The following is a 288358-nucleotide window of genomic DNA, read 5'->3' on the forward strand; positions in this document are numbered from 1 at the left end:
TCCAGTGGCATAGGCCATGTACTGTGAGGCACGGTGTGACTCACTGTGCTGCCCAGTATTTTCTAAATGTTTGCGGTTCCTAAGTTCCAACCTTCACATCTTCATAACATGTCCAATACAGAAAAGGTGGTTCTGAAGTAACAGTGTCTAGATGGTCTGAAATCCACCTTCATAATGTGAAATGTGCATTTATATGGATATATTTTTAAATTCCCCAGCAAATACCCATGTTCCTGGCCTGCACTTGGCAGACCTGCATCATCTTCTCTTTGAGGTCAGCCTCATATACGATCATGTTTTCACCCGTCATTTGAGTGAAATGCCCTTGGTGTTATTTTTTTGGCTTGAAGTCCTAGCCACATATCTGCAATATTTCACTGTCACCCATACATGCTAATATATGCTGTTCTGGTACAGCGAATAATTTTGAAAGTCTTCAGATTTAGTTGAACTATAATTAACATAGAGATTTTTAGTATTAAAAAGGACCACATCTAAAGGAATCATTTTTATGTTGAAATACAGCAAGTTCTTAAAGAGCACACTTCCCAAATTATCTTGTGGATTGATAATTGCAAATAAAGATTACAAAGGGAGTCCAACAAATGCAGATGAATTCTGAAAGCTTCTCTCTTAATTTTGCACACAACCAGAAACATTTTTGTTTGAGCCCAGATGTGTGGCCATGGTCTGACCTTACTTTTAATTGCACTGCTATGCAGATTAGCATGTCGTCAAGCAGCTTCTTAATTATTGGACGGACAAGGAGATGTGCCTGTCAGCATCACTTTTACACCAGTTCTAACCACTTCTAGGTTTAATGTATCCTCCCAACAGTTTGCACATTCCTTGTCATAGTCACTTGATTTATTTTTGTTTTTCCGCTTCCAACTCCAATTGTAGTTCTTTTCCTTCCGCAGTCCACAAGTAAAGGAGTTCATGGAACAAATCAGGATTAGGAAGAATGCTGTCAGAATCATTTCAAGAAGTAAGATAAGGGAATATTTAGAAGCAGAGGCTTTCTTTGTATTTGAAAAAAACAATCTCCAGGTTATCGCTGCTTGCCTTACTCTGTGCTTTATTAGTATTAGTGTTTATGTTAGTATCTATCCACCTACATACCTAGCTGTCTGGCCATCTCTTTGTCTGTCTGTCTAATTGTATTATTGTCAATGTATTTGCTTGTCTGTTTGTTGGTTTGTCTGGATTTTAAATGTAGATCTTGTGATTATATATGAAATTAATTGCACCGTAGTGGGCTGTGAAGCTTTTCAATCAGTATGACATACACTAAACACAGTGTATATGAGCAAAGCCTGTGCTTCGTTAAATGTGGGGAGTCAGATTACTGATGAATGGCAACTACTACGTGTGCTCGATTCGTCTCGATGGGTTTTCTGAAGCCGAAAGTGCTACATTATGTGTATAAATATAAGCTGTTTGGAATTTTTACCCATTAAAAATGCCTTACTGCCATGCGTTGTTCTGATGTCATTAAACTATTAGAAATAAGGAAAAGAGGAAATACATCCATTAATATTTTAATTTGGAATTTGTTCCTCGTGAAAGCTATTGGTGGCCCTTATAAGGTATATGTTCTGTTCAGTCAGAAAATACAAAAAAATACCACACACACACATTGGCTGAAGCCGCTTGTGCTGTAACCCGGCAACACAGGGCGTAAGGTTGGAGGGGGAGGGGACACACCCAGGGCGGGACGCCAGTCTGTCACAAGGCACCCCAAGCAGGACTCAAACCCCAGACCCGCCAGACAGCAGGACCCGGGCAATCCCACTGCACCACCGCGCACCCGCTACAAAAAATATATTATTTTTTATTTCTATAATTTTATATTGTATATAAACAAATTTTAAAGGGCGAGGATGCAAATACACAGCCCCAGTTTGTGACTTTGATTTATGATTGCCAAGAAATGTATTGACATTTGCTGAACACATGTACACATTTGGGACCAACAATTAGCGTCAAATTCTGCAGAACGTACTACTTGTGAAACATGAGCTTGTTGGTAAGATTGCACAGGGTAACAGAAGTGTGATTACTATCCATAAAAGCGCTGACATTTTGCTTTTTCTCCTGCAGACATTTCCATTACACATTGAGTTACTTGAGTCACTCAAGTGAAATAAATGCATTTTTGGATTAACTGCAAACTCCTCAGGATTACTAACTCTGTATAGTGAAATGTGTGGAAAGAGTGCGGCTAAAATATAGATACAACTGACATCTTAAGAACGCTGTACTTTGTTTTATCTGTGACAAACAAGGACTGTAAAAAAGTACGTATAGCACAGCACACACCCTGTAGTGCTAAGAGCTTTGAAATGGCTACTTCTGAAAGCAAAACAATCTGAAGGTCTTTTTTTGTTAAGAAATAAACTGTATAAATAAACCGAAATAAACAGGCCAGTTTGTTCAGATAAGGATACCTCATAATCTTTAACAAAACCCAGCTATGTATCAGGAGACATTTTCTTCTTGTACAGTGTTCAGCTGCTTGAAGTTTCATAGCATCTTGTGGGGTCAATAGATGAGGTGACCAAGTCTATCTATCTATCTATCTATCTATCTATCTATCTATCTATCTATCTATCTATCTTTATTTTCATCTACAGTTTTCATTGATTTTTCTGCCTGTCTTCAACTGCTTCACTCTTTTACATGACTGACCTAACCAGCAACCACAAGGGTCAGGAAATGTCAGAGTGAATATTATTGTAATAATATTATACTGTAACTTATAGTATTTTAATGCTGCAGATACTTTACCTTGAATTGTATGTGGGACATTTGAGAATGGTCTTTCAAGTCATGCAGATGCAGTTATTAGGGTTTCTCACACATAGAAGTGAAAACGCTATTTTGCATGCATCTATATATAACGTGTGACAGCCTTCACTTTGTTCACTTTCTCTTAGCCACTTAGGAGTAAACATTCTGACAATAAATATTCATTTAGACTGTTAGCAGCTGTGCAGTGGAAACCATTGTGGTCTTTGAAATCGCTGTTGCAGGGGATGGAGTTGTGGAAGCTGATTAATGCGGTAATATTGGATGAGGCATGTGGGGGTAGACTGCAGTGATTGCGTGCGCATATTTCGCCTTGGGTACGAGCCTTCATTAGTGAATTTTAAATTGCTGCTTTTCTAAGGATTACATTTGCGTGGAGTACTGTCAAGTCTAATCCCAGATGGATAATGAAAAGGTTCACTTCTCTTAACCTTCCTATTAGAGCCACTAGTCAAAGTCCTTGCATGTAGAGGAAATACATTGTTTTGCAGTGTTGCTGAAGTGACACAGTGAAGTAACTGGGATGCACTCTCATTGATGGTTCCAAATGTTGCTCCTGTCCCACATGTACTGATGCCTCTACTGAATCCTTCAGATCTGTTGTGCTACAAAAGCTCGAATGAGGCAAAACAGATCTTTTTTTTTTTTTTTTTATCATATTTTTCAAACGTGTTTTCCAAACTGCACAAGCACTGACCTGGCCAGTCCGCTTGCTGGGTCAGTACATGTGATCAGCACTGCGGTTTTGATTTCCATAAAACTGCTTGAGTCCTCATTCAAAGCAAAGTAGTGTTCAAATGATGGCCTCAATCATTTTACCTGCACAGCCAGTACCACTGCAATTTACCTTTATGTTATACCTTGTCTCTAAGTGCTCATGAATACTTTCAATAATTGTTTGAGAAACTCTATCACTGCGTGGCTGTTATCTGTATACGGTTAGGTTAGCTTGTAATGCTCACATGGTCCTGTTCCGAATAGTTCATGGTTGCTTTTGAAGACTTTTATTCATAGATGTCTCTGCAGTTTTTGGCCAGGAAGCTGTGCACCAGTTTTACAGTGACCTTTTGTGCAACGTTTAGAAAACAGTAAACAACACAACACTGTAAGTAAACCCAATGAGATTAAAAGGTTTAAAACAAGACATTTCACTAACCTGTCCCCTGCTGTGCCAGTGTGTCTCCATCTGATGCTGTGTGATTATGATAACAATTGTCTGTTATTGTTACAGTGAAGTTAAGGAGTATTCAATGTCTTCTAACAAAGACTGTTGCAGGTTGGTGGTCTTTGGTAAACTAATCAGAATGAGGTAAACCTGCAAACTGATGCCAGTAGCGATATCTACCACAAAATCGGCCTTGAACACAGTAGCCTGAAGTTTTTTTAAATAATTGTTTATTGAAAACTTCACCACATACAGCTACTCTTGTGGTCAACAGCACTTTGCCAGTTAAGCACAGATAAGAGAAGAGAAACCATTTCTGTGACAGCTTTTGAAATTGACTCACAGGGAGAAACCTGGTTGCTGACTTAATGTGTGAATTCTCATGTAATAGGCATTTTAGAATGGAAATCAAAGTTCGGGGGAATGGGAATGCCATTAAACAGCACGAGGGCTCCTCTGCAGGACCACTTTGGCTTAATCACTAATTTTTTCTGAAGTGACATCTAATATATGAGTACAAATTACTTTTTGGTTTTGCTAGTCATTGATTGAGGCAGAATATGAAGCAATCATAGTGTGTGTCTATACTGTGTTATATAGTGTATAGTACCGTTCAGAAGCCTCATAACCTAGAAAAGAACAATGACAGACATCAGACATTAATCTGTTTTTTGAATATTACATACTGTAAAATTTGTCTTAGAGAACTTTAAAATACCCCTAAGCAGACCTTGTTTGTATGTATGTTTTTATATTATATTCTCTGTGACTTTATTGGCTGCTAAGACGTTTTGTCATGCTGAATACGATGTTTAGCAGGAGGGTAGCCAGTCATTAATTACATAGACAGTATGAGCATAATCAGATGTTGACATCTTACCAGCTACTGGCTACAATTCAGAGGTAATTGTGTAGTAAAAGTATTTGTTTTCCCAGTAAGAAGCAGTTTAAAAAAAGTTTCTGATTGAAAAATAGTGTAATCACATAATATGGAACTGTATCACGGTGTCATGTACTTACTATAGTGCTATTAATAAAATATTGAAATGCATGTTTCCTCTCTTTCTCTACTCTTTACCCTTCATGTATTCTTACTAAATCTACAATTATTGCGTTACCTTTTCTGTAATATCCTATATTTGCTGTTGTCATTCCTAGCATGACTACATGTGCAGGCACTGTACCGAAACATTGACTCTTACAATGATCACCTTGATGACTGCATACCATTCTTTTCTCGCCGAGAAAAGTTAAACCTGAAGCTATTAATGTAAATAATTTTATATTTAGACCAGAACATGAAACATTTATGTGCGAAAATTATTTATTTATGTTCACAGTATAAATTTAATAGTCACCAAGGTCTACAACTGAGAAACTTTAGTGGTGAAAAGGATACATTAGTTCAGCCATACATGGTTGCATTTTATTATTTTTTCCATAAAATGTTTTATGTGATGTGAATTTGGCTCTGTCTTTTGCAAGATTGGATTTCCAGAATTGCGTTTTGCGTACCGGAACTTAATTTAATTTATAGAGAAATAAGTGGTGTTTTATTGGTAAAAATATTAAATGTACAAGACTGTTGCCTTTGCATAGTCAAGTGTGCTATGCTTAACCTCTCCTTCAGCAAGAATATATTTTTGCAACAGCTTTGTGAGGCATAATAAAAGTAGTTTAGCTAAGCAGTACTCTCTACGTTTAAATAGTTTTATTCCCTCTGTAAACCTTTACAGGAAAAAATTTGCTAAATAAAATTTCACTCATTGCGCCACTCCATGCTGTGTTTTATTTTTCAGTTACCATTCCTGTTTTTCTTTTCTTCCAGGGTTTTTAAGCACTGGTGACCAAGCTGCCAAGGGAAACTATGGACTCCTTGATCAAATCCAAGCGCTGCGCTGGACTAGTGAAAACATTGCTTTCTTTGGGGGTGATCCATTACGCATTACTGTTTTCGGATCAGGGGCCGGTGCCTCCTGTGTCAATCTGTTGACCTTGTCCCATTATTCTGAAGGTAACCGTTGGAGCAATTCAACCAAAGGTATAATGCAGGTTGCAACTTTTGACAATTTTGGTGTCTGCATGCCTCCGATACTAGCTTTTTTTGAGTTGGTGTTTCTTTTTTCTTTTCAGTTATGCTTTTTTTTTTCTTTTTTTTTTTTAATGACTTGTCTGCATGATTGTAGTTTTAATAGTACACACACATCTGACCTTGTAAATGTTACCAGAAGAGTTTATTGTGAACTTTTGGAACTTTCGGATTTAAAACCTGCAGAATTATTTTATCCTCCTCACTATTCTTCAAAATGTGGGATCTTCGTATAATAATGTATAAGAACATAAAGATCTAAGAATTGGATGCAGTTCGTATTTCAGTTAAAGGTCTCTCTGTGGCCAATGAATTTACATTAATCCCACTTTTTAAAGATAGCCAATAATTGTATCTCTCCAAACTGTAGCATAAAGCACATTTTCAATAGGTTTCACCTCATTCAAAATTCTTAAATATGGAAAAAAAAGAAACTGCATGGATATTGCATTTTCCCTGAGAGATTATGTACTGCATGCATGATCCAAAATTGTCAAAGCATTGAGGTCACAAGCAAGATTTGTTCTTCTCTGTGTCTGTATCAGTTTTGTCCTTCCTCGCCTTCTTTGCTTTCCATAGTCGTAGCAAGGCTGTAGACAGTAGTGAACTCAGCAGAGCAGTCAGTAGAAACACAGTGTAAGAAACATTACAGCTTGTAACACCATGTTTTACCATCACATAACCTCTTGCAGTCTTTGGGGATTTATCACAAGCCATTATCAAAATGATCTTGATCTATTCTACTCTATAGTTTTTCAATATGTTCAGTTGAACCCCTATTAATACAGATTAATGATCTAGCAGCTCCAAAAAAAATACATATGGCATTATTTGTGGCTTCAATCCTTGGTCGTTATAGATTTTTCTGTTATCCTCCGAGGATTGTTAAAATATAATGCATTATTCCTCTATGTTGAAAGCATTCCCCAAAGGTTACAGATATGCAGTTGTTAAGGGCTGACTCATGATCTGCATTCCATCTTCTAAGCTGCATATGGCATTAATTTTTCATGTTAATCATTACCCTGACATGTCCTCTGACTGGCAGTAGGCTTCTTATCCAAAATTTCAGTTTTGTAAATTAAGAGCTTAATTGTGAAACCAGTGTTATATAACACATAGAGACAGTGCAATGCTCTGTGCTTTAGAAACTGGAAGCACCTGCAGCATCTGTATTGTTATACTGAAAAACGAACTACTATAGTTCATAATAATAAATTATTATTATTATTCTTATTATTCTTCTTCTTCTTCTTATTATTATTATTATTATATACAATACTAGAGTTTCCTTAAGAGGTCTTAGAAAATCCAGGATTCAAATTCTTTGTTTACCTTGTCCTGCTACTTCTGCATAATTTCAGCATACTTACTATTTAGTTTTTTGATAGTGCTTAATTATGTTTGATAACAAAGGACAAACATGCTTAGGTTTGTCAGCTGGGTACAAATGCAAAAAAATGAAACTTACTGTAATCCCTATGAAGTGTGGGTGTGCGATGTTACTAAGCTGTTCAGTACCACACTGAGCGAAAAATGCACTTCATGGTTTACTCAGCTTCCCTCCTGGGCAGCTGCCAAAACCATTGCTGAGATTTTCAGCAGTGATTCAGGAGAGCACCTAGGCAGCCGTAGAGAAAATACAGTGACTGTCAGCTGTTATGGGGTCTCGGACTGATTTGCTAAAAATATACAAGACAATAACATACACTTCCATTTGCACTACTGTAAAGAAACTGTCTATCCAGCTGAGCTGGGCAAGTAACTGCATAGCCATGAGCGAAAAACATTTAAATAAAATAAATGGAATACCATAGCCTGCATTTATATACAAGTTGAGGACATAGACAAACCATTTCCTATGTTTTAGTAGTATTTATCCAAGCTTTCTTGCACTGAGTGGCTCAGTAATTTAACACATCCCGATCTTTTTTGAATTTTCAATAATGTTGCATACCTACAATGTGGTGATTTTTTGCTTTTAATGCATAAATATTATTTATTGGGGTGGCAGGTGGAGCAGTGGTTACAGCTGCTTAAATCCACTTGAAAGAGCAAGGTTTGAATGCTACTCCTGTTATAGTATCTTTGACCAATGTATTTACCCTATACCCAGCTAAATATATTAAAGTATAAAAGGATTTGTGCCTTACAAAGAAATCAGCCTTCGAAAACATAATTGGAATGGAACCCGACTGTAAATTGAGGACTACCTGTGAAACAGCTTAACCATTTTATTTCAGCCTCTTTTTTTTTCATTTCTCTCCATTGTCCCATGATCAAATACGAGGAGGGATCTGCTTTGTATGTTGTGCTGAGTGAGATGCCAGCACTTGCTTCCCCTCTACATCCTTCCATTGTCTTTCAGTGTAATACGGTGTTGGCTGTGCACTGGTTCACATGTATTCTCTGTTGTTCTCTACAGGACTCTTCCAGAGAGCAATAGCACAGAGTGGCACCGCGCTCTCCAGTTGGGCTGTCAGCTTCCAGCCTGCCAAGTATGCCCGCATGCTGGCCAAGAAGGTGGGCTGCAACCACAAAGACACTGTAGACCTAGTGGAGTGTCTTCAGAAGAAGCACTACAAAGAGCTTGTGGATCAGGACATCCAACCTGCCCGGTACCACATTGCATTTGGGCCAGTTATCGACGGTGACGTGATCCCTGATGACCCACAGATCCTGATGGAGCAAGGGGAATTTCTCAACTATGACATCATGCTGGGTGTCAATCAAGGGGAGGGGCTAAAATTTGTGGAGCTCATTGTTGACAGCGAGAATGGGGTACAGGCAAATGATTTTGACTATGCTGTGTCCAGCTTTGTAGATGACTTGTATGGTTACCCAGAAGGCAAGGACATCCTCAGGGAGACCATTAAGTTCATGTATACTGACTGGGCAGACCGACACAACCCAGAGACCAGGAGGAAGACTCTTCTGGCCCTATTCACAGACCATCAGTGGGTTGCACCCGCGGTGGCAACTGCTGACCTCCACTCCAGCTTTGGATCTCCCACCTACTTCTACGCATTCTATCACCACTGTCAGACTGAACAGGTGCCGCCTTGGGCAGATGCCGCCCATGGGGATGAGATCCCATATGTCTTTGGACTACCCATGATCGGCCCTACAGAGCTCTTCCCTTGCAACTTCTCTAAGAATGATGTCATGCTGAGTGCTGTCGTGATGACTTACTGGACAAATTTTGCCAAAACTGGGTAAGGCTGTAGTTGTATTATACAGTAAATATGCTCCGGCGCTATTTAATCATTGAGTTCGTTCGTTCATTCATTCATTCATGGTCTTTCACATCCATTAATATTTTGGCTCAATATTCATCTTGACCATCAATATGCCTTTTCTCTTTCGTTAGCATATAAATTGGATTACATGTGTTGAATTACAGTATTACACATCCATGCAGGTGCAGTTTAATCTTATTACAGTCCTATTGATTGTAGGATGCTTTATAATACATGAAGTTGGGAAAAATCAGTATATAGAGTGGCCTATTTAGATGAAACAGTAGGAATGCATTAATTCCTATGGTTCCATTTATATAAGGCACCATGGGAAATGCAATTATGCAATAAATGTCTGGAAGATGAGGAACGGCCTTCAGGGACTGCGGGTTTTTTAACGCTTCAGTTTTAGTTAGGACAGCTCTGAAAAGGTTTTTACATAAACCTTTTTGAAAATGGGATAGATGAGCCTGTTTCCAAGTCGCATCAGATATCTTGGAAACATCCCAAATAATTTAATCCAAAGCGTACAACTCAGCAAGAATTAAAAATCCTGTATATGAAACAAATAATCAGAATAAAAGAAGTTTTGAAACTTTTTCTTTCTTTACTTCTCCTTGTCTATGTCTTGTGTTTCAATTTTATAAATATGACACAGCTAGTGTGCTATAAGTGTATATTCTCTATTTAAATGTTTTTGCCAAGCAATAAATATGTTTTTTTGTTCTTGTTATTTTCCTATATAATAACCTGTGTCAGAGCACTACAATACACAATAAAATATGAATAGGTTTTCTGGTTGTTGTGTTGAATGTGATAATGTAAGTAATTGTCTTTTGTAGGGTAATGGGGGACAATGGCAATTTTCATCCATAGTCTGTTGGGACCAAAAGCATACTAATGGTGCACATATATAATGCAGAATGCTCTTATAGCACAGGGCAGTTTTGAGATTTATGCTGCCATTTTGTATGGTAAAACCAGTTTATGATGTGTTCTGACATACTCCATATGCTATTCTGAAATAAAGGTGCACATGTTATGGAAATAACAATTGCTTTCAGATTACACTGGTTTGCTTATGCTAATTTGTCTTTTCCCCTGCAGTGACCCCAACCAGCCAGTGCCTCAGGACACGAAGTTCATTCACACCAAACCCAACCGCTTTGAGGAAGTTGCGTGGACCCGCTACAACCAGAAGGACCAGTTGTACCTGCATATTGGCCTGAAGCCACGGGTGAAGGAGCACTACCGTGCCAACAAGGTGAATTTGTGGCTAGAGTTGGTGCCCCACCTGCACAGTATCAACGAGGTTACCCAGGTCCTCTCGACTACCACAAAGGTCCCCCCACCGGAAGTCACCAGGACACCAAAGAATATTCCTGTCAACACCAAGCGGCCTAATCCCACCCCTTTCCCTACGGAAAACCAAGGCAGTCAGAACCAGCCCTTCCTAGTGGACCAGAGGGACTACTCCACTGAGTTGAGTGTCACCATTGCAGTTGGGGCTTCCCTACTCTTCCTCAACATTTTGGCCTTTGCTGCGCTTTACTACAAGAAGGATAAGAGGCGGCATGACGTGCACCGGCGATGTAGCCCACAGCGCAACACCGCCAATGACTTGGCTCATACCCAGGAGGAAGAGATCATGTCCCTTCAGATGAAGCACACCGACCTGGACCGAGAGTGTGATACCATCCATCCGCACGAGGTGGTCCTGAGAACTGCCTGTCCTCCCGACTACACCTTAGCCATGCGAAGGTCCCCAGATGACATCCCCCTCATGACCCCCAACACCATTACCATGATCCCCAACACAATGTCTGGGATCCAGTCCTTGCATACGTTTAACACCTTTTCTGGACAGAACAACACGCTGCCCCACCCTCATTCACACTCGACAACCAGGGTATAACCAGTGGGACCACAGCACACAAGCAGGACCCAACTGGGAAATGTGTCCTGGAACTCTTCTCCACCTGTGATTTTTCCAATATGGGAAAACAGAAGAAAGGAATTATTTTATAATAAAACATTAGTATAAAGTAAACAAAAACTAAAGGATAATTTTTATTTCTGGTATTCCAACAAGCGGTCTGTAGTCCAGTTAAAAAGGTCACGTGGGGAACCTTTGAATGGTTCGTTGGCACAGTTTTCAGAAGAACAATAAGAGAAAGTGGGGAGTCGAGGTGCTTCAGGAAAAAATGCAAAATATGTAATTCTGCTGATGCATAAAATTGTAAACGACTCATTCTGGAGCCAAAAGAAGATTGTGATCATTGAATTTAGGCATGTGTTACCCAACAGAAGGAAGCATTGTAAGGTGATATTTTAAAAGGAGAACTGTTCAAGAATGTGCACAAAGGAGACAGTCAAAGAAATGTCTTGGATTCTTTTCATCAGTTTATTTTTGGGAACAGTTTTATTGTATAGAACCTATTTACATATCTAAATATGTACAGAAAGCACCAATGCTGTTTAAGCCCTGATGGGCACTGATACTGCAAGCTGCCAGCAGAGCAAAACAGATAAGGACGTCCTGGCAGATACAGCTTCATCACATAAGTGCTGTCAATAACGAGAGCTGGTGGACAGGGGAACTGGTTATTTTTAGCACGATGCGCATGACAATTTATCTGCTTGGTGGCTGTTCTGCTGATTAAGTCGTAATTAAAATAATTTTCATCCCCATTGGATTTGTTTGAAGAAATACTTCTCTGATTGGCTTTGAACCTTGGAGGTATCTGGGCAGGGATAGTGGGAAAGATGAGTATTTGAGAAGGGGTGGGTTGGCCGCAGTAATAGAAGTGCATACACATTAGCTCGAGTAAACATGGACATGAGCACTACTTTTGTACAATGTGTGTTGGTACAACTTTTTGATAGTGGTGAAACACTCTCTGTTCAATCCCTTTGAAGGAACCATCATTGTCTTCTTTTAGCTCTCTGTTCTTTTACTTTCATGCATTTTGTATTAAGGTTTTTGATCTCATCTTGCTAATGACACATACATTAGGTAAAAAAGCAGCACAGGAAATTATTAATTATTATTTTATGACCGCACTCTTCTGTAATGCCCACAGCTATAGGTATTTCGTCAGTGCAGGGAATTGCAAACTTTCCACTTTAGGTTTTGATTAACTGCACTGGATGTTTTTTTTTTTTTTTTTTTTTGAAAAGATGCATGTTCCATAAAACTATTTAAAGATTGATGCTTATAAATTTGTAATGAAAGTGGGGAAGTGCTGACATGGTAAATTAAGATTTCCTCACCCTATACTTGCCACAAATTAATGGGTGCATGAGAAACAGCACAGACTTTGCTTTGTGAGAATCCTTCCCAAGTGTTACTGCTGTATATGTCACCTGCCTCCTTTTTCAGTCCTGTCTTAGGTTCTCTAAGAGAGTAATCATTTATCACGTAATTTATTTTATTTTATTTTATTTTTGCGATTTAACACTGTAATTTCTTCTTTTTTGCACTATGGTTAGGAACCAGTTGATCTGTAATACATCGTGAGACAGATGAACTTCATCGAAACTCTGGAGGAGGTTGTCCGTGATTCGCATCATGCTACCATTCCTGTTGCTTGTAGGTTTTCACCTTCGCCATGCAGGCCAGTTCAGCTAGCTTGAAACGTACATTGGTGGACACATCATATTATTATGCCATTATAAAAATTTTAATTTTATCCCCTTCCATCACTGGAAATGATCTGTAAAGGAAATGTATGCTTGTAAGCAATGTTTAGTAAGAGAAGATGAATAAGTAAGCAAATAAAATAACAAAGGTAACTTGAACCCAGACAGAAGAGGTGAAAATCATGCAGCGATTAATTACCCCGGAATAAATGATCGGTATTTGCAAGGGGATGTCAATTATTTGAGGTGTAACACGTAGAAGCCAGTTATAACTGGCTGCAGACGTGTCTTACCTGGCCCTCTGCCCATTGTGAGACATTCCCTCCCAGGGAATCCCCAGGCTCTTCAGCTTCAGAGTGACTCCTTCTTTGTGGCAGCTCTTCCGCTCCACTGCAGGAGGACTACAAACAAGCCCACCTGCACCCACACAACCAGCCGGGGTGTCCTCATGTTCAATTAACACGAGGTTGAATATGCAAAGTAAGTGTTAAATGACAGTGCTCAGGCACACTTCCTTGAGTGGTATTAAAAACTAATGAGGTGTTCATAGGCAATAGTTGTAAAGAATGGCTCCAGATTCTGCAGGCCAGTCAAAATATAAAAGGTGTTCAATGAGCCCTGCTTTTCTAATGAAGGCTAAAGACGGATTATGTTATATTATATTCTATTAGGCTAGATTCTCCCTCTTACATGTTACTTTTTCTGTTCTTAAAGGCAGTAGTGTGCTGTGTGTCATCTATACAGCTCCAAAGGTTGTATACATAAGCAGGTCCTACTAGGCTATCAGTAAAGTCTGCATACGTCTCGTGAAGTTTACAGTTATTATTTTTATCACACCGCATTTTAATTTGCACAACTTCAAGTGGATTGAGTATGAAAAATGCTAACAAGGCTTGGAACTCAGAAATGATAACCTGACAGCAGAACCTTGGACTTGGGGGGCCATTGCATCTTGAGAAAATAATAGACAAAATGTTCACTAGACTGTTTTGTGTAGAGCTGTCAGCAGTTTTGCCAAGCTTTTTTGATACATTGTATGCGGAAAAAGTAAATTAGTTATGCAGTCATGCCAATGTCAGACAGTTTTAATTTTACTAAATCATGAAAATTAGGTATTGCATAGACCCATATGGAAGAGATATATGTTTACACATTTGGCAATGGCCCCAGAATTTTGTGGCATGTCTTTTAGCATCTATTAGAGTGTCTTTTAATTTATTTACTGCTGAAATACACACATACAGAAAATGTATTTTCTATTACTCACACATTTTAAAATGAGTTCTCATACTTACAGAATTTCTTTTAAAGGAGGAAAAAAACTGGTAAAAACTCTAAAAAGTAGTTATGTCTTAAGACTTCAAATGAAACAGCAAAATATTGAGATGTGCTGTATTTACGTGTTTACAGACAAATTATTTGTCACTGCAGCTATGTAGCTGGCATAGACCAAATCTATAGAGGCCATATCATATATTTAAAATTTTGTGAAACTAAATTAGTGGTAGGATTTTTTGAAGTGATTCTCAGAAAATTCAAAATGAGAGTAATCCATTATGGTAGAATATATATATATATATATTTTTTTTTTTTTTTTTTGTGGATTGCTCTGTGTCAGCAAATTGTTAGACTTATTCCCACTGGATTAATCTGTTATAGCTATTACAGCATCACAACTGAGCATACTTTTCTGCCATATTATTTGTGTAGAGGAGGTTTGTAGGTAAGGAAGTGTTCACTCCATTTTGATTAGCAGTGTAGTGATACTCCTCTAAAAACATTATTTTAATTTTTGTTTTCAGGCAGGTCTGGGAGGAAACAGATTCATTTATTATGGCTATTTATATTCTATGTATAAGAGTGACAAATGGCTGCACAGGACTGATGTGGGTACTGGCTCTCCAGGACGAAAGTAATTGGCACTCTTAAGCCATTATCTTGCATGCTTGACCATGTGTTTGATTAGAAAACCTGCAGTTTCAGAAAATTCACGTTTTTATGACTCCGCTAAAACCATATTGAAGGTGTCCCCAGTTCCAGCCAGACAGGTTCATTTCACCATTTTGTGGTAAACATTAATAGCAGACTGATCAATCCCACATGTTCTGCAAAAAAGACGCATTTGGGAGTTATGTACAAATATGAAAATCGATTTAGAAAGTAGTAATTTCTGCTTAGAAAAGCTGAAATAAAAATATTATATACAAAATGCATATTTTAACTATGAAGTTATGAAGTTTTCTATTGTAAACACTATCGCTATTCATCAGAGAAGTGTAAATTAAATTGTGCCCCATTTCAACTTTGAAGAAGTGTTTCGCATATTTTTTCTATGAAATTATTGGTATTGTCAACTCACTGCTTTGACATCTGAGAAGAATAAGTTCACCATAGCGCTCAATGTTGACATTTCAGAAATCTTCATTTTCAGGTAAAATTCAGAAAAATGCTACAAATTTTGATTGCAATTGTAGTTCACTTGGAAACATTCCTACCCCTTACAGGACATACCATTCAGGTCAAGTTAAAAATCCTAAGCTTGTGTCTGTCTTCTTGTGTGTCTCACAGTGTTGTCCTTGTCGGAAATTGACTGTACATAAATTGTACATTGACTGCTTGAGGCATTATCCGTGACAAATGGCCATTCTGTATTGCATAAGAGCACAAATTAAGTAGTTCTCCAGAACTTGTATATGATCCAATTTCCAGCATTACTGTAAGTGTTCAGTTCCTGTCTTTTGGGTGGACCAAAATCTGTTTCCTATTTACTGACACTGCATCGAAAGGAAAGTCATTTAATTGGGGATGTGAGTGACAGCCAGTTATGCGGTGGCTTTCTGTAAACTTTCTTTCAGCCTGCCAATTTCCAGGACGTCACTGTCAGGATGTGTATGCATTGAGCTTGTGCACACAGACAGCTCTTTTACGTTTCTCTCCAATTTGCATTCATTTTAGCACATTTCCTCGTTCCTTTCTTAAATAATTGAATATGTATTTGTTTACAAAATGTTCTTTGTACAACATATTTTATGTGACAAGTCTGCTGAGGAAATGACTGGTCTCTGGTAAAACATCCAGGACATAGATTTTCACTCGAGTAGCTGTATATTTGTAGCTTTTCGGTTTCAGCTTTCAGTTTTCCTCCGTTTCCTCAGCAGAATATCAACCAATTCAATTAAAGTGTGGCGTGTTGGACACTGAACATCAACAAATGAGCATGAACAAAATCTAAGAACATTCACTCATTGTAGAAGTTTATGTTTTCCTTTTTTAATCTGAACATACTGGCAATGATGGAAGTCAAGGATATCCGCATTCAGGTGCCTGGGAGTCAATTTATAGTCTCCTTTGTTTAAAAATAAATGAATAAATGATTGATAATGTTTATTTTCAGTGTGGTAACAGTGGGTTCTTACTAATCATTTATTCCCTTTTCACTTTGTTCATAATAGAAATTTTAATTAACATGTAAAACATGCTATAACTTATGCAGTTTCATTAGCCTTTTAAGACTATGTCTCAATTACCGGGAAACGGCAGCCCTCTCATGTGTAACACTGAGTTCCACAACAGCTCTACTATTTATTATGACATTTTATAACACTTGGGAAGCGTTTTCATCAAAAGCTACTTAAAGCTGAGTAACACATATACAATTATTCTTTTTTTTGTGGATAGTATGGTAAAAGAAACAAGCTCTTGCAAGCTTCTGGGTGCCAAAGAGTTGCTCATATGTTGTTTAGTAACAGTTTTGAAATTTTTCATTGCGGTGCATTTTGTGACATGAAACAGTTTTTGTTCGGATTGCTGGTTTTTCATGTACCAACACTGTTTTATCTGCTATTTTTATCCCCGGCCCTTCTACAAGCATTTAATAGCCTTAGACGAAAGCTAGTGTGTATTTAAGCAATGTTTCTTGGATAAAATGTATGAAAAACTCATATTTTAGCACGCTTTCATATGTTACTGTACTGATCAAAGCATAGTGAACTTTGACACTTCAGTGTGAAAAAGGCAGACAGCACTGTACAGTAATGCTGCCTGTGCTGGCATGTCAAGGTTCAGATGACTGTAAGGACATGGGCAATCTCTGATGGGGAAAAAAAAAAGGAAAAAAAAAGCAAAATCAGCAGAAATCTGAGTTCATACCCAAATATTCTTTGTAATTTTCTTTCATCAATACCCTGAAAAACACACAGACATACACATTTTCTCATTTTACTAGTATTTGTAAAGACTGTTTGCCTTTAGTGACTAAATTTGTGTTTTGACATTCATGGCTTTCATGAACATTTTTAATACCATTAATAAATATCATATTTCTTAACTTTTTGGCTAACTGTACTAATGTTTTATTTCAGATTTGACAAGCAATATGGTCAGTAGGGAATAAACTCTCTTGAAGTTTGGCTTGAACAGTTTTCACTCTTTAAAGTGTCTTATATGGAAACTGACATAAAGCCATGAATTAAGATAATCAGCAAAGCAGGTACTGTTACAGATGTAGCACATCTTGCATGAATGTTCTAATACATCTACAACAAGAACAGGAAAAAAAGACTCATAGATCAAAATGGTTATACACGTCCCTTACATCGGCAGATAAGATTTTCTAAATACAGCAACAGAGGGAGATATGAGTAAATAACTGGAAGCAGATTGTGTACTGTAGAAGTGACTCTTCAAATTCAAACTGATTACACTTTCAGAGTTTAATAGATGTTGAGTTAATAAATAAATAAGCAAATAACACCAATAAGAACTAATAACAATACGAAGAAGATGCCGGAGGTGGAGGAGGAGAACATGGGGACTTGCACTTGGTCTTAGTTGCCTATTTGTTTCATATTTGTTGAGGATTGCAAAACATGACAGTAGTTTGGTACACTGATATTTAACTGAAAGTATAATGTTTTTCTAAGCTCTACTGGGACACATGCCAATTTCTTTGTATTTGCCTGTGCTTTCAGAATGTTTTTCACCCTGTTGAAATCCTTTTTTGACCTTTTCCTGTGTAACACCCTGCAAATTGAATTCATAGAAATTATGCTGCATTTCCCACTCCTCTCAGTCATAGCACATTCACGGGGGAAATGTATTTGTTCAACCTTCAGAAAAATGAAAGACTTTCACATCTCACAGAAATAATGACAGTGAGGGTTAATAATTTACAGACAGGCCTGTGTGAGTCTTTGCAGGTAATTCCGGATAAGCTTTGCACATTAAGATTTTATGAAAATTTATTCCGGCGCTGTCATTTTAGAGAGACAGCACCAGTGTATAGAAGGTTTTTAATGGTGTTTAAGTGTGAACTTTAACTGAGCCATTCCAGACCTTTTTTCTATTACAGGTCCTCCTGCTGGATTTGGCTGTAATCGGTTTTATTCATCTTGTCGTTAATGGCAATCCAGTCCCACCAGATGAAAATCACTCCCATAGCATTATGCTCCTACCACCAAGTCTGAAGACGTGCATGTTAAGGTAACAGTGTTACCTGGGAGATGTGCTCTTTGGTGTTTTTCATAACTCTGTTGCTTTCATGTCAAAGAGATCTTTATTCTCATCAGAACACAAAGTCTCATTCCAGAACATCTAGTACACAACTTCTCATAAATGGTGAGCTTTCACAGAAGCCTCTTTCACCTAGCAGCTCTCTCAAAAATGCCAAATTTGTTTAAGAAATTGTTAATCTCTGGACAACTCAATACCAACTTGGCTCCTGGTCCTGTTTCTGACAATTGTCCATTTCATTCATTTGCTCAGGTTGCTCGAATTGTCTGGTCTTAGTGTATTTAATTTGATCTTTATTGCCAAATAGTCTTGGGAAAGGTTTCTTGAATTAAGAAGGCTTTTTTGCATCTTTTTATAACCTTGTCCAGCTTTTTGCCTCTAACTTAATTTCATACTTTGTTCTCTATTCATGCAGCTGTTAACATTTACCCGTCTGTGTTAACAAATATTTATATTGCAGTAAGTGCTGTAGACACAACATAACGTAACCACAAATGCCAGTCAGTCATATACTTTTTTAGAAACATTTATAGATATTGTCCAGTCCATAGGGGGGGTTCGATGGCGCAGTGGGTTGGACCACGGTCCTGCTCTCCGGTGGGTCTGGGGTTCAAGTCCCGCTTGGGGTGCCTTGCGACGGACTGGCGTCCCGTCCTGGGTGTGTCCCCTCCCCCTCCGGCCTTACGCCCTGTGTTACCGGGTTAGGCTCCGGTTCCCCGCGACCCCGTATGGGACAAGCGGCTCTGAAAATGTGTGTGTGTGTGTGTGTGTGTGTGTGTGTGTGTGTGTGTGTGTGTCCAGTCCATTGAAGCACAGTGATACATGCAGTATGTCAAATTGGCCACCAGTTCACCTCAAACACATGTCTTTGGATTGTGAGAGGAAACTGGAGCCCGAGGAAGAAATCCATGTGAAAATGGAGACAAAGTTCAAACTCAACATAGACTGAGCTGAATTTAACACTGTGCTCACACACACAGCCAAGCAACGGTTATGTACAAGTGCTACTCTATCATGCATAAGTAAATCTCTGCTTTGCTGCACCTTTCCATTTCCATCTCAGAGTAGTAAGTTGACTACGATGCACTTTCAGCGGTGTTTGAGTCATATAAACCCATTTCAAGCAGCTTTGCCTCCCAGCTTGGTTTCTTCTTGTTGTAATTGTAAAGACCTGCTCATTTCCACCAACAGACACACAGTTTCTCACTTTCACTGCTTTAGCAATATAAGAAAATCACAGTTAATTTGGAAAAAATTCTGTTAGAATTCATGAGCTGCAAGCGGTCACTATTAGACAGTGTTAATTCTGACCCCCCCCCCAGGTAAGCAATTAAAATACCAAATAAATTATTCTTTCCACAGCAGATTTATTGTGCACTTGCAGATTATATATCTGCAAGGGCACAGAAATAGGACTGCCGCTATGCATTGATCAAAGCTAGCTTCTTGTAAGACTTTTAAATCAGTGTTAATGCAGTCATTGACTTCACAGATGTTTCCTTCTAACTTATACATGGTCAGCGCAGTTACTGTTGAGTTGCAGGAAGACACCTTTTATTTTTCCTTCTTACTGATTTGCAGTATTGTTTGTTGATCTGATTAGTTTATAAGCATTGTACATGCAGTTGTTTCACTTCCTCATATTTAATATATCAACTTCAAAATCATTCTCCAAATGAATACATAATATACCATTCCAGCTACAAATGGATTTTTTTTTATACCAGGGATCTGTAAAGTTACACTGGGTTTTATTCAGCCAGAGCTTTTAAAAAATAATGCTGAAGTTTTGAATAAGCAAACAAGCCCATTAAGTGAGAACTTCATGTAGTTTTTCCAGTTATAACAAATTTATATTATCAGAGAAATAGGTATTAAAATATTGTTCATAGTCGTACTTATTAGCAGTGCATTGCAATATCTATGTCTACCTTACATTCTCACGTTTTCCAAGTCACTTACTCCACTTCATATCAATTTTCCCCTCTAATAGAATAGCACTATCACACACCGTTAGTACCATGGGCCATAGAAAACATTAATTTTACTTAAGTTGTCTTGGAGACTCTCAAGCTATTGCAACTCCAGAGTGAATCTAAGCCTGCACATTTCACACCATTTTTGCCCTAGAGCAAGGATCTCATCCCGGGGCAAAACTTTTCAGCCATGGTGCCAATCAGTGCTTACTCACCCTGTGTTGAAAATATCGCCCTAGGTTGAAAATGCCAAAGTGAAAACGTACATCTGCTCACTATGGGGTTAGCCAGAGTTGAAATTGCCAGTGCGAAAAATGCCTTTTGTAATCAGCTGCAGTGCACAGGCTTTCTGAGAGCTTAAGCTCAATGAAAAAACACATAAGTGTCAATTTTACACCTTGCCAAACATGGCTCTTTGGATAATGTGGCCAAAAAAGATGCCTCTCCTGGTTTCTGTCAGTGTTCAGCTGGAAATGGCAAAGGTAAACCTCTGGTTTTCATAAAGGCATGAACAAGTCAGTATGGAACCGTTCGCCTTCTGGTCTTTATTTCACCTACCTGGCTGCACAAGGTAACTCATTCTCCTAAACAATGAGGTGTGATGTTAGTATGTTTAGTCATAGCAATGCATATGAAAGTGGCAGTTATTATTGTATTTGTATGATCGCACCTCTTACAGATTTACACTGCTTCTTAGGTCTTATGTCTAATTGATCTCTTACATACATACTACATGCGTACGTATAGATGCATCGCTTAAATTTGGGTGTATCGCTTAAATTGTGTGCAAGGATTATAATATTACCTCATGTTTTAGTTATTGATGAAAATGGTATCATTTTGAAATGTTTTTTGGGTCCATCCATCCAATTTTTCTAACTCCTTGTCCTAAGCAGAGTTGTAGCAAACCTGAAAATAACCATATAAGTAAAGGACAAATCTGCTGTACTTTCCTGTGTATGATCCTTTTGATCTGTGGATAGCAGAAAGCTTTTCAGTGGAGAGTATACTTTATCGTGTAGTAAAAGACAGGGCAAAACATAAGATAGCAATGGATTTTTTTTGTCTTACGGAATTTAGTTATTATATATGCATTCAAATAAATTAGATGTTATGGCAGGATTAGTGCATGAACAGTCTGGTCTTTTTCAGTCACAAAATCACAAAACCTGAATATGGTAAATGGGATTCCTATTGACCCAGTGTAGCAGAAAGTATTAACATGAATTGTTGAGGGAGAGAAGTGTTGTGTTATTACCAGATATCCAGATATACCCCTTGGCAATGCTTCACTCAGAGTACTTTTACTAACGGACAGCCAATTCTCTTGCATGATTTACATTTTAAGAAACTGCATAAAGACATGGAACATCAACAGTGATCTGCTTTTTACCTTTGCTTAGGAATCTATTAAGTCAAAGTTTGCTCAAAAGCAGTTTTCATCACTGTGTATTGACAGGTAGCCAAAGGAACAGCCTGCACTCTAAATAATAAAGTAGGAACCTAGAGCAGGCATCTGTTGTGAACGATGGAAGTGCAAAGGCTCACAGTTTTATACTAACCAGTACAAGACCATACCAAATGATAAATGAACTTAATTGAAGTCATCCTTTATATGTGCAAAGGCAAGAAGAAAAAGCAGAAGAAAGAAGCCTGGTTGATGCTTGAGAAGTCTGTTTATCTGAGTGAGAAATCGAAAAGGAGAAGATAAAGGAGGATTAACACAGAGCTGGAGGGGCACGTTTTTCAGAGGTCCTGTTTCAGTAAACACTCTTAAAGCGCTTAGAATTGTACCACAAAATGTGAAGAATTTGCAATAACGGAATGATAACATCCACTGGTATTTCACTATAACTGAAGTACATACTCACACACATATGTATATTTCACGTGATGATAAAAAGTGTAGGTTGGAGCTCTAAAGGAGACTTCCATTTGTGTGTGAGTACTGAAAACAGTATGTTTTAATCTGAATGTAATTGTCAGATCAAAGAGAAAACAACTTTAGTGAGAGGTATTTAGAATTTTCTGTTTTCAAAATCCCACTTGTACTTGAAACTGTAAAACCGATTAAAACTAAAGGGCCTTTATTGTGATTCAAAAATCAGTGTACTTCCAATTTTTTGAAGGATTATGAATCCTCCCAGAACAAGCACACATAGGTGTACTATAAAGCATGAGCTTTTAAAACTGAGTATTATACCATAGCCATAAAATGTGACCTTAGATGGTTTTAGTTTTACAATAATACATAAACCCTCATTGATTTTTTTGGTGGATTTTGTCAGTGGCCTTTATTCTACTTTTTATGTTATCAGCCTTTTCAAAAGACAGGCCTTACTGGTAACACTGAAAGTGTAAGACCTAGAGGCATGACGGATGGGGCATAAGTCCTGTTATCACTGATTGAAATACCATCTATTAATTCACCATAGTAAAAAAAAAAAAAAAAAACTTAGAATCCACCTAATGGCTCTTCTACCTGTTCACTGCAGTTAATACCACTGAGCTGATCAGCGATTAACACAGGTTCACATGGGTACATTCAGGGAAATGGATCATTATTTTGAGAAAGAAAAATTAAAATGGCCAGGGCATTTCAACTGCTGTTCAAATGACATTTAACTGATTTGTGGGCATATCTTGAAATGTCTAAGAGATTAAGCTATTGTTTTTCTTTTCAATTCCCACAAAGCTCCAGATACACTTTAATTTACTGGATCTGAAGAAGATTTGATGAGTTGAACAAAGAAGTGTAAAGTCTTTTAACTGTCACAACCCCAGGGGGTGAAACCCCCAATGTTCACCAGAGGCACCACTTGTGCTCCATATAACTAACCCAATGCATCGCTTCTCAGTTAACCCCATCACCAGTTCCCAGCCCTATAAGTGGGAAAAGGTATGCAACTAGTTTATGGAATGATCATTGCTTAACTTCCAATTTGTCTAGTGATGCCTGTTCACTGACTTGTTCCTCTTCCAATGTGTTAATTAGTTCTGAGCTCCTGTCCTGTTCACACCAGTCGTTGTTGATCTTGTCCAGGTCCTGTGTACCACAGCATTGCTGTTGTGGTTCTTTGCTTTAACTCTGTGCACGCAACACAGTTTCCCCTTTTCCCTGTCTTCCGTGTCACTCTTGCACTTTATCTCCAGGTTTGCAGTGTGCACTAGTATATACTCTGCTCTTGAGATCATTCTGCATTACATATATGTCTGGACGTTACAGCAAAACGTGTCCGTGTTTGCTTCATTCTCGGACATTACATTTGTGGGTCTTCCCTTTGTGGACTGAAGGTCAACATGTTTTTCTTATTAGGTGGACAAATTTTTGCCGTAAGAGCAATACAAAGAGTTAAGGATGAGAATATTCCCAGGAATCTGAAGCAGGGCAAGAAAAACAGTTGTCGCTGCTTGCATCCTACCCCAACTGAAGAAAAGTGGATGACTGATCTTCTGTCAGGTGAACTCACCCTCATCTAAGACATACCCATTGGATGGAGAGTGTGTGCACTCTGCAACAAACACATTTGCATCAAGAAGGGATTCTTTATTAAATATTTTGATTACAGAATGCAGATTAATTAAAATTAATTTTAAATGACTGGAAAATATAGTGTTGAGTTTACAAATTCTGACTGCCGACCCATAAACATGTGCAACATTCACTATACTGTTATTGACCGCCAACGTCCACAAATAGAGGACAGGAGCTATAAAAACACTTTTGAAAAGTTTGGGTGCATTTTATTAACATCTATCCCAGGGTCAGTAAAAACAGCTTCTTTGTTTTGCAACAAACTTGAATTTTATTCAGTATGTAAGTGGAGAAAATGAAATATCAATAAACTGGAGAAATGTCCATATCTTGGAATTTGCAGCTTGGCCATCAATTATATGAAGAAATAATGTACAAAAATTTGAGCCAACTAACTTTTTAAAAAAATTATTAAACCTGCTCTTAGTAGCTGTAATTTCAAAATACACTACACTTAGAGTAAAATACCATGTAGTAACATTCACATTAATTACTGGCAACTGAGTGGGAACAAATAGGCACAATTAGGACATAGAAATCAGCTGCATAGATTCATTAATTTTTTACATAGTGCCTGGATGGTGTAAGAGGACATGGACTTGATCCCCCGTGGACATGTGAATCTCAATCCTAGACCCTCAAATACTTTTCGGTCTCCTGCAATACAATACATAAAATCATGGAACATTCCCTAAAGTAACGGAAAGGCCACGTGTCAGAGACTCGATTGATGAAAGATACAATGGATTTCATTGCCGTGATGGTGTGCAACACCTACCACTGCAAGTCCCATATGTCTCTTATCTGACAGAGGCTTACGGAGTGCCCTCCACACTGGTCTCAGTTCTCCTGTAGGTACCTGGTAGAGTCTGCCAAGGTGCTTGACATGAGACACAATGGATTCATGTTCAAATCTCATTTAGCTGAAGACTTAAATTTTTAAAATCCTTACTGCTTCTAGCATCTTCTTGAATTATAAGATCTGGTCAGCAAATGGTTTTGTTATGTGGCCTAGTGGTTATGATGCTTGTCTCCAGTCAGAATAGTGGGGTTCTCGAACCTTAACTAAACTTTCAACATATTCATTTAGCAGACGCTTTTTTCCAAAGCAACATACATCTCACAGAAAAATACAGAGAGTACATTACATCTACAGAAAGAGAGGCCTGGATGCAGACACGTGATTCTAAAGCACAGTTAATTTACTTTCCACCAAATTAACCAACGTACATCATACATTGCTTTGCAAAAGTTGTGAAACTTTACCTTAGTGGTTAAGGTGAATGACTGAGGTCAGTGGAGCATGATGTTCCAGTTCCCTTTAAGAAAAGACTACTTTTTCAGTCCTTTCTACTTCCTGAGTCTGGTTTAGCAAAGTTGAGATGCTTTGTCCTAGTGGTTAAGGTGGTTGGCTTGGGTCTTAATAGTGTGATGTTTGACTCTATTTTAACCAATGCATCAAGTTTTTTAAATACTCTCTACTTCTAGGGTCTTGCTTTGCAAAACCCATGATAGTTTGATCTAGTGGTGAAAGTGCTTCACTGAGATCAACTGTGTGTGATGTCTCCTTTAACCAAAGACTCTGTCTTTGTCCTTTCACAGTACAAAACCTGTATGGTCAAAGCCACAATTTTTTGGCCTAGTGCTTGTCTTACATCAGAATGCTGTCGTTTTAATATCTCCTTTAGCTGAACACTCAATTTCTTTTAAATACTTTCTTCTTCTCAGGTCCAGCTCCCCAAGTGTTGTGACCACTTGGCTTAGTGGCTGAAGTGCTTGCGTAAAGTCAACAAAAAGTGCTGTTGAAGGCTTCTTGAACTACATTGTGCCCTTTCTTAATCCTCTCTACGTCTAAGTTGTTTTCACACCGCTAAGTAAATGGTGTAAGACTTTGACCTAGCGGTTAACTTGCAAGGCTTTGTTTGGAGTGCGGTGTGCGAATTTCCTTTAACTAGGAGCTCTTTTTCTTGAAGTATGCTGAAGAAGCATGGTCTCTCTCCTAGTATTTAAGGTACTTGACTAAGATTAGAATTGTGTGGTATCCAAACCTCCTCCAACTAAAGGGTTCATTTTGTTGTTACTTCTCATTCAAAGGTCTTTTTAAAGTATAAGACATGGCTAGTGAAAACTGTGTGTTGTAGCAGTTAAGGGTTTTTATTGAGGATGGTATGATGTGATGTTCAGATCTCTTCTTACCAGATACCTAGACCTTTTTTAAATCTCCTCTATTTCTAAGGTGTCCTTGAGATGTGAGACAGGAAGGCTAAATGATGTTGCTCTTTTGCCTTGTGGTTACACTCCTTGACTAAAGTCTGAAGGGTCTGGTGTTCAAGTTTTCTGGAATGAGATGAGCCAGTTTATTGATGGCTCTACTTTGAAGGTCTTTTTTAAATATAAGACATGCCCATGGGAAGGAATCACTTGTTGAACTAGGGGTTAAGGTGTTTTATTGGGAGTGAAACAGTTCAGTGTCACGATAAAAAAAAAAAAAAAAAACATTTCTAGCCATTTCACAGATAAAGCCTTACATGTTCACTAATGTAGTAGCACTACTTTCTTTCCATACCATTCCCTATTTTTACATATTGTTATAAACAGCATAATCTTAATACATATGTGGAGCAACTGTTCCGTCACAGGACTGTACTGCATATGTGTGTTGTACTTGGTAAATGTATATAAGCAGGTGTACTGTTGTAACACATGAATGATTAAGACATTAAGGGAGGGAACCCTGCATTCATGACTGGATGTATGACCTGTTAAAATAGTTTTTTCATAAATACACACATATTTATTCCATCTGTATGAAACGTACACTTTGGTATGAGCTGGATAAAGCACCTGAACTGTATCTGCCACCTGTGCTCGTGTAGGGTATGGACCTTAACAAAACTCCTATACCACACAGGACTTCCTATAGGACTCTCCACCATGGTGTAAGAAGATAAATCATGTTTAAAACACACCTTCAATTTCAGCACAGCAGAACCCGTCACAGTGACCTCCAGTGCGCTTATAAAAAGGCCCAATGTCACCAACTCTTTCTCTGTGAGGAAAAGAAAATGAGTTTGCATGCTGTAATTTGTGGGAAGCTGACATGTTTACTGTGTTGCGATCTGCCAAGTGTGAGTGATGAAATGACACAGCACAGTAAAACTTTGATCCAGAGACATGTCTGTCATCTTGTTAAGTCCCAGCTGTACCAAAATAACCTGATCTTATGTTCCCCAGTCCTGTTGGGTACCTGTGCTCTTAGTGCCCCTTTGTTAAGTTTTGTCATAAAAAGATATTTTACTGTATGTCATAACCTTGAAATACATTATGAGTGCTGCAAAGCTTCACTTGAATTAATCAGCCATTGCATGAAACATCCAGCGAAATGCCCTAGAATCTTTTCATGGATAGATGTAGTGTCCAGCAGTGGGTGGTACAGTAGCACGGGGGTAGAACTGGTGTCTCAGAACACATGGTCTGTGGGTTTCAATCAGATTCATCTGGGTGGAGTTTGCATGCTCTCCCTGTGTTAATATATAGGTTTCCTTCCACTGGAAGAGGGGTGAATTGGTGACTCTGAAATGCCTCCCTTGTATATGTGTATGTGTGAACATGACATGTCATCCTAACTCTTTTACAGCAGTTCTCAGAGATACTGGACACATGGACTGCTTTGCTTGGACTCTTCTGTCTTGTTTGTCCCATACAGGTATTGTCCACATTGCTCAGGTATAGTCACACTTTTGACTAGTACTGCACATGCATGTAAGACTCAGACTGAACGGATACAGGTCTGTGTATCTTACAGACCTGACAATCCCCCAGGTTTGGTTAAAACCAGCTTTTTCTTTAAAACATCCATACTAGTCCCATATCAATACAGTCCTGCAAAAGATTTTGGGGGCATTACCGCAGCAATTATTGCATCTTTTAATTTTATGTTGATATGGTGACATGCAGAGTTTCTGAATGCTTACTGTACAAGATATCATGGAATGGATTCTAAGAACCTTTCCGAGTAAGTGGATATGCTAATTTAAAGAAAAACATTTTTGGATATCGAAAAGCGAACTGAAATATAAGCAGAGAACCAATTAAAGGGGCTTTTGTTCTCAAAGCACATTTGAAATGAACCCTTTATGACATAAATGTCATTAAGGTTTTTTCAGCTTTCAAACATGAGTGTCTGGCATTGTACTGTGTAAATTAAATTATGAAAAACTACATCTTACATTGGAGTGTCCCTTGAGTCCCCAGTCTGGTGGTTATGAAACAGCTCTCAATAAATAGACCTCTGACTATAGCAGGGTTACACAAAGGCCTTTCAATCTCATCAGAAGATTTTGTTTATAATGTGCTGTTTGTTTAGAAGAATGGATGCTTCATGTTTGTTAAGATTTAGATATACTGAAGTGCCTTTGAAGAGCTAAAATGCAATCAGACATTTTATAATTTTACAAGAAGAGAACTCGCTGATAGCGTACTGGTTAGAGCTGCTGTCTTCGGACCCCAAGGTTGCAGGTTTAAATCTCACCTCTGGCAGTAGTACCCTTGAGCAAGGTACTTATCCTAAATTGCTTCGGTGGAATTACCTAGGTGTATAAATGGGTAAATAATTGTGAATAGATTCACATTGTTTTGGAGAAAAGCATCAGCTGAATGATAAAATGTACACAAACAGGTAGATATGACTGAACATAGTTTTTTCTAATCTATTATTAATTTAGATTGATTTCTAATACTCTATCTTAAACATGCCATTCCTGCACTGTAAAAAAAGTAGGTTATTTAACTGAACTTTGATAATTTTTGCGTGGGGCTCGGTGGGTTGGACTGGGTCCTGCTCTCTGACTCTGGTGGATTTGGGGTTCGAGTCCCACGTGGGGTGCCTTGTGACGGACTGGCGTCCCGTCCTGGGTGTGTCTCCTCCCCCTCCAGCTTTACGCCCTCAGTTGCCTGGTTAGGCTCCGGTTCCCCGTGACCCCATATGGGACAAGCGGTTCAGAAATGTGATTTTTGCAACACAGCCGTGCACGTGCTCAGCACGTGGTTACAGGCTGGAGTAGCGCGAGTGGGGCGGGAACACACCTAATTTGCATAATTTTTACATGCGATTTTGGAAATCAGAATGACAAAAATGGAAATTACCTATGTTAACATTGTGTCTGTCCAGCATACACACTCAGTTGAACACAAGAAACTCTGCAAACTCTCACCACAGAGATGATGGCGCAACCCAGCGCACAACAAATTGAACAATATATGCACATGATCGTTGTCCAAAAATCAGCACGGCACGGACGGACAAATATTAATATTTGACAAAAATTTTCGATCTACACCACTTCCAACATATTGAAATTAACCATAGTTTTAAATAAAGAACTACCACCTAGCAACACAGCGGTCATGTCAGCACGAGTAGACGAGGTAAAGACGAGAATAATATTAATGCAGGTAGGTGGTGGGTACGCAACTTATTTGCATAATTACAATCCAAGCGCCAACATGGGACCACCAATATCTACTTTCCAACTCTTCCCAGACCACCACTATTCATGTGGGGTTACATTCAGCTGGACAATTTGAACGGTAAGATTTAGAACAAAGATGGGAAACACTCAAGCTTAACAATAAAACGTATTGATTTTTCGGGACGGAGGCGTTTCCGCAGAAAGCTACGTCATCGCACCAGTATGTTGCAGAGAGGAAATGACATGAAAATGCACTTCTATGACGTCATACTACAATATGAAGGTTTCTGTAATTATTAACAAAGTATTCACGTAAGCACATCCACTTGGGTGCGTAATATGTGGGGAAATATAATATATGCTATGTATACATTATAAATAGGTTACTTGGATCCACGTTAATTGTCAATGAGGCTGATAGTAAGTAAGTTTTAGTTATCTCTAACCTCACCCTTAAGACCTTTTTCGTCAGTGTTATTACTTAAGCCTCAGAGACTCAACGACTTGTATGCTTTTAGTTTTCAGTAACATTTTTTAGTGAAATGCATAGTGTTCACTTGCATGACTTGCTGACTGTGGGGTCCAACAGGAACGCGGAGCAGCGGCGCGCACCCGCAGAAGAGCAATGCAAAGGAGGGCGTGTTTCGGGGGCGCGCCGGGTGTGTCCGGCGTCAGCTGTTCGCTCGGTGGCGTCGCGAGGGAGCGGCCGAGAAACCATGGATCTGGTGAGGCCAGTGTGTTCCCATCTCCCTCTGTGTGTGTGTGTGTTCGTCTGTCCGTGGCGTTTTGTTCTTCTGACTGTGGGCCCCCTTTCGGGTAGTTCCAGAGCCGGCTGTCTCGCTTTCACTTTCTCTTTAGCGCTGCTTCGCTTCGCTCCCCGCTGCAGATCGGCGCTTCTCGGCGTCGCTTTCTGGAGTCAAAGTTGTGCAACGTCGCAGTTGTTGTTTGAACTCCGAACCTCGAAATGGATGCTTTAATGTTATTAATTGTACTTTTTTGTGTACTAGTATTTTTTTAAATTCTCCCAGTGTCCGGGGAGTTCTGACATGATTGCCGGGAGAGCGGCTGCGAACTTCCAAACTTTCAGTACCCAGCAGCGCAGTAATTCACTGTGGTTACGTCTCAACTTAAATACACCGTGCATCATATGCTCAAACCCTTTTCTTCATCTCGCTCGCTCGTAAAAGTGCTGCGAATAAACTCATAATTCAGTTGTTCACACGAGGAACTTCACACTTGAACCCCTGATTTAATGCTGCGACTTTTAATGATTAACTCCTGGTTTATGGCTTATGCAGTTTTATTGTTTTTTGAAGTGTATAAACAGGCTGCTTCCGTGACTATATCAGAATGAACTTGCGTGTTTTCAGTATTTCTGTTTTTAAGCTTGTTTATTTAAACATCGTTTTAGACACATATTTGTATATTACTAGTAAACAAACAGTTTTATTTGATAGAATAATTGAATTAACTACCATTCTGGCATCACACTCAAAGACTATAACCTGTATATTTTCATGACATACTTAAATATGTGCACTTGCGTGCCTAAAATGTCCACAGCTGGAATAAGACCTGCAGATGAATGGTGCGCCAGCATTTCAGTCCTGCCCTCTATGATCAGTGACATTATGTGGCTTCTCCATGCTTTACTGCTCATAAACATGTGGCATGTACAAGGCAGCAGTGTAATCAAATTAAAGTGACATAAATCTTTCTGGTTTGTTGAATAGATGGGTGGGATGGCAGGCCAGTGGTTGTCTGACTCCTGGAAAAGAAAAGAAAAAATTTCTAGTGGACCTGGAACATCACTCATTGTGCTATGTAATGTCGCGAGCCACATTATCTAGTTTAAAATCGTCCCGACTGACTTGTGTCATTTCCTGCAATAAGTGAAGGATTGCTTCTCTTCTGGCTGCTCTTCAGTGTGCCAGATTTTAATCAGTTAACACTTGGACTCAGTGGGAGTCCATTATGTTGTGTATCCAGTTATATATTACTTGCGTAGTTTAATTGTTTTGCCGACACTTTTGTCAAAAGCTGTTTTCCCAGCTTGTGCAGCTGGATACTTTTTTTGAAAGAGTTCAGGTCAAGAACTTCTTTATCAAGGGTACTGAAACAGGACCCCTTATGGGAAATGATCTGCCAACCTTCAAATTACAAGTCAGTGTTGTTTTCCACCACACTAGCTATTGCTCATGTATACGATGTCAGCCCAGCACTCCTCCTGCTGACTATAAATAAGCAAGCTGCACCACCTCGATGCCATACTGCAAAAGCTGTGATAAATTGGCAATGCTTTGAATACCCGTGCGTTGCAAAATGAAAAGGCAGCACAGTGCAACATGGGTCTTAAAAATGTTCGATTCTGGAAAATAGAATGAAAGTTCACAAGTATGAACAGTATAACCTAGCTGCTGTGCTAACACCATGTGATGCTAGTAATATGCATTTCTGCACTATGGAAGAGTTTCATAAGGTTTAACCAGTTGTTTTTTCCATCTTCATTATGAATGGGTTTCTCTCTCATTAAATGCCTGTTCCAACAGTAAAAGTTTTGTTCCTCTGTAATGTTGCGGGGCAGAATTCATTCTGAGCAGCTGTATAGAACCCATGTTTCTAACACAACAGAACAGTTAATGTGATGAAAAACTGAAGCAATTCCATCTCATAATCCAGAGCCCACAGAAACTGAACAAACATGTTTGTGCTGTTGCTGCAATCATTGTCACATGACATAATGCAGGAAAAATGTTTTCATTAGAGTACAAGAAACACTTGTGAAGCCTGCTTTATACCTAACATGGGTAGGAAAAGAAAAAATGACTTTCCAGAGCAAGAAGATGTCTTTAAGATAAACAGGGAAGGCCCAGTAATTGGAATTAACAGTCTCACCATTTGATATTTGAAGAATTGGAGATGCACTCGCTGTTCAAATACTTATATAATTCAAATATTTATATAATAAAAGGATGACACCCACTCACTTTTGCTATTCACTTGTTCCGGTCAGGGTCATGAGTCTAGAGCCTATCTTGGGCACGTCTTGTGCAGGACAGCAGTTCATCACAGAATAATCTACTAAAAAAAAAAAAAAATTGTTTCAAGTGTTTTTAAATGAGAAAATAAAAATAAATCAAAATAGTAAGGCTTCTTTGGGTATTCACCCAGGGACATGCCTTATCATATCTGTCAGTCTATATTCTGAGATACCAGGCTTGACAGCAATACCTTTTATTATAACTGCATTGTGTTCCAGTAGATAGTGTTGTGAATAAGGACTTGTTTCAAAATGTCTGTTTTGGTAATAAAAAGTGGCTATTGTGATTCTATTGCCCAGCTGGAACTGAGAGCAGGGTGTGTGTTTGTGTGGATGAGGGGGTTGCAGGGATTGTCTTCTGTACCGTGGTAGATGAAACCTTGCCTGCATGTAGCACAGGGACCGTATCTCCCCTACATTGTTTTCTTTCATATGCCAATGATAACTGGACTGGATTCCCACGCCTGTTTCTTTGTTTGAAATTTCTCGATTGTTGAATTGTTAATGATATCATTGCATTCAGAACAAGAGTGACAGACTGGTATGAAAGTAAGAAAAAAATTGTATGAAAGTAAAAATATGTTTTTGTCTGTCTTTAAAATGCAGTATACATCTGGGGTGACTATCTAAACTGATATAATGCATCAGAAAATGCAGATGAAAGTTGCAGTATTTACATAGCACATATAGGATTAAAAGAGAAAATGTCTTAAAATGAGGTATTTGTTAACAAGGCTTTAAAATAGCTAATTTGCTCACCTTTTTTCAAGTTGATATTAAAGTTGCACAAAAATTTCCTCAAAGGGCAGGTGGTTATTTTCAGTAAAATCTAATATTTTCAACCAGTTTCTGCATATGTTCTGTGATTTGGTTGGGAAAAAAAGGCGGTACAAGCAGTTATAAGAATTATCTGAAAAAGCATATTCATCATTCATAACATTTCTTTTTAGTTCTCTTTAGCTGTTCATTAAAATTAAATAAACAAAAATCATAATTTCAATGTTGGTATTGGTGTTGAAAAAGAGAAGACATTCACACCTTGTTATTTTACTATGATGTGAATGTTGTCACTGTATTCTTTGAAGAATTATCATGCAATAACTGAAAAGGCACTTCAGAGTTTAACTTTGACTAATAATATTGATGTTTTCTTAATTAGTTGTTTGCCAGACAACTTTGGAGTGATGCAGTGAAGGCAGCAATCTGTGAGCTCTGTAAATTTGAGAACTAATCATTAGCTATGTCACTTTAAATACCCTTAGCCCTTAACCACAAGCCACTGATTAAGGCATACTATTTATCATCAGTTGTTAGTGGAAACAGTGATTAATTTATGTTCAGTTATGGTTTTGGAAATGGCTGTCAATAGCTTAGTCTCTACCCAGCTGCAGTGCTGTGGGTTTGAGCCCGACCCCAGCTATTACCTTTTTTCCCCCCATTCATTTTCTTTGAAGCATAATCTTTGACTCATCCTGAATGGGGAAAATGATGTACTTGTGGCAATGGGTGAGCAGGTTACTCAGTTTTCAGTAAAAAGGAAGGAATTGTGTCAATTGTATGGTCTTCAAAAAATATAGTATGGCTTAATGTTTATATTTTTGTATTTGGTAACTGGAGGTGGTAAGTGGCAGAGCAAGTATTAGCAGTCACAGTGGCTCAGTCAAATTTTACAATCTTAAGTGGACCTTTTAAGCTAAAGGTAAATGGGAGCATAACATTTTTAAGGATTTGTGTATTGTTTAGCTTAATTCAATTATGTGACCATTTTTCTTATTTTCTGGAAGCGTTTCAGAGAGCATGGCAGATTATACATTTACAGCAATTCATTTAGCAGACACTTTTTGCGAAAGGGGTCTACATTTTAAGAGCATTAAGATCAAGAGCTGGGTAGTAAGTAAAAGCAGAGTTACTGTAAGTTGTTCAGTAAATTGTTGGTGAAGTTGTTTGTAGCAAAATAATTTGTGAGAGTTTAGGCATACTTTTTCCTTAAGCACATTTATAAATAACATACTTTTACTCAGTCACCCCCTTCTTATTACCTTTGAATATTTTGTGTTTAATATTTTTACTTTCTCTCCCTAAAATAAGTTATCACTTACACCATGAACCCACATCCTTACTGTCAGCCAGTTTTGTAGATTTCACTGCTTATTATTTATTCTTGACAAATCACAGTTTATTACTAAGTGTTGCTGAGTTGCTTTTACTTAACATTACTAATATTTTCAGGGGTGCGGTGGCGCAGTGGGTTGGACCACAGTCCTGCTCTCTGGTGGGTCTGGGGTTCGAGTCCCGCTTGGGGTGCCTTGCGGCGGACTGGCGTCCCGTCCTGGGTGTGTCCCCTCCCCCTCCAGCCTTACGCCCTGTGTTACCGGGTAGGCTCCGGTTCCCCGTGACCCTGTATGGGACAAGCGGTTCTGAAAATGTGTGTGTGTATGTGTGTGTACTAATATTTTAACCTTTGTTCTATGGCAACAGGACAGGCATTTTCCCTTTTGCTAAGACGTATATAAAAAGTATTTGAAAAGAACTGTGAAAACTTAACGGACAAAACACTGGTCCTGGAACTGGATGAGTCTCCCTTTCACAGGCACATTACAGCAACCTATTTTATGTATGCATGCATACTTTATTCATTTGTTTGTTTATTTAGTGTTCCTGATTGTGGACATCATATGCTTTCTTACATTTACCAGAGTGAAGGTTTTCCTGTTCTGGTATGGGTCAATTTACCTTGTATGACACATTATTTCTCAACTAATGTGTTGCTACAGGGAGTCTTGCTGTTTTGTAAGGTGGTAATGAGTTGGAACACCTTCTTTTAGATTCTAAAATGTTTGTTTTCTTGCCTCAGACTTTGTATTTAGCATTGTGCAATTTTCAGTTTTAATGCATATAATTAGGATAATATGTAGTGCACTTTTAAAAATTTCAGTTAGTTCAGTACTTGTGTATGATAAGGGATTTATTTCTGCGTTTAGATGTTACATCAGATTTTTTTAAAAAAAAAATGAAAGTGAACAACATGTATTTTTATTTTTAAAGCGCACATATAGCTGATACATGAAAAATAAACATCACATTTTGATGTTTGCATATGAATGTTAATGAATATACACATGCAAGTATTTTATAGAAATACACTTTTCACAGAGGCAATCTCCAGGGATTAACTGTCTTTTAATTTAGTATTCTGCTCTAGAGCACACATAAAGATTCATTGTTATATATGGTTGTGGTTAATAGTGGCAGATAAACCCAATTTTTATTAAAGGAGACATTGCCAAAGCTCAGCATAATGGGGCTACAGACATCTGCTCTGAGAAAATGGCCAGTCACGACAGAGGGACTTGGTAGCGCTGACCTTGTCAATGGGTAGTGAAATAACAACCAGCATGTGGTCCAACCAAGTCCCTATGCAGTCCACTATTAAAGAGAAAGGCTCATGGTTTTACAACTTTCCTTTTGCTCTCTAACGTGTCATTGGGCTACAGTAAAACTTTGTAGTGGATGGTGTGCTGCTGAAGTTAAGATGAGTACCAATGTACAATACCATCCCTCAAAAATGCCAAAATATATATTTTTATGCATATTAGACTCACACGGAGTAAACTAATTTTTAAAAGTCATTCTGGATCTTTGAACCCTTTTAGAAAGCATGTTAGATTGTAGGGGTTATTTAGTACATATCTGTACTTGCACTTGCTTGTGTCAATATTTTAGACAGCTTTTAAGTCAGTCACTTGCATTTTTTAATTATTTTCTATTTTTCTGCAAAATGTAGTCTGAAATAACCTCAGATGCACAAAAGAGTAGATTTCCTCTGCAGTTAACTTTTTTTCCCCCAGTATTTAAAAAAAAAAAAAAATCCTAGGTCTTCCGTATTGTTCTTTGATACTGAGAGATGAGATGCAGGAGGAACCTCCTTATTCAATTGGTCTTAAATATTGGTGGTAATCAAGGAAACAGTTCATATGTAGCTAGCTCTCCAATACAGCAATAGACACATTTTCTTTGCAAAGACGTACGTGGTGTGTGCTTGCAGTAAAAGCACTGGTTATGTGGAAATGGTCTGCAAATGTTTGCCTTTAGTTTCAAAGGTGGCACATTTTGTAAAAATCTGTGGCACAAAGATGAAATACAAATTTATGGATTTCAATAGTCAGAGTAACATAATTATATGACACCTTTGTCTGAACTGCAGAAATTGTGCTATTGGAAATATTGTATTAAGAATTTTATTCCAGAATTTGTTGGAGCCATGGGGAAGAAATGGTGTGTTTATTAACAAATGGAGGGAGTTTATTAGTTACTCTGTATTTTTAGAATACATTTTTAATGACCAGATTTCTTAGCTTCTCTCTCTGCTTTGGACAGGCATTCATTTTAGACTTGTACTAATTTCTGGGAGTGTTTAAAAAGCACTCGAAGGCCCAGTTTTATGTGTTCTCTGCATTTTTACATTGTTCTTGGTGTAGTAAGTCTCAGTTTCATCTCATGTCCAGTTTTTAGCTCAGGTTTTTTTGGACTTCCTGATACTCAATACACACTAAAGTCGATTAAATTTCTTTACTGATTTATCCTAAGACTGCATTGGCAATCATTATGAATTTTTATGGCACATTTAAATGCTTTTTTGATACTCGCAGTCATAAAATTGAAGGCTGCAAAGTGTGGTGTTATTCTGCTTCACTGCTATACCACTTTATAAATGACATCTTTTTTTATTTTTATCTTACTGTTGTGGAGGTTTAAAAGAATGAAGACAAAGCTTTCTTTAAAATAAATAAATAAACGCTCCATATTTTTTCCTCAGTGAGCCTCATTCAAGTGGGAAAATTAAAAGTATAACCTGCCATGCTTTGACAAAGCAAAATTTTAGCTGCTTTACTTGTGTTAAAGGCATAACCTGCAACAGGGTAATGGCGCTTGTTTTAAGTAGTTCTCTTGTTAGCAACTAATAGGTTGGTTATTTTGCAAGAAATTTCTTTTTATTGTGAAAATGTAAATGTAGCACTTTGGTTCTTCTTTGGAAAAAAATAAACTAATTCATTTTTAAATAGGATTTGTGGTTTGAGAGAGTGTACTTTGAAGACAATAAAGCATAAAACTGTATGTCTGCTGAAGTAACCGCTTGCGTCATTGTCGTATTTTTTGTACTTTGTTGCATTGTAAAATTTGCTCAACAAGCTTAGATCAGTTAATCAAGTTTATATATAAATTTTCAGCTGTAATGTCACCACCAGTGCAATAACTTAAGCCACATTGTGTTCCTCTGTAAACGCTGTTTTATCGATGAACATGGGTTATTTTATAGTTTATTACCCCAGTTCTGTAAACAGTAAAATTAATTGGTATGACGACATGTTGAATCTAATTATTTAATTGATAAAATCACGTTGATGCATTTAATAAAATGTATGTTTTAATACCCATATTTCTAATGAAGAACGGCTGTTTCCTTATTATTCAAACTTTATTCAAAGAGATTACTTGAATTATTCTGCAAATTAAAATGTAAAACATAATAATGCATTAGTGAAAACAGCACATGTAAACACACCTTCCATAGTTGGGCAAGTACAGATGGAAGGCATTGGAGAATGACTGGCAGTGGAATTGATAGTGACAGCTGAGAGAATGGCATGGAGGCACATTCATACCAGAAACACTCAGATGTAGATTAACAGGTAGTAAGGAAATTAGAAATGCAAAATGCCTGTGATGTAAAAATTCAAATCGTACTATTTTTTTCTTATTTATCTCACATCTTTGTCCAAGGCACATTCCAATGTCATTAATGATGCAAACAGTGGTAGCAAATGACATTGAACAAAGTACTGTACTTAACAGTTGGCAACATCAAAATATTGATAAGAGCATTGCAAGATAGATTTGCTGGCTAAATAACTGAGTGGAAAAATAGAGCAGCAGTCTCAACATCTCGTGATGAGGTGGGTTTTCAAGTGGAAAATGAAGGTCAGGAAACGGCATGGGACGTTTGGCTAGAGAAGAAAAAGTGGCAATGGGCAAAACTGTGTTAGAATTTGTTGGTCAGAATGAGAGACTTAAACTGGATCCTTGCAGCTGTAGGATGCAAGCAGAGGGACATTACTATTCTAGAGGAGCTGAAGAGGATAGGCATTAGACACAAAGTCCTACCTGCAGGAAGTGTCAATAGTTAAACCAAAACCTCAAATAAAGAGTTGAATCACATAGTGTGAGGAAGGCTGTGATTCCCCCCCCCCCCCCCCCCCCCATAATTGCAAGGAAAAGGCATTACATCCATATACCTGGAAGAAATGTGATGATTGTCAGTCATCCTGGGTCACTCCATGGTTCTTAAGTGTATGAAAGAGTGACATTTTCCACAGCAGTTTTTCTGTGAATATTTATCTAAGATGAAGAGGTTAGGTAGTAAATATTGGTTTTTGAGAGATTTTGCTATGAGTCACGATCATGGTCATTTGTCTGTGAAGATATGTTGCGGACGTAACTAGAAATCAAGTTTTAGATCTGAAAATTGAAGAAAAGATATATTTAAGTAAAGGACTTCACGTAATTTGAATAGCTGTGACAACAAAAAGCCGGAAAGAATATCAGTGTGTGTCTATGAGGAAAATGTAAATGGAGATTCGGCACCGAGTCTTCAGGGACACCTGTGGAGAAGTTCAGTAGGAGACAAAGACCAGTGAAAACAAAGGAACTTAAATTGAGACAAGAACATCTGTGGCCAAAACTAAAGCCAGGAGCTCCGTTTGAGAAAGAAGAATTAGCAGGGAGAGGTAGAGAGAAAATTAGAAAAGCACTGTTGGCAAAAGGAATGCTGAGGTAGGATTACCATAACGTGATAGGTGCAGGAAGGAAGAGTCTCATAATGAGAACAATCTGGTGGTAGACACCATGCTTGTTAAGAAAAATCCTCCAAAACATCTTATTTAAGTGCGAGTCACTGAAATAGTTAACATAGTCCAGTGGTCATTATAGTTCACCTGGAATGCAGCTCCACTGAGCTGTCAGAAGAAACTACCAGTGTAGACATCTGTATAATTAGTGTAGCGAGGAACTGCCTGGTGTTGAATTTGTAACCATTGGTGCAGTTTTAATTAACTAAAATGATGATCATGTGGTGATCAATACCACCTGATATCTTTAAGCACGCTAAGAAGCACAAGGACAGTCATAAATGTTATACAGAGCAACATTATTAAATAAACTACATGGATGCTGTGAGCTTTATGTTTTGAATGACAGCATAAAGAAGAAATGGTTGACCTTCGCTTGTATTGCAGTTTACGAAAATCTCATGATTAATTATGCTTCATGTCATATACTCAATTTAAATGTGTTTTCGTACTAATTTAAACACGTAGAGAAGCTTGCAGTGTTGTAATCAACAGCGCCATTCAAGGTCATATGAAGAGCTCGATCTTGAGAATAATTTCAGAGAAAATTTTGATAAGGAGGTGGCAGCAGGTAACACTAGTGCTTCAAAATGCCTGAGCTGTGAGTTTGGATGGAATTTGAATCTGTGAAGTACCAGTTGAGTTTGAAGTGTAGACGATGTGCGGGAGGTAAGATTTTTGTTCATTGTTCACTTTCTTGCATAGCTACAACTGCCGTTTAAGCTCCTTAGCCTGTATGGAAATCGTCTAACATTCTGTAATAATGGTGAAAACAAACAAATTTTGGTTCAAGCAGTTTGAATTGATAGGGTAGACAGCTTTGAAGTTATAATAATTATATATACTGTGTGTGTTTTAAAAAATACTGAATGGTGGAAAATTCAGTTTGGAGGCTTTAGTTCTCCTTGTCTCACTGATGTATTCTAGAGCAAATTAGCAAGATTGCAAACATTACATTTGCCATTCTGAATATTGAGTTTACTGTAGCATATGGATATCATTACTTTGAGGAGTTATTTTGCAGTAAACAGACATTTTCTTCTGTTGTACTATGCTTTGTTCACATTTTAGTACTGTGAGTTCCTGAATGCAGAATTTACACATACATAAATACTTTCTCACATAAATTTTATGCATAATTTTAAAACTCTTGTATGTGATAAACATTTTTAGCCTATATTTTCAGAGGAAATGAGGGAATGCCATGCAATGCAATCACATTTATGGAAATTTAAAGGGCAAGCTCATCCAGTAATATTGGTTTATTCTATTTACTTTAAGGGTTTACTTCTTCAGTGCTTTCCCAGTTCATATTCAGCAGCATATGGCTTATTCTGCTTTGTACTTTAGTACAATAGGACTACTGTTTTCCATGCACCGAATGTAAGATTTTATCTGGATGTCAGTCCAGGGTTTATAAGGAGGACAAGGGCACCTGCTTTGTGATCTGAAGGCTGTGCTTGTAATCTCCACAGTTTAGAAGCTAAGAGCGTTTTTGAATAAAACACATATGCATATTCCGTTTGTCTTTGATTATGGACCATTCTTTTAAAAGGGAATGCAGGGTCTTTCAAATTTAATTGGGGCAGGGTGTGGAAAATACCAGACTTACGCAAACCATAGAAGGGTTAGTTTAGTTTTTCGTAGGGTTAACATTTTCCAAATTATTTGGATGCAAGATTGAAAGTGAAGGGCGTGCTCCTAGTAGAGGGTGAAAGTGTAAGAGAACGGCCCTAATGCAGAATCTCATTACAGAAGCTGTCAAGATTCTTCTATTTTACCATCATCCTGCTTATTCTGTAAGAGCTAAACTGTTGTTTCGAGTGAGTGTACTGTCAAAGAAGCATTTACAAATAAATGAAAAATGTCACAATTGATTTCGCTGCTCTAGTACTACACCGTGTCAGCTTTGTCACAAACTGTCTTTGTTGTTCCCTCTTTCGCAGGTCCTGCTGTCGGACGTGGTCGATAGTTTTTGACGGATTCAGGCCCTCTTCATTTGACCCAGGGTAAGCTGCCAGCTAATGACCTTTCATTAATATCGGTGGAATTTTTTCTGTTTCTTTTTCCCTTTAAATTAATGTATTTCTAAAAAAAAATAGGAAGTTTGTAACGTTGGGGAGGGAATGGAGCCGAAAAAATAAAGAGCTAGAAACATGGCGTGCCATCCCGTGTGCATTTTGAACCGAGCGTATAAAAAAATTTTAACCCTTTAGTCTCAGCTTATCTGGAATGTGTGCCGGCTGTAACGGCAAAAGTTAAAGAAACATCCCACCGGTTTTGTTCTCTGCACATTTTTGGAGGGGGGGGGGGGGAACCGACATCGATACAACACTGGGAAGCAGTGCGTTGCTGTTAGAGCTCCGATGATGCAACTGCGGAATGGCTACATTGGTGCCTACCTGGCACAGGATAACAGATTGTACAAGTGAGTACTGGCGTTGTGGAATGCAGCAGCATGCTTTTACTAGCCGTTAATTTCCGGTCACTTCTTGTTTTAAAGTGTAATAATGTCATGGCACGATTGTCTTAGGAAATACTTTCGACAATTTGATTTGCCAGCATCAAGCTCTTTTGCGATTCTTTTTTAATAGTCATGTTCTTGAAAATTATCTTCCAATGCACGCTGTTCTAGAATGTTTCCGCGAAACTGCTGTAAATGTTCTGATTTGGTACATGTGTTTGCAGTATACTTGAATGTTGCGTTGATCTATATCTTACCGTGTTTCTTTACATTGCATCATTTATATTATCACACATAGCCATTACTTTCTCTGTGGGTCAACATTTTTGAGGTAGTAGATTAACTGTAGTAAGCTTGCCAGATGTTATTAGAAAAAATGATGTACATACTGTATATGGTCTGAAAATATGAACACATGAATTCAAATATTCTAATTCTCCTTAAGGTTGGACTGTAAAACCAAACAGCTACACCTGGTAAGAGCTCTAGTCATATCTGAATTCCCAGATGTTTTGCAGGTGGTAGACACTTGACTTCTGCAGTTTTAGTGTTGGTCTAAGTAACATTTGGAAGCAAATCATTGAAGTGTTTTCTTATGTGTACTTTAATCAGCCTAGACTTCTGTACAGGATATGCACATTGTTGAAACTGTGCACTGTAATGTGGCAAACATTTGAAAGTAACGTATTATGAGTTTTTCTGTGATTATGTGATTCACAAATGGCTTTTCTCTGATGTCTTTTAAATTTAGTCAAAGGGTTGCTGTAAAATATGCTGTGACTTGGTTCTTTGTCAAGATAACATATTGACCTGTGATGTTTCAGGGCTAACAAAATTGCAAACATTACTTTATTCTGCATAGTAAGGGCACACTTAAAGAATTTTGACCACACTCGTCAGAAAACTGTAAAATGTTAACCTGGTTTTAGCACTTAATTATCTGAAAAACTGTATTGCAAAAAATTACAATGGGATTTGTTACTCAAAAGTATTTGACCTCAATAAATGGAAAAAGAAAAATCAATTGAGGTAAATTTAATTAATAAAAGTTTTGACCTACCTAAAGTAACAGCGTGGCTAGTATACTCCATGGACGCAGGACATTTTTAATTTAAGAATCCCTTTCCACGAGTAAGGCTTACATGTCGTCTTACTGGCAAATGTGCCAGTTACATCTGAGAGCATGAAGTTGGAGGAAACACAAAGGGTGCAGAAGAGGGAATTTTACGAAAGAGGCCGGGTCTAGGAGTGACTGCTGTGATGTTGGTATATTCAAAGTGTGCTAATGATGCGTGGCATTCAGACAGGAAACGATGGACAAGAGCCAGCTGCTCTTAAAAGGGGGCCGAAGGACACCTGTTGTGACCTATCCTGTCTCAGGGGCTAAAGCTGAAGTCTGAATAGGCTCAGTGGGGGGGAAAGGGGGGGAAAAAAAAATGTTCTACACTTCCTGGCTTTGTCACAGGGCACCTTGGGTACATACTTGAAATCTAAAAAAAGCAAATGTGCAGAGCATTGTCCAGTCCCTGTCGTGTGTTACCTTACATCCCCTTATAATACAGAAAGATGTTAAACTGTGCATGAAGCTCTCATCGATCAGCAACATTAGACTAGTGTAATGATATTACATCGGCTATTGTTCTAGGTGCTGTAATTAATATACAACATGGCCCCTTAGCCAACATTTCTTCTGTGATATGTGTGGTTATGAAGAACACATACAACCAATATTTCTATGACAAGTGAGCGGTCTCAGATTTGTTTGCACTCTATCAGCACTAACAGCAGGGAGGTCAGCATTGGCTTATTGTTTTCAGATAAGCAGTAACAGCTAGAAAACTGACCTCTTGCTTTAATCACTGACCTTAGACATTGCATTTTATCTCTCAAATTGATGTATGCAGTCCGTTCTGGCTTTAGTTCACCGCAGAAAGTCTAATTATTAAGTTGTGATATTGAGGGAAGACAGAAAATATCTTCACTGAAAATCACAATTTAATACTAGAGCACACTAAAATGAGAGTAGATATTCAAAGAAAATGTTGATCGCTAACAGATAACAGTAACACAAAGAGCTAATTTTCTAAAAATAAATGGAGAATTGTGTTTATATGCTTTCTAGGCTTGTTTATGTATTTTGGTTATTCTACCAGTAGAACACTTTAATTATGGAATTAAACATGTATTACTTTTATTTCATACAGTTTCTCCTTGACTTTCTCTGTAACTCAAAAGTGTGAATTAGTTTCTTATTCATAATGTTTTCTTTTTTTTTTTTAAAAAAAAAAAAAAAAAAAACTACTAATTAATAAAAATAAATAAAATTGAGCATGACAATTTTCTAAGCACTCTTCAGTATTCAGAAGTTTGCTGTTGGCCAGGTCATGGTTACCAGTAGGGAAGCCATATGTCTCTTAGCATGTGATGGATTTATCTTTCATATTCAAGGTCACTTTAGAGATACAGTGCATTATTTAAGCTTATCCCGAATTCAAGAAAACAATCCCCGCAAGCATAGCATTAAATGTAATCAGATAATGATGCTCAATTTCCTGTTTTACTATCACAAAATATGGAAAAGTGAGATGTCAGTAGAATATCTTAACAGAAGAATGACAGATAGCTTAATGTGAAGATTTAATTAGATAAACTATTGGTTTATTTTCATTTCTCTATCTTAGCAGTTCTAATTTGCTCATAATTACATTGTTTTGATCACAATGGAAATGTTAAAATTGTTTCTTGTGTAGTGTTTTTACATCTTGTTAGAAGGCTAAGTGAATTGACCCTTTTCAGATAGTTTTTTTGATCTAACTGTTCATTGAGTAAATCACACTTCAAATAAATGTGTTACTTTAAAATAGAACTGACAATGAGGAAAAGGTGTTGTACTGAGGAACGTTTGCAGGTGCAGTTGTGCTAATAAACGTTCATTATATTTAATTACGTGAAACAGAATAAATTAGTATTTAACTTAATTAAAGGACTGATTAAAATGAAATGGGGAATATAATTCAGCACAAGCTAATAAAGAGGATTCCCTCACAGTGTTATCCATGGGTGAGGAACATTGACGAATTACTGATTCACAAAGTACTGTTGTGTATAAATGCAACTTTTTTTTTTTTTTTTTTTTTTTTTTGTAATGATGCTTTTCTCACTTTGCTTAGAGTCATTTGCCTAAGGCTGTAGTATAGCCTACTTATATTTTCCACCAGCCATCTATGAATCTTTTTCTTTAAGTTATTATTCACCCAGTTGTAAGTCACATGCACAGTGACAGCTTTTTTCATATACACCTAACTAGAACTGGGTGGCGGCACATTCGTTCTTTCAGCATCGCATTGCACCACTTCCCAAAGATGCCTTATTATTGGCTTCAGAGCTGCGTGATGTCTCATCTGTGCGTGCACTGTCATGTTTGTGGAACCGTCCTGAGATGGTGATCTGCTAGAAGTACCAGTTTGATAAAGACTAGACTAAACGTGAAGAGATCCATCTCGTCAGCAACAATATATAGGTGGTTTCTAGCATTCAAACAATGCTCTGTTGCTGTGAGGTTTGAGTTGCCAATGCATTGTGCAAAAATTCTTCATTGAAGGCACTTGAAACATAACAGGCAAAGAAGAGCAAATGAAGACACTGGATATTTCTTGACCACTGTCTATGGGACCACACGTTTTATTTTTTTAATTAATTAATTTACTCCTTTTGTTACCTGTTAATTGATGTGCAGCACAGTGACACTGTCAAGAGAACAGTGACATCCTTAACCACTTTGCTACTTTTTGGGTACTTGCAGTAAGAACTAATGGTACCTTATTTGGCGTGATTCCCTCCTTTACCTATACACTATGTTTTGTAAGCAAAGTCAGTCAAAGTCTGTGATTTAATCATGTCTGACCCATTCACTTCTTTCCCAATGCTTAATAATAAAGAAATAAGGGGTAGTTTTTAATAGGTCATCAACAAGGCCTCCTATTACATGCTGTATGGTACAGTTATGTAACTTCATTCATTATAAATGAGGTCATCATGAGGAAAATTGTCTAGCAATCACTGTAGTTTAATATAATTTTCATACAATCTTGCCCAAAAAGGAAATGCAATAAAAAGTACTTGTCAGCCAGTGCAGTGATTTGCCTCAGTGGTAACCTTGCAAGGACACCACTGATGCACCATTTAATCAGAACTTAAAGGCTGTTTTTTGGTGCCAGAATATTTACGTGCTCACACGTATACTTTGTGTAATCATAAAGAAAGGGCACATTTAAATGTGCCATAAACAGCTCCCGTTCAGATAATATAATACTTCATATCTGTCATTATTTTCTAAAGGGCAGGTAATTGAGCTTGTATCCGATTAGATATTAGTCTATGCATCTGTGTCATCAGCTTTATTTTTGATGTCTCTGTAAAGTGCACGTTGATGTTTGATACGTACAAAACACAATTTTTTTTTCTTTTTTTTTAGTTTAATTGCATTCGTAGTTTTTGTATAACAGTGTAATTAAGGGGTATTTTAAAAATGTTGAATATTTAACGCTAATTTTCAACACCCGCTGTAGATGAACACTGATACATGGGCAAACATGCTATTGTACTGAATACTGAGCTTGTTGGATGAAAAAAGGGTATTTATTTTAAACAGTTTTAGTATTTTTTTTTTTTTTTTTTTGGTCATATGGGACCCCATTATATGAGGGCTGAGTGTGCAATACAAGGTGTATTACACCAGTATACATGTTTCTATTTATACTCTGTGTGTGTGTGTATATATATGTATATATATGTGTGTGTGTGTGTGTGTGTATATATGTATCTATTATATATAGATATGTATATGAAAAAGATTTGCCTGCTAAGAAGTACCTTTTCTTATTGCAGGATAAATCTCTGTATAAAAGTTTACTCCCAGCATCTTCAGGCTGTAGAACGACAATGTTCTTTTCTTTTTTTTTTAATCAGACTTTAATGCAAGTTTGAGCAGATTTCTTGTGACTTCATGGTGATATAGTTCAAGATTAACATAGGCTGACTCACCTATTACTTAATACCCTTGAAATAGACCACAGAAGTGGAAATGAATTTGTGATGAATTTATGAGTGTGTGTAACCTACAGAGCTGGAAAATTTAATATCTAGGAGATGTACAAATTTGTAGCATCATTTTCATTTTGTATCACCATCTTTTTGTTTTATGTCTGAATTGTTGTTCATTTCTGTTGCCACACTTGGTCCAATCAGTGTAATCTGCCTTACCTTCAAATTCAGTTTCGAATCACAAGACATAAACATAGGCGTTATTCAGAAATTGGGGAAAATCTAGTAATCTGTAGATTGCTCTGGTAAAACATCCTGTTTTGTAGGTGACTCAGCTTGTAACTTGATTTAGATAAAACCATCCATGCAGCATAATGACAATAACTGTATTCTGCACATAGTTGTACTAATGGGTATTTATGTTGTAAAAAATGTTGTTAAAGATGTTTAAATCTGCAGGATATTTCAAATTACCATGCATTTGCAACAGCAGCGCTTCCGGTAAGGTGTAATTTCTCCAGTCGTTAGCTCGGACAGCAATGCATATTGTGGCTCTCCTTAGTAGGAACACGAGGCTCCTAATATTTTTTTTAAGCTGCACTGATTACAGTTTTGGAACTATTTCAGTTCTCAATCAGTTTCAGGAGTAATGTAATAATGTTTGAATGTAGGAATAATGTTTTTTTTTTTTTTAAGAAAATCACATTACTCAAAATTTGAGCTACTATGAGTAACCAATTTTGCCAATTCCAATTGAAAGTGATATATACGAAAAATATTGATACCCCATTCCTCACAGACTGGACAGGTGTGTGGGGTGGGACGACCCAGGGTACAACCTGGATGGGACACCATTGCAAGGCAGACACGCACACGAGTGAGTTTAATGCAGCTCATTCATCTGAACTGAACTGTACGTCTTTGGACTGTGGGAGGAAACCCTTGCAGACAAAGGTGAAACTTGCAAATGCCACACACTCTCAGCTGGATTTGAACCAGTGCCCAAAGAGCCCAGATGCTGTGAGGGGTCAGTACTACCCGTTGCATCACCATGCCACTCCTAGTGGATTTTTGTTATTTCCGTAATTAAAAGGTCTCTTGCAGAACTGTTCTGTTAGCTTATGTTTCATCAGACTCAATGTGTTCTGGTCTTGGGGAGTGAAAAAGTATAAATGCCAATATATTGTTATAAATAGTAAGGATATATTATTTATAAGATTATAGATAATAAGGTCATGTTGTTAATAAATAATAAGGTTGCTTCAATTAATAGTGCATTCTTCATGTCATGCATTTATAATTATTCTTGTTAAAGCCTAGATTGAATAACCTTTTTCCAGCTTTAGTAAAACATTGTTGTGAGGTCTGTAGTTGACCTGACAAAAATAATTTCAAGTTGCTGGGTGGTAGTGACACCCACACCATTTTCAAAGCAATCATTGCAAAGAAAATATTTTCTCGGGTACAGAGCAGTGCTTGAACATGTTTATAATTTTGTGATTTCAGTTTATCAATGCTGTAACATCAGGAACACACAGGCGAAATATACCCACTTTCTCTGAAACAGACATGGGCGAACTTGGAACATTAGGCTCTGCAACAAAATGACACGCATTTGATAAGAATCCTGGTGACTGTTTCCATGGAAATAAGTTCAGTAGATGGAAGTCCATGAAGATAATGCGGTGTGAGGTCTTGCTTGTAGTACTGTGCATCAGCTTATATTGTTAAGAGTGTAACACTCTTATGAGTTCCAGCCCTAAGATTAAATAGTTTTTGTCAAGGGGTTGTATCACCATACATTTCTTCTCACATTCGTATTTTATTTTTGTTATACGGGTTACAGTCTCAGGAATTTTTTTTAATCAATTTTAATGTATCTGCTGTGCACACATTTACATTACATGTGCATTTATTCATTGAGCAGGCACTTTTCTGCAAAGAGACATAAGTCTCACAGAAAATACAATGTGTTTACTACGTGATAGTATGATGATAGCATGACGATGTGTTGCAACCCCTCAGCAATCCTGACAATGTACTTTCAAGGCTCTAGTAAAGCAACAAGTGTAGGCATTGTGCTGGGGTTTTACAGAGGAGTATGATTCATGTTTACCGTATCATTGTACAGTATGTTGGTGAAACTACATTTTCAATGGCTTCTCTTGTTTTCTCAGTTGGTTTGGTTTCATCTTGGCTTCTGCTCAGCGCGCTAAACTATTATACCAGACTCCGTCATGCCTTACTTCTGTCCAGTAAATAATCATGCATCAATTTTAGTGATACAAACACAAATGGCAATTTTGAAGCATGACACGTCTATGAAATACCACCTTGTCAACATGTAATTAGAATACCTTTTCTAAATCTGACCTACACTAAGTAGAACTCTTGCTGTAACTTACATTTACTCATTTAGCTGGCGCTTTTCTCCAAAGTGACTTACAATGTTAAGGTTACAGTTACTTACCCATTTATACAGCTGGGTAACTTTACTGGAGCAATTTGGTGTAAGTACCTTACTCAAGGGTACTATAGCCGGAGGTACAACCTGCAACCTTTGGATCCAAAGGCAGTAGCTCTAACCACTACACTACCAGATGTCCCCCTGATTCTTGCAGACCTGTACCCATATGCCAAAACCACCTTAAAATAACTTTTCACCCACTCTTTGCTTTCAGACTCTTTTAAAATTGTTATAAAAAAGTGCTTTCCTTCAGGGAGTTTCCTTAATATACCTGTTAATATAGCTTAAAGTGCAGCATGAAATGTACATTTCTACTCTATTAACTCCTGATCATTTAAGCTTTGAAGATTTTGCTTTGGGAAAACCTAAATATTTGATTTGAAACTGTAAACAAAGAAATGATGATAAAACATTTAAAAAAAAAAAAAAAAAATCACATTGCAACCTAAGATGCTTTGGATGTGTTCCTTTAAAAATGTTTCATGTAAGTAATTACTGAACAGCTGTGTGAGATGGCAATTTATTCAGTTCAGTTTATTTTTGTATAGCGCTCTTCTCAGGCAGTGACACAGAATACCGACGTTCTTCTAAACAGACAGGATTGAAACATTGTTTTTCTATATTAATAGTTTTGATTCTCAAATCTTTTGTATATGTATAACGAGATGCAGGGATTGGGGATCAAGGGTTATTATTAAAAACTGAATATATGACAATAATAATTTGGCTTAATATTTTGGAGTACTAGTCTGCTACTAACTGGTTACAAGGTCTTGAAGGAAGGATCAGGCTCACCTTCAGGAGTTCCCTGTGTGTTGCCGCATCAACGCAGTCTTTGTGACCAATATAAATTATGTATTATAATTCATCTGACATTTCAGCTTGAATGCGGAGAATTCTGGGTGTACCCGTGGAATTGCCAGGAGTCACTCCGTTGCCCTCCTTTTCTAGCCTGTCGTTACAAATAGTTCACCGGTACCTGGCTACCAAGGTGGCTGAGAAGTTTTTGCTGATACCTTGGCAGAGCTTGCATTAAGCAGCAAGGCCCATGTGCTCCATTAGCTTTGTGTAAAATGAACTGGCGGAGACATGCTGTTTGACTTGTAGCGGCACAGGTTTCTACCGCTGCTAATCCAGGGGATGCCGCTGCGGCAATGGACTGTGAGTTGGCATGGATCCAGCAAAGGCACACACGTTCTGCCAAGCACGCCGACTCAAGTTTGCAGTCCCTCGACAGAAAAGAGGGGTCAGAGGGATGTTTGCGGACAATCTGGGCAGGTTCCTGTTTGCTGTTACTGTGCACATTGGCTGTAAAATGCGTCCACCACCTTTGGTTTTTTTTTTTTTTTTTTTTTTTTTTTCCCCCCACGTTATTCGAGAAGAAGAAAAAAAGAAAAGGGAAGACATGCTCAACTTGTAGTTTAATAAAGAATAAAAAGCTTTGGGTGTTTTGAAACCTCCCCGGTGTACTTGATTTAGAGCAAATACGGGAGAGCACACTCAAGCTTACCGAAAAACGTTTTTATTTTTCTGACGGATGTAGATTTTATTGACATATTATACTTTGACTTTGATGCGATACTGTATAAACACAGTGTTAAAATAATTCTAGTTTGGGTTGCAGCTATGCAACTACTTCTGCCAACCCATCTCTTTACTGAAGGTCCCTTGATTTTGTTTATCATTAGCAGTTATTGTTTATTCTTTGCACGTTTGACCTGCTCAAGGACCTGACCATCTGTAATCTTTCCCAAGGCTTTTCTTTTTTCTTTTGGTTTTATTCTCCAATAAAGGGAGAGCTGTTTTTCTTGTGACACTGTAGGGGCATACATTTACAGTCTCAGTATGACCGCTCTGACCAAGATAGTAATCTGACCGCTCGGCAGGTTATCTTTCCTGTATTTTCTTTGAGTCATGTCCCGTCTGTTGGGCTGGGATATCTCTATTCAAGTCCATCTGGCAATCTACATTGTTATTATAACCAAGACCCTTTTAGAGAATATACATAGGGGGGCACTTTATGGAAAAGGACAAGGTCAGAAGTTTAATATGCACAGGATAATATACTCAAGTGTGCACTTACTGGAGCCTTATAGGGGACATAAAAGGAAACCCAAAGGCTTTTACTTAGAATTTCATTTGTTTAACTGATGGATATGGATTTATTTAGGAATGTTTTATTAAATCTGCTGTCTTTCGAGAAGATGTGTGTACTGGATGCTCCTAATTTTAGAATGCTTAATCTGAAGTCAAAATGTCACTGAAGTTTGACGTTTGCTGTATTTTTACCAGAACTGTTTAGCAGTGGCCTGTGTTGTTCTCTGAAGATCTTCTTCGAGTGACAGAGCAGAGTATATTTAGCCACGTTATTCTGTTATTGTCTGCCTTGGTCGTTCACAGTCAGTATCTGCGATCTCACTTGTAAACACCAAACAGAACATGGGTTTTCCAAGGCTTTCAAGACATTTTTACAGATTCAGCTGGACTCACAGAAAGCTAGAATACTAAATCCTCTGGGTATTATTTATGCTGCATCAGTCAGTTTAGACCTAAGGATTTTGGGTTTTTTTTTTTTTTTTTTTTTTTTTTTTTAAAAAAAACATTAATACATTTACATTTATTCATTTAACAGAAGCTTTTCTCCAAAACGACATACATCTCAAAGAAAATACAATTACAGTTAAACTTTCACACAGCGCAGGCAAACGACGGTTATAAAGTAATTGTTAGGGTTAGATATATAAACTGATGTTTGTAACAATGGATGGATTTGGTATGGATGAAAGCAGTGTAGTCGAGCGGCAAGTAGCTCTGTCCCCTTACAGTGCCTGGGTGGTGCGAAAGAACGTGGGCTTGATCCCTGCTCAATCTGCATGGAGTTTGCGTGTTCTCTCTGTCGTCGTGTGTGTTTTCTCCTGGTGCTCACGTTTCCTCTCACGATGCAAAGGCATGCAGTTTGGGTTGATTGGTCACTTGGTGACACTAAATTTTCCTTGGTGTATGAATGGGTGACTGTGTGCATGTGTGTGTCTGTAGCTACCTTGTGATGGTGTCCAATGCATTGCCCCTCTCCAGCCTTGTGCCCAGTGATAGATTTCGGATCACCGTGACTCCGATGAGGACTAACAGTTATTGAAAATGGATGGTATGAATTATGGAATGGAATATTAGATACTTAAAAAGTAAAATCTATGGTTGGCTGTACAACAAAGAGAAAATCTGTATGTGAAGAAAATGTATCAGTATGTTCAGAAAATGTAGACTGTTTCTGGCCATGTGTTGCACCTGCTTTTGTCCTTTTTCTCTCTGACTCAGAACGATGGTAAAGGGACAGTGAGGCTTTGCCAGCACAGTTACAAACTCTTGTTTTTCTCTGAGACAATGTCAAGAGCTGCCAGAATGATAAAAATCTGTGGGTTTTTCTATAGTACTGCGGTGTCACCATATGTAATCTGTGGTGGGTGAAATCCTGCCTCCCACAAGATAAGAGCAGACATCATATATAATCCCCATCGTGGGGAACTATAAAAACCTACAGAAATACCCTGTGGTCAGTTGGTTGTTTCTGGAGTACAAGTGTGCGTGTGTGTTTTTGTACAAGTTAAGTTTCAGATAGGAAGTGTTTACGTTGTTTTAGTTGTTGCACCAGGGGGAAAAAAAAAATACCTTAATGCATCTTTTTTTTTTTTTGGTACTATACAGGAAAAAAGCGTGAGTTTAAGTTATTGATCGCCTAGGATTTCCAGCTTAAGGGCTTCCACTCGAAGGTTCTCTGGGGCCTCTTTAATGGAAATGCATTACTAAGAATCACAAGCTGTTCCGTCATGATTGATAGTGTTGCTTACAATTTACAAGTCGCTGTCCAGAGATAACGCCAAGGATTGATGAAGACTGCAGATCATCCAAGCTCCAAAGTGGAAATGAAGACCAGTGTTTACTGCTTTAGTCAAACCATTTGAAAGCATTATACAGCGGAGTGTGGAGGAATTTGTACTTCACATCTTAAATGATTAAAAAAATCAATCAATAGTGTTGATTTGTTTTTTCTTTTTTTTTCTCTTTTCTCAAAAGGAGGATAAAGCAGTCTGATTGTTCATTGAAAGGCTATCAATAACAGTGCTGTGAAAAGATTGCACGTACCTTAACAGCTTTCGTCTATTTTTGTTTTTGGGTACCTGCTCGGTTTGTCGTACTCTGACCATTTGTCATTATGTGTGTATGTACAGTATGTACTGATTTATCTGATGTGACTTGAGCTTACACTTCAAAATGGTTGATATAAGAAATATCTTCTAAGAAATTAGACTTCTCAGTTGTTCATCAATAATTGCCGTACCAAAGTCATACCTTTAAATACTGATAAGGTCATTTCTAAATTGCATTTATTCATTTAGCAGACACATCTCATAGAAAATAAAATTTGTGCATTACTTTAGGAGAAAGAGACATAGCTGCAGCTGTGATTCTTAAGTACAGGTGATAAATGCGACTAGTGCAGTTTCACTCACTCATAGCCCATAATTGCTTATTGCAAGATAGGCTGCACACCACAATGTCCCTATCCCGGAAGAATAAGAAGCTATGCTAATCAAGGTAAACCCTGGACATTGCGCAAGTCTATCCCAAGATAGCCACACACATTTACTTAGGTATTAACAAAATGCCGTTCAATTCTGTCACCAGTTCACCTGAAGCACTTGGAACATCAGGAAGAAACCCATGCAGACATGGTTTTGCCTGCATTTAGTTTTTCAATAGAACAAAAGTGTAGTCTTATTTTTTTTTAAGCTGTCATAAACGGTAAATGTTCTTAACGTATTCTTCAACATCATACCCTATGTAAATTAGTATTTTGTTTAATCAATATGAATCTCCAGGGGGTTGTCGTGTGTACATGTGCGATATTGAAGGTTACTGCATATTGGGGATGGTGGAATAGTGACACCAACTTGCTGGTCATTGTAGTTGGGAGAACTGGCAAGACGGTGAGATGTAAGCTGGAACATACCTAGTTAAGCGCTTTTCACCTTTAGGGCGCATGATGTCCTTAAATTGCTCCAAAGTAAATGAAAAATATGAACGTGAGTCGGAGAATAGCTCACAACACCCGAGTAAGTATTTTTCATAGCGAATATAGACACAGCACCCATGTTTCTTACAGGCTTTCCATGGATTCTCCGGCACAATTATCAGTGGACAAGCAAACTCTCTGACTCATGACAAGTAGAAAATTTAATTATCTTCTATAAATTTAAATTTGCAGTTGATGTAAATTGGCGTATTTTAAAAATTCAAGTAATTTATTGAAAAACTTGATATTCATGATTACAGATGATATAGTATGCTTATTGGCAAGATGATAAACCAGTTTTACATACACATGTGCACTGACATGTTCAGTTGTGGTAAAACATATATGTACCACTGACAGACAATTGTAAGTTTGGTTGAGTCATTTCAAAATTAAAAGTCCATTGCAGCATTGCATAGCAGACATGTCCTTAAGGCTAAAGTTATTTTTACTGCACTGTCCTGGGTTGAGAGAAGTGGCATCTTAAAGCAGATTTCCAGAGGAAATTTGCCTTCAGTTTTGTCAGATACCGTTTCAGTTTTTTAATCCCTTAATTCCCAGAGCGTCTCATTATCAAGCCAAGACTCTCAAAGGTAATTAATTCAGGAGGTTTTGATATTGGTTTTGATCCACCAAGGGACTGCCAGGCAGCCCATCGGTGCATGAAAAGAAGGATGTGAGCTGAAGACAGGAAAGGGAGCTGTTCACGTGACGGGCTGGACTGTTCTCTACCATGATACTTATCATCTTATTAGGATCCCCTGTGCCTTGGACTGCTGTGAGTCATTTTTGACATGTTTAAGTCCAAATGTGTTCATTTACTATACAACAGTATCTACGACTTGAAACAATTACTGTGCTTTGATAGATGAATGAGGCCTTTTAAGTAAATGTAAGGCCATTAAAGGCTGAAGGGGTCAACAGTTACAGAAATTGCATTAAGAAATTATTTTCATGCTTGAATCATGTATATATTTGAGTAAAAAAAAAAAAAAATTGAAATTGTTTTCATGATATTGAATTAATGTTTATAAATAACATGGTCTCCTTTAGTAAGTATCTGGGCATATTTCCAAGATTTTCTTAGCTGTTAATGTTTTTTTTTTTTTTTCATTTAAAAGTGAGCAAGAGACATGCAAAATTTGGAAGTGAGGAAATATGGTCATTAAAGTAGAGGTCTTTAGGCATTTGATGATTTAACAGCTGCCTAGGGGGAAGTAGCTAATTGCTTATTGTCCATTCCTGTTGTTTAAATGCCTAAAATATTTTCCTTTATGTAAATGAAGAAACTGCAGTGGGAGGGAGCACATGTATATTTTTTTTTCAATTAACTTCAACATTATTATTGCATTTAGTTGATACACTTGATTATAATTATACGTTACTTTCATTACTTTATGCACAATTGCAGTAGCTATTACCTGCACACAGTTTTCACTGTAAGCGTTTTGTACCTTTCTCATTAATGTACAATTCCTGCTTCTGTTTTGGCAAGAAAGTAAAATATGCTTATTCTTTCAGTCTGACTGGGCAGAAGTCAATATCGACCTAATATACTTTATATTTGAGCTGAAAAGGTTTAACTTCAGCAATTTTCTTTATTAATTAGGTTCTTTTGTGTGTATGCATTCACTCATCGCATTTCCTGGACTACCCATTTCCTAAAATTTCTGTTTGTTATGAAGAAAATGTGCCATTTTTTATGCACCGACATTTAGATATCAATTAAACTCAACCCAGACTCAACAGGAGTCTAGGCACTCTTAATTCGACTTGCTTCCCTGGTGTTTACAGCTCCTCTCGTGTATTTGTCGGTGCTGCTGATCAGTAACAAGATGATAAATCTTGCACATTTATGGGATGAATTGGATAACAGTCAGCACTGAACAAGAGTTTGCAAAGAAAATATGATTTAATTTTCTGTCATTTTAAATTAGTTTTACTGTATGTATAGTTAAAATATAACAGTAATATGTAATTTTATTTGTCACCATAATTTCACAGAACACAGGTTCTATCTTAATGCATATAATAAGGGGTGTTTGCATTACTCAGCTTTTAACGATTGTGACGTACTAGAAAAGGCTCGTTTGTTATATGTGACTTATGCCTTTCAGTGCCATGTGTTCAGAAGCCAAGGAACTGGTGTTTAGTGTTGCCTGTCCTTGCATTTCAGATCTATGTTGCGCTTGCCATAGGTCTGTAGTAGCCTGTGTGTGAAGGTAGTGTTTAACAGCGCACCAGTTGTACCGCACACCTCCTTTCTCATTGGTAATCAGAGCAGATGTCTCATTTTATAAAACGAGTTTATTTCGGCTCATCCTGACCTCTTTGACAGGTGTACTATGGAGGGCAATGCAGTTGCTAATAGTCTTGTGTTACAAGCAAACACATTTATACAGGTCCCAGTTTCATGAGACACCACAGAACTAAGCAATACTTTGTTACCAAGTGGGGTAGCTGTAGTGTCTGAGCTAAATACATGCAGTAAAAAAAAAAAAAAAAAAAATTACTCAGCTTTATAAGTAGGTAAATCACTGTAAGTAGCTTAATATTGTGAGATGCTTTGGAGAAAACTGCCAGATATATGAATACAAGTGTGGGTTTTCTAGGGCTTGGACTGCTCTATTATTCACTTCAGTTAACAAGCAGTTTATTGTATTTGTTAGTCACCTGCAGTCCACACATGATTTCAATGTGAAAAATGATCATTTCTGAAGCTTTCCACCATACTGTATGGATACTTTGATTCATTAATGATGTCTTATATTGCACCCTTCACACATGTGGAATGTACATGTGCTATAAGGCCAAGTTTGCTGCTGAAAAAAACATTTGAAATATCGCAAATGCAATTCAGGTGCCTGGTTGAATCGGGAGGTGCAGTACAGTCCTTGGATCATCAGTGTATTCTTTGCGACATGTTGCACTCTGCTCAGCACTGCTCTGAGCCATGGGTGTCGTGTAAGTCTCCCCAAGGGTATATTAGCCAACTGTGGTGTCACACAGCAGAACTGTAAACACTCCATTTAGACACGGATCAAGCCATTCAGAGCATGTGAGTGAGCCCTGCTAGCTGCAGACACATGTTCCTAGTAAATACCATTATGCATGGATTACACAGAATAAATCAGAGGCAGATAGACAAGTAATGAAGTTATCACATGAGGTAGTGTAAATTTTAGTTGCCTGACCATAAAGGAAACTACAAGTCTAAATGAATGAATGAATTGAATTGATAAAGACGTCATATATACTGTATACGCACACACATTTCATACTGACAAAACTAAAAGTAATAAAAATATGAAATTGCTAATTTTCATTCAGTCATTCTTTTAGTGCATATATCAATATAATTTATATTCTCTCCATACTCTTTAAAGCAATTTTGTTTCCTAGCATTATTTTAAATTAGTAAATTGGGCCAATGGGATCTTCCGGCTTTGTGTTTCCCTGCTTTCAGATTACAACTTCACATAAAAATTCACGGTCTAAGATATGGCCCTAGATACTAACAAAAGTGGGCTCAGGGACTCAAACAGAACTGCACAGTACCCCAAGGGTCTTGTGCAGATGACCAAGCTAGGAAGAGAACAAAGGACAGCCTGGTTGAAACAAAGAAATGAACTGCGAGTGAAAATACTATCTAGGGGATATAGAGCAGGCTGGCATATTAATGGAGATATTTCTGAAGATGGGATCGTGCTGAAATACTTCATATCCATTCATATTTAGACAATATGGCAGTGAAAACATACTTTTTCTCTTTCTTTTTGTTTTTCTGCACATGTGGTTTAAAGTGGTAAATGAATGTTATTTTACCCTTACTCCCATCCTCCAACTGTGTTTAGTCATTGATTTTTTTATTTTATTTTTTAATAAATTTATTTTAAAATTTTATGTATTTGTTGTTTTAACATTTTGAAGTTGAACTCCAGTGGACATGCTGCCACTTCAGGTTTACATTAGTTGTTATTGTTATGGGAAAGCAGGAAATTTCTGCCTGTTCAGTTTAATCTGAATGCATTTGAAGGCCAGTTTTTGAATCTCCCCTCCCATGCAGTTGTAGAAATGCATTTGTAAATATTATTTATGCTGCTTTGATCATTTGGTGGGATGGATATCCAACACTTCTTAGTTGCAGAATGTTGATACTGAAAATACAGCTGTTAATGTTATATGAATCATTGCAAACATCCACAATGTTATTTTCTGAATGATGTTCTCCCTAAAGCAATATTTCCAGAAATACTTGCATCATTATCATTATATGCGAAGCTCTGATTTCCATTTTCTTTCTAATATTCTTAGCTAATCATTTGTCTGCCACTTCCATCCTCTTCATTGCTCCTAAATGCTACTGCACCTCATACTCCAGTGAGTGCCGCCGTCGAACTCGCATCACGTTCAGCAGCACAAAACATTTCCTAATTAGAACATTCCTTCTACAATATGCTCATATTGTTGCAACAGGTATTTTGTAGAGTGTATTGTTGTGTGCATGGACTGTATACTGATATGCTGTAATCTAATTTGATTAAATGAGTGATTTCTTACAGGTAATAATTGGAACAAAGGAGCTGATATATTATTCTTACTGCTTTTGGGAGACTCACAACTTGTGGGTATTGGTTTAAATCCAACTTAGGTAGTGTGTGCTGAGTTTTCATGTTTTCACTTTGTTCACGTTTGTTTCCTCCCTTCATCTGATTTCTTCCAGTAGTCCGAAGACATGCGTTTCAAGTGAACCGGTTTCTATAAATTGGCCCTCTGGTGTATATCATTATGGGTGAATATGTGAATGTTGTTGTCCTGCGATTGACTGGCATCATGTCTTGGGTGTAGAATAAAGCAGTTTCCAGATTCTGTATCACTGCAATTCTTCTTTGTACAGTAGTTCTTAATAATGGATAATTACTATTATTATTATAATAGTAATAGTTATTAATATTCGTAGTAGTATCATTATTATTCTTATTACTCTGCAGTGGACTAGCATGCCATCCAGAGTGTACCCCCATCCTCTGTCTTGCATCCAATGCTTCTAGGAAAGGCTTCAGATCACCATGACCATGATTAGAACAAAGTTGTTACTGAAATAGGAATTATTATTTTTATTTATTCAACTTTAACAATGTTTACCTTTCTCAGCAATGTTGCACAAGGGGAAGGATTTGAACCAGTGACTTCTCAAACTGCAAGGTGACAGCCCTATTTCAGCTCAGGTTAGACGAGGCACACTGTGCAGCTTTTCTCAGTTTTTTTTTTTTTTTTTTTTTTCTCCCTCTCTTCCCCAAATTCCAAAACGATTTCACAGGAGTCAACAGGTTATCCCAGTCAGGGTCTTTTGGGGGCCCTACAAACCATCTGCTTGTCCCTATCAGTCAATTTGGCACATTGCTTGTCCTTCATCGTGTCAACGTTCATCCATTTCTTTCTTCTTCCTCCAGCTGCTCAGCCCATAACCTCTGTCACAGTGTCCACTTTCTTCTTCAGGAAGGGGGCGGACAGCTCAGCCTTGTGTTCGTATAAACCTCCTCTTCAAACCAGCCTTATCCATTCAGTTGTATAATCCATCTTTTGTGGACAATTCGTGGCCGTCTGAACTTTCGGGGAAAACGAAATCCTTAGATTTTATGACTGACTACCCTAAATCCAAGGTGATGTTCCACAACTGCCCAGTCTGCTCAGCTTCATCCCTACGCTAACCCTTGTTCAGGTCACCAAGGATCTTTTGTGCACATTTATGGAGGGGCAAACAATTAGTGTAATAGGTGTAATAACACTAAGCAATTATATATAAAGCACTTATGTACAGCCATTTTAGATATTTAAGGGAATTATATATAATACAGCCTGTTTTCCCTCATTGATATGTAAATGAAATGCAGTTTTGCATGTGTTGGGAAGTCAAACCTGGCACCGTCAGTAAGATATGTTAACCCTCACCCCTGGATAAGAGTTACCAAAGATTGCAGTTGCTCAGTCAAGATTACTTTAATTGGCATTTGTTAATTTGCATTTCCATTGATTGTTATTTTTAGGAAGCAGTTGGAGAGGCACTGTTTGGTAAAAGGAGATTTGAAGAGTGCTGTGAGACATCGCAAAAGACTGGAGTGGTACGGCACACCGAGCAGCAGAAGCACAGATGAACAGACACTTTTAGACTCCCACTCAAATTCCCAGTGGACTCTGATGCAATGTTACCACTATTCATTAGGTAACACATATTATTAGATCTGAATGCCTCTACTGTACTCATTGCTTCCTATTGATCTCTTTTCAAAATACACCTCTGTACAGTGGAGTCCATTGTTGGATTTTTGTAATATCACATGTTAATAGTGCTACGCAGTCAGTAATACTTTAGTTTTAATGTGCGGAAGTGTAGAAACCTGTAGCCTATTTTTGGGGTTGTTCAGAGTTTTTTTTTCCTTTTTTTTTTTTTTTCCCTGGTTATGCTGAAGGGCTTTTGATAATTAATAAGATTATGCAGTAGTTTAATTGATGGAACAAGCTGTCAGTGACAGGAAAGATGACAATCAGTCAATCAATATGTCAGTTTCCAAATTTCACACTCTGCCCTAGAGGCTCTGTTTGTCTTGCAAGGTTTCTAAAGAAACATTACAGCTATCAGCACCTTATAATCACCATCACTGCCAATATTAATGTCAAGGTTGCATGGAGTTTATCCAGTGAAATTATTCACCAGGTGGTTCTGTATTATGGAACTCATGAAGCTCAGCTTTGATTTTGTCACATGAGATTGAAGAAGAAAATGATCAGTGATTCGCACTTTTTTTTAGTTGTGGTGGTCAGGTGGCAGAAAGCCAGATATATGTCAAGACTTTAGTGTCTTCACTTACGATCATGGAAAACAGACACGATATGATAGCTCATTATTCCCAGTCAATGGAATCAGGCGATGTATCTGCAGTGGCTTCTATTTTTAAATACCTCTAGCACAAACCTTTTTAAATTGAGGACAGATTTATTGAAACTGTCATGACAATGCACATTAGTACTGATGCACAGATTAGTGGTGTGTCCTGAGACAGTGATAGGCATATCAAATAGGTTTCGTTCTTGGCTTGGCTTCCCACAACAAAAGTCATCACCTAAAACAGTTTTAAAAAAAAAAAAAAAAAAAAAAAGGATAGTGAAACTCCTGTTCTGACACCCCTCCCTAGTAGTCACTGTGATGTATTTTTACTGATCGTAGAAAAAGAAATAATAGTAATTAATAAACTCTTAGTAATGTGGTGGTGGGTCCCCTTTCAGATTCTTGCTTGCAGGACTCTTACTGAATAGTCTGTGAAGTTGGGGGATAACTGTATTTTCTGTTCAGCAATCTGCAGGTAACATTGACACACTGAGGAATTTTTCTCGTATGTTTAGGAATTTTTTTTTTTTTTTTTTTTTTTTTTTTTTTTTTTTTTTAAAATCCTTTTCTCAATTTAGTCAAGGCCAGTAAAAATGTATTTATTGGTAGGGATGGTCATTTAATTCATTGCTACAGAACATTTGTTACGTTTACATAAAAATGTAACAAACTTTTTTCCAAACCAATTTACAGTGTTACAACTTACAGTGATTTACCCACTTTTGCAGTTTGATCATTTTTAGTATTTCAATTTGAGATAAATACGTTGATCAAGGGTACTACACTAGGAAACCATGATTCAAACTTGGTGCTTCTGAGTCCGAAAGTAGCAGGTCTAACCACCGTGTTATCAACATGTAAGGCCAGAAGATCTTATATTACATTTACATTTATTCATTTAGCTGATGATTTTCTCCAAAGCAACTTACAAGTAGTATTTCTAGCCAGGAATTCATCTTAGTCAGTTAATTAGACAGAATACTGACCACGGGGACGATCTCCCCAGCTGACCACTGGTTTTGGTTCACATGCTAATTTGCTTCTTTAGAAATCATGTATATAGTAAATGTTAAGCACTTTCCTTCAGTGGGGTGGGGGGAATATTTGTTTACTTTTTGTGTTTAGCACAGTGATTTCTCAAACAAACTGCAATTGACAAAATGCTTATGGTCTCTGTATGGAAGACATAGGCCATCCTGTAGACCGAAACGAAAGATGTCCAGGAGGAAATGGCCCGTTCGAAAAAAGAATGATTTGGCTTAGCCAGTGATCTGAGGGAGTAGTTTGGACGAGACATTATCGAAGGAAACACAATGGGAAAATGCCGGAGAATAGAAGGACTTCATTTTAGTTTAATCAGAAAGGGAATGATGCGCTACGTCGAGATTCAACTGAGGCCGTAATGTCTGCACAGTTCTTTGCCACAACTTGCCGAAAAGTTCAGAATGTCTGTAATGCAAATTCTGACAAAAAAAAATGACAAATATTTTGCGTTGAATCAATACGTGCAGGTTCCGTATAGTGATATCAAATTAGGTTATGAGTTTTGAAATGTGAAGCAACCATTTTAGTTCACCATGAACAAAAATATCAACATGTGCCGAATAATATTAATAGTATGCAGTTTATTTAGCAGTAATAAAATACTCATCTCTCCCTCTCAGTGACAGGATAAACGCTGAGCTGCCGACTCTCACGCAACTGGCATGAGGTCCATGCTTTTAAATCAGCAATAATTTTTCTTTGTCCTATTCGTTAAAGTGGTTCCTCCCACCCTTGGCTTCAGCAATTATTTTAAATTCCATGCCAAATGATGGGCAAAGGTTGGCAAACCTATAAATGATTATCTTCCTTTCTTAAGTGGGCATAAGCTCAGCTGGTACCTTAATCATAAAGGAAGCTGGCATGGTTATTAAGGATCTATTTTAAGCTGGAGGCACTCACATTCGGCACTCTTTTATGCTTCCAATTTAGTTAAGAGAGTCTTGTTAAAAAAAAAGAATAAATAGAAGAAAGATAAAGAGTACTAAAACTAATGGCGATATGACGTATTAATTTATAGATCTTGAAGAGCTGTTAAATTTTCCACTTGGCCACAAGACTTGGATTTGTCTTTTGGTCTTGTTGTTTACAGTTGTTAAGAGTACTTTGAATGACACTTTCTAAAAACCGGATAGTTTTCTGGAAAGGTATAAATGACCGAGTCCAATGATCAATTATATTTTTTTCCTAAATGTTTTATTGTTATAATAAACCACCAAATTAAAAAAGTAACAGTTCTTTAAAAAGAAAACATTCCTATGCAGTCCACAGCAAAAGCTAAATTTGTTAGTTTTCTTTCTTTAGAAATGGTTTTAAAGTGCAGTGTATTAACCGTAATGTCGCTTACTTATTTCCACTCTGTGCCGTATAACCAACCTACTGGAGCTGTTTGATGCCTCTTTTATGTCCCATTGAGTCAGTATAGAGAAATTTCTTTCATGGCTGTGTATCGATGGTCATACAGAACTCTATTAGTGCTGAGGACTTTCAACATTTTCTATTGATGTGTCCAAGGTACATAGGCAGCATATGGATCAAAATGAGTTTTGTCCACAACATACTTGTACCGCAAGATTCAGGGATAGCTTTTACCCCAGTGCTGTAAGAATATTCAACACACACGAATGTGCAGTATCAATAATGATACTGGACTCTACACTTTTGCAACTTGACATTGTACTGATCTCTCCAAACCCATCACTAGCACTATCACTTTGTTGTCTGGTAGTTATTTTGGCTATTCATTGTTATCTCTGTATGTATATTTTGTACTTAGTTGTACTATCTACTGTATCTTGTTTGTGGAGAAGCATTGAAGCAAGAATTTCATAGTACTTGTACACAGTACTTGTACATATGACAAACTTTGAAATTGAACTTATGTGACAGTCAAAGTAAAACGGAAGTGTCTAAAACCTGTAATGGTAACAACACCAAATTTGCATAAATTAAGGTTTTTTTTTTACATTTTTTAAAAATTTTGTTCATGATATTGCTATTCATTTATCTCTTCAGTTTTGGGTCATTGCTTCATGTTCCACAGACAGCACCTTTTGGTGATTGGTATTTTACTTGCATGTGTGCATCTGTGTTTTTTATTATTTATTTGTTTAACCCTGTTGATTTTTCTTTGGACTCATTCTTGGCGTTCCCTTTAGTTAAACTGTTCTTACGTATTTCCCAATGTTCAGCGAGAAGGGCGATGTCAGATGATGGCTCTCCTAAGGTTATTTGTCATCACCCCCCCCCCCCGCCTTATCTGTGCTGCCCACAGGGGATTATTTACTGTTCTTCATAAAATCTGTATAATTGATGGGAAAAATTCTCCATGGAGCCTGGGTTACAGTTTATGTTGGTTTTCCTTCTTCATACTTGTTTTATTTATTTATTTATTTATTTATTTATTTTTTTTTACCAGTATGAGTAAGGAATTTTAGATGCATTTTTATGTGTACGTTGACTTCAGTTTACAGTTTTAAGCAGAGTAAGTTAACATCATTTTGCAGTCACAGGGGAGCATGAGCATCTGTTGTCTTTTTAATACTCATTTTCATGTTTTTCTTATGTCCTGTTGTAATACACTCTGACAACAGTTGAGCACGGGAACTTGATGGGGATGATGTACTGTGCCCCCCCCCATATGTTTAACATGCTCCCAGGACCAGGTCCATTAATACATTTGGTGGTTTCTCATCATGCACATATTGCCCTTGGTGATGGTGGAACAGTTGCTTTACTACGGGGCCAGGTCAACCTTAAGCTTGGCGTGTTTGATGCATGGATGACGATGGGGAGCCAGTGAGTGTTACTCCACTCTCATGTCTCATGAATTCCTTATAGTTGCATCATGCATTGTGAGACACATCAGTCACTTCATCCAAATTTTTACACACAAAACAAGAAATATTGGTTTATGGTCTGTTCCTTGGAGGCGTTATCTCAGCTGCCTGTTGCTGCTATTGGACAGACATGCATGCCTCAGTCATGCTTCATGAGTGGGGTCCAAAGGGACCAGTCGCCCACAACCTTGTATACCCTTCATGGCAGTTTCAATAACATCTTGCTGCAGAAAGTTTCCTTGTGCAAATGCCCGGTGTATTGTTGTAAAACACCAGCACTCAATTACAATCTGTCAGAAATACAGGATGGACATGCCAGTGTTGTTTATGATGCTGAAATGAAATTTCTGCTTCCCACTTTACAGAGAATGAGCAGGCAAGATAGAAACTTGCATCATAGTAATGAATATGTTCAGTGACTGATACCTTCACAATAATGCCACATGGGTTCTCTTATTCTGTTAGTGTCGACTTGGATCTATTGGAAATATACATTTAATGGAGTATTTTAGTATTTGTTCATTTAACTGATAGTTTTATCCCAAGTGACTCAGAGTGTTAAGGTACATGAAATTATTTACGAATTTGTGTAGCAGGGTAATTTTCCCTGTATCAAGCCAGGGTTAAGTGCCTTGATCTTGGGTACTGCAGCAGGCAGTGAGATTTGAACCCAGCTTCTTTGAGTAGAAAGTGACAGCTGTACTGCAATAAACTGCCCTACCTGCTGCCTACCTCTGTCCACTACACTGTCTCCTTGCCCCCATAATTAGGTTTTTATTGGGTCTGTAGAACAAAAACTCTATTTTGTTCATTTGCTTATGTAGTCATGGTTTAATTTATGTTTTTAATTGAAAGCAGATTGCTAAATTTCTTCGGCTCTATGCATGTATTAAAGCATTAAACAAAATTATGTCTAGTGTGAGCTTACAAATTTCACACCCTGATTGAGTTAATATCTTTATTTGTGGAATAAAGAAGTAGACATACATTATTAATCAAAACTAGAGTAGCTGTAGTTTAATGGGTGGGATTTCTGTGCAGTGTCAGGCAGGCCGAGTGTTAAATGTTTCATTTGATTTACACTTTTATGTGAAGCACTCTCCGAACAAAATAGTCCATAAATGGCACAGGAGAAAGAGGAAGCGTTCAGAAATAATTGATAAAAGAGCTTCTTCAGCATGACTTTTGTCTGAGAATGGTTGAAAAATGAAACCACAGAAAACCTCTCACACTTGCTTCTCAGCTTTTTATTTATTTATTTATTTATTTATTTATTTTTTTATTTATTTATGTCTTTGCAAGACCTTCATCGTGTTTATTCTGCTCCACTAAACTCCCTTGTATGCCTTCGATCCCTAAAGTGCATGTGTCGCGACTGAGGTTCAACTTGTGGGGTTTTTGGTACTATCGATTCCTTTGCAATGAATGCATATTGTACAGAGGGTATTCAGAGGAGTGTGGGGGGAGGTAGATGACTTCCTTATCCGTCACATCTCTGTCCTGAGAAGCAGCCAGTGTGTCACTGCCAGGACTGTGTCACTTAGACACAGCTCACGGTAACATGAGACAACTGTATCACTCCCATTTCAACATCCTTTCAGGATTCGCCCTGGGGATGTGAGCAATACTTTCGTGACAATAATCACAGGTTCTTGGTCCCTTTGCCCTGCTTTGCATTGACCTGTTGCCGAACGAAGGCCTGTATGTTTGCTGCGCTTTATCCTTCAACTGGTATGTATGTTGAGACATAATCCCAAATTATCAGTCTTGTTTATAATAGAGACAATGACATGCTTGCAGACCCTTGAGATTTTGGTGAAGTGGGTTTCCTTGCCGAAAGAGGTCACTGGTGATGTGAAGGCAGTCCTGTTTCATCCTCAGCTTTGTTTGATATGGAGATTTACTTTGGTCCGAGTTAATTTTCTGTATTTCCTTAAATGCAGTCTTATCTGCTTGTTGAGGTAAACTTCATTTACACCCAAAGAAAACTGTAATCATCTTGACAACCAAATATCAATGTCGACATGCTTTCTTATTCCAACACTGAGCCTTTTGATGGATGTTCTTGGATATTAATCTGTGATTTGCTGAAACAAGTCATGAGCATATTGTAAGTCTTGCATGAGATACAGAATATTTGACAATCCAGTTCATAGCTGCAGACAGCCACCTGCCACCCCAGACATTGTGGATGTAGTATGCATCAGCTACGGTAAGCGCCTTCAAGGCAAATTTGACTTGTGGCAGCCACAGTTTTCATGATAAGGAAAGGTAGAGAATTGGTTTAGAGTTGCAATGTTTCGCATGTGTTTGGATTGCAGGAGAACATTTAAACTCCACACACCAGTAATGGCGATGCAGTAAATTGCACATGCGAGGTACAACATGTGGAGGAAGTGCACAGAAAACAAGGGAATGGCTTTGGAATCGACAGGATGTTGGTCGAACAGAGCTCCAATTTTTTTGTGTGCCCTGGATTAACAGGTAAGGAGTGTCAGGTCATACAGGAATATGCTGGGAAAATGCTAGACAGGAAGAAATCTGTGACGGGTTTGCCAGCAAGACGACGATGATTTTCAGCCCGTCTGTCATCAAAACTGAACATATTTTTCATATACGCATGACATTCATGCACGGAAAATGAAATAACCTCTCGACATTGTGAACGTACAGGTCATAGTACAATACATGGTATGCTCAGTCCCTGGGGGAACAATTATACAAATATGTTTTGCTCCATGTGTTCCATTAAATGAAAAGAATTGTCCTCAATAAAATGGTTATTCCATAATGTCATTAGCTCTGGTATGATTTTAATATCGTAAAGCACAAGTCTAAAAGATATAGTGTAGTTGTTAAACTGTAAACTGTATGACTTAATGTAAGAAATATAAATGAGTAAGTAGTTGCAGTTACATTAAGCATTTGAAGCAGATGTGAATATTAAAATGTTCATATGACTTGGTTTTAATTTCTATAAAAAGTGCTGTTTTACACACACACACACACACACACACACACACACACACACATACACGCTCGTGGCAAACCGGAACCTAACCCGGCAACACAGGGCGCAAGGCTGGAGGAGGAGGGGACACACCCTGGACGTGCTATTTTAGACAGTCAGATATAAGTGGTAATACTACAGTAAATTATATGTCAAACCTGTAAATGTGATGTTCAAGAGCAGTGCACAGTGACAAAAACAAACAGAACAATGCGATGCTGATGTGGTTATATACAGAAAAAAAGTGTTTTAAGGTGACTTAACGAGTTTATTATATTCACTGTAAATTCAGTTAGGGATGAGTAATGAAGAGATTTACTGGAAAGAGACCTAAAGGATCACAAGGGTTGGGTTTAACTGACTCTGCTCGTTACAGAGACCGAATCGGGTCAGTCAGATTGTTCTAAACACATGCCTTATTTTCACTTCGAGTTTACCATGTTGTTATACGTTATTTTATCGGTTGTATATATACGGTACATGAAAATTATGGAAAAGTGAGTATTCACGTCAAAATACTCCCCCCCCATTAACAGCTCTAAAGATGAAAGATGCCAGCTGGAAACTACTGATCAATCCATAATACAAAGTATATTAACTGGCAATTACTGAGTTAAAGGCTGGAGATGACAACATTGCTTCTGTTGGGAAAGGACTGAGGTGCTTGTTGCCAAGTAACACATCTTTTGAAATTGGCCTTCTGTCAACGAGTGCTACCTTTGTTTCAGTCATTTTCTGTTTCTTGTGCTTGTTTGCAGACTTGTTCTTCATTTTGCTTTTTTCTGATTGTTTCAGGTCCCCCGCCACAGTATTTCCTGGACTTATAAAGTAAATGTGAATGCTCCATGCACCTCATGAAAATATTCTTAAAAAAAGAATCAAATTTCACAAAATCATTTTTTATGTCATTGTGTTTTGAAATCTTACGCACCTAATTTATCCTTTTCCTGGGCAATTTAACTTTTCTATTTCACTATATTCAATGTAGCTAGATATTGGGTGGTATGGCTTGTTATAGGTTGGCAGTCAAGGTGCAAAAACTGCATTAAAATGGTAGTAGTACTTTGTTAAAAAGCTAGTAATGATGTGCAAAGTGGCTGTGATTTATTGTATAATTCAGATAATTTGCTAAGTGACTCACTAAGGCAGTGTCATTTAAAAACAGTCCCTAATAAATACCATATACACATCTGTGCCAAAAAGCTGATGGTTTTTTTTTTTTTTAAAAAAACAAAACAGCTCTTTAATTCATGGATTTTATAACAATACTATGGCCTGGGAACATATAACAGTGTAGATTTTTTTTTTTTTTTTTTTTTTTTTTGCGTTTGCTACCTGTTCATATCAGTGGGAACAGCTGTATAGTTGTACAGTTGTGGCATTTCTCAGAAGCCTCTTCTGCCTACAGATTGTTTTGTTATAGTTAATCCAGAAAAAAGCTAATTGTGATCCACCTGTAATACTTGGTTGGAGTAGCCAGCAAGGTATCGAATGGTCACAGATACTTTACTAGTTCCAGCAATATGCTTATTTACAGCTAGAAGTGAGGTTTCACTTGCCGGCACAGTGGAGAATGATCCTTACTTCCGAAGCGTGTTTGCTGGGTGCCACAGTGGCAGAGTGTGTGAACGCTGCTAATGCCTCACAAGTAATAGTTTCAGAGGTGATAATTAGTCTGGGGAGATGCCATCATTAGAGGTGGAGCTTTTGTGAAAGATGAGGAAGAGAAGAGAGACAGCAAAGTGTGTCCTGAGTTCAACTTGGGTCATGAACGTCATGCACTGTGTCAACAAAAACAACCGGGAGGGAACTGCAGAGGGGTTGATATAGCAGCCAGGCTGTTGTGCGCAAACTGCTCATAACAGCTGGCAAAACACATTGTGCAGGCCTATGGGAGCGAGAAGACATGGTATAGTCTAGGTGAGCTTCAGTATGGTCTCATGAAGCTTCCTTCAAATTCTTGGTGAATGTCCTTATGCCATGTCATGTACAGTACTCTGCAAAAGTTTTAGGCACTTCGGGGGGGGGGGCTGTAAAGTGAGAATAATTCCAGAAATTATGCTCTTAATTAATTAACTTCCTTCAGAGCTCACTAACCATCCATCGTCAGCAAGCGCTTGTCCCGAAGATGACCAACTTCTGTCTTGTTGGTATACTCACTCTTGCCATGATGTAAATAAGAGAGTTAAACTGCCACATCTGACAAAACCTCACATTTTCAGTATGGTTGTACCTCACCTAGATTGGCTGCTTCATGATTTCTCATAAATTGCAAGGTAGTCATAACCACTACCAATTTCAACAACAACTTGTCCTCAGCAGGGTCATGGTGAACTGAGGCCTATTATAGAAGCGTTGGGTGCAAGACGGTGGGGGTGCGGGCAACACCATCACAATAAATTAAACCATTTTCCAGGGAACTTCTTTTTAAACGCATAATCAGAATATGCTTTTAAAAGTGATTTGTCTACTACAGTTGTCTCTATATGTCCAAATTTTGCTTGTAATTAATTTGACATTAGGGACTTTTCATTCAACTATGAATCTATTTTTTAATGCTTTTTGCTAAAACACATCTTCAAATTCTTTTTGTGCCATGAATTACCTATTTTTGAAGCAGTTGCTCTCTAAACTTTGAAAAAGCTACACTGAGCAGAACTTAACTGTTCATTATCCATAATCAAAGCCACTAATTGACAACATTTTTATTTACCTGCTGCAAGCTCCTGCTGGCGTTATTTAATACTTTACAGTAAAAGATCTTTCATTTATGGACACTTGGTTAATTTTTGTTTACACACGCATTTACATTTTAAACAGTGTTGGCAGTAAGTTCGATCCTGATTTAATTCAGTTACACAGAGAATGTTCTAAACCCCCATGCATAATTCTTGGCCAAAAGAAAGCACAGTATTTATTTCTGGTATTACAGCCGAAGTGATGGCATTTCCATGGTTGGAGAATGTAACTATTTTATTTGTGTAGTTATAAAGTAATCCTGTGGAACAGTGCTGTGGCTTATGGTTTTCATAATTTCCATAATGATATTTGAAAATGCTTTATCGGCTCTACGGCAGGTTACTGCTGCGACCAGGATGTCCCTGAGGACATATGTGTGGGAGTTGATTCTTGTTTTAAAGATAGCCAGGTAATGTTGATGAGAGGAAGGAGGAGTTCTTTATGGATGTTGTGAGTTTGTGGGCGGTCCAGCCTAGGGCAGGAGGCAGGAGCATCAAGATAGACAGTTCCCAGGGGCCCTCCCCTCCCTTAATTAAATAATGATGGGCAGCTGTTGGCACTTAAGGGGTCCAACTAAGAGGACTGTAAAGGCAGCTGTTTTAGGGGCAGAATAAGTTCAGTGTGTGTCCTGGTGCTGTTTTGTTGTTAACGTTTGCCCGGAAGGGCCTATTGCCCTTCATTAATTTGTAATTAAACCCTTTTTTTGGTTAAAGTCCTGCTGTTTTTTGCTCTGAGTACGTTGCAGTTGCCTCTGCCCCACAATCAGCTACAATGTACACAGTGCAAGTACTTAATTTTAAAATTTTGTTCTTTTTTAATGTTGTTTTTTTTAAAGACTTTTCTGAAGTACGAAGGAATTTCTTCTAGGATTTGTTTACTTTTAGCAGAACTGGTGTGTCCAGTACTGGCACAGGGAGAGGAAGTGATGTAAATTAAGAGCAGAACAGGTCTGATAAGAGCAGGTGATCCAGGAAGTGCCATATACTGACTGTATGCTCAGGCAAACTGCACGACTGTTACAGCTGAGCGGAGGAGAACAGAAACGTGGGGAACCTCCCGAAGGCTGGTTCTGGATCTGCTCTCTTATGAAGGACTAACCCACAGGAGAAAGACGGGGATTGCATGCAAACCCTCTTCTGCAAGGTAACCTTCCTATTGCCACGCTTTTTTTTTCCACCAGTTCCATGTGAGTTTGTCTGCTGATTTGTTTGAACAAAGGAAGTTTGCTGGAGTACTGACTGGTAATACACAGGCAGAGTGTTGATCCACTTATTTTCTTTGCAAAGTAGACTGACCTTCTGTTTGGGAAAGCAGACATTCATTAAATAAGGCCTGGAGCACAAGCAACAGGGGCGCTCTGTGCTTCTTCTTTCTTCCTTTGCTGGTCTTTGTGCCCGGGGTAACAGAACAAGACCTCGTGTGATCATGGGATAAAGCATGAGAGGTGCTTGTTACAACAAGGAGGACGGTTCCTGTTTCTCGCTCATGTCACACTATACTTTAAGACTTTGCTTCCCCCCCCCTCCCTGCGTTTTCAGCACTCAGATGTTTTTATTGCAAAATGAGTTTCTAACGCAGACCCGTTTTGGCCTAAAGCCTTCTTCACCATCTATAGGATGTTGAGGGGAAAAAAATGAATGTATAGGAACACATAATGTGACTCCAGGGGCGTCACACATAAGACCATCATAAGTCAGACATCATACATTAAGACACGTTTCTGCAAAAAAGATGTCATATGTGAAACCACCTGATTAGACAATGTACTCGATAACATTAGAAGATGTGATGGCGCAAGGTGGCACTTTTCCCATCTCAACTTATAGTTTTTTTTTAATAGTTTTTATTGGTTACTTGTTTTTGTACTGCCAAAAACATTAATTGAATAATTATGTGTGTTGACTTCTAATTGCAGTTAAGATTATTATTATTATTTATTATTATTATTTATTCATTTATTTTTTTTAAACCTCCACTACTGGAAATATTTCAGTCAGTACTCTGACCCACTCCTGGTCTTAATCTCCAGGTCCCACATAAGAAAGCATTCATTACAATAGTAGTTGCAATGCCAGTTGCATAACCGCAAAGGACGTAAATTTGAATATCTTCAATTTTTGGAGTGTAGTAGACTCATTGCTTTCTTGTACATGCAATGTTGTATTGGCCTTGTGATTTTATTAATTTGCTAAAGATGAAATAATGACACAGCACATACATATTGAACAAGCAGTCAAAATCGATTTTCTGTCTGCCCCCCCCCCCTTCTGTCTGTAGTTTGCTATGCTTTGTCTCACATTGACATTCAACCTGTGCTGCATTCTTTCACCCTCCTGAATCTCACAGGTAGACAGCAGAGCAAAGTGTGTGGGTCTCCTTGGTTTCAATTTAAGACCAAGGTCACTTTGTGTACACTTCTTTGATTGACAGAACACACCACTGTGTTTTCTCTCTGACCAAGAGGTCAGAGGTGCTCGTTTGATTTGTTTCAGAGTGCAGTGAAAAATTTCCCTGCTGGCATCATACCAATACCAAGAGAAATGAAATTGGATTTCTTTTATTTATTTATTTATTTTTTTATTTTTTCCCCATGTGCCCTGATTTGTGCATTTGGGTGTGTTAGCAGGTATGGTAAGGGTGTGCAGTACTGCAGGAAGCTAATGCTCGGCTTGTTTTAGCGAGGATGTGAATTAGAAAATTACATGAATAGCTCTTAAACTGGATGTATTTGTTATGAGCGTGTATATTCATAAGTCCATTTTAGGGTTCCTAAGCAGGATATTTGTTTGAACTCAACTTGTCTTCTGTTATTCACCAGAAGATCTGACTTGACCGCAGTGCAGAGTTGCATTCGGAATTGATTTGAGTCCCACTCAGTGCACTTTGTGCTTTTGTTTGGTTTTGGAGAGGGTATTTCAGGTGTTTTTCCATCTCATAAGATTCATTGCTATTGGCAGGTAATTTAATGCAGCAGCTGGAGTCCAGGCTCTCATATCTTTCAGTAGTTGGCTTGTGGCTGCTGCTGTATGTATTTAAAAACCTGAACTTTTCGTATGTTAAGGTTTGTTCTTGATGTTGCCTTGTGTTGTTTGGTTCAGAGTTGATAAGCATACATGCTGCATCATGCCATTTCTTTTTTAGTGTTAAAAAAGGCAAAAGTAAACACATAGTCGGACTGAATGACCATAATGGTAAAAGGCAAACACAAGGAGCATAAAACTGTGTTTCAATTGCAGAAGGTCTTATAGTATTACTGTACTTGATTGAAATTCCAGTTTTGTCACATGTTTTATTCTTCAAGAAGAGACTGGACTATTTGGAAGATCTCATGTCCCATTTAGTCCACAACTGGTTTTTGTCAAATTCTAATAATGGTATTACAGTAAACCTAAAAGGGTATTTTAACAGAAATCGTTGCATGGGTTGCCATCTCATTCCGTGACTGTACATCCTGTAGGTCTGCAGGAATAACATTCCTGTGGTTGCAGTAATCCTATTTTCACTTTCCTGTGCATCTGTCTTTGGATTTTCAGCCTGAGCTTTAAGGAGAAATGGCTGTGCTATCTTCCTCATCAACCAGATTTTATCAGGCTAAAACTATTCACATTCCACAATAACCTGAGCGCCCCTTCCATAATTTACTTTGAAATGCTTGGGGGAAAGACATCCAAAAACAGAACGTCTAGATAATGCATCCATTTGTATTTTGCTGGTGTTGAATATAAGAATAATAATGGTAATAGTAATGATAAAAAGAGTTGAGTTGGACTTGCTTGAATCCACTGTCCAAATTAAGGAGTTCTTGACAGCTTTCTTCTGGGTTTTTTGTTTTGGAAAGACACGTTCATTGACTCTGCCCTACTTTACTGTATGGTTTCTTATATAATAAGTATAGATATAACTTGAAAACAAAGCACTATACTGAGTAGCTCTCTAAAAAAAATTAAATTCAGATAGGGACTTGTGGACTTTTATGAAACAGAGAAGATCCATTTTCTTCTGACATTCCTTTGTGTTTTCCATGAACTCTTCAGGCACTTTGGTGTCATTTCCTTCCAACCTAACTGGAAAAATGTGCCTACAGAAGAGGAAAAAGTCTTTCAGTTGATGTCAAGAAATAATTGTGTTCCAATGAAAAACATTTCAGTGGTGAGGAGTCAATATGTGTGCTGCTACTTAATGACTGAGTAGTATTCAACAATTACTGTTTTACTAGTAAGGTGATAAAGGACAGAAAAATAAAATTCTGTTCATTAGTCTTAAATGCGGGAAACGTGAACTAATAACATTGTTTTATTATCACAGATTCTCTTGTAAATTTTAATTTTTATATAATATTTAAAACACTCAAGTGTCCTTAATCTTTAGCAGTTTGAGTAACGTGGTTTTAACTGTCAAAAGCAGTCCCACTAAACCTCGGGAGTTAGCTGGGACGAAAAGCGACGTACCCTCTGACATCGTTGGCGGGTACAGAATGGTTCTGCTGAATTGGGCTGCAATGGAATGAGATGGACATTATTCATTGATTGATGAAACAAAGGAACAAGTTTTATGCTCTCTAGTAACATACATGGCAGCCTGCAGTGTGGCAAGACTATAAGAGGCAGCAATAATCCTGTGGTCAGTGTTTGAAAATGAATATACGCACATGTAGTGGAAACTACCAGTGTTCATACATAACTTAGAAATTATGTATTACATCAAATATAATAATCAATATTAAAAAATTGTGCCATGAGCCTGTTTTGGGATCATTTCAACCTGCAAATGATATAGAATGTCTTTAAAAGTTGTGAGATGGAAGGTTACCAGACTAACTACCAGCGTAATCAAATTTATTGTAGCATGAGGGTTTTGTGTTTTTGAATACTTAGTAGCTACATCTTGCTTATGCGTTTATATTGTCTGTGACTTCGTGTTGACTGAAAACCGATAATAAAGATGATCATGTTCTACAAAGACTTCTTGAAGTATTTTGCATACATATGAAGACTTCTTGAGAAATCTTTGTCACTTAGGTCTAATGTTATTAATCTGAATCTTTACCAAAATGGTCATTTTGCCGTTTGTTGTGAAGCCAGTGTCATTTGATGTATATATGCAGACACGTGTAGAGGTACAGTTGGTCTGAAGCCACTCTTTAAACCAGCATACGTTATGTACTTGACAGATATTGTAATGCAGATCACAGATCTGGGTAGAAGTGAGTCTGAAGGAGATTGTCCTGAGACTCTTTTTGAAAGTTCAGAGGTGTTCAGCAGTTCTCAGTGACAGGAAGAGATCATTCCAATACCTTGAGGATTTTGATTTTTGGACCTCTTGTACATGAGCCCACCAAGTGATCAGAGGTGGAAGAGCATAGCAGTCTTTTAAACATCAGATATGTCTTCAGTCCTGAACTAATACAGGCTTGATTTAAAAAGTTGATTGGAAACTTTAATTCTGAAACTGTTCATTCTACATTTAGTCCCCCATTTCCACTCTCTCCACACTTGTAATCGGGAAGCAAGTAATTTCCCAGCCAGTTGCTATTACTCTACTTTTCCTCCGACTAATCACGTGGGAAATCCCACGCCAAGGATGTGGTGGAAAATTTAGTGCCCTAAAGGCAAGGTTTTTGGCCCTTAACATATTTCTTTGTGGGTTTTATTACAGATAAACATGAGGGTGATAAGAAACTACAGTAGTACTGCTGATATTATTTATACTGCATGTAGGCAGCACTGGCTCTCCTACGGTACAATGCAGCACGTGAGCATAATGTCCGATACACATGCTACTGCGATGTTTATAACCAGTCCGGTGTCATTGTCAAAGTGAACTCATGGTGAAGACTCGTGATTTGCATGGTAAGGGAGAGTACAAAGGTGGTTTACTGCATGCCTTTGGGTTGGAAACACAGGGAGAACATTCAAACCAACACCTTAAGGCCATTTCAAACCTCTGTCCAGACATGCTGCCCAGATACTCTTCAGCATTGGAGTTGAATACTGTATCCTTCTAGTAACAACAAGTTGACCCAAAAAAAAAAAAAAAAAAAGTTGTAATTGACATGTTGTTTCATCTGTCTGGTTAGCACTACCATGTAAATGTTGTCTTTGAACTATGTTGTTTTACGCTCTGGCCCTAATATACCATAGTACATAAGCACTACTTGAGGAAGAAAAGTGATCAGCAGGTGGCATAGTGTTTGGAACAATCTCCTTCCAAGCAGAAAGTCCTATGTAGTATATAACCCATGGATCCTTGATCAAGGTACTCTCCCAAAAAGTTAAAAGTACCCTACTGTCTAAATGGGTAAATCATTGTAAGCACAAACCCAATATTGTAAGGTGCCTTGGCCAAATGGTGATGATAAAGCTTATTTACTAGGGATCAATGTGTTAGGCTGCTACCAAACACTGAATAGCAATGAGTCATTCTGACTGTATGCGTTTAACATACTCGGAGGGAATCATTTTAAATCTTGTTTAAAACCTGTAGTGATAGCATTACTGCTGGGGTGAAAGAGCTCTACTCAACAGCTACTATCATGCCCATGATTCTTGCATGCATAAATGAGCATATAAGCTGCATATGCACAGCTGGAAACATATCTTCATGTGCTGTTTTTGTGTTTTTTTTTTTTTTTTGTTGCTGCCTTGGTCTCGGGATGGAAGTGTGTTGGTACAGTGGAGTCCCAGGTGAGATTATGACAAAAGTAGACCCAAGGTACTACAGAAATGGTCATCTTAATTATAACAGCTGTGTTCTTAATATATATACAAATATTTTACCTTAAATGTATTTTCTATTAAATGCATATAATTAAACGTTACCGCTCGGAAAATAACATTCGGTGGATTTCTGACTCCACTGCTCCCCCCGTTCCAGTATTTTTTAAAGCCTCATAAATTAACCTTGTGGTTGTTTTGGGTGTCTCTCCCTAGCGGGTGTTTTTTTTTTTTTTTCTTTCCTTTCCTCTCCTCTATTTATTGCTATCACTTCTTTTTTTCTTATATTGTCATGCGAATTATCTGATGACACATTTAGTCCAAGCACCCTGGTTTCCTCCCACAGTTCAAAGACATCTGTCTCTAGTGGATGAGTGACTCTTAATTTTCGCACTGTGCGTTTGTTTGTGGCTACCCTATGATGAACGGTCTTCTTCGCAGGTCTACAGTTCTGTGACCCTTGACCCTGCCTTCAGATACATAGTTATTAATATCGAGTAACACCCCCCCAGGTTTTCTGTGATGTTTGTAATGAGTTTCTTTTAAAATGGTAGTATTTTGATTTTAGGGTTAGCTTTTTTACCAGTCATGCATCAAAATTTATTTACCCTTTCCTTTGTAATTTCTGCTAGGGACTTATATTTGTATAAGTAATTATTGGTTTTTGCCTAGAGGTTTAAAATGCATTTTATGCTTGTTTCATTTCTTTATTGTGTCATAAAGCTTGTAAGATGGGTATTGATTCAAGTTTAGTTACGAAATGTACTGTCTGCAGTTTTTAGATTTAGCTTATACTATTTGCTGTTCTCAAAATCAATACAGTTTGTTTTGGATTTCTGTCTATAAGCAGAGAAAACAGTAACCAATATTAAGTGGTTTAGTTTGGTGCAAGATGTTTAGTGCCATTTCTTATTTAGTTTTTTTTTTTTTTTATTTTTTCCTTTTGGGTTTCAATAAATCTAAATCCTTATGAAAGGACATAGCACAGCAGGTAAAGCCAGTGCCTTATAGGTCCTGAGCTACTTGGTGGGCATGGGTTTGAGTCCAGCTTGAGATGTGTGCACTTTGCCTCTTCACCCTGTGCTTGCTCACAAATAAAACAAGGAATTGGCAAATGACTTATTCTCTTGTCTAAAAGAGCCATTCAAGTGCTCACCCAGAACTGGATCTGACTGGCTGGCACACTTTATGATTATTAAAAAAAAAGTATTGCTCCTAGGTCTTAAAGGTGACAGGGGAGGGCTGTACAATGACTTGGGGATAAAGCAAGTAATCCTTTTGATCTTTGATTATTGATGGCAAATTTCTTTAAGCAATAACAGTGCTAGAGTGTGACGCCAGAAAAACTACTACTACGTGTTATGTAACAAGCGCATATAACTTGGTGAATCCTGCAGGGCGGACTGAGCTAATATTACTTCCTATCTATCAATGTGTCTGAACGAGAATGCCTCCTACAAGGTCTTCAAGTAGTAGTACTCTAGATTTATTCCAGTGTCTTTTTATTCCCCCCCCCCCCTCACTGAAAAATATTGTATCCTGGCCCTTCTCATTTTTAAAATCAGATAGTTTAGATAAATTCTTCTGCCATGTTATCGGCATTCTTTTCACTTGCGAGAACAAGTTATTGCATTTACTGGAAGTCACAGAATTGCGAAACACGTGTTACCTGTGTCAGTGATTTTTCTTTCAGGCAATTTATAATATCAGGCTCTTTCCAGCTTTTCTTGTAACTTAACTTGGCAGCACATCCCTTCCCTTTATTTTTCCGCCATTTGAATTTATGCATTGTTATATCAGAAAATATTCTGCTTATAATGTGTTGGCGTTCTGTATGTGTGTGCGCACTCATTATGAAAAGACTTTTGCACAGTGTCTGTACATTGCTGTGTACCTGTATCCCCCCCTGTTGGTTTTTTCTTGAAAATGTTACAGGATTAGTGGATGTCAAGTACACACATGCTGGGCCATTTCATTTTCATATACAGTGTATGATGGACCATTTAATGTTTGTATAGTTTTCTTTCAGCAGCAGGTGGGACTTGGAATTGTCATATCCCTTAATTATCTTAGTATTTAGAACTCAGTAGTTGTGCAATTTTGATGCAGTTGCAAGTGCAATTATAGGTACTACTTTTGAAAAAAAGATTTTCATGGTAACATTAAGCTTTATTGTATGTGTCTGTGAGGTCCCCCCCTTTATTTTTTTAAAAAAAAAAAAAAACACTAAAACATCTGTTAGAATGGTTTGACTCTAAGAGATAATTTAAAATTCTTTTTATTAATGCTGCTACATGCTATTTTTCCCTTTCAAGTATGCCAGTATGAGTGCAGGATGAAAGAGGGCAGAGGAGGGAGCATGAGGGGAACGGAGATGTCTATTCCCCTATCGCCTGCTGTTCTCAGAAAGTGAAGCAGTCAAAGTACACCTTTAAAAACTCCACCGCAACACTGACACATTGATTCTGAGTTGATATTAATAATTCACTGCATATAGATTATATTCATTTCTGACAGGAAACATTATACTCTACTGAAAATTCCTAAACCCATGCTTGATCTCGAGAGGAATGTGAAGATGGATATCAGATAGGCGATACACAAGTCTCTCATATGTATATGCATACACAAAGGCATTTACTTAACTGCAAAAAGTGTTTTTCTTTTTTTAAGTGTATAGTTTCAACTCTTGAAAAATGAAAAGCCCCTCGGCTCATTGTGAAGAATTATACCGAAGACACTTAAACTTGTATTCTCCTTTTCTTGAGACACAGGTTAGGTTACCATGGAATACCCACTCTTTTAGTTATTTATGGTTATGCAAAATTTTCAGTTGAGAAGTGAATTTTATGAATGTAATAATAGCAATAATAACACTACTTGACTAGAAATCTAAAAATGGAAACAGCAAAAAAAAAAAAAAAAAAAGTTTACACCTCAAACAACATTCATATAGAACCATTTACTGCAATCATTCTACAAAGCCCGGAATGACGGCATCTGAACAGTGCTGTGTATGAGTAAATTATTTTTTACTACTGGCTGAAATTTAATGATACTGAAAATTTACTGCTCTGGGATTATGGCTGAGGACTTCATAGGTGGTTAATAAGGAATTGTAACTGAGCTGCAATGGTGATTCTACCAAGGTTACATTTCATGGACCTGTTTGTAATTTTGCTTAAGGTTTCATTAAATAAAATCCACAAGAGATTAAAACATAAGCCTTTATATGTACAATATGTATGTATGTGTACATAGATATACTGTATATGTATGTAAGTATTCAGTGGATTTACACATAAGTCTTTCAGTTTGTTGGATAGTTTTGTCCATAAATTACTTTCCAGAGATGATCTTTTTATGATTTGTAAGTGTTATGCAGCTTTCAGGAACAGCAAAGTGTCAGCATTCCTGTAAGACTATCTTTTCCATCACCTTCCCCCCTCCTGGAGTAAAGTGTCAGCCTCCTATTCCCAAATGAGGCTGGTTTGTACGCATTAAAAATGATTGGCACTTTGCTTAGATTTTTTTTTTTTTTTTGGAGCAGTAACCCTTAAAAATTCAGGACAAGAGGCCTTATCTTGGTGAAACACCTGTGCCTAACCTACTTTGGCATTCTGTGGTTTATGCTTCATAAATATGTGACAATGATATATGTAATGTTTTTATAGCAGTCACCAACTTTGGATATAAACAGCTTTTGGGAATGGTACCTTTCTTTTCACTATTTTTTTAACAAAACTTAAGATTGCCTCTTATATACTTTAATTTTGAAATAATTCTTTGTCAGAGTTCTATGAAATAACTAATTTTAAACTGAGAACAACATCATACTGATTCCTATAGTATGTTCTATGAGGATAGCTTCCTGAATCAGTACAATATGAAACCTGTTAGACAAACTCAAAAGGATGCTTTTATGTAGTTTGACTAAATGTCCACATAGCATCAACTGCTTTTCATTTAGTTAAGATGACCTGGAGCCACTATTCAGTTAGATAAATATAAATCTGTGCGCTGAAATTTAGCTTAATATACTCAATGTCTCAATATGCAGCTTTTATCGGGAACGTCATAAAGCTTACGTCAGAAATGTTTTATAACATTTTTAAGCTTGTATGGATAAACGTCTTAAACATGAAAAAGACCAGTATGGAAAAAATCATACTTTTGGTACACCCAAGTGCTAATGGTGTGAAATCATACTGTGACTTATCTCTTACCAGGGGGAGGACAGAGAGTGGAAAAAGATATTGGCAAAATGCTGAAGATCCCCATTGTCCTTTTGGGGACACATGCATTATAGTGACATAGAAATTCGACCAACATCATGTACATTCTAATTGGGGGGGAAAATATGTAATGTGTGTTCAGGAAGCATTAAAAAGTCATTAGGAATCTTAATTGTTTGCCATTATGAAGTTTTCAAGGCAATCTTTGTAAGCTTTTCTTTTGCATAATAAGATGCATTTCAGTAATTGCACTCTTTAGAAAGTATTGCAAACCTACGTTGGCTACATCTGACTGTCTTTTGTCTGCGGTTTGTGCCTCTCTGACCTCAGACTTCCTATTTAATTCAGCGTGTCACTGAAGGTTTCATGTGGCGGCAGGGTGCGTCCATCCTGTCTCACTGCTGAGTGACGAGCTGGGCAGACGATTTTGATACCACCAGTAGATGGAACTGACGGTCATTCGGCTATCTCAAAGTTCACTGCTTGGGTCTGGATCCACCCTATTTAATCACTTTTATTTTGTGCTGTTTTGTAGCAGAACAGCTGGTCTGTGACACTCAAGAAATGCCATGAAAAGGTGGTAGAAATGTTCAGGCTCTTGTGTTGTCAACGCATTAAATTAAATTAAATTCACCACAGAGGGAAAAAAAAAAAAAAAAAAACTCTTCGTAGTTGACCAGCAGTTTTGCTTTAGTGCACAAGGCTCTGCAGAAATCAGATTTAGAGCCATCAAGAAAGGAGGCAAGAAGGGCTTCTCATATGCCTGGCTCTCATGGGCTCTCTGGGGTGTGCGTGTGTGTGTTTGTGTGTGTCCACACTGAGCCATGGACATGAAAAAGATGTAACCAAGCATAAAACAAACAAATCTCTGCCATGTCACAGGGTTGTAGAGTCACCCGCCCCCCCACCAAACCAAAACTGTCATGTCATTTCTTGACATGGCCACTATGAAAACAGGTGTCTCCAAATGATCTGAGGAGCTGGACTGTGGACGTCCTCAGCCAGATGGAACCAGGCTCAAAGCAGGTAGCCTCTCCAATTCTCATTCAGCTCTGCCTGTCCCCTCCATCGTCATCCAGCAGACACAATCTGTTTGGCTGAATCTTGAAGTCCTGGCCAGCCAAGGCACGGTGGGCTAATCTAAATTTTATTCACGTCATTCTCTGGAGAGCCGACAATGGAGAGGATGGCCCTCTGTCGGAGCACTGATAGGCACAATTTCAAGTCTCAGGTCATATTCAGGCACACACACAGACTGATGGTGCTTGCATTGTGGGCCGCAGGGTCTCCAGAGGTTCAGCCATCAATAGTGCAGCTTGTTGACATATCCTGTGCATTCTTCTTTAAGGGAAACGGTCCCTATGCAGACCAAAAACAGTATGTCTGCAGAACTGCACCCTATGCATTTTTTGTTTTCGGTTTTAAATTGTGTTTACTTCCTTAAGTTCAAGTAGAAGAAGTAATTTATCGGAAAGAAATAATTTATGGTATTTTCAGGACAGGTAATTCCTGTGCCTTGAATGAAATATTTAGAGATCTCTCTCTCTCATATCCATTTTCAAAAAATGCTTGTCCAATTGAGGGTCAAAACTGCCAAGAGCTTATCCCGGAATCACTGGGCACAAGGGGGGGGGGGGGGGGGGGGTTGGTACACCCTGCATGGGTAGCCACACATACACTATGAGCAGTTTAGCATCACTAGTTCTGTCAAACAGTGTGTCTTTGCACTGTGGGAGGAAACCAGAGCACCTAATGGAAACCTGTACACTGGAACAACATGCAGACCCTTCATAGATTGAGCTGTATTCAAATTCACACCCAAGCAGCTCAGAAGCTCAGGCGGCAGTGCTTCCCGCTACCACACTGCGCCACCTTTGCGGGATATCAACCTTGCTCCTTGTAGTTTCTGAGTATGTCTCTAACCGCTGCGCCACCTGCTGCTTGTGAACTATACTTACATATGCTGCCTTTTCCTTCTGCTGACTTTTCCTCTTTTATCTGACATGACACTGTTCATTGAGAAAGGGGAGCTTTTAGCATCCTGCGGGGAGCTGGGGGAGCTGTGCGGATATGACATTGGTGGCAGTTGCGCTTGTAAGCAGCTCCGCACACATTCTGCATTTACAATAAGCTGTTGATAGTGATTAAAGCGGCGTGGAGTAGCGTGTGATATGCCCTGGGAGAGCATTAATCTTTTGGGTTCCTGCCCTTTCTCTAAAGAGTTGTGATCAAAGTGGAGCAGCACCACTCAAGGACAGCGGAGGACCGGGGGGGTGTTGGTGTGTGTCGCAGGGGTGGGGTGGGGGACATGAGGTGGGCACACCAGATGGAAAGTTCAGGCCTGCTTGTTTCACCGAAATGTCAGAACCGTAAAAAGGTTTCATAAACCATCAATCATACACGACTGTGGCTCCAGAAATAGTCAGGGGGCGCTGCAGAAATTAGACCTCTCTGGTCAACTGTGGAGGTAATTACTGCTGCCTAGCTCAGGTGGCTTCCTCCTTAGGTGTCCCGAGGAGCCGCAGAGCCGTTTTTAAAGCAGCGCCGCGCTGAGTCGGGGGGGGGGGTGAGGCACGTGTGTGACAGGTTCGCGGCGATGAGAGAAGCTGCCACTGGAGGCCCTGCAATAAACGGTGCTGTGCTTCTACAACAGGAGCATAAAAGCAACAGGGATGCGTGTTTAGGTAGGAATGTGCTCTGTATGCATACGAATTCTCCACAACCGCGCAGCTGCCTATTGTCGCATATACATAGGAGGACAATTTATGGTTGCATAAATCTAGATGGAATTATAGGGAACACTGTGTTCTTTGTGAGTGGACGAGTGGCTTTATTGTTTGAGCTATATTTATTTCTCCTCAGTATGAATTTTTATATGACATGTAAAGTGCTCTCTAGGGCTGGCTTTACAGACAAAATATTTTACTTTGACTTTGCAAAACTATAATGCCATTATCTTTTATTGGAACTATGTGCTTAGGCTGATTGAGAAGGGGCTCTTCTGGAAGTGATTTATGTGATGAGAATTATGCGCCGTGCTCATTTTATTCAGTATTTATCCTTTACCTGTGTCCATCTCTCCTCTCGAGCTCCTCCACACGCGTAGAACGCTTGGTCGTCGTGTTACGAACATCTCGATTTTACGTTTTTGAAGGAGCAAACATTCTTCTCGGTTATTTTGCCACTGCGCCGTTTTCATATACCTTTTTTTTTTTTTTTTTTTTTAAAAAAAAAAAAAACGTCACATGGATTCCAGAAAACGGACTCGTTGGCACCCATGGCAGGCATGTGAAAGTGGATTAACTCGGCTCTCTTTTACAGCGAGGTGACGACAGCCGCACGTGCTTGCGAGATGAATCGACCCCATCTTCGTCGTTTTGCTCCGTCTTCAGACGCAAATGAAAGCATAGCTGGTGTTTACAGGCATGCGTTCTGGATGTTACTACTTGGGGTCATTTTAAAGTAGGCTTTTTTTGAGATTTTGCAGAAATCGGTGTTCCAGTGAGATTTTGCAGGGGTTTCACTGGCCAGAAAACATGGTGCGTAACCACAATTTTCTATAAAAACAATCCCCAACGCACCCCATCACCCCCAACATAAACCAAGTTAACAACTTAAGAAAAAAATTAAATACAGTACAAAAAAAGAAACAAAGGCATATAAATATATACATTTTTTAATACTTAGTGTACTGCTGAATTTACTCTTAAACACTGCAGGCCCTGCAGTAAGTGGTGACGTTGGTGACAGAACATGGTATTGGTAAGAACTGACAATGAGATTTTTCAAAGGACAGTTCTTAGTGTGTTAGATGTCAGATACAGCATTTACTGTAATGAGAGCAGTGTGTGCAGAGTTTTGCTGCAGTCTGACTCACAACTGAATATTTTCATATGCCAGTTACTGCTGACACTGCAAAATGTGCTGTAATTGGTTGTATGGAGCATAATTACATTTTAAGGGTGAAATGTCAGATCAGGGGGTCAGAATCAATATACAATAGCCAATATTAGTAGGACTGGCTAAAAAAGTTTGCTTTTCATGCGGTACAGTGTCTCTTTTCATAGATAAATGAAAATTAGACTAGTATTTAAAAAAAAAAAAAAAAACTTGTATTCCAGGTATTTATGAATAGGGTCAGAACTGGTGTGGGATAAAGTGTTTACTTATGTAAATTTCTGAATTTTGCCAGAATTCGAGTGAGGCATCAATATTCCAGTACAGCTATGGGTGGTATATATTGCCGTCTTTGTCTTACTGCTTTTCTCCACCTTTTTTCCTGACTTCTGCTGTGTAATTTAAGGTTAGGCTTGGTGATGATACATCCTGTTGGTGATGCACAATGGCTTGCTGGAACAAAAGTTCTTATTCTTTCAGCATCTCAGAGGACTGATTTACTGTATGAATGAAATTGATATATTTAAATAGCAGACATATAAAGAAACATTCTCTGATGATGCTGCCCCTAATGTTTGCTCCCTCTCTCACCCGTAGAAAGCGGTGAGATGCATTCCATATAGCAATCTTTGGAGAAATGCCGAATGAATATAGTGAAATGAAAATCACAAAACTGTAAGTTCATGTCTCTGTTAGACTAATTTGTCTGAGTCATTTCATTGTTTATGTATGACAAGCTATTTTTCAAACTGTTTTCATAAACATTTTTCGAACAATTGGAAAGGCACCATCTATATTTTATTATAGTCTCTTGTATATTTTGCATAAACTCAGAATGCAGGGTAATAAAACTGTTGCTGGCTAATGAAGGAATGAGCAAGTAGGTAATACTGCATAGTTAGTTGCTTTCAGCTTGAATGTTACTGGTTCAAATCCCACTTCTCCTGTGTTGTACCCTTGTTTAGGTGTTTATATAATCTGAAATGATAGAGCAAGAATGCGCTGTTGTATGAATGGGTAAATCAGTGTAATGGTGATCATGTTATACTGTAAGTCCCCTTGGATGTACTTGTTGGCTCACAGAAAGTTGTTGGTTATTAATTAATGACTGTATTCTGGGGTAGCAAGTAGGGTAATAGAGCTGCTGCCTTTGGATCCGAATACCACAGGTTTGAATCCCACTTATAGCTGTTGTGTCGTTGAGTAAGATACTTGCTGTAAATTGCTCTAATAAAAGTCACCTATCTGTACGAATGGGTAAGTCATAATATGTTGCTTTGGAAAAAAAATGAAGTGTCAGCTCAACAAGTTAAAGAACTTCACTAATCCCGGGGGTGGGTGGAGAATTGCATTGGATTGCAGTAGTAAACAAAATGATACATATAACAATGGAACATGAAGAAAAAAAGATAAATGTCTATTTAGACATATTTGCTGTAAAATAAGAATTTAGACAAATGTTATCTAAATGTCAATGAAGCGAAAGTGTAATTCACAACATGCATCACCTGTAACGTGTCTTACCTGTGCTGTAAGGAGCATGCAGCGCATAGCAGTATATTGCTGTATTCAGACTTCCATTGAATCCTATTTGAATGTGTAGCAAAAACTTATCTGACTGCTGCCTCTATATGGTTTGGCCTTTCTTCCTCCTCAGGTCAAAGGGCTCAGTAGTCATTGTTCTCAAACATTTATATTATAAACAAATGTAAGTGTAAATGCTTCTGTTGCACCTGTGAAAATGTGATGCTTCCATCGCTCTTTCAAATTATCCTGCAGCCTCTTCTCAGGTAAATAGCTTTCTCTCTTCTTCTGTCAGGAAGAAAAGCATTAACCCTATATGTTTGGTATCTGTTTCAACATAACCCTTAACTCTGGAATCTTCAGAAGCCCTGGACGGTAAAGCATAAAAACGTGAACAGGCACATTCCAATTCGTGAAACCTTATTTTCGTTCTTGCTGTTCATACCCCTCTCTTAATTATGAAGGGAAATGTTGCCAAAGCAGCTGAGCAACATCACGATCCGCTTTATTGTAGCGTGGAGCCGCGATGTCTACAGATGCACTTTGCTACAGGGGTGTCCTAGATAGCTTTGCGATGCGCGTAAGGTAAGGTAAGCAAGGTAACCTTGGATCCCCTGTAGCATGACGGACATCCAAGCAGATCCAATGGGAGTGCAATGTAGACAAGCCTGCCACCAAAAAGCCATCAGACTACACATACAATGAGAACGAATAGGTTAACAGCAAGAACAACAGCCTGTTGAAAGTGGCTAGCAACAAGTGCCAAGCGGAATGCCTTGTCCGTGAGTGAGGCGGAAACAGCCCATCCTGCTCAGTGAGCACATTATGGTGGACCTTGATATTGCTTGTAACCTGTGGGCTGGTTCCCTGGCCATTGGTGAGCCACCAAAGTGGCTCTTCAGTATTCCGAATGGCCTCTCGAAGCAGCGGGTTTTTATTAAACCAAACTGACACGTGAAAATGGCAGCATGGTGACACAGCGAGTAGTGCTGCTGCCTCACAGTGCCTGGGTAGTGCGAGAGAACGTGGGTTTGATCCCCGCTCAGTCTTTGTGGAGTTTGCGTGTTATCCCCGTGTTTGCATGGGTTTCCTCCGGGTGCTCAGGTTTCGTCCCACAGTCCAAAGATACGTTGTTCAGGTTCCCCCATAGTGTGTGAGTGACAGATAGAGAGTGTGTTCCCCTGATGTACAGATGAGTGACTCAGTGTAAGTAGTCTATCTAGCATTGTAAGTCACCGCGGTGAATAAGGTGTGTGGGCTAGTAACATTACATACAGTTTGTCAGAAGTCGCTTTGGAGAAAAGCTTCTAAGTAAATAAATGTAAACTATCCATCAGAGGGATGTCATGAAGCATAGGCAGCAGGGGAACCTAAAAATACCTATATATTTGGGAGTCTTTGTATGTATGTATGTATGTATGTATGTATTAACAAGTAAATATCTGGCCACAAAGTGGAGTCCTCTTGATTTACAGCTTATCATATGTTGGTGTGCTCCACATCGTAGCACAGTGATCTGATCAAATGTGTTGTGAATTATGGATGGCACTGCATTTGATTCAATATTTTGTGGTGTTTTCATGCACAGAAGTGATTCCTTTGTGTACTATATGACATGTTGCCTCACAAACATTGACCATAATTCTGTAAGATATTTCCAGATTTATTGCAGTGGTGGTTTAGAAGTGGCTTCTCTGGTATTTTTCAGTACTAAAAGATACAGTGAAAATGACCTCCTGGCTCAGTGTGTTCTTGCCTTAATGGATATGTAAATATGTAATTGTGGTCATTTTGACAGCAACACTACAATAAATGGGTGGACACAAATGCAAATGAATGCCTAATGAGGTTTATCGCAGCTAGTGATGACTCTGTGGGGTCTTCCTGTGCATTTAGTTAAAGGCATTTAAAAAAAAGCAGGGGGTGACCACGCTCCAAGGCTTGAATTGAGTTCATACAGCCGGGTAATTTTTTTTTTTTTTTTTTTTACACTGTAGCAGTTGAGGGTAAGTACCTTGCTCAAGGGTACGACAGCTGAGGGTGGGGTTCTTTGGGTCCAAAGCTATCGGCTACCCCATAGTTTTAGAGCAACAAAGTGATAAATTTTGGAGAATAGAAATTACGTCATAAATGTGGGGAGAATGTAGACTGGCCCTGAGTAAAACAGTGATTGAAAAGTAATATAGCAAGTACTAGTGTAACCGTTGCATACGCAGCAGAAATCTGAGACCGCAGCAGAAATCTGAGACCGCCAGGTGCATTTCTTTGGATCCGTCCTTTTCCACTGTCCTGTTGGAGCCAATCTTCAGTCGTACTATGGATTTACTGGATTTATTTGTAAATGATGTTCTTACTGGTTTCTCACAAAGTGGAGTGCTCAAAGAAATTATTGTGGAAGGTACAATTTCATCATGAGCGTTTCATTTTAGTGCAGCTGCAGTACATTAGGGCAAATGGGGCATTCGCGGCAAAATGTTTTCCAGTAAGTGGAAGGTGCTTTCGTCTTTATGGCGCTCTCACTCAGGATGTGATGGACACGGCTGTCGAGCAGAGGGAGCGGCAACGGTCATTGAAGCCCGCCGCCGCAGCCCTACCTCACCGTGGCCGTGACCCGAGAGCAGACTACACGTTGTTAGCATGAGTGTTAGCTGGGGCATTGCTGTTGGGCTGGTCACACAATCCATGGGCTTTTTTTCCAGTCAGTAGCAGCCCCACTGACATCTCTCCGGAATCGCATGGTTGGGCTGTGTTTGCAGTTGTTTAACCCTTACAGGTTAGTATGGCTAATATTTTGTACCCCACCCCCAGTTTTTTTGCAATATAATTTTTCAGAACTTCATAGCTGGACAACACGCTTCTAGGTCTTTCCCTAACTGCTTTGTGCATTGATTGTTACTTCCTTTTTGTTATATGGTCACATGGCTGATAGAATCCCACATTTCCAGTCACCCGCTTTGTGGTGGTGGTGTCTGTAGGATGCCAAGAAGATTTTCTGCTGCAGAAGCTGCAAAACTCATTACAGACTGGATAGAAAATGATGACGGTGATGTTTCAGTTACTGAGGTTTAGCAATGTAACTTGCATCCGGATCTCTAAAACTTTGTGGGGTGAGAAATTCACCCCGCATTAACTAGTATGTGGTGGTGATTTTTTTTTTTTTAAAAAAGAATTTGGTTACCCAACAAGGGTTAAAAAGCCAGGTCCAATTCTGTAAATGTATATAAGAAAGTAACTAATGTGGTATAGTTAAAGAATAGGAAGGTTTGTAGGATGCTCAGTGATGGTATTACTATTGAATTATGAGGGTTGAGACTGCATGTATCCCATGTCTGCTGCGTGGTGGTGGGGGAGTCAAGGTCAAAGTCACTGGACAGTACGCCACTGGAAGGACCCATTTCTGTGTAGTCCTTCAGTTGTAACGCCTAGTGGGTGGATCACCACCAGTGTTTCTTGATCTGTGAAACAAAGGTGTGCGATTGAATTTTGCTTACGGCTCAAGGAAGTCATCGAGCCTTTTGTAATGTTGAGTAGGGTAAAAGGAAGAACAGAGACAATGAGCAAGACAGCGGTATTCATGTTGTAAGCATTTCAGAGAATGCAAGACCGCAGTTAGTAATGCCATTCAGTCTGGGAGACGGAACACGGTGGTCACTCTGAAGAACAGGTGAAAAAGCTGTGCCTTCGGATGTTTAAAAAAAAGAAGAAAACTCAGTTCTACATGTCTTTGAGAAGTTTTTGGAGCACTGTACTGAGTGAAGGAGGGTGCTTTGGAAAGGAAAAGCTCCCCAATGCCATGCAATTATCAAGATGCAGAATGGTAGTCTCATAATTACAACGGCTGATTGAAAAGTTAGTTTCAGGCTTTCGTTGTTTAAGTCGTCGGCTGACGTGAGTACCGCTGTACTCATTTTAAATGAAGAAAATGAAGCCTCTTCTCCAAAAGATAAAGTTTTAAGTGTTTTTTAAAGTTAATCGCTTATCTCTGCGCCATTTAGATGCTACACGTTGTAAACGCAGCCATGCCCGTAATGGAAAATGAAATATATCTAAGAATATAAACAAGTTAAACCTATCCTACATTTTAAAAAGCTTCTTCTGATAATTGGAGTGCAGATATTTTAACAAGCTTGATATTTCAATAAGTCTTGAATAGCAACATTCATCCCAGAATCACAGTGGGCTACTGTGCTATGTAACTGCCAAACAACGCTAACAACAACAAAGAGAGAGAAACCACAGTTTTGACTGTTAACTCATAGTCATATTCTTGTCTCCATGCAACAAAAACTGCAGCGAGTTGAGTGCGCTGCCTGGCAGTGCTCTGTGCATAATTAATATTCCTACAAAGGCCTCCTTGGCAGCATGTGGGCGCTCAAGAGGACTTGGCACAGGGGCTGGTGTCGGCTCAGTGTCTTCGTCTCTGGGATGAAGCACTTCTGCTCCGCTCTTTGATCGGTGTCCAACCTGTTTGGGTCTGTTTACCACGCAGGGTGGCTAACACTCTGAACCCAGGCTTGTAAGCTCCGTGTTCTCCCCATGATTTGCACATTTTCTATGGGTGCTCCCATTTCAGTGCTTTTGTCAGCTGGTCACTTTTTACTGCTTGACTGAATTTGTTTCTGTGTCCTGCACCTCTCAGGATTGGCCCAAAATCACTGTGCTTATCAACACTTTTAATAACTTAATTATCCTCATAAGGGGTAGAAAATGTCACGCTGGAGGAGCCACCCTGTAGCAGCTTCTCCTTCTTTGCATCATCTAAGTGAATGCAACTAATACAAATATAATGTATCGACTGATTTATTCAGTTGAGCGTTTTGCTGACATAATGTAGATAATTTTATCCACTCATTGTCTGTGGCATCGTGATGTACTAATCTTCTCGCTTTAGGTCAACTTCCTAGCACCTGTATAGTTATATTTTCATGTGGTACTTCCATCTCTTAGTATGTATTTACTTCTATATACAGTATTAAAAGTATTGGTTTGAAATATTACCCACAAAATGTTTCGCAAGTATGCTTCATATTTTTAAGTATTCTAGATGTGTTTTGCTTTGGTTTGTCATACTTTATTTAAAAGTCATTCTTCAACTCCTGCCACCTGAATATAACTGTTTGTCGTTAATATTTGCTTAATTGAATAAGAGTTCAACACAGTGTTGCACAGTGGTAGGCGTGTAACTAATTCATTATAAACAAATCTGAAATTACTGACAAATTTCATTCCACGGATATCTTTATTAGTGGATATTTAAAAGTTGCTGCTGAAACATTTACAACAGAGTAGAAACATGGAGAGAAATTGCTTGTATTTTACATTAGATAACTGGTATAAAAGTGCTTGAGTATTGCACTTGTATAAACGTGTGTGTGAATACACACACACATTTCAGCAACAGAGACCTCAGTAAACATGCATCATTTCCCACTGACTACAGAACCCGTGAGGACGCATGAGCAATAGAAGCACTATAATGTCTTTACAACATTATGCAAACTGTACAGCCGACTGTAGTTGGCAAGGAAGGCCCTTAACATGTTGAAAACGAAATTTGTTACCAATTGGTGACCATGTCAGGGGCATTTACCAATTACCTTGTGAAGCTCTGTAAATATTTCTAGAACTCAAGAGGTTGGGGAAAGGCCTTTGAGGAATAACAGCACCAGCTGGCTAGACGTATTGTTTAATCCTACACGTGTGGTAGGATTGCTTGTATCGAATGTTTCTAGGCTGCTTGCGGCAAGTGGGTATTAGGTGTCATGAGTTGGATACTTGGGGACTTGTATATTCACTCATAAATCAAATGTGCAACTAAAGGATGAAATCTGTATAGCACATATTCTCTGTAATAATTGTTATGCAAGACAGTGAAGGTTAGGAGAACTGTAGGCTATGATGTATATTTAGGCTCTGTATTCAATTATCAGTGTGGAATTAATGTTTACTTTCTGTGGCTGTGTGTAACCACCCATACCCCTGATTCAACCTCCTCCCCACCTGCCTTTTCTGGCTTGAAAACACCATTACATGCAATGTGAAAACTGCTGAGGTCTTGAAAAAGCACTTTCATCACTACTTAATTTGACCACGTTACACTTTTTTCCTTGCAATAGCTACTGGGGTTCACAAAGATGCTGGAGCTTGGTAACTTCTCAGACTGGCTTATTTGTTGTGATATATTTTTTTAAGTGTATATTTATAGAAATGTGTGCAATACTGTTGCCTAACAAATCAGATGTGTAACGCTATAAACACTTTATCGTAGAACTTGTTGTTCAAATATTGCAAATAAGATTAAAAGTACTTTTTCAGAGCATAAATGCATTTTTTTCCAAGTGCGTTCTGAACAAGCTGTAACATTTCAGTTTAAAACATTTTAAAATATTTATGTATTCTCCCTCCCTGCCCCATAAAGGATCTGGTTTTCTACATGAATGTATTGTTGTTTGAGGTAAGTTGTCAAGAACCAAAGTATACCATACAGCCTGTGAAGCATAATAAATATGTTTACCACACATAGTCATCTCTCTGTTGAGTAAACATATTGTTTGCTTTTATAGATTTATTTTTTTATCCTCTAGATGTGAGTTTTTTTTATATGTAGAGAAGTATTCTGAGAAGCTAAATGTGTTCCTGGAATTACACAGATCGAAGGATTAGAGTATTGTTTTTAAGCTGTGTGAGAAGATGGCACAGCTAAGCAAAATACCTGCAAAACCTATTCATGGGTACTTCTGTGTCTTAGAGCCATCTGAGTCATTTCCTCATTATGGATTTATATCTGGAACTTGAGTCAGTTTATGGTATATATGTGAAAAGCTTTCTCCTACTCCACTGTTAATTTGATCATAATACATGTGTTGCATCTAGACTATTTAAAATGGAAAGGGGAGAGCAAAGCATGCTTGATGTGGAACATTATTTTTGCTATGACAGCTGTCCCCTGAAGGAATTAGGCGGACAGTTTTTTCCCCTCATTGTACCACCATTCAGTGTTTTTTTTTTTTTTTTTTTTTTGAAGGCTCATAGTCTGAACATGAAGGGGGTAGATTGACAACTTAGTGCAGTGAAGTTGTTTAGTGTCCGACAGCTTGATTGCATCAGTGTTTGTATTCAAGGCAAGAGGGGTGCTCCGCCGGGGTGGCATAATTAGAGGAATGGTTGCCGGCTAAACACCTGCTTCCTCTCATTGCACCATGATCACATCACATTATTAGACAGGTATCAGTGCCTCGAGAATTCCTAAAGGCTTCTCTGTAGAAGTGCTTAGTCAATTTCTTTCAATATCCCTGGTCCACACTGTAGCTCCTGGGTCATTTAATGTTTTTTTTTTTTTTTTTTTTTTTTTTTTTTTTTTTCTCTCCCCCTCTCGAATTGGGTTCAGTTATTCTGTATTTTGAAATGTCTGTCAGGCTGAGCTATTATAAAAATGTTGACAGTAAACCCAAAATGTTGGGAACATCATATGGCCTGCAGTGTGTAAAGAAAAAAATTTGATGTGCATTACCTTTACAAAAATTCCCAGTAATAATTTCAGTTAATCTAGTTTGGGGGGGGAAACCCTTTCAAGTTCTCAAAATACTTGACTAGTTTAGTAAAATTTGGAGAGTAATTAGCCTACATCTTCTCAGAGCGACATAGGAACTCTAAATTAAATGCTGAAAATTTCTCAAAATGGTAACAAAACTAGTTTTATTAACCTTGCTTATTAGAATAAGTGCACCAACTATATGTTCAAGTAAAATAAACTTTGCAACCTTTAGTACAGGCCATGTCAGGAAGACCTTTCTGGACAATGTCACATCTGTGCGTTTCCTTTCATGAGCTATTCGACTCTTGCCAGCTTGACATGTTCTCTAGCCTGTGGTCCCATATAGTTTCTTTAAAGCAGTCTGGATGTTTGAAATATGAGGCATTGAAATCAGTGGAAGGAAAGAGGTTGAACCTGATTGTATAACTTCTGAAACTTTCAAATTCTTGTAAACTTGTTAAATTGTCATTCATTCCAGATTTAACTTGTGTATGTATTAATTACCTAAGCATCAAAATCACACACACACTCATTGTCTGAAACCGCTTGTCCTGAGCAGGGTCGCGGCGAGCCGGAGCCTAGCCCGGCAGCACGGGGTGCAAGCCTGGAGGGGGGGAGGACGTACCCCTGACGGGACGCTAGTCCGTCGCAGGGCACCCCAAGTAGGGCTCGAACCCCAGACCTCAGAAAACGGGACCTGGCCAAGCCCGCAGCGCCATTCCGCTCTCCCCTTCTAAGCATCAAAATGACAGCCATAAACCGTATGAAAGTTTATCACAATCTTACCAAACGATCACACTGATGTGTGTGGAATATAAATGTTTTATGATCCATGTGTTCTCAGGAAATTTTCCTCAGAAAGCATTTCGAAGTTTGGTATTTCTTGCAAGATTTTTGTACCGTTCAAATGTCTACTGCCCATGTCTTTATTGCTTTTGTTTTCACAGTATTGGGCGGACAACATTGAAATTAGAGTGCTTAAAGTGTATTCCGTTGAGGTGCTCCAGAGATATTATACTGTTTCTCCAAGGAATCACAAAGGTGTCAGCCAAAGGGAATGTAATTTGCATACAACGATTTATCAATGTAACCTTCTTATAATATTTATTGTTCTCTATTCTGCTCTTGCAGGCTACAGAAAATATTTAACTGATTACAGCAATTAATCTGTGTATCATACATGCTGGGAGTATTTTGACATTTCCATTTTTACGAGTGAGGAAATGTGGTTTACAAAAGACCTGTTCGGTTGTTTCGCTGTCACTGGTAAACATACAAACTGTTTCAAATGACAAATGTTCTGCACGATAGAATCCATTACAGTGCTGTTAACGCTCGGTATAATTTGCATTCTGGAGAGTCCACTCAGTTGTAGTGTTAAGAATGAGTACAAAAGTTTTGATCTCTTTTACACTGCTGCGTAGATGAATTTTCATGAAACGTACTACAATATGTAAATTTACAAATCCAAACCAAGTGAGTAGTATTTTGACACAAAAGTTCCCTATCACTGATTGTTGACGTTTCCAAACAAATGTTGGAATTCCAAGGATTCTGGAGCTTCTCTGCTCTGGAACAAACACTGCTCTGATCCATTTATTTCTCTGTATGAGAAAAGGAGTATAAGAGTTGTTCTTGCTGATTTCGCTTAATGCGTCAGATCAACTAAAATGGAAACATTCCGTTCAAGAGACTCTAGAGAAGTAAAAATCTACATTAAGTGAACATAATTACGAAAATGAGTTCATCCCAGGACTCAGATGTTAATTTTATTAATTGCATGCTATTAATCACATTTTATATGAAATATACAGTATGCATATAAATGATTTCTCCGGAAAGTCTCATTTTTAATTCTCCTAAAAGTGACGAGTGAATTTCTATTCACCTTTCAGAACTTGATAATGATTTGAAATGATTAATGCGTGTAATTTACTTTGTGTCACAAGCAAACTGCATGACTGCACCACCAAAAAGCACTGGAATTGCAAATTTCACACAAGTGGAATGTGGACCAAACCAAGTGTGGCAGCAATTAAAGAATATTGGAGGCTGCAATGAGTTGTCCACATGTCTCTTGGTTGTATGCGCTGTTGAACATTGATTACGAGTTCACATTTGTAAGCTATTTGGAATGGAATATCTGGATATTGAATATTTTAAGTTATGCAGAAGTACTTTTGGAAGTTGCTTTTAAGAGCTTTGGCGTGTGTTGCCGGAATATGGGTTTAGTGTACAGTTTTAATCCTAGAACCTCTGAGAAGGCCAAGGGTCACACAGCATTGCTATTCTAGCTCAGTATCTTTCTGCACCTTTGATTTATTTAATTTTGGATTTTATGTGTGGGAGGAAGAGAGACTGTCTTTTCCAGTCTTTGCTTCAGCTCTTTGGATCTGTCAGATTTACTGTGTTGTCTTCTCTTAAATGAGTTATAGTTCTGATGAACCCAGGAGTTAGAATTTTTTTTCTGTTTTCCTTCAGATCTCTAGTTAAGATAAATTCTAATCTGTTGTTTTGTTTTTAAAATTAAGTCTATAACACAAATTTTATCTGAATTTACTACAGACTCCTGTTTGAGTCTTTCAGCATATTTTTATATTTATTTAAATTGTTTCCTCTGGTTTAAATTCATTTCTTTTTCTGCTTTTTTTCTTTTTTTTCCCTTTGCAAAGTACATGTTTCTTGGCTAATGGGCATTATTTTAGGTTGTTGTGCTGTTGTTTTTAATGCTACCCTTGTAAATATTTCATGCGTTAGCCAGACAGGAACTGCAGCTCATAAAATATTTGCCAACTGTAGTTGAATCTCCAGTTTCTATAAAATGTTGGTGTTCAGCTTCAGAAAACTCTTCTCTCCTGTCATGTGGCTTGCTGCCAGACAAGAGATCACAGCAGAGGAAAACCACTGCTTTGAAGGGTTAAATATGAGTAATTCTCAAATGCTAAAATACTGATTAATTCACTTGTTACACATGTTGTTGTGGAACTGAAAAGTATAATCGGAAAAATAATCTGAGTTCACAGTGATAACTTTTTAATTGTATTTTGTGTGCAATATTTGTTTTTAATACATTTCAGTTTTTCTTTTCATAGTGCAGTTTGTATCAAAAAAAAAAAAAAACATGGCTTGAAAATGGCTTTATTAGATGTTATAATTCAAATTCTGAACAGTTTAAATTTTGCCAGTTGCAGGGTTGTAAATTATAGGCACAATATCATGACCAGACATAACACAATGTTTTCAGAGAAAAGTAGTTTTTCTCCTAGTATGCATAAAGTACATCTGTTTTTACTGTATGCCTATAGTCAGCAATAACTTAATTAGTTATGTTAATAACTGTTGTTGAAAACCTGCTTTGTGTTTTTTCTTCAAATTCCCTTGGTCAGATACAGAAGTGCTTAAGTCTTGCTCAAGTGTTGAAATGTTCATGGCAGCATAAATGTACTATGCAGACCTTAAATACTAATTTTAATACACAATTCTGAGCCTCCCAAGGGATAATTTGGATGTCTTACTACACCCATAATAGATTATTTTTTTTTCCTTTTGTACACGTGTACCTCAAGGTTTTCTGAGTGTCACTGATGAAATGGTGCATCCTCAACAACACTGGTTCCTTTTTATGCAAAAGACATGATCAGTTGTGCTATAAATGATAGTTTTGTCTTGATGGTATCTCATTACAGAAGAAAAACTATTATAAGGCGTTAATTACACTGTGAACAAATGAAGGATATTGGACTGTCATTTAATGTAGCTAGTACACGTGTCTCAACACACGTCCAAAAGGCAAAACTTCCTGATTAATTACCGTAGCTGTGTATAAGCAAATACTCATGTATATCCACTGTGAATTCTGCAACACATTGCATTTTGTGACGCATGCTTTGTGGACAATTTTGCTTTCACGATGCATACGTTCCCATGTGGTTCCGGCTGTCTCTCATCAACTTGTGTAAATATCGGTGTTTGGAATTCCAACAAAGTCATACATGTCTAATATATATTTTTTTCATTCTTACATATTTGTATAGACACCAAAGGATATGATGTAACATTAGGTAACAGTTCCTCAGTGTTCTCCCTGCACTCACTCAGCTCCAAAGACTTCTGTCGTATCCTCTTCTTACCAAAAGTTTTTTCAAACAACTTGTGTTGAATTATTTGCAGTCCTGAACATGAAGCCCTAAGGTTCAAAGCAGCCAGAGCCTCCTAAGTGTTAAGCAGGAGAACATCTGGCAGATACTTATTGATGTCCCTCATAGGAACATAATGGAGTCATTAGGGTTACATCATTAGAAAGTAGACAAAATCATAGCGTGCAGTGCTACCCTGAGTTCTGCCTAATTACAGACCATCATCTTGCTAAATGAGCTTTACACTAGAGCACTGTGGAGAAAAAACACCCCCTCTACCAAAAAAGGAACAGCTAAGAGTAGCATTCAAGCCTTATTTTGCATGAGTAGTATCCAAGCTTGAGATGCAGACTGGATCAAGTTAAACAAAAAGCAGTCGTGGGAAGGTAGCGTTCAGCAAGTGGTATATTGGTTAGAGTTGTTGCAGTAGGACCCATGCTTGAACCTTGCTCCTTGGTCATTTTACAGTACAGACCCTCAATTGCTCCAGCAAAAAATACCCTTTTAATTAGATGCTACGGATGAACTAGGTGGGTGTGGCTATGCTATGGTGTCTCTCAGCGGATGCTGTTTGTGTGTGTGTTTGTGTGTGTGTGTGTGTGTGTGTGTGTGTGTGTGTGTGTGTTAAGAGAGTCTGGTGGCCTTCGGGAGAGCAGAACCTCAGAGGCCCAAGGAGTTTTTGCCTTAAGTTTAAGGTTAGGGGATTGGAGGGACACCAGTCTGAGGGCTTTTTAAAGGAACTTTCAGGGTGGTTTGGATTATTCCAAATGCCAAAGTCTCTCTTGCCTTTGAGTTACAGTCAATAAAAGCTACATAATGCATGCATAATGGTCATAATAAAAATGGGGGGAAAAAAAAGCTTAGACCCGTTCATTACCATAGGGTTGGGGGATTTAAGTGACAGCAGTCAGGGGGCTCTTTAAGTGAACTTTATGGACTTCTTTTTCTCTGGTGCTAGAATGCCAACAGAAGCACAGTTTCTACTTGTATGATATGACAGGGTGAAGGAAGACAGTTTAGATCTAAATTACATGGCCTGAAGTTATGTTATTTAGGAAACAAACCTTCAGTAGGGCTCTTCATTTTGCATTCACTTTGTGCATAATACTACTCTTTTAGACCTTTTACCATGAAGTGTATAATTTTTAGGTGCATTGATCGTAATACAGATTTCGGTGGAATGTTTCTTTGATAAAAAGCATGCGATAGGTGAGAAACCTGTAATATTTTGCTGGAGATGTAATCTGTCGCACTCAAGTTGTTCATTTAATATCATGCTGCTTAGCTTTTGCTGTACTCTGAATTTTAGACTGCATCTCTTTCCCCCCACAAGGGAAAAGTTTTTAGAATGAAAGCAGCTTTATGTTGAATGAGAGGTATTGAAATTAATTTCATTTCATAAATTAAACGAAATTAAACTGTTGTTTAAAATGCTGGTTTCACTGGTGTATTCTTAGTATTGCCATTACTGATAATGCAGTTTACTATCAGCTGGGACTGCAGGTCTGCGTGTATTTCAGATTGTTCATAACCAATGTCTTTTTACTGTTGAGTAATAGTCAGTATAAGCTACATAATATTCCTAATTAGGAAAAGCTTCATCTGTCTGTCCTTCCATGAGCAATTTTTAATTAAATTTCACAGTGGGGCAGCATGGTGGTGCAGCGGGTAGTGTTGTTACCTCACAGCATCTGGACATAAGTTAGAATCTGGCTCAGTCTGTGTGAAATGTGTATGTTCTCGCTGTATCTATGCCGGTTTCCCTTGTGTGCTCCTATTTCCAGGCAAAGTCCAAAAAAACACAGTTTGGGTGAATCTGTGACTCTAAATTGCCCGTAGTTTGTAAATGCGTGAGTGGCTATGCGTGTGCGGCTACCATGCGATGGACTGGTGTCCCATCCAGGGTATACCGCGTCCCCCAGCCTTGTGTCCATTCTTTCCAGAATAGGGTCTGGAGGGCCGCAACTCTGGCCAGGACAAGTGGTAAATGTGTGTGTGTTGTAATTTTGGTTGTTATATAGACATAGTGTAAATATGTTTTGTCCATTGATTTGTCATCCTTGAGTTTTAACGTCAGTGCGGTTGGAGAACTTTCTTCATCAGCACATTGCAGTTTGTAGTAAAGAGAATTGATTTTGGAGATGGAGCAAGAATTACATGCTGTGAATTGGGGTAAAAAATGTATTCAAGTATTTAAAAAAACGCACACATTTGATTAAACTGCCTTAATCAAGGTCATACCCTTCATGTTATGAAACTGAATGATTTCACCCATGCAAGTGTAAATGTTTTACCTCTGGATGTGGCAACCTTCTTACAAGACGTAATGCTTGCAGAGGCATAGGACTAAAAATAAAATACGCTTCTCTGAGGATGACTCTGCTCAAGCCACGGGAGGGAAAGCTTTGACCTCTGAGCCTGATTCTGCGTTTACTATGGTCCTTGGAGAAGGGAGAGCTATTAATTTGATTTTGCTCATCAAAAGGTGGAGGTTCGTTCTGCTGATTGAAGAGAAACGAGAGAGCGTATAAAGCATGTCAAACACTGAATTGTTCATTTTTACCTGAAGAAGTAAATTCCTTGATTTACTTTCTTTTTTTTAATGTTAAGATGGTTTATGTTTGCTTTCATTTCTTTATAGACAGGTATACAGCAGAAACAAAATAAGCAGAGCAAAATACATGGGAGACCTGGTAGTGTAGTGGTTAGAGCTGCTGCCTTTGGACCACAGGTTCAATCCCCACCTCCACCTGTAGTACCCTTGAGCAAGGTACTTACCCTACATTCCTCCAGTATCATTACTGTGTAAATGGGTAAATAATATTTTAACATAAGTCGCTTTGGAGGAAAGCGTCAGCTAAGTGAATAAATGTAGCTATATTGCTTTGCAGAGATCCAGGTGCATATGAATCAGCAGACATAGTTCTCACACATATGTGTATATGATTTCAATAAAATTACAAAACTTATTAAAATTTCTATCAACTAAGCTGAACAGTGAAAACACAAACTCCTGTTCTCTCTTCACAAACATACAGTTTTGTCTCTATTTCTGAACAAAGTGATTGGACTGGGATGGTATTGAGAAGGTAGTTGTAGAAAGTATTGTAGAAAGCATTGCTTTTGTATCCTGGTACTATTTTGTTTGGCTGACTTACATTTAAAAGGCAATCATTTTTGGCAGCTTGAGTTGTCATGACAACAGTCACCCAGCAATGAGAGAGAGAATGTGTGTGTGTGTGTGTGTGTGTGTGTGTGTGTGTGTGTGTGTGTGTGTCAGAGAGAGAGAGGGTGTGGGGGGTGATGAATTGACTCTCTATCATCCAACTGAAATATTAGTCCAGGGAAAGATCTGATCCCACTGATCCTCTGCTAACCATTTTCATGTTTAAACTCTAATAAGTAAGATTAAATATCTTCATTAAAAATCTTAATGTCTGAACAATATTACCTTTGTGTGCGTTCATAGTCTTAGGAATACTTTCAGCAGCATTTTTCTTTCTTCCTTCCATAGGATTTTTTTTTTTTTTTATAAATATATTTTTAACTCTTGTGCACTTTGACATTTTCTCTCCTTTGCAAATGAATGTTTAGCCTTTCTGGAAGCAGTGAAAGGGTGATGCACAATAACATGCTTTTGCTCAGCGATGTAAATGACAATCGGACGAGACTAGTGCATGTGTGCGTGTGCGACACCAGTCAGTTTCACAGGCAAAAGCCACACAGGGCTTCGGGGAAACGGCAGCACTTGCAGTGCCACGTAATGGCCCCGCACAGGCTGCCCCCCCCCTCCTGCCGCTGACCCTGAGATAATTAACGGCGCCCTGCGGGCATCTGCCTCCCCTCCTCGGCTCATGTGAGGTTTAATAAGACATGCCTGCCACCGCACTTGTATTGGATTCAACAGGAGGCCCCTGACAGATGGATTCGCAGCCCAGATATGATTATAAAAAAAAAAAAGCCATGTACATTTGTTCATATTTCACCAAAGAGTGTCAGCCATGTAGTGTGCTGCTTTCCATTTTAATGTTTGCTTTAATGTATTCATCTGAGGAGTCTGTAATACACAATTACATAATTGTTTTGGACACATGTACATTCTTTGCAATATAATCTGGAGAATCAGTGCTCCTACAATTTGCTGTGGTCTGGGGCTTCCGCTGGTGGGACACTTCTATTTTCAGAAAGATGGGTAAAAATCCCACCCCCCAGCCAAAAAAAAAAGACTTGTGGAGACATGAGCTACTCAAGTGCCATATTTCAGTGAAAATTCCAGGAATCCATTAAGAGGTTGTCATCTTTCTCCTTGTGTGTGTGAGATCTTGTCGTGAGGCATCCGTAGTGGCTAATTCACGCAACTATTTTATGCAAAGGCAGCTTTTCACAATTCGGTTGTGCCTCTTTTCCCTTCCTCAATACTCTATATAATTACTCCCTTAAACACTTAACTTTCATAATGAACTGAGATTTGCTCTCAAGATGGAGACATTTAAGGCATCACACACGCAAGCAAATCCGAGAACCTTGTCATAAGTCGACTTTATTGTAAGTTGCAAATCCTCTCTATGAATCATAAGGCTACATAAACAATTAACAGGTTTTCTTTGTTTCGTCTGACTGTATTTAATAAGGTGAAATTAAACCACAGACCTTCCTTAGCATGTTCAGACATTAGTGATGTATGCAAGTAGTAGAGGTCAGTTGGTAAATAATTACATAGAGCGGCAAAAATTTTTACACAAACAAAACCAGTTATTTTCATTAGTACAGAGCAATAAATGCTTTACAACATAAATGCTGACGTTATAATGCAGCATTTGGTGCTGTATATGATCATTGTTGAAGGTTTATGGGCCAGCTGTCATAAGTCCGAGTCATAAGTCGCATGTGTCATAAGTGGAGGACTACCTGAACAATGCAATACCCTGAATGTGATGTGTATATAGAACGTCTGATTTCTGTGTAACTGCAAATAACTGATGACAGCTAGATAGTGTAGTGGTTAGAGCTGCTGCCTGTAAAACCCAGAGGCACATATCTGAAAATTGCTCCAGTAAAACTACCAAGCTGTATAAATGGGTAAATAGTTGTAGGTAGCTTCACATTATAAATTGCTTTGGAGAAAAGCATCAGCTAAATGAAAACATGTAAATTAATTTTATGTTATGTTGTGTCCTGAAGTAATATGCATTCTGTAGTCATTTAAAATAACTTATTTACTACAACAGATTGCATGCCATTTCTTACATCCTTCCATTCATAGTTCATATTGGTATTATAGTGACCCTGCACAGTCTAGAGCAAGACTTGATCTTCATCTGAATCCTTTGTTTACTTTCTTTACCCCCTTCATCATTAATTGATTAGTTCCAATTAGAATGCCCCCTCATGTGCACTAAAGCAGCAGTTCTTGTAGCACTTCACAACACAGTCTTATCAAGCAAGGAACAGAAAGAATTACCAGGGAGTGTAAAGACAATTATGCTCAATGAGGGGGGGAAATGTACTTCATTTTTTAGTGCGTTTGACAAATAATACTTTTTGCTAGAATCATAAGGAAGAGTTGAAATTGTTATATATCCTATTACTTATAGTCTTAGTATAGTTTTTTCTTTCCTTTTATTTGTACTTTTAAAATTTAATCCCGTTACTACGAGGCCAAAGGATCCTTTTCACTTCACTTTCATATAATGTTTTAAATAGTAGCACTCCATTTGTTTTATCCTTTCTCCTGCTTACTCCAGTGTATTTTAACACAGGGGTCTTATGCTTAATGCTGCTGCATTCTTAAAGCATTAGAGGTGAAACAGTTTTAGCTTTTGAATGGTTTCCCAAACCACCCGAACCCCTGTCAGTGAACTTTACCTGACTCAGTTTGACACACACAATATGCAGCTCAGGGATAGCAAGCTGTGTTTTTTTCATCTTTCTGCTTCACATTAGTCCATTTCCAGCTATGGGTTACCTTTAGAAATATTGCCTGTTTAGGACCCTTGTGTTCTTTGCCTCTACATGCCATTGCACAGGTGCTCTATTTTCACACTGAAAATATGCAGTTTTTCATGAATGAATTTTATTTATGGTAAGGTTAGTGGGAAGCCCTGTATCTGGTAGGCAGTAGGAGAAAATTTAAAGGAATAATTTGACTGTTCATATGGGACAGCTGGTAGGGTAGCGGTTAGAGCTTTTGCTTTTGAACCCAAAGGTCACAGGTTTGAGTCTCAGCTCCAGCTGTAGTACCCTTAAGTAAGGTATTTAGCTCAAAATTCCTCCAGTAAAATTACCCAGCTGGATAAATGGGTAAATAATTGTAAGTATCTTAACACTGTAATTCACTTTGGAGAAAAGTGTCAGCTAATTGAAATAACGCAAATGATAGATTATAATCCAGTAAAAATGATATTTTGTTTTAAATTTTAGTCTGTAGTTATCTATACAGTAGATGAAATCAGTTGTACAATTTTAGTGAGTGCTGATTTGCGCAGGATATTTAAATCACCCCTGTGAGACATTTTTCTCTCATTTATGCAGATCAAATATTAACTAGTAAGTTTTGTTTCATAGAATACAGGCAAAAATGCATCTTTGAAAAGGGGGGAAAATTAGCATGTTGTATGAGTGACATTATGTATTTAACCCTTGTTATTGAGATTTTGTTAAAGAAAAAAGGAGGGAAAAGACTTTGTTCAACATTTCTTCTTCCATCAAAGTTGGAAGTTTCGCAATACTGTACTTTTTACCTTTCTCATCTGTCACACTAAACACATTAATCACTGCCTTTGTACAATTCCACATGGTCTTCCATCCATCCATCCATCCATCTTCCTCCGCTTTTATCCGGGGCCGGGTCGCGGGGGCAGCAGTCCGAGCAGAGTACTCCAGACCTCCCTCTCCCCGCACACCTCCTCCAGTTCCTCTGGGGGAACCCCAAGGCGTTCCCAGGCCAGCCGGGAGACATAGTCTCTCCAACGTGTCCTGGGTCTGCCCCGAGGCCTCCTCCCAGTGGGACAAGCCCGGAGCACCTCCCCAGGGAGGCGTCCAGGAGGCATCCGGAACAGATGCCCGAGCCACCTCAACTGGCTCCTCTCGATGCGGAGGAGCAGCGGCTCTACTCCGAGCTCCTCCCGGGTGACTGAGCTCCTCACCCTATCCCTAAGGGTGCGCCCAGCCACTCTGCGGAGGAAACTCATTTCTGCCGCTTGTATCCGCGATCTCATTCTTTCGGTCATGATCCAGAGTTCATGACCATAGGTGAGGGTAGGAACGTAGATCGACCGGTAAATTGAGAGCTTCGCCTTACGACTCAGCTCCCTCTTCACCACAACAGACCGGTACAATGACCGCATTACTGCAGACGCCGCACCGATCCGTCTGTCGACCTGCCGCTCCATTTTTCCCTCACTCGTGAACAAGACCCCAAGATACTTAAACTCCTCCACTTGAGGGAGCAACTCCCCCCTAACCCGGAGGGAGCAATCCACCTTTTTCCGACTGAGAACCATGGCCTCGGATTTGGAGGTGCTGATTCTCATCCCCACCGCTTCGCACTCGGCTGCAAACCTCCCCAGTGCACGCTGCAAGTCTTGACCTGATGAAGCCAACAGGACCACATCGTCCGCAAAAAGCAGAGACGAGATCTCGCGGCCACCAAAGCAGACACCCTCCGTTCCCTGACTGCGCCTAGAAATTCTGTCCATAAAAATAATGAACAGAATCGGTGACAAAGGGCAGCCCTGGCGGAGTCCAACATGCACCGGGAACAGGTCTGACTTACTGCCGGCAATGCGAACCAAGCTCCTGCTCCGGTCATACAGGGAACGAACAGCCCGTAGCAACGAGCCCCGAACCCCATAATCCCGAAGCACCCCCCACAGGATGCCACGAGGGACACGGTCGAATGCCTTCTCCAGGTCCACAAAACACATATGGGCTGGTTGGGCAAACTCCCACGAACCCTCCAACACCCTAGTGAGGGTATAGAGCTGGTCCAGTGTTCCACGGCCAGGGCGAAAACCGCATTGCTCCTCCTGAATCCGAGGTTCGACTATCGGTCGGATTCTCCTTTCCAGTACCCTGGCATAGACTTTCCCAGGGAGGCTAAGGAGTGTGATCCCCCTGTAGTTGGAACACAATCTCCGGTCCCCCTTCTTAAAAAGAGGGACCACCACCCCGGTCTGCCAGTCCAGAGGCACCGTTCCCGAACTCCACGCGATGCTGCAGAGGCGTGTCAGCCAAGACAGCCCCACAACATCCAGAGACTTGAGAAACTCGGGGCGGATCTCATCCACCCCCGGAGCCTTGCCACCAAGGAGTTTTTTGACTACCTCAGCAACTTCAGCCAGGGTAATGGACGAGTCCCCCTCCGAGTCCCCAGCCTCAGCTTCCTCTACGGAAGGCGTGTCGGAGGGATTGAGGAGATCCTCAAAGTACTCCTTCCACCGCCCGAGAACATCCTCAGCTGAGGTCAGCAGCGCACCACTTCCACTGTAAACAGTGTTCGTGGAACACCGCTTCCCCCCTCTGAGTCGCCGGACGGTTTGCCAGAATCTCTTTGAGGCCGACCGAAAGTCTTCCTCCATGGCCTCACCGAACTCCTCCCAAGCCCGAGTTTTTGCCGCGGCGACTGCCAGAGCCGCGCTCCGTTTGGCCCGTCGGTACCCGTCAGCTGCTTCAGGAGTCCCATGAGCCAGCCAGGCCCGATAGAACTCCTTCTTCAGCTTGACGGCATCCCTTACTTCCGGTGTCCACCACCGTGTTCGGGGATTGCCGCCGCGACAGGCACCGGAGACCTTATGGCCGCAGCTCCGAACAGCCGCACCGACAATGGAGGAGCGGAACATAGTCCATTCAGACTCAATGTCCCCCACCTCCCTCGGGACCTGGTTGAAGCTCTGTCGGAGGTGGGAGTTGAAGACCTCTCTGACAGGGGCCTCCGCCAAACGTTCCCAACAGACCCTCACTATGCGTTTGGGCCTGCCAGGTCTGTCCAGCTTTTTCCCCCGCCATCGAATCCAACTCACCACCAGGTGGTGATCAGTTGACAGCTCAGCCCCTCTCTTCACCCGAGTGTCCAAAACATATGGCCGAAGGTCAGAAGAAACGACTACAAAGTCGATCATCGACCTCCGACCTAGGGTGTCCTGGTGCCAAGTGCACTGGTGGACACCCTTATGCATGAACATGGTGTTCGTTATGGATAAACCGCGACTAGCACAGAAATCCAATAACAACTCACCGCTCGGGTTCAGATCAGGGAGGCCGTTCCTCCCAATCACGCCCCTCCAGGTATCACTGTCGCTGCCCACGTGGGCGTTAAAGTCCCCCAGTAGAACGACAGAGTCCTCAGTGGGAGCGCTTTCCAGCACGCCCCCCAGGGACTCTAAAAAGGCCGGGTACTCTACACTGCCGCTAGGCGCATAAGCACAAACGACAGTGAGAGACCGTTCCCTGACCCGAAGGCGTAGGGAGATGACCCTCTCATTCACCGGGGTAGACTCCAACACATGGCGGCTGAACTGGGGGGCTATTAATAAGCCCACACCAGCCCGCCGCCTCTCACCTTGGGCAACGCCAGAATAGTGGAGAGTCCACCCTCGGTCGAGTAGAGTGGTTCCAGAACCCAAGCTGTGAGTGGAAGTGAGCCCGACTATATCTAGACGGTATCTCTCAACTTCCCGCACCAGCTCAGGCTCCTTCCCCGCCAGTGAGGTGACATTCCAAGTCCCAAAAACCAGAGTTGGCGCCCGAGGTTTGGGTCGGCCGGGCACTCGGCCCCGACCACCGCCCAAATCACAACGCACCGGCCCCTTATGGTTTCTCCGGCAGGTGGTGAGCCCACCGAAGAGCGGCTCCACGTTGTGGCTTCGGGCTGAGCCCGGCCAGGCCCCGTGGGCATAGACCTGGCCACCAGGCGCTCGCATGCGAGCCCCCCCCCCAGGCCTGGCTCCAGGGTGGGGCCCCGGTGACCCCATACCGGGCGGGGTAAACGGACGCCTTGATTTTTTTGTCATAAGGGGTTTTTCTCCTCCGTGAACCGCCACCTTATCGTGGTGGAGGGGTTTGAGTGCCTGAATGAGTCCAGGAGCTATGTTGTCTGGGGCTACATGCCCCTGGTAGGGTCTCCCATGGCAGACAGGTCCTGGATGACAGACGAGACAAAGCGCGGTTCAAAAACCCCTTATGGTCTTCCATATTGTAAATATTTCTGTTTGTTTCAAGGAAATGCATTTTTTGTGCAGTTTGATTATTATTGTCTTAGTATGATGAGTGTGCTTATAATTAGTGAGGACATTGGCCGTTTTCTTGATGTAACTTTAATTTGTAATAGAATGGCTATACTGCCTGTTTTTCACTCTGGCAACTTCATAGTCGTGACGGTTTAGCATATGTTTCTTAATTTGAAACCGTCAGATCCACAACTTAGACCTTTTACAACCAGTTGCTCTCACAGTTTATAAAAACTCTGTCCTCTTAAAAATCACAGCATTGTCAAGGAAGTGTAGGTGAGGGTCCAAATTAAATATTACATAAAACTAGAACTGGACTGAATAATACAGCCGGCATTCATCGCTCATACATTAAACAAGGGTTACAAGTCACTGATTTAGAGTGGCATATTGAAGTGGTCATGGCTGAATTCTAATGATCGTTCTGCAGCATAAAAAACTCATTGTCTGACCACTGCAAAACAATCAAAGGTATGAAATTCACACCTTAGAAATATTTGCCACTTCTGTGAGAGAGTATCAGTGTTCCACCAATAGGACAATTGGTTAATGGCACTTTATGCATAAGAAATTCTTATAGTAGCTGTTGTTTGTGTTACATTTGTCTTGCCCATTTAGAAGTGTTTCGGTAAAGCTTGGGGCATTTTTTTTTTGTGGTTTGTAGTTCAGTTTTTATATTCTTCTGAACACCCTAGTGTGGGAATCTGTAAACAATTCTGCATTTGGTATTGCACCTCTATTTTGTTTGACTGAAAGTACTCAAATGTTAAGGTTCAGGTCATGCAGGAAAAATTAGCAGAAAGATTATGCAAATATATATTCCCTTTTTTCTGTTCCATGATTCTTTTCCATGTTTATTCTATGAGCTATTAGAGCTGACAAATCAGTCCCAGATGATTAAATGTAGTCACCACACACAAGACAGCAGTTTTGTATTTTTGAATGTAGTAATTTGCTATGTCAGTGGCCTTAATTTCTTGTGTTATAAAATGAATCAGATGTGTTTGTAGCACCTCATAATGTGGTCCAGGGGATGTTTTACGCAAATCTTGAATTTTTAGATGAGGTCAGCAGTGCACATCAAATGGTTATGAATTCCTTTGCATATGCGCTGTATTCCCAGCATATTTTCCCTCTGGCAGTGGCAATTAATTTATTGCCAGTTCTCTGATTTTTGAAGCCCTCATCATTTCCTGCGGAACTGTACACAATGGGCAGAAATGAGATGGGGTAGTGCAAGTAAAATTAGCCAAGGAAGTTAAAGACCCATGAAATGAAAGTGTGAGCTTGCAAGACTAAGGTGCTCAACATATATTTCATGGAGATGTGTGTTTGCAATGGCAAAAGCTGCAATGCAATCTGTTGATCTTGAAAATGAAATCATAATTTAAATAACTTCACTCCAAGAGTCTTCTATAGTATGTTTTTACAGCTATGTGATGAAATATTTGAATCGCAATGTCATATATGGATCTACTGAAGAGAAGTAAACATATTGCCGGATGTGGCAATTCCGATGGTATTAATCTTCCATTTAGAATGTGCCATACATCCTGCTCTGAAACATTGCATGACAATATAATATTCTAATTGTTAATTATAATTGTGAAGAGACCAAAACATTTCAAAGCTTTCTAATAGGTATCTGTCCTATTATGCAAATGTTATGTTACTGTTCCATATTATACACATAATTGTTGTTCATTTACATTTCAGCCAATAATTGCATGTAGTAACTTGGAATGTGAAAATTCCTTTGCTTTACAAGCTCAAGCATTCATTAATGTGTTAATGGATTAAATAGACTGTGTGCTAAGGTCATATTATCACTGTCAACTGATGCAGAAGTTAACTTTTCTTCGTTGTAATTTAATTTACTCAGTTACAAAGTGGATGATTAATTGTGTGGCTTTGCAAAAATCTAGCAAGGTGATTATTTAATTATAGGCCTTTAAATAAACGCATGGTCAGTGGAGATTCCTCACTGTTGTTCATTCTGACTGTCTGTTTTGATTTTCCCAAAGTGCAGTCACTGGTCCTCCATACCGAAAGTGTTCATTCCTCAGGGGAACACAGGAGGAGAAGAAAAAATATTTGTCACACTTCATTAATGGCAAGAAATTGTGCATAGAGACCAGAGCATTTTCTTGGATCCAGCAATATGCACAGAACGCCAAGGCAGCAGAAGTGCAATAGCTTCCTACCTAGATATCACAACAATGTGTTCCCAGCCATTTCACACAGACGTCTGAACCACTGTGTCAGCTGATCTGAGATGTGTAATTCATTGCAAACCGTTAGAAACCCACTTTGTCAGTGAGATATTCAACCAGCTTTCCAAGGCTTAATGTTACAGAAAGGATGTAAACCACAATCGTGTGCTCAGAACGCCGGATACATAGATCACAGTGCTGTGGGAAACTCTTTTCTCCTGCTTGCTTATATACTCCATTAAAATAACACACGCATACTTTTTATGTAGCACGTTAAAAAGGCCACATCAATGTGCCTACTATAAATACAGTGTATGAATGACAAAAGGAAACAAGGTTCATGCCCGTGATCTAGTAGATGACTGGATTCTGAGGCTCTCCCCCACCCCACCCTTCTGTAAGTCAGTACCTGATGGTGTCTTAATCGTGGGTCGTGTTTGAGAGGAATTATTTACTAAAAAGGCTTTTTACTTTCCTCTTTCGCTTCCTCAAGGAAGCGCTTTAGTCTTCCAGTAAAAGTGATGCCTGGGGAATATAGATTTTTCCATACGATTCAGACCTCTTACACTGAGAGAAGCTGTCAGACATCGCTGCTGCTGACACCAAGGCTCAAATTATTGCTCTCAGAGCTGAGTAATTTTTATGAAAGATTAAAGATGTTTGTACAGATAAAATATGGCCATCTTTAGCACTGACTATGTCAGTGGGCTGGAAAGGTGATATTACAAACTTGCATAACCCAAGACGGGTGTGGTGACGTCTGCATAGCTCCCTAGAGAAACAGATGGTGATGGGTATTGCATAAGCAGTGTGTTATAGGAAACATCTGCATCATAGGTATTGTGATGTAAATGAAAATTCTGAAAGTGCAAGAATAAGTCATCTTGTTTTTTTCAACGCCGTGTATGGAATACCACATTATTCTGTTGAAACTAAGCACTTATTGTATGCTATTTCCAAGAGATTCAGTGGGATTTACCTTTATTCTTTACTCACCCACTCAATATCATTAACTATTAAACCAGGACCACTGTGGTCCAGAGCCTATCTTGGAAGTTCAGTCCCCTAGGCTAGTCAAGGCACACTGTGGATGGGATGCTGATCCGTTGCAGGGTACCTTTCCTCATAAAAATCAAGGCTTCATGTGATTATTCTTCTTCTTCTTATTATTATTATTTTTTTTTATTTCTTAGAGTATTAGAACAGTTAAACTTAATGAAAGTCATTGTAAATTTTTGACTGGTTTCTGAAATCTGAACTTTTGCCACACATTTTTTTTTTCTTTTTTTTAAGTATTCCAAAACCAATGCAGTATCTTTATTTTAACAGTGTATTTTTAAGATCCATTTGCTTCCAGGTTCAGAAGATTTTGACTTTGGAATATTTCCCAAAGTAGAATACTTTGCTTGTGTGCCATGACAAAGTCTTAATCAATTTAAGAGTTTGTCTTGGGTCATTATTACCCACTGCATCACCATCTGTTAGCTAAAACTGAGGAAAGCTTGTGCCAGGTAGCGGAGATACTGGAGTGAAGTGAAACATGGGGGTCCTGCAGCTCGTAGAGAAAAATACCTGCCAGATGGCCCGGGGCACTAGACAATGCTCATTCCCAAATGGGCCAGGGTTTATTTAAGAGGAAAACTCATTCAAAGAAGTAGCTGTTCAAGCAGACACTGATTTTTATACCTATTCTGTCATAGCATACTGAAGCCAAATGGTGTTAAATATCTCAAATATAGACTTAAATAAGTAGCAACACAAGAAAAGCCATCAAACATTTCTATAATACTACATTGGTCAATACCCTGCAATGAATAGGTGGGGTGTACCCCCATCACCTTTGTGCCCAATGCCTCTGGGATAAGCTCCAGTTCACCACGACGCAGCTTAGGACAAGCAGTTATTGAAACTAGACGGATGGATGATTTGGACAACCTGTTAATGATAATGAGTCAGTGAGTGGAAATGTAACATTAAAGACAACACTTTTTTTTTTTTTAAATATTTTAAAATGCGTTGCTGGTGTTGTCAAACAAATACCTTTCATTTTGGTTTCTTTAGGTGACACATTATTTGGTTATATGATGATCATATGTTTTCTCTGTAAGAAATTCAGTTCTCAAACGCTAGAATTTGCCTTAATGAGGTGGTTTTGCAGAACTAATAATAAACCACGTTAAACAAGCGATTACTACACATGTCATCGATGGAATAAATTTCCTGTATCACATCGTACGCATCTCTGTTTCAGTTATACTGGACACATAAGCTATTTATATGTCTGAGGAAGAAATGAGTCTTAATTTTGACACTTCTCACATAAGCAAGTAGCGTTGCTTGAGTACCCTTGAGTACTATATCTAGAGCTTGAATTGTAAGCTAGATTCTTTGAGTTCAGGGCTGAATCTCTGTCCCCTTCATTGTCTTAGTACGAATACTTTTCTTTGCTGATGAGTCTGCGGAATTGAACAACACACTATTCTGTATGCATCTTGTTAACTAAGCCAGTCTCCTAGGTGTAATTGACTATGCATCCCATCTCCTGTTCTTGCTCCAACCTGTTGTGTAGTCAGTCTCAGCAGTAATGTGAACATGGCCTCTGAGACTGTGCTAGCTGAAGTGGATCTGGCTTCTCTGTTGCGCTACACAACTCAAAGTCCTAGTGCCACACCTCAAACATCAAGTTTTACGTGAAATAACTGGCGTCTAAAAAATTAACTTAAGTAAACCCGAGGGCAGTTGCATTATAACCTGCAGTGCAAAGTCTCCTTTTGGTTGCGCAGGGTAAATGGTGGATTTCATTTTAGGCCTGCAAAAAAGTCTCATTATTGGGTCCCAACTGACTCCCCTGATTCCTAATTAATGGGTTGACACCAGCTAATGAACTTAATGGAGTAAACTGAGTAACATATGGATACCCTATGGGGATCCATGTTTAAACCTTTAATTTTGATAAATGATGCCCCAGGTTATGTTTTGTATTAGCATTTAATTTACTGGGGTGGATTATACATGGATGGCAAAAGATCAAACGCTTTCTTTGTCCAGGGTTAGGGAAAGTAAATACAGATCCCACTTGAAAAATGACCGTGTACCCATGTGCCATGGTTTGATGGATAGTTCACTTAGCCACAAACGTAACCTCGGTGGGATTAAAGGACTGCCGTGGCTAATAGCAGTGGATATCTGACATATTGATATTCGCCAGAATGTATTCATAGACAAGCGGTGATGGAAATTACCATGAAAGATAGTGAGGCCTGTGTCTTGTATAAAATGAGAATGTCCAGTGCGCCGCCGTCGATGTTTAGTCAAACATGGAATCCCACTCTCGTCACCCTCTGTTGCCGTGCACCTTCGTACAAGACAGTCGTCACTCGTACAGGACCTTCCGTTTTCGTTCTCAATCTGTTTAATCACTCTCTCTGTATCGAGCTATCTGTCTAGAGTTTAATTGAAAACCGGTCCCTAAATTGTAAGGTACTAGGTCACAAAAGTTGCATTTTATATATGATTTCTTTCCCTTTGACCGCCTTGCATTATACTTTCACAAAAGAAATTGGTAATAACTCAGTACATCCTGCTCTCTCGCTCTAAAAAGGTGCAGTAATGAGATTATAGGTGTTTTACAAGGGAAGCCGAGGACTTGTTTTCCGCTGCAAATCATCGATCGGGGAAAATTCACTGCACTGAAAAGGAATGTGTTCCTCCAAATTGCATCATGGATTTCCACTTTAAGTACAGTGTGTAAGATGTATTGTAGTCATTTGTGCATCAGTTGAAGTAGTGTAGGCCTACTGTTAATTTTGCATCAGTCCTACTAGTGTTACTGATGTTAATCGTTTTCAAAAAGTACTTTTTTAATTGTACTTTGTGCTTGTTAGCTAAGATAATGGTACTGCACAAAGGCCTAGTTATATGGAATTGTAATGAATAATTAGTAGTCTAATATGTCTATTATTATGAATGCCAGCCCTAATCCACACATACACACACAAAGTCTGAAACCGCTTGTCCTGAGGCGAACCGGAGCCTAACCCAGCAACACAGGGCACAAGGCCGGAGGGGGAGGGGACACACCCAGGACGAGACGCCAGTCCATCACAAGGCACCCCAAGCGGGACTTGAACCCCAGATTCGCCATAGAGCAGGCCCTGGCCAAACACCCCCAGTCAGTTTGGTTTATAGAAGGGGGGGGAAAAAAAAAAAAAAAAAACGGCAAATGTTTTAAATAAAATGTTTCCCTCTTCTTACACATCAGTCAAATCTTGTATTTAACTCCATGGGAAAGAAAGCAAAATCAACATATAGTTTTATTAATGACCATAAAACCCCTTTATCACATGAAAAAGATGAATGTTCACAGAATTAGTGTTTAAAACATTATATTTTTGAGCACATAAAATCATATCAGCTGTCAGTATTTAAATTGTAGAAAAGGTTTGATTTCTCTCCCCCCACCTGTTTTGGTCTGCATATGCAAATAAAATTCGGGGAACAGACAGTGGTTGTTTGATTAAGCATGTTTGAGTGTATCTAATGGGTTTTTTTCTTTTTTGGAATCATCAACCGATCTTCATGCTGCGTACTAATTTCTGTGTAATATTTCTGTATGTTTTCCAAATGAAACACTGTAGCGAATATGGATTAATTCAAAAAGCATCCCTTCCACATCGTCTCACAGATATTTCATGTCTCCGCAGACTCTGATTGTGAGTCTTGCACCGTTAAAAGGCTTGTTTCTTGCCAGGAAAGTAAGGAAAGGGGATTTGTTTTCTTTGAAACAATTTGAGTGCTTTAATATAATCTTTCATACAAAGTGCTGCTATGTGATATTTCAGACGTGCACCTTGTATACATCTTACGACTTCATGGCAGCAGAGACCATTTAGTATGATTGAATATGTTGCATGCATGCTAGATATAATTTACACACCACCTGCATATGTTCATGGTGTGAGTATCTTGCCAAACACCATTACTTGCTAATTAATATGTATATATTCATGTAAAATCACAAATGTATATTCCATGCTGTAATTTAAATAATTGGGTATTATGCAATATTGTTGAACTTCTGTATCATTTCCTGTGTGACTTGTTGATGACATACCTTGGAGTGAATTGTTACCTTTTAATCTAAGACCAAGGCAAGGGCTCCACCAGCATGGGCATATGGTTTGCATTATTGTTTTCTTGTCTAACATCCCCTGACATGGCGGGTGTACAGAGAAATTTAATGCAGGGGATTTAGAAATCAGCATTCTTCCCAAAAACCCTCTGGGTTGAATATTTTATTCATGAGCTCTGTAAAAATAAAGGTTTGCCTAGTGGCCTCAGGCCAGAGACACATTCTGAAGGATCAGGCAGATGCTGGCACCAAATGGGCATTGAAAACACTTTACATATTTCCTGTCCTCTTTCGGCAGTGGTTCGGGGTCGCTGCTGTCTGTGTTTGGACCGAATCAAAGATGAGCCCTTAAATGTAAGGACACAAAGTAAATCGTGTTTTCCAGATGAAAATTTGATTCTACATCATTCCAAATTGATGGATGCGATTAGTCCATCACATTGTCTTATGTAGGCAGAACTAAAACAAGTTTAAATTATACAAATTTAAATTGTGGTTCAGTATCTCTTGAAGTGCAGGGTCATGCTGGATTTGTTGCCAAGGTCAAAACACGGTGGCATAGCGAGTAGCTCTGCTGTCTACAGGGCATGGGTGGTGCGAGAGGATGTGGGTTTGATCCCCGCTCAGTCTCTGTGGAGTTTGCATGTTCTCTCCATATCTGTGTGGGTTTCCTCTGTGTACTCTGGTTTCCTCCCACAGTCTGAAGACATGCTATTCAGATTCACCTATAGTTTGTGTGTGTGTGGTACTGTGTTCCTCTAATGTATGGATGAGTGACCCATTGTAGGCAGTGTATCTAGCAGTGTAAGTCACCTTGGTGAATAAGGTGTGTGGGCTCATAACACTACATAGAGCTCATTGGAAGTCCCTTTGGAGGAAAGCGTCTGCTAAATAAATAAGATTACCTTAAAATACGTGATCCATGGTACAGACATTGAAATGTTTTCTATTGCTTCTCAATTAAGTGATTGAAATTAAAATTTTAGCTGTAAGATCAATTTAGATCCTGGAGCTCTAACTATGCCATGTGTATAGATTGTGGTCATAGGGTTTTGGTTCAGCTGGATTGAACGATAAATGTGCATTACTCTGGCGCATCACGCTGGTTTTTCACTCATCTGCCACGGATAAATCGTGAAGAAAAAGTTAAGGACTTCATGAGAATTTCATTCTAATTGATGGCTGTAGTTGAGAAGCATTAAATAGCTGCCATCGCTCTGATTGATTGTCAGCTGTCACATGGGGAAGAAGAGCCGTGCCTGACAGCATCGACAGGCCGGACAGTGGGGCTGGCACGGGTGCGAGGCAACAGCATCTTACTTTCCGCATTAATGACATAGTCAAAGGTTAAATGAGCAGTGTCCTGTGCCTGTGAGGCTCCTCTTTGCTGCTTTTTGACAGGTGCAATGAAGACTTTGCGGCGTACCACACATTAATGCAGACTTGCTCGTCTATTTCTCTACCCGCAGCCATTCCCAGCTCGTTGGAGAGCCCTGGGTAAAATTTCTGAAAGCCAGTATTTCTGAAGACTGTTAAATACAAGATATTGACATATTTGAGCTGTAGTGCCCTTAATAAGCAGATTATTCTTTGCAGTTGTTTCTGAGGTTTCTGGAGAAAGTAAGGCAATCCATGGAGCAAGAAAAATGGCAAAATCATCAAAAAAAGGGCCCGAAGGCCAGAACTGTACCCAGCCACAAAGAAGACCCAGGGAACTATAGGCTAAATTTTACATGGTTAAAAGATGTTGGGACATTTTTGTAAAGTGACTTCTGTTCAAATATGGTAAATTGGATTATGATATCGTCATTGTACCCGATGCACGTGAGTGACAGTGGTGGTGTAATCAGTGATGATGATATTATAATAATAATAATAATTGCAAACCATGCAAAATAAATATGAACTTACTGTAAATATTTAATTTTTTGAGAATTCTGAATAAATGTAGTGAATTTCAAGTTAAAACAGAAATGTCAATTTTGTACAGTGTTTTTCTTTTTCTTTCTTAATATATCAATATTAGTTTCCTGTTCAGCACTTTCCCTTAATTTTTTCTTACAGCTGATTTTGGTGTTTTCAGGTTCATTGCGGAGTAAATGAAAATGGATACTTAAATTTGATGTAATACTAGGACACTGCTCGTTTTCATTAATTCTTCTCTGCCAAGTCATCACCTTTAATGATCTTCATTAGCAGCTGCTCAAGTAGTGTTACTTGCCTGTCTCTGAAGACCCCATATTGCACAGGATAGTTAAAAAAAGGCATCACAGTGGCAGAGCGAGTAGCTCTGCTGTCTCACAGCTCCCGGGTGGTGCGAGAGGATATGGGTTCGATCCCCACTCAGTCTGTGTGGAGTTTTCATGTTCTTCCCGTGTCTGTGTGGGTTTCCTCCGGGTGCACTGGTTTCCTCCCACACTCCAAAGACATGCTGTTCAGGTTCACCTGTAGTGTGTGAGTGACAGAGAGAGAGAGAGAGTGTGTTCCACTGATGTATGGATGAGTGACTTATTGCAAGTAGTGTATCTAGCAGTGTAAGTCACTGCGGTGAATAAGGTGGGCTGATAACACTACATAGTTTTTTTTTTTTTTTTTTTTTTTTTTATTGGAAGTTGCTTTGGAAGAAAGCATCTGCTAAAGAAGTAACATAAACATAACATTTATTAAAAAAAAAGGGCCCATGAATTAGCCAGTATACCTGTGCAAACATTCTGTGTTCGGCAGGCAGAACATTAAATTACTATGATGTGAATGCAGTCTTATGAAACTTTATTTGTGGGATGTTTTTCTTATTTTACAAGTGCAAATGTTTTAAACAAATCAAATGTAGGCTACAGCACCTGGAAAAAATCTGCCTCATCTCTGTATCTAAATTAAACTGAGTTAGAAATTTATGCTGTTTCAGTAGTGTAAATTTATTTCACGTATGTTTGGATATGCCAGCCAAACTCATCTATCTGTTCACTTATTTATGTGGACCTATAAACTAAGGGTAATCTATTTTTTCTTTTTCTTCAGATAAAAAGATGGCTTATAGAAAGGTACGTGCAGGCCTCAGCGGCTCTATGCACTCGCAAGGCTTGGACAAGGAGGAGATACAGACTGCATCTTTGGAGCTTGAGTGGGACATGGAGAAGGAGCTGGAGGAGCCATGTGCAGATGGTTTCCAGCTGGAGCCTGCTGAGAATCGCATTGCAGGTGGTTCTCCTGGGGTCGCAATCCCAGAGCTGGACCACATTGAGCCCTCCGTGTCCCCGCATGGACGCTTTGAGCGACTAGAGGAGGATCCTGATTATGTCACCCACTTCACCAGACCGATATCGAAGGGTCAGCGGAACAGTGTCTGTCCGGTTGTCCGGTACCTCTTGGTGGGCACGGCGCTCTTTGTCCTGGGCCTGATTGTGGGCCGATTCACACGCAGCACTCCGGGGTCAGTTTCCGCACCACCTGCAGACACTGATTTCTACCAGAGAGTACTGTCGGACATCACTGCTGAGAAGATAAGGGCTCATGTAAGGTAGGGTGGATTTATGTCATCTATTCCAAGGAAAATTGCAGAAAAATTAAATGTACGTTGAAAATTTGCAAACTTCACATAAAACAGTGTGTGTGTGTGTGTGTGTGTGTGTGTGTGTAATATATATAAAACCAGTAATAGATGCTGTACAGGGCTGGATTTCAAATTAAGCACTTTAGGCACAGTGCCAGAGGCCTTTGAAATTTTTAAGCCTTTTGAAGGAGAGAAAAATAATTCTAAAAGCTGAAAAAATCTGGGGAAAAAAGTGAGAAATTTTATGCAACTAAAACATAAAAATTAATTTAAAACATATAATTCCTGAATTTCTTAAGTAAGTTTCTTCTTAAGGTTTCTTTGGGTTTGAAGGCAGTAGGTCTAATCGCTTTGCTACTTGCTGCTGCCCCTGTCCCTATAATAATGTGGATAAGCACTAGAATATTTTAAAGTGCATCATGTCAATTAAGATGGCATTCACCCCTTTTTTTGGACCTTTTGGATTGAAAGTGCCTAGGAACGCTAAATTCCAACCCCAGGTAAGTAGAAATTTTGAGTTGGCAAATATGGTCTTTTCTGGAGCAGCTGTTTTTTCTTTGGTTCCAAGAGTTTTCAGGGAAAAATATTCCCACTAAGTCACAGCAGAGCAAAGTCTATTCCCAGACATACTGTAATATGTAACCCTCTTTCTTCCGTACTCAGCTTTGTAGTAGCTGTCAGGCAGGTACATGCTGCAGCCAGGTACAAATGTTAAATTAAATGTGTACAAACCTCAAGCAGTGTATTGTTTCTGAACCTGGGATCAAGGAGTACATGCATATTTGTGTCAAAGGAATAAGGTTATTTCCACTATGCAGAAACATTGCGACTCTCAGTAGGTTTTACATGTCCTATTTAATATTTATTTGGCTGCAGTCGGTTTTCAGGCAACCACAGAATTGAAATGCGTTTGAATGGAACATAGACATCGCAACAGGACGGTATCTAAAAGACAATCGTTTTTCAGGACTTTTGGTTCACATTCATGCTATTATTAAACATGCTGGACCACAGTGAAGAAATTAATAGTAAGAATAATACTACCATGTGTTATTTCCAGTAATGTTTGGCTTCTAAAAAGCTTCTTTGCCCTCTAGTATCTACAATATATGTATGCTTATTTTGCTGTGTAAAAAGATAACTTCTTAAATTAATAATGTGATGTCCCTGCCAGTTAGCACAAACATTTTGTCAATATTTGGAAATTAATTTCTTTGAAAAGGAGAAATGCAAGCAAAATGTTATGAATTTTGTTCGCACACAATAGGGAAAATCGTGCGTTACATGACATTGTTTTCGCTCATTTATTCACTTAAGTGATATTTGTCTTGCAGAATTCACTCTTATGCCGACATTTCTTGGCAGTGTAAGCAATGTCAATTGCACATTGAACATTTGTTCTTTAGCAATAAGGCAAAAACAGTCTAGCGATTGATTTTATTGATGTAGTTAGCATTATAGATCCTGGTGGTTGATGACCTTAATAGCCCTGGACAGCCTCACTTTTATTCCAGTTATATAGATACGGTGACTTGCATGAAGGGGCTTGTGGCAGGCCTCCCCTGACACTTGGTGTCTCTGCAGCACCAAAAGCCAGGGCCTCTTTGGGCTGGGGTTGAGGGTACCGATCACGGCTGTGGGTCCTCCGGAGGGCTCAGTTTCACCCTGAGAGGGGCTAACCCAGACTCCTGCCTGTGGAGCACACAATGGTCTACCGTAAATTAAGCATTAAAAATTGTGCTGCCTTTGACACACCCTTGTACATCTCTATATCTCCATATGCCTTTACCCACTTATTAAAATATAAAAATTTCTCCACCATCACTTGCTTTGCTCGTGCTGTGCCCTGCTCTCACTATTCTTCCATTATTTGTTGGGCAGCAGACGTATCTGGTTTTGGGCATGTAGTTTCACAAATGCAATTTTATTTTAACGCCTTCACCAGCACACCATCAAAGTGTTGTGGATTTCCACTGTAAAAGTACAAGATGCAGGATTTGGCTGGGCATTGAAAAACATGTATTTCATTTTCAGCTCCAGGGGACTCCTCTCTTTTAGTCTGACAACTGGTAGAATTATGACACTTTTGTCCACATAAAGACGAAATTCGTATTGTTGGCTCACCGGGTAGTGCGGTTGCCTTAGAGAGTTTCTGGGCTATTTGGGCGTGGGTTCAGATCTAGCTTATGCTGTGTGAGGTTTGCATGTCCTCACCGTGTGTTTTCTCTGGGTGCTCATGTTTTCTTGCACAGTCCAAAGATCTGTGTTTCCGATCAGTTGGTGGCTCCAAATTGTATGAGTGGCTACTCGACAATGTATTGGCGTCCTGTCCAGGGTGTATGCTGAGTTGCCTTGTACCCATGTTTCCAGGATAGATTCCAGACTGTCCTGATCCTGACTTGGACAAGCATGATCCCTAGTGATAGTGAGGGAGTCAGAATAAAATTAACAGTTTGCACATGCAGTAGTGTGGTGTTTTATCCAGGGTGTACACCACCTCATGCTCAGTGCTTCCTGGGAGAGGCAAAATGGTGGAAAAATGCTGCCCAAATCTGTATAATCTCAATAAGCAGAACTGCACACTGTACTTTCATGAATGACTTTGAGATAGTCTTGTGTCAGCGATCACATTATACTGGAAAGGTAATATTTGAATGCCCAGCTCTTGTTCTAGTACCCTTTAGCAAGGCTCTTACCCTCAGTTGCTCCAGTAAAAATTACACATAAAAAGCATGGTCATGGACCAAGTAATCTTTGATGTTTTCATATTGAATTCATGTGGCCCCACGCCATTATGCTTCCACCACCATCTAAGGATGAAATAATTTGTGTGTGTGTGTGTTATCATTTTTCTGTTGAACATTCTCCTGTTGTTCGGGGGGGGGGGCATCCAAGTGGCCTTTGGTAGACTTGAAACATGTTTCCATGGTATCCTCCCTTGCACACTGCCCTTGTTCAGTTTATAGTTTCTCTTACTATAGACTTTTAAATACTGACATTAGCTAATTCAAAAAATGCTTGCACATTTCTAACAGCTACACAAATATCTTTAAATTTGCTTGCAATAAATTTAATTGAATAATACAAATGTACAAAAGTATGGAATTTCTTGCTGTTGGACTATGGAATTAAATATTTACAAGTTATAACCTTTCTGACCATCTTCAAATTAAGCTCTTTTGAAAACTCTTGTGCCCCAGTCACATTTCATTTTATGTACCATGGACCCTTTTAAGAAACTAATGCAAGCCCTTCTGGAAAAATGTCCTTAAGTTGAGAAAACATTGCACTGAAACTTCTCACAGAAATACAGTATGCCTTTCATGGTAATAGTACACTAATAGTATAATAAAGTGGAAATTTACTATTCTATTATTTTAGCATTAATTAGATTAGACAGCATTATTTTTAAACAAGCCTGCTTCACAAAACCCCTGATGCCCATTCATGAACCCCCAAGTAGACTATGGATCTCCAAAATAAGAATCCTAGGTCTTTAATATTTTTTTCTCTTCCTATTTTCTGGCTTAATATAGGAGGAAGTAAATGTTGGCTTCCACCTCTCCTGTTTTATACAAAATAGTCTGATAGACTGTAGTTTAGATGATAAGGTGATTCACTACCGTATTTGAGGTCTGTTGATCGCTTTAAACAAAGTATTTGTCATTTGCCTTCAGGGTTGCCCACAGGCTCAGCAGTGTGTAATGGTAATAGTCAATGTATTAAGTTGTCCAAAAGTCTCTGCCTATTTTTTTTTTTTTTAAAACTCTTTTACAAAGACAGTGATCGAATGATGATTTAAAATCAAAATTGCATCATTTTCCCCCTACGCTAGCATTTTCTTCCAGCTGTAGTATTAGTAAAGAAATTCACTACTTGATTGTATTAAAGAATTTAATCTGTTTAAAGGGCACTCAGTGGACTGTCGCTGTGGTATTACAGTGGCGTTGCATCATTTATTTAACACTTTAAAATTTACTATTTTCTCAGCTGTTGCAAGCACAGTATGGGTTGTTTTTTTTTTTTGCATGTTTGTAATGAAATGCATAACTTTTTTCATGCAGAAGTTTTGAAAAAGTTCACTAAGGCGCTGTTCACTGTTCAAGGCACTTTTGAGGGTGTTCCAGAGGCAAATTCCTGGTGCATTATGTTTGGCTGATTAAAATTTATAAAGAATAGCAAATTGTTTACCCATTTGCACATGTACTGTAGGTCTCTTATGCTGTTATCCATTGTGATCTCTGCTGCCCTAATAATGAGAGATATGCACGTACTGTACATATAGATCTCTGGATTATTTTCATGTATTTTTGCTGTATCTGCCTATGTTTGAAATAAGTTTTCAGTTTGCAATCTAAATTCAAAGTTGCATCAGGGCATTCAGTCTACTGGCATGTTTACACCAGATAATTTTTGAGCTTATGAAAAAGCCTGAACTTCTGATTAAGAACTTGAAAGTAACATCATACGGCCCTTTTATTTAGTGTTTGCCTTTAACATTAATTAATGTAAATAATTAATGTAACAGTATCTTTGCACCTAACTATAATACGAATGTAATTAATAGTTTAAATGGGTGATTTGAGGATTAGTATACAACTGTGTATTATAGGAAATAGAGATAATTTGTACCGTCTCATTTGGGTGGTATTTGCAGAACGGTTCATGATATGTAGAGCTGGTGAAGGAATCCTTATGTAGAAAGAAAATAAGCCTTAGGTTTAAAGGATGTTTTGTTATTTTGCTTGGTGAATTTCATTTAGCATCTGTGACAAATTCCTTGTTGGAACAATATTATGAGTCAGAATTGGTCCTGCAAAATTTTGAGCTTCCATAATTTAAATATGGAAACTAACTCATTAAATGTTAACTAAATATATTGTGAGCCAATGAGAGAAACCACCGTGTCACACTTGACAGAACTGATAGTAACATGCATAATTTCATTCCACTCTGGCTTTAGATGGATTTTTTTTTGGATTAGCTTACTGGAAAGAAGTACAGTATTATTCATATTTTTTATAATTGAATCTGCATATAAATACATTTAACCAGTTGTGTCACAAGTATATCAATGCAGCTGGGTTAGTCAGTGGTTAATGTAATTTAAACCACTTAGATACAACTCTTAGAGGCCTTTCACTAATGCTACGAAATCCCATATCTTTTTCCTGCCAAAAAGTGTGGGTGATTTACAGATGCCCGTGGTTCTTTCTTTGAAACACCTTTGGACGCTGTCCAATGCAGGCTGCTTCCTGGAAACGCATTTTAGTCACACATGCTTTTCAAATCCCCGCTGCTGTGCACTCTTTTCAAGTGTGGCAGATAATGCCATTCTCACAATTGTCAGAGATTTGCAGTTCATTCTAATGAAATGCAACCTTCCTCACAATCCAAAGTGTGCAAATAAAAGTATCTGTCAATTTGTACTGAAATATCACATTCCATGTAATTATATATGGCACATATTTTAATTATATGTGACATTTTTCACATACTGGTACTGTACAATGAATAAAAGTCACAGAAAAACATTTGCACAATTGAAGTATTAATTCTGTCTTGTTACCTTGACAGACACTCCTGTGGGAATAAAATAACTCCCTTACTGGATACTGTCATACAGCAGGTGCTATAGTGGAGAGAATATCTACGTTGTACTTCAAGGAATCATCAAGGTTCAAATCACATCTCCTCCTGTTGTACCCTTACCTATTTACTTACCTTGAACTGATGACATAAAAATTACCCTGCTGTACACATGGGGAAGAGTACATTTAACACCATGGCTGGCCCTGGATAAAGGTGTCAAATACTGCATAACAATGAATGCACACCTCTTAAGAACTAATTCTGTAACCAGTCGTAATATGATTTTATTCTGTGTACCAAGCTTTCACTTAAATTCGTTATGAAATAATATTTATGCGTTTAAGATTTAGTCCAGAGTTCCTTCCAAAACCTTCTGCCATCTTTTCTTTGTTTGTTTGAGACTTCTGTCTCCTCACACACAGGGAGACTGATCTTGGTGCTTAGTTTAGTACTTACTAACATTGTCTTAAAGGGATGGTTTAAAATCAATTCTAAATGGATTTTAAAGTTTTTTTTTTTTTTTTTTTGTTTCCATTTTTAAATCAAATGATTTTACTGTTTCTTTTATTCTCATGTTTAAATTACTTATGTCACCAACTGTTCATGTAAATTTCAACAGGCTAAAGGTCATAGCTTTCATGTTCCAAAGAATGACTTGGACTTCTGATTAGGAACGATGGCCGTGAAGATATTTAAATAACCCAAGCAATGTGTTGCATTCACTTCACAATAAACAGCTTTCTCATGGTGGCATCTGGACATTAAAGGATTGATTTCTGTCATTGGTACCATGGTTCCCAGGTGTTTTGGGATAGCTGGAGAACGCAAAAGCCTAATTGCTCAGGGTACCACGGCCTGCTGCCAGTTTGGGTCGCCTAGAGATTACTTAACCGTCCATGGGTCATCAGCTATATTCTGGTCCCGTGGTGGAACTCGGTGAGATTGTAGCCCAGCTGGACTCTAAGGTCAGAAGTTGCTAATATAGGATGAGCCCATTTCCCATTTAGGGAGTTTGGAAGTTCAAGTTGAGTCTTATTAAAATTATCAAACTGCTCCAAAGGGGAAAAAATATGACTAAAGAACTGAGTCGCTTTGATGTTAAATTTCATTTTATCTTAATCCTCTCCGTTTTTTTGTGGAGCACACGGCCATCGCTATGTTTCATCACATTAGACAGCCTTTAGATATGTCTTTCTAGTTTTGTCCCATGGCAATCTTGCATTTTGATTCTGATGCGGTGCACTATAGGTAGTGGCCTTCATCTCCTGCTCCCCTGAGCTGCTTCGGCACTGTCTTTCTTACCATTTTGTTTTGCCTTTTTCCCCCCTCCAAGGTATTGCAACCTGTGCTGCCAGGGCTCTTTGATTATGTAGCTGGTCTTATTTCATTGCAGGCATTGACTGTATTCGGCTGGAAGATTTTGCTTTTTGAAAGGTGAGGTGGGTGACCTTCATGCAACCTTCCAGAGAGGACTGCATGATGTTTTCCGAACCAAGAGCATCTTTAGTGTTTCGCTAAAAGGTTCTCCTTATTGGAGTTTTGCCGACATTGAATATAGTTGTTAATACTTTGACTAGCCATAACACGTCTACGGATAAGTGTATCAGTAAAAATTGTTCAGCAGTGTTTTTTTTTTTTTCCTTTTTTTTTAAAAAAAAAAATCTCACATCTCCCGAATAGTGTATTCAGTTTTTCCCACCTGAATTTTCCTTTATTAGTTGAAAACATTATTTATTTGAAGATTAATATGTGATACATAACTGTAATTAGTTAAATTCACACAAAATATGTTAAGGTGTATATATAATATAAATATATGTAACGGAATTCTGATTTTTTTTTTTTTTTTTTACAATTAAAATTTATAGTAAATATTTCATGATCATTCAAAGAATATTTCTACAATATTATACTTTTTTCCAGATATCTTGCAACTGTACCCTACACTACTTACATTTACACATTTATACTGCACAGTATTTTATACTGGAGCCATGCAAGGTTAGTTCCTTGCTCAGGTGTTTTGTACCAAGTGCCATTTTTCCCCGGACATGATGCTTTGTAATATAAATCAATGTTAGTACTAACACCCAGCCATATACAGGGCTCAGTAAGTCAGAGAAATTGACTTAGGTCTCACTGTGGAAACAAACACCTTGATGTATCATTCTAGAATGACTATCGCTAATGTCAGTTCCTTAGCATGTTGTTTCGGGATGTACTTTGACAATACTGCAAAAAAGAGCCTCAAAATGAGGTCTTGCTTATGGGTTCTGATGTCCCCTGATATGCATGTTTTTCATTTTGTTTTTTTGAAGACCTCTAAAAATATCCTATCTGTATCAGATGAAATACACAGAAATAGAGCATCACCATGCCAATCCATACTAGTTCACTCCCAGCATACACACTTTAATATATTTAGCATTCAAAAAGGCTCTTAGCTGACAGAGTGCAGTAGAAAAGGAGACAGCTTAATTACAGTAATTGTGTGTTGCGATGATGGCCTCTGTCTCCCGGTGGCAAATTTGATTACCAAGTTACGCAACTCAACATGTCGGTAACCAATATACTGAGCACATGGCGGAAACCCATGCATGTTTTTTATTACGCACGCACATGTTTTAACTTTCTGCGTACCTGCGTGTTGCAAAACACAGAAATTTTACCACTTTTAACATGATGGTGGATAATTTTTTGTCCTAAGATCACCTCCTCAGTAGCACCCTGAATTGTTCCAGTAGTAGTAGTAATAATAACAGTCGCCACAGTTATGTTTCTGTTGTTGAAATAACTTTTAGTATTCTCTGAGATGTATGTCGCTTTGGCGGAAAGCGTCTGCTAAATTAATAAATGGAAATGTTACATAAATGTATAGAACCAGGTTTTGAGTTAAAATATATGGCTGTTGTTTCCTTAGCTCTTCTGTACAAAATTATTTTACTATGCTTTGTTTTTTTTTTGGGGTGGGGGAATGCTGCATATGTTGTATTAAAGATGCTTTGTATCTTCCTAAATGCTAAAGCACATCTTTTCTAAACTTAAGTCTTTTTAGTAAGTGTAGAGTATAACATGACTGCTGAAGTTCCATATATATATATATATCTCTCTCTCCATGGCCTGATTTTTTTTTTTTTTTTTTTTTTTGCAAGGAAGTGGTAGAATCGATTGGCAGCTTCACTTCTAAGTCTGATATTTCAGAAGTGACCGCTGCTGTTAAACTGTTGAGACATGTAGTTTTTTTCTCTTCCTCAATGTGAATATGCTCTGTACTTCTGCATATGCCAAAAATACATATTTATAGCTAAAAATTGAACAGCTCCACCAGATGGCACTGTCTTGAATGTCTCATGGTAGAATATTTGTCATTTAATTTTCTTTAAAATCTTTTTCTCTCTTCTGTCCTAAATAATTGGGGTTAACAAAGCACATTCAATTCTTAAAATTGAATGGTGGTGCTAAAATATTTGAAAGAAAAAAAATTATAAATAAAAATAAAAATTGAATGTATTATGAAATGTTATAGAATACTAGATACGTAGATTTTATACATCCTGATGTAAATATGTTGTTATAAGCATGATTTTATGAGGTTTATAGTTTGTAATAGACTTGGGGTTGACCGTCAGAGCTTCCTTTTCAAGGCAAGGCTGAAGAATGTGATCCCTCAGGAATTAAACACACTCTCCATTCCCCCTTTTTGCTGGCGACTGCTTTAGTCTGCTGGTTCAGAGGTACCGTTGCAGCCTTCCATGAAAAGCTGAAGAGGTTTATTGACCAGAACACCTTAACAATATGTAGAGCTTTCAGGATCTCCAGAACAATCTCAACAATCTCATTCAGTGTGCTACTGAATTTCTCCCCGGAGATCAATAATGTGTCTGTCTGTCTGTCTGGTCCCTCTGTGATGCCATCGTGAAGCTGTCACACTGCCACAGTAACCTCAAGCTGAGATATACACTGAGATTCCTCAGAAACCCGTGGCACAGCAGGCCTCTCAGATACACATACTATTTTAAGGAGCACTGCCGCGTCTTGGAATAATTCCCAAAATGCATTCAGACAAGACTGAGCTCAAATTAAGTACTGACTGCAGCCATGTAACACTGCATGCTTTTTGAGGTAATTTTCAGTGTGTTATTGACTGAGCCTTCCAGCATAGTACTGCCATGTGTCTTTCACGAAAGCAGCTTTATCTCTGCCATCTGAAGGTACCAGGAGATTCACCCTGTCTGGATGACACTGATTTATTATGTTTTACCATGGGTCTGTCTTAATCTTCGTGTTACTTCACACACTGTTAAGCACAAATGTTTATAGACTATTATAAAGTCAAACTTAACAGTTGGAGATAGGACAGCTGAAACCCCTTCATTGAGAAATCATGCATTTTACTGTAACTGTTACTATATATATCCTGTACATCTCTTACATGTTGTACTGCACAATCTTCCTTGGTAATAGATGGCATCATGGTGATGTACCAGTCCATGTCACCCAAAGGTATTTGTTAAACATATTTGTTCCAGCTCTGTTTGTAAAATTTGTAAAATTGGTAGTGATAAAGTTGCAATGCTATGTAATTCTTCTTTCTGATTACGGTGGTAGAAAGCTACCTGGATATGTACGAGTTCTGTGTGATGCGATCTGAATCTTCCTTCAAAACTTCTGCACTAAATGAACACAAATACCTGTGGAATTTTGGGTTCAGTGATATCATTTTTAACCCATATCCGCACTACAGTCTAAGCAGGAGTAGAGAAATTTTACAGAATCTTAACGTATAGTTTTGTAGTTTTTATAAGAAAGTGAAATTTTGAATTTAAATTTTTCCCCCTTCAATACTCATGCATGCTTTTGTTTTAGATTTTATTAGCTACACTTATAAAGATATGGAAAAATTTACATTGCTATTTCTTCTATCTTCCCCAATTCTGGAGAATTTTTCCTGCTTCTTCCCCTTGAATTCATTCAGCACTTTGTTACATATTGACTTACATACACATAGATACATTGTTTAGGTACCGAATTCAGATTTAAATTACATTATACTTCCCTCTTGCTTTTCTTCTCTCCAAAAGCTGATAGGTATCTGTATGCATCTTACTAACACCATCTGTTCCTCTCCTTACAACAACCTTATGTTAATAGGAACTCCTCAAGTATGCATGAAGTACGTAATTGTTAGAATCAGTACAGTTCTCCAAATGAATACAACAAAACAGCATTCATGACCATGTTATTCCAGTTTTGTTCCACCTGTATCATCTTTGGTTGTGAAGATTAATAACCCTAAAATAGTTCTAAAATGTTCAGATATTTTAACAGATCCTGGTTATATACTTCTATGTTTGATTGGCATCATGGATTGATAATATTAATCATTTCCAGGAAAAGCATTTCATCTTCCCATGCTGACAATGTTTTGTGCTCTGATTTTCAAGAGCTGTAACATCTATCATCTACAGATTAATCCACATCATTAATCATGTAACTTCATGATTTTTGTAGTTCTTCTGGAACGGACCACTGAATTGTGACCCAAATATGAAGACAGCCACTGCCAAGTACAGATGCAGATAATGCCTTATCTGAATAACCATTCATGCAGTGGTATGAAGGATAGAGTTTTGTACCTGAAATGTAGCTGGATTCTGCTGACCTTTTAATGCTGCTACAAGTTATATAGAAGAGGAATTGCTGCCAGTGTTCCAGATGCACAGCTTATGTGGGACTGTGTATTTACTGTAGGGTCCCTGGGGCGAATTCCAGAGTCTTTCTTCTTCGCAGTTATCTGTCAGAGTGCTTCTTTCCTAAAATATGGTGCAAGGCCACCGTAGCACCTGCAAATTTTTAGAGAAAATAAAAAAAAAAAAAAAAAAAAAATTAAGGAGTTTTGTGTGTCTATCCACTCTTTTTTTTTTTTAAAGAAAAAAAAATCAATTACATGTATTAATGTTTTTCTTATTAATATTCTAGTAATACTGAGCTTCACCTCCTAGTTGTTCATTCTTTCTGCCCTTTGTTTTTCCTTTTTGTAAAGATCCATATGCCCCTTTTTGTTTAAGTAGTACTGTCAAGATAGGAAGGTTGTACAAGTTCCTAAGGGTGCAGGGCACTTGGGGGTTGCTTTGCTTTCACCATTCTGTCTAGTTCATGCCCAGGTGTACTCAGACTTTTGACTGGTACCATATGTGCAGGCTTTCATAAACCGAGAAATACCATAGAATTTCCCGAACTCCCGTCAAGAGGGACACTCATGCGGTGATGTCTGGTATACAGACTTTGGATTCCTGGCATGCTGAATCTACACGTACTCTTGCTTTAAAAATTGAAACGTGTGTGTATAAAGTGAGCATCTGCAGTTTAAATTAGACGTTTCCTGATATGTTTGCTATTCCCCATTGAACAAAACAGTAAATAATTTGATGGTTTCTTAAAGCGTTAGGAATATATGCAGTGTGTGATGAGCTTCCTTGTCATTTTTGTATAGTGAGGCTTCAATTTATTGATTGTACTTAATGTTCTTGCTTGTGGTTATGACCTCTGTTGTTTTATTCTAATACCCTTGCTATTTGAGTATGCTCTTAACCTATAATTGGTTTTTGGAGAAATAGAGCTTCCTCACCTCTATTTCCCACAGAGATTACTTCCTGCCAAGTAAGAGTTAATCTGCTGATTTCCAGATTTAATTGGCTCTTTGGGATTTATATTCACGTTCAAAAAGAGTGATACTCAGTTCACACTTTGACAGTGAATGCATGATCTCTTGAAAGCAATACATGCAAACTGAGCACATTCTGAAATTGTGAAAGAGAAAAATGGCATTGAGTCGATTTTATTTCCGAAGCAGTTTTGCTGTAGAGCTGAGATGCAGTGAAATTGCGTTGCTGTAAAGCTGACTGACGTACATAAGTAACTCAGTGGCTTGTCTGTTACAAAGTGGATTTGCGCTTATTGCAGTAACAGTTGACAAACAGTTGCCTAGAGTAGTGCTCTAAATAGACACACGAGACTAGGAACTAAAGAGCAGACAGTCCTGTCAGTCACTTTACCTTTGTTCTTCTGATAAGAACATTGTGCTGAATGCATGTTTTTATACAGTTCTACAATGTGCTTGGAATGCTAGTGCAGGTCATAGGTCATCTTTGTTTGATAATTTGCATTTACATTTATTCAATTATCAGACTGTTTTCTCTAGGACAGCATACAGCTCAGAGTAAACAAAACTGCATGAAGTGTTTTGGATGCAGATGTAATTGTTGAAGCACAGTCAGATTGTCCAGTACTACTGTTTTTCGCTGGCACACATTACGTAAGTCGCTGTAATTGTGACAGATGGCATGATGGAAGTTTATGAAACGGTTAGGAGATGGGAAAGAAGTGGATGCAAAACATATGCTCTTTTAGGCCCACAGCAGCTCTGAAGGAGAGGAGTTCATTCGGTCAAGCCAAAATCAGAAACGCACAGGCTTTTGTTTTTGGACCTTTCTTGAGTGGTCTTGTAGGACTCGAGCCTCAGATCCTTTGACTGCCTGGTAGGTCATACCCAGGGCTAGCTTGATGTCTCTTCTGCAAGCTTCATGCTAACATTAAGGGATGGGTCATCAAGCTAAAGTTAACTTTTGGTAACCAAGTGGCTCAACCTACAAGTGAGGTTTGGAAAACATGCTGGGGATAAAGTGAGGGTTAACATTTACATAACATTTATTCATTTAACAGATATGTTTCTTCAATGTGTCATACATCTCGCAGAAAAATATGAGTGCATTACATCAACAGAAAGAGCGATGCAGAGTAAATAAAGTAAATGCAGAATAAATAACATTTCCTAGCTCTTGCAACCGGACCAGTAGGAGCGACCTCATGGCCTGCTTATGACTACTAAGTCAAGGTGTCTAGTTGCTTGCATCTTTTTCTACGGCTGATGGCATCTGGTGATGATCGAAACTGTTTGATTGCTACCTTAGAGCAAGATCACAAGCAAGAGTAAAATATATTCTGCCAGGGTTTTTTTTCTTGTTTGAGAATCAGACTTGTGAGTCATTTGTGTGTGTATGTGTGTGTCTGAGATTGTTTCCTTCAGTTTATCACTAGCTCTGAGACATCGATGTGTTTTTATCTTTTCAGTTATCTCTTGCTATTCCTCTGCTGCCCTGTCTCACCAAGATACTTGAGATGAATAGAAACTCTGATAAATAACTGGTTGTGTAGGAGGCACAATTTCTTTTCTGAAATAACAGGACTGAGGATTATGTTTCTCTATTTAAAGTGAGACTTTATGGAATCTTATCTCAATGGTACTTTCCGGAAAGTTAAAACTTGTGACAGTGTGCTTTATGGCTCTGTCAGGTAATATGTTTAGATTTGCTGATATATATTGAATGAATTAACTTAGTCCTCATGGAAAAATACAAGTACATCTTTTTAACAGAATGGTTATGTCAAAGGAATACATCCCAGTAGAGTTTAACATTCACATATGGGTACTTTACTTGTTGCACTGCAGATCTCCCACCACCACTACCAGATAATGCAATATTTGTCTTCATTGGGGGACAGTAAGTTTAGCAGTGGCAGTTCGTGATGTTCCAAGGTTTCGCATCCAGTCGGAGCTTTGTCTTTCTGATATGTACACTATTGTGTGCGTTTCTCTCAGCCAATTTGATTCTCTCCAGTTCATCTCTTCCCAGCTCAGGCAGATTGACTTTTATTGTGTGTTTGCTGGGGGTGCGGTGGCGCAGTGGGTTGGGCCGCAGTCCTGCTGTCCGGTGGGTCTGGGGTTCGAGTCCCGCTTGGGGTACCTTGCGACGGACTGGCGTCCCGTCCTGGGTGTGTCCCCTCCCCCTCCGGCCTTACGCCCTGTGTTACCGGGTAGGCTCCGGTTCCCCGTGACCCCGTATGGGACGAGCGGTTCTGAAAATGTGTGTGTGTGTGTGTGTGTGTGTGTGTGTGTGTGTGTTTGCTTAGATTGATTCTCCATTATTGCAACCCTAAATAATTCTAGAAAATCATTGATTTGAAACTCATGTAAATGCTAATTCACATTCAGATCACGCAGTAATTAAATAGCTGATAGATGTAGAATTAAATAAGGGTACTTTCAAAGTCTTGTATTGTTACTCTATGATCGGAGATGGTGATTTACTTGAGATGAATTGTGTGACATTTACAGTCTGACTACAGGTACCTTGTTATCTGTGTCAGTTCTTACATTCCAGATGCTGGTTGGCATTTTAGGTTTTTATTCTACAAGCAATAGCTCTATTTAAAAAAAGAAAGATCAAAACACATGTCCATAACTTTTTGCAGTGGAAGATCAATTTCCTGTTATTTACTTATTACTTTATATGCATGCATTTACACATACTGTCAGATAAGGTATGATTTAACATGTACAGCCCAACGTTGAGGAAAAAACCATGTATTGCCATGCTGTGAAGAATTTTTTGCTAGCTACTAAAATACCCAGTTGTCTGAATTTTTAGACCATCGCAAGTTCTTTGGAACTTGACAAATTTCAGAAGTGTTTTCCTGGACTTTCTGAATTGCAAATCAAAAAACATTTCCCACTTTTCTTTTACTTACCCATGTTAAAAGTATAAATGCACTGCAAGGTAGAAAGTTAAGTGCTTTCTAAAATATTTATAGGAATCCCTGAATGAACTTTGTTCAAATTGTAGTGCTTACTCAAAAAGAAAGGCTTGGCAGTGTTCCACATTATTCAGAATGTCTTTCAGTCTCATCAATAAATGATCACTTATGATGTTATCTAGTGTTTTTAGTAATTTAATAAATAAATAGTTTTTTACACTTAAACCTAAGGATTCATACATCTTATAAGCTTGAGATGCTCATACATTCTAAAATTATAATATAGAGCCTTCCTAATGTCTCCATTACTCTATTGTAAAATGTAATGTGAACATCACAGGGTCTTATGACTGTTCAAGTGGGTATTGACTTTGAGCAAGTGATTCTGGAGGAATGTCAGGAAGGTCTGTAAATCCTGAAGCAGTCAGAGAATGGCACCATAGAGCTCTCTGTAGGCAGATGTGAATCAGTTAATTAAAATAGTGTTTTCATAAAATGTTTAGTTCATCCCTCAGCCGCCTCACATATCATATATTTCCATCTCTGTCGCGGTGCTGTGTTTGTGTTTAACAGCCGCTCGTGTGCCACCTTCTCTGTTCTGCTTTTTCAGCTAAGAACATTGCTCACAAAAGACAACCCCCACACCCAAATTATGTTGTCAGTGAAATCCTAGACCCCTTAATTTTACACATTGAAAGAGACATTTTTTGCAGTTTACATGGGAACAATGATGGTTTTTATTTCCATGCATAAAAATGAGAGACGTTTAGTGTTAGGTACATCAGTACAAGATTGACCTTTTTTCCATTTTAGTTAACAGGTCCAAGTTTTAAATCTTAAAACTTATAAAAGTAAGATTTATATGGATTTGTGAGATCTGTGTCTACCTTATTGTTGTAGTTGGTTAAATGGTTTACATTTTAGCAGCCCCATTCAATGAATTCTTCATAATCTTGAAGGACAGGCGATCATCCACTTTTATTTCAGTGGAAGAATCGTGAGCCATCTCCAATCGTTTTCTTTTGTTAGCTTTTCAGCAGAAGGGCCCCTTGGGGAATAGTGGGTACAGAACAAGACCTTTCATTGACAGAATGTGTCACTGCTGATGCCATTACTGTCCACGGTATCATCCCTTCTTTAAAGTTTAGTAGCCACCTTGAAAGCCGCTGGCGGTGCGTCGGGCTTTTTCCTTTCTGCTCCGGTGACCAGCTCAAGTGCGCAGTCCTCAACTGTCAATCATTACTTCTCAACAACAGATGACAAAGCAAGAAGTGAAAATGTTTAAGGAAAACTTTGAATCCTCTGGGTTAAAAAAAAAAAAAAAAAAAAAAAGGCGGGGGAAGCAGGGTCTGTGGGTGTTTGCAGATTTTTTTTTTTTTGGTAATATGAGCTTGAGCACTGATCTTTTCAAGCAAAGAATAGAAATTATCTGAAATCTGTGTTTCTGTACCACATGCCAGTCTGTTTTTATATCATTTTTGTGACCTAAGACCTCTTTCATTTTGAGCCAGGCATATCAGCTATGGTGCTTGTGTGAGGGGAATCTGCTTGCTCTCTTGGCTCTCAGGAAGCATCTGTCTTATTGCCAAGCTGTCAAGAGCAAAAATCCATTGGCTGGTGACAAGGGAGCGAGCCTGGCGAGTTGCTGGTTGCAAGTCGCTCTGTGGATAATGACGTGGGTTTTTTCACGCAGCCCTGTGGGCCATGTCACCACTATTATCTGTGACAAAGGCCGCCAGCAGCAGTCAGGCAGGCAGGCCAGCAGGCCAGGGAACCAGGCTCAGTGCTATACCTGCTTGTGACATTTGCTTCATGACATTATCATTAAAGTTGACTAATGCACTAAACCAGCTATCCATCTCTTTGGTGGTCTTTACTATTTAGCATTTAGAACATTGTAATGGGGAATAAGAGTATGGCAGTTTTGTACTTTGGGCCTGTCCTTTGGCTTCATATTGGATGTATGGGGAGAAGAAAACAAAACAAAAAAGATAGAAAGCTGGAAAATGCCATGACACAAGCAGAATGTTCTGGGGATGCAGATGATATGGACACAAGTTACGCACTTTACATATGTATGACGATGTAAATTCCAGAGTTCAGTGTGGAAATTGCCGGAAATCTATTTTGGGATCAGAGGACCACCAGTTTTCTCAATCAGTAATGTCAGCTGATAAATACTTCTGACAGTCAAGTCATCTTTTCCATTTTTTTTTTGTTTTCTTTTCTATGCATTAAAAATATTAGTTACTGATAAAATATTCTGTTAATTATTAAAATATTTAGAATAATAGCACTTTTACAGGCAACCTTTTTTTTTTTTTTTTTTAAAAAAAAAAAAAAGAAACTTTTTAGTCATTTTGGTGTATACTGCTTTACATTTCCCATCCCGCATGTGTACCCCTCACCCTCCAAGCTTGCGCCCTGTGCTTCCGGGTTAGGTTCTGGCTCGCCGCGACCCCGCTCACGACAAGCAGTTTCAGTCAATGTGTGTGTGTATGTGTGTGTGCGCTTTACATTTTTCCAGGATATGCCCTCGAGACAAGGTTCCAGGATGTGGTCTAGAGCAACTGATGCTAGGAAAATAAACATATGTAGTATAGTGCATTTTTAATTACAGGTGTAACTGAGGGTTTTTTTGGAGAATCTAACAAATCAATATATCAAGACATGTCTATCAAAATTTTATTGATTGTGACATAGTGGTTGGATTTACAAACCGACATTTGCTACCAATTGTTTTCGTCAGCTGAAGACCCCGTGTGTTGTCTTCAATGCCTTTACTAACTATGCCATTATGAAAATACAAACTTGTGGTATTTTACTCAACATTTAGATCCATTAATGTGAAACATCAACGTTGTGATCAATGATATACTCATCTTACATTGTAATATGAGATAATGCATTGATGACCTAACCCCCCATATAGTGTGTGTGTATATACCTGTATATATATAAATCTCATTAATTTGTGAGGTTATTTCATATTCTTTTCTTTCCTATGCTATTATTCATATAAATTAAAAAAAAAAAACTTTAAATGTATTCAGCAAAGTGCAATCTTCTATGAACGTACTTTGAGTTTAAGTGAAAAAACTATGTACACTTTTTTTTTTTACATGGTCTTTAATATTTTAACTGTGTCCCTATCTCAAGAATGAGTTCTTTACCATACATTTTTAAGATCAGAAAGAATTTTCATGCCTTGTAGTGTTCTTTAAACGTTTAGCTTTGTTCAAACTTAGACGGTCTGTTTTGTTTAAAGACTCTAAACTTTAAGGAAGAATGTTCTCTAACATGTATTGCTGTATAGCTGCCTTCAGTCTTGTTTGTTGATGTGCATTATTCATTCTGTCAGAGACTTCCTTGAATATTTTTTTTATCATATTGTGTGTCTGTGTTTGTGTGTATACAGTACATGTGTTGGTTTTTAATTGCTCATGCATTATTCCTGTAGCATGTTATTAATGTGATATTAATGTCTTTTTCTGTGATATTTTAATAGACTTTTTGTCACTTTAGTACTAAATGCAATGTTACAATAGAATTGCTTTGATATCTGGAGCTTCTCACTTGAAGTACTATTTAAGGGCTACATTTCTTTAACCTTGCATTTGCTTTACTATAGTGCAAGAAACGGTTGTTTTTAATGAGATTCTTGGGCTGCCCGAAAGCAGTGGAGTGGAACTAGCCTGGAACTTGTGGGCTGTTTAAATGGACTGCAGGGGTAGGATTACCTGTATGCCGGTCCAAATTAGAATGTGCCATTCTTGCAGAGATGCAGCAAGCTGCTGTTTAAATTCCCCCGCAGATCTGAGACGGCAGGTAAAGTTGTGCCTAATGAACAACTGGCAGCTGAGAGATGGACAACTTGAGAATGAGAAAGATGGAGTCTGTTTATTCTCATGGCTAGATTTTAGAGAAGCTTCCAGATGTCAAAATAACATTAGCTGTTTGAGAAGGGATGCACCTTTCAGTAAGCTCAGAAGTATAAATTAAAATATAAAATGAACATACAAAAAGACATACAAGTGCTTAATTTATGTTTATGCATATCCTTATGTCTGAAATAGAGTAAACAGTGAATTTGTTTTTGTGCATCAAAATAAAAAATACACATCACTTCTTACATGTAATTACATATTTTAGTTTTTTTTTTTTTTTTTTTTTTTACACATCAATTTAACACATCATTGCCTCAGTTACATTTGTTTGGTTGATAGATTGATTATTTATTCATTCATTCATTCATTCCTAGGGCTTTGAACTCTTTATCTACTGAAGATGGGGAGCTATCCAGGGCACTGTATCTCCTCAGGCAGTGGACAGAGCTGGGGCTGACAGATGTGCACTTGGTAAATTACAGCGTTCTCCTCAGCCTGCCATCTTCCTCCCCAAACACCATCACCGTCAAGACCAGCGGTCAGTGTTTCTATCCCAACCGGCAACCTTGTCACACTGGGAGTCCTCAGCCTACCTCCAACAATCAGCTATTCTCCTTTGCTGCTTACTCTGCCTCGGGAACTCTAGAGGTATTGTACCAAAAGTCTCCTTCTCCTAAAACATCATGAAACTGTCCTCTGATTTGTAGTGAAATGCAGTGCTCATAAAGCAGGTTTACCAACTTTGCCCTTCAGTTTTAAAAATCGATGCAAAATTCACCGTGTTAAGAGGTCCTATGTTGACTAAAGAATAAACATTGCAAATATGCCCAACAGGTAAACTGCCCTGAATCTTTTAGTTGTTTACGCAAGAGGAGTTCAACTGTTACAGCACTGATCTGTTGTCACATTGCAATATTGCAGATTGAATTAAAGCTACATGTACAATATGTAATATTAGTTTGAGAAAACATTGCTGTCATCTAGATGGATGAGCAGCTGAGGGATCTATATAAATGTTTTTTTTTTTCTTTCTGTAGCAGTGCAGTATCCTTTACATCATTGACTATAGGGTCATGTAAACACACTGTAAAGACCTTTGCAATCTGTCAAAGTATGTGTAATATTTATAGACACACACACACATTGTCTGAAGCTGCTTATCCCAAGTGGGGTCGCGGCGAGCCGGAGCCTAACCTGGCAACACAGGGCGTAAGGCTGGAGGGGGAGGGGACACACCCAGGATGGGACGTCAGTCCGTCACAAGGTATCCTAAGTGGGACTCGAATCCCAGACCCACCGGAGAGCAGGACCTGGTCAAACCCACTGCACCACTGCGCCCCCCCTATAATATTTATATTAAAAAATAATTAAATTGAAGTTCTGCAAGCTATTAAAAGTGTGGTAGTAACTGCTGAAACAATGCCATAGCACATGAGGCTGCCTTTTGCGTCTGTGTGTGTGTGTAGTAAAAAAAAAAAAAAAATCCTGCTGTAAAAATGTGGTGTTAATTATTGATAGCTTGAAGGTTTCACTTTCACCCATTGTTCCTTTCATATGTGATGAAATTCCTGAAGTGAGTTAATACAATTGTAGGACTGTTGGAGTGCAGCAGGCTTCAGTTCCCGCCATAGATTTTCTATGGGATTTAAGTTGACTTCAAAGTGGTCATTCAGAGACATCCAATTTCTTTTCTCTAAGCCACTCAAGGGTCACGTTCGCTTTGTATTTGGGCCCATTGTCCTGTTTAAAGACTAATTGTCATCCCTGTTTCAGGTCTTTTGCAGACTGTTCCAAATCCTGCTTAAGGATCTGCTGTTGAGTTCATAGTTTCAGTGCCTGCTTTCTCTAGTTCTCTGCATTTTAGAAATAGCATAGCACTTAAACAAAGAAACCAAGGATGCTGGAAATGTAAAATAGGAGAATGAATTTAACCAACCAAAAGCTGTGTGTTAAGTACATTTTCTGTACTGTGTGTGAGATGAGTGCATGATGTTATTTTTTTCCATGTTCTATTCAGACAAACCATCTTCGAAAGGAAAAACTACCCCACGACCTGCTTCAGAGTGGGGCTTCTGTTGTCTTAGCATTTTCTTGTTTCTCCGAAAATAGTGCTATCAGACCAAAACACTCAGTTTTTGCCTCAGAAACCATGCACTCTGCCCACACTACTTCTGAGAAACTCCGACTTGGCTTTCTTGAGTAGTAAGAATCGGAGGGACGTCAATACTTTATACACTCGCCATATTTGTGGCTGAACCATTGTTGTCTTCGAATTCATATTTTAAACAAATTAACAAAACTGTGTTTTAAAAGGTCATGTATAATCACTCAGAACTGTAGTGGTTAACTTGCATGTACTGCTGTCATTGTTAAATATACACTGGGTTTTCAGAATGTGTGCCAGGCTTTAATTAACAGCTTGTTATATGCCAGAGTGTTTTTACCCAAGGGGGTGCTCATGCTTGAGGTACCAATGCATGGACAGCTTTTATTAGCCTTTATGACGAAATAACGCACTCCAAATATCAAAAAAAGATAGCTCACATAGCTGAAAATTTATTGGTTCCTATCAAACAGAACCGTAAACTGTATGTTAAACTAACAAGACTAAAGATAGACGGACAAACAGAAAGTTCTCTCAGAAATATATCTCTTCCTTTTTAATTCCTTTCCTTTCATTTAATCAGCGCCTTAATAGGGTATAAATTACTTCATGTTTTGTTTATTATTTCCCAGTTCTCCCCTGGTGCAGTTCTGCTAGGTTGTGGCTCAGATTGCTGCTTGGAAACACGTCAATCTTAAGTTGAAAAATTTAATTACTTGCTCAGCTGATGCTGTTATACAGCGCAGGTCACAGTATTTGACCCATTTAAACATCTAGGTGTTTCACTGTCACAATTCAAGGTAAGGACATTGCTCAAAGGTATGGTAACAGCTACAATAAGTGACGTTCAAACCAGCAGCCTTCCCTGTTTTACAAGTCCATGTTCTTAACTGGTATGCTTGGTATCTGCAAATTTCTTCGTATATCTTAAATAAACTTTGCATGGATTTCGGTGTAAAGAAGGTACAACCACAAACTGCTTCCAGTCATCTACGTATAAGCTATACCGAATAGTGACATGTTAACAAATTTACATTTAGATTTCCATGTTTAATTGAAGTAATGGAATTAGTGTCATAAATAGTTTAAGGTGCCAATATTTTCCTTTGACAACCATGCCCGTGATGCTTTTGTCATTAATAAACCAAGAAGAAAACTGTAATCAAAATGTTTTTACCACTATGTAAGATATGTTCTTGTATAAAGACTGCTGCAATCAGTTAAGGGGATAGTTTTCTGTTTCCGCTACCGTTATTGTTACTGTTTTTCCACAGGTGTAGATTAAAACCCTGTCTTCAGGTATAATGATATCATAGTTACCAGAATTGTATTTAAGACATTGCTTCCTAATCACACAGTGGTGATAGGATCCTTATTTTACTCTGTTTGATTAGCCTGTCACAACGTTGCATTACTTGCTGATTTGTACTGCTGTGTACAGAATAATAAATGCATGATGTCTTGTACAATTTCAGCTGAAGTAGGGAAATAAATACTTTTAGTTTTTAGTATTAAATTGAATATAGTTTCCAATTACTCTCACTGCCTCGGGGTTATCGGGTTCATTTGATGAAGTGAATATCTCGGGATAAAATCTACAAAAGTACCTCAGCAGTACATTTTGTAAAAGTGATTGAGCATGGGGATATAGTGTGGATAACCTACTATTAAGATGATTATGTGCAAGTTTCATTTTTGATGCTATTGTTTTTCCTTAATAAACATCACATAATAGCTTCTTTTTCAAAACAACAAGCTGTGTGAAATAAGGGTATTTTCTCTCTTGGTTTCAAGTCTGATGGCTTGCTGCAGAAACCCTGCTGAGTGGTTAGAAATATTAGTTGGCGGGGGACATTGTGTCTTCATGTTTCACACACTGCTGTAGGAATCTTTTATACAGAGGAGTACAAACTCATTATAGGTGACCACTTCCAATATCCTCTTGATGCCCCCCCAAATGGAACTGACAAGAAGAATTGCATAAAGTCTTGAATTTACAAGGTGAATGGAAACAAACATGATAGACAGATGATAGACATAGACAGACTTTATTTATCCTCAGGGGAAAATTCAATGTATAATTCAGAATATAGTATTATGCCATATTGTGTGCTTCTAATATATTATTCACCAAACCAAATACACGTCTTTACTCTTCTGCAGTTTTCCTACTTCAGATTATACTGATTACAGCCTTAAACGGGTTATCAGCTTATTCCGCATACACATGGAAGAATATATAGAAGTGTAATAATACTGAATGTATTTAACAAAGCGCAGTGGTAAATTACTGTGTTTTGTACAGCAGAGATCCTGTAGCAGCCGTTCTGCTCTTGGCTTTGCCATCTGTGGAGATCCAGTAAACAAAAAGGGAAGGGAGTGATAGCCAAGGTCCGCTCCCCTTGTTGAAGCACCTACTTGCAACCATGTGAGCAAAAGATTGTGATGTGGGTGGGGTAGATCTGACCCTTATTTTACAGCGTGACAATATCTCTGCCACCCACCATTTTTCTATGTGTGCATGCAGGCAGTGTTCAGTAAATTAGATTTGGGCACTACTGAGATTTTTATATAATTGCATAGGCCTTGAAAAATTACCTTGGCATTGCTCACATCAGGCAGTAAAGGAAATGAGTCAGTTGAAAAATGTGTGGGATTGTACTTGGAGGAGGGTGACAATATAAAAATAATTCAAAATGTGAACAATATTACTACTAAAAAGTATACCAACACTGTTTGTATAACTGTGATTTTAAGGTTTATTGAGTGGGAACATGTCATTTTAAGCATGCAATTGTTCAGTTCCCAGTGTGAAAGACCCTATCTATCTGAATCTGCTTCCTGATATAAAGAAAAAGTATGAATCACTGGACATGTGGACATACAGTTAATCTTGAAGGTTTTGATTGCAGTAAATGAAATTCCGATATCTTGAGTTCAAGGAAGTCACAGGAATTACTGGTACTGATAATTCAATGGTCAGTGCATGTTGATGTACCCTTTGTTCCCTTGCAAACCTATGTTAATCATATTCCATAAGCCTACGGACTGAAGTCCATGTTTAAAATGCAGAGTTCACCCCCATAATAAGTAATTAAATACTGTTGTCTTTGACAGCAGGGGTTCTGACAAGCCCAGAAACCCAGTATGAACAGAGTTGCACTGTGACTAATAAGTGTTTTTACTTCTCAACCCTTTGTCATCCCTGCAACCAATTATGTCCACAAAGCATTATCACTACATACTGTTATCCTTAGGACAGTTAGTTGTTTTTGTGACTCTACGTACAGAGAATATTTTTCTTTTTATTTTTTAAAGTCATGATTATTTGTTCAGGCCATCTCGTATAATGCTGGCATGCATGGCTGAAATTTGCTTTGCTAATTGTGTTACAGTAGAATAGTTCAGTTGAATTTTCATTAGGACTGAATCAGATTTGCATTGATTTATGAAAATATTAACACTCTAGCTACTCGCTGTTTACTTTAACTCTGCTGTTCTGTCATGTGTAACAGAAATCTACATATAACAGTTCATTTGCTTCTAGGTCTTCTGAAGAAATTGCCATTACCTAATGCAACTGCTTCTAGGAGCTGATTTGCTTTACATTAACGTTGACCTTAAAAAAAAAAAAAAAAAAAAAAAACTTCTCTTTTGTTTTAGCTCTTCAGTGGCACAATGACATCTTTCTGAGCACGATGTAAAATGTCATTGAGAGATTGGGTACATTGAAGGCAAAAGGAATTGCTTTTAAAGTGTTTAGTATGACCGGGTGACAGAGAAAGTTTAGAATTTTGAAATGTTCACCACTGTACTTTGCACAAGAAAAAGTGTAACAATTGAAAGCCAAGATGCCCTGACATGTGATGATACACTTGATCTGGACCATTTGTACATCATGGGCCCTACTTTTATATCCCTGATGCAATATGCAGTTTTGTTAGACTGATGTCACCTCATGCATTAGTCAAGTTGCACTGTCTGGATGACACAGGTTCCACTAGGGCCAAAGGCAAGCTGCGAATGCTAGTAATTACCCTTCCTGAATTACATAGTGCAATTTTGTATGATGTTCTGCATATTCAGCATGTGTATGTAAAATTTTGTCTTTTATAAGAGCAATTCTTAATGTAATGCAATTGTAATAAAATTGTACTCTTGTTGAGATGTACGTCACTTCGGACAAAAGCGCCTGCTAAATTAATAAATATAAATGTAAATGCAATGCTCTGTCTTTGCATAACAATTCTAATATGCAGATGGACAATGTAGCTAGATAACTTGTTAATTTCTTCAGTGGACTGGCATTTCATTAGGATGTACATTGCGACTTGCCCAGTGCTTCTGGGATAGCCATGGCCCTACATTGGACAAATGGTGAATGAATGAATGACATTTCTAGTCATTTATGGACCATTTATGATTTTCTGCATTGTCAATATTCATTGAATTATCATGATTAAAATGTCAATGTGTTTAACCTGACCATTTTCTTTGTCTTTTGTCAGGGTGAGATGTTCGACGTTCAGTATGGAAACATCCAAGATCTGAGTAAAGCCAATGCATCCACCAATGGCACTAACAAAATTGCACTTTTAAAACTAGGACAAGCACCCTTACTGTATAAGGTAAGTTATTACAAGAATGTCGAAGTCAATGAATTGCAGCAGTTTTTTCCGATGATCCTCTTGAGCCCTGAGCAGAATACTTTTAGCAGCAAAAGAAAGTCAAAGGATGAGAAATGGGATATATAACCATTGAAGCTGACATAAGCCAAATATTTAGAGAAACTATTAATAGCCAGCTGGCAGTGTGTACAAGTATTTTTCTGATATCCAAATTTCTATTATAGCAATTTGTCAACAGGAGAGATTTGGCTGTTTCTTTCTAGTTCTATTTTTGTCCCCTCTGTATGCTGGACAGATCGTCCATGATCCACATTGTCCTGATAACATACAATGAATAGTATCCTGAGGGGGGAAAAAAATGACAAAGCAGCAGAAGGCTGTGTTCTGGTTTATATGATTAAACGGAAATCACGTCTTACATAAACAGCACAATTTTTTATGAATATCCCACAATGCCTTTTGCATATCTAAAATTTTTAGGAATTCAAACTTGCTTGTGATTTGAAAATTGACTTCCTTCAGTCATTCAAGCATCACGTTATTTAGTTTTTATATTATTATCTCAAGTGCCGTCATGTTATTACATTTTAAAAAAGGAAATTATTTTCTTCCTTGTCGCACAAATCCTTCACCTTTAACTTTTTTAACTGTAGTCAACCTTTAAATAACCCCACCAGTCGTTCATGTGAACTCCCTCCGCTGTTGCTTTAATTAGCCCTAAATGTAGGCCAGCTGCCGAAATGTAATCATGCTAATTATAATGGATTACTGAAAAGGTCATTCTTGTGCGCCAGTATGAGCACACAAATTTGCTTTGCTTTGAGTGCTGTTGGATCTCGCTAAGCTACTCATGTATCCTTATGTGTCCTTTAGTGGCTCCTCCTGCTAGGAGACAGGACTTTTTGCTTAACGTTACACAGAATCGAATAACGGTGATAGACTGTTTACACAATTATACAGTATATGCTGTACATGCGCTGTACTTGTTCTCTGCTTCATTCATTTAAAGAAAGGTACTTTGAATTATTGAAGAAAAAAATAGTTAAAGCGTAGCAATACCTAGTAGTGTGCACCTGGAAATAGTGTGTTCTCCCATTAAAAACTTTCAATGTGAATAAATCAAATGAACAGCATACAGTACTTATTAATATGATGGACAAACTCTGTAGCATTATATATAAAGTCTTTGTTTAATTATATACAATATGAAAGTCTGTAGAGCTACTATACATTGAATTCCTAGTATTTTTAATATTTTTTTGTTAATGTATTTCAATTCAATTAGCTGCTTCATCAAAAATTAGCTGGTTATGGAATTCCCAGAATACTGTACATTTGCAGTCATATTTCAATCAGGTGTTTGGCAGGTAAACTGTTTTCAGTGATGCCGTGTTAAAATAGATCATTTGGGGCTGAAATTACATATAGCAAATGAGAGTATGGAACATATATTAATACATCACTCAGGGTAGAAATAGTCTGACCAGGTTAAAGAAATCAACAGAAATGACGATGTGAGAAAAGGTTCCGGATAAAAGAATTTGTGTGTTTTTAGTGGAGTACCCAGATAGCATGTAAAATTAGCAGATTAAGGATTTCTGAGGTTTATTGTGCTCTTTTCCCCATCTTCACAAAGTTTACCCTCAATCATGGAAGTCTTACCAGTGCTTTACACAAAGTGAAGGGCTTAAGACATTATGAGCACTTTGTCTCAGGTCCATTTATGGTACAAGTGAGAATACAGTTGTACCTCGTGATACGAGCATCCCACTTAAGCATTTTCAACAATACAAACATTTTAAAGTATGTTTATTTTTATTGTATTTTCTTCAGCAATCTGTTTGCAATTTTTTTTCTGCTGATGAGCAAAAATTACCTGCAGTTCCAGTCTCCATCAGTAGGGACAGTGAAATACATTCAGATAAAATAGGTGCTCGAGCTATGAAGAGACGGGCAAGTGGAGCAGATGGTTTCAAGGAGCACAAAAAGCGTATTTTTAAACCTTTTACCACTTCATCAGAATCTTTTACAGAAACTACCCGTTGAATAAACAACTTTGTTTTTTTCTATGATCTTAAATTATTATTAACTAATCTTAAATTAACCGGATGCTAACAATCCTCTTTGTTATGCATCCTTCTGCCGAGTTTTATTTTACTATGATATGGGATTGGCATTTACGGTTTCACACTTCTGAACTCAATTTCCCCACATGATTCTACATTACACTACAACTCATCAACTCAACATGAATCCACTGTTTGATTGCAGTCCTGAACCTCATGGAGGAACATGGCACCATCTTGCACAACATGGTATTTGAAGTAGAGAAAAAGAACTGATGTTTGTAATGGCTTGAGTGATCTCATATCAGTGACTGTGTGTGTGTGTGTGTGTGTGTGTGTGTGTGTGTGTGTGTATATATTTTTTTTCCTATTTTTCTCCCAAAATAATTCCATTGAACCAATTGGTTAATTCTCTTAGCGGCACACATTGATCTTCTAACTCTTCCTGAAGAAGAACAGTTGCTGTATATTTACGCCATTTGTATTTTTTAACTGACGCTTTTCTCCGAAGTACTTTACACTCTTAAGCTACTTACATTAACTTACCCTCTTATACGCCTGGGTAATTTTTACTGTATCAGTTAAAGGTCAGCACCTTGCTTAAAGTTCAAGTTGTTTTTATTGTCATTCCTTTTCATAGCTTGTACACAGTGGAACGGAATGTCATTTCTCCAGAGACCATGGTGCAGCACAGAACAAGGTGCTAGAGCAGGAAGGGGATAGGAACCTGCGTATTTTGAGTGTTAGGTAGCAACTCTAACTGCTGCACCCCCTGCTGTGCTACCGGTTATGTCCCTGTGCTGGGGGGTTAAATGTTGAAAAAAGGAGGGATTCAGACCTCACTGCCAGTGATCTGACAGGTAACCTGCAGACGCCCGACAGATTGAATAAGGCTACGTATGGTGAGCAGCCGAGGGGTGGGTCCCGTTACCTTTCCCAGGCTTTGGACTCCCACTCTAAAGTATAAATAGCACCTGATATCTTAACCATGTTCTGAGCTCAGGGGCTCAGTCAGAGGTTTAGAAAGCTCACCTCAGGCCACTGAGCCTGTTGGGGGCCTTGGGGACCTGAGTTCATTCAAAGCCAGCATCACGTAGTCTTTGTTCAGAATTTTTGGTGTCCAGACACGATGCTGTTTTTGGAATAGAGTTCTGATGTGCAGTCGTTTTACAGCCATTAACCAAAATTACACTGCAGTCCCAAAAATCAAATGAACACTGAAGCCATTGAACTCATTAAGTCAATGGAGACATTAGGGTTTTTGTTAATGACTGATTCAGAGAAGAAAAAAAATTGGAGACATCAGCTAACTATCCCAGTTACTGCTGAAGAGCTATGTGGAGCTTTTACACATATGCTGGAAATACAAGTAACTCCTTAATACACCTTATTGATCAGTGGAACATTAAAGCAACGGCAGAAGGGCTTCAAGTACTTAATGCTGCTTTTTTTTTTTTTTTTTTTTTTTTTAAATTGAAATTTTATGTGCCATGTTTGCAAGGACAGGCATATAAACTTTAAAATGTCTGAAATGTATGGACACACTATATAGTATGTTGATATTCTGTCATCAACACCATACTGTACAGTATAAACTATAAATGAAAATTCTTTAAAGAATACTTTTACATGATTTTTAAAATAAATAAATATAAATATGCAGACAGCAATAACCACTATCTGTTCTCTTTTACAAAGATGGTTTGTTTTAAGTACATGGTGTGATTTTATATTTTGAGTGGCCGAAAAGGCAATAAATAACTCAAGGAATGGATAATATTTATGGAAAATATAATTCAGACTTTTCTTCTTTATGTTTACTAACAAGAAACATATTCTTAGTATGAGTGAATCAGTTCTTAGCTTTAAAATAAATATACCTTTGCTACTTTTAATTCTCACCAAAAGATGGGTACCAGTTAATATGTGATTGATATTTTGTATGTAAATTATGATTGCTGATATAGAGTATCAGTTTTTTTAATGATATTTATAGTATTCGCTTTTAATTGAGAGATTCTTCTGGATTTTTTTTTTTTTTTTAATGGAAGCTCAATTGTTATGGAAGTTGTTTTTAAATGTTTTGCGGAGGAAAGTATCATAATTCTGGAATTTGGATGCCTTCCTAGCCATTGTTAAAGCTACACAAGTAAATATCACTGAAGTGCAGAACAAAAGGTCGTTTGATAAAATGGTAAGTTCTTGAAGTGCAAAACACAGCAATAACACATGTATTGATTTAATTTAGACAAAGGTGAACACTCACAAACAAAAAAAGTATGAGGCCTAGCTATTTATACTGTGTAATCCATCAAAGAACCTGTGCCATGCATAGACCACCTTCGGATACACATTATTCATTTGCAAAGGAGTTGATTATAATTTTTCCTCAGTAGATATAGATTTAAGAAGTATGAGGTACTCTTGGTAATGTAATTCACATAATATCCAAAATGAGAAATATGTAAAAGTATAACAGGCCTATCCAGGAATGGAGGTGGTAGAAAAAAGCTTTGAGATACTGTTTTCAACAGATTAATAATTTTAACTGTTCCTTGAATTACTTGTACAATTTAAACCTTTTTCACACTGATGGAATGATTTGTACACTTGTTCCAGGTTTCAGTGGTCAAAGAATGCCTGTGTTGGATTAAAGGGAAGTAAATACCTATATTTTTATTGTGTCTGGTGCATAAACAAACAAAATTTCAATTGTTTGTGAAATCACTGGTAAGCTTTGCTCAACTGAATAATTTAGGTTTGTCAATATTGACATTCAGTTTTCAACAAGAATGTGATACTGATAAATGTGACACACAAACATTTTGTTACCATCACTTGTTTTTTTAGTTTAATTTCCCTGAAGGAATTAATAAAGTATTATCCTATCCTAGTAACCCAGGGTGAACTTCGAAACTGATTGCTGTATTTACGTTTGAGTTTTTGAAGGATCTCTAATATCTTCGTGGCATTTCTTTCTCATCTCAGCTGTGTACTTTTGCAGTGTCTGCATGTGGTTTTCAAATTTGAATGACCAAATATTTGGCTATGTTATGACCATCCTCAGGAGAAGCTGAAGGATGATTAAAGGAGATACTTTAAATTCAAAAGGGCAAAGATGCCCCATGCATGTCTCTTTTTCTCTGTTTTTTTGTAACTGTTTTTGTCTTTAAATAAGTGTGTGTGTGGTTTATTTAAAAAAAAAAAAAAAAAGTTGCAGATAAGTGAACCATCTGATTTTCACACATTTTCTTTCTATTTTATTTATTTATTTATTTGTGTGTGTGTATTTACTGGAATGTCTGTGGATGGTGATACACTTCCAGTCACTGAAGTTTTCAGTAGCCACTGGAGGTGAGCCTGTCCTAGTAAGAGTGACTCAGAGGATTGAAATGGCCAGTGTTTCCTAAAGTGGGTCAGCAGCCCCAGTAATGGTTCTTGAAAAATACCCTGCAGGTTTTTTTGTACCCATATGAATTTCTTATACATTATAAGTTCCATATCCCAAAAGCTATTATCTTTTTCTATTAAATCCAGATCATTGTAAATTGCATGAGAAGTATGAAATTGCTGTATCGTTAACAGAACGTCTGGGGCAGTGCTCTTAAAATAAATGAACAAACTAAAGTCACATTGTACAACTAAAGAGAGTCAAACTCCACACTGCTTTTACTCTGATTTACCTTACATGAAATTTTGCATTTTGTTTCGGAGCTGGTTATTTTCTGTGTTGTAAATCATAGTTACAGTAGTGTGATTTTAAAATGGTTCTGACATTTGCCCCTAATCTGTACATTTCTCCGTGGAACAATCAACTTGACTGTAATTTCAATACACTGAGGAAATATTACTGTAAAGGACTCTTTATCTACATTACCTTTCACTTTTACTTGCTGTCACCTGTGACCCTGAACACCTACAGAAAAGCATGCCAAATTAATTAACTAACTACTTGTATGGTTAAAATAACCATTACCTTCCCCCTTTTCCCATTCCATTACTCATTTAAATATGATTCACACTAATTTCTGTGGTGTCATTAATGTTTAAAGAATTGTTTTAGAACATTGGTATTGTTTACTTTTACGTGCACTTTGTATCTGTAAATGCAATATACTGCAAATTGTTTTAATATATATGTTAACTTATATAAGTTTACAGAGCTAAAGTAACTTTATATGTATATATAAAGTATATACATATACAAAATATAATTACACTCTGTAATCTCTTTATGCCCAGCAATACCCATTCCATGCAGGTGTTACCAAGAATTAGAATTAAATAGTTATCCAATACTGAGGGGATGATCTTGAGTTTAATCTGGGAAGGGTATCTCTGCTGGCTGTGAGAGCCCATTGCCTTTAACATCATTTTAACTTGTATATGGGTCCAAATGGTTCTTCGGCAACATCCAGGCAGGCCTAGGACATCCCCATAAGTGTTTCTGTGCTGTCATTGCTTCTTTCTGTTTAAACATTTGTATACAAGATAGGAGATGTGGGGGTTGGAATTAGGGTTGTTCGGGGACCTGTAAGATACCCGGTAAGGACGTGAACTTGTAGCACAAAGGCTGCCAGACTCAGTCCCTTCCCCAACACTGCTGTTGTACCCTGAAGCAACGCACTTACTTTGAGTTGTTCTTTTACGAATGTCTTCAGGTAGTTTATTTGAACAAAGCTTCAGCTAAGCGTCACGTTAATATGTTTTACAGTGAGGTAAGAGTTCAGTGTCTGCTTGCTACATCACTATTAATGCTGTGTTTGTAGGTTTCAAGGGGAACATCATTCTTGTGAAAATATATGTATATTTTCACACGTCATACGTGATATATATATATATCAGTATTTTTTATATTTACATTTATGCATTTAGGAGATGCTTTTCTCCAAAGAGACTTCCAGTGAAGACTAGGTAGTAATTTTTCACATCATATAGGTGTACTTTTCCACATTGTTGTTAACTCCTAGTTAATGTATAGTGTCTGTAGTTGATTTCCAGTCATACCTGGAACCCCTAGACTGAGCATAATGACTAAAGTGATACTTGTAGGAGTGCTTACTGAAAATGGCAAAAAAAAAAGAAACAGGGTTCTTTACACATGGGTGTCATGCTGTTGGCATCTTGAAGGAAGACTGAGAGAAAGCTGCTTCCCCGGGACAATGGTACAAACAAAAATGAGGTTTACACCTTAAAAAAAAATCACACACACACACACATTTTCAGAACCGCTTGTCCCTTACAGGGTCACGGGGAACCGGAGCCTACCCGGTAACACAGGGCGTAAGGCCGGAGGGGGAGGGGACACACCTAGGACGGGACGCCAGTCCGCCGCAAGGCACCCCAAGCGGGACTCGAACCCCAGACCCACTGGAGAGCAGGACTGCGGTCCAACCCACTGCGCCACCGCACCCCCTTTAAAAAAAAAAAAAAATCCTTATACTTTAATAATATATACTTTAATAATATATAATATACCTTGCCTGATTAATGACATTTCAATTATGCCTGTGTGTGGTGAAGCATAATATAGAATGAGCTTCCATCACTAGATGTGTGATTTCCACTCTGTGCATGTTACTCTTGGTTAAGTGTTACAGGACGTCTTCATTTCCGTCTTTGTTCACCAAATCTGGTTAGTAGTTACTTTTCCTAAAAGGTGACCAATGAATTATTATAACTTGCTACCAGAAATGGAGCCTTAAGTACTTCTTGCAGATGCCATGTGTGAGTCATCATATTTGTACGCTTACCACATTTGGGTTTAGACGGGTGTGCTTGACAAAAGTGACCTTTGTGTTCATAGCTCTCCTTGCTGGTTGAGGCAGGGTTTGCGGGGGTGCTGACCTACGTTGACCCCTGTGACCTCCCGAGACAAGAGGATCTACAAAGTAAAGCCTTCAGCATCACCCTGAACCCAGGAGGGGACCCGTCCACACCAATGTACCCCAGCATCGGTGAGGAAAAAAATAATTGCATGCCTTAAACACAAGATATTGAAGGCCGAGAGTATGTAATATAATTCTGAAAAATGCAATGTGACAAGCTTTGGTAGATGCCATTATTTGATTTGCTCCCCCTCTTTCTTTCTTGTTTTAAGTCAGTGTGGTTTTAGTAAATTCAGTTTTTCATACTTGATTGGAGTCAACTGAGAACTCACATGTATAAACAATTATATCTGTAAAACACCAGCAAAGGTGTAGTAGTTGCCTGTATTGTATCTTACATTTGTAACTGCATGTAAGCCATTCAAAATGTAAATATTGGTCGGTAGTTTTGAGATATTTAGCGGAGTTTGGGAAAGTTACAGTATGCACAGTTTATCAAAGGCAGTGTCCTTGGGTTCCTTAGTGTATTATGAGTGCATTCTTCTTGTGAGAAGACAAATTAAAGGAACATTTCCTGTCTAGTAACACGGTGGTCCATTTATATAGCCCCGCCCCCCATGGCCAATGGTGTAATTACTTATAAAGTACTCAGTTATTATTGATTTTGTTGTGTTTAATAGAACTGAGAAACTACCTAGTTTGTTGGTAATAAATTTTATCTCTTTGCTAAGGGATTGATTTCAGACACGGTAATATGTATCTACTAAATATGAATGTGTGCTGTGTAAAAATTGATGCACAACGACTTACAAAGACCTATGAAAACTTTATGTGGAAATAAATTCCTAGGAAACTATGAAAGTTAAAGACAACTGTTTCTAATACATTCAGTTCCAAACACCATAACATCACTCGGAGAGACATTATTCCACTTTTGGAGCCAAAGCTGCAGGATGTGGTTCTGTTTTATTACTGTTTCTTTAGCTGCAAAATTCTGTGTCATATTTAAGAGTTACCTCTTACTTTTTGGAATGTTATTTCATGATAATTGCCATGCAGTACTGTAGCTGTCTCAAAGGGCTCTTGGGCTATACAATCAGGCTTGGGTTCAAATACGACTCTATGTGTGGAGTTTGCATGTTTTCCCTGTGTTCATATAGGTTTCCTCTCACGGTGCAAAGGTGTGTTTCAAGTCGACTGTTGACCCTAAATTGCTCTGTGTGTACGGGTGTGTTTGTAGTGTGTAGCCCAGTGCCTTTAGGATAGGCTCTGGATCACCTCGACCCCAAAAATGGGACAACTAGTTATTTATAGCGAGTGAATAATTAATGAGTAATCATAGAATAGTGTACATATCTGCACCTTTCTGAAAGATCAAAAACATGCTTGTGTTTTATTCAGTAACTTACTGTGAAACCCCCCCCCCGTTAACTTCCTTGACCAATAGTGTTACGGATAGAAATGTAATAGATTGCATTTGCGTGTCCAAGTGAGTAGATGTATTACTTTAAAGCTTTAAAGTTTGTACCACTTATTTAGCAGCATGTTCTGCCTTTGATTGCATATTCATGAAAAGCTTGAGATGTGCAGTTAATGACATAGCGTGTGAATTTGTCACATGGGCTGCTGAAAATATACGGAATCCTCAAATGGTTCTCCTGCTTAAAAGAACCCAGACTATAGAAAATAGCCTACACTGACTTTTGCTCATGTTTTAATCCTCATGTAAGCAGAATCACATCATCAGCTGGATCACCTGGAGATGTGTGGTTATGTGACACGTGCGTGGGAGGTCAGTGAGAACGGTCTTAAATTGGCCCAAGTGGGAGATGAATGGCTGGACCAGGAGCTGCCGTGAGAGACGGTTTTCATGAGGGGTGAACAGATTCGACAGATGCTGACGAGGACAAATTGAGAGTGATGCAATGCGGGAGTTTGGGACCGTGCAGTAGAATAAGGAATTCACGTGCCATTCACGTGTTTCAGTTTGATATACGATGATGTTTTAGAGGGATATATATTCATTGGCTGAGGATTATTTACTGGGATATTAATTATGCTGAGCAATAACATACTTTAAAATACTCAGCAGGCTTCATTGGTTCTGTTTTCTCTGCAAATCTTTTTAAATATTGGAGCTATGAAGTAAGACTGTACAGGAAATAAACAGGGATTTAAGGTCTGTGACTGTGCAAAAAGAATAGCCTTAGCAAACGTCCTATTGCGTTTATACCTTTTCAGAGGGAGAAGACGCACAATTATATGAGTGCCAAGCATTTTTTACATGTTAATTTCCAGTTGCTGACAGGTAGGTCTGTTCACAAAGAAAGAATCATGTCCCCTGGGTTATTTAGGAATCTTGTTGAAGCCAAAAGAAGCCTTTGAATAGAAATGTAGTCATTTGCATACTTATTTAAATATGCAGCAGCCATGGGATAGGTGCTGAAACCTTTAATGAACAAAAGCCTCCCATCTCCATCTGTGAGGTAGAATAACTGAGTGCAAAAGTCACTGCTGGAAATACAAAGTTTCATCACCTAATAGAATGTTTTCTCTTTTTGTTTAAGCTCAAATTTAAAAATGAACACCTCTGTTCATAGATGTTCACATTTTACTTTGTTTTATTACAGCGGTTCAGGCTAATGCCATGACGTGTTATTTTAGAGATTATAAACATTGTTCACCTTGAGCAATTATAACATTAGCCTGAAAAGAATGTTATTTTGACACTGCCGTGAATAGAGACACTGCCACTAAATATTTCACTATTCCCGTCCATTGAACTGTTTGCGTGTAATTCACAGCAGGACATAAGCCACATTAAAAAGGAATGGTAAAGCAAAAAAAAAAGAAAGGTTGCAGTCTAGTTGTGCCTTTCACAGGAATATATGTAGATTCGTGGGCATTGGCAATGTTTTTATTGTGGGCTAGGTGTTTTTTTTTCCTCCCCGTAATATTAATTTAGGTCTGAAAATGGTCTCTATTACTGGTGCAAGTTTCTTATGTAAATCCCAAAACATGTCCTTCAAAAAATATATATATTATGAGATCCTCAGAGGTTAACAGTTATTTTTATAAATAAACCCCATTGTGTCTTATTCCATTTTTATTTAGACTAGGGCAATATTCCTGTTCTATTTAAAGAAAATCTCTGCCTTCAAGGTTTACAGCAAGACCTTGTAAATTCAGTAGGACACATGTTTTTTTGTGTTTCAAAAGTAGGTTAGGTTTTCTTGGGCTTAATTGCCTTTTTAATGGAACAATACTTAACAATTAAGTGTTTAAAACTGCGTTTGCATTTTTAAGCTCTTTCATGCATTGATGTTAGAGTTTTAAAAGCTCTATTTGATTTTATACATGTATTCTGTCAGTTTGACAGTTACTTTGCAAATCAGGTTTTGGGTATTTTTCAGGTATTTCCAGAAATCATTTCTTGCTTTCGATTACACCCATAGTTTTCAAAAGCCTAGCCCGGCAACACAGGGCACACGGCTGGAGGGGGAGGGGACACACCCAGGACGGGTCGCCAGTCCATTCCAAGGCACCTCAAGTAGGACTCAAACCCCAGACCCACCAGAATGCAGGACCTGGCCAAGCCCCCTGCACCACCACATCCTTCCCCCCGTTGTACAAATTATGTCCAAATCAAATTTTTCATTAGTTGTTTCTGAACACTAAGAAAGGGATTGGAAAGCTGAAAAAATTAAAATCACTTCAGTCATTCAGCAAAATCACTGCAGCAGTTCACTGCATATTTTGAATATGCTACAGTGTCATCTGTTTTAAACACTGTTTATCATCAAGCCTAATTAACTTGCACAGACCAAATCTCAGTTGAAAACATATAGGGAAGTTAGTGAATGATCTCAGTTCATCCAAAAAGACTTATATGATTCAGTTCATGCATTTCCTGCTTTATATCAAAGAAAGTAGTACTTTACATAATCTGTAAATATTTTATACCATTTCATTTTATTTTTTTTTCTTCTGTTCAGAATTTTATAAGGAGTGAAATGCATTAAAAAAAACTTTTCATGCAGGTTAATTACATAATATAATTTTCCTAAAAATTAGAATAAAAACAGACATATACTGAGTCGTATTCAAACTCAGGGGAACACTACCCTACTGCATGGTAATTATTCTAAAATAAAATTCCAAAAGGTAACAGGTCTTAAATATGAGACAGAATTTAGCAGCTAAAACAAGCAATGAAACAGAACTACATTGTCCACACTGAGTGAGTGAGTGTGGGTATGTGTGTTATATATGTGTGTGTGTACATATATATATTATATATATGTACACACACACATATACACAGTATATATAAAAATGTTACTGTGGAACTACTTTGGAAGTTTGTTTTTTTGTCTTTTATCATCCCTTTTGGAGTCTATGGAGTGTAAATGTTTTCTTGGTTTTGATACATTGTATGTAACCAACGATGCAACCATATTGACAATTATATCAACTAGTGAACAGCTGAAAATACCTCTTTTTAGTAAAGTCAATCTTTCTACAAGAGATGAATAAATATGAAATTCAAACTCATTTTTGAGCTCTCCAGAAAAAAAAAGGCTTTAAGGAACACTGTTGTTTAAGTGGCACACAAACCAAACTTTCTTAAAGGGGGGGGGGGGCAGGGAGGAAAAAGCCAAGAGTGAATTGAATATGAAACACCAGCAAGGGACTTTGAATGAATAGTTTTTATTGAAATTCTGTGCTGTAAAAACTGTCCACCCCATGAAAAGGTATTGCTTTTTCAGGAGGTTTACTTGTATGAATATTTGACAATTCAACAACATTGATAAAGGAATTGCAATTATTAATTGCAGTCATTTATTCAAAAAAAAAAAAAAAACAGAAATACAACTCTCTCTATGTGGAAAAATAAGTTCACCCCTTCTTTAATAGCTGGTGTTGCCCTCTTTTGGAGAAATCAGTTCTTGTAGGCATTTCTTCATCTGTCTCTTATGTTGGTGTGGAGAAATGTTTGCCCAGTCTTCTTACAGCACTAACCTGTGGGGAGTTTGAGGACTTCCTTGCATGTACTACCTACTTCAACTTTTACTTGAAGTCCTCCCTCCATCTTTTATATGGGGTTGACATCTTGGTTTTGACTCCCTGACCCTACATTTTTGAGTCATTCTTTGATGGATTTGCTTGAGTGTTTTAGGTCATTGTCTTGTTGCAAGGATAATTTGCAGTTCACCTTCAACTTCGACAGATGGCCTCACAATCTCCCCAAACACTCTTTGGGGCAATATGGAATTCATAGTTGACTCAATGATGGCAAGCTGACCAGGCCCTGAGTTAGAAAAGCAGCCCAAAACCATAATGCTTCCACCACCTTGCTTCACAGTTGATATGAGGTTCTTTTGGTCAAAGGCTGTTCTTAGACATCTGGCATGGAGCGGTGAGTGGCTTCTAAATTCATGATCTGATCTTAATAATAAATCATAATAGGAGTACTACGTTTGTCTCATCCCTCCAGAGAACATTGCTAATCCCGATCTTCAGCTGGTGTTCTCTGGAAAAAATCTCTATTCTTTTCTGAGACCTCGCATGTAGGGCAAAGTTGCGCAGTACCTTTCAGATGGCTGACTCATGCTGTTTGACGTTGACTCAGACGAGACTTGCCTGTAAATCTTTGGATGTTTTCCTGGAGTATTAGCATTAGCCTCAACCACTATAAAATGATGTAAAATGATTAATGATATTAGTTGTATCCTAGTTTTTGTGCAAAATAGATAATTACCACTGACAGGTATAGCCCAGAAATTATGACCAATTGCACTTTCATAAATCCAACAATAAGTGTATAAAAGGCATCTTTAATGTTGAAACCTAACTGATTTCTACATTTTATCAGTGGTCTTCCCCATTACGTTGCAGGTCATGAATGCATTGGAGCTGTTAGTTGGCCATCCCATGCAAGACATTTAATTTTATCCCAAGACTGTGTAATAGGCATATATGTATTAAGAAGTTAGAAGTTAAGAATCACAATTGTGCCCACCTATGTCCGAGTCTGTCTGCCTTCTTGATTCTTTCTACACTTTGTGCATATATTTAGTAATTGTATGTTATCAATAAAAGACAAGGATGATATTAAGGTGAGGGTTTTAATTTAGGAGTGCATGTTTGATGTAGCAAAGCCAAAGTCATTATCAGTTCAATTAGCGCCTCATTTCATTGATTAAGTCTCGTGTCTTTGACCTAAAGGAGTGAAGTAATTTATCTCTGTCAAAAACAATTTGCTTATTTGCTTATCCTGCATTATTTAGAATTATTATTATTACTACTGTTAAGGGACAGAATAAGGTAATTCAAAGTTTTAAAAAGGAATATGGCCTTTAATAAAGTTTTTCCTGCGTTTAAATATGTTTGTGTGTTTGTGAGAGAGGGTGAGAGTGACCGGTCTCGAAACAGCCAAAGTACTGCTGATAATATCATGCTGTGCAGGCACATCCACAGGGTACATTTGTTCCGCGAACCAATATATCGAGGTGAGCTTCACTTAATAGGAGGTCATTTTCTCGACCTGGAGCCAAATCCCAGAGCAAATGTTGTGCCACTCTCATGCAGCTTGTTCACTAGACTTGTGATTATTATTTTTATTTATTTATTTTTCTTCTTCTGTGGTGCTGCTCTTCAGCCTGGCTAAATGTGTTTATTCACTCAAAACTTGTAAACTAGAAATGGATATCCAACAGAGAGGCTCGCGTAAATACGTCCATCGTTGTCATTGTTTCGTATATTCTTACCCGTGGTAACAAAATGACACTGCTTAGCAGCTCCCTGGGATATTGTGAAAGTGGTGCTGTTGGTCAAAAAGCTTACAACACTGTTTTACCCTAGATACACTTCCCTGCAGGATAGACAACAGTTTCTGAAAATTTCTTCTACTCCTTATCACAGATAGAAAAGGCGTTGGAGGCAGGGAGACTCGGGGGGTGGGGGGCGGGGGCGGAAATCATGTCATGACATGTTCCGGCTTCAATGTAGAAACTATGCATTTAATTTGATGCTTCGCTAATATGTTTAATGAATGCCTATATGCCATAATTAACATTTAATTGTTGGGGATTAGGCTATGTGAAAATAATGTAATTATTTTCCATAAATCATCTGTTGGGCAAATTTTTACACTGCATATTTCTCATGTAATTAAATTTGTATTTTGGAAATGGGCAACATCTCGAAAGTTCATGTTACCGTTAAGTAACAGTTTTGTGCTCGCTACCCGGAGGAGCGCTGTTGCCTCACAGAGCTGTGGTTCTTAGTCAGACTCACTTCTGAGTCTCTTTGTTCTCAATATGAGCACTCGGGTTTCCTCACAGCTTCTAGTTGATATGCTGTTGTCTGAGCTCTGTGCAGCTGGGATGGTGAAGAAAACTCTGAACTACAACTCAGCCATCCATCCATCTATTTTTAATAACCTGTTATCCAGCTAGGGTCCTGGGAAGCGAAGGGAATAACGTGAGATGCACTCTGGACAGCATGCAAGTCCATCACTATACTTTTTTCCTGCTCTTTCTTTTTCTCTTACTCTTCCACAGTCTTCTAAGTGAAGAGGACAGTACCGAAAAGGTTTTAGATGAATTTATTCAAGTGCTTTTCAGCTACCAAGACAGTCAATTTTATTTATTTGCGGTCTTTGTAGTTTATTATATTTCGGATGTTAATCGAGCCTCAGACAAAAGCAGCGTTGAGGATGCCTCCACCCAGCATCAAAGGTACATGAAAGGAATAACAAATGAAGAGATGTGCAGTGTTGCACTGAATTAAAAATACATTTACAATAAGAGAAGTACAGTCTTAACAATTCCAAACTAAATGATTGTCACTTTAATCAGAGCTGCAACAGTATATTATTGTGCTGATGGAAAAAAAAAAAATCTTCTGTTCGTGTCCTGTCCCTGTGAGTTAAGTTTGCACAAAGTTGAGCTGTAACAAGCATCTAAAAGTGTACTTCAGACTGCTTACATTCTCTATTTAAAATAAATGAATAAATAAATATTTACAGAATCTTAGTTTTGTGCTGTATTTCAACTTTTTAACACTAATAGATTTTTTCAGCTGCACAGGTCTGAATGTAAGACATTGCCATTAGGTAAGGATCACCTTTTTATACGCTGCAAAATATATGTAATGCTGTCAAATTTGTTGAGACACAAAGTTGCTCAGAAATGACTAAAACAATGCATTGCTTTCAATATATTTGTAGTGATTATGCAGTCATCATATTTGGGAAAGTAATTATTACACAGTAATCATTTGGAGATAAACAATGTGAACTGGGTTTATACAATGGATGATATGTCACACCCCCCAGTGTCCTGAAATTATCTCATTTAGTCAATTGAAGAATGTTATTGCATTAAAAATAATATGTTTATGCAAAAATCATTGAGCGTAATGTACTGTATGTGTTAAGCTTTTGTGGTTAGCAGTCGTGCTGTTGGGTCACGTTTTTATTGTCATATCGAACACTGTTCAAGTGTTGGGGAAACAATGATGCTTGTTTGAAATCGTTCCCACCCCTCTCATTATATATTGTATAATTTAAAAAAAATAATAATTTCACAGCACCCCCTTATTTTCATTTCAAAATAGTACATGCAGCGTATTGTACAGTATATTGTACTAACCCTGTGAGGTCAATCTACCTATTGTTTCCAACACATGCATCTATTAATGGTAATCTGCCATATAACATGCAAAAATTCAGCTATTTTCCTTTACTACACGAAACTGCATAGAATTTTCATTATGCAGATCCCCTTTCTGCAAACAATGAGTGTCATAGGGTAAAAGTAGGTGAAATTTTTAATCCAAGTTTTATAGATACTTTGTCAGTGTAATATAATGTTATTACTAAAGTATTTCCTTTTCCTGTTTTCTATTTTTGAAGACTTTCCTGAAAGGTTTGCTTGTACCATTGTACCATATGGATAGTTCCTGACATACCCACTTCTGGGAGTGAGGGATTATCCAAGGATGGGGAGAACATGACATGAACATGCAACCTATGGCATCTACAATGAATTCACTCTTGAATATCTAAATTGATCCCGTAGAGAATCCCCCGGCATTCAGTAGATCCATGATGCCATACATAAAGTATATTAATGAGCTGCTGCTCTCTAAACATTCGTACAAAGCCAGCTCTGTGGCACTGATGTGAAAAAAAGTTTTTCTTCTGCATAAAATGCCTGGTAAAAGAACTAGATGAATATAGTGCTAATGAAATGTGGCAAAATGAATTCCTTGAGTATAGCATGCAGCGCACACACACCATGAATAGCAGTGGAAGACAAAAGATGGGCTGTATGTAAAGATTTCAGAAAAAAATAAATCATCCCTGTTGATGATATTGGTTTCATGAGGTGTGAAAGCAACCTCCTGTGAGATAATAAATTAATATGGAAGAACTAAACATGTTCCCAGTTCCAGTAAACTGCTGGCTGTATCCCTTTCATGGTGATATTTCCATAGTTTTTTTTTTTTTTTTTTTTTTTTTTTTTTTTTAATAATGCATTCTGTATGTACTAACAGTGTTCCCAAATTCATATAGGGCACCTAGAAAGGAAGGGCATGGGGAGAGGTGTTCAAAAAAACATTCTTCTTTTAGAACTTTCACTTTTATAATTGTCCTTTTTACTTTTCTTAAGGGCACATTAAGCTTAATTTGTAGAGTCCAAAATTGGCAAAAACATTTTTACTTCGTATTTGTATGATACAATTGCTTGTGCTTTTCTGATTGAAATACTTTTTAACTGTCATGATAATTATTTCCATTTCAGTTTTCTGTGTCTAAGTATAAAGACTCACCCTTACATTCTAGGATTCAAGAATTATGCATGAGTGGTATTCAAAATTCAATGTCTTGTTTGTCAGCTATGCTTAAGAAGCAGTACACTATAGTGAATGGTCTTGAGAATGGCTTAAGGGGTGCAATAATATGCTGTTAGCACAAAACCGGTTATTTTATCGTTTGTAATAACTGAAATTTCTGAGCAATATTTTGCTGTACAAATTTAAGAAAAAAGTGAAATGTGGATTTGGCTTAATTTTTCACCTTATTTAGCAGTTTGGAACATCCTTAATCTTTCCTTTGGTGTTGATATATCTACTGACAGAACTACTTGCAAAGACAAAAGTTCTGTTTTGGTTCATTTTGCAAAATGATGCAAGTATATAAAACTCACATTCAGATAGCCTTTTTTTTTAAAATCCATTTTGTTGCATATCCCAAATATTGGCATATTGACCAAAGAACATTTACACTCTTTGCAGCTGACAATGAAACCCATAACTCAACTAGAGTAGTGACAATGGAAAATTAAACCACTAAATAATAGATTTCTGAAGTAGGTCTAGGCTCAGGGTTCTCGGTTTTAATGAAGAAGAGTCAACGGAGCATTTTTCAGCTGAAATGCTCAGTGGTACACAGGAGCTAAGTATTGGTGTCACTTTGCAAGTGTCTCCAAGATTTAGTCTGCTGTGCAAGAAGTAGATGTTAGTACTGCCCTTCGTTTCAAATTAGAAATACATCATTTCTTACACACACACACACACACACACACACACACACACAGACAGTATATCTTAATGCCATGTGTGAACCATTTTTAAAGGCTTTGTATTTTAGGCAGATCTAGCAGTCTCAAAGCATTGAGAACATCATTCAGTCACAATTATTTGAGGCTTATGTCATTTGTTTTTGAAGGTGACATTTTCCTTTCTCAACATATCTTTTTGTGGATTTCGATGTGGGAAATGACACCTAAGGCATTTCTCTGCTTTTTTTCTACAGCTGGAAGTTACCGGGAGCTACGGGCTGACCTGACTTCACTGCTCGTGCAGCCGATCTCGGCCTCCCTGGCCAGGGAGCTTCTTTCTCTTCCGGAATTCCTGAAGAAAGGCCACTGCATCCCACTGGCTGCACCAGCTACACAAGGTACTGGGCTTAGATCCATTAATGGGTCACATTGCAAGGTCCGGTTGGGAATTGGTCCCTTTCCGCCTCTCCCCCCAAGGCTCATTTGCATTCGGGTCGGCAGTGACACCTCAGTCTCGGAGCTGTAGACAGTCTGCAGTCGGCTGCTTGATAACACTGCACTTATACCCAGTGTGATATCACAGTTCAAAGGTGAAATTCCATTTTCAATGGAGGGAAGATAAATGTGACAGTTTCTGGGCAACCTTTGGCTCCCTGTAACTCACCTGAATACGATATAATCACGCATAATGTAAAGGGAAAGGTAACTAAGTGTTAGAAAACGATGGCTCAACGCCACTTTGAAATTAGGGTTAAGGCGTCTTGCATGCAAATTACTATCTTGATTTATGCTCCACACTCCGAATGTCCCACAAAATGGACAGTAAAATTTGTGTGAATTACAGTGGTCCCGACACCACTTCATGGTTGACCCTTCTCACACATCAGTCAGAGAAGTACGCTTTGAGTTTAATTAAATCTTTGAAATGCTGTTTTAAATATGTCTCCCACATATCTAAGAAGTTTCATGTCTTGTCTTTACGAAGCAGAGTGTAAATGTTATACATTTAGCAGATTGTTTTCTCCAAAGGGATTGTTATTACATAGTGTTTAAGGTTTATTTTTATCCAAGGAGACTTAGAATGTTCAACAGACTACTGTGAACTAACTCCCCACAATAATCACCCATCCCTGCCAGATCTGTGGAAACTCCACACAGACTGAAGGGATATCGAACCCATGTCCGGTTCCATTGTTCAGATGCTGTGAGACACCAGCACTACCTGCTGCACTGCCATGCGTTCATAGTTTAAGTTCCTCTAAGTAAGTTGGGTCTGAGAGTGAGAAGGCAAATGAAAAGTCCTGCAGTGTGCTTTTAGTATGTTTTTTACTGCTCTAAATAGTAATGATTCCTAAGTTTCACGCGCTTGGCAGATACGTTTCAAAGCAGCATGAAGCAGTTTGAATAATACCCGTGCTTTTATTTTATTTTTTTTCAGTCTTTCTGATGCATTACTCAGTGAACACAGCCACTTCAAAATGTACACCCAGGACACCAATGTTTTTGGACTGCTTGCAATATTTATGCGTGAATAAACTAGCACAACTACAAGTTGATATGGAACTGCAAGCTGGTGAATTAACTGATCTTTCTTGTGGCTGTTTTATTAGCACTCTGCAATAAGGTCTGTTTATGAGTGCTGATTCCAATCAATGAGAGACATGTTTGGTTCCAACAGCACTAGTCTTGGCTGCCTAGTTTTCCCTGAGCTAATGCACTGGATCATGGGTGACACTAAGTATTTCCATTTCCAAAACTCAGCTGTATCAAATCAGTAAAAACATAAGCCACCACGTATAACAATATACTAGACATATGAGCCTTTTTACTTGATAAATACTGGCTGCCATCTTCTTTGTGGGCAGAAGGTTTAGTCTGAGCTTTGCCTTCAAAAGCAATGATAAGTTTGAGTCTAAGTGACAAAAAGAGTGGTTTTGCATTTTATCCCAACTTTGTGTGAACAAACTGTAAGGAATATTTTAAAAAATGTTTACAAAAAAAAAGCTGTTTAGGGTGAGGGAGCATTTCTTTCTAAGTTGAAAAGAAAGCAGTTTACTCATGCCTTTGCTAAATCTTGTGTCTTCTAGCCATTTGTGGCAGTTCTAGGCTTCTGTGGTGTAAGAAATAGAATGATAAATAGAATTATAAAAACTGTTCAAGGAGAGGATTTATTGATTGATGAATCAGCTGGCATGAAGTGACTAGATTAAGCAGGAGAGTAGCAGCTTCAAGAGGGTTTTTAAAGAGTTTGTTAGAATTTTGTCATTAGTGAAAGACCATATGTATAAAACGGTTCACAGGTTCACTTCAGTCCCTCCTTTTCTTTCTTTCTTTCTTTCTTTGTTAAAACAAAGCTGCCCTTCTAGCCCAGATTGCTGCTTTACATAATTAAGTCAAAAGTTGAGAATGTGCTAGCAAACATATATAAGGCATAAACATGGCATTTTAAAAACTGAATGATAGTTTTAATATTTAAGTCTGTGTTTCTGAAAATAAGTTATGGCTTTGGAATAAAATATCCGTTGTTTTTCTTCTGTCTTTTTTGCAGAGGCTTTTAAAGGCTTTTGCATCTGAGCTCATTGATCTGAGTTTGTGTCATCTTCTCTGACAGTTCTTTGTCTCTTGTACTTGTCCAAAAATATGTACTTTAATGTGCTTAAGCAAACCAGTAGTACCCATTATAAACTCATATAAATTCCATGTTAAGTCATCTCTAACATGTATTTTAAATATAGACTGTTTTCAATGGATGGGAAAAAAGTTTTTCTACTGAAAGTCTCACCACTTATATTTCTTTTGAAATCCCAATACTGATGTGTAGTGTTGTCTTAAAAAAAAGAACTGTCCCTGACAACATAAAAGTGAGTGTAATGCACCTAGCTATATGCATTAAGTTTCTATGTATGGCAATAATGAGAACTACCAGTTTGTTTTTTTTATTTATTTATTTATTTATTTGTAAAAAGGGGGGGGGGGGAAAGCTTAGTTTCAATAGCTTAACTTACTGCACATCTTACTGGATAAATTTTTGCTCCAAGTGAGGAATATTTCTGACTATGGAGATGAAGGGCAATGGATCATGAACTGAAAATGTTTTTATCGCCACTTTATTTGTTTGTTTCCTTGTGTGTTTGTTGTATTGTATAATCTCGTACTGAGTAATGGGAGTGCAATGTTTTCTCAAATGTAAACATTTGAAAGAACCCCATATTTGTGATGACCCTTCAGGGCATGGCAGTAACCTGCTATTTGTGTCTATGCCTTATTCCTTCACAGGTAGCTCATCTTTATTTCTTTGTGATGTTCATACTTCCAAGCAAGCTAATAAAAAGGAAGGTTTGCTCACCCCAAGCACAGAACATCTGCTCATGGGTGGTGCAATCTTAAAATGGAATTTTCAAGTTGGTATTGCCTTAAACCTGTGAAGTACCCATGTGCTATTCACTGACACTGTCTTGATGAGGAAATTGAGCTACCAAATCACAAACCCAAGTGCATCTCCTTGGAGAATAGTACTAAGGGGATTCCAACAGGATCTGGCTTACTTTGCACATTGAATGTTTGATATTGTGTGAAAGCATTGCACATACTTTGCTATGTTTGCATTTTGTTCATGTTCTGTTGTTATCAAAAGTATTATTAGTTTTAATATTTAAGTCTGTTTCTTTTACAGTTAGAAAGACCATTGTATTAACCATTGGGACAAAGACCTCATACAAGACAATCCACAATGTCATAGGATACTTGAAAGGGGCAACGAATCCTGGTAAGCAGCCTTTATTATAGCCAGAACAAAAAGAAGGAAAATTTGTCAAAGTAATGTAACACATTGCATGAGTTCTTTGTGTTACAAACACTCAAGTGGAGAATTTTCAAAGATGGCAGCATTTTCCAGTATATTTATATTTAATCCTATAGGGGGTTCATAAAATGTATGTGTAGCCTATATAACCAAAAGGGGGAAATAAAATGCAACCAAACAGAATTACAGGGTGGGATCGATTTCAACACACTTCCAGAGTGTTCAGAGCTGGTGTCTTATGCTTTTGACTTCTGTGATCAGTAACAAGGAGGCAAGTGTTGTATTGTTTATGGGATGAATCGTACTGAATAGAGGTTTGTGGAAACTTTTTTTTTTTTTTTTTTTTTAAATGTAACTCAGAGTTAACAAAATGTCACAAAATTGCACACACTATTTTTATTTGTGTATTTTCAAGATTTTTTACAGAATCTAACAAATGAATCAGGGGATGTTGGCGTTTTCAGATGTTGCTGCCTGCAGTTTAGTGGTAGAAGTAGCTGGATTTACAAACCAATTGAGGAACATCTGGGCCCAGTTGATTTCATAAGGTGAAAAGCCAGTATATTTTTTCATAAAGCAATTATTTTTGCATGTTTCGATGTTAGCCAGCGCTGAGTATCATCAGTGAAAGAGCTACCCCTTACTACCATAGTTTTTCAAACTTTAAAATTTAGGCTTAAGTGAGATGGAAAGAAGAAGAAAAAGAAGAAGAAAAAATCTCATAACAAAGTTCCCCCCTTAGAACAATAGCTGTCACAGCTAAGCAAATGCTAATTTTTTTTAGAACCATAAAATGTTTTAATTACCATTATAATTGCCGTCCAGCTTAGCTCCTTTGATTTGCACATGATGTAATCTCTAGTAAGTCCCCCTTTAATCTTTTTTCGTAATGCCAGGGTGCTTATAATACTTTAAATTTGCAGTTTAATATTTGAGTCTCATCTCAGCCTGTCATAATTTAGCACTAAAGCATATAATATGTGCCACAAATTGAAAAAGAAAGTTTCCCAGATGTTAAATTTAGTGTCTACTTGCTTTTGATCAAGAAATCATTTGTCAGTGCTTTTTTTTCCCCCCCACTCTCAAAACCTCAGTACCTACCAGGATCCCTGAACGCTGAAAAGGAAAATTTAAAGTATTTTTCCTTGACAGAACCCTTCTAATAACTGCAGAGAAAATGCAGTTTTTGTGTCACACAAAGTTTCCTTTACTTTTTTAAACAATGGCAATTTAATTATACTTTAGCAAACCCTACACATACTTATTAGTATTTCTCTTCCTCAGTCTGTCTGTATGTAAAACGAGTTATGGATCTATAAGTGGCACATCGTTTTTTCTTTATCTCTTCCATTTACACCCCCCTCCCCTTTTTTTGTTGAGCTTTACTGCTTCTTGTATGCATATTGTGAGTGTTCTTCCCTCTGTGTGCAGATCGATATGTGCTGGTGGGTGGTCGCCATGGCAGCTGGCTTGGGGATGCTATGAATGAGTGGAGCGGTGGCGCTGCTGTCATGACCCAGATCATTACCTCCTTGACCATACAAGCCAGGAAAGGTTGGCAGCCGGACCGTACCACTGTTTTCTGTTCGTGGGGAGGATCTGAATTCGGCAATATTGGCTCCTTTGAGTGGGGAGAGGTAAATTTAGACCGTTCAATATTTTTCTGTCCCCCTCTGTGCTTTCATTCCTACTGAAATAGTGAATAATCCATTTTTTTGCCAATACTTCATACACTAGAGGTATCAAAAAGTGTTCTAGAATACATGTTCAGCATAAGCAGTATATTGAAAAAACATTAGAATCTTTAGCATAAATTTCAGGACGCAGTAGGCATGCACACACCTTCATACTGTGCAAAAAAAAATTGCTCTTTAAATATTAAACTTTCAAACACAGCCAACAAGCCGTGTAAATCAGAGCAGACAGATGGAAGACAGTGACTTTGGTTTATAAGTTGACAGCACAGCTCTGGCATTCAGTTGCAGGAGGTCTTTAAAATGCAATCAGAAGCATTGTGGTGAGTAATGAAATTCAAGGGCATCCAATTTTGTGATGTTAAAGGATTTTTTTTAGTTTTCCTTTTGGATTCATGCAATTTGGTACATGAAATCAAACTGCATTACTGCAGATTTGCATGAAATAGTTCAAATAATGATTTACATGGGCATGCAGAATCTACTTTAAAATATAAGTCTTGACTATTCTTGTGATTCTGAATAGAAGTGTTTCCCGAATGTATAAATTTTAACATAGAATTGTTACATGCGCTACACAAAGGTGTTTTTTTTTCTGAATTATATTACTATATTGATGAACTACTATATTACTATTAATTATTATTGAACATATCTTAATATTTGAATGCACAGGCATTTTCCTTTTTTAAACTTGATTAATAGTTTTATGTATCAATATAGATTGTCTGATATTGTAAAAAGTAATGTTTTTATATGTAAGATTGAAATACACCAAAGTATATACATGTATGTGGATTAAGAACTGGATGTTTGAAGGTGATGTCAGTACCCCATGAGGGTGCTGTTCTATCATTTAACACAGGACTTGCTATTCTCAGTTAGTTCTGATGTAGAAGGGAAAGCTGAGCCTGCTGTTATATTGTGGCAGGAGAACCAGGTGGTACTGCAGAGCAACGCCGTTGCCTACATAAGTCTACACCATCCTGTCAGTGGCAAAGGGCCCTTGCATTCCGTGGCCTCACCATCTCTACTGCAGTTGGTGTCAGACATCCATAAGGTAATGCTGATCTGCTTTGTTTTTAGGTGTTATTCTTGTTGTCAATAGTTTGCTTCCATTTCAGTTCATAGGTTAACATTATAGCTCATCAAACCTGTGCTTTCAAACTGAAGCTGTTCCAGGTTTTATAGTATCATGGGGTACTCGCTTTAAAACTCCAATTATATAGATCCACTCATCCCTCATAAATTGCTCTTCCGATCCCCTGGTTTCTCAGTAATGTGGTCCGTGCTTATTGTAACCACTTATCATTTATCAGTCCGGATTTTCATGTACCCAATCTGCAACATCTGGTCTTGACCCGCAAACATTCAGTTCAGTGCGATAAATTGAGACCACATTTGAAAACTGTCACCTGTGTGAAAGTGAGGTGCATTGCATTGTGGGAAGTAGCCCTAACCTACGTTCTCAGCTACAGTCGAGCACTCTGTGGTCTCACTTGTGCTATTGCACTTTAATTTTTAAATATATTTAATTATTTAAATGTGACATACAATCATTCCTTAAGCCTGTCCACCCACATAATCAGGTAAGATTTTTTTTTTTTGGCGATACGGTACATCCTTTATGTTCATGGGGATTCAATACACACAGAATTCCCACAAATATCTCTACATATTCGTTATCCATCAGCAAACCTTAAAAAGTAACACCTTTAAAATAACACATCTTTAACTTTTGGATTCATTTACAATTTGAAGAAAATGTTAACTGAAAAAAAGACAAAAATAGTGACGCTTTTATTGGCCTCTATTTGTTACTGCAACCGTACACACGCAACTCAAAACAGCTTTGCATATGAGCACGAAATTCTAAAAAGTTTCAACAATGCAATCAAATTTTAATAAAGTCAAATTATTTCTTTTTTTTCATTATTATTTTCACCAAACAAACTGCAAGCAAAATTTGAATACATCATTCAAAATAACATAAGCAGTGTATATTAGAAAAACAGTACAAGATTTAACATGCCCATAACATATGGGTATATATGGGGAAACATGTTAATGGTTTAGCCAGTTCTGATTCATGATGCTTGAAGTAAAATGTTCATTGCCTAAAAAGCATTTATAAGGCTTCCAAAGAAAAGTGCTACAATAGGCTATTTTGAAAAAACCCTGCCTCAATACAATGCTCAACTGTATTAAAAGGCAAAATGTAAAGCTCATAAGATTATTTTGGGGGGGATCCATTAACGGAAGACAGTATCGTGTAATGTCATTCATTTTACTTTTTCCTACCCTGCAGTTAACTTACATAACAGATGTCTGTGAGAAATGTTGGAAAGGTTAGCGTTTAACTGTTTCCACTGTGTTTGGAGCACAGGACTCTCACTCTCAGCAGCATTCTGTATGGCGCAAAGGATGAAAGGAATCGTGGAAATCATATAAGCCTCTATCGTTTCCTCCAAAGCAATAACCAAACTTAATTAGGTTAGCAATTAGCCTAAATGCCAGTCCACCTGTGACATTTGGTAATAATAAAGTCAGTCTTGGCCTCCACTGTTTGTATGAGCGAAAACTCCGCTGAGAAATTATAATCAAAATCCAAGTAGCTTCATAATTCCCCGTGTGTATGCGTATTCATCATGAAACTGATGCTATTTTACAGCTTAAATTATGGGCACATTTTCACAAAATAAATACTGTAGGTAAATTGTTCTGAGCTTTGAACAAATCTGAATGAATTTTGACTGAATACACATGAGGACTCTCACGGGTTGAATTTTTTTTTTTTTGGTCTTTTCCCTATACATGTAAAAGCACGAAAACATGGGATGGGAACTAAAATACAGGCAAGTATAAACTGAATAGTAGATACTGAATAATTTCTATTTTTGGGATGGTTTTTGTTTTCTCTATTGAATAGTGTATGCTATAGTTGGACTACAGTTTTTTTTCCAGTCACCACAAGTGGTAAATTGGCAGTGAAAGTGTGACAAACATGTGTTTGTCATGTTTTGAAATTGGGCCTTCTGAAATTGTCTGTGTTTGGATCAATGTGGCAGTGTGAATTTACATCTATAGTCACACCGTAGATTTTTAATAGCTGATGCCAATTTAGAGGCAGAGCTCAAATAAATAGTCATTGAGTTTACATTTTTCAGACTGCATTTCAATTTCATACAAAAGAATTACTAACTTTCCCATTCAGTTTTCTATTTTTTCCACTTTGAACAATTTGTGTAAGGCAGTTGTACCTCTAGATAAAAAAAAAAAAAAAAAGTATGCACAATATACATGGTTTGAATATTTTTGAACAGTGTTTTTATTTTTTGAGCATCTTGAGCAACCTCATTTCTAATTTTTTCAGTCTTGTGGTGAATTTCACTTCTCCTCTGGTTACGTTGAAAACTGAGTGTCTGAGAAGAAAGACAAAAATAAATGCATGGAAGCCACCACTGAAAATGTGAAAAAATATTTTGGCTTCTGATACTACTTAGTTCTTTCTCATTGGAACTAAAAATATCACATCTAATTTTTATTCCCATTAAATTACCATCTCTTCTGGGTTATCAAATATGTGCATTAACGGGAACTGTGCTCAATTCGGTACAGGTAAAGAAAGTCTTCAATTTACTGATAATTTTTAAACGTTCTTACTAGTCTTTTATTCTTTCAACTTTCCACCATTCAGTAACATTGTGATTTATATTTCAGCAAATAGGCAATAATGTGAGTCTCTGTCTCTGCTGTTTGCATGAGCTAAAACTCCATCTCTTAGTTAACATGGAAGCAGCTGCGAACATTCTTGAAATTATCTGTTAGCATGATCTGCATAATTGTCTGTTTGTTAACGCTTTCACCAAATTATTGTTGCATATTATTTCTGATATGACCTACAGTATAGTTCACAGTGGCAAGATTTTCTTCTTCATCTTGGGAATGTAGCAGATGTGTTTTTCAGTGAGATTGCTTTTTTAATTCCAAGACATTGGCTCTGAACCTTGTTGCATAGTAACAAGAATTTTATACAACCCATTTTACTTCTTAATTTATCCCTATCCTATTCTCTTGATAATATATAATTACTGCTGGTAATAGCACTATCAGATCCAAGGTTATAATACAATAACTGACCTTATTAGCATTTAATTAAATGAACGCAAATCATATCAAAGATGGTACGTGTTTGAACCTGATAAGTGATCTTCAGTTATGTGAACCTGGAGGATAGAGATGGAATCTGAAACATCTGGAAAGAAAAATATTTTTTGATGGATAGTATCATAAAGTGCTTCTCACTATATATGGATTAATGTATTTTTGTTCACTGTCCAATAATGGTAAATGGACAGGCCTGTTTCAGTGTTTTTACTACTTAATGTGCACATTAATTGAAGACCGTTTTCTCCAAAGCACCATACAACTCACGGTATTTCAGGCCATCCATCCATCCATCCATCCTTTTTCAGAACAACTTACCATCTTGAGGATTATAATGTTAACAAAGTAGTGCAGGTCTTCCCTATTCATGTCAAAAACATCTAACTGTTTCTGGGCGATCTCTAGGTGCCTCCAGCCCAGACAAGAGATGCAACCTCTATGGCTGGTTGTCCCTCTACAGAGGGGACATTCTAGCTAGATCAATGAACTACCTCAACTGGGTTCTGTTACTTTGGCACACCATATGTGCTGTTCTGAGGGCTCCCGATCATTGAGTTCTTCAACCTGTCCCATAAGTACAGCGCTTTGACGCTGTGTAAGCACCTTAGTTCTGCTCATTATATTTGCAGTCTTGTTCTTTTGGTCACAGTCTAAGGCTCATGACTATAGGTGAGTAATGGAGGTGTAGATAAATGGTGAGTTTAAACTATAAATACTAGCTGGTGTTCTTGAACTCAGCCAGAACTTTGTACAGTATAAAATTTTAACAACAGTAAACAGACTTGATAAACATCAACATTATTTCCTTTTACACAAAATACCTGATATTTCCAAGCAATGTTTGCAGCTGAGCTGCCATTTTTTCCAGTTTCATCAAGAAATCATTTCTAGTAAACGTGAATTGCTGTAGATTTTTTTCTTTTGGCCTCAGTATTTTAAACAACTTGCTTTAGGCTTGAACTTGATGACATTAGTGAATCCAGGCTGGCTTAGAGGCAGCAGCTTATAGTAGTACAGTGTGTCACTGTCCCTCATTGTATATTCTGCTCCCGAGGAGCTGGTCGTTGAATCACAGCAGTTATGGAATTCATCTTTTGGAGTATCGCTTCTGAGAGGTACCAGGTAGTCTCAGCAGTCTCAATATTTTAAGGCACTTTAGTCATGTAATAAATCACATTTGTAAGACAGTGGTAATATTTTCCACTTATCTTTCTTTCCAGCTGTCTGCAAAGCTGGGAAGCCACAGCATTGATGTATTTGGAATGGGTGCTTGGGAACCAATTATATTAAAACAGATACTTCTTTAGGGATTACATGGCCTAGCATACAAAATAAATAGAAAGTCTTTTCATCATTTAATTGGGCATTGTTGTAGCTATGCAAGTGATTCATTCTATTTTAAACTGAGGGCATAATACAGGATTACTGAACACTACAATACACTCAATTTTTATGTTGTTCTGTACAGTACGTGCGTATTGGATGGAAGTATGCATTAAAAGCTTATGTTTGAGTGATATCCCTGAAGATGCATGAGTATAATTTTACTTATGTAGTGATGACTATCCTCATTGAAATAGTCTCAAAATGTTTTAAAACTGTAAAGCATTATAGTGATGGGTCAGATTTTACTACTAATGTAAGCGCAATGTTAATGGCGCTTGTTATTTTTTAAAAAAAAAAAATAAAAAAATTAAAAAAAGCTACAGCAATGGCTCAGTATGCAGGGTGTTGTCTTACATTGTTTAAATAATATTGTTTTAAAAAATAATACTTTTTTTTAATTGACAGTAGCAATATCTTTGACTCACTGATGAGTACTTTTTTCAACTTTGCTTCATAAATCAATGGGGACATGGGTAAAGCTGAGCTGCTTGGTGGGCATGGCTTTGAGGCTCATGGTATGCAGAGTTCTCATGTTTTTCCTTGTGGTAGTCACAAGGTGTGGAGGAACGTCCTGGCAAACCAGCACTGGAAACCAAGCAAATTCTCACTAAAAGTTGGACTTCACACGACAGCATATCCATCCGTCCATTATAAATGAATAGTTAAATAGCCTAATGATACTTTATTGGACCCAGGTAATATAGAAATATATTCTCCACTTCAAAGAACGCATGGAAGGAAACATCAAGGTTAGTTCGACAAAGGAATTACACTACATCACCATATGATAGCAGGCAGGTGCTCTGTCTTATGTTGAGCAGAGGTATAGAGGAGAGCATTCCTTATTTCTTATGAATTAATGCAATGCAGGGATCGTAGATAATGGAAGCTAGCCTTTCAGTTATGCTGGAACACCAGTAACCTTCAGTTAAACATTTGTGGTTACAGTACAACTGTGATGTGAACACACGTATGCTGTTTACTGTTGTGCTTTTGTTACCTGTGCACAAGTGTGTGTGTGTTTGCATGTGTTAAGTTACTCTGCTGTATAGATTTATGAATGGGTATATGGAGTTTATTATAGTGTATTTATCATTGTACGTCACCTTAGATGACATGTCATGTAATTAGTAGGTAATAATCATTGCATGTGGTCTTGGAAAAAAATTGGCTGATGAATGAATATAAATGTCTCACACTGCATAGCTGTCATGGCATACAAAATCCAAATTCTACCCTCGCAGATTCGAAGAAATGCTTCTAAAATCATGTGGGGGGGTATTTGATGAGACTACTCTTGTCCCCCACAACTCAGATGGATGTATTTTAGGCATGAAGGTATTCAAAAAAAAAAAGATTTGAGTTTGTTTTATTTTGTTGCCTTACCATTTTACTTAATACCTAAAGTACCATACCAGTTGCATGACTAAAACGTTGACGTCAGTCATGCAACTTTTGTGTTGCTATTTCACTGCAGTCATCAGTGAAATTGAATTTTTTCTCAGGTGAAATGTTAAAGGCTTCATTAAGCCTGTTTAATCAATGTTAATGTCTGTGTCTGTTTAAAGTTGAATTATGCAATGGTTTCCATCTTAAATCGCAATTTCTTCATTCTCATTTACTATGCAGTAACTTCAGTCATATTTAATCTTCCAGTAATTCTATCCATGCACTGAGTCTTCCATGCTGCAACAGCACAGGTCCTGACCAGTGGTGTTAGGTTTCTGTTTTTGCTGTTATTAGTTCTGATATGTTTTTTAGCTCTTGCTTGATCTCATTTCAAATCCCCCAATTTGGCAGACATCTTTGCTGTCTTCAGTCTACTGGGCACACATGCTTCAAACATGGTATTGTTGTGTCACATCTGCTGTGAAACTGGGAAGCTGATCTGTCACGGCACTGTCTTGGTGTTTGCTTTTTTGCCGGGATCGATTCTTGATGCCATGCTTCTCCTTGATTTTCTTTCATTCTTGACAATGAGAGCACACTTCATACCCAGACGGTTCCCTCTTGGCAGAGGAAGGTGTGCTATAACACTCATATGACCTTAAAAGGTTTCATGTTGTGTCTCCCCTGCTGTAATAGTTGACAAGTTGTTTCATAAGTCATAGGAAAGGTATTTATTTCTTTTCAGTTTTTTTTATAAGCATGATCTCATGCCTGCATGTGGGTCTTTTCAAAGAGATAACTCAGGCGAAGAAGTAGGTTTTAGCTGCCGTCAGCATAGCTTGTTTAGTGTAAAAAGAAACATGTCAGAATTTTCTTGAGCTCTTAGATGATCTTTTGGGTGCCTTTCCCTTCCAGCTCACTGAAATAACCAATTTTAGTGTCTGCCTGATATATGCATTTGTGTTTCTTTCCACTTTTGTTAAAACATTCCCTCCCACATATACATTTGGTGACTTTAAAATAATTGAAATGAACTTATTTTGAAATAATTAGTTGTACATGTGTACTTCCCTGAGTTTCTGCTCACTGTGTGACTTTGTAGAAAGAAAAGGAACAAATTCAGCAAATGCTCTCTTATTTGGAATTCAGTGTGCATACCCTAGTAGTAAATTATCATAAACAATTAAAACACAAGGCAATCAAGTGCAGTAGCATTAATTAAAAAACTAAACAACTGATGACCGAAGTTGTATGTCAGTGCAACAAAATGTTTCTCGTGACAAGAAAAAAAAAGACTGTTTATCTAACCCTATAAAACTGACCCAATGAGAGTCTCTTGTCTCTTTAAAAGTTATGCTTTGGAGCATTCATTTGTTTACTTTCAATCATTTCTTAGTCCAATAATATATTGTTTTTCAAATGTTAATAGATAATTTCAGTAAATAACTTACATAAGACATTTTGAGAAGATGCTCCCCATCAAATACATATTTTGTGCAGCTTCGTTCATTCATTCAACATTCTTTCGTTCATTCACTTTTTTGTTTATTGAAAAGTTTCTGCAGCTTCCTTTCACTGGGGCTGATACCTGAGCATCATACCTGCATTCTATAGACATGTGTTTTTCAAGTATATTACTATGCTTGATTTATTATTCACCAAAAGACAACAGAAATAAAGATGAATATTACAGTCAGGGTACCTTCACTGTACATTATCTTAGACCCCTACTCTCTTTGGTTTGTACTTTACTGGCCAAGTTTGTTTCACTGGATCAGTATTATAGTTATGAACAGACTTAATGGTGTACTGAGTTCATCAAAATAATTATTCGTTAATTCATTTTTGTTTCTCACATGTCGATTTATAAGGTTGCGGTGTTCCAGAGCCTGTCCTGGTATCACAGTGCATAAGACAGGGTACACCCTGCCCAAGTCACCGACGTGTCATAGAACATATGTAATTAGCAATAACATAAGGGATGTGTCCTGCATAGGAGCAGATTAACTTTTTTGATTTCAGGAGAAAAATGTTTGACATGATTGTTGAGAAAATGTTCAGACTTTTTTTTTTTTTAATCAGTTTATTATAATAGCCATAATGGCTTGTTGAATAAAATTTAAATTGCAAAGTTCTTTAATACTGCATCAGTTTATAAAGAATGTAGCTTTATTTTGTCTTTCTTGTTAAACTTTTTTGGGGGTTGGGGGCAGGACTACAACAAATTTTTCAAGGGCCTTCATTTTAGCCTTTTGTAATTAGTTCTTACATGTTTTGCTAAAAACAATTTTAGCTTCCATGAAAACTAAATGTGATCAATGAATACATTCCAGTGAAGCTGGCAGCATTTTAAGGTGAATAATTTTTTTTTCTTTCTACCTTGTTTGTTCTGATTTTGTAATTAAAAAGAGATGGTTACTAGTGTTTCTAGATAAGTGCATATACCTTCACCCACCAGACCCGGATTATGAGCAGTCTTTTTGAGAGTTACTGGTTTTATTCCTGTTTTATTCCTCAGCCAATTGCTTTAAAAATAAACAATCCATGACTTGTTAATATTTGACCTTAACAATGGATGGTCAGAAGGAACACCTATTCAAATGTTTACCATCTTAACGGTGGGCCGGGGTCTTGCAGCCTTGCTCTCTTGGTGCCTGCTTTTAGGAAGGCCTTTATTTTTTATTGTCCTCCAGCTACATTTTGTTCACTCGATACCCAAACTGGAAAAGCAGTTACAGCAATATTGCCTTATTAATTAGTTCAGAATCAACACTTAATAAAGTATAGGATCAAGCAAGCAGTTGGCAGAGCTCATTATTGGAGACCTACATGTGTTTTTTTCTCAAATTTAACTAATCTAATTTTAGCCTCTATCACAGCTTTTCACATCACATTTCACTATGCATGGAAACTTTGTGTAATTTTCAGTGAGTGGAGAATAATTTACAAATGTTTGTTGAATGAACCATTCCTTTGGTTATCATAAATGATCATGCATAATAATATTGAGAAGTCAATAAAATAAATCCAACATGTGTTCTGTCCCATTTTGGCTGTGCATGGGTTACTTTTTTTTTTTTTTAAAAACCCTTTTCAAATTGTTCCTTCTTCAACAACTAAGTAAATATTACATTTCTTTATATCTAAGTTAAAGGTGCTAAGACTATATAAGCAAATGCTATGGTGTGATAGCTTACCATTGAATATTACTGCCTTCACACTTGCTGCAGAAATATTTAAGCTCAAGTATATAAAGTATTTTAGTCTGTTGCAAAGAGACAAAGAAATTAACTATTGATTCTACCTACAGGACATTGTGTGGAATTACTTTTCATCCTGTCTTCCACTTTTCTAACTCACATTTCACTCCTGAATTTTGAATTTAATTCTACATATAATGGATTCTGTTGCTTCCAGTGGTGAATAATGTATTTGTAAGTAGTATAAAATAAATATGGTGGCACTTTATTGAAAGTGAAAACCAAGATTATTTATTTATTTTAGTTGAAAGGTATTTTTCTGTTGTGTAGCACAATTCACAATCAAGGATTTTACTACTTCTTTTGGATCTTCTCACTTGAAAGAACTAATACAGGACATAGAGTGTTTGACCGGTGGCCTATTCATGCAGGACAGTGATTGTCTGTCTGAGCATTCAAAGAGCTTACTAACTGCATGTAAATTGTTTCATACTGAAGCCAAAAGGCCGGCAGATACTGTAATTATTTCTTTCCTTTAATGTGCTAGTTTATTATCCTTAGTCATGGAAGCTCATGCTTGTAACTGTTTATTTGTCATAGTACTACACACAAGTTATGACCTTTTAAAGCATGTCACACAGCAATATTTCATTTCACATGTATTATGAGTAAGGCTATAAGGTCAGTGCCTTGTTTTTGTGTTTTTTTTTTTTTTTTTTTATTAAAATTTATTTCTCTTTGTCTTCAGGTTAATCTGTTTTTTGATCGATTTGTTTAACTGCACTTTTGGATATCAGAATAGTCTTCTTAAAATAGTGTAAATATTCACTGAATCTTCCCTCGGTTTGTACAGAGATGCACAGAAGCTAATGTAATTTTTTTTTTTTCCCTTTCCCCAAAACTATCTTCTTTCAGAAATTGTTGAATTGCACAAGAAGAGGAAACTGCACCGGACCTAATGTCAACTCAGTACAGACCTCAGGGGATGTCAACTTTTTTGCCAACCATCTGGCCATCCCAACTGCTGAATTTGCATTTCAAGAAACTTCAGCAGGAAAGGTAACTTCATGTGTTGTGTGTGCACATTTATTTTAATTCACTGCATTGTGTAGATGGCCTTTCAAGTTGCATTATATCAAGCAGGCCCCGTCCATTTTTATTTAGCTGCACTTCACTGAGTAATACTGGTTGTATTGGTTCCACCACGTAAATGATCTGATGTCAGTCTTCGTGAGTTGTTTCTGTTAAGGACTGTTTTTTGAAAGCAAATCACGAAAAAAGTGATTTTTCTGTACTTCAGAGCTTCATACAAAAGAAGGCAAATATCCACTGAACACAGCTGGACACTAATAATAATAATGATAGATGGGTGGAAGGATAGACAGCTGACCGCTCGTTTAGCTTTATGCTCACCATGATGTGTAACATTAACACTGCCTTTTTACAGTAAAACCATAATTTGCTGACTGTGTGTTCTCATATCTGTATTGTTCTGAGTGATATTCAAGGTATTGGTATGCAGAAAGGCTCTCAGGTCTTTGCACCTTTAGATCTTTCACTTATAATGAGGAACTTTAATGCTGTGCTCATTCTGACTCAAATAGCATCTGTGTCTTTGCTGCTTTTGCTTTCACTGAGAATTTAATGTAATGAAGTGCATTCAGCAGATCATTTGTCTGCACATCAGACACAACTACCTTTAATATTTTGCTCAACACCTGCTGCTCTATTTACTTATATTGAAAATAATAAAAATTTTTCTTTGCAGTTTCCATTTTGAAGCTTGTGTTTGGGGAGCCATGTAACACACATCCATCTTGTTTACTGTAGGTAATACACACTTGCCAGTGCTTATTTAGCCATTTGTTATGGTCTACTTGTGTAATGTGGAGTATTTTCTATTTGCAAGTGGTCCTCGTAGAGCAGTACAATGCCGTTTTGTACATGCCTGTGTCACTATCGCGCAGATGGAAGCAGCAAAGCAGACCTTACAGTAAAATCTTTATATGCATGGGTGGATTCAATTTTCTGCAAATAATATATTCTCTGTTGCAGCATAAAATCCTTTAAGTGGAGTTATGGTGCTCTGTGGAAGCAGTAGATTAAAATGGAAATCCCATTGAAATGCAACCATTTCATATGTTGTTGTTCATTGTTTTCGTTGTTAGGGGTATTAATCTTATACTTTTTTTTTTTTCCCCATTTACCCTGACATTTGGATTATAGGAAACAGAGGATTAGACCTTTGAATTGATGATATGGGAGCAATTCTTTTTTGTCATTTTAAAACTTGCATCAATATTTAATCAACATATGGATTATATTTTGTGACAAATTATCACTAAATTGTGTGTGTGTGTGTGTGTATATATATATATATATATATATATATATATATACACACACACCCCTGCCCAAAGCTTTGCTTAGTATCTGATTATAGAGCCAAACATAACAAATGCTTTTGTCCACTCTCCAGAGTGAACTATGCAAGATGCTACACTACATGAAATCATTCATTCATACATTTATTGTCAGTGACCGCTTGTACCTTGCATGTCATTGTGGTCCAGAGCCAGTCCTGGAAGCAAAGAACATGAGGCAGGGTACAACTTGGGAGTGATGCCAATCAGAATCTGCTTGTGTTAGACTCGGTATGTGTGCAGAATCACAGGCTACAATATGATCTGATACCCCATATGCTTCAGAGTGCTTTGATTGGTTATTTCACATTTATTATAAGTTTAAACCTGTAAATAATCACCCTGAGTTGTGGACATGTAATCATTCTTTTATATGCTGCATTTATTAATGTAGTTAACCCGCTCGTTGTATCTTTTTCTTGGTGAAATGTTAACCACTTCCTCTTTCTGAAGGGTATCATTTGCCATATTGCCAGTTTTCTGAGAACTTCGAGGTGAACTTGCCTTTGCTCTGGAGGCTTAACACATCCATCTGAAACGGGCCCATTGAGCAAGTCAGTAAGCCATCTGCACTACCCTGTCCTAAAATACCCCAGACACCTCTGGGACAGATGGTTTGCTGTCTACTGGCTGATCAGATTTGTACTATAAAAGCAAGAACCCTAACTCTGTAAAGGTAGGATTGCCATTTTAAATGGGATTTCTAGAGAGATTATTGGACTGCCTCCTAGCCTTGGTAAAAATGTATCCATCTGTCCAAAAGGCTCTGCAGTGTGTTTTGCTCACAGCACTGATTCTACTTCACATTACACTCCTGTTATGAATTTAGAGCTCTTTGCATCTCATGATGCCTTCACTCTGGTCACCATCCTATCTGCCTTCCACTTTGGCTTTTTCTCTGGATTCCCACCTGCATTACCATGCTGACATTGGCCGATTCCTCATTTTCCCTTTTCTCTGCAGTTTGTGGCTCCCACCACTGCTTTTTAGTGTCGCCTGTGTGGTTCCTCTACATTGCTGTGAATGGGCTGCCTTATCTTTCAGTGTCCACTTTGCAGAAAATTTCTGAGACTCAGAGTATGACTTTCTCCTAGTCTGACCAATTCCCCATTATAGTTTTCGACTTGGGTTCTCTGCCAGGTTCTCCTGTATTTATATAACCTTCAACCTGGCGCAAAGTCTCTGCTTATCAGGTTGCTATGGCTGCTCTCTGCTACTCTAGCTCATGACATTCCAGCATGATTATTATTACTTTATTTTTTTAATAGGCAGAAGGAAAACAAGTTTGCAGAAAGTCCATTTACTCTGCCTGCCAACTGTCCATGTGCCACTTTTAACCATGTGTATTTATTGTCCGAAGGTGAATTGTCTGTCTGCCCGTCCTGTCTTTAGAAACCATGCCAAAAGACCCAGATAGAAGTTTCTGTATTGTTCCATTGTCACAGTGGCCATCCTAACCAAAGTTTGTATTGCATCATGCCTTACAAATGCCTTGAGTCACATTTACTGGTTTAGCAAATGCTTGTCTCCAGAGAAATGTACATCTCAGAGTTTTTAAAAAAAAAAAAAAAAAAAAAAATGCCTTTAACAAGAGACAAAAAACTTAGATAGAGAGATATGTTTATCAAAGCAGAGTTTGTCTGAAATCACCACACTGGTACACATTTCTCAAGTATATAAAATATTAACTTTCAGTTCCGGAAAAAGTGGTATCCAGTCATTTACAACCATCTGTTGAATAGTCTAGTCCTAGTAGTCACCTCAGTCAGAACTAGATATTGTCTCTGAAGCAATGTACAACTGTGTGTAAAAGTGCATTTTGCCATGATCTAGCAAGATTCTCTGCAAAGACTAAAGTCATTATTGTTCTTTGTACTCCTCACAATTACAATATACCCAGTATTATTCAGTTTAATTCCTTTCTCTTTAGTATTCTTTCAAAAGCCTCTTTTGGCTTCTACTGACGAAAAGGAACTTTATCTGGTGATCAATGTCCTTTAGATGTTTTTTGGTTTCTATTTTCCCAAACTATTCTGCTCTTTCCTAGCACGTCAACATTGCATCATACCTTCAGTTGTCTTTCTTTTCCTGTTTCATTCAAAACACCCTCTTTTCCTTGCATATCTGTTAAATGGTAAGGCATTGTCCTTGAAAGTGCAATTCCTGCCCCCAATCACTGATTCTCTCATTGTGCAGTTTGGTCAACTGAAATTTAAAGTGTGCAGTGTTTTCTTTCTTACTTCTCCTTCACAGTAAATGAGATGGATCGGTTTTAGATGGTTCCCTAGTTCCACCTTCAAAATGAAAATTGAGCAAGGAAAATTTTGAAATTGTTTTCAGTACAACTAAATATAAACTTCCTGGTTGTCTTCTGACTACTGGAGGTAGATCTGTCTAGGATCCGCAGATAAACAATTGGCTGAATGTACTTTGTTTTTTATTTTATTTTATTTGATCGGCTCCAGATCACCACAACCCTGATCAAGGGGATATTAAAATTGGATTGATGGATAGATTTAATTTATTTTAATAAAATCAAAAACATGTTCATAACTGCATTCATCCTTGCTTGTACATATGTATTATTCTACGAATGTGCCTGGCCAAGCATTCCATGTGTGATATTGTGTGCCTTAAAGTGTGAATGTAACCCTCTCCAGGCATTTGACATGTCAACGTGAATTAGAGCATCCAGCTGTTAGTGAACTGCAGCATGGCGTAGGTCTCCTAGGGTAGAACTCCCCCACTGAGAATACCTCCAGGATTCGTCCCACTCAGCGCCTTTGTATCTGAAATGACACTGTTGCTTCAAGCATTTTCCCCGCTTCATTTTTTATGCAGCTTCTGTGGGTTCAGACGACCTGGGTTTGGCCGCAGGTTCTGAAGTAAGCTCTGCAGTTTTATTTCATTGTCAGTTTGTCCTTTGAACAAGTATATGACTTGGTAGTATTCACTACTAGGAAATCAAAGGAATAACTTGGACTAAGAGTTTAATTTGACAAAAAAGTCAGTTATACATAAAAAATATTAGTAATTTGATAGCTGTGTGTGCATATATATATTTTTTTAATTTTTTTTTCTTTTTTTTTTTTCTTTTTATTATTTATTAAGTCCTGGGTCTAATTTAAGACCTTTTGTAGCTCTATGAACTCAAGGTAGACAGATGTGCAGACCATCTGGAGAGGGACTGGTTTTTTGTTTAGGCTAAACAAAATGCACTGTAGGTCTTGGCAGGTTAAAGGTTTTATGCTTTCATTATTGATTTTTAAGCACCATCATTTGATTCTCTCATTTTTTGTAATCACAGCCATATGGTGGCAGTTGCTGTAGATAAAGGATATCTTCCCATAAGAATAATTCTGGTAAAGTCTGTTATTTGTAGGCAGTGTAGCAGGAGCGTGCATCTACACAACACTAGAGAGGCAGTTTAATTCAAACTGAAAGTTTTATGGAACTTTTCCAGACATGAATCTTATTGCCCACCAAAGATCCTACCAGATGGCCATGGTAAACTGAATTTGTTTCACTCTTTACTTTGACAGTGAAAATACATTTAACATTTGTGACCTCTAATAATATGGTTCAGCCTGCTGATTTGTCACCATTTCCAATCTGTTTAATTACAGATGAGGTCTAGCAGACCTTTTTATTTGCAGCATTGTGAGTTAGTAGCGTTCACACAACTAATCTACTTCGATGCCACAGCTGTCACCACTGGATAAAGAAGACACGGATGTCCCTGATGTATGGGATCAGATGGGTTTGTCCGCAGATCTTCTCTGCTGAATTGACAGTTTACTCCGTCTTGTCCAAGACTTCTGTATTCCGCCATCTGGCTTTGCCAGATGTAAGTGACCTCATTTGGAAACCACTTTGAATGAGTGTAAAGTAGGCTGGTGTCTGCTTGTGACATGCCTTGGGTATTGATTTTTGTTCTTTCTCTTTTCCTAGCTTTGATGCTGGCAATATAATTTTACAGATATAAAATACATGAAAGACCAAATTAATAAAGGCAGACTTTCTGTAACTTTTACAAGAAATTTAAAAAGATTTTTTACATCTTTTAATAACTACATTTAAAAAGAAAACGTGAGAGTTAAGTCAGAAATCACTCATATAGACCCAGTGTTGAAAACCACTGAACACAGCTGTCATCTATTTACACTTTCTTGAGGATTAGATGGTCCGTGTAGGATCATTGGATGAATAATTTTTGTTCTGAATGTTTATATTTTGTTTTTTTAGCTTTTTTAAAGTAGTTTTTATTTTCAACATTTGTAAATGTGAAAGATAATTGATTACATAATTACATAAATTTATATATTTACTTTAGCAGCATTCAGTTTGTTGTTGTTCTTCTTCATCTCATTTTTCTTCTTCGCAGCTTACAGTATGAAAAATTTTTCTGCAGAAGAATATTTTGCCGAAAGAATGTAGGCCACGTGGTTTGCTTAAGGTACAAGAAAAGTAGTGGGGAGAAAGAGTAGTTGATGTAATGCACTCATTGTATTTTTGTCTGAGATGTATTTCGCTTTGGAGAAAAGCGTCTGCTAAATGAATAAATGTTAATGTGCAGTATTTTATATAGTTAATATAAATATAATTTGCAGCTCAGGTAACTAAGAACTTTTTTTTTTTTTTCCCCCTGGTTGTGTTTTGAGGTGGAAGAATTTTTTTCCTCCCTTTCTTTTGCTCAGGGTCCAAGTCTCATTAACCCACTGTGTTGTACATTATAGATGAAGTAAAATAGGTTCTTCAAGCACAATTTAAAAATGCATATTTAATGGTTTGCACTATTTGCAGAGATTCAGATCAAACTAGTTATATTTCTCACTGAGCTATTACAGATGTTTGAAAACTGTTCTGTAGAAAGCCAATGATTTGTACATCCATGAATTATGAATGAATTACGAGTTCTTCAAGTTTTGTAGTAGTTAGTATTGTTATCTGTGCATATACTTGCAAGTATATGAATTGATATAGTGAAATAAATGGGAAATTATTTAAACATGCAATTTTATTCTGCTTTACAATAGTTTAAGCTCACATAGATACAAAAGTTGCTAAGATGTATATACCAAATTTTGCTGAAAAGTTTGCACATTTTCTTAATTTAATGTGGCAATTTCTTTGACTGATTTAATAGTGCTTAGCATACATTTACTACATTTATTACAGTGACCTGAAATTAAAAGGATCAAACATTAGTTTACCTAGCAATTTAATTTTATAGTAAATTATTTTTCACTAGGGGGTGCGGTGGTGCAGTGGGTTGGACCACAGTCCTGCTGTCCGGTGGGTCTGGGGTTCGAGTCCCGCTTGGGGTACCTTGCGATGGACTGGCGTCCCGTCCTGGGTGTGTCCCCTCCCCCTCCAGCCTTACGCCCTGTGTTGCCGGGTAGGCTCCGGTTCCCCGTGACCCCATATGGGACAAGCGGTTCTGAAAGTGTGTGTGTGTGTGTGTGTGTGTGTGTGTGTGTGTGTGTGTATTTTTCACTAAAGATTTCTGGAAAGTTGAAATTGGTCAAATTTTCACAAATAGGCCTGTGACCGCAACCAGATGAGGGTTGAACTGAAACACACACACACACTTCCTGAAACGAATAATTTGCATAAACGGATAATTTTTTGACAGTTTGCTGCAGCTTGCAATAATTAAAAATGTTACTGTTGAGGGGAAAGAGTAGAGGTCATGTGCACAAAAAGAGGGGAAAAAAATCAGTCTAAGGACATGATGACTAGAGTGAGTAATGGTTCAGACGTTTTCAATTCATGCTAAGTACTTCGCAGCAGGAGGTGTGATTCGAACCTACTGCCTCCAGTGACTTCTGCGTACCAGTGCAGTGGTCTAAATGGTTGTAACGCTGATAAATTCACCAGAACAGTTCTCAGGGCAGTTAGAATCCAGTTCTCAGGGCAGAGAGCATGCTGAACTGCCTCCAGGAAAGTGTGTATTCATATGTTCATTCATTCAGTACTTGGAGAAGGACCGCTTATCACACCACATGCCATTCCGTCATTTCTTAGAAATCTCAGACAGGTATTGCCAGGTGCTCTGAGCAGTTTGTGTCTAGGAATCCTGCATTGGTATCCAGCGCTATGAAAAAGCCGTCAGACTGATAATGTTCACAAGGGAGCACAGAACCTCTTGCCTCCATACACACACATTATATAGCAGATTAAATTATTTCAAGTCAGTGTACAAGCAGTTTATTTTACCCCAGGTCCTGTTAAGATTGTTAATTTAAAGGTATTTGGTGACTACAACGTGATTGCATGCTGAGAAGTCCTGAAGCGGCTAAGAAAATAATTTGGTTTCTCTCCTGCTGTTGGGAGAGAACATCATAGATAAACTACCTTCAGCTCATACACCATCTGCTCTGTAAAAGAAAGGTGTCAGAACCGAGGCTGTTTTTTCTCCGGTCCAGTTTAAGGGTGAACATCTGGTTGAGTGAAGGAGTTATGGGTTGGATGTAAATTGCTTGGACATGTTTACTTTTTAAAGTCAGTGGTTATGAATGACCCTGGGGAGTGTTATCCTAAACGGAACTCTGGGTTATTAGATACGGTGTGACATTTACTGCACTGCTTCATTCTTTGTGTGGTGTGTTATATTTTCTAGTATTTTTCATATAATGTTTAAACTGTAAACAACTCCATTTCTTGTAAACTTGGATATTTATGTTCATATTCATTGGTTATAGTCTTCGTAGGTCAACTATCTAGTTGTATATTATTTTTTTTAATTCAAGGGAAACTATTACCTAGATTTCCTTCTGGACTGAAATACTTCAGAAGTGTTTGTTGGTTGTAACAATTCAGCAGGCTCAAACAGTTGTTGATAAATGGGAAATATATTAGGTTTTGTGTTGGGTGAAACTCTCTTCTGTGCTTTACATATATGACCTTCTCCTGTTGATTGGCTGCTTTCGAAAAAGTCCAGCTCAAACCAACATATGATACCATACATTTTGTGCTCTATACAATTAAGGCAGATTTCATTGGAATGTCTTTTCAGGCTTCACAGATACTGTGACTGCGGAGGAAAAAACTATATAGTTGAAATATTGACATTTTAGGTGACCAAGGCTAGGTTTTAAACAAAAATTTGGAATTTAAAAATTGAAATAAATTTAGAAAATAAAACGAAGGAGTCGCTCAGATGCTACTGTCTTATTTCAAGAAAGTATTAGGGAAGTTAGTTCCATCCCTGTTTCACTTCAGCAGATGTGACTGATAGTGGTGTTCTCCATGGAGCTGGAGAGATGTGTTGGTGCCCATTTCAGAACCCTGATTATTATACAAGTGCAGCAGTTGCTTGAAGTTAGGATAGCTTTGGGTACTGGTTACTTCTTGTTCTATTGGGAGCACTCAGAAGGTTTGTCATCTTCCATTAACTGAGTCATTTTTAATGGGATTTGGTTATTTTTAGTAATTCGTGAAAGTTTTGTATTATTTTGTATTTTGTAACGAAAGGTAATCATGTCTACGTTTTACAAGAATTCATTTTGCGAAAGGTTTTTCCGGAATACATCACGTGCTTTGTTCAAGTGCTATTATTCTGTATATGTATTGGCTTATTTGTGCTATGCTTGGTCACTTCAATGTCCGTGTGTTTTTAAACTGACGTTGGAATACTGTCATACTTTACGTTGGGGTCAAAAAAAAAAATAAAAATTAAATCTTGTTTTGGATGTTTCTACCGCAGATACTTGAATTAAGCAGTCTCTTCATTCCTTGAAAATGCATAATATAGTTCCCTTTACAAGCAAATGATGATTGATTTAAGTCCAAGGAAAAAGTTCGAGTCTGCGGCCATGCGAGAGTGAAGCAGCCTTTTTCGTGCTTATTCAGCTCAGGGTAATAATTAAAGTAGAATATTTATGGATTCCCTAGTTCTGAATATCAAATATGACTAAGGTGTCCGCTCACCGTTTCAACCAGGCAATCCACTAGATTTCAATCTATTTGAAAGCAGAGAGGAAATGAGGTCTGAAGTTTCGTAAACCATGAAAACTGTTTACTATGAAGACTGTTTATGTTATTACCTCTCTAGGGGGAATAAACTTCCATATGAATGAATACCTGCATTAACTATGGTTTTCTTTTAGTCTGGGCTACATAATTTGAATATTATTTATTATTGCATGCTTCCTGCTCTCAGCAATAATAAATTCAGTTGTGTTTAAAATGGGGGAAACATACAATTTCACTTCAGATGTCCCGCTAAGTATTGTAGAATATTTAATAACAAACCATTTCTAAGACTTTTCTAAACATTTCAAATACTTGCATGGCTTTATTAGTTTAGAATTGTAAACCAGTGCGAAGATCAGTATTTATAAAGTAACAGGGATAGGTTATTTGGAAAATATTTTTTTTACTCTAAAATGTATAGAATGACAGTGCATACAGTAGTGCATCTCAGCTTGCATCTAATTGATCTTAATGTCAACTTTGGTGTGTTCCGTATAAAAGCCACATGCATGTGTTATTGATAATATAGAGATCTCACCTTTGTAGTGGGAGAGGAGAAAGTCACAACCCTGGAGTGCTGTATTCATTGCAAAATGATATAATGCTTTTATGCGTCTCATTTTCTCCCTATTATGAAATCCTCATTTCACTTGATCACACAACATTAACTTTTACTTTAAAGTCCCTGGTTGATTAAATTAGTGATGGCTGCATGGAACAGCAGCTGATCCACTTTTCTACCTCACCACTGTGCTTTAGTGCTCCTGATTATGCTTTCTTGTTGTGAATGAATATTCATGCGCTTGTTGCCAACAGTAGCCCATTAGTTACGGTACTGGGAAATGATGTTGCAGTAAACATCTGCCAAATTGCAGAGCAGGTGATCGATAGTTTCTCACTGATCACCCCGTTCAAAGTATCGTTTTCATCTTTACATAAATAGTTCGTTCCTCTGTCTTTCACCAAATGACAATGCTTATTGTTAAGCATCAGTTATGAATGTCTGAATAAATGAAGGATCAGCTGATTATTTCCCATCTGTTTTGACTTATGCTTTTCGGCTGAATTATTTATGATGTAAAGCTATGTATAGTGATGTATCCCTTATACAGCTGGTTATTTTTTTTACTGAAACATACAGCAGGAGGTGGATTTCGAACCTGCAGCTTGTTAGTTTAAAATGTAAGGAAACCTTTTAATATGAGCAATTACATTTCTAGTTTATTCACCAACAAAAGACGTCTTTAAAGAATCACTGACATTTATAGATAACTATAAAGAGGGGAAAAAAAATTACTTCACCACCATTAAGGTATACATAATTAACAAATATGTAAGTACATCCTTATGTGAATGGAAGCCATTGTATCATGATCTAGTGTAATAATTAAACAATGATTGGGTCTTTGTCTTCACAAAATGTTTGGCTTGTAGAGTTTTGCAGTCCTTCTTATGAAGCTATGCACAGTAGGCCACTTTTTACCAGTGGGGCTCTAATATTATGTTAATATTAATATTATTGTATATTTGCATATTTAGCAAATGCTTGTCGCCAAAGCGACGTACAACATTATGGTCTGTACTATTATTTACCCATTTATACAGCTGGGTAATTTTCAGGGTGAGTACTTTGCTCAAGGGTACTACAGCAGGAGGTGGGATTCAAGGCTGCAACCTCTTACCACTATGTTACCTGCTGCCCCCTATTGTATTTGAATATTTGTTTTGCAGAGCAATGTAAGAGATTGACTATTTCTCTCCCATAGTCCAGTGTTTTTTTCAACTGATATAAAGCTGTAGCCTCCAGTGCACAGCTGCCGCAAGAGTACAATGCAATGGAATAAACAATGAAACATTTTCTCACAGATATAGTTTCCCGTTTCACATTTTTATATTCTTCATTCACATCTAAAAAATGTCAGTCATATTTCTTTGGTGTGCACAATGCCTGATGTGTTGTCACTTCTCAATACTTTTTGTCTCAGCCATTTGCAAATTTTTAAGAATATAGTGCATTATTTATTAAATAGAAATATATAAAGAAAAAGGACAGCAGTGCCTATCGCTGTGTCCTTTTTGTCTCGATCCAGGATTAGTATAAAATATGCCATAGCTATGCTGTGTACCTTTTTTTCTGTAATTATCATCTTGCTTGATATGTCTCCCCCCCCCAAATGAAATCCATTTTCTTGGTCCCAGTAGAAAAAAAACATACTCCCATGTGTTTTTTCTTTTTTTTTAAATAAATAAAGAATACACTGTAAGGGAACAGTTATTTCAATCTTTAATCTTTCAGTGAACAGTCCTTCCTTTATAAATTATACATTTTGCACCCTGTGTGGCTGGTGATATTGGGTTGCAGAAAGTCGCACATCTTCACATAGCGGGAGGATTAATATTGAGGTGACCATGGAGTTCCCCCCAACACTGACCCACCACCTTATTTTCCTTGTCCATTGCTTCTCCCTGAGTGTAATTCAATTTTACTTTTAAATTAGAGAGACAGGAATATGGAACAGTTCCAACTTTCGCTAGATTAAAAATGTGGTGGGAAATGTTTATATGATACTGAAAGTGTATATGTGTGTGAGAAAGATCCATCTTTGTCTTGCAAGAGCTGTGGCAGCTGAGCTTTGAAATGGTGGTTTATGGTTATTAGATGGACTTCTGAAAAAGCTTCATAACTTTAGAATCCATTTCCCCCTTGCATGACATTATCTGTAGCCAGTTCTCATAAATACGGCGCAAATAATGTTTGTTGGAAAGTAACAAGCCACCACCTGAGACTTTGTGAGGTGAGTTATTCAGAGTTTGGAAGAAGTAGAAACTAAACAGAAACTTAATAAAAGGAGAACAACATGAATTTAAGATAGCACCTCACATAAATATTTAATAACATTAACATGTATTAGCTCATTTATAAATAATTCATTTATTGTGTTTCATAAATATCACATTTGCAAATGCCTCATGACAAGTGCTTGAATTTACTAGTATTCAGAAAGCTTCCCCTGCTTTCTTCATTATTCAGAGTAGGATTAAATGGTCGGCAAAATGATAAAATAAAATTTAAAAATGCACAATTGAGCTTTTAAAAGTGAATCATAGCAATCAGTCTCATCATAAGAGGAAACCGTTCAAATGTTGTCGTATAACAGATGGGTCAGTTGTTTTTCTTGGACCTTTCATCACCAGCAAGGAACGAGGTAAAGCTACGGACAAGTCGGCAAGGCTTTACCCACTCAGAGGCTGTTGTGAATCTTTAAACCCATTCCAATAACAGTTAAAGAATGGAAATCAATCTTTGGGTTTTAAGGATTTATTCTTTTCTCCCTCTCTTTATCACAGAAAACAAGCTTTCTCTCAGAGGCCTTTTTTCCTGACAATTCATCAGTATTGGAGACCTTGGATCCCTCCTTCAGCTTGCATGAGACAGTTGCCAAGGTAAAAATAATTGCTTCCATCACACCCCAAATCACAGATTATTTAACAGCGACTCAGCCAGAATCCATCAATTGAGTAATTTATAACTCATTAAGGTCTATGACATAATTGGAACTGACAGTAAGCATGTCAGATCCTTATTAATTTAATGTATGCATTCTCCCCCCCCCCCCCTTACTGATGAGGTAAAATCCTTGTCTGATTGTCTAAGTGTAGTAAAAACAGCCAGTTCTAATTTTTCCTCATGGAACCAGTGCTATTCACTGTCATGCAAATACTGCTAGGTTTAAAATGAATTGCTGTTAGAAAATTCACTGATGCTTCGATAGTTGCATTCATCATTGTATCTGTGCGTTTATTTTTAGACCGGTGTGTCACATTGATGCACACTTTGCGCATGCTTCAGTAGTGCAGCACGTTGTCAGTGGCCTCCCCTTTTGCTCCTTTATTGCTTAATCTGAACTGGTACAGAAACAATAAGGTAGTGTCAGCAGCTGTAATTAACCAAGAGATGGATAGATAGATAAAAGCATTTTGAGAACTTAGAAACCCTGGTAGTTAATTTGTTTGTTTGAATGAACACATTTGCATAAAGCTCAGCTAGTTCTCTGCAGCAAGAAACAAACTTGAAACCCTTAGGCCAGATCTTCACAGCTCCTACATGCCCACCTAGTCACTTTCTTCCCAGGCTTTTTTCTAGCCTGTCCCCTGCAGGCAACACTGCTGGCTCTGTTATCCTTCTTCCTCTCATCAGGGAGTTCAGTGCCAGCTGTGTTACACTCATATAGGGCAATATTCTGATGTACAGTCAAAGGGAATTGCATAGTACCAGCATACTCATCCCCATGCAGGCAAGACAATATCCATTAGCTTTTGTTCCTCCATAAAGCCATATGCTGCTGTGTACATAGTGAACACAGGGCAACACAGTAAGGTTTGGGATGAAGGGTCTGTCTGACTGTCTGTCTATCTATTTGTCTGTCACTGATTCATGTATGTATTTATTTATTTCTCTGGTTGATGGCAAGCCTTTAATGATGTGAAATCCAAACTGTGTTCACGGCTTCCCGATATTCTTTAAGCCTTTTGCCCACTGTACCAGACCCTGTATCCATTCATCTTCTCCCCTGTAGAGAAAGTGAATTTCTCTCAAAGGCAGCGGGGGAGGACACTGACAGCCTTCTCTTGTGAATTCTCTCTGAATGTTAAGTCCCCAGCTGCTTGTTGGTGAGAGAGCCATCAGGCTTGAAGGAAACTTGGTCACCAGCACCCCTCAAACAGCAGTACCCCAAAGCCACCTGTCAGGGGGGTGGCCCGTGTGTATGTATGCTGTTGGTAGCACTGACATGCCACTTTATTAAAAAGTAGCAGTCCCGCCTTCCATCTCTCCCCATCACTGATTGCTTGGCTAAAGGCTCAGGCTTGACAGCTCATTTTTCACACTATCTGCTTTTAGTCTTAGAAAGGCAAGACTTGTAGCTGAGACAAAAGTGTGGGGTGTGGGGACTTATATTAAGCCCCCAAAGACATGTGTTTGAGGTGAACTGATGATTCTCAAATCTCTTTTTCTGTGTGTGTAAGTGAATGAGTGCATGAGATTGCCCTGTGATGGACTGGCATTCTGGGGTAGGTTCCAGACCACCATGGTTCTACATCAAACAAGCATTTGCTAATAATGGATGGGTGGATAGATAAAAAATATGCAATGAGATATTTCAAGTAAAATGGGATCTGGGGGAAAAAAAAGGCAATGCAACTTGATATTTAAATATAGTTGTGACAACACAATGAGTGAAATTTCATTAAAAGTTCCTCCAAATATTATACAATGTGATACTATTTATGAAATATTATGTTAACATTTGTTGGAACAGACAGATGTTATTCAGACCACGCAGTACAAAAGGTAAATGCCAGCAGGAGGTACAATCTGAGCAGGTAGCATCTAGGTTAGACCCACTGCCTCTGGAGTTGAAGGTCCCACAGTTGAATCTCACTTCCTGCTATAGTACCCTTGACCAGTTGCTCTAGTAAAAATGTTCAGGTGTATAACCTGGTAAATTATTCTAAAGAGCTTATCGTTGTAAGTGGGGAGCACAGTGGTGCAGCAGGTTTGGCTTGTGCCTGCTCTCTGGCAGGTCCGGGGTTCGTGTCCTGCTTGGGGTGCCTTGCGACGGCTTGGCATCCCATCCTAGGTGTGTCCCCTCCCCCTCCAGCCTTACACCCTGTGTTGCCAGGTTAGGCTCCGGCTCGCCGCAACCCTGCTTGGGACCGGCGACTTGAGACTGTGTGTGTGTATCATCATAGTAAGTCACTTTGGAGAAAAGTGTCAGTCAAATCAATGTAAATCAAAGGCTGAGCCACTTGTGCATATCATCAGTGGAAGTCTGAGTGCTATTGTTCCCCAGAATTTAATCATTTCAATGATCAGAACTGAAATGTGAGAATTTGTTAAAAGAATCTTCAACTGAATAACAACATTTAATATAATCATATATAGCAGCATATATCATATAGTAGCATATTTAGAGAAAAATGAATTTGGTTGCACTTTCAGGACCGCAGAATAATAGCCGTATTGAATAACAAAAACAAAATTCTCTTTCACACAGCTTTCTGTCCTGTTTCAAAGTCAAATAAATGTGAAAAAACACACACAACTTGCACACACAACAGGTATCCGATTAGATTCTGAGACACCTGAATGAGGTAACTCCTCCTCTCCAGGAACCCCTGGAAATGCACCAAACAGGACACACTGCTATTCAGTTGAGACAGTTCAGATACAGAAAAAATAAAATAATCCTCATGCCAAACTGTAAAACATAAAAAAGTTGTCTGCCTTTGTCTGCAGAATGTATGGACCCAACAATGGTACAAAGTCCATGAAATAGGCTATAACAGGCATTGCGCTTTTGGAATTTCACCAAGTTTAGTCTTCATTGACATGGGTGCTGACAGAATCTAAAAATAATTAATTTGTATGCATCTTTTTTTTCAGAGGTTTATGAAGTGTGCTGTATTACTATTGAAATTCACTGTTCTTGACTTTTTTTTTTTTCTTTTTTCCCCTTCTTCTTCTAATAAATAATACAGACTCTGGATAATGGCATACAGCACACTTGTAATCCCCACCAAACTTTATGAAGTAATATTACTATCCACATCTAAAATTTCAGCAAAGCAATAAAATCATTTTATGACCTACTTCTGTTCTGGTGACACTCCTCACCCCAACAGAATGAGATAAATAAATTTTTCCAAATAATACAGTCATAATTTCTGATTTTTTTTCACAATATTGCCATTAAACATGGTGCATTTAAATATGTATACTGTTCAACATAGTGGTCCTACCTACTGCTTCTTTATACACTGTTCAACAGTATTGACAAGAACTTGTTTGCTGTGAAAACATAAAATATGGATATTCAAATGGCACACACAACCATTGTTATGTTCTGTTGTAGAAGAATGTTTAAATCTCTACCTTCAAGAGACCTAGCAACTTTAGACAGTGAGTTTTGGGAGAGAGCTTCTTCATCTTTGGAACACAACCAAATTTTGTCTGCAGAGTGAGACTATCAATTTTGAGACGGATATCCTAACATATGACATACAACTCAGAGTGAAGAGAAGTGCATTTCACAAGACCCAAATAGCTTTAAATAAAGACACACAAATGCCAAAGCGCAGAGTGTTTATCTGGTACCAGTGTTTTTCCTGGTGCACATCACACCACCAGCTACATATAGAATTGAGCCTTGTAGGGAATACAAAGGTGATTGTGACAAGTTTGTGAATCACATAGGAGATCATGAGAGAAGTCGGTCCAAAAGAGATGTATTCTGAAGCTATTGTTGAATGTTGAAAAGGCTTCAGCAGCTCTGAGGAAGAGAAGTCATTGTGCCACACTGGGGACAAAATAGAGAATGTTCAGGCTTCAAGTTTTAGAAGACTTGTGACTGGGATTACCAAGCAGCCAGAGGTCATGATGGGCTGCAGGGAGTGATGAGGTCCTGTAGGCCATGAGCAGATTGTTGAACTTGATACAGGCAGCTACAGAGACATGAGGGGAGATACACAGAATGCTTTGGCAGGTGAAACAGAGCTCTTGCAGCAGCATTCTGTATCACCTGGAGAGGTTTGATGGAGCCGGCTGGAAGGCCAGGGAGGAGGAGCTGCAGGAGTCCAAGCAGGACTACTTACAGAGAGTTTGTATAGTTTAACAGTGTTTCGGACTGGAGGACAAACCTACTCGGAAATGACGGATTTCAAGTCTTGGAGACGTTAAGTTGTAGATGGAGACATAAAGCTGTCTATTTTAACACCATATAATTGCACTTTCACCCCTCATCTACATTAATTAACGCAGGATGTTTTCTAGTATAAAACCGCTTGAAAAATGTGTCAGACTAAATTTGCAAATTTTAAAATGGGTGTGATCACACTCTAAATAAAGTGCTAATTGCAGTTGGAATGTTACAGCCCTTAGCCGTCACCAGTACTTCATAAGGAAGAATGCAGGCAAATACAATTAGAAATGACGATTAATATTCTGCAAAAATGTGACGGTAACATTCCTTCACATGTCGGGGTTGAGGAGCACCAACTGATGGGGTCATGCTGTTAGAACGTCTGTATATTTTTATATCTGAATGTGTGTATAATTTATTTTCTATTTCCTTAAAACTATTCCAGAGTGAGGGTGCTTGGGTTTAGGTTTCATAAATATTTCCCTGGAAATTAAAAAAATCTATAAAAATCCCCTCTGTTCCCTGTTCCCAGTTTACTTCATGTTGAAACCCCTCAGGACCCTGGAATTTTTTCTGCCTTGTTACAAGAACACCAGGGGATTTCTCTCTTTGTCCTGGTCTCTCACACTCATTTTTCAACAACAGTTTTGGCCACAGCTGCTACAGGATAGTATTTCTCCCATGGTATCTATGTATTTTTATTTATTTATTGAGAATGAGCTGCCGTGAAGGGGCTCGTACAGTTCACACTTTCTATACATGTTCACATGATACTGCATACAAGCCCACAGACATTGCAGACTACAAGGTCCAGCTCTTCCGCAACATGACACACACTCATCTCGTGCCATAAATCGATAAGTGAGGCTGGTGCTGGTGCTGGAAAAACTGGACAAAAGGTTTTCAGTATCACTGTTTGATATCAGCTTATGTCCTTTGGTTAGCATATTATGTCAGTGAAATTGTTTTTTTTTTTTTTTTTTTTTTTTGATTTGGAATGAAGGTAATTTCATTTTCTTTCAAGATGTGTTAACATAGGAATCATTCAGTCTAAGTAGAAAGATGTCAGTCACTGGCAAATATAACTATTAAAAAAAGATATCTGTTTTTCTTACATATGAGTCTTTACAGTAGAATGGATAGAAGTAACATGTTAGATGTGATCAGTATGAAAGTGGGATACACACAGGCTTCTGTAGATATGCATTTAGCTCAAGAAAGGGTCAAATTAAGAGGTGGGTCATTTTAGGACATAACTGCCAACCTGAAAGTTTTTGCGGAGGTGGAATTTGTGAGATTCACAGTTAAATGTATGTAGTGTATAGTGTATTCACACATCGATTGCCTTAATTCTTTATTATTGTTTTTATTGATATTGTCACTTAACTGCCATGAACTTCTGTCATGTCGTAAGGTAAGCTATAATATAATACATAATAAAACTTTTTATGGCAGGACATCAATTTAGGCACCTTAATGTGATGTTAGCCAAAAAATTTTATTTTTACATTTTCCTTCTCTTAACTTGAAGTAATTAAAGCAAAATATAATAAAGTTTGAGGATCTGCTCTACTGGTTGCGCCGGTAACAGCAGACAGGTACATTGATCTAGTGGTCCGGCACGTGTAAAGAACCCATTAACCTCTGTGTCATGAAGTGAGCCCGGAAAGGGAACGATAAGAGAAGAGGAGATGCTGAACAGGGGGACGGAGGGCCGGGTTGTCACTGGTAGGGTGACGGGTTTAAATGAAGCCACTGCGGACGGAGAGCCTTGCTGTCAGGTAGCAGTGCAGAGGTAAACCGGGATGGATGTCAGCAGAAAGAAGGGCTGTCAGGGGAAACTTAAGGTGGACTTTTACAATGTGCTAGAAAGAGATAAATACAGAGTCTGAGTGAAATGGCTATATTGTGTTTAGACAGACTAAATGAGTGGCGTGGGAAGAGGAAGCAGTGGCTGAAACATAATGGAAGCAGGAGGGATGGGGCTTGTCCTGTCCAAGGGGTTACAATGGAAACATCTCAATCATCACCTTCACATTTCAAGTGATGGATCTTTTTCCATTTTTCTTTAGGATTGCTGTGGCCTGGAAACTCCTTTTTAAATTTTCATTAAAAAAATAAAATGCATCAATATATAACCATGGGGAGGGAGGGAGGGAGGGATGGATGGATGGATGGATGGATGGATAACTAATAAACTAAAAGGGAGGAAAGACAGTATTGCATAAAATGTGAACGCGTACACCTTCACTACCGTGCTGTATATGGTAAAATACAAGCTTTAGGCTCTGCAAATCTATTGTATACTGTATATTTATAAAGTGTCTCAAAGTACATGGAGGGGATACCTCTTCCTCTGTACATGTGGAGAGGACAGTGAATACTGTAAAGATGATGTAACCAGATCAGACATACTACCAGCGTGATTTCTGACCTCCAGGCAGCCACAGTCAGCATGACAATAAAGCATGTGTTTTGTGCACAGTTTGACACAGATTTGCCTGAGTGTCTGAACAGGGGTAACTGGAGAGGATCAGGACAGCCTGTACCCAGAAACGTTTGTCATGTACAGGAATCAACAGCAAAATTACTTATAAAGAGGCTTCAGAAAAATGCATTAATGAATTCCAAACAATATTGAAAAAATCACTTTCTGTCTTCTCTTAAAGTTGTTGTGGACTTCCATGCAAGTATAACACAAGAAATAAAAGTAATACGTTTAACTGAATTACATAAGAAATGGTTATAATAAGAAGAGTAAAAACACCTGAATTTATCCAGAATCCCAGGTATATCCTTGGGTTTTTCAGGCTTGTAGGTAGAAACCATATAAAGTCTCTCCCAAGCAAAGTGCAGGTGCAGTAAGTAATATGTGTACAAGCAGTGGCTGCAAATATGAAGGTTTCTGGTTCAAGTCCCAAGGGATGGACTTGTTTTATTATCCTTCAGCATGGTACTGCTCTATATTTGAGTGAAATGGTGAGCTGCATTGGTTAAAAGGTCCAGCTATACAATGCGCTATCAATTGCGTTGCTGTGTTGTTGCAAGAAGGGTTACAATCTGTTTCTCTTCATAATATAGTGTGAAATGTCTTATGTTTCAATGGATTTCTTTTTGCTTGCAACCATGGTGCACATTTTTAGTAAACAGGACCAAAGTATGTTTTATATTTTGTACATTTCTTGCTAAAAAATTATTTGTAAATATTCATGTTTAAACATACATTTTTACATAATGCATATTTTCTGATTTAAGTATTCATACTTTACAGAATGTAGTACTTGTTTATGCCTTTTACTAATTTTCACACTGCATATTTCAGGAGATCTAAGTATGTAATTTTCACTTAAAAAAAAAAAAGAACATTGCCTTTTGCCCCATCATTAACTTAAAAGACTGTTTCCCTGGAGTTTGAAAATGTCCTTGATCCAACATGATACCACAGTGAAATTGCTTAACCTTCTATTTAAAGAGAAGGAGATCATGCAGAAAGATGCATAAGAAACTACATCTCAGGGTCGACACTGTGGATGCATTTCACTCCTGCAGGTTTGTGCTTTAAAGCAAGGTATCGTATAAAGGCAAACCAGCATGGAATAAAGCAAGTGAACATCTGGCTGGTCCGAAAAGACTTCAGAATGCACACATGCTCATTTGAGAGTTCTGTTTTCCGATTCATGCCACATAAATAATGCCAGAGTTTATTGCGCTCTAATATATAACATGACGAGATGTCAGGAAGTAATTCTGCCTGACACTCTGGGGTTTACTCTAAATTCTGATGACAGTCTTCACACTTGCTCCACTGTCACCTGGGCAACACAAGTGGCGTCTTTGTGTATGAAATCTGACACCAGTCTATTGATGTGCATTGTAATAGAAGAGCGTAATTTGTCAGAAGATTTGAGCCTGTCCAGCTATATATCTCACTGGCTCACAGCACAGCTCACATTTACAGCTCATCCATCACTGATTATGAAACAACTGTTGAAGTGAAGTGAACAAATTAAGGGATGGAGGTATTTGAAATGGGGGTGTGAGGGTACGGCAGGTTTGGCTGGTGCCTGCTGTGTGGCGGGTCTGGGGTTCGAGCCCTACTCGGGGTGCCTCGTGATGGTCTGGCGTCCCGTCCTGGATGTGTCCCCTCCTGGGTGTGTCCCCTCCTCCTGCGGCCTGGCGCCCTCCGTTGCCAGATTAGGCTCCGGCCCGCCGCGACCCCGCTTAAGACAAGCAATTGTTGACATTGGTGGGCTGGTACTTGAAATCCTAATGGGTGTTTTGTTTTCTGAACTATCACTAATAATAAGAAAAACAAACTATACATTGTACAAAGTACAAACTATAGCTGTTTATGAATTTTCCCATTTCACACACTCTCTGAAACCACTTGTCCCAAGCAGGGCTGCAGCAAACCGGAGCCTAACCCGGCAGGACGGGACGCCAGTCCGTCACCAGGCACCCCGATCAGGACTCGAATCCCAGACCCGCCAAAGAGGAGGCCCCAGCCAAATTCGCTTCGCCACCGCGCCCCCACATTTTCCCACTTCATCTCGCTTTAAATTAAATTCACCGTTGTACAGAAATTAAAAATGCGATTAAAAGAAGTATATTTAAGAACATGACAGGAAGTGGTGACTACCTCCAAGCTTTCGGTTCCTTCTCTGTAAGGAGGACCTTGTTTGTATAACAATGGCACCTATACAGTTCACTTGGCAGAGCACTTAGTCAAAAGGAACCCTGTCAAAACTTGATTGGCTCATCCATCACAATTGCTCACAAGGCCGTTCGCAGCGTTTGGGGATGCTCCTGAAATTCGGAAAAATCAAAGGCAAGGCAATCAGGCGTGGGTGATTGGCAGCCGGCGGAGAAGTGCCATTTCATTGTGTTTTTAGGAAATTACATATGAGGTCCAGGCCGCACAGCTCCTTGGGGACCTGTCAGTAATGTTTATTAAGCAGGTTTGTCATTCAGTTCCCGTACTCGTATGATGTTTCCTCGCAGCAAACCACAGGAGTACAGTAATGGTGTGTCCAAGATTCAGTGCCTGTCACAGCAGCACCTTCATTTCCATCGCTGTCAGTGGTTCTGGGAAAGACTTCTATTCATCCATATCCGTACGTGTATAGAAATACATAGACGGTGTATAATTCGGACTCCGAATTGTATATGAAAGGTAATAACGGAACATATTTTGAGAGTTATTATGGAAGATATTTCCAGTTTCTTGGCTAAATATTCATGTGGGTCATAGTTTGAAAGAGCACCGGGTCTGACGCACGCTTGCTGTATTTGTCATCTTTAACACTAATGTTCTCTTTATAGGTATAATCATATGTGACATTTTTTTCTGTGTCTTGTAAGTTTGTGTGGTATCAAAGCTACACTTTAATAATACATATATAGCCTTAACAACATGGACTTTATAGTTTCTGCCAGATGCAATAGCATCCTTGAAAGACAAAGAAAAAAAACTGTCTAAAACGTCTTTGTCTCCAAACAATTCCGCGTATAAGTGAAAGCGATAATTATTCTTATTTTTGTGTTTAATAGCTGGATGTTACGTGTGTATGTGAAAATGATTTATTTAGTGGTGCTCTTTAGATATTTTTCCCTGCCTTTTCATTACTTGATGGAATAACCTTGCATTGTCATTCTTTATGAGTTCTTTTTTGAGCAATTACACTGGAAATAATACAGCCATCAACTGCACTGCGACAAGCGTGTTCCAACCAATAATTAGTCGTTTTTATCAGAGAAGAGTATATTGATGGACTTTAATTTCTCACCGTTGGATTTTCACTTTCTGTACCCCGGTTGAGCTATTGTAAACTAATAATTAGAGGCATGAAAGTTTGCAATTTAATTGTTCAGGGTGTCAGTATAATGGGCTGTTAGTGAACATGTCAGTGGAGAGAAGAAAAACATGAAGGAGCAGGGCTTTCTTTTCATGAAAAACCAACAAGTATCACTATGGTGCCCCATGCAGACTTACCAAGAAATAACAGCCATACCACATTTTTAATGCCTTTGAGTGTTAGGACCACTTTGTTCAGTGTGTGACAAAGGACATCTCTGTCTGTAAACTTTGGTCAAGACGTAAGCTTTCTGAAACATGATTGTGTCACCGGCAGTGTTTCTTTCTTATTGTTTGTTTTTACCTTCTGACATGTACTGCCATCTGGTATCTTAATGAGCAGAGCAGAAGGCTTTAGGACACGGATTCCATCTCTCGCCATATTGCACCCATAAAAATGTAAGACGGCAGTCATCAAAGCGTTAATTAAAGCCCCCCCCCCCACTATATTGTTTTTCATGTTTCAGTAGTTTAGTCATGTCCATAAGGGTGTTTCAAAGGAAATGTGAATGTTTCGACAAAGCAGGGTTTTTTTTTTTTTTTTTGGGAACGTGTTTAATAACAGTATCACTGAGGCCTCATGGAGTCAGGTTCTGGCTATGGATCACACCTTTTCTAATATCGTATGCAAGTAGAAAAAGAACATTTATAAAACTGACATTCATTTCATGTTGCTGCTGTGATATCAGTAAACTATAACATTGCCAAAATAACTTGCCAAGAATTATCTGAATGGCTGGTATTGTGCAGGATGACATAATACCAGTCACTTTGTTGTCTTTATACTCAATTCTAGTCATCTCTTTGTTTGACTGTTTTGACTAACTAGTGCACTACTCTATTCTGAATGTTGTTACATACATGTAGAGAGTATTTGCTTTGGTAAAGTAGCAGTCAGTTGTTTGGAGCATAAAGTAATTTGTGTGTGTGTGTGTGTGTGTGTGTGTGTGTGTGTGTGTGTGTGTGTGTAATTACATTTTCATTATCTGATATTTATTTGATAATTAAATTAGTAAAATATGAAATATTTAATGTTTTCATATTGTAACAGATGCAAACCTGGTAGTCCAGTTATACAGAGCGACTACATTTACTTTTAACTGGTGATTTTATCCAAAGCAACTTAGTAATTTACCAATTCATACGGCAGAGTAATTCATGCTGTCTTTACTCAGGCTACGTATCTTGCTCAAGGGTAGCAAGGCAGGAGTAGGATTTCAAACCTGGTTTCTTTAAGTGAAAACCAGCAGGTTTAACCATTACACCACCTACTGGCCAGGTTAATCAGCACTATTGAAGTAAAACAGCAGTTGTAATCCACATAACCGGAATATTATTTGTCTAGAGCAGTGGTTTCAAGAGGTACATTTTTACTTTGAGGAAAGAGTATTACAGTTATGTAAGTGCAGACATGGGACAGAAAAAGACCCTTAAAGTGCAGCTGGATGTGTGGGCTGTTTTAAAGTGCTTAACAGATGAGTCGTGTGTGTGTGGTGGAGAGCTGGGAGAAGAACAGCTGGGACTGATGTTCTACTCTCATAGAATTGTTTACATGAAGAATTTCAGAGGACAACTATTTTCATTTCTTTGTTTTCTTTTACTAATACATTTAATTTTTATCAGTTTTTTCCTGTTTTATTTTTTGTTAATTTCACCACTTAGCTTCTCAAAAATGGACTTATATAGAATTTTTCTATTTTCCCCCAAGGTAAATTCAAGACGTTGCGGTCAGTCTTCCACTATCATCCGTGCTTACTGTCGATAAAAACTGCTCTAGAATAATGAAATAGGAGTTTCTTGTTCTGTGCTGAAAACAGTCACTTCTCATTTTCTTCAGTAAGGAGATGTATCCTAACCAGTAACAGGTGCAACGCTCTTCCTTCAGGCGTCACCTTCCATTTCACTTCTTCTCAATGCTTACATTTTACGCTAAACATCTTGACAATGGGCTCATTCACGTAGAGCTTCCCATATAGTATCTATCAGCATTGTGTGTTTCTTCAGAGAAAGGCAGTTTGTGCTTGTAGTCACAACCTTTTAGTATTTCCTTGCGAACCTAGGCTTAAATAACATGACCAGCAGACTGGTTTATCTGTTCATTTGTCATATTGTATATGTATAAAGGTACCCATCCATAATATAAAGACTCCTAAATGAACAGAGTACTACAGTTACACAATTTATATGTTTGCGATCTAGGGGTAGCAGGTGGTTAAAGCCACTGCCTTCAGCTTGAAGGACCCAGGTTTTAATGCCACCTCCTGCTCTAGTTCCCTTGGGCAAGATATAAACTATGAATTAATAATGTGGAAATTACACAGCTATACAAATGGGTAAATCACTTTGGGGAAACGTGTCATATAAATTTGAAATAAATTCCCGAGATAGAAAGAAAAACTAAGCAATGTGCGACAGAGAGACTTGCCTAGTAGTGGTTTGCTGCAACAGAGAGACTTGCCTAGTAGTGGTTTGCTGGATCTGTAAAAGAAAGCCACAAGTCTGTACGTCTTTTCAGACAAAAGCGTCAGCTAAATGAGCAAATGTAAATACATGCACTCTGTTTGATGAATGGGATCCCCCTTTTTTATAGTGATTTACAACACTAACAGCACTGGGTCACGGAAACGTAAACAGTACTCAGAGAAATTGTCAATGTATACACATAAATACAACGAAGATGATGGCTCACAGGTCAAATGTTAATTTGTGTAGTGGAAGGAATGTAAATACTTGGGATACCCATATACTGTATCAGTAGAGTCAAGTATAGTTCAGGTACAGAGTACAACAAAATGCATTTCCTTACCAAGTATATATGAATAATAAGCCTGCATAGCATATGTTAAAACAAATTGATTAACTGATCATTGATTAACAAAAAACACGGATGGATGGATAGGTACATAGATAAATGCATAAATCCATAGACAGACGGATATCAGTGCTAACAGAGGAGGCCATATACTGGAAAGGGAACACCAACTTAGAGCACTTAGCTTGTCTTCTCCAAGGAGAGCCTCTGCTGTCAAAGAGCGCCAGAGGACTCCACTCCAGCTCCTCCAGGCTTCAGACAAATTTATTCCCAGCAAACTCGAGGCACTTTAGGGTGTCCGGAAAAAGGACAGCAACTGTTGAAAACCCACGGTGCACGCAGTCTGATAGTACCTCAGGAAACCTCAATCCATCACATCTGAAATTGTAGAGGGAAATTAAAGCATGTTTTAGAGGACAAGAAAAATGTACAGTATATAGTGAAAATATACTTAATTAAAATTAAAAACATTTGCTGCATAAAAAAGGACACACATAATCGAGTTCTCAGCTTCCCATTTCACTCTGGGCAGCGGATCCTGGCTCTGCTCCTGAACCACACTTCTCCTTTCACTCTAGCTTCACTAGCCCTCCTCTGCAGATGGCGATGTCTCCTCCTTGAGGGGCTTCTTAAGGGACAGGGTATCAGTTTCATCCAGATGGCCTATAAGCCCATGTTCGTCCAGCTCTTCCTCGTCTCCCTGGGTGACTGGTGGCCTGCAGGTTCCAAATCGGGCCCTGCGACTGATCCTGACCGTACCAGTTTCTCCACCACCAGTTCACTTTGTCTTTTTGCACTGTTAAAGCTCTGAGCTACACTGATTGCAGTGGCTCTCATTATGACAGCTCTTGTCACGTTCTGTCTGTTACCCTGACCTCCATCGCCCTTTCCCCCTGGCCGTCCTCGACAGGAGCGCATTCTTTCATCCCTGCTGGCATCCTTGCAACAGGCTGCCTTCTCCCCAGTCTTTCCCATGTCTTTCTCCCTTGTTTGTTTTTGCCTGTTTACTCTTTCTACTGCCCTTTACATGCTTCATAATTTCGTTTGCAAAAGGTAAACGTTTCCATCATTATTTAATATTGTAGGCTGTCTTGTAGAATACCTTCTGGACTGGAAACGATATGACCCAGAAGAAGAATCTTACGTGCCTTCAGAAGACATGTTAGACCCCTCAATGTCTGTAACAGAAAACATTCGGACCATGCAGCATCTTGTCTCAGGCAAAGGCCTTTCTCCATTTGATGGTGCATGGTAGGAGCACTTTGGGGAAGGTCTAGGGAGTGAAATCCAGGGAACATTGGTTCTTCACCAGCCAACAGCTTCGTGATTGTTGTCGTCATCAGTGGGCATACATCAGTGTAGCAGTTCTTAAGTGTGTGTGTCATTGCATAAAACAGAGAGAAATTGTCTTTTCCAGTGGTCTCCTGTTTGGGTGCAACATTTTAAAGACCAAGGGAGCATTTCAGCAATTGTGAGATCTTATTAGACAAGTGCTGAGAAACATAGCTCAGAAATGGTGAGCAATAGTGCTCCTCTGTGCCCACAAAATGTGGGCTTTGTTGTAGTTATCAAGTGATCATCTACCAACCTAATTAAATAATGGAGTCTATTAATTTATAGATTAACAGCAACTTTAAAATAGTATTTACAAGACAAGGTGCACATCCTGCATTGAAATACTCTTATGTAAAATTACATCTTGATGTATGAAATCACAAAACAATTTTTAATTTATATTCCAATTTAAACAAACATTAATAGCTGTCTTACATATGAATTAATTTGTTTTTGGAACTGAAAAAGGAGGACAATTTTCTATTCCTCCGTGTAATTTGTCAGTTTATTCCCTTTTTTTCACATTATTTTTCATGTGCGCATACATTTAGGCTATTTTTCCAATGAAAAGAATGCATCAGAATAAAGTTATAAATAAGAAATCTGTGGCCTTTTCTGTATTGTTACATTATGCAGCCTTGATAAATATTTCTGTACTGTTATTACTCACTCTGCTCAAATCAATGCTCCAATCTTTCTCCTCTGTGATTGATTTCACAGTTTCTGATGTTGCAGAGTGACTTAAGATACTGTTAAAAATTTTGCAGTGTAATGTAAAAACACTTTCCTGCATGGAAGGCAGTTGTGTACTACCTTGGTAGCATAGTACCGCCAGTTAATTGCACCTGCCTGAACTCTGTACATGCCTTTGTGCGAGACTGTGTGTGTGTGTGTGTGTGTGTGTGTGTGTGTGTGTGTGTGTGTGTGTGTGTGTGTCAGCATGCGCATCATGGAACATGTTGTATCAGGAAACCAACCTGTTTCACCAATGGTTTCCATGAGGTGTGGTATAATAGAGATGATACTGTGACACCAGTGCTTTTTCCCTACACCTCCACTCAGAAACCCAATAATAGTAATACCAATGGGAATATAATCACAATGGAAATATTTCAGAAACCCAAGTTCTGATGACAGTAAAATTTACTTGGATTTTCATGGATTCAGCTTGATTTAAAAATGTGAAGACAGGCAGTTTTCCTTAGACAGGACTATAATGATTCTTTAAATTTTGCAAGGATATAAATTACTCTAATATATTGGTGATTCAGTCTAATAAAAATAATTTTCTACAAAGGTTAAGCAAAGTTTAATGCTGAGGTTCTCTAAATTCACTTTTTGATTCAGGTTACAGGAGCAGCCATTCTACGAGTCGTGTCTGATCCTGTTCTTCCATTTTATCCTTTGGATATTGCCTTGGAAATTCAGAATAAACTAAAAGGTAAATTTTTAAGTATCTTTGAGATCTAACTGGTTGATATGCTGATAAATATTATTTGCAGAGGTATAACATACTGTTGTGCACAGGTTTTTAATGACATCAGTAAACCAATTTACATCTTGTTTCTGTCCCGGATGAGCAGAAAGAAACTGACTATGAGTAAAGCAATTTAGAACTAAGAACAGCAGCCAGTATAACATGTGGTTCTCAAGGGCTGAAATTGCTCATCTATGAGTTAGAACTAGGCATTGAACCAATGCTGTCAAATTATGTCCCGTAAGGTATTTTTCATACTGTTATTACTGTTATTGTTTTGTGCAAACAGGAACTTGTGCAGTTTTTGGCTTTACACAGTACATCAGTCCCCTAACCACTGTTTAAACTGTCACTCCATTTTCTATTTCGTTTTTCAGCAGAATATTAAAGCACCCGATTGGCATAACTTTTTTTCCCCCAGACAAAGGCTGTTGAGAGATCTGGACAACCTGAATGCACTGCAGATACCCATCATCTTCTTTGGTTACATTAATAGACACACTGACACACGATATGGAAAGGTTATACTGTACAGAATACAGTGGCACACCAAGGTCAATCTGTTTAATGAAATTATCCAAATTGCAAACTGCAGTTGCACTTGATCAAGACCAAGGTTCATCCAGTGAATTAATTTAGTACTCTTGTACAACCAGGTAGAGGTGGTTTCAGTCACTCTTCCCAGACTGACCATCAAGGGTTTTTTTTTTTTTTTTTTTTTTTTTAAACTAGGCGCTCATCCAATTAGGTGGGCATATTGATTGCCTCATCATGGCTCTTGGATCGATGGCAAGTAACCTTGACATTTTTTGAATCCAGGCACAAGCACTCATCTCCTCCTTCCTTTATCCTGTAGAAGACAGGTCACCACACACTTAAATCTTATTCTCTACCCTATTTAGAAGGCAACTGAGTAGCAAGCACTCCCCGGGGCTGACCTCTCGTGGCAGTGTTGTAAGAGGTTTTAAATATTCATCTGATTGCAGAAGGCAAATGGGGGTTGTGGGGAGTATAGCTAAAACATTTTTAAATGTCTTATCCTAGTAGTTCTGTTTAAAAAAAAAAAAAAAAAAGCTGGAAAAAAATCCATTTGAAAATAAAACTGAAGATGACTGGTGACAATATTTTTGGATGATTTTAGATGTGTTAGGTAACCAGGGTAAGGATGTCCAAATGAAACGATGTCAGTGACACTAGTGCAAGAAAGTAGTATTTCTTTCAAAAAGGTGAGCATAAAGTGTATATTGCTTATGCGGATACAGTTTCTTTCAATGCTTTTCTTATTTTTCACAATGTTGCAGCTGAAGCAAAGAACAGTACTGCAAATGTATTGTGTACAGATGTGGATAAAATAATGGCAATATGAAAACACTTAGAACAGTGTATTATCATAGAATGGAATCAACATTGTTGCCACAGCGCTGGTATTGTAGGGCTAACATTTCAAAAACATCTGTAATAAATAAACAAACCAACCAATACAACATAACCTGCAATAAACCTGCCTCTGTAAAGACTGCATAAAAGCAATATATTCTGAAGAGACATTTTTGACTTTTTCCTAAGTCTTGATGGGTTTGTGTTTCGAGAACACTGGAACCTTGACTTCAGGGATGATATTAAATTCCTTACTTGGTCTCCAGTCTGCAGATCTAATCATTTATGGAAAATCCACTAATGCAGGAGGTGATGTACATTTCTACCTCCTTTATCCCTTGAGAAACTGCAGAGATTTGTTTGTTCAACAGTGTTCCACATTTCCACCAGTCACAGCTTAGGACTTGTATGCCAGCGTTCAAAGAAGAACTGCCTGTTCTGAAGGGCAGCGCGACTGTACGTACTTTCTTCTTGTACTTTGGCGTTTCGCTTTTTCTACCCTCCCCCCACACCAATATGGTGAAGTGACCTTTAAGTAACTTTGTGTTTAACCCAGACAATAGCCTAAAGTTAATGACTTAATGCCTATGGTTTTGATAGTTCTGCATTTAGATTTCTGCATTTCTTACCCAATGCTGCGTAAAGTGTTTATACTCACAAGTATTTACCCATTTATCCAGCTTGGGTAATTGTTACTGCAGCCATTTGGGATTAGTACCTTGCTCAAAGGTACAGCAGTGCAAATGGATTTTGAATCCAAGTCTTTCAAATTGCAGGGCAATGACAAGAAACAGTACTTTACCTGCTTCCCATTTATCATACATACATATATATATATACACACACACACACACACACACACACATATACATATATATAAAGTTTGGATTCACAGTATGTACTTTTATTCTGCATGAGCAACTGACCTTGTAAAAAAACTTCATCCTGCAGGAAACAGTTTTGTCCTCAATCATCTGTCCTCATTATCATTTAGCCTTAAGAAACTGTACCCCCCTGCAAGCACTAAATCACAGCATGCAGGTTCTAACATAATGTGTTTGATGTTCAGACCTTAATCCCACAGAGAGATTGCCCAGCTTTCTAAAAATGCAGTGTGCTCTTCACTCTAGTGTTGTCATGTACTTAAGTATAATGCTTATGATTTTCCTATTATACCCTGTACTTTGCACACATATTGCATCAGGTACCATTTAGGTCTCATAGAGGTGTTATGCAGATTTAGAAGGGGAGAAATTAAGCATCAAAGAACATATTCTTGAAGTAAATACTATTTACACATGATATTTACATTGACTCCCTTCGTCACTGAGAAGTGAAACGGAAAGTTATAAGACCACAAATTTCACCCCCCCCCCCCCCCCCAAAAAAAAAAAGAATGCATTGCCAACTCATAAGGATTGTACCGCAGTATATCCTGTTAATGATTCACATGTTTTATTTTATAATCATGCATACATTCTGGGAAGCACTGCTGTCATGGTTCCATAAAGCAGGACTAATGTATATAAACTGCCTTTCTCTATGATTCAAATGGGATAATTTCCTTTCTATGCTTCCCTCTTACTGGAGATGAAACAAATGCTTTTAACTGCAAGAAATAGCAACACAGAAGAAGGATTTTATCATCACAGTTAAGAATAAAGTGAAAGAAAGGGGGAGCTAAATGGATAATTCTTTGCTGAGGTCTTTCTTTTTTTAAATTGCTCCATGCTGTTTTTGGATTGGAAAAGTAAATGGATTTTCACGGACACCACATAATACTGTACTATTCATGAAGGCTGTAATGGGTTGCCTGAGATTAAACAGGCATAGCTAATTGAAACTTCAAGATCCTTTGTTCACTTTTCATAAAAAATGCATCTCTGCCTCTTTTTTTTTTTTTCTTTTTAATTTTAAAACTATAGCAATGAGATGGATGTTGGTTCTGCAAACACATTTTCAAATTATGAAGTATATGTGCCTTTGAATGTGTCCCCTTGTGTGTATGTGCTGTCCAGGAGTGCAAATTACAATGTTTATTCTCTATTTATTGAAAAGCCATCATAACACAGGCCATGTCTATTGTGCTATCTCTGTTTGTCCCTCTAGTTACAATCTCTGATGGATTATTTCAGTCCTTTCATAGTTTTCATAACTCATAAGCTCCCCGCAGACTAAAAACATTAACATTTGTTGAAGGAATCAGTTCCTGTGCTATTTTTCTCTTTTATCTGTATTACCTCTCAGACTACTTATAATGCATACATATTCTCCTGTGACTTTAATTCATGTTCTGTGGCATGCCAAACAATTCATATTTCATAGTGAAAAATGGGATAAAAGCATTACTCTGCTCCACAAATAAGTGTGGACTATGAGATGCTCGCTAGATAAATTTCACACAGTATGGCAGTTTGTTTCCATACTTAAAAAAAAAAAAGGAACTGTTCCACGCTTGACTGCTATTGAGGTGTAAATTACATCACTGTTGAAATGTTTATGCACATGACATCTCTTGAAATACATGTGTATCTGTACATTACAAGATCTTTAGCAATGTGAAATTGTTTGTTTTTTTTTTTTTTTTTTTTTGGGCGGGGGTGTGAACACAAGGCCATGTGTCACACTTCTGTTTTGTAATTAGCTTCATATGTAGTTCTTTCAGTTATAGCGCCACCCCCCGTACTGTTTTTGGCTGTGCAGGTGGAGAGCTGAGCTCGGAGGAGCTGCTGCAGAAGGCTGCTTCTCTGAGGGAGAGTACCGCGTTCTTCCAGTCGGAGATGATGCGTCCTGCCAATGACCCCAAGGAGCGAGACCCCTCCCATGTGCGCATGCTCAATGATGTGCTGCGAGACCTCGAGAGGAGCTTCACTGTCCCTCAGCCACCTCCTGGATTGTACAGGTAAGACCACTCAAGACATTTAAGGCCAAAATTTGAAGACTTGATTAGATCACATCATTTCACACACACATTCTTGCTACTGTCAGCCATTTGAAAGAGGTTCAATAACCATTATTCAAATAAACCATTTGTTTATAATTTACTATTATTTATTTTCCGATCGCTGATTTTACTATTATTTATATCAATTTGTACATAAGTGTAAACTTATTGTTTCAACTGGGGGTAAGTACCTTGATGAAAAATGTTGCGGCAGGACTGAGGTTCAAACCTTTGACCTGAAGACTGGAATGTGGTGGCTATAACCACAACATTACCAGCTGTCTTGGATAAATCCATTAAACAGCCCAAACAAGAGGAGGATACAAAAATGCTAAAAGTTTGTCGAGTTTTTCCTGTCAGCTGTCCTTTCATTCTTTCACTCGCAATGTGTGGAAGTCAGAAACATTTGAATTGGAATGTGTTTGCATAGATGGCATGTGCCATAAATATACTGTACACATCGTTGGGTGAATTGTCTTGAAACCGAGAGGTCCCTGATAAGTATTTCCCATACGGATAGCCCATATGGATAGACTATATTAAAGCATAAGTACATGTATATGTGTAGAAGACACATTCTGTAATAGCTGCTAAATTTTTAAAAGGGCATTTAAATATTTCAGTGCAAAATTCCATCAAAGCTACATCCATGAAAGTCCTAGGCATTGTAATCAAACCTGCCATGGTGGCTGCTTGCACTGCAAAAAAATGATTTCTTTGTCTCCCCGGTGCGATTACTCATCATTTTTCCTTCCAACGGGGACTGGTTTCACTGCATGATCAGTTCAAAGAATCCTTAAAGTATTAATTTAATTTACACAGCGCTAAATATGTGAGTACATTACACCATGTTCCCACAGTAAGTAAAATGAATTGGCAAATGAACAGAACAAATAAAAGTGCAAACTTTACTATACAAGAAGCTGGGAAAGCCTGTGCTTGAAACGGCACCCGAGAAGCGTCCATCAAGAAATAGACCTGAATTAGAAATACTTTCGAAGTGGTTGTTGGAGTGCTGAGAGCTGATTTTGGAGCTCTCCATGGTTCTGACTTTGCCCTGCAGCAACACAGGATTGTCTGTGCTCAGGGTCCTCTGGAACCTTTGACTGATACAAGGTTTCTCTGAAGTTTCTGTTCAGCCGCTGTTATATGCGCACTGTCCAGTATAAGTGGAATCATGGAGAATATAGTTAGGTGATGGACGGCAAATATTAAAAATGACTATAATATGTTTCTTATTATTGTTGTTGTCGTTGTCTAATAACAGCAACAATAATAATGCAATAATTATATTTTTTGGCTGCAGTATTTTCAGTTTCATTTTGTGATCTATCATCTTCCACTTTTTCTTTTCAGTAATACCAGAACACTCACTTTTTTGCTTCTTAGTCACTGTGGATAAAAAAATAACTTAAAAGAGAATTACAAATGAAAAGTTTAGTAACCAAAACATCAGCGCTTCTTAACACAAATATGATATCTTGTGGCGGCACAGCCGATGTTATCGTACAACAGATGGAGCAGTCCTCGTTAGATGTTACGACCCAACATAAGCACCCAAAATTATATAATAAGGTTAATGGGAAGGCTATTGTAAGTACAGGACTACTTGTACTGTTATTACTTGCAATGCTTTTAACTCCTTTCTGTTAAGCTATTCATATCATTCAAGTATCATTTTGCGATTAATGAATAAATTAAATCGTTATTTTTAACGATGTTGTCTTTAGAGAGGATTCCACACAAGGCTATTCTCTGCATTTTCAGCTCTTAGCTTTCTCTTTTTTTTTTCCCAGCATTGACTGGACGGCACTTAAGCTGGGAACTGAAAATTCAACTTGTTGGTAAAAGTAGAGTGTTGAATTATTTTTCTTCTGGCTTTCACACAGATATACAAATAGTTTTCTGAAGGGAATTATTGTATTAGCTATTATATTTATTAATGTTGTTGACACTTTTCTGCAAAGCAGCATAAAATGTTAAGCTAATTTATACAGCTGGATAATTTTTACTGGAGCAATTCACATATGTACTTTGTTCGATCTTACCTGACACCAGTTTTGAGTAGTACAATACCTGCTTCAGTGTTCCAGCACATGGAGTACAACATATCCAGTTCAAAGTCTCTCCTGTACACATTGTGCAAGTACCCAGCGATATTTACTTAACATTTATTTGTAAAATTGTCATGATAATGTATTGATATATTTACATTTATTTCATCTGTAATTTAAGTCCTGAAAATATCTTTTTCAACAGTACTTTGTTTTACAGTGTTATTTGCTGCATTAATATGCATGTCAGCTTTTTATTTCTATTTTTAATTAATTAGCATCATGGTTAACAGCTTTTGACTGCTAATAAATGCATGAAATAGGTAAAAAAAAAAAAAAAAAGTATGAAACCTTGGCAACAGCAGCGGGACACTTTAATGCATGACATTAAAAAGCATGGCGTGAGATGAAACAAACACATGTATGCTGTCAATGTGGAATGTACATCACAAGCACATAAAGTGAACGTTCTGAATGTTCTGTTGGTATTCATGGACCTTGGCATCTCATCTGGTCTGTTTGTTCATTTTGTGCGTGTTTCACATGACAGATGTGACTAATATTCTTTTACAAGAGCCACAAGTCTTTGTAGGTCTCCGTGTTATAAAATATAATGGTAATTGAAATTAAAGTGTGGATACAGTGCTTTTGCAGGTAAATATTTTGTCCTAACTCTGAAGTGGAACATTTAATGAATTAGATACAATTTCAAAGGCCAGATGATTTTCTATCTTATCTCTGTGATATTGTTAATTTCTCTACCTCCCACTAAGTTAATGCCTTTATTGATATGCTGCATTAATATTTACACAAAATAACATAGGGAACATAACTTCAGCCATAATAAAGGATGGGCAGTTTCATTCTTCAAGGCATTTATGATCTAAATGAGTGATTGATTTATAATGGATCCATGACATTTTAATAATAAAATTAATCAGTAGAAACTGGAATTGTAAATTCCCCATTCTGTCTGTTGAACTGTAACAAAGTTAGAAAAAGATTTCACTTCCTTTCTCTATTTATAGATATAACTACAATAAATATGTTTAAAAATCTAACACCAATTTGAAACTACAGCAGGTACGGTGACCTTTAGTAGCAAAAGTGTATCAATGTTAATGATAAAGGGGCAAAAACACTTCTGTGTGGGAGTGCTGTGCTTGGGGTCTGGGTCAAATAGACTGTATCCCAACCTTGATATTGTTTAGCAGAAGTAAAGTGCTTTGAGATGGCAACATCCAGTCAAAGGGCCCAGGTTTAAACCCTACCTCCAGCTGGAATACCAATGAACCAGGTACTTAACTGAAATCGACAGATCAGTAAAATAAATATACCAAGTAATAGATAAATATCGAAGGAACTATAGTGAAAACAGAAGTACATGTCTGTACACCTCACTTTAATTTTATTCAGGTCACACAAGTGTTTACTGGAATGCATGGTCAAAACCTTTTTAGAACATAAATGATATAGCATTTCTGATGCCTCTCGCATAAATTGTACTCAGAGCATTTGTAATTAGAGTAAGTATAATTAGAAATCATCCTTTAACAATTCAGAAGTCAGCCCAGAGCAAGACCTGAAAGTCAAAGATTGCATTTTTAAATGGGTCTTTAATGGTATAAACTCAGTTTGAAGTCTCAAGGTCAAAGCTGCTCACTAAACCTAATCCAACCTGTTTACAGATGAAGAATTACCCTATTTATTCCGCTTCGCTCCACGTAGCCAATCCCAGCCGAAATCAATAAACAATGCTGCGGTGTGAAGAAAAATGTCCCAAAAGACTCTCATTTCTGAACCATGTGATTGCGTCGCAAATCCTATCACCAGAGACATCTGAGTGCTATTTCATTGAGTAATCAGCCCCAAAATATTTCCTTTTAAAATTTATCTTACTGTCTCTTTCTGTGTTCTTCAGATATGATTTAAACATTTTATAAAATTCATTTAATAACCAGTTCTTTTGACACCACAGCCATTTATTCACATATGTATTGATCTTACATCGTTGAAATATTAAATATAAGAACACAAAATATTTTCACTAAGTAAGGAGATTATTGTTGTGCTCTTTAAAATGTGTTACTTCTTAAACAATACTGAATATTGCAACGTCTTGGTCAGTGTAAGCATTTAATCTTTTCAACTGTTCTTCTGTCTCTAGGAACATACTGTACAATCTGAATGTACATGCTACAGAGTTCTCTATCCTGAAAGATGCCCAAGATATGCAAAGACAGGACAAGATGAATCAGTCACTGTCCCAGGTTTTAAATGCCATTAACTCAGCTGAGAGGCTGATCAGAAGTGGGCTGGAACTATTTGAGAATGATCCTACTCAGACAAACTGATGCACGGCGTTCAGGCTGATAGCGCTTACTGACAAATGCCCCATGGATAACTACAACCTTATACTGCAGATAATCCATTTTTTTTTTTTTAAATATACATACTGAAAAGAATATGCTACAAAAATGCTTTAAGAAAATGTCAGTTATATGTTGTCAGTGAATCTATCCGTCTCTGAAGAAGTCCTGGCTTGGGGCAATTTCAGTGAACTAATAGATGTCAAATATTTCTGGCACTGAAATTGTCAGGCATTGTTTCTAAAAGCACTTTTGCTAAAAGAATAATAACAAATACGGTACGATACGAAAAACCTGCACTTAAAAGCCTGAAGGATGCAGCTAAAAAATAATCACCCCACAGCCAGGGAATGGAGGACTGGCAGAAACATATGGAGCACACCAACTAAGTAAATCTACTTGACAGAAGCCTTGGAGGATGTAACAGATTGCCATTTATCAAGTGTGAATGCAATCTTTGGAGTATTACAGCATTTCAGTTCTTCCGAGGGTTTTAAAACACTTGTATGACAGCGAAACTTACAACTTCAAGTTAAAAATGTTTTTTCTTTTTTTTTAAATTTGTGCATTACTGCTTTTTTTTTCTTTTTTTTTTTTTTTTTTTTTTTTTTTTTTTAACTTTCATTGTATAGTTTGTTGTTTAAATTTGGATTATATAGCTGTTATTGTTTATTTCATACTTCAGTGTAAATAAATATGCACTACTGTCTTTTCTTATTTCAAGGATTAGAATGACTAGAAAGGCAATGAGTGATGCTATTTGGAATCCAGTGTGGTGGTGTCTAAAAGCACAAACCAGAGATCTCAGTGTGCCTTACAATCACTTTGGGATGCATGACCTATTAATGCATACACAGATGCAAGTTAATGACAAATGTACAAATGATGTCACTCTGAGCTTCGGGTTGCACAGTTGTTTGGAAGCGTGTGTGAAAATACTTGGTGTGTATACTACTCTGATAGGAACCTAATAAGCCAGGAACTGACCTCTTCATTGATTTCCAGGAGCCTGTGGATTAAAGACTGGCTTCCACATTCTTTTCAGCTTCACTGTACATAAATCTCATGACTTCTGTAAAGTTATATATCCATGGTTTTTTTTTTCTAGATCCTTTTTTGTTTTGTCCTCTTTCCTATAACATTGCAGAAAATAGTTTCAATATTGCATTATACTTCAGCATCACCACACAGGGACTTAAATACTAAGAATAAGGTTTTTAACTTTCTTCTTTCATTATTACTTCCTGGGATACTTTGCAAATACTTAAGCAGTTGTGGAAAAGGAAACTAGAGGCGTACATTCATAACTGATGTATTTAGGATGCTATAACTGAAAATTTGCAGGCATAATCGGATTCTAATGTTATTGAGAAAGGGTCAGAAAATTAGGCTCGTGACAATAAAAATCTGTTGTCTGGTTCTTATGTTACACCTGATATGCACTGCACCTTTAATTTTTGTTTTTATATTTAAGGTAATTTCTTAATTTTTCAGTACAGTTGCATTGCTTGTGTTGTTTCCATGTTTATTTACTGTAAAAAATAATCCTCTAACAAGTGACAATAAGTAGTACAATGATTTTGCTTGACAAGCTTTTCAACAGTAAAATATAAGGCCATAAAATACTTTTTTTCAGGGAAATCAGTTTATAAAGCTTTAAATTAAAAATGTGCCTTTATATAAAACCAACAGCTTTAACATCTTCTATTGTATAAAAAATTTGGTTCTCTACAGTTAGTACATTTCAATGCCTATTATTAATACCAAAAAAGCATTTAGGGTTTCTTTGAAAATGGGTCCATAGTTACAAAAGTATACATAATACTGAGGGCAATATTCTGCATTCAGTGAGGCACTTATCTGGCCTTGACAAAGGTGGTGGTAAAATTGATTAGAGTTTTGTATTTGACTGCAGTAATATTATCTATTTAAGTTGATTGTTGCTGACCAATTTTAACAAAACTCCAGTTTAATTTTTGGTATGATTAAGGTATTGCAGTGCAATGTATTTTATGTAGTGTGAAAACATCTGCTGTATAAACCGACAAAAACGGAATAGTGCATAAACATTTCCTTCTAGTAATGACATCACACATGCAGAGGCATTGCAGAAATATATAAAACTTAGTACATCAACAACATATATACACAGCTCACAAAGAGTGACAATATTTGTGTAATACAAATGTAAAACACCTAAATATGTAGATATCTGGAAAGGGTTTTGCCTTTAAAGTTAAGAGCACAAGTATATTGGCTTTCAGAATAAATTATGTTGAATGTTATTCACTCTCCAGTTTTCTCTGTAACTGGTCCGGTTTATAGTGTACATGTCTTTGTTTGATATTGTACAGTATTTATATGCCATGCTTTGTAAAGTTAAGCAAACTATACATAGTTTGACAATTTTTCATAGTTATTGTTTTGTCTGTTTTATTTCCTTTGTGATTTTCAACCTTGTAAAAACATGAATGGTAATGATTTGTAAAGTAAGTTGTGAGAGTTGAGCATTTGATATTGTCAGCTTTATGGTGAAACTATATTTCAAGAATTCCTGCATATGGGTAAGAAAGATTATGCTGTTATACTTACAGGCTCTTTTGGTATATTAAGTAAAAACTATCAGGCGTGATGAGTTCAATTTCCGTTGATGTGAGAATACGTATTTGGAATGTTTATAGTATAAGTTGTTTTAATTGCAACATTGTTAGCAAGTTTTTCTTTTCAAAACACCAGCAGAAATCTGTATAATGCTATGACATCACTGTATCTTCATCACTGTGGCATAAATAAATCTTGATATTTGCAAGACATTAAATGCTTTATTACATCTTAGGGTTATTTATACTCTGCCTGTAACATTAAAACATTTTCATTGGAAAAAGAAATTGCACTTCTTGAGCGATAACATTCTAAAAGCAATTTTTATAAGACATGGCTGTAGTACCTTTTCTGACTCATTTTGCTATGCATGTATGAGAAATGGAAATCTATAAATCCTTTAATACGTGTAAATGTGTGCTAATTCTGGACCATTTTATTTTAAGAATGCACTTAGTCGTGTTTATTGTTCAGATTGTTTTGTTTCTCGTATGGGACACTTGGATGGTAAGAGGCTTATTTTTGCATGAAAAGCCTTGCTTTCTGCCTTATGCCTATTCAGGTACTCAGATATTTTCTACACGTTCCCAAGGCATATTCAGAATATGGAATTTTAGCGCTCCAGTCATAATCCATCTTTGGTTAGAGCGTTGCCAAATAACTAAAATGTTTCCAACTGCTCTCACAAGCCTTGGAAAATCACTATGTCTAACTTGTAACCTGTTGCAGTAATGGCAGCACTGGTCATGCCCATAATTTATTTATGGTGATATATTTGTCTTTAAAACTTGTATCGACTGTAAATATTCCAGTGGGTTTTACAATGTGTGCTGCATTAAAACTGTATTGATTGGGTCTGTGTAATTTCTATCTGTTGTAGCAATAAATGCAGTTTTGCAAGGCATGCTCTTGGATTCTTCTTTATAGAATGCTTATAAACATTACATAATTAAACTAAAAACTGACATACTTAGAGATTTGCAATGTAAATATTACACAGAAACCCTGTAGTTTGTAATATGTGACTGTTCTTCTGGGAGGCTAGAGCTTCTGCCTTAACACTCAGACTGCAGGTTCGAGTCTAATCTACTGCTGTAGTACCTGTGACCAAGATACTTACCTTGAAATGGTCCAGTAATAATTACTTGGCTGTTTAAATGGATAAATAAGTTGCTTTAAAGAAAAGAGTCAGCTAAATTAGTGATTTAGTACATATTATGTACTAATGCAGCAGGTAACATGAACACATACACATAAATTAATAGTACTTGAATTATAGCATTCCTTAAAACAAAAGTAACCCTGTCATTTTAATATTACATTATAAAGATGTATTTTACTATGCTGTAAATGTAATCTAATTCCACACATTTCTAAGGCAGAAATAAGAGTTTCACCGTCAGAGAAAGATGAAGTTGTATAACTTTAGGTATGCAATGTAGTGTGCTTTGGCAGCATGTTTCATTCATGGGCTCTGTTTGTCAAATAACACTAACACACCTTTTTCAATTTGCTGCTGAAAAAGATTCCAGAATAGAGATGAAACCTAAGTTTGTCATACAGATATATTGTACAGAAGCAGAGGAAACGGAAATATTGTATTATTCATTTAGCTAATGCCTTCGCCCAAGGTAACATTCTTAGGTTTATACAAGAAGCTACTTACAGTTATGGATATTTTCAGCATGTTTTCACTGCAGCAATTCAGGGAAGCCATGACTGTCAGCAAGCAAGAAAATGGCCTTAACCTTTATGCTGCATGTTGCTTCATTCAGTGTTCTTCCTGGAGCAGCTTCAGGGCAGATACCACGGTGAGTCACTCAGCAATGCTCAAGATGGGCCATATGTCATATCCCTAGATAAACACAAAACCCTGCAGTACAGGTACCACAAATGACAAAGGTGGGACTGACTAGACACTCATTTGGACCCATTGATTACAATTTACACCCATTAATTGGTTTATTACTGTGCACGTCTTGAGAATAAAAGTCACTCTCATACCCAGAAACCCCTATTAACCTTACATCGGTTTGCAAGTAGGAATTGCTGACAAACATTCCAGTTCATTTAGTTATTTATCTCAAGAAATTAAGACTTACTCCATATGGCAACGAAAGTGCACAAGATGCTTCCTTGCAGCAAAATTATAATTTTTCTACTCAATTCCAGTTATACCTTCAGATAAACTGTATACAGAGAAACTAAGCCTTAAAAATGTACATATGTTAGAAAGAAAAAAAACAGGGGTTACCATTTTTAAGGTAAAATCATGAACTCCAATTAGTACAGTTAATTTAAATGCACATTTATTAGCACACAGTTTTCTCCAAAGCAATGCACTAGTCAGAGTAAACAAAAGTGCATTTCGTAACAGTTACAGAACCAGACACGTGATTATTATACCTTTTTTTTTTTTTGGGAGAGGATAACTTCTTGGCAGGGCCCATTAATTAAAGAAAAAATGGATGTGCAATCTATGGAATCCACATGTACGATCTGTAGCGGCATCAGGTGAGCACACGGAAGTGGACAACGGTTGACACTTTCTGTTCAACTCAATATGCACCGTCACTGGAAAAAGGAAAATGTTCTTCCTTCCATCTGCAGTCTGCCAAAAGTGATGAAATACACAAATGTCACATCCCAAACTAGCAAAGGTAATTTTAAGACTTAAAAAATGTGCATTAAATTACAATTTACAATAACAATTGTTATTTTTACCAACAGCAAATTAAAATTGAATTCAGCAAAAATGTACACTAAATGACAATGGAATAGAGTCCTGTTGTACTCTTCTGGAGCCCTCCGGTGTCAACAAGGAATGTAACAATGATATATTTGAAGAGTGTTTTTAACATTGTAAAATGTTCATATTTAAGTCTGCAGCCACATTATGTACTCCATGAGGTCTTCATAGAAATATGAAGCGGGGCTGACGAGTAGAGTACTGTATAAAGTGCTCATCTAGGACTTACCTTTACCTCTGACTGAAGAAAAGGTCAGCAATTCAATACCCCCTTTATTAAGGCTTCATGCTGTATTCACAGAAATCAGCGTAATGGGACAACTGTGGGGGAGATGTGGAGTGCAGAGACAGTTGTAGCACAGAGGTTGTGGGTTCGAGTCCCCCTACTGCTGTACTGTTAGGTAAGGTACTTTACTGATACAGGACAAATATGCTCTTGTGTTTATGGATAAATAATTGTTGATGTAACATTTTTAGTAATCACTTAATTGTTGATCTACTATAGTAATTAGTAATTGTAGCTTTAGACAAGTATGTCATATAGATGGGGGAGTAGTGGGGAGCATTGCCACTTTGGGCCTGGATGTCCCAGGTTCCAGTCCCAGTTCTGCTGCTGTACCCTTGACCGAGCTACGTACCCTGAATTAATTAATGATGCGAAAGACCCGGATGTACCAGTGGGCCAATTTACTGTAGTAAAATCCATTATCATCATGCAACACTGCAAGTCGCCTTGGACGAAGCCGAAGGCACGTGAGTGACACACGTTTTTACATTTTCGTTCCAAAAATGCATTCGAAGCGCGCAAATGCGTCGGTCGCGTGCGGCCAAATCAGGCAGCCGCGGCGTGGACGCGCGTCCCAGGTGTGAGGCAGCGAGCAGAGGGGAAGGAATGATGGCGACTGCTGCAGAAGACACTTGTCACAGCAGCCCCGCTTTACAAAATGTCCCGTCCGCGTCGTGTAAAGCGAGCAGGAGGCGGCCGAGCGGGCGCTGGAAAGCGAGGTGTAGTTACCTGCAGTGCTGTGAGTACGAGTACCGCGGACACGCGCACGCGGGCGGAGCTCCAGCGCGCCGTCCGTCCCCGCTGTGCGCGCGCGCGCGCCCCTGTGTCGCGAGCGCACCTGTTTCCGCAGGGATGCTCGAAAAATGTGGGAAAACACGGCGGAAATGTGTAGAACGTGAAAGCGCGCTAGTGCGAGTAGTGCGAACGGGACGTATTTATTGGTCACGGGCATTGTTGGCGGGGCGTTTTGCCCGCAGAATTCTCTTTTCTCAATTTATTTCCGATTAATTGTCAACTTTTCGACTGAAAATCCTCGCCTCTGACTCTGTAGCGATAGTTTGTATGTGCACGTGAGAGAGACGAGTGCGAGCGAGCGAGATAATTGCCTATCTATCTATCTATCTATAATCTATCTATCTATCTATCTATCTAATAACAGTAATTACAGAGCTGTTTATTCCTGTCAGACCAAAACTTCCCAATTCCCTTCAGTGTAGCGCTCATGTTTTCATGGACCGGTAGCTCGTGTCCCAGTTAGGACTAAAACCCTCAGAATAAAAGGTTACTGGTTCAAATCTCAGTTCTTGCTCTAGCCTAGGCTTGGTCAAGGTTCGTACCCAGTAAAAATACCACCTTGTGATATTAATTGGTAAATCATTTCAAAGTTGCTCATCTGACACTGTTACCTGCCTTATCAGCTAAGTAAAAGTTGTTAAATAAGAATGATAATATAAAAAATGAAAAGTATAGAAGCACAGAAGAGAAGTTGAAGATTAATATTGTATTTGTTAAATGCAGCCGATAAAAACAGAAAGAGTTAATAAACCACGGAAACGCAACAAATTGTGAAAATATTTCAAAGTTTATCAGTCCAACTCCGATCGATGCGATCAATTGACAGTTATGAAATGATAATGAAGTCACATTTATAACTCATATGGAGTGTTCCACACTTTATTGATTATACACACACACACATTTTCAGAGCCGCTTGTCCCATACGGGGTCGCGGGGAACCGGAGCCTACCCGGCAACACAGGGCGTAAGGCCGGAGGGGGAAGGGACACACCAAGGACGGGACGCCAGTCCGTCGCAAGGCACCCCAAGCGAGACTCGAACCCCAGATCTACTGGAGAGCAGGACTGTGGTCCAACCCACTGCGCCACCGCACCCCCTTTTTATTGATTATATCATCCGTAAAAAATGTCAAATGTAATAACGTCTTTTATATGTGTAATGAAATTTTAATACATAGTGTGTAAGAAGTTGTCACCTTTTTTTCTTTTTATTTTTTCTTCCCTAGACCCATTAGCTGAACACAGAGTACACGGCACTGTAATACCTTAGTGAATACCAGGTTGTGTGGGGGAAAAGTACTGCAGAGAGTTCCGCCTATGATTGCTTTAAATGTGCTCACCGTTCTCACACGGATGTGCCGTGTAGCACTGGTAGTAACTTAGACAGGCAGTTTATGTGTTGGCAGATGATGGGTCCCCCCCATGAGAAGTGTAGCGGCGTAGAAGGAGGAGTATGTTCTACTGAGAAGACGAGCACAGGGAGGTCCATAAAGCCACTTTATTTAACAAAACGTCACTTAGTCAGCAATTGTGGTTCATATGTGCTCTGTCAGACGTGCTACGTTCAAGTCCTGTCTCACACTTACAACATTTAGATGGGCGGATAGAGTCCTGGCAGCAAAAAAGAGATAGTGGTGCTTAATAGCAAAAGACAAAAGACAGCCACGCATTCAAATTATTCATGGCCTACTTTAGGCTGTGCGGTACTGGATACTGGGAGACGCCAGCATCATTATAATATCGTTTTGCAGTTACGCTACCTCAGATGGGCTGCTAGGCGGTGAAAACCGAAAATAGCCGCTGCTCTTTGAGAACAATCCACTGAATTACATATTCTTTGCACATTGTGTTACAGCTGTCTGCCATTAAAACATGGGCTTTGCTTTCAATGCACATTTTGATTTTGTGATGAAAAAAACTGAGAGTCAAGTAAATTTTTCAACATCGCAAATTACTGGACCAGAGTTATTAATAGATGTTTTAAATAACTGAGAGAGAGAGAGGCACGTTCAGATTTAAATTTAAGTAAGTAATCATTCTTATGCAATGTCGTTATCATAGTTACATTTGAAGGGGTGTCAGTTAGTGCAGTATATTGTCATGTTACAAAATAAACCTAATATCTATAAATGTGAGTCTAAAATATAAAGTGTCCAAAGAATTCACAATAGGTCGAAAAGATTTGACGTTCAGAGTCCCAGAGATGCCGTAACCAGAGATACAACCCCTATCATTATTCTCAATAAATAGCTGCCAGCAAGTCTCACTGTAAACTTACTGAGTTTAGAATAAAGAGTGTGTGATTCTAGTCCTCCAGAGACAGTGTCCTGGGTTCCAGTAGTGCACTGGAACCCATGTCAGTGAATCGCAGGTGTAAACAACTCTTCTATTGAATGTGTTGCTGCTCATCGTACTTTATGTAGCAAACAGTGTGTGCGGTGACAAGGTAATTTACTGCGTGTATAGCATTAGAAATAGAAATACCGCTGTGTTGGTTTTCACTGTTGATTTGCACGATTTTTCATTATTATTGCTGTAATCGCCATGCAAATTGCTTTGAATAATACCTTTAGCTAAATGAATAAAATTACATTACATGTGCCATCCAGAAATTCTTTGAAAAATAAATTTTAGGAAACAGTTTCCTGCAACGTGGGGATGTTCTCAAAAGCAGCGTGTAAAACATTCTTTACATGTCTTTATTGTGAATAATGTAACGCTGAGTTCATCGGTGTAATACAAATGCTATAATATATTTTAACATTTGACTCATTTAATCTCCTTGCCCTTGGCTTCAACACACATCTTTATCTTCTCACCTCTCCCCATCCTCCAACCCTAACCTGCGAGTTCAAATTCAAGCCTTGAAGCTGGAATTATGTCTGCAGTATCAGGCTGCAGAAAGTGACATTTCTCAGAGATGCCTGGAGTGTAATTTTTTTTAGTTTGCGCTCATTCTTCAAATCATTCACCCATTTCTGTCACATAGATCCACATTAGGATTACTGTTAGTGACACCAGGACTACCTCCCACAGATATTATTCAGCATACCTGGAGGTAATGTGTGCCTCAGCAATGTCTGCTTTGACAAATCTTTCATTTTTTCGTAATTCTTCATTCACCCTTTGCTGCCAGTTCTCACATGTGACAGAAAGTGAATAAAACTCAAATATTTGCTTCTGCCTACACCTGAAGTGTATCAGTTTGCCTTTTGGGGCATATAACTTATTTATATGAGCAAATGCATATAGGTTATTTTTAATAATTGTTCCACTTTTAACCGATTTGTTTCATCTTTCTATTCGCTAAGGTATTACAGTCCTTGATTACCAGCTTTCCTGGGACTGAGTTGGTTTGTTACTCAAAACGTTTGTTAATCAAACGTGGAGGGTCTCCTCGTCAATTATATAAGCAGCTGTTGGTTTGCGCTCAGTCATTTTCGGGGGTCAATGATGATGGACAGCTGTCCTGTCCATTCCTGATCGGAGGCAGGAAGAGAACAAGAGGGGAAAAAAGGGACAGCCCAGTTGATGTGTACTGCTAATCCTTATTTTTTATTAAAGATGTTAATCAGCAGCATCTTATTAATATGTATTGAAGCCAGCGTTGTCCTTGTAGTGAGGTCAGCCGAGGCAGCCTCAATTAGTGTTTCTCCTGAGGTCTGCTTGCACCCTTTCACAATGCTCAGGACATCCCTGGCCAGGGTCAGGCTGTGTGAAAGACTTGTTTTTTCTCGCTGAGGGGCCTTTATGTGGCTAGCCCTGCATTTTAAAGATCCACAAAGGGGAGAACATTGACAGCAAGGAGCCTCTCATGAAGACTTCGCTGTCAGACCAGTTTGCCACTACGTCTTGTTACTCGTCGCTGATATGAAGTATGAAGAATTACTCCAACAGCTCTGTCATTTGTCGGTGTGAGTTTGTCGCGCTGAACTTCACACCAGCTGAGTCAGTCTGCACCCTCATGTCTTTGCCTTATCTACCTTGAGAAATAATTCTTCCAGCACCTTCTTGCTTGCCTGCTTAGAATAGTGGAACAAATTCAAAAAGGAAAGTGGTGGAGATATTTGCTTTAATTTGGGTAATTTGTGTGTCCCTTCTGAGATGTTAGGCATATACCCACGTTTTTGGATCAGTCTTTTAAGTGGGAGTTAAGTGCCTCATCTTTTGTGTGCAGTAGTGATTTTCAGAACAAGGTTCAATGCATATTTATTAAAACAAGATTTATTCTATACTAAGACATTTTTAATCTTTGATCCAAATTCTTCAATGTACAGTTGTGTAGTATGCATTACTGTTCTCGTGTGTATTAATGTAATAATGGTAATGCTAATAGTGTAATGATGTCTGTGTAATATTAGTCTAGTACATGACATGTTATAACCGGAATCTTTCTTTTTAGATTTTATTTCAGTTGCCACCATATTAGGAACTAGAATATTAGGGGAGTGGAATCTAAGTTTATTGGTGTATAATTTCAATGATAGTTTTCCAACATATCAAAATCTTTACCTTATCATTTTTGTAATAAGAATTAGAAATAAGAAAAAATATTGACAAAACTTGTCCACTTCCATGAAAATTCAGTGGGATCTTCTGATTAATCGTGAAAAGAACTATCCGGACATTTTTGAAGAGTAACATTGCATGCAGGACATGGGAATTCGTGATAATTAACTATTAAGGTAGAACTGGACTAAAGAATGTTACACATTTTTTGTACATTTTGAGCTTTAATTTTCAGTATCTAGTTCCCAGACAGCTGAGGGAAAAATGTAGCTGAGGTGTTAAAAGTAATCAACATTTTTTTTTTTTTTCCAGGTTTTGAGATAAGCACAAATTACTTCTTAGCTCAGTGACAGATAGAGCTGTTAATTGTGTCTTACATGTGAATTGTAGATAAAAATTGCTCAAGTTTTCATTACTCAGATTGACATACTAATATGTGTCAGCGGTTTGTTTCCCTGTTAGGAAGCAGAGAAAATGTATCAATACTGTTTTTGTTCAGAATCCATTGCCTTGAGACTCATTTTTCAGCAGTTCATGAGCTGTAAAGTAACATATATAAAAGTCTACATAAATTTATGAAAGAGTAATTACATGGTGCATTGACTTTAATGTTTATTTCATATTTGAGCGAATAGTTCTCAATATGCCATGATCAACTTATTCGAAGCCTCTGCTGTGTTACTTTTATGGTTCCATGCTTCTTTTGCATTGAAATAAGTAGCATCTGCTGGCTTATGGCTTTAATACAAGCATTTCATGTTGTAAACAGCGCGATCGAAACAGTTTCCGTACAGGTTCAGCTGAAGGTTTACATGGGAGTTTTCCTGACTCCAGGTCTCCCCTTCACAATTGCGCACGTGGACTGATCCCTTTCCTGATCTCCTGTCGCTGGCTTCTTCATGCAGGTAAACATACAATCGTGTCTCAGAGCTGTGCTTCCTCTTTGTGCATTTATAGATCACTTTATAAGAATTTGTGTTGACATTCAGCAATATTTGTTTCATATTGTTTTTAACATCGTCACATTGCAGTCGCAATGTCTCTGCTGTTTTGCTTGTTGCTAAGTCCTGATTTGCATTCTGGCATTTGATTACTATAAAGGTTTTATTTGTTTCTTTGTTTCTTATTCTAATAGTCTTATAGTTTTATTATATTATTATACTATCCATCTTAGGCCTGTTGTACATGGCAAAGTGTTTAACTGTATGCAGATCATGCTTTTTAAAGGTATGGTTCAGTTAACCATTTCCAATGTTTGCACTCAAAGCATGGCTTACATCATAGAAACATTATTAAATTAAATTGATTTCACTCTAAAAAGTTGATAGACACCTTAAACAGCAAGGTACGGGAAGCTCAACTGAAATAAATTTCAATGCTTCGATAGTTCTTTTCATGACACTTATTTTTAGGCTCTTCTCCTTTTTTTTTTTAACTTTAGTAGGCAGCCATCGTAACTTTAAATTGCAAGTTGAAGAATATCCATGTTCATGATTTCTTTCTGAAGAATAAGATATGATGTTTTGGAAAGGCAAAGAATTACATTAAACTGTGTTGTCTGTTCCTCTAGGCTCTCCTGATATATCTGTTTGTTGACTTACTACAAAGATGCTGAGCAGCTCAGCTGGACACTTTAAAGATATAGCAGTAACCTTAAAAATTGAAATATTTTACCAAGACATATCTAAAACCAAAACTTAGTTCAAGACCAAAGAAAAAAAAAAAATCAACTAAAGATGAAACTGAACATAATCTCCAGTTTGTAATCAAAACTCATTGTGGCTAAGTCACAAGTTGCATTTCAAATGAAGAATTCTGGTCATATTAAGGACAGAGTGTTTCCACTAGAATATTTCTGTAAGAGACTGCAGATGCATTTCTCTTTTTTTTAAATGCTCACCTTTTTTTTTTTTTCCTTATGTACGTTCTGTTGATGATTTTTTTTCTTTTTTTTTTTTTTTGGGCACATCTGTCAAACACTTATGGAATGGCAGGTCCTTAAGGTAATGAAATCATATTAATATACTTATGTTTTTAAAATTAATGGGTACTTGAGCAATGCATAACCTTATTTTCATTACATTTACATAATGTTGTAGAAGGAAAAAAACATTTAGCTGACGCTCTTCTCCGAAGTGACTTCCACTCTTAAGCTTCTTACGCTTATTTACCTATTACGGCTACTGGGCTATTTTGACTGGAGCAATTCAAGTAAGTACCATCGCTGAGGGTATAGCAGCAGGAGGTGTGACTTGAACCTGTGATCTCTGAGTCCACAGGTGGTACGTCTAACTACTTTGCAAACTCCTTGCTGCAAAGGATAGCAAATGGGAGATACGGAAGAAATGAAATATTAAAAATAAAATTTTGTTTTCAGTTTGAATACTGAATGTCTGAATGAATTTTATTTTTATATATGTATACATATAATATATATATATATATATGAAGATAATTATATATATTTATTATATGTAATTATGTATTATAAGATAATTTTATTTTTAGTCTTTCGAAACAGAGAGGATCCTCATGCAAGTTGTTGGAGCTTACAATTACAAACACAGAGGAGGAGGAGTGTGAAGAAGTAGGTAGGTCATATTTAAAGAATACACAAATATACACACACACACACACACACACACACACTTTCAGAACCGCTTGTCCCAGACGGGGTTGCGGGGAACCGGAGCCTAACCCGGCAACACAGGGCGGAAGGCTGGAGGGGGAGGGGACACACCCAGGACGGGACGCCAGTCCGTCACAAGACACCCCAAGCGGGACTCGAACTCTAGACCCACTGGACAGCGGGACTGTGGTCCAACCCACTGCACCACCACACCCCCTTATTTAAAGAATAATGTGGGCAAATGTAATGTTTTTTCAGTATTATTTTCACTTCCATTTAAATTTGTGCTAAAGTCAAACTACATGTACTGCAGATGAAATACACATAACAATGTCAGCTCCTACTTAGGTACTCTGTAGCTGTGCCAGGCGTCTATGTTTGTAAAATTAAGAAACTCGGAGGTGCCGATAACTCATTCAGTTTCCATGGCTACTAAAGGAACAATGCAATGAAGAAGAAGAAATATTTTTCATTTAAAATTAACTCTTATTTGATTGCTTGCAAAATAGCAACAAAGGTGAGTGTACATTTACCATAGCCATTATGAAACACTCCATCCTCAAGTGGTGATGGGAAATCTCAAACAATAAATATGTGGGAATAAATGTCAAATAAAGTTCTCTTGTTTATATTTACTCATTTAGCAGGTGCTTTTGTCTAAGCAACTTCAAATATACCCTAGTGAGTGGTAGCAGCCCACACGTTATTCTCCTAAGGTAATCTGCAAGACTAAATACACTACTTCCAATTAGTCATTCAGTCATACACCCGTGAAACACACTTTCTGTTGCTCAGTCAGATACGCACACACATACTATGAGTGATTTAGAGTCATCAGTCTACTTGAACAGCATGTATTTGAACTGTGGGAGGAAACCCACACAGATATGAGGTGAACATGCAAACTTCACACAGACTGAGTGGGGATCGAACCCGCGTCCTCTCGCACCACCCATTCATACACCTGTGAGACAGCGGCGCTACTCGCTGTGCCATCGTGTGGCTATTTTGTGTTTTGTTGTGCTCCTACAGAAGCGTGTTGAAATTTGTAATAAAAACTAAACATATTACTTTAAAAGAAAAACCGTTATGTAACAACAAACAATAAATTGTAACAAATTTAAATTGTTAAAAAAGGCCTTTGATAAAACATGCAAAACTATGCACATTATTGCGTGCTTCAGTAACCCACAAGGTGTAACAGTAGAGATGTATGAGAATCAGGTTTACGGTGTTTATTGTCTGGGCAGCCCTTGGTAGAGCGCTTAATTTTAACACTAAAAAATATGCTGCAGCAAAATTTCTGGGAGGAATGAACGTTGTGTAATATGGGAAATTAAATGCATATTAAATTTTCATTTTGATTCACTAGAGAACACTAGTTAAAAACTTAGATTGAACCAAACTAAAACATGATGCAGTGATTTGCTTATGATGAGAATCTGTTTACCACCTTATTGTTGTTTTTGGATTGGCTAAACTGGGAATAAGAATGTGCAGGTCCACCTAAAGCTTCCAGCGTGTTTATGTGGCAAGTGGGGAGGTTTATTAATGAATGATGTGAAAGAAAGTAATCTTCCAGGAGTAAACACCTTGTATGTTGATATAGATCAGACATGTAGTTCTGTAATAAAGTGATTTATTTATTTATGAATAGCCCACTGAGAAGTAGAGAGGCTAAAAATCTTGCCAGCAGTTTCTTATAGGTAGCAGATTGAGAAATGGATTAAATGGGGCTCACTTCCCACTTCACACCTTTCAGAATTAGAGGAGTGGAAATGATGCCGAGCTCAGATTAGCTGTTAATAACTAGTTACTGAACCAGGAAAATGCACTTTTTTAAAATTCCATTTACTAAAAAATATTTTGCATTTGGGTTTGCATTACAGTGAGGAAAGGGCAAAGCAGATATTTCCTGTGAGAGCGAAGCTGCTTTGCAGTATTATTTCATCCGTATTAATTAATGCGGCATTGATTCCCCCGAAAGAATTTTAGTGTCATTCAGAATATGACAGTCTATGTCCTTGACTTATAACTCTAAAATTCATGAACTTTCATTCACCTTACAAACTTATACAAATTTGGCCAGATGTTCAGTATGAACAAACATGATCAGTTTAACACAGATTACTGATGTGTAGCTGTAAACTTAGCCAGTATAGACAGCGTTCACTGGCAGTGAAGCTGTTGCTGTTGTTGCTGTGATTTGTCACTTTATTTTGCGTTGCTTTATGTTTGCCAACTCAAAAGTAAGTTTGACAAGCCCTAATAGTGTTATTCAGGTACGTGAAAATATCATTACTAGTATGTATGGATGAGTGACCCATTGTAAGTAGTGTGTCTAACAGTGTAAGTCACCTTGGTGAATAACGTGTGTGTGGGCTGATAACACTACATAGAGTTCATTGGAAGTCGCTTTGGAGAAAAAGGATCTGCTAAATAAATAAATGTAAATGTAGTGGGTGCACAAGCTGAGATAATGGCAAATATAAATTGGTCAGAATTTATTTCTTCCGTACGATCATATTTCCAAGACGATTGCATTTTTTCCAAGCAATAAGAGTAAATTTCGTCTTTCAATCAAATCAGCTTGTAACAAGGTCTCAGGTACCCATAATTCTCATAATTGTAGGGCTGCCATGAAATATTTTATTAGTTCTCGATGTGAAGAACCTAGACATGTCAAGAATTTAAATTTCACAAAAACAGCTTTGTGAACAAAGTAAGTGCCATGCTGGTGGCATAGTGGTTAGAGCCCAAAGGTAACAGGTTCAATTCCCATGTCCGGCTGTAGTACCCTGAGCAAGATACTTCACCTAAATTGCTGCAGTAAAATTACGTAGCTGTATAAAGATGTTTTAATGTATACAGTATAGGGATGTAATATATAATATAAAGTAATGTAAATAATAATAAACTGTACATGCACATACCGATTTTTACAATTAATTATAAGTAATGATTTGAAATAAAATGTTTATCAGTTTAACGTGAGAGGTTTTTTAAAGTAGATATTGAACTGGGTGGCCGCACACATTGCATCAGTGTGAGCTGTTACCAGCTGTCCTTGAACTGTCGTACCCTGGCATGACGCCTTAGAACAGAGCCAATCAGTCAACAGCATCTGTCGCTTTGACAGTCCATTCATTCACCGCTGAGTGCTCGAGCTCAAAAGTATAGCCGAGAAATGACGGTTTAATATCGTTCTGTGAGTACCAGGCCCATCCGGATGAACTGTGCCTGCTGCCATCACATCCTTTAAAGCTGCATGATGCTTGTTATTGTGGTGACAAGTGTGTGTTGAGCAGAGAAGTATAGCGACTAAGATGTGTTTTCTGTCACCTCATTTTGTTTTTACGTAACCAACGTAACGGATCGACATATTTTGCAATCCAGCTCCCGCACTGACAGTTTGTGGTGACAAAATGCACAACTTTTACCAGCGTCATAGCCTTCTGTTTCATTAGCCTTAAGCGCTGAATATCACGTTTACGTGTGAATCTGGTTTCTTGGAAACCTGGATGACACAATTTGAGCATGCTATTCCTCAGCTGTACGAATGGGAAATGCACAAACAAACAACAGTTTATAGCACCGTATGTGAACATCCGTCCAGGTTTACATGACACATTGTAATTTTCCTTGACATTTACATTTATTCCTTTAGCAGACACTTTTCTGCAAAGCAGCATATACAACTCAGAGTAAACCGAAGTGCATTTTACCGTGTAATTTCATTGTTAGTTTTGACATCTTTTTCCCGTTTCATGGGCTCCTAAATTCAGCTGACACTTTGCATTATGTTATGCAATGCTGTCTTGGCTTCTTACATTCTAAATGCAATTCAGTGCTCTTACAACTTACATTCAATAAGAAGCTGTAGCTTGAAGTTCTTTTTTTTTTTTTTTTTTTTTTTTTTTAATTTCATGGAAATTTGGTGACGATGGTAATAATCCATATGCTCGGTAAGTGAAAGGTAGAGACAGAAGATTTGCGTAGTTTTCTGTAATTTTGTACCTTTTTCTTTCTTAAGTACACTTGATTAAAGCAGAGAAAACTATAAAGAAAGCTATAAAAATTCTACAATATATGTTATCTTTTAAGACTGTTCAGATTTGCTCTTCAGGTAATGGGGACAAAGAATGATAACAGAACACTGTGAGTCCCATTGTGTTTCTGATTTTTTTTTTTTTTTTTTTTTTTTCCCCAAATAGAACTTTTAATTACTTTGCGTTTATTAAACTGCTTATAGAATTGCACAGTTCATACCAGTGTAGCGTTAGTCCGTATGTACAGCAAGATTTAACTCATGCAATTAGTTTTACAAATAATTACAAAAAATTTAAATTGAAATTTATTCAAGACAAGTTTGCTTAATTTCAAGAGATGTTCTCCTTTCAAATTACAGTACATGAAAACAGATGTCCTGAACTGTGTTATGCTGAGAAAATGGGCTGAAGATAATATCCAACAATATGATGGTCTCTTTTCAAATTTCCAGACACAATTTTTCCTGGGCACAGTTTATGGATTTAACACACGGTCAAGGTGCCTTTCATGCCAGCCAGGCTATTAAATCCGTAAAAGGCTTGAAAATTGATCACCTATCAGAGTTAATGTAGTTTTAAATAAAACGTTAAGGCTAAAGAATTAGTTTATTACAGTCAGTTGCATGTGCAGAGCTCTGGTTGGATATTCCCTAATTTATAGGCCAGGTTGACAGTGTCATGTGATAGCTTTTGCAGTGGTCTGGCATTTCATGATTCAATCCAATTATATATTCACAGCCTTGGTATACAGGCTGGCTTTTTGGGATTTGATAAGATGGCTGTTAAAAAGATGGATTTCACCAAGTTGAAGATATGCAGCTGCTACCTGTTAAGTGCTGCCTCCAGAAGTGTGCAGCAGGATGTGTGAGACATTGGCTTGTCTTAGAAAGACTTAAGAGAGGGTTTGAAATAAAATGAAAGTGTAGTTAAAGCTATCCATGATGACAACACTCACCACATTTGCTAACAAGACCCCAGTGAGTGTGTGTGTGTGAATCTGTTTGAGTGTTCACTAATCCATTGACTTACTGATAACCACTTGTCCTAACACAGACTTGCAGTGGTCCAGAGCCCATTCCAGAAGCAGAGGGCACAAGGCAGGGTACACCAGCCGATCATAATCACTCTCACACACACACACACACACACAGATACTCCACTGCCGTGTAGCATCACCAGTCCACCTAAAACACGTCTTTGGACTGTGGTAGGAGCCCAGAGCACCTGGAGGAATCCCACATGGACAGGGGAAGAAAAATTGTGAAGGTAATCTATAATTAAGAGCATGGAGAGTGATGTGTGAAGAGATCTGTCTTCAAAAGGTACTGGAAGCTCATGAAACTGGGAGCGAACCTGAAGTTAACAGCTCGAGAGCTAGCAGCATGAATCGTCTGTTCTAGTGTTCTTTAGTGTTCCATCGGGTAAGGCGCCAGAGGAAGAGTGGAGGTTACATGGTAGACAGTAGCTAGAGATGTGTTAAAGTAGAGAGAAGAACAGCCATAAAAAATGTGTGTGACAATCTTGAGCTGGATCCGAGTTGTAGCGTGAAGCCAAGGGGAGATTGTGCCAGAATGGAGCTTCAGTAGTTTGACCTGAAGAATAACCTGGACAAGAAGTCATGAGTAGTCAGTGAGGAAGAGGCGGGTTTTGTGGATGTGATAGTGAAACAAGTGACGGGTCTGGTTCAGTGAGAAAATGTAATGATCTTAGTTTAGTAGTTTCATGCAGTGTGATGCTTTAGTTCTTTACACTATGTGGAGGTGAGATGCTTATGTAATCTGCAAGAACTTTTTAATGGTGAGCAGCAGAAGGAGTAGGATCAGTGTTAGTTAAAGGAGTATCAGGTAATGGCCATTCATTCAGAGCATACAGTTTTCTATTTGGCAGTTCAACATGGGATGGAGATGAAATACTCCGTAGATACTCTGGGATTTAACATCATTGTGTGGGATTTGCAATATCCTTTTAGCCCTTATGAGAAAAATGCCTGACTTTATTGAGGACACACCAAATATAGCTTTGGCTGTAAAGAATCCACAAACAGAAATGAACGAAAGCATTCGCTTGGACTCCTCTGAGATGACCAGCTACTGTTTATTAAGCACATTCAGTGCTGACTCTTATTCAAATAACGTAAAATGTAGAAATAACATTTTTTTTAAAAAAAAAAGTATTACATTGCATGGTTGCACCATCACTTTAATAGCATTTTTAATTTCAGCTGGCACCTGCTGAAATGAAATAATGTTAATATTTTATTGTTTGACAGTTACACAGTTAGTAATATAAAAGAAAACGGGTGACAACATACAGTAGAACATCGTGTAATTCCTGACGGTCTGCCAGTGTAATTTTTGATAAATAGCTACCCTCTTGTCTGCTGTACCATTTTGGATTATAATTTATCTTGCCTTATTTGTTTAACTGTTTCACTACATTTGTTGTAATATAGTTGATTTTACATCTGGAGGTTTATGTATATCAAAGACTTTCTGGAATTGTATACCTGTGACAGGTGCTCATATCCTGCACCCTTCTATCCTTATTGCTTGGCAGTCTCTTGTGCAGCAGATGGATGGTTTTGAGAAATTAATGAAACTAACTCCCACTTCCAGTTGTGTATTCCCCTCTCTTCCTTACCTAAGAATTACAGTACCTGCACCTCAAGTTTTAAAGTTATCTCCATGCAGGCGCTTCATTACAAAAATTCTTCACTGGCTGACACAACTGATTTAAAGAGTTATTTGTCATTTTGCTGGGAGTTATGAAGTTGAGTGCCATGAGGAATGAAGTTGAACTTTTTGTACTCTGTCATCTGTATTCTCTGAGGAAGCAAAATTCTATTCAAGGAATGCAGTAAAAGGATAAAAAGACTCCTTGGTACATTTGTACCTTGAATGAGTTCTCAGAGTCAGTGAGCTTGCTATTAAAAGAAATGGGTTTCTCTCCAAGCGTTACGTTTTGCCTGCCATTAACCCCTTCTCATGGGGTCTTCTTCAGATGCCCTGTTTGTGCCATGTTAAATGGTTCTGGGTTCAGTGCAATCTCCGTTAAACAGATATTGGCCAAGTATTAATGGCTGTTAAATATATTGGTAATATCCGCACATGAATCAGCTGCAAGCACCGTGTTGATTATTCTCGTGGTCTTCTCTTGCCCCGTCTATTTTTCAGATTTCTGAGATGATGGAGTGAATTAAAACAAGCGGTACTGATGACCAGAGTATTAACAAAGCTTTGACCTTCATTTGCATTTTAAGAGCTGTAATGAATCCCATTGGATGTCATTTCTACCAGTTATGAAAGGAACAAAATTCACATTTCTTGTTATGCATTTCTTGTCATGTTTCCTGTCAGGTTGAAGCCCTAGAGGTTTGACTCACAGTGAGGGTTATGACTGATGGCAGTGCACTGACTCACCTCTGCGTTTCCTGTGCTTTACTTTGCTGAATAGCTGTAATTTACCACTCATCATTACAAGTTCTCTTCTGGATTTTTTTCATATATCAGTCTATGTATCCCTTCACCAATTCATTATTTACTGCGTGCAAGTTAAAAAAAAAAAAGACTCCCCAGATTATGTTTAATTCATTGGAGCTTGTTGGCAAGATGATGAACCGTAGTTCTTCCTATGAAGGATTTGCTGAAGGATGGCATAGCTCATCCATTTTACACACAGTTGACTGAGAAGCATCATTCGTAAAACCACGTACCCAAGCTGCTTATTTTGTGAAATGTATCAGTCACCAACGGTTGTGTGCATGGCGCTTGACGGTGAAGTACTGCAATCTGTAATTTACCTTGCTTTCAGACCGTGCTTTGTTGAAGAAGGACGCTTCAACTAAGAGGCACATGGAAGGACAAGAACCAAACCTTCACATGTTGGGGGTCCTCTTCCTCAACAAGTACATGAGCCATGCCTTCAACTTCATTCTGCTCTTCCTGGTGTAAGTTAAATAACAAAACGAATATTCTGGAATGTGTTTTAAGTATTGCCGTTTGAAACTTATCTGTTACAGAGCAGTGCTGAATGTCATCAACACTGTGGGAAGTGATACATCTTCTTTGTTAAGCATGTTCATAGTATATATTGCTCTTCCTTCAATCTCTTATGACCTCATGCAAAAATATTTAATTTTTCTTTAGCGCTAGCGCTAAAAGAATGCCTCAAATGAATGAATGGTAACACTCATAAATATGGAAACTGACATGAGTTGTGGAGCTAAGCTGATTCAAAATATGAAATACGTTTCATAGAGTGAAAGTCTTGTGTGCGCTGGGAAGAAAATGTACTAGTAATTTCTGACAGAGCAACTTGTTGGTTCCCTGCCTTTGTTTCTTACTTTTCACATAGGACTGAAAATGAAAATTGACAATGACAATCCAAACCAAATCAACATAAGATCAGATCTAAGCCGAAAAGCAGTTTATAAAATAATGGAGCTAAGGTCCCTAGGCAGATATCTTCCTGCCTCTTCTTGAGATCCACTGCATTTATTCTTCTGTTCACATATGTCCAAGATGGACAGGTCAAAGCTCTGCATTAATAACAGATTCTATAACTAGTTGTATCCCAGCAGGGACCCCTCACCCCTCATTTACAGTATGAAGCTTGTCCCATGGTGCTACGCTCCAAGTCACTGCAGTTTGTGACGTTTCTCATGGGTTCGCTACTGTGTCAGCTGTTACTCCACAGTGTCGAACTCCTCATTTTTACATCTTTAACAAATCTGAATGAAGCATGGTTTCCAACTTCCCTTCCCTCTGATAAACTTTCTAGAAGCCTCCCTAATTATACAGTATCTCAGTTCTTCAGGAATTCATTCAGAGCTAAGCATGAATTTTTTCAGCTCAATTTGTCATTTTCCTCCTGACATCTTTCATGATCTGGCAGTCATGAGTCCACAACTAGATCAATGGTCAACTCACGACTGCAGAACTTGCACAGATTTTTTTGTTGATTTTGACAGTGATAAACATTGTCCGCCCCTCCATATATATATATATTTTATAGACATACATATAGATGCATACATTTAAAGGATACTGTATATGTATTGGCAAAGGTTATTTGATGTATCTCAGCCTTATTTGGGACAAATGAGGTTTGGTATTGATGCTTCCTTGTGGGTGGAACTCAGGTTTGACCCCATATAAATAAGACTACAGCCATTTCTGTCCAGCCCCCACCCAAAACCATTATTATTTTCCACTTTTGGAAAATCAAGTACTTCGTTTTGTAATTATTTTTTGAATCATGCTCCTTTTTACACTTCAGAATACCACATGCATTTAATCAGTTTAGCTGACAAGCAGGTCACAGAAAAGCATCAGTTACAGCTGGAGTAGGTGGTATGAATGGCTCATGCCAGGATGCAGCCCTGCTCAGTTCTGGCACTCCATCAATTACAGGTCGCCTGTCTAAGTTGTTAATTACAGGTAGTCTGGCTCAGGGCCATTGATTCAGCGCATGCAATAATTCCCAGCTGCTAGCCATGGTTAAGGATTTAATTTTAACATATTGCACTGCAATGTAATGCACTGCAGTTCATCTGCACTCCACAACAATGTTAAATCCATCAGCTTGTTTATGTGATAATATGGGTCAGTGTTAGTTTATTAAAATGATCACTGTTTCTTCTAACTTATTTGTATCATGCGAAATGTTTTATTGTAACTTCGAAATGTTTTTTATGGAGGAGAGACCACTCTAAAACTTAAGCATACTTGAATTTACTCTTGCATTACTTAAATTGTCTTCTGCTCAGTAATATTGTGTTAAAATTCAATTTCAGGTTTTGAATCTTTGTAGGATAGAGCAGTCCATCAACACCATATATAATGTGGGATACTATGTAAAACAATGCTTTCTCCAAGAAATGTACAGCTTTATATTCACAAGATTCATCAAGGTTTATTATAAATGTACTAACTTATAATGCTTTATTGTCATTTCAGTTCTGCCAGGGAACTTAGCTAGAAAACCTTTTGGAACAATGAAAATACATTTAGAATGAATGTTGAAAAGGCCATTGTTGAGCTTTGTGGTCAGTGCTGTAAATACTGCAGTATCATTTTTGTGACCACAAATGGTTTGCAGAATGTGGGGTATTTTCTTCTTTAACATCTGTAATGTGGTTACAACAGTGATATTACAGTCTGAAGGTTCAAGGTTTGAACCTCATTCCTGCTGTTGTTCCCTCTGTTGCATTCTTAATTGTCTCCGTAACGGTACCCAGCTCTATAAATATGTTTTAAATAATTCTTTATTAGTAATTGCACACTGTAAGTCACCCTGGACAAAGGTGTCAGCTAAAAAGAATATGAATAATACTGTTTAATCATCCATAAGGGGACTGAGTTTGTGATTTTTGTTTAATATATACAGTGTAGCATAATTTTCTTAGCAGTGGATAATGAGCAGTTCTCCCTGCTGTGAAATTTTAGAACCGTCTCACACTAGAAACATTTGCTGTTGTGTAATTGCAAAATCTCCCCATTTTTACTGTTATATATACTATATAAAGTGCTACATAAAAGTCCACCACATGGGACTGATTTAAAAATGTATTTTGGATTTAGTTCTATGATACAGCAGTTTTTTGTTTTTTTTTTATTAAGTATTCCATTATTATTGATGTGTGTAGTGCATCTGGGATTATATTTGGTTCAATTTTCAAAGAAAATTGCTTCAAATAATCAGACAACTTATTTTTATTGACTTGTATGAGATGAAAATCTCTGTTGAAGAATTTGCAGACTGGCTTGTGTGTGTCGTTGCCATCATTTTGTCACAGTGAGATCCTGCTGGATCTTGTGAAAAACACATGCTGTGAATATGCAGGACTCTGGTGACACACAGAGCAGTTGACATACAAGCTCCTGAAATGTCACCACTGGATACCACCGCTGTGCTCAGAAATGAAATGCAGCCTTGGACTTTCTAATAAAGACGAAAAGGTTAATGAAGGCAAGGAGGTGGAGTATATTATCTGGGCTGGTCCTTTTCAGTGAGAAAGGAGGACATGGCTGTGCAGAATCTGCACATTAAGTAGGCTTTTAATCCTTTCTGTGCCCTCTAGACCGACATGCCACGTGAAATGTTATTTATGCATTAAATGTCAGCTCTCTTGAAACTGTTTTTCCTTTTTCTCAAATTAATAGCCCATATAGTTAAATGCATTTTATATATTGAACACAAATACAGAAATTTTCGGCTGACTTAATTATGGACTGTAGATAAGTGTTTAGAACTTGGCACAATGTGGTGTTCCACTCCTGTTGACTGTTTTTGAAAGAAATATTGCAGAAAACATTTTGAAGTCCCATGGTTATTTATTTGTTACTTTCGGAAAGCTGTGTCTTTTTTAGTCTGCAGTATCTGCCTGCTCGTGAAGTACTATCCAAACCCGGGCTGTTGTTGCCGAGCTTCTAAATGGGTCGGAATGAGTGCGGCAGAAAAATAAAAGGATGACTTTTAGGAAAACTAAAACTGGAAGTAATAAAACTGGCGTAGACTTGTGTCGGTCATAGTTACCTGATAGATAAGTCTTTGAAATAAGTGGTGGCTCTTTCAGTCTACTCATCATTAAATTCCACCTCCCTGCAGCCCTCAGCTTGGGGCCTCTGCTCTTCTTGCTGTATATCCTGCACCCTGCATTTGTTACCCTAAAACCTGGGATTGATTTCTATTGTTATGCTGACAATATATAATCCTCCTTGTCAGGAAGCCTAGAAAAGATCTGTGAATGTCTCGGGTGGACTCATGTAAGAAAGACATAGTGTAAGACACTGTATAATGAACATTTTCCTGCTCCTGTATTCAGATTTTAAAAAAAAACAAAAAAAGCTGTATAAATGTCTCTGTACTTGGCCATACTTTCTTTTACAGATCAGTAATACTGTTTTTTTTTTTTATTTTTTAAATGCTCATATTATGTCATACTGTAAAATGCGGTGTAAAGTTTGCATCAGCCTACTTTTTTTGAGATACAGTGCAAAAATTGCTTCAAGTTCTTTTCTTATATGGGAGGGAAGAGGTCAGTGTGCAGTCATTGTACACTTTCAGCCATATTTCAGTGAATGTTTTTGTATATTTCACATATTCTGCCTAAAAATCTTCACAATATAGGAAAAACTAAAATACACCAAAATATTAGCACATTATGTTCACTGTTTAAGTATGTGATTGATTTATTTTATAATATAACAGAAACCAAGAGTGTGATTTTTGCTCTATTTTAAGAAGACATAGTATATTTTTTCTGAACTTTTTTTTTAAAAAGTGCGACACTGTCTTCTAGGGTAAAACTCAGTGGATTATTGAACACATTTATCATGTCATCCAGTGAGGAGAGCCTGCTGACCTTTCTCCTTAGGTTGAGCTACAAGGAACTCTTTTAGATTATTTTAAATTGTACCAGTTTGTGATGTGATTTACAGTTAAAAATTTAATATTACTTTGTTGTGTTAAGTAGGTCAAAAACACAGTTTATAATTTTGTTATTTTCTAGCTAGTATTATTAGAAAGGAATGTAAATATTTTTTAGCTAGAGTTGGAAGGGAAAAAGGTCCATACGCATAGTCTGTAACTCTCCAGTTAAGTCTGTTAACTGGAAATAATATGACACAAAAGGACTGTATCTCAGAAATTAGCCCAAGTGATCTGTTCAGCAAAGTTGATTTACATTAATCTGTTTTTATAAATTGTGAATACTTTGCTTTGCTTTACGGTCAAAGTTTGTGCTGAAGGATCTAATATTTGGAGTACTAATTTGAATATTTATTGTGTCACCACAGGCAATATCACACAGATTTGTGTAGCTGCCTATGTCCGATTAGATTTTGACAGCAAACACCATTGCAAGTGCGCATGCTTTCATTTACCTCCTTTGAAAAGTTGCGGCACAGACTTAACATGGGTAGCAACTCTAATTAAGTCGCAGGCAGTCATTGCTCTAGGACTCAGTGCCTGCTGCTTAGCCAGAGCCCTTGTTTGTTAACTAGGGTTATGATTTATTTGTGCATTATGTATAATGTGTCATGATTATTTCATGCACGTGACATATAATGCAGTTTCCTGCTGAAAATTAATGGTGACACTGAATCAGCGCAGAGCAGTCATTGATAAAGATGAGCAAATGTGACACTAATTAGTGTAAGGAAGTAATGAGTCTGTGTTTCCTTCCAGCATCTCCATTGGGATCAGCTATGTGTTGGCAGGCAACGAGGCCTTTGCGGCGCCTCTCCGCTTGACGTAGGCTTGCATCCGGAAGGACTTCTTTATATGGTCGCTCATCACACACCAAGTCCTAGAGCACTGTCATTGCTTTCAGCTTGTGTTGGGGTGGTAAGGGCCATTGGGTGCTGGGAACCTTGTACACCACCTTTCAACGACACAAAGCAAGAAAATTTTGGGGCTTAAACTAATCGGTCTTCATAGCTACCCGATGATGAAATTTTATCCGAGTGAGAAATTAATTGAAATGATAAGTATAAACAAACTTAATGGATATAAAACTTGTTTGAAATAAACATAGTTCAGCTGGTTTTGGAATTTATATCAAGGTTTATATTTGCTTTCCAGACTGCCTCAGTAAATTTAGAAAAATATATACCATTCAGTACGATCAGTTCAATTGCTCAACCACTGCAGATTGTCCCAATTTGTAAAAAGCTATACTTTGTTTAAACCTTTCATTTTTATGAAAGTTTTATGGTACTCGTTCTTCAGCCATTTTCTAGCAACCTTCAAACTTCCTTTTCACTGCGACTGGAAATTGACTCATAACTTGCCTACAGGGTGTTTAATCAGCGGCCTTCTTCAAAATATAGACGCGCAAAAAAAAAAAAAAACCTCTAATATTTCTGAAACGCAATATGGGGTTTAATATGTACAGCCAGAATTTTTGTAAGTGCAACTTGTCACATGCAGTACAATATTAATATATTGATTGAACGTGTTGCCTTCAAAGTAGCATCACATATTTTGGGAGAGACGATCAATATGCCATAACATTGGCACTGCAATATTCTCTCTACGAGCATTAATTTATAGACTGCAAGTTCTAATTGCAAGGTTTTGTCATTTATAGGAGTAGATTTTTGGTTGATTATTGAATTAATACAATGAAAAGTTGAAAGTACACACACACACATTTTCTGAACCGCTTGTCCCAGACGGGGGTCACAGGGAACCGGAGCCTATCCCACAACTTGGGGTGTAAGGCCGGAGGGGGAGGGGACACACCCAGGACAGGACGCCAGTCCGCCGCAAGGGACCCCAAGCAGGACTCGAACCCCAGACCCACCAGAGAGCAGGACCCGGTCCAACCCACTGCACCACCGCGCCCCCCCAAGTTGAAAGCATCCAGTAGATATCCAATAAATAGAAACAGATTACTGCTGATACTCATATTTTTTTGTAGCTTTAAAGGAATTGGTAATACTAGCGAACTCATTTTTTTGTCCATTTACATGATGTTGTGCATTTTGCGTTACTACATTATGTTTATTTATTTTCCTAATACTTTTTTCCAGAGTGACTTATGATGTTAAGATGCCTGCAGTTATTTACCCATTTATACAGCTGGGTAATTTTACTGGGGCCATTTGGGTTAGCAAGTACCTTGCAAAAGGAAACTAGAGCAGTACGTGGGATCTGCACCTGCGACCTTTGGATCCGAAAGCAACAGCTGTAACCATTCTGCAGTCAGTTGCTCCATATACATGCAATATGTGATTTTTAATCCTTCAGACAAAAAACAGCCAGATCTTTGAAAGACAACAAGAGGAAATTTAGATAGATTAAAGGCAAGCCATACAGTGGCATTTCCTATGAAGTGGGCTGGGCATTAAAATATTGGATATGACTGGAACATCCAGGAAGTTGAAACTGTAACTTGTGACCAATTGTGCACTGTAAAATAATGTTGTATTTCTAGCATCAGCTTATATAGCAGTAACAGTTCTAAACAAGCACTTTGGAGTTCAGCAGGTATGAATAATAAACCACATCAATTTATTTATGGGGAAAAACAATCAATAACTGCAGTTATTAAATACTTTCCTGTCCCCTTTTCCAGTTCACTAATATAATCCCTTGCTTTGTTGTTCCAAAAAAAGAAGCCAGAATATTGAAATTTGATCAGTCATTGTAGCCAGCCAGTATGACTGCATTACCATATTAAAGCAACAACCTACCTTAGCAAGATTTGCTCTAAGATAACTTTTAATATCTTAAAAGTGTGTTTTTAAAACCTGAGTGGTGTTTTCTTGGAATCTTTCTGCAGTTTTATGCAGAATGATTTTTCAGTGATTTTTCTACCAACGATTTGCTTTAAGTTTGCAATATTTTTGGTGCTACTGCTTCGCAAGGTTGTCATGCGTAATTATTTCCTCGCGCCAAAAACATGTTGCTGTAACGTCTGGATATGGGTGTGAAGTATAATACGTTATCTTATGGTTAAAGTCTCTATGTAGTGTAGTAGTTAATAATAACTTTGTTTCCTTTCTTGAAAAATGAAGGTTGATTGTGTCGCAGTTAGAGCCGCTGCCTTTGGACCCAAAGGTCGCAGGTTTGAATCCCACCTCAGCTGTAGTACCCTTGAGAAAGGTACTAACCCTGAATTGCTCTAGTGATATTATCCAACTGCGTGAATGGCTAAATAATTGTAAGTTGCTTAGCAGAAAAGCATCACCGAAATGAATGAATGTTTCAGGGTTATATGTATACCTTGTTATGCAACTGGTTACTTTTAGCCTTTATAGCAGCACATAGAACGAACTGCATTCTGAGAAATGTTTCCCATAAGTACCTCGCTAAAGAATGACATTCATAGTCTGACTCTTATACCTGGTTTGCTGACAAAGCTTGTATGGTTTGAAGTTACTTCCAATTGTACAACAACAAAAGTAGTGGAGTCTGAAGTACACACACACACGTTTTCAGAACCGCTTGTCCCATACGGGGTCGCGGGGAACCGGAGCCTACCCGGCAACACAGGGCGTAAGGCCAGAGGGGGAGGGGACACACCCAGGACGGGACGCCAGTCCGTCACAAGGCACCCCAAGCGGGACTCGAACTCCAGACCCACCCGAGAGCAGGACCGTGGTCCAACCCACTGCATCACCGCACCCCCTACGAGTCTGAAGCAAAGGTACTGTATTTTATGCTTAGTGTAATGTAACCTTTTCTGGCTACATCTTTTCAAATAAGAATCCTAGAAAAATTAAAGGAAAAAAAATCTGAAACTGGACAACAAAGTACAACGTTTCCCTGGTTGATACTTTTTACTTCAAGTGTTAGTTTTGAAGCAGCTCTACCAAGTGGATCTTCTTTCCTCCATTTAAGCGAGTCAGCTTTGGACTGGTGTCAAAGGCGACCCAGAGGAGCTGGGGTGTCACAGACAAATGTGGGCTGTCACTCGTCCCATCTGGGCCAGGGCTTTGTCACTGGGCCAAGGCTCATTTCCCCCCGCCACTCTCTCCCATCCTCTACTGTCGTATGTCATCATCCTCCAGTACAGCGCACTCATAAAACAGCCCAGCGGCAGAAGCTTTCCATTATTCTGTTTGAGGACACTGGAGCCATTGCTGCAGAAGGAAATGTATAAATTGAATTTTAAAAGGAATTGTGATGAGGCTAATAATGAGGCTTGCCTGCCTGTTAAGGTCAAAGTTTCGAGAACTTATGTGATTTGATGCTATAATATGTTTCAATGATTGAGTACAATTTTATGTAATATATATATATACATAATATGCATATATTTATGTGTGTGTGTGTATATATATATATATATATAGTAAGAGAATCTAGTGTAGATAAACAGAGACACACATGCATTTATATGTGTGTGTCTGTAAGTCTTCAATCGATGCTCTTTTCCTACTTAGGTGATGTGCTTTTATTCTTCAAAGTTGTCTTAGACAGTGCACCCCTATTGACTATGTACCGCTCTCTGAAACAGTTTAATGCAAAGGAAAAAAGGATAAATCAATTCTCTCATTTCTCCAGGTGTTTCATTAACTGAAAACACTCACACTAATGAATTACTGGGTCTAATCTAGGATCCACTTGAAGTTACTTAGTTCTCAAGCCCTTCAGCCAAATATAAAGGGAATTAATGAGACAGAAAACCTCGCCTGTCATTGTTACTAATGCGTCCGAGAGTCAACAGTTGTCGGTTCCTGCTAGGATCTGGATTCCTTCAAGCTCCTCTGCAGGATATGATGGGCTCTTTGACTGATGGTGCGAGGATGCTGGGTCACTCAGGGCACAGAAAGTGAGGCGCAAACTGGGGCAGGTTTTCTGCAGTGACCTTCATAGTTCTCGGCGTCCTGTCACTCACAAAAGTGGATCCCCAAGTGGCGGCTGATGATCTGCTTTATTATTCACTGACAACCATGCAATCACCAAATGTGTCCCGAAGAAATAGTTTTACTGTTTATAACATTAGGACTCTTGTTTTCCCTGGCAGTGCTTTCCAGTAATTCCGAGAAAAACCTCATATTTTTTCTCAAGTAATTTTTATCCTCTGTCATTTGAAAACCTCAATTAAAGCTGAGCAGTTATTTCACTTAAAACCTGACAGAAAAGCTGTAATAACAACTTTGTAAACTAAAAGTCGTGCTATATACAATTGATATTTCGTGTTAGATTGTGACAAACAGCCTCCAGTTTCCAACCTCATGTTTTGCGTTTGGTTGTAAGAAGTGTGTGACAACTTCAGTCAGTTTCTCGACAGCACTGGACCTCCCTGAAAGTACAGTAATTCCCTTTGTTACAGTCCAGTACATATTCAGCCTGAATATCATCCATAGCATTCTTCCAGTTGGACCGAGTGTGTCCGTGCAATCGCTTGAATGGTTCACCAACAACACGTTATAAGCCGATTCGTCTGGCTGCTACATTTTCAGAAAGCAGGTCAGGATGTTAGAGGAAAACAGTCAACTTAATGTGATGTCCATAAAGTTATTTCAAGTCACAATATGAGATTTAGATAAACTGCTAGTCATTGAAACAGAGCAAAATCCATCTTATTTATAATGTGACATTAAAATGTATTTGCAAGCATAGACGTGCCTCTTCGAAAGTTTACCGTAAGTATGTAAAGGGTTTTTTTTTTTTTTTTTTTGTAAAAAATATCAGTATAAGTATTATATTGTTTTGAATTTATTATTCTGTTTTCATAATAATCTAGGATTAGTGCAGTAATAGTTGCCCAGAGATGAACCTGTACTGATGAGCACATGTAAACTGTGCAGTATAAACTGCCATTTTCACCATATTCCTTGCAATTCAAAAACATCTACCAAACGCTGAAAATATATTGCCTTTTACTCTTTATTGATGTAAAATTTACGTTTCTTTGTGTTTTTGAACACTTTATGCAGTTTTGAACAGTTTATCCTTATAAATATGTTGTTAGCATACAGTTCACAGAAAATTGCACTGGGTTAATTCATCAAAATTTTACTCTGAAAACCGAAAAATTTATCAAAGATGCATTGTGTGTAATTTAACTCTTATCTGGAATGCAGATTTACTGTAAAACAAGGACAGTTAGTTAACTACATGAGTTTACACAATCTACGCAATAACATAGTAACAACGTGTGTAATTTGTTAGTCTTTAGAGTAAGCATGAAAGTATTTCCAGCAGGTGAATTTATTTCTCTATACTTATGTCTGAAAAAGTGTGTCATATTTACTTCCATATCTATCATCCTTGTGTTTATCTGGACCCTTTCTCTGGGAATCATTCTGGCCCAGGCTGTCATACAGCCAATCACATCACTGCTGATCCTTCTCAAAGGAATGCTGCTGATCATCACAGTAAGCACTTCCCTTTTTTATTTACAATAATGAAGCTGAATGTAATGAAACATGAAAATGTGAATGTTAAAATAATTTTTTAATAAGTCATTCTTATGGATTAGGTCTTTAGATTTTCTGGTGTCAAATGACAGTCCTACCCTTGGGAAAAAAAAAGATCAGCAGGAAAGTGAGTCTGATGATTTTCGCATCGATATTACAATTTTAATTAGTGTTGACCATTGCGTTCTTTTTGTTATTCTGAATTACGGACTGTTTTTGATTTGTCAAAGCTATAGATAAATCCATGTTTTCACTTGGTTTACTCCCAGAAGAAAACTGAGTTCCTGCTTTTTTGAGTACACAACAAATTATAAATTGACAACAATTATTATTTTGTTATACTTTTATTGAATCAACTGTTTTGTACGCCTTAAAATTTACACCCTACTAAGGAGTCACTGAAAACTGGTGACTGCATGAAATTTTACTGCTGTTTTGATATATTTCATGCAGCAGGGCTTTTGGTGTCTTCTGCTGTAGATTTTTTGCAAAGATCCATAGTTCAGGCATATAGCAGTCCCCCCATTCACTGTAATTAAGCATAATAAGGAATGAAAGGCACATTTATGGCCCACTTGATATTCACACTCCTGGTGGTTCCACCCCATGCTTCCCCTCGGTTAAAGCTGTGTTGATGCTGCTGTAATCATTGCCTGCAGATGGTGTTTTGCTTTTTTATATGCATTCTAAATAGCTATTGCTTAGGGAAAAAAGAGAGGGAAAATAAAGAAGCAGTGTTTTGCCTTTTTTATGAAAAGGCTGTATTAGACAGTGTCTTCTGTAGCAGTTACAGTAAGTCAGCTTTTCTCTTATTTACTGTGTATAATGTGCAAAGACATGATGTTTGTGTTTTCCATGTAGCCATAATGCTGTGAGCAGAATGCGTTGTTTCTAGGCGTGAACATCGGTCCCGTGGCTCATTCCACATTTTCTCAGTCTTTCCTTCAACCAGCAACTGGTGGGTGTATCTCACTCAAGTGCTCATTTGATTTATGTTATTCTTATAACCTTGTGGCTTCAACAGTGCATATATTTCATGCCTTTTTGTTATGTTTGTCATTTGACTATATACTGCATTATATTTTCTTGTCACTTTTTGTTGAGTACCACAGAAAGCCTGTGGACCTGCGTTTTGCTATGTTTTCCTCCTGAGATAACTCGGTACACTGTTTTTACTATAGTGAATGGCTAATATTGAAGACAATAGTATTATCAGTTAACGTTAATAAAATAAACATTAACTGTTTTTCTAGCTCTGTTATTTGGGCTGCATTTACTCATGTCTAACCATGGCCAGTGAGCAAAGTGTACAAAATTAAATGAATTAATCTTGCTTGGCCAATCATGCTGAACGTTGGCGGCTGACAAGAGAGTCATTTGTATACAAGACAGATATGGATGGCGCTATATGCTGTCGATTGCGTTTGCTTAATAAACAATACAGGTTTTCATTTTAGTTCTGTTTCTTATCCAAGTGTTGAGTGCTGACTAAAAAGTCACTGTAAACACATGGACTTGTATGTGTAAAATTAGCCTTCAGAAGTGCAACCATAACTGAAACAAATGTATTACTTTTTATATTTCATTTTCTCACCGTTGCACATCCATGGCAGGACAAATAAATGTTATATAAATAAAACTGCTATTGTGTAAGCAGGGCCTTACTCATCAGACTCACTGTTTATAAGGAACATAGTAATTATTGGGGTCGAAATCTTGTTTTAAATCAAGTGATTTCTTAATTTAATTAAGGTACTTAATTTAAGCTGTCTTTTATGAAAGAAGAGCTTATGGACCCACACAGGCAACACTTAATCACATAGTGCATTTTTGAAAACAACCCCACTTTGACTTTTTTTTTTGGTGGTGTATTTTTTTTTTTCAGGCAGAAACCAGTCTGACCAAAGAACGGGTGCTATGATAGTATTTGTACATTTACATCACATTCAGTGCTGGCGCTATGGTTTTTGCTACCCCTAGGCAAGAACTAATCCAGTACCTCTTAAACTTCTATCTCTCAAATTAAAAACATGTACATACACAAAAACATGTTTTTTTGTTATATATTATATAAACAGTATATAATGCGCCAAGTAAGAATGCGGTGGAGTAAAAACATAACACATAAATGAATACCATGTGATGAATAAAAATAAATACACTACGGATTGTAGTGTAGATATCTTCCAAAGTACTTATAACTTCTAACTGAATGAAATGAGCCAGGAGGGTGGTTTAGCATGAAAAACAACCCTTCAGGAGCTGATTTTGAGTTTCTTTCTGACTTGATCTGGTTTGTTAGGATTGTGAGGGTGAGGACACATTTGAAAGGAATAACTTGGGTTATCTGAGGTTGCTGATACAAGCAGTTTTACTTGGCAAAACTAGTGAAGACTGAGGTTAATTTGTGATTGGGCTTTGGAGCAAATGCAGTCTTTTTATATCTTTCCACCGACTGCTGAATATGATGTCTGCGCCCCTTATTATATTTATTTATGGAAATTGAAATTATACTAAGATCTTATGTATTAAGAATTTTTTTATTTACTTTTTTCACTCTCACGATAAATACACACTTCCACACAAGAAATATAATAGTGTGTTGTTTTTTTTTTTTTTTTTAATTGACTTTTTAAAGACTGTGGATTGATTAGGGTGTCTGTCCATTTAAGATGTAATTATTTATGATGGACTGAGCTCTGTCATATAATAAGGCAGGCCACAGTATCTCAACAAGTTGGTGAAATCAGTTTGTACCGCTTCTCTGTGGATGTTGAATTGTGGAGCATAGTTTGTGGCATAGTGGTTAATGATACGGCTCTGTTCAGTACCCCCGAGCAAGAAATTTAGCCTGAATTGTTCCAATTGAATATCAAGCTTTATAAAGATATATCTTTAGTTTCCTATTTAGGATGGCAGGCACCTCAGCAGCACTCTTTACTTTTTTTTTTTTATTTTTGGAAAGTATTTTATTTGTTTTTTGGATGCTGTAGGCCATGAGTAAAGTTGAACAGTTTGAAATGATATCTGCCAAGACTGCAATTTACCATGTGAATTAATTAGATGGCTGCCTGAAGCTATTTAGGAGGCGATATCCACAGGAAGAATATTAGGTGTTGATCCATTAATTGTCACGATTCAGGAATGTGCTGCCAAAGTTGGTTCTACCTTGTTTGAAGGCTAAAATTAATGACATATAAATTTCAATTACATTCCAGCGGAGGGATTTTACTCTTCATGACATACCAAAGAGTCAGTAAAGACTGACAAATGAATGATGTGTGCAGACACATTTTTTTAAACCTTCCCCTGATCATGGCATACAACGTTGTGAGGTTGTTGATGTAGACAAACTAAAGACAGATACCCTGCTTTATGTGATCAACTCGAGCTGATTTTTTTTTTAATCATTTGTACTCTTAGATAAGGATTAAAAGTAAACTATAAGTATTTTTTCTTCTAATTTTAATCAAAAATCAAGGAACACTGCAGTTGTACATCAGGCACCTGAGCTGTGAGATTGGAAATGGTGTGAGTCGTGTTCAAGATACGCATTTAGTATGTGTGTTATCCCAGCATTTGTGAGGGTTACCCCCCCGGGTGGCGCAGTGTCGTCCCACAGTTCAAAGGCATGCATTTTAGGTGTATTGGTGACTTGGAATTGCCAGCAGTGTGTGTGTGTGTGTGTGTGTGTGTGTGTGTGTGTGTGTGTGTGTGTGTGTGTGTGTGTGTGTGTGATTACCTTTCAATGGACCAGCATCCCATCCAGGGTGCACCCTGCCTTTTGTCCAGTGCCCAGATGACAACAGGTAGCATACTGGTTAGGAGTGTTATTTTATACTTGAAGAACCTGGGTTTAGATCCAACTTCCTGCTGTAGTACCCTTGATCATGGTACTTACATTGAACTGATAGAGTAAAAATTACCCAGCTATATAAATGGGTAGATCATTGTAAGCAGTTTAGCATTATCGGTTGCTATAGATTAAAGCATCCCTAGACAAATTTATGTAGAAGTGATACTTCCAGGATAGACTCTGGACCACTGCAATCCAAGAGGTTATCGATAGTGAATTGATGGATCAAGCAAGAGTTGTTTCCCTGGGTTAAACCTGTGAGAGCCGACATTGTCGCCACACCGCTCATGCTGAGCTCATCTCATCTGTGAAAGCTGCTGCGGCATAGTGCAGAATAAGGAACGCAAGTCAACAGCCTTAGTTAACAACACACCCGCGTTTCGTTCTTGACTCCGTAGGTGCGTGCATTCCAAACAAATGGAGACAACTGCTATTTCCTCGCTTTTACTCAGCTTAATGTTGACTCACTCCACATTGCTGTCGGGCTTTAACAGCCCCGGTAGAATTTTACCCTGTCTGACACAGGTACCTCTCCTTGTGCTCTATCTGCTGCCTCCGCTGTCTGTAACATGAACAAGGGAACCGACAAGGGAATATAAGGAATACGTGATACTACGTTCCATAAAAATCCATTTGCAGGTCTTGACAAAATGATCAAACATTATTTTGTACAAGTGCGATATTTTTAGAATGCAGTTGGAAACAAAACAGCAAAACTTCTTTCTGGTGAACTGGCAGTGCGGCAGCTTAGATTTATAGTCCCTCTCCCAGCGTCACGAGAGAAGATAGTGATTCAAAATGAACAGGAAAATCGATTTCGATCCTTTGATGTTTTATTCATCCAGTCACACACTTAGAACATGAAGGTACAAGGGTGTAACCCCATCATAAGTCCAGACTGGGGAACACAACTCACATCACACTGGGTGTACGTCTCATGGACAGCGATTCTCCTCTCCTCAGCTTGTTCTGCAAATGCCGTGCAGTGGCTGTCTAGATCTAATTGTGTAGTTCATAAACTTTGAGAAAAATCTATGACAAAGTGTGGAGATGTTATTTCATCAGCAGGGACCACAGCAGAACAAACGCGAACAGATTGGTGCGGCTCTGTTGTACTTCAGTCGATTGCGGTAAACTGTCTTCTTCAGTTGTCACCAGTATTGATGGAAACAGTCAAACTGTAAGCAAGAGTAAACGTGCAATGTTTTCTTGCAGATACTGAATATATTGCACCGGCACGAACCGTTCTGTCGTGCTTTGTGCCGACCTTGTGTGATCTCCATTCCATTGACAGATTGTTATTGTACCGTCACCTTGCAGACACACAAAAACTGCTCAGTTTAAAACTGTCACAGCAGCATCTTCAGGCAGGGCAGCACTTTATGCTACAGCAAAGCAGCCTAAAATCAGTCTTTCCTGTTTCTCAGGTGGTGTGTCCATATAAAATATTAAAGTACTCATGAAAAAGGGGGAAAAGTGAAGTATGTATTTCTGGTGATGTGGCACTAAAATAAGGTTGTGCCTGATTACCTTGACACTGAAACACATCCACTAGTTTTCAGTAACTTCTTATTCACTCTGGGGTCCTAGAGGCCTGGGTCCTATCCCATAAAGCATAAAGAGGAAGGTGCGGTTTACGTCGAATGGGAAGCCATTCCAGAGCGCTCGCACTCAATAAGATCTGTTTTTAGGTTCACCGTTAAACCCGAAACATGTCTTCAGAATGCAGAGTGAACATGCAAACATCACAAAGTGCTGGAACTCAGGATCTGAGAGGCACTTATCGCAACCCCCTGGACCAGAGCCTATGAGCATCCAGTGTTGTTTAATATTACATTACATTTACATTCTGTTGCCAGCATTTCTTTCAGCATTTAAAGTGCACAGCCTTATTTTGTCTCATCTATACGTAGACCTTTTTTTGCAGGCTGATTGTGGTGTTTCAGATGACCATTATTTATGATTTTGTTAACTTACACAAGACCTCATGAAGTCTCATTCCAATTTTTGTATATGATCATTTAAAAAAAAAAAAAAATCACATTATATAACTGTTACTTTTGCTCCAGTGAATAATAGTTGGTGTTCTTGTGTGGGACACCGGGTAATGCAGTGGTTAGCGCTTTTGCCTTTGCATCCAAAAGTCACAGGTTTGAATCCCACTACCTGCTCAAGTGTTCTTGAAAAAGGTACTTACCCTCAGTTGTTCCACTAAAATTGTCCAGCCTTATAAATGGCTAATTAATTGTAAGGTCCTTTTGAAAAAGGCATCACAGTACTTTGTCACTATCATTTCAGCAGTTTTCTGAACAGCTGTTCCGTTTTTCATGTTCTGAGTATACACTGTTATATAAAATGAAAACAATGCACATCAGTAATGTCAACATCTGCAGCTGCATCAGTCCTTTTTTACATTCTGTTGCCATCAAGCCCTTTCTAGGATTCCTTTGATGCTTGCAGGGCCTCGATTCTTGTGCCTCTGTGTAATCAGTGCTGAATGTGCTTTCAGTGCTCAGCAGCTCATCGTAGTTGGCTGCGCCACAGTGTTCAGAGTTGGGTCAGATCCTGCACTTTATTATGTACCATAATCTTACACAGAAGATTATCAAGAATGCTATTAAAAATTTTAACTGACTGAAGTGCTTACAATAGGACTAGTAGTAATAGTAACCACGTTTGAGTTGATTTGGTATGGCATTGGCTCTGATTTGCCTCATTTTCTTATGTAATGGTAACGTTGTGGTATCCTTGAGTCCATTTTACATTTGTGAACTTGCGCTAGATACCAGTGAGGACTTAAATGTTTCCAGCAATGCTCATCCCAGATGAGACTTAGCCTGCATTTGTGGTCTTTTTTTTTAATTTTTATTTTCTATTTATTTGTATTATCATTCTTTTAATCCAGTCACCCCTCACAACTGGGTTTTAATTCATGTTTACCTGTCAGTACAGCTGTGTACCAAAACTAGTGGGAGTTGTGAGTTGTACTCCCACCCTAGTCTTGTAGTCTACACACATCCATGACCCAGGGCAGGGTGCATTACTGCGGCAACAGTTATTGATCACAAGTAACATATTCTATTGTTGTGTTTACCCTGAAGGTGTATGAGTTTACTTGTTTCAAGGCCTGTGCAAGTAGGTCTAGGAAGCTAAGGTCTTGGATGGTAGGGGTAAGATAAAACCCCCAAAAGACGTCAATACCCTCAGACACTGCACAGCATAGCTTCAACGGTGCAAAATCTTGAGGAGAGGTGAGGGAGTCCATTGGATGCCTGTGAATTTTTTTATCAATAATGTATCATGTATCAACACTGATATCAGTTGTTTAACCTAAATTCATACTAACACTAGACTGAAGACAGAATTAGATCCTCTCCTGTATGTTTCTTGTGTAATTAGTTAACAATGACACTTATTCATTTATTCTTTGCAGAAATTATATTTCTAAACATAAATGATGTGGAAAATGGAATGAGCGTACAAATGGAGATGAATAATGCCATCAAAAGTCTGCAAATGCAAAGAGGCCCGCCACTTTTTAATAAGCACTAGGTTTTCTAGGTGAGATTATGTGTTTTTGTAACAATCCTTGATACTGTATTTTTCCTGACTTGTCAGGCATTGTTGCATATCTTTGGATTTATTTGTCTTCCTGCAACTTGAATTGCTTGTAGTACAAAAGGTTTTTCATAATTGTTTGTTGCATGTACGTTACAGAACCTTTCCAAAGCACTTCATCTGTGTAATTTGCATGTTTTTCGTCATTTTTTTTTTCCTGCAGTATTTCAGTGTACACTGGCAACTTCCAAAATAAACCTGGTTTACCTAGGAGTGGGAAAAATGGCACTGTTGCTGGATAATGAATAATGGATAGAATATGACTACGTACTCCTTCTGCAGTCCGTATAAGCTTAGTCTGCATGTATCTAGAGTTTATTTTAGAAAATACCATTATAATTTCATCTTTTTCCCATTTTGTCTTCTGAAAAAGAACAAAATCATCGTTTTCTCTTAAGTCTGCATCTCCAGTCACTGATTTACTATTTTGATTTTTCAAAATGTAGATTTTTTTCCCTTCTTTAACAAATATATGTGGTGCTTTGTATAATATTGGAAAAGGGACTGGCAAAATAATTCGTGTGCCCAAGAAATTATGCTAATAACCTATTTTAAGGCAGCTGTTGAGATCTTGAGTGTTATAATTATTTCATTAAAGGCCATCAGAATAAAATAAATATCCAGTAAAAAATGTCTTATTGTAATCAAACAGTGAAATTCAGCGTTAGAAAGGAAGTGAAGGAAACATTTTAGAAAGGAAAAAGGAACAATGCAGGCATCTCAGTAGGTATAGTTGAATTATGGGCAGGACACTGTTGTGGGCATATGTGTCCTGCATCCATTGTGTACGGTGCTTGTGTGTTCTTGGAAATTAAATAATGTGTGAGTTTATTAAAATAGTTTGGTTGAGGTCTAACATCCAGTAATAAAATCAAAACACATCCTTTCAGATGAAAAATATTAAAAAAATATGATTACAAATTAGGGGGGTGCGGTGGCGCAGTGGGTTGGACCGCAGTCCTACTCTCCGGTGGGTCTGGGGTTCGAGTCCCGCTTGGGGTGCCTTGTGACGGACTGGCGTCCCGTCCTGGGTGCGTCCCCTTCCCCCTCCGGCCTTACGCCCTGTGTTGCCGGGTAGGCTCCGGTTCCCCGTGACCCCGTAAGGGACGAGCGGTTCTGAAAATGTGTGTGTGTGTGATTACAAATTACTGGGGGGTGCAGTGGGTTGGACCGGGTCCTACTCTTCAGTGGGTCTGGGGTTCGAGTCCCTTTTGGGGTGCCTTGTGACGGACTGGCGTCCCATCCTGGGTGTGTCCCCTCCCCCCTCTGGCCTTACGTCCTGTGTTGCCGGGTAGGCTCTGGTTCCCCGCGACCCCGTATGGGACGAGCAGTTCCGAAAATGTGTGTGTGTGTGTGATTACAAATTAAAAACTTTTTTTCAATTGGATTAGTGCACTATTTTGTTGAGTTTGTATCAGGGTCTGCCAGTTCCTTCCAGAACAACTCAACACCTGCCATGTTTCCACTGGCAGTTTGGTATTTGGGTTAGGGTTTTCAACTACGTTGAGACATCTGTCCAGCTATATTTTACTCTGACTTGAGCAAAACATTTGCTTTTGCTGCATACTTTGGGTTTTGGTCACGCTGAAAGGTAAATTCATTTCAGAAGACAAGGTTTCCACCTCCTCTCAGAAGGTAACAAGTTTTATTCAGAAATCTCTTTGTTTTAAATTTCACTCTGTATGAAAAAACTGCCCCAAGGCCTTAAAATCCACATCTAAGTTCAAGTCACTTGAAAAATTAAGAAGCAGCAATAGAGGCAGGAAATCCAATCCAACATTACAAGGCAACTTCACTATAGGGTGGTAATATAGTTGTAATATAGTAATATGGTGAGGGAGGCTTTATAATACAGTACTCTAATTTTAGGCTCAAATGAAATGTGCTAGTAAATGAGGTAATAAAACAAGGAAGAAAAAAATGAATTTATAGAGATGGAGACATAATTAAGGCAGATTGGAAAGGCTCAGCACAGAGGTGGTGAAAAATATGTAGCCTAGGGAAGAGAAAAGAAAAAGAGCAATGCAAGTAAAATATGTAAAGGGCTGAAGGGAAGGGGCATTGTGTTAAAGGAGGAGGTACAATCAGCACTGACATTTTTTACCCCTGGAGGTTTTTCCCCTCCTCTATGGCTAACCAAAACACAAAGAACTGATGATATTCCGTTTTTTTTTCTTTTTCCTTTCTGCTACGGAGCCTTTGGCATATCAAGCACTGCACCTCCTGGATGCAGCCCAGAGCAGCCTTCACATCCACAAGCATTCAGGTGTGGTATGGATTCTCAGTACCACTTAGAAAATTCTTGGATTTTGTCGGCTTTACTTTCCAGTTCTGGGAGGTTGGCCAGAGGAGGGAGCAGATATATATACTTTTATGACGCAGCACATTAATTTCCCATTGATCCCCCCTATTCAGAAAGCTGCCGTGGTGTCGGCGTCTCCCCTAGATTGTCTGTGCTGGCAGTTCTACTCATCTCACACAGATTGAATTCTTGAGATCTAAGGTTCCACCGTGTTATTATTATCATCTTTATTTATTCGGTTTCACTTTATAGATGAACTCAGCCAGGGAGCTTGACTGACGCTTCAGCTGCAGCACTATTAATAAAATATCAACATTTAAACACATTGAGGCAGATTGTACATCTTCTAAATAAACCTGGCATCTCTGAAAAAAGCCTTTCCTTTTTTTCTACATACAAAAAAGGAAAACTACTGAAGCTGCATGAGAGCTGCAATTAGCTTCACAGACATGCATTTTGACAGACGTGTGCCATTCATGAGGCAGTATGTGAAATTCCCTCAGTAACCTGTTGTAGGGAAAAAAGAGCAACACATAAGGTATGAATTCATTTTTTCCCCATTTCACATCCAGACTGTAAATAATGCCGCAGTGTTCTTGCTCAGCACTGTAATGAAAAGTGATCTTGCTGTTACTTAAGATTTAAAATGATAATCTTTTCAACAGGTTTCAATACAACAGGTTTATTTTCTAATTACTGTTATTACCCATGAAAAAAATATGCTCTGCCATTAGGGATCAATCAAAATCTTTTGCTTCAACCTCCTACTGGTGTAATAAATTACTGAAGACATTCATATTATATTCCATTTAAATTAAAAATTGAACTCACTTCTGTTTGAACAAAACTGAGGAAATTAGTTAATATCCCTGAAATGTAATTTTTTCACTAGGTGTCATGATGGCTTTACAGTATTAACGCATTTTAATTTAATTTTGGGGAAAGGCAACGTCATTTAATGAAGATGCAAGGGAATGAAATAGTACCCAGTGTAATCCACCTGATTATTTTATTGCAGCATCGTGATCCCCTAGATTGTCCTGTATGAATCAGATTAAGTTCTAGTATGGGGCTGAGCTGAGGTTACATACACAGGTCAAATCTCAGTTGAGATGTTTTCCTCATTTTTTCACTTGTTGCAGAGCTTTCACTCTGATTAGTGTTAGCAAGGTCTGACATCTATAGATTTTTATAAAATCCTATAGATCATGCATTATTTTAAGCAAGAAAACTATTTTAACTTTGGTGTTAATGACCAAAATACTTGTTAAAGGATGTCCCCCATCACCACATTGATTGATTCTAATGATAAATCATTGCAAACAACAACCAGAAGGTGTAATGAAGAAGTAGCTTTTATGGCACATCTCATTAATTTCTTACTGTACGAGAAGGGCGACCTTGTATGCCCCAAACTGGAGTCAAAGGTAATATGCACTTAGGACACAAATTTGTAATCAAAAGGTGTTTGATTAAAGTCACAGAAGGCGAAGTACAGTTCCACCCATGACCACAGTACCATACTAAATTACTTTTATGAAGTACAACTCTTTTCAGATCTGTGTAATTTTATGATACTCTGGATTAAAGCATCAGATAAGCCATCAGATTATAGTACCTGTAATAGGTCCGCTAGCGTGGTGACTGTAAAATGCTTGTCAGATCAGGCAAACTTTCACATGCATTTTTCATCAGATTTTCACAATCAGAATCTTTCTCTCATCTTTATATGGTGATATCATACAAGGAGCCCATTAGCACTACTTACGTAAAAGCATTGCAGCAATGGTGACAGCTTCCATGTTGAGTAACAGCCATATATCAAAGTATTCAGTTTGCAACCTATATGATCTAAAGTCTTTATCTGTTGTTGAGTTTTAATTTATAAATTAGTGAAATGTTTCTCTTCTGAATAAAGGGCAGCTAGTACTGTAGTGGTTACAGCTGTTCCCTTACTATCAAAGGACCTTAAGTTAGGTACTTAACATGAATTGCTGTAATAAATATTGCCTAATTCTGTAAGTTGGTAAATTATTATAACAACTTAGTGTAATATAAATTGCATTAGTTGTCCAAGCTCAAAAGCAAAAGCATCCATATAATAATAATAATAATAATAATAATAATAATAACTTTTACTTTTTTAGCATTTTTCCCAGCCATAATGTTAACGGAAAAAACCCTGATATACTTGTAATTTTCATGTAGGTTACACCACTGTAGTCAGTAAATACAGCAATATGGTTAAAAATTAACCATGAGTGCAGAACATGAATTATTGCTTTAACCTGCTTGTTCAAGTCTTGTTGCTTACAAACTACTGTAGTTACCAAACGCTCTGTGCTTTATTAAGTGCTTTATTAAGCTGCTGTAATTAAGTTACTGATTCAGTTAATTGTATAGCTTAAAACAAAAGCATTAGTGGTGCACTCATTATTCTGTAGCTATTCTAAACGTGTCACAAAAGAGACTCGCCTCTTGCTGACGTGGTTGGAGTTTCTGTTTTAGGTGCGGGAGCTCAGTGTTTGATTCCCACCAGGGCAATTCCCTTAAAGAGTTGCAGTCACTGGTGTCAGAAGTGTGATATAAACCCATTCCTGGAAACCCTCTAGGGAAGTGAGACCAATTTGAAATTCAGCACCTTACTATGACAGTCTTTACTAATTTGATGCATAACTGAAAACGACATACTTTTGGGCTTTACACTCGAGGAGATTAAGCTTTTGCTTACTTGGAAAGATGTTCATGTCAAGGTTTATTTTTAAAGCGCCGGTTGCCAGTTAAAGTAATAACATGTAAGTTATGTTGATTTATTTTAAATCTTTTTTATGTCTTTGCTTTATTCTCTTTATTCCATTTGTTTATGAAGGTTTTAAACATTTTATGCATGGAACAATATTTTAGTTCTTTCCTTTTGAATTAGGTGCATCATCATACACAAATAATTGACTTAATGAGGTTGTTTGGTCACGTTAAAATCAGTGGAAATGCATGAATAAACAGTAGTTTCATAATGCAGAACAACATTGGGTGGAGGTATCTGTGGAGAATGGTGACATGTTGTGTGTCTGTATTTTATGCTTACATTGTTTCTCAAGACCCTTTTCAGAAATACATAAAGAGTTTTGGGGGACAGAGTGATTACATTAATCGTTTCTCAGTGAAACTGAAAGATGAAAGGAATGACTGGTCTCCTTGGTGTCTGACTATGCATACATTCACAGTGCCAAGAATTTGAGTAAAACAGATATAGTATCTGTAGTTTGTTATGCTTCATTTTATTGTTCTGTTGCATCTGCTGAGGGCCAGCTCTACGCAGTGTAGACAGTTTTTTGAAGACCACCCCCCAGCTAGATTTGTAAGATATATCTTGGTGGTGTTTTACATGTTGACACTGGGACATGAAAATAAAGTTAAAATCTCTTGGAAGTCTGAGGATGTCCGCAGAAGAGTTAAAGTATTGTATTGCTTTAAAACAATTGTTCAGATTCTTAAGTATTCAGAACTATTTTTGTTTGTTTATTTCTTTGTATGTTCAAAGAACACAATCAGGCTTATCAACAATTATTTCCTCGGGTCTGGGAAAACCTTACTGACAGAAAGGACAGATTATTGTGTTACATTCAGCAATTGAATATGAATAATTGTTAAGTCAGAGTTTTCTTTTTTTTTCTTTTCTTTTCTTTTCTGTTTCCACTTCAGCACTTCTTATGTTGTGAGGCACAGTAATTCTAAGGGAATTGGGCAGAGTTTGATAAGTGACTCAGTAACTGAACTATACTACATTTACCGAGGTTTTCATGTGCACTTTCCATATTGTGTATACAAAGAAAGAATGTCTGTAGAGAGAATGGTGGCTTACTCCTTTTTTCCTGCTCAAAATGTACAGAGAAAACATAGTTTAAAACAATGAAAAGGCAGACACAGTAGTATAGTCTTCTCGAAGCTTACCACACAATTCAGCTTTGAAGATTTTTTTATACTAACTGCTTCTGTGAATAGCTTCACTAGGAAATGGAAGTGAATATTAGATTATTTCAACATTCTTTAACAGGAAACTGAAAGAGCATCCTTAGTGTGTTCTATTCAGTATGACTTTGATATGTTATTTGAAACCTATTCTTTTCTCTCAGTGTGTGCTCAGATAATTGAATTTGGAGTTACAGGGCACGGCTAACTTGTGGTTATTAAACGTCCCACCATTTCGTTCACCTCATTCTGTTACTGCTGTTAATTTTTTCAGTGAGGAAATAGTATGTCCTAGCACTACCAAGTCGTTTTCAAAATCTATTTCTCTATGTGTTATATTCTCTTAATTTTTCCCTTTTTTTCAAGATGGTTGTGACATTCGTAGTGGCTTCTGAAGTTCATCAAGACTTTGTCAGTGACTTCTCCCACATTGGAAAGCCTTTTCTCATGAGAACCGTTGCACGAGGTAAGGGGTGGTTCTCTTACTTTACAAATTCAGTGATTTATATAAAGAAAAAAGAAACTGAAAAAAATCACAGCTGGTTCTGGTGAAGAAGAGGCATATGAACAAGTCATGCAAAAAAAGTCCATTTGCACCAAGTTTTGCTTCTAGATGTTACTGGGATATATAATGGGCAGGAAGGGGTTGTAGGGACCCAGTTGTGTGTTAATTGGAAGGAGAACTGCGCTCAAGCTGAGCGAACCGGCTCATTGCGGTGCCTGGATAAGCCCACACTTGGTGAACGCAGGTGTGTGCAGGGGAGCCTGGGAAATCACTTTCTCTATCCCTTTAATTGGTTTCCTCAGGCCTGCAGCCGCATGGCCTTCAGGCAGCCAGCCGCTGCCACCGGGGATAGGGGCTAAAGAGCAAACAAGACCTGTTGTCTCGCATGCTGCCCTGCATTCCTCTAAAGATGCTGGGGCTGTATGGCCTCATCTGCACCACTGAGCCCTCATGCCATCTCCCGCTTTATGGAGAAGTCTAAGGATCTACTTTGTGTAAGGTGCTGCTGATTGTGCAGCCAGTGTCGGAGACAAAGAGCATAGTGGCAGAAGTATGATCCTATATCGAAATATGACTTGCTGTCAGCATCCTTTTTTTTTTTTGGTAAAATTTGTTCTCTGAATAAAAATTGTATGTAATTTTGGAGAAAAGCATCTGCTAAATGACTGCATCTAAATAAGTAAGTAAAAATGTATTTGTATTAAAGGTCTTGTGCGCACTGTCAGCAAATACCTTAACCATTAATACTCAAGAAAATTTTCACTTAGAGTCTTTGTCATGGTCTGTGGAGATTACTTTTCTCAACCCTGTATTCTTTTTTAACCCTTTTTAGAGAAATTCACTATTCTTGAAAAATGTTCAGCACCTCTTTTTTTCTTCTCTTCATTGACTACGTTGCAGATTGTATCGCTCTCACTCTTTTTCCTAGGTGGGCTTGTCAATGTAATGCCTTTTCCGTTCTCGACAATCTCTGATATTAAATTCCCGGTTAAATATAGAATTCTTTGTTATAAAACAGATTGTGTTCATTGCAATCAGAAATTCCCAATTCAGTAATGGGACTGAAGAAGTGGATATACATGAATGCATTCAAGAACATTTCATATTGCGCATGACTACATGACAAAGTTCTGCATTCCATCAATCTTCAAAAGTTCAACATGTAGTACATTTTCTCATCAAATCTTCATCTGCAAATACGTCTAAATGCTTTGTCAGAAAGTCAGAATAATGGCTTAGAATTCAAGAAAAGTGAACATTAAAAATGAATGAATTCTACTCCCGAGATGTGCAGTTCCATATAGACATAGTGTACAACGGTACACCATTGTGTATGACCCCAAGACCTCAGAATGTTATGCTTGGAGAAGAGCTGCAAGATTGAAGGGATGTCAGAGTCTGAGTAACAGCCGAGAAGACCGGGAAACATTTATCAGTGAGGGAAGACTCTGATTTTGCCACAGATGTACACACACATATCTGGAGAGAAGGATTAGTCCAGTCTTTGTTCAAAGCGTGACAATTGACATGTTTATCTGACACTTTTCTCCAAGGTGACTCATAGTGTTAAGCTACATACAATAATTTACCCCTTTATACAGCTATGTGATTTTAGAGGAGCAATTTTAGGGCTAGTACCTTGTTCAAGGGTACTGCAGCTGGAAGTGAGACTCGACCCTGTGACCTTTGGGTCTAAAGGCAGCAGCACTAACATCTACGCTGCCAGCTGCCAGACCTTTTTCCCACTGATTAATAGTGTTTATTTCCAAACATATAGTTCCTTGTGTATGTTAACAAACAAGTATTGGCTTCCATTTACTCCAAGTCAGTCACATAGATGAATCCTTATTGTAAGGTTTTCTTGGTTTTGTGCTGAAGGCTTTAGTTCATTTTATTTATTTGTTCATTTATTTTTAAATTACAGATTATGTGGTTTAGAAGACTCATACTGGGAGGCCTTTTTACACACACAGTTCTGAATGTCTTGTGGTGAGTAATTTTACATTACAGCTTGTGCCTCTTTTATGAAAACAATGCAAAAACATTTCTTTTCAGGAAGACGAACAACAAAACACAATTTTCTAAATGAAAATTTTGCTGTAAGCACAGCATGCGCAAAGGCTGTGCCTTAACTTTTGAATGTGATCTGAGATGTGACAAGACAGGGATGCTTTGGTTTAGCACTCTCTTTTAGAGCGATCGCAACCTTTTCCTTGCTTGCGCAGTCCTGTTAAAAAATTGATTCTGTTATCATTATGGCAGGGTAGCACAGCGGTGCAGCAGGTAGTGCCGGTGCCTCACAGCACCTGGACTGTGCCATCAATCATACGTTCGATCAGTCTCCGTTCAGTCTGTGAGCGCGTCATTCCCACATTTGCTCTGTCTAGCCCAGCACTCTCTTCATCTGGGATAGGCCCTGAATCACCATGACCCTGTCAAGGGCAGGCAGTTATCAATAGTGGCACTCACAGTGACAAATGCAAAATTTCATTATTGTACTGAAACATGTCAGAGTGAGTGAAATCACTTGGTACCACAAAGACACAGCTCAGTCATCTCCTGTCGGTTATTAGAGATGCAAATGTCCTCAAATCCAGCATAAAAGCCAGACAACGGGAGGCATCGGGGCCATCAAAGAAGCATTTGGAGAGTGCAGCTCGGACTCCCTGTCTCGTGTTTGTTTTTGATATCTCACTTGTTAACGTTTCAACAAGCCTCCACTGTATCTAATCATCTGTAAAGAAGCTCCTGAGTCGGCAATCAGCACTTTGTTACTCAAGAGAGAAAAAGCAATTATGTCTGAGCAGATGAAGTGAAAGGGGGTTTGATCGAGGAGATGAAATCTCCCATCAGCCTTCGTGAGACATTTGCTAGTAGGTACTCCGCAACAATGCTGCTTCCATCTTGAGTTAAAACTGTCGTCCTCTCATCCCCATCTGGGGCTACACTGGGTTTCCCTGTTCAACGTGTGCAGTGATTCTGCACAATTTTGGCACCGGTCAAATTTATTGGCCGTCTCATAAGAGACTTTGTGTGTATTATTAGTGTTTACTTGCTTTGAAATAGCGTTTAGCTCTCGTTTCGTCCACACTTGTATGATTTTACCCATTAGAAAAGGGTATTTGCTTAAAGCTATACACCCTAGTTATCATGATTGAATTTGATCATTTAATTAATCAATGCCCTTTTTATCTGATATCCATTGTTTACTTGCACTATCTGTTTTCATTTCATGATGACTGTCTTATGTTTCTTTGTTACTTTGACAAAGTGAAGGGTAAGATATTTAAATTTAAAAAGAAAAACCCTAAGGTGCTGCAGTACATTTTTTTCATTTAACAAATGTTTTTCTCCAAAGCTTTTTTCTTAGAAAGCAATACAGAGTGCATTACATCAGCAGAAGGAGATATTTGGATGAAGACACCTGATTTTTGAGTACAGTGAATTTGTCACATAGCACCATATGAACCAGTATATCACATGAGTAGCTGCATGTAGGTTTTTTATTATTAAACTGTTATTAGAAATTATTAACGTAACAAACAGGTACATGTTAATTGAGCAAGTGTATAATACAGTATACAGTACATGTATCGTGAGTAGTGGAATACATGTTTAATTTTGTATCTTTATTATTGTAAGAAAGGGGTGCGGTGGCGCAGTGGGTTGGACCGCAGTCCTGCTCTCCGGTGGGTCTAGGGTTCAAGTCCCGCTTGGGGTGCCTTGCGGCGGACTGGCGTCCCGTCCTGGGTGTGTCCCCTTCCCCCTCTGGCCTTACGCCCTGTGTTGCCGGGTAGGCTCCGGTTCCCCGTGACCCCGTAAGGGACAAGCGGTTCTGAAAATGTGTGTGTGTGTGTATTATTGTAAGAATGTTATTTAAGTATAGGTCCAAAGTAAATCACAGCTTCTTCAGAATGAGTCGCAGTGATGTTTTTAATCATGTTTTTAATTTTGGAAACTTATTTTTGTTTGATTTATTTTTCTTTAATGTGCGAAAGCTGTTTCACGGTCAGTCGTTTCGCATTCTCGTGTGTCTTCCGTTGTGCTTCTGTCGTACTGAGCAGCTCATTGTAGCTGTATTTAATGTACTCAAACACACAGGTAAGCACCCCACACTGTCAGTGCTCATCACATCTTTTTACATGCTAATGTTCTCGCGTTCCTTCATTTGCATTTCAACAACTGCTGAATCTTATTTTGAGATTAATCAGAATATACCTAGAGCTGCTGCTTGTTAAGAATATTTTACTGTGCGTCAGAACAAGCTGGAATTTACTTTTTTGCTTTGATTGCTGCTGATATCCTACTTTCACATTAACAAGAGCCGAAAAGAAAACACTAACTTTGAATCGATGAATTGATGAACATTTCAGAATACCCTGAGAGAACTTTTAGTTTCATTTTTTCATTTTTAATGGCTTTTTTTCTCTTAGCTTTTCATACTTAGACATAATGATTGATTTGATTAGACTGAGTGCCCTATATATAATTTAAAAAGTGTGTGCCGGGAGTAATTGTGCAGTTACCAAGGGTGATCTTAGATGCACTTTGGTTTTTTTTTTTTTTTTATTTTTAGCTCACAAGATTATCCTAAAGCAAAAGAAATGTTGTGTAATATTTAGTTTTTTTTTTTTTTAAATAATGGCTTTAATTCTGGGTTTTGCCATGGTGTCCAATCCCTTCAGAGAAAAATTACACAAGAATTTCAAGTTCACTCATAATCTGACATGACCTGGCTGCTGAATCACTGACAGTGTGAATTTGTAATTACTGGTATTCATCATATCAAACATCTTCATTTAGTATCAAAGAATAAAAAGTTCAAACTTATCATTTCTCAGTTATACTGGAATCTAACAGACTAAAAGAGTAGACTGATGCTTTACATTCCACTTCTGAATATGACCAAGTGCAAGGTCAAACTATAAAATCTTTGCAGGGAAAGATTTGCCTTCTTAAATAAAATTTAGTTTGATGACTGTTATACATAAGCACTTTTATTCATAGGAACAATGGGTATACTCATACCCCATTAGTCAATCTCCTGATATCTACTTGTTCACTTATTTGGTCAGCAGTTATTAATACCACATATCATTCATCAGCCTCTGTATTGCATTGCACAGTGCTGTTTGTGTTGTGCTTTAATTTTGTAATTAGTCTTTTTTTTTTTTTTTTTTTAAATGTGATGTACAGCCTTAATTGTTCTCAATCCATTCCAGGGATAGTGTCATGGTAAATTTACATTTATCCATTTAGCAGATGCTTTTCTCCAAAGTGACACACACACACACACTTTCTGAACCGCTTGTCCCATACGGGGTCGCGGGGAACCGGAGCCTACCCGGTAACACAGGGCGTAAGGCCGGAGGGGGAGAGGACACACCCAGGACGGGACGCCAGTCCGCCACAAGGCACCCCAAGCGGGATTCGAACCCCAGACCCACTGGAGAGCAGGACTGCGGTCCAACCCACTGCGCCACTGCGCCACCGCACCCCCTTAAGTGACATGCATCTCATAGAAAATACAATGTGTGCATTACATTGAAAGAGAGCAAAGCAGAAAGAGAGACATAGATGCAGACGTGTGATACCTAAGTGCAGTTAGTTTGTTTCTTTCCACCATATGAACCAACGTTTATCACACGAGTAGCTGCATGAAACTTTATCGGAATATCCACAATATTCTGGTTTACTGAACAGAAACAGAAAAATTTACTGTATAAAATCATTATTTATGACATTTGTTTAATACATACAGTGGATCCTCTATTTACAAACTTAATTGGGACTGAGAGTTGATTCTTCATTTAAAAAGCTTTTTAGTTGAATCCAATACAAAGCAGTCAAAGGGTTTCCTATCAGCTGCATGTGTAGCTACTTGTATAATGTGTGTGGGGAAAAAACTGTGCACTCAGAGATTTTGTTAAAATAAATGCCTATCTGTACCTATAACTCTTTGTGAGTTGTAAAATGCACTTCTCTTTACTTTCTATTTTGAGTTGCTTTTGGAGAAAAGTATCTGCTAAACAAATAAAGGTAAATGTAGAGCGGTCTACAGGCCAGGACACGGAGGCGTTGTTGTCTGGATGGGAATAGAGCCGCACTCTGTCTCTCTCTCTCTGCGTGCATGTGCCTGCATATACTGAGTCCTCTGGGTGGGTGTTGATGACCCATTGCAAATAAAAAAAAAACACAGTAAAGAACCCTGGTCATAGCTGGAGCATGACATTGAAATACTTAATGCAGTTGCGCAGCTGGTAACATAGTGGTTACAACTGCTGCCTTTGGAGCCAAAGGTTGTAAGTTTGAATCCCAGCTGTAAGAACCCAGTGCAAGGTTCTTACTGTAAAATTGTCCATGGGTAAACTGTAGCTTGCTTAACACTTTAAGTTGTTTTGGAGAAAAGTGTCCGGAGATATATTTGCACTGGTTTTGTGACAATAAATTGGGTGATGCTTTAGCCCAAAATTTAAATTAGCATGTTCTCTGTATGAAGAAATTTATACTAAATACCCCTCACAAAAGCTTGTAATGGCAAAAAGTTAATTATTGGAAAGTTCTGAAGTCGGGGACCCACTGTAATGTTATTATTGTTATTCATTGCATTTTAATGCGTGCTGCGCGTTACCTTTTATTCAGGAATCATTTAAGGTTTTGTTGAGGTGAACTTGGTTTGAGATTGGGACAAACTGGAATTTTTCCCCATAACAAATAGTGGACTACGTAATTTCAGTATCTTTTTTTCTTTCTTTCCAATATTCAGCCTGACCTCCTTTGCAGAGTTGTCAGGGCTTCAGTAGGAAACTCAGAATGAACCTGAATAAGTTGTGAGTTGTGAGGTGCGCTGAGCTTGTTCACCATATGGTCCGGCAGCCTCGCCTGTGGACGTCTGATGGAAAAGCAGATGGCAGAGTTTCCCCACAACAGCCCTGCTGCGGCACTGCAGTGAGGGATGGCGCACAGCGTGGGCTTTCGGTGCTGAAACCGCATCTGCTCGTGTCTCCGAAATATGTAGTGCATTACTCAAAATTAGAAGTGCAATAATTTAAAGCTGTTTTATTGACACCATACGTGAACGTCTGGGATCTAACACGACATCGCGAAAAGTAATCTCCATTTCGTTCATTCTTCAGGTAATAATTTTGATATATATTATTATTGCGCCACACATAATTCTGAAGTGAGACCCCTCTCAATACAAAAGAACAGCAGAATGAAATAAAACTGATCATGCATTGAAGGCTGCTGAAGCATGGCCACAACAAATTAACAGATAAATCTCTACTGTCCAGAGCCAAGAGTCTTGAAATCAACAGTATATAAAGGTGTTTATTATGTTTTTACCTCTGCTTTTTTTTCCACTGTAACGTAACATTGTGGCTATATATTATTTGGATTGAGACAAATTGAAATACAAGACTAATTATGTTAAAAAAAAAAAAAAAAAAAAAACCTTTTTTTATAGTTAATTTTTTTTCAGACTTTACTGCTGTCATGTGCTTTTTTTTCCTTTTTTTTTTGATATGTCTGTACTGGAATGGAACGCAATCACTTGCTTGTTCCCGTTAACTGGTAGTCCTGCTCAGGGTCACAGAAGTCCAAGAATCACTTGGTGCAAGGCTGAGAGGGGAACACCACTGATGGTAATCCATGGCAGTGTATACACACGCACGCACGCACGCACGCACACACACACACACACACACACACACACCAATTTAAACTGTCTAGGAAGGAAACCCACATAGACACGGGGAGAACATGCAAATGCCCCATAGACAGAGCTAGATTCAAACCTATGCCCAAACATTTTTTTTTTTCTTTAAATTTTCTCCATATTTAGTGAGGCTCACGTTGTCTTCCATCTACATTTGTCATCTTAGAAGCAGCACTGGGTGGATAAGAACATGCAGTTAAGCAGATATTGTGACAAGATGCTTCTTGCCTGTGATCGAACTCCCTTCAGATGGACAGTATCATATACTGCTTTCAGTGAAGGCATCGCAGTTCACCGACCCTGCTCAATACCATGTCTTTCACAAAGCAGAATTTCAGCGACTTCATCCTATATTTACATTACATTTATTAATTTATCAGATGCTTTTATCCAAAGAGATGTACAATGCACCTAAAACAACAATCTATTTCAACAACAGACGGAGAGATATAAATGCAGACGTGATTCTCAAAGTGCAGTTTCTCTGATGTCACCGTTTAACCATCTTACATCGCATGGGTTGCTGCATATACAAATTTTTAAAGCAAGTAACATTAACAAAAACATTATATGAAGAGCAGTGTTTAGAATGGATAAGAAATACAAAGGTATTTGTGGCAAATGACAATAAAAAAGTATGGAGCAGATGGCAGATCCAGAAAGAAATGAGTTTGAAAGCTGAGAGAGATTTAACAGTTCTGAGTAAGAAAGGGAAATCATTCCGCCAAAGTGGAGCCAGAACCAACAATGTATAATCTAATTAATGTACAGTCTAAGATCCGTAGCCACAGTTTATTTCTTTTGCTGTGATCGTGTGTGTGCTTTTCTCTTTGTCTCTAGGTTGTACCACTGTTTTTTGCAGTACTTCTGAAATATCATTGTTTTTTTTTTTTTTTTTTAATTAATTCATTAATTCATTTATTTTTTGAAATGTATGTATTTCCGCTCTTTTCCAGCTTTTAGACAGGATTTGTAACTGTTGTTCAGTTAATCAGGTTTGTAATAGAATGAGTATGTTCAAGTTTCTCAGTGAAGATAATTTTAAATACAGTCCATTAAGATTTCCAGGACATAGAACTGTGAAGAGTTTGCATAAATTACATAGCTGTATAGATGGGTCAATCATTACACAAAATACTATAAGCCACTTTTTGGGGAAAAGGCTCCACATAAATAAATAAAAATGTAAAAAGTAAAAAATAGGCACTGGGTGTCTTAATTAGCCAGCAGCTGGTGGATGTTCAACGCTGGCACAACTATTTATTACTTTTGGTAACAGTCTATATTTGCGGCTCACCCGTTTACAGAGTCCCATCAAAAGAGCAGTCCAAAGTGGTGGCTATACCATAATGTTGCAGTAACATTTTGTCATTGTTCTGTTTTAAACTCCCTGTTCCTCATCGCAGAAACACTGTCCATTTCAAGCAAACTGTAACCTATCATTTCTCGTGATTTTGATTCAGTTTACTGAAGGTGGTTGCTGGCTTTTGCGACAAGTAATTGAGTGATCAGTGGGCAAGTCACAATGTAAAGGGGTTGCTAGTGGCATATTGTTAATGAACTCTAGGGCGAGTGCAGACTGAACATTGATCACCAGGGAACTCCGACTGCGATGACTGCCACTGATGAGCTATTGCGGGCATCCGGTGCGATATGAAATTTGTCACAGAAATTATACCGGAGTTCTTTCTTCACCTAGCGTACATCAACGGCACAGGCTGCTCTGTTTATCAAGTGATAAACAATGATAAATAATCTCAGAGGTGGAGAAGTGAGCCTGATAATCCATGAAATGTGTCCATAAATTGAGAGATATTTTGAAAAGTGACACCTCCGTAGAGGTCGAAGGCTGAGCTTGTATCATCTCTAGCAACTGGTTACAGGGAGTTATGGGCAATTGTTCCATTATACCGAATCTATAATTATTAACCATTTGCTCTTAAATTGTCTAAATGGTTTATATTTTGTTGACCTTTACATTATTATGATTCTATGATCATTAACCATTTGCTCTAAAATTCTCTAAATGGTTTATATTTTGTCGACCTTTATTTCAAGGGACATTAACTTTCATGGCTGACGTAATTTCAAGACACAAATATTGTCTTTCTTAGGGGAATGTGTCAGAGATTGGCTTTGTTCTTTGGGCAGCCATCACAAGCATTGCCCTTACAAACAATGTTATACAACAAGATATTTTTTCCCATACTCTTGAGGGAATTTTAATTTTTTTTTTTTTTCTTTTCTTTCCTGTTTTCAGTCAAATTGATTTATTTCGGTGGTACTACAGACTGAGCTCTTTATATGTTAAATTGGTTTATTGTTCTGTATACTGTATGTGTGACTTTTCCAGTTGATTTTTATTGTTTCTTGGGGAGCTTGTTTATAGAATCCCCTCAGTGTTAGTCACTGTCTGTTTTATTGATTCACCTAGGTGTATCTCCATCACTTATTCCTGACACCACAGAAGGAGTACTGAGAGTAAAGGGCACTGACAGCTTTTGAGTCTGATGTTCCATGGCCAATAAATTCACCCTTGCAAGTCATCGAAAGCCAGTATAAATCAATACATTACAGATTCTAACACTTGATGCCATGCATGTTACAAAATAATTCTGATTGGATTCTTTTAAATACATATTAATTAAAAGTTAGTGAAGTGGAAAAGATCCATGAAGGAAATACTTTTCAGATACAGTATATAATCAGTAACCATTTATCACAGTCTTTTTGTCTGAGTAACTGCTGCAAGTTATGTGCTTCTTTTTTGTAATTATCTGTCATATTCCAACATTTATTTATCTTCATGCATGGTTTACACTGCTGTGGAAGAGTCTTTGGTTTCCTTCCGATTTTCTGATTTTTTCAGCTTTTTCAATGTGCTCTGATCTTTGTTTTAGTTCTAGGATGATGTGGAGGGAATCTGAGAAAAATAAAAGAAAAATCAGTACAGCACAGTAGTTCTTTGATTTCTTTTTTGTCCAAGGCAAGCAAATGTGCTGTCATCAGGTGCGAATACGTGTGTAATAGCTCCCCAAGTTAAATCACCAGAATGAAGGGAGTAGCTAGGGTTAGCTGTCTGAACATTCCGATAAGCAGTAAGGCCTTATTTGTGCGATATAAATTTCATCATCTTAACAGTCTTGTCATTGTAAATCCAGGTGCTAAAACTCTGGTTCAGAGGTCACGCTGTATTCAAAATTCCTATTTCAGAGAAAATCTTTTGTCTATGAGTTTGGATACAGTTACGTGGCCATTTCTAAAGCTCTGAACCAAATCACAGTTAGAGCCATACTCCTCAAATGGAGAAAGTGTGGGACAGTGGTGAGTCCACCTAGGAGTGGCTATCCTCACAAAAGGTGTCTACTAATAAGGCATGAAATCATGAATGAAGTCACAATGAACTATAAAACATAATTCAGGGAACTTTAGGCCACTATGACTTCAACTAAATTAAAAGTTCATGATATCATGATAAGAAGGACTGTGCCAAAAAATGATATGTGGGAGAGAAGCAAGGCAGAAAGCACTGCTTACTAAAAATGATATAAAAGGCTGTCTCCAGTTTGCCTAAAAGAACCTGAATGATTCATAAAATTCCTGAATATTCTGTGATCTGATTAATCAAAAATGATTTGGATGGCATGAACTCTTCATGATTTTAGAGTATGAAAACACAGCTAACAGTCAGGCATTGGTGGTGGTGGTGGTGGTGGTGTGATGGTCTGGGGAGGTTTTGCTGCTTTAGCACATGGATGACTTGTCATAGTAGAACAAACCATGAATGTCTGAAAACCAAAGCACAGCTGTGTCAAAAAGGAAGAAAATCACAAATATACAGGAAAGTCAAAATCTGAAATATCAAGGTCAGAAAAATAGCAAAACTGAATTTATAAAGTTATTGCTTTTTTTTTTTCCTCAGAATAGGGGTATTTTGTGGTACATTCTTGTTATTTAATTAATTCATTTTGGCTTCTTTTAATAACAGGTTTTGATTAAAGGTCTAACCAAAATGACTATATAAAATACACTAATACAAGATATTCGACAGAAGGCACATAATTTTTCACAGTATGGAAGTATAATTTTTTTTTTCCCCTCACTTCTTTTTTTTTTTTTTTGCACGGAGAAAGAATTTCCGTCTGAACTTGGAAAGTCTGATTTGTGAACCTGAACAAAAGGATTGTTAGTGACCTCAGAAGGGGAAAAAAAAACTTATTTCCCCACAATCTATTCTGCATAATTAGTTCTCTTAAAGATGTCAAGACAGTGAGCACTCAAAAAAAATCACACAGGCTTATTCTACTTATCACAGAATTTAGAGTTCCACAGTGTCTAGGCAGCAAGTGTGGTTTTTAAGGAAGTTTTGCAAGAGTGGATTTCAAAGAAAGATTTTCTCTGGTGTTCTCATCTGTCACATCTGGCTTTGAGAATTAATATATCGCAGGTGCATGCTGACTCTTTTCATTGACCCATTTTCTCTTTTAAATTTGAAACCTGGGTTTTGAGACTAAGATCTCAAGATAATCCTCATTGTGCCAAAGGCAAAAGTACAGCAGGTGAAAAAAGACTTCATCTTTTTTTTTCTTTTTATTTTTTCTTTTTTTTTTTAAATCTATTTGTGCCATAGTGCTTGGAATATAAATGGCGAATTCTTTTTCTGAGTGGTCCTTTACAAACAGACTATGCTTCCTGAACACACAATGACTATTCTCCTTATGTAGAATTAAAATGGAATGGATTAGTTATTTGTTATATCGGAACATGACGGTATTTACAGGGCAGAGGGGTTAGCAGATCCAAAAATGTACACTTCTCTTATATTTCAGTGAAGCTGACAAATATTCTGCTTATCACTTTTTTCCAGTCAAGGAAAAATGTGGTGTATGGTAGAATCCCTTGCACACATTAACTGTGTAGTCCCAGCCTGTGTATGAAATAAAATAACAGTTTGTGGTGTCAGTTTTGTTGAGCAGTCTATCATTTCAGATGCTTAACAGGTCTAAACGCAAACTGAAACATATATCATTGTTGTCATCATCATCATCATCATCCAGTTTAGGGGGTTTTTCCAGGAGAACCCTGGTTAGCCATTTCCCTCCAAATGTTACGTCTCCAACATTGTGAACACAGGGAATGTTAATGTCTTCTGAACACCAAAATACAATATTTCTTGCATTGGTGCTCTTGATTTTAGTTTGATGTTTGTGGCAATATATTTGAATCAGTAAGTGCGCAGAGCACTCGTATCGTGTTGCACCAGTTATTTGAAAGGCTACATATATCAGTCGAAGAATTAATGATAGGGTTGGATTTCTGTAGCATGAATGTAATGTGAACGATATTATTTTGTTTATGTCATCCGTGCATATGCGTAGACGTCCATTAAAGTTATGCTGTATTAATTATCGTAAAAAGTTAAATGTATGGGATTGTGTAAATTACAATGACATTACAAGTGTATTGGGCAGCCAGCTACAATATAACCTGGATTTTTTTCCCAGAACTTGACATTTGGCATGGAATTATTTGGAGGAAAACAAGTGAACACACTTCAATGCTTTCTATTCTCAGAATTAGCATTCTGTTTACAGATTCTGAGTGCTCTGAAGTGGAGTTTGTGTTTGCTTTGGAAGGGGAGTGAATCGGCACATGGGGCAAAACACGGAAAGTAATAGGCACCACAGCGGGATTTCATCTTTATCTCTCTGCTTCTCCCCGTCGGCCAGGTGCTGGGCAGTTCTAGAAATTGTTCCCCAGATGTCGGTTCACAAAGTCTTAGAAGATGGAATCTCAAACAACAGCGGTGTCTTCGCCGAGGCCTCTCCACCAGCACATGCATTTATCTACTCCAACATCTCCCTGGAGGAGCGAGTATGCAGCCCTCTTCTACTTGTTCCCTAACAGAGCGACGGCGCCCTCCATCTTTGCCAGGCCAGGGGTTCCGTTGGATGTAGTATGGGTGAGAAACGATAGCGCCTGTTTCCCTCCACGTAGGAGCCACAGTTCTCAGTCCCTGACTTCATTCAAACACGCACTTCTGCCCCACTGCCAGTTTTGCAGTATAATTTTTCAAAACTTTGTGACCGAACCACGCACTTTTACATTTACGTTTATTCAGTTAGAAGATACTTTTCTACAAAGCGATTTACTTTTCCAAGAACAATAGAAAAATTGCATTACACCAGCAGAAGGTGAGATCTGCATCTAGACACTGGACTCTTGAGTACAGTCAATGTGTCACACTGTATCGCTGTATAAAACATGACTAGCTGCAGATAGGGTTTTTTTTTTTTTTTCCCCCCTAACTATTCCCTGATTGTTTGTGCATTTATTGGTTTTACTTCTTTTTTGTCGCATGGTCATATGGCTGATGTAGTTATGTCGGCGATTTTGTGTTATTATTGTCTGGAAGATAGCCAGAAGGTTTTCTGCTGCAGAAGCCCCAAAACTCATTACCGCACAGTGCCTGGATAGAACAGACTGGATGGAAAATGATAATAGGGATGTTTGAAATGTTGAATGTAATTGTATTAGTAATTTAACTTGAATGAACAACTTTGTGGGGTCAAAAATTCAGCCCACGCTAACTAGTACATGACTTTTATGGGGTTTGTCTCCCAGGGCGGGAAAAGATTTGACCGTGACTGGAGTTGGCCTTCCTCCCGCTTTGCTCCGTTGGCACCGTCGCAGTCGCCATCCTTTTCCTCAAGTAAGAACCAAAGGTCTTTAAACTAGCTAGTAATGACGTTTTTCTACCTGTTGTGCACATTTTTACCTGTTCCAAGTTGTGGCAGTCAGCTATGTTCCAGTGGTAGCATTACACTGCACGTGAGTTAGTGGTTGCAGAAATGAGGAAGAGTCTCTAGAAGGTTCCCCTGGAAGCCATTTTTCCTCACTGCACCATGCGTCCTCTGTGGGATTATTAATGGCCTCTGTTCATGTATGACCTTTTTAAATAACCTGAAAACTGCTCCTCTTGTAAATCACCGGAAGCTCCACCCGGGACTTTTCCCACCGGCTGCAGAGACTGCCTAACGAAACTTCCGAAACAGGCTTAAGAACGGGTGCATGTAGCTACAATATTTGTAGGCTACTTGTCAACAAACCTTTTACAGCGGTTTTCTCAAGTACGTGTTTGCAGCAGTTCAGCAGAAACTTGGCCTTATTATCTTCATTCGAGCACGAGCATTTTTTGAGCCTTGAAAGGGACCTTTACTGACATTTTGCTCCGATTAGCCTTGATTGTGTCCTTGTCGAGCGGACCTGTCATGTGCGGAAGAACAAAACTAATCTAAAAGCTCAGCAATTGTAATGATTTGGAATGAATAGTGAGATACGGTACAGTGGCTTCCTTTGTTTTCTTGTCTTGCTGAGGTGATGTAAAGCCACAGCACAGGTAGGGATTAAAATGTATTTTAAAACTTAATGATTTGATAGTACTTTATTAGTATATACCTCAGTAAAGCATTCCCATTAAAAGCGTACGGTTAATAATCCGGATTTACAGAAGAGTAACAACGTGTCCGTAGAGTGGAGGTTTGGGAAGGAAGCAAATTTACGTTTTTATTTTACTTCGTAAAGTTTAAGTTCAAAATTATAAAATGATTTGAGCAGTCTTTTTTTTTGTTCAGTTGCGTAGAATTTGTTTGACCGCAATGCTGTAATTGCTGTTTATTTGTGTTTGCGGTCGAAATGCGCGTGCGATTTTCCTTTTTCACAGGCAGGAGAATTTGCCACAGACTGCATATTTCTCCACTTGACTTGTCATTCATTATGGAAACATGTACTTTACATGTATGTTAAAGCGACGCTGGCTGGTCTGCTGTTGTTGAGGCTGCAGAGTGACTGAGCCCTTGTGCTTCTGTGGAGCAACAGCGCCACCTTCAGGCTGGTTGTGCCACATTTGGGAAGCAGCTTCACTGCAGAGGAGCACAATGTCCCTCCTCCATTGCTGTGTATGTAAATGCAGTGTTATTAAAAATGCAGATTTACCTATTTTTTACACTTTACCTCAGGTTACAGATAATTAGAATCATCATTACTCTCCCTAACTTTAAACAGAGTTAATCTGCAATTTAGTTTTTAGATTGCACTCTGCTTTGGTGCAATTGCTGGTCATTTTACCCGCAAAGTAGTTTGCAACACTTATTCATGGAAATAGCATTTTTATTCCATGTCTTGAAATTTTTAGCAGAAGATTCCAGGATACATTTATGTCCTTTGTATAACATGGCAGCGTAGGTGAAGCGACGCTGCTGCCGGTGTATTTGAATTCACCTACCCCAACTATTGCTGTGTCTTCGTAGGCTTTTCTCCTGCTTGAAAAACAGTTGTTTAGAGGGATTTATCTGCCTTTTGGATGGATTTGAAAGGATTAGCATGAAACACCCAGACAGCGGAGGGTTTTCCTCTGTGTCGGGGGTCGCTTGCCGTGAGCAGTAGATGCTGCAGGTGAAGAGGCGTGCGCCCAGGTCAGACTGCCCATCGTGGGCATCGCCTCCTCCAGCCCTGATCCCGCAGAGCGGCCTGTCTAGGGAAGGGCCGGGGGGGCTGCTGACATCCAGCGCACGTCTGCATGCGTTGTGCAAATTAGACAAAAGCCCGGGATCGAAGCCACAGGGGTAGCAGAGCTTGCTGGAAATGTGGAGCATCCAATTTCTCCTCAAAGCTGTGGAACGTTTGTGGAAATTGGAGGTTGGATGCGGAACGTTTCACACGATCCAGGACAACGGTGAGGAAGGCGCCACGGGTCTCCTAGGAAAGAAATAATTAAAGCCCAGAGAAATTCATTTGCTCCGCAGTCAGGAGAAGTCGTAGAGAATGTCATTTCAGCTGCCTCCTCTAACCTTCTTACAAAGCTGCATAGAAAAAAAGAATAATAGTTTTCATAATATTTTATTTAAACCTAACGTATGTGATGCCGGGGGGTCGGGGGGGGGCACATCATATACAACTGCAGGATGAAATATAACATGTAATATGTAATCTGAGAAACAATCTACACTTAGATAGGCTGACCATCTGTGTATTTTTTTCTTATTAAATATTTATGAGTGACAGAATGTGAAAAAAAAAGCTAACTTTCAGTCAGACAAATAAACCACGGTTTCAAAGGTGGCTATACTTTAATATGCACTGAAATGAGCTAAATTTGATTACTCATCATGATATTGATACGTTTTCCAGCACTCTCATGTGTGCATTTAGCTTTGTTATACATGGAAAAAATGCACTTTTTGATAACTGAGTATTTCAGAAGGCTTTGCTGCATAAAAAAAAAAGAAGTTCAAAGAAACTAAATGCACAAACAGCTTACCTTAAAGAGAATGATATGACACATATACCTTATGTATGACTCATTGTTGATATCACATCATGTTACATTGAGCAGGAAAATAGTACTTGCTTTTGTGACTAATTTGCTTTTAATTAATAATTAATATGTATTTACAATTCTATAGATTTATTGTATATTACCTCCGTGTACTTCCATGATTTCTGTTTTACTTTGTTGTTTGTCTAGTTTTTCCACCACCCTCCATTTAATATCCCAGATGTTTTAGAATTTGCCTGCGACCATTAACGTTTACATTTACATTTATTAATATAGCAGACGCTATTGTCCAAAGCGATGTACATCTCAGCAAAAGTACAATTTATGCTTTACGTTAAAAGAAAGAGACACAGCTGCAGACATGTGACTCAAGTAAACCTAGTTTGTTACCTACCACTTGCTACACCGAGGTTCATCGTTCAAGTAGGTGCATAAAACACAGGATAGACAAATCCTGATACCCTCCTACCAATTTTTTTATTTTTTATTTTTTAATAATAATATAAGATACACAGGGGGCGGAGTGGGTTGGACCGGGTCCTGCTCTCCAGTGGTTCTGGGGTTCGAGTCCCGCTTGGGGTGCCTTGCGACGGACTGGCGTCCCGTCCTTGGTGTGTCCCTTCCCCCTCCGGCCTTACGCCCTGTGTTGCCGGGTTAGGCTCTGGTTCCCCGCGACCCCGTATGGGACAAGCGGCTCAGAAAGTGTGTGTGTGTGTGTGTGTGTGTGTGTATGTGTATAAGATACACAAGCAATCCACGGGACCATCCACGGTATAAGAAATTACTCTGTATTTATATCCACAACAGTGCGGTAATACATCAGAAAACCTGCAAAGCAGCCTTTTGGCTATAAAGAAAAACTATTTAAATTTCAAAGAGACAAAGGGGATGCCTGAAAGTAAAGTCCTTCCAAAATGCACATAGTTAAAACATGTAAAATAAGCACTTAAAAACTCAATATAAAGCTCTGTTTTCTTAGTCTCTTAGCTTGAAATATTCAGGGCTGCCTCAACAACAGCAGTGATTTTTTTTTTCTTCTCCTATGGCATAATCTGAGAAGATAAAGCCTTAATTAAAACAGAAGTTTATAGCCTTTCCTTCTGTTAAGTTAAAAATATATATGTGACTCTCTAACCTGGATCTGGGGATTCCTTTAACATTGATGCCAGTGTTTAATAATGTGTACCACGTTTACTTTTGGAGCAATATTGTCTAATATGCACTTGTTATAATGAAGCAATGACAACACTTAACACTTCATTTAATGTTTAATGCTTTTTTTTTCCCTGTGTTTATTTATTATGCTGTGGAATGGTAAATCATCCCCTTGTGAAACTTCATAAACAAATACAAATTACAGTATATGTACAAGAAGTTCACAGTAAAAAAGGTAGACCGTATTCTTGCAGGAGGGAGTACGTTAATTGTCTTTTATTTTTATCTCTCTATCACCATACAGAAAGAAATTCAATCATATTAAATCATTATCAAAAAAATAAATTTTACTTTCAGTCCAGACTGGATTTTGATACTTTGTAGAAAGTGGAAGAAATCTTTCAGCATTTTTTTTTTTTACCTTTTTTGTGACAGTTAAGTCATAGTCTATTACCCAAAGGATACATCTAGTCCCACAAAGCCTGACACCCATGTCAGCTCAAGAGGGGTGAACACAAGCACTCCTCCTGTGCCGTGAGCCCCCTGCTACTTTCCACTGATTCACTCACAGCCCTGCAGGCTTCTCCTCACCAGAGGTATCACTGCGAGCACCAAACAGCCCAAAGCTCCTCACCCCCCAGGAACAGGAATGCCTTCTTGCACAACACATAGCAGTTGTCTTTTGGCTAGTTCCCCACCACAGGACACTTGACAGTCCATCAAAGTGTTGTTTTTCATAATTATTATTATTATTATTATTATTATTATTATTATTATGGGGGGTGTGGTGGCGCAGCAGCAGATTTGGCTAAGGGCCGCTCTCTGGCGGGTCTGGGGTTCGGGTCCCACCTGGGGTGCCTTGTGATGGACTGGCGTCCCATCCTGGGTGTGTCTTCTCCCCTTCCAGCCTTGCGCCCTGCGTTGTCGGGTTAGGCTCTGATTCGCCGCGACCCCACTCGGGACTAGCGGTTTCAGGCTGTATGTGTGTATAATTATTAATAATAATTATTTTCACTTTGTCTTTCAGGTAATCAGAAAATTATTTGCCTGTTTTTGGCTGTGCAGAGAGAATGGGCTCAAATTAAAGGATCCTGAGCATCTGAGTTCCTCTTGAGTGTTTCTCCAATAATGATGAAATGTACCACATTGTGGCTCATTGAGCAATTCACATACACATTTGCCTTGTATTTCTTGTTCACCTTTTAAATAACAATCGTTTCAGGTGGTTTGGCAGCACAGCCGGCAGAACTCCTTCCTCACGATTGCTGGGTCGTCAGTTTGAATTGAAGCTCACTGGTTGTCTCTTTTCATGTGTGGCTTCCCTCCCTAGTCTTGGGGTTTCTGCTTTTCAAGGAGGAGAGTGGTTTTCCATTTTTCATCCTTCCAGAGACGCTGTGTTCAAAATGCGCGTGATTTTCTGAAAATGGATGATTTACTTACGTGAGATCCTGAAATCATTGATTAAGTTCCTCCATTTTACTGCAGAACAGAAAAAGCTGAAGAGGTAGCAACCATCCCGCTGACAAAGGTAAGAGCACACTCAAACTGTCTGTATAAAATATGATATGTGACTTAATCTAATGGGTAAATCATAGTGACCTTCTGTGAGTGAGTGAACCCTGAGATATCTTAGAATTCGGTGTGCTGTGGGGTTTTATTGGCTTTTCGTTCAAAAGAAAATGTTGCTTTTGATATTGGTTTTGATATCAGATATTAGTTTTGGGGATGATAGATGTTTGTACATGTTGCCTGCTCCTGACTGAAGGAGATAGCATTGAGGTATTTATTTTTGGAGTGAATTTACTCACACACCATCTTTAGGTACGATTTAGCGGATAAATAGACTTAATGCTCATTCTGAAGCTCAGCAAAAAGAGTATTTTTAAGCCATCCGGTATGTTTCTTTCACATGATGTATGAGGCTGATATTGGGAATGCAGCTTCTTTTATAGCTGTATCAGAACAACTCTTCATTTGTTCCTGAAAGAGGATGAAATTACATCGCTTTTCTCACTGTCAGACAGCTTTTATGGTTTTATGTTATTGCTTTATTCAATATCATAATATTGTGCTTATGATTTTCTTGTATATCAGTGTGTATAATATTCTATAGCACCGTGAAAACCTATTTGCCCCCTTTACAATTTTCTCTGTTTTTGCAGCTTTTTAAGAACACATTTGATCAGATCTTTTTTTTCTTTCTTTCTTTTTTCCAGTTTTATCAGCTTATGAATAAAACATGAGGGAGGAAGTGAAACTATTTTTGTTTTTGTGTAATTTCCTTGATGTGGAAGATAATAAAATGTGCAGTCGCTGGTGTCATAAAGTGCTTGTCCCTTCACAGTCAGTACTGGTTTCATCACCTTTAGCTGCTATGACCGCAACTAAATTATTCCTGAAACTGTTGACCACGGTTTCACATTGCTGTGGAGGCATTTTGGCCCACTGTTCCATGCAGAACTGCTTTAGCTCAGGAAAAATTTGCAGGCTTTTGAGCAGTAACACATCTTTTCAGGTCTTGCAATAATATCTCAGTTGGATTTTGGCCAGGACTTTGACCAAGCCATTTCATACCTTAAAAATATAGCAAAAATAGGGGATACGGAAAATATACTTTTTCACAGCACTATCATAATACAATAGATAAAGGGGCTGGAAGACAGATCACACTTTTAGCCAACAGTTTAAATATTGTTGCTGGAGGTTTTACAGCAAGACAATCTTGTCAGGCCATTCTCTTGTGTTGTCACACTCTTCTAAGAGAAGCAAACCTGTTAGCGGTGTTCATTCCTGCTGAATATTTATTTTGTTTACGGTGCCCCCGATTCATATCGGCTTCCACTGCGTGCTGTTTCCTGTTGGAAACTTTCTGAGCAGGTGAAACTGGAAATCAAAGCATAGTCTGGGTACAACTGGATGTCACTCTAACTGTAACAAGTTAACAGCAGACAGTGTTAGAAATAATTTTTGTGTGGTCTGTTTGAGTATGTTTAACCGTGATTTTTTTATTCCATATGTCCAGCGTGCTCTGCAGTCCTTCGGTGGAGGCAGTGCAGAGATAATAGCATAACATTTTTTTCCTTTAGCTGACACTTTTCTCAAAAGTGGTTTAAGTTTATAATTATTACAAATATTAACCCATTTAAACAGCTGGGTCATTTTTTACTGGAGCATTTTAGGGTAAATATCTTGCTCAAGAGTACTGTAGCTGGTGGGGATCATACCTGCAACCTTTGGATCCAAAGGCAGCAGCTCTAAGCTGTTCCGAATTATACCTGCGCACAGGAAAACAGAGAAATGTTGTGCAGAAACTAACAACTCTACAAACTCAGTTCTGTAATTATGTCATATTCATTTGGAATTTCATGCATGTAGTCCCCTTTCTCCAAGGTGTTTTACAATGTCAGGTTTCGATACTGCAAGTTTTTTTTTTTTTTTTTTTTTTTTTTAAACGAGGTTACAAAATAATTAGATGATTACTGCTTCAAAATATTGTTTAAAACATTCTAGATAAATCTGCAGTACCGTTGTGTCTTTTTCAACTTCGTAATGCCCAGTAACTCATTACTTGCATGGTAAAAGAGGAGGTTTCACTTCAGCAATGAAAGAAATGGTATTTTCTGTGTCATTTGTCTTTTTTTTTTCTATAAAAGAGGAAAGAACAAAAATTATCCAGTACAAAATGAGTTAAATCTGAGATTAAATGTTTCTGTGACTAAGATTTAATTTTTTTTTTTTTTTTCATGCTTCCTTCACACCTGAACAGATCCTGGCTCTGCTACAGCAATTCAGCTGTGAAAAATATCTTTTTCTGTGTCATTCCCTTGGCCTGTGCTCTGAAAATCAGTACAGAAGAGGAATAGATGTGAACTATACATGAATAATGTATGACCTGGAATATTTCAAGCACAGCCATGCATTTGTCTTTCTTTTAATTCTTCTTTATCCACCCTGTAATGAAGCTAAATATAGGAGTTCAAATACTTAAGTATGGAGAGCTTCTCTGCTAATTTACACTCCATTTCAATTATTTTGCACTTCTATTTTTCTGTTTGCAACACGTGAAAGGCTTTGCACACAAAAATTCACTGTTTCACTAATCATCTGAATACATTTCTTCATTTTTTTTTTTTTTTTTGGAAAAAGGAGCCTTCCTTAATCATATTTCTCATATTTCGCAACATTTCAAAGTGCCTTATCACTTCAAAATAATGTGTCATCCAAAGTTTTGCACTGTTTGTGTTCTACATGAAACAATAAATAAAACAGAGACAAAAGCGTCAAAATCACAGATTCTGAATAGAATGAATAATTAATTTGTTTTTGCACTGAAATTCTTTTTGTATGTCATGCTTTACAGGATTTTGCTGCCTGTGTAATAAGAAATTTGGCATTGCAGCATGCTCCACTTTTTAGTTTACAAACATCCTTTTTAAGAGTCGTGTCTCTTTCGAATTGTCTTTTTGTCAACATGTCAGGATAGTCTTGGCCATTAACATCTCTGATAAATGCATCCTGTAAGAGCTACAGCAAACCACACGCATAGTTATGCTTTATCAACATTTTCCTCCCTATTTCTCAGCACACTAAAGGTTACCAGCAGGGCCTTTCATGGGTTTGAGTTTACCTGGCATGGTTACTTCTGTAAAATTATTGGAACATAGTGTATCACGTATAGATTAATGCATAGCCTTAAACAGGGTACTGGTGTAATGTAGAGGTAGCATTATCTCGGGCCATTTTGTGAGCTAGCCTTTGGTCTCGTAGTCAAAATACAAATGCATGAACCTCAGGGTTCTGAATTAAGCGCTGATCTTCATCTACATTTTTTTTCATATGCTGTAGCTGTATTGGACCCATTTCTTATGTGACTCTAAGACTGTGTGCCTTCATGTTGCTCTCAGCAAGATAAAAACCAACAACAAACTGCCGGGCTGCCTCTTTGAAGGTTTGAGTAGTTTTTAGTATTCTGGCTCTTCTCCCTTAGCATAAGTTCAGTGTTTGAAAGTTTTTTTGTAGCAGCTGATCGTATGGCACTGCACTTCACTGCACCTGCTCATGAT

The 288358-nt window shown here is 38.1% G+C and overlaps 2 protein-coding genes and 1 long non-coding RNA gene across 3 annotated transcripts in view; 2 read left to right on the plus strand and 1 right to left on the minus strand.

Annotated features, from left to right (window-relative positions):
* Nucleotides 1–11273, plus strand: part of LOC114911072 (neuroligin-1-like) — a 35114-nt gene extending 23841 nt beyond the window's left edge. Inside the window, exons 2-4 of the mRNA XM_029254146.1 lie at nt 5805–5990; nt 8491–9280; nt 10412–11273. Of these exons, the coding sequence (XP_029109979.1) occupies nt 5805–5990; nt 8491–9280; nt 10412–11219 (1784 nt within the window). The 3' untranslated portion in view covers nt 11220–11273. The remainder of the gene's footprint in view (nt 1–5804; nt 5991–8490; nt 9281–10411) is intronic.
* An 18819-nt stretch (nt 11274–30092) lies between these two features.
* Nucleotides 30093–218843, plus strand: naaladl2 (N-acetylated alpha-linked acidic dipeptidase like 2). The gene is made up of 15 exons (XM_018757073.2): nt 30093–30164; nt 41331–41393; nt 119573–120071; nt 139552–139825; nt 145790–145909; nt 153782–153932; nt 164629–164772; nt 168048–168140; nt 169608–169813; nt 170802–170930; nt 180928–181071; nt 193761–193856; nt 209461–209554; nt 213671–213869; nt 218133–218843. Exons 3-15 carry the CDS (start codon nt 119581–119583, stop codon nt 218317–218319), a joined length of 2328 nt encoding a protein of 775 aa, XP_018612589.2. The 5' UTR covers nt 30093–30164; nt 41331–41393; nt 119573–119580; the 3' UTR covers nt 218320–218843.
* A 4383-nt stretch (nt 218844–223226) lies between these two features.
* On the minus strand, nt 223227–224765 carry LOC114911042 (uncharacterized). Its single transcript, XR_003797853.1, has 3 exons — nt 224700–224765; nt 223914–224005; nt 223227–223546 (listed from the first exon to the last, which is right to left on the minus strand). It is a non-coding gene; the product is annotated as an uncharacterized LOC114911042 (long non-coding RNA).
* Nucleotides 224766–288358: the final 63593 nt, after the last annotated feature.

The sequence above is a fragment of the Scleropages formosus genome, chromosome 8 (genome assembly GCF_900964775.1).
Source record: "Scleropages formosus chromosome 8, fSclFor1.1, whole genome shotgun sequence".
NCBI classification, from domain to species: domain Eukaryota; kingdom Metazoa; phylum Chordata; class Actinopteri; order Osteoglossiformes; family Osteoglossidae; genus Scleropages; species Scleropages formosus.

Coding starts and splice junctions, on each gene's coding strand:
- naaladl2 (XM_018757073.2), top strand. CDS start 119,581: ATGGCTTATAGAAAGGTACGTGCAGGCCTCAGCGGCTCTATGCACTCG. Junction 120,072..139,551: donor AAGATAAGGGCTCATGTAAG/GTAGGGTGGATT, acceptor ATTCATTCCTAG/GGCTTTGAACTCTTTATCTA. Junction 209,555..213,670: donor AATTCAGAATAAACTAAAAG/GTAAATTTTTAA, acceptor TTGGCTGTGCAG/GTGGAGAGCTGAGCTCGGAG.